This window comes from Salvelinus fontinalis, chromosome 6 (genome assembly GCF_029448725.1).
Source record: "Salvelinus fontinalis isolate EN_2023a chromosome 6, ASM2944872v1, whole genome shotgun sequence".
NCBI lineage: Eukaryota > Metazoa > Chordata > Actinopteri > Salmoniformes > Salmonidae > Salvelinus > Salvelinus fontinalis.
The window spans coordinates 84,540,914-84,829,271 of NC_074670.1; the positions used below are offsets into that span (position 1 = coordinate 84,540,914).

Genomic DNA, 288,358 nt, shown 5'->3' on the forward strand with positions numbered 1-288,358 from the left:
GTGCCAGTACGCCTCCACGGTCCGGTATTTCCGGCACCACCTCCCCGCCCCAGCCTAGTACCTACAGTGTATACACTACGCACTAGGCTACCAGTGCGTATCCTGAGCCCTGTTCCTCCTCCACGCACTCTCCCTGTAGTGCGTGTATCTAGCCCGGTGCCTCCAGTTCCGGCCCCACGCACTAAGCTACCTGTGCGTCTCCAGAGCCCTGAACCCACTGTATCTTCTCCCCCTACTAATCCTGATGTGCTTGTCCTCAGCCCGGTGTCACCAGTGCCGGTACCACGCATCAGGGATAGAGTAGGCTTTGAGAATACAGTGTGCCCTGTCCCTGCTCCCCGCACTAGTAGGAAGGTGCTTGTCATTAGCACGGTGCCTCCAGTTCTGGCACCACGCACCAGGTCTACAGTGCGCCATATCCGGCCAGAGCCATCCGTCTCCCCAGCGCCATCTGAGCCATCCGTCTCCCCAGCGCCATCTGAGCCATCCGTCTCCCCAGCGCCATCTGAGCCATCCGTCTCCCCAGCGCCATCTGAGCCATCCGTCTCCCCAGCGCCATCTGAGCCATCCGTCTCCCCAGCGCCGTCTGAGCCATCCGTCTGCCAGGAGCCTGCAAAGCCGCCCGTCTGCCATGAGCCTGCAAAGCCGCCCGTCTGCCATGAGCCTACAGAGCCGTCAGCCAGACAGGAGCCGCTAGAGCCGTCAGCCAGACAGGATCTGCCAGAGCCGCCAACCAGACAGGATCTGCCAGAGCCGCCAACCAGACAGGATCTGCCAGAGCCGCCAACCAGACAGGATCTGCCAGAGCCGCCAACCAGACAGGATCTGCCAGAGCCGCCAACCAGACAGGATCTGCCAGAGCCGCCAACCAGACAGGATCTGCCAGAGCCGCCAACCAGACAGGATCTGCCAGAGCCGCCAACCAGACAGGATCTGCCAGAGCCGCCAGCGAGCCATGAGCAGCCAGAGCCGCCAGCGAGCCATGAGCAGCCAGAGCCGCCAGCGAGCCATGAGCAGCCAGAGCCGCCAGCGAGCCATGAGCAGCCAGAGCCGTCAGCCTGCCATGAGCGTCGAGAGCCGTCAGCCTGCCATGAGCGTCGAGAGCCGTCAGCCTGCCATGAGCGTCGAGAGCCGTCAGCCTGCCATGAGCGTCGAGAGCCGTCAGCCTGCCATGAGCGTCGAGAGCCGTCAGCCAGCCATGAGCGTCGAGATTCGTCAGTCAGCCATGAGCTGTCCTTCAGCCTGAAAAGGCTGGATACCCAGAACTGCCCATCAGTCCAGAGCTGTCTCTCTGTCCGGAGCTGCCTTTCAGTCCGGAGTTGCCCCTCTATCCTAATCTCCCTCTCTATCTTCATCTATCTCTATATTCTTATCTATCCCTCTTTCTTGATTCATCTCTCTGTCCCGGTGTTGTCCCTATTGGATATGTTGTTAAGGGAATTTTGTGGGGGTCAAAAGAGGGTGGACATTCTTGGAGGGAGGAAGTTAGGATGGATTATGGTGGGGTGGGAACCGCGCCCGGAGCCTGAGCCACCACCGTGGTTAGATGCCCACCCAGACCCTCCCCTAGACTTTGTGCTGGTGCGTCCGGAGTTCGCACCTTGTGGGGGGGGTACTGTCACGTTCCTGACCTATTTATGTTAGTTTTTGTGTGTTAGTTGGTCAGGACGTGAGGTTGGGTGGGCATTCTATGTTATCTGTTTCTATGTTGGTTTTGGTTTGCCTGGTATGGCTCTTGATTAGAGGCAGGTGGTTTGCGTTTGCCTCTAAGAGTCATATTTAGGTAGGGCATTCTCACTGTTTGTTTGTGGGTGATTGTCTCCTGTGTCCGTATGTTATGTTCGTACCACATAGGACTGTAGCGTTTGTTTGTTTCGTTTCGATGTCGTCTGTTACCTGTACGTAAGTTTATGTTTAGTTATGTAAGTTTATGTTCAGGTCTCGTCAACGTCGTTTTGTTATTTTGTAGTTTGGAAAGTGTTTTGTTTCGTGTGCCATCGTAATTTATAATAAAGATGGCTTATTTCCCTGAGCCTGCGTTTTGGTCTGAAGATCCTTCTCTCCTCACCTCTTCCGAGGATGAGGAGAGCGTCACCCGTTACAAAGCCTGATAGTAAACTTGATAGTAAACTTGATAGTAAGCCTAATAGTAAGCCTGATAGTAAGCCTGATAGTAAGTCGAATAGCTGCAGGTAGCCTCCAAAAACAAAACAGCTGATGACCCACACCTTGGTTTTACATGCATAGTCAGTACACAATGAATGACCCTGTTGCAACAAACCTTCTTGACAAATACAACTAATGTCATCAATACTGTCGTCACAAACTAAATGATTATTATTTGCCCAAGGTCCAGTGTTAGTATCTTTGGGCTAAGTTCTAATGAACAGCGCAGTGAATGGTTACGCAGCAAGCCAGTCAACAGCATGGTGAAGGTCCGGGAATCTTAACTTTATCTCTGTTTAGGGCTTGGAGCCATTTGGTGTCACAGTAGATATAGAGACAAATGATCAACCAAAGATTCATTCATAGACGTTAGACCTTTATCTCTCACGTCAAGTTCTGTCAAAGGAGAACAACTGATGATGCTCATGAGGACCTCTACGTTGTTTTTTGACGTGTTGAGTCGTCTCAGAGGATGTCGTGTTATTACCATTGATATTCAGAGACGGGAGACGACTCTGCAACCCTTCTAGAGAATGGAAAAGCCGTTTAGGTATTTGCGTGTCAAAAAATGATAACACGTCAAATAACAGTTTAATTGTGTTGGACCGCAACTTCTGAGGTAGTTAGCTAGCTTTAGCTTGGTACCTAGCTAGCACCAATACAACCACACTGAAAACAATGACCAGTAGAAACTGCAGACATTTTCATTATTCTTAACAATGATTTAGGAATCCTTGTGAGTAGGTATTAGCTAGGTAGCCACTTTTTTGTTCACCTATTGACATTAAACTTCAGTTTATGAAAATAACTAGTTATCCAGCTCCATAACCCTGTTGTCTATAGCTAACGTTATAAGCAGTCAGCCAGCTTCATGATGCTCGACCGGACCGGGTTGTGAAGCTAGACACAATAGTGGAATTTGCGTTTTGCCTTTAAAATAAAAGTACCGCTTTGAAGGTGATGCAGAAGGTTACAATTGGTGGCATCGTGCCATATTTAGACTAGATAATGTTAAACAAGGTTGGAATGTGAAGCAATGAAATGGGGTACCAGTCTACTCAGTGACACCCACAGAACACAACCGTGAAGAGTTTACGCAAATATTAGCGTTGTAGCTCTTATCGCGGGACTGTGACTGTGTGAAATCACCTCCCCAGTCAGCCTATTGTGTGTATTGACATTCATATTGCACTGTACAGCTTTACCTAAGGATTGGGGATCAATGAAATGGGGTATACGTCTACTCAATACCCAAGATATTTGTTCCCAACGTCCTCAGAGTTATCAGACTCCAAAACATCCACGTAGTATTGTTTTTCCTCAGGAATAGTGTTCAATACACATTAGGTTGACAACACATGTGGCTCAATTCACAGTTGTTTCAGAGTCCCGCAATAAGAGCAACGACGCTAATGTTCCCTGGGTGTCACTGAGTAGACTGATACCACATGTCATTGATCCACAATCCATATGTAAGGCAGTACAGGGAAATACAGATGCCCCAATGCAATTCTAAAGTCTACTACATCCAGTGTGATTCTTATTTGATTAATGGTGGTCGGACCCATCTATGTGAAGCTAGCCTCAATAAGCATTAGCCACAATAAGGATTCGCCACAATAGTGGACTTTGCTGTTACCTTTCACAATAAAGGTTTACCAAATTAACAAATTATTGTGTTTTGTTGATTTTATATACCATTCCAACCTCGTTTAGCATGATCTATTCAATTATGGCATAATAATCAATACTCTTTTTATTCATTTGCATCGTTGTCAATGACAAACCTTTATTTTGAAGGCTAACCGCAAAGTCCACTATTGTGGCTAATCCTTATTGTGGCTAGCTTCACAGACGAGTCCGACCACCATTAATCAAATAAGAACTGTCTTATAAATTTGGGATATTTTATATGATGATACCTAGCTATATAGTTAGCTAACTATAGCTACTGAACCAGATTGTCATTTTGTTATGTTTTTGGGGATGAACATTGTTTGCATGCCTGAGCTAGCTAGCTTTTTTTATGACCAGCACTGTAGGTGTGCGTGAGACAACTTTACCAGTATCATAGCAACGTATCGATGAATCACTGACATATGAAATACGAGTGATAGTGTAATCAATGTTTAATAACTACGTTAAAAAAAATTATTAACGCGTTAAATTATTATGTAACTTGCAGTCATATACAGGTCCCGATTGATCAACAAGCTTATTTGACGTCAAATATTTTTTGACACGCAAAGACCCAAACGGCGTTCCATACTAGAGCGCAACTATCCACGATTTTATCTACTGTACATTACTGGCCAGGTTGAAAGAAACCAAAGGGGTTATGATAGTGTGTTTTGATCCCGTTGTCTTGGAGATCTAGACGTCTCTGAGTCTTGATGTTTCAGGAGGAAACACAGGAGGACATATTATTAGGACGATTCTCTCTCATATTATTAGAGGAAAGGGTTCCATTAGGCAGACAGCCTGTACCACCTGTTTAGAGGAAAGGGTTCCATTAGGCAGACAGCCTGTACCACCTGTTTAGAGGAAAGGGTTCCATTAGGCAGACAGCCTGTACCACCTGTTTAGAGGAAAGGGTTCCATTAGGCAGACAGCCTGTACAACCTGTTTAGAGGAAAGGGTTCCATTAGGCAGACAGCCTGTACAACCTGTTTAGAGGAAAGGGTTCCATTAGGCAGACAGCCTGTACAACCTGTTTAAAGGAAAGGGTTCCATTAGGCAGACAGCCTGTACAACCTGTTTAGAGGAAAGGGTTCCATTAGACAGACTGCCTGTACAACCTGTTTAGAGGAAAGGGTTCCATTAGACAGACTGCCTGTACAACCTGTTTAGAGGAAAGGGTTCCATTAGGCAGACTGCCTGTACAGCCTGTTTAGAGGAAAGGGTTCCATTAGGCAGACAGCCTGTACAACCTGTTTAAAGGAAAGGGTTCCATTAGGCAGACAGCCTGTACCCCCTGTTTAGAGGAAAGGGTTCCATTAGGCAGACAGCCTGTACAACCTGTTTAGAGGAAAGGGTTCCATTAGGCAGACAGCCTGTACAACCTGTTTAGAGGAAAGGGTTCCATTAGGCAGACAGCCTGTACAACCTGTTTAAAGGAAAGGGTTCCATTAGGCAGACAGTCTGTACAACCTGTTTAGAGGAAAGGGTTCCATTAGGCAGACAGCCTGTACAACCTGTTTAGAGGAAAGGGTTCCATTAGGCAGACAGTCTGTACAACCTGTTTAGAGGAAAGGGTTCCATTAGGCAGACAGCCTGTACAACCTGTTTAGAGGAAAGGGTTCCATTAGGCAGACTGCCTGTACAACCTGTTTAGAGGAAAGGGTTCCATTAAGCAGACAGCCTGTACAACCTGTTTAGAGGAAAGGGTTCCATTAGGCAGACAGCCTGTACAACCTGTTTAGAGGAAAGGGTTCCATTAGGCAGACTGCCTGTACAACCTGTTTAGAGGAAAGGGTTCCATTAAGCAGACAGCCTGTACAACCTGTTTAAAGGAAAGGGTTCCATTAGGCAGACAGCCTGTACCACCTGTTTAGAGGAAAGGGTTCCATTAGGCAGACAGCCTGTACAACCTGTTTAGAGGAAAGGGTTCCATTAGGCAGACAGCCTGTACAACCTGTTTAGAGGAAAGGGTTCCATTAGGCAGACAGCCTGTACAACCTGTTTAGAGGAAAGGGTTCCATTAGGCAGACTGCCTGTACAACCTGTTTAGAGGAAAGGGTTCCATTAGGCAGACAGCCTGTACAACCTGTTTAGAGGAAAGGGTTCCATTAGGCAGACTGCCTGTACAACCTGTTTAGAGGAAAGGGTTCCATTAGGCAGACAGCCTGTACAACCTGTTTAGAGGAAAGGGTTCCATTAGGCAGACTGCCTGTACAACCTGTTTAGAGGAAAGGGTTCCATTAGGCAGACAGCCTGTACAACCTGTTTAGAGGAAAGGGTTCCATTAGGCAGACTGCCTGTACAACCTGTTTAGAGGAAAGGGTTCCATTAGGCAGACTGCCTGTACAACCTGTTTAGAGGAAAGGGTTCCATTAGACAGACTGCCTGTACAACCTGTTTAAAGGAAGTTCAGATAGCAGAGTGAGTTTGTAGTCACATAACTGTTGACATTCAGCACAGGACACATCTGAATATAGAAACTTCCTTTGTCAGAGTTTCTGCCAACAGAGTGGCATATAAAATCAGTTCCTAACCGCTTATCAATCAATACCACAGACCGGGAGAATTCAGACAAAATACAATCAATACCACAGACCGGGAGAATTCAGACAAAATACAATCAATACCACAGACCGGGAGAATTCAGACAAAATACAAAATGTTTAAACGTCATCCATCACTTTCTTTTACAGAAGTATATCCCATGGTATATACATACTTGTATGTACAGAGACATATAAATATATGAACTGAATTACTTCAATGTGTACCCGTTGATAAGGTAACTAAGAACAACATAATAACAGAACGATATGACTGTTACTTTGCTGCATGTGTGACATGATGCAGCCGTGTTCAAACGCAGTGTGTATAACTACACTGTTAATACACACAGTATGTATAACTACCTTGTTAATACACACAGTATGTATAACTACTTTGTTAATACACACAGTATGTATAACTACCTTGTTAATACACACAGTATGTATAACTACTTTGTTAATACACACAGTATGTATAACTACCTTGTTAATACACACAGTATGTATAACTACCTTGTTAATACACACAGTATGTATAACTACTTTGTTAATACACACAGTATGTATAACTACCTTGTTAATACACACAGTATGTATAACTACACTGTTAATACACACAGTATGTATAACTACCTTGTTAATACACACAGTATGTATAACTACCTTGTTAATACACACAGTATGTATAACTACTTTGTTAATACACACAGTATGTATAACTACACTGTTAATACACACAGTATGTATAACTACCTTGTTAATACACACAGTATGTATAACTACCTTGTTAATACACACAGTATGTATAACTACCTTGTTAATACACACAGTATGTATAACTACACTGTTAATACACACAGTATGTATAACTACCTTGTTAATACACACAGTGTGCATAACTACCTTGTTAATACACACAGTATGTATAACTACCTTGTTAATACACACAGTGTGCATAACTACATTGTTAATACACACAGTATGTATAACTACCTTGTTAATACACACAGTGTGCATAACTACCTTGTTAATACACACAGTATGTATAACTACCTTGTTAATACACACAGTATGTATAACTACCTAGGCTTCTGTAAGGCTGAACCCGAGCTACAGGCTTCTTCTGTAAGGCTGAACCCGAACTACAGGCTTCTTCTGTAAGGCTGAACCCGAGCTACAGGCTTCTGTAAGGCTGAACCCGAGCTACAAGCTTCTTCTGTAAGGCTGAACCCGAGCTACAGGCTTCTTCTGTAAGGCTGAACCCGAGCTACAGGCTTCTGTAAGGCTGAACCCGAGCTACAAGCTTCTTCTGTAAGGCTGAACCCGAGCTACAGGCTTCTTCTGTAAGGCTGAACCCGAGCTACAGGCTTCTGTAAGGCTGAACCCGAGCTACAGGCTTCTGTAAGGCTGAACCCGAGCTACATGCTTTTTCTGTAAGGCTGAACCCGAGCTACAGGCTTCTTCTGTAAGGCTGAACCCGAGCTACAGGCTTCTTCTGTAAGGCTGAACCCGAGCTACAGGCTTCTTCTGTAAGGCTGAACCCGAGCTACAGGCTTCTGTAAGGCTGAACCCGAGCTACAGGCTTCTTCTGTAAGGCTGAACCCGAGCTACAGGCTTCTTCTGTAAGGCTGAACCCGAGCTACAGGCTTCTTCTGTAAGGCTGAACCCGAGCTACAGGCTTCTGTAAGGCTGAACCCGAGCTACAGGCTTCTGTAAGGCTGAACCCGAGCTACAGGCTTCTTCTGTAAGGCTGAACCCGAGCTACAGGCTTCTGTAAGGCTGAACCCGAGCTACAGGCTTCTTCTGTAAGGCTGAACCCGAGCTACAGGCTTCTGTAAGGCTGAACCCGAGCTACAGGCTTCTTCTTTAAGGCTGAACCCGAGCTACAGGCTTCTTCTTTAAGGCTGAGCCCGAGCTACAGGCTTCTTCTGTAAGGCTGAACCCGAGCTACAGACTTCTTCTGTAAGGCTGAACCCGAGCTACAGGCTTCTTCTGTAAGGCTGAACCCGAGCTACAGGCTTCTGTAAGGCTGAACCCGAGCTACAGGCTTCTTCTGTAAGGCTGAACCTGCCCAGTTGATGTTCGCTCTTTAGAATGTTTCAATTATATGCCCGGCAATTTCTCAATTTTATTTGTATAAATGTTAAATACACTGCTCAAAAAAATAAAGGGAACACTTAAACATCACAATGTAACTCCAATGTAAATCACACTTCTGTGAAATCAAACTGTCCACTTAGGAAGCAACACTGATTGACAATAAATTTCACATGCTGTTGTGCAAATGGAATAGACAAAAGGTGGAAATTATAGGCAATTAGCAAGACACCCCCAATAAAGGAGTGATTCTGCAGGTGGTGTGGCCTGCTGGAGGTCATTTTGCAGGGCGCTGGCAGTGCACCTCCTTGCACAAAGGCGGAGGTAGCGGTCCTGCTGCTGGGTTGTTGCCCTCCTACGGCCTCCTCCACGTCTCCTGATGTACTGGCCTGTCTCCTGGTAGCGCCTCCATGCTCTGGACACTACGCTGACAGACACAGCAAACCTTTTTGCCACAGCTCGCATTGATGTGCCATCCTGGATGAACTGCACTACCTGAGCCACTTGTGTGGGTTGTAGACTCCGTCTCATGCTACCACTAGAGTGAGAGCAGCGCCAGCATTCAAAAGTGACCAAAACATCAGCCAGGAAGCATAGGAACTGAGAAGTGGTCTGTGGTCACCACCTGCAGAATCACTCCTTTTTTGGGGGTGTCTTGCTAATTGCCTAACAACAGCCAACAACACAGCCAACACAATAACTTCAAACTGAAGCTGGAAAGACTGAAAACTAGCTGCACTTCGTTTCATTTCACCTTTTTTCAATTGACATTTCTTTGTATAAATAAAAATGATGCTGATTCATGATTTCAACTAGCTGAGAAACGCTGTCTGTCTGTCTGTCTGTCTGCCTGCCTGTCTGTCTGCCTGTCTGCCTGTCTGTCTGCCTGTCTGTCTGTCTGCCTGCCTGTCTGTCTGTCTGTCTGTCTGCCTGTCTGTCTCGTCCCGACTCCCGACACGTTCGTTACTGCGGGACAGATGGAGATCCAATCGGAATATTGAAACTATGTTGCAAATGTCGGAGAGACAAAGTTTTATACAAATGTCCGCTGTTGAAAACATAATTTGAGTCTAAAAGAAATATGAGATAATGTCTAGGTGCTTTTTATAGCGGAGATCAAGATTGATTGTACTACTTAGTGATGTCCTGACATGGGAGTCTCCCCCCCAGCCGGACGCTCCAAAAGGAACGTAGTGTGATTGGTCATGGAGCGCCAGGAAGGAGGTGTGATTGGTCATGGAGCGCCAGGAAGGAGGTGTGATTGGTCATGGAGCGCCAGGAAGGAGGTGTGATTGGTCAGGGGGCCCCAGGAAGGAGGTGTGATTGGTCATGGAGCGCCAGGAAGGAGGTGTGATTGGTCATGGAGCGCCAGGAAGGAGGTGTGATTGGTCATGGAGCGCCAGGAAGGAGGTGTGATTGGTCAGGGGGCCCCAGGAAGTGGTGCCGTATTGGCCAGGGGGAAATCCCCCAGCTTGACACGTCCCAGGAACGTAGTATGATTGGTCAGGAAGTCCCAGGAAGGAGGTGTGATTGGTCAGGGGGCCCCAGGAAGTGGTGCCGTATTGGTCAGGGGGAATCCCCCAGCCTGACGCTCCCCAGGAACGTAGTATGATTGGTCAGGGAGAAGTTGTGCCGTATTGGTCATGGTCAGGGGGAATCCCCCAGCCTGACGCTCCCCAGGAACGTAGTATGATTGGTCAGGGAGAAGTGGTGCCGTATTGGTCATGGTCAGGGGGAATCCCCCAGCCTGACGCTCCCCAGGAACGTAGTATGATTGGTCAGGGAGAAGTGGTGCCGTATTGGTCATGGTCAGGGGGAATCCCCCAGCCTGACGCTCCCCAGGAACGTAGTATGATTGGTCAGGGAGAAGTGGTGCCGTATTGGTCATGGTCAGGGGGAATCCCCCAGCCTGACGCTCCCCAGGAACGTAGTATGATTGGTCATGCTGATCAGCGTGTCATCATAGACCATCCTGATGGAGATCCTTTGTCCCGCCCTCAGCAGGCTGACCCCCGCCGTGTAGCACGTGTTGAACTTCCTCTGACCCGTCTCCATGCTGCAGGTACAACGCAGGAAGGGGGCGGAGTCTACCATCACCTCGTAGCTGGCGATGTCCGTGAAGTTGAGATAGTACACCTGGGGAACAGAGGGAGGAGAAGGAGAGAGAGAAGATGACTGCAACTGGTAGGGGTAGAGGAGGAAGAGGAGAGAGGGTCAGGTAGAGGAGGAAGAGGAGAGAGGGTCAGGTAGAGGAGGAAGAGGAGAGAGGGTCAGGTAGAGGAGGAAGAGGAGAGAGGGTCAGGTAGAGGAGGAAGAGGAGAGAGGGTCAGGTAGAGGAGAGAGGGTCAGGTAGAGGAGGAAGAGGAGAGAGGGTCAGGTAGAGGAGAGAGGGTCAGGTAGAGGAGGAAGAGGAGAGAGGGTCAGGTAGAGGAGGAAGAGGAGAGAGGGTCAGGTAGAGGAGGAAGAGGAGAGAGGGTCAGGTAGAGGAGGAAGAGGAGAGAGGGTCAAGTAGAGGAGGAAGAGGAGAGAGGGTCAGTAGAGGAGGAAGAGGAGAGAGGGTCAGGTAGAGGAGGTAGAGGAGAGAGGGTCAGGTAGAGGAGGAAGAGGAGAGCGGGTCAGGTAGAGGAGGAAGAGGAGAGCGGGTCAGGTAGAGGAGGAAGAGGAGAGAGGGTCAGGTAGAGGAGGAAGAGGAGAGAGGGTCAGGTAGAGGAGGAAGAGGAGAGAGGGTCAGGTAGAGGAGGAAGAGGAGAGAGGGTCAGGTAGAGGAGGAAGAGGAGAGAGGGTCAGGTAGAGGAGGAAGAGGAGAGAGGGTCAGGTAGAGGAGGAAGAGGAGAGAGGGTCAGGTAGAGGAGGAAGAGGAGAGAGGGTCAGGTAGAGGAGGAAGAGGAGAGAGGGTCAGGTAGAGGAGGAAGAGGAGAGAGGGTCAGGTAGAGGAGGAAGAGGAGAGAGGGTCAGGTAGAGGAGGAAGAGGAGAGAGGGTCAGGTAGAGGAGGAAGAGGAGAGAGGGTCAGGTAGAGGAGGAAGAGGAGAGAGGGTCAGGTAGAGGAGGAAGAGGAGAGAGGGTCAAGTACAGGAGGAAGAGGAGAGAGGGTCAGGGTAAGTGGTGATAGTACACCTGGGGAACAGAGGTAGGGGTAGAGGAGGAAGAGGAGAGAGGGTCAGGTAGAGGAGGAAGAGGAGAGAGGGTCAAGTACAGGAGGAAGAGGAGAGAGGGTCAGGGTAAGTGGTGATAGTACACCTGGGGAACAGAGGTAGGGGTAGAGGAGGAAGAGGAGAGAGGGTCAGGTAGAGGAGGAAGAGGAGAGAGGGTCAGGTAGAGGAGGAAGAGGAGAGAGGGTCAGGTAGAGGAGGAAGAGGAGAGAGGGTCAGGTAGAGGAGGAAGAGGAGAGAGGGTCAGGTAGAGGAGGAAGAGGAGAGAGGGTCAGGTAGAGGAGGAAGAGGAGAGAGGGTCAAGTACAGGAGGAAGAGGAGAGAGGGTCAGGTAGAGGAGGAAGAGGAGAGAGGGTCAGGTAGAGGAGGAAGAGGAGAGCGGGTCAGGTAGAGGAGGAAGAGGAGAGAGGGTCAGGTAGAGGAGGAAGAGGAGAGAGGGTCAGGTAGAGGAGGAAGAGGAGAGAGGGTCAGGTAGAGGAGGAAGAGGAGAGAGGGTCAGGTAGAGGAGGAAGAGGAGAGAGGGTCAGGTAGAGGAGGAAGAGGAGAGAGGGTCAGGTAGAGGAGGAAGAGGAGAGAGGGTCAGGTAGAGGAGGAAGAGGAGAGAGGGTCAGGTAGAGGAGGAAGAGGAGAGAGGGTCAGGTAGAGGAGGAAGAGGAGAGAGGGTCAGGTAGAGGAGGAAGAGGAGAGAGGGTCAGGTAGAGGAGGAAGAGGAGAGAGGGTCAGGTAGAGGAGGAAGAGGAGAGAGGGTCAGGTAGAGGAGGAAGAGGAGAGAGGGTCAGGTAGAGGAGGTAGAGGAGAGAGGGTCAGGTAGAGGAGGAAGAGGAGAGAGGGTCAGGTAGAGGAGGAAGAGGAGAGAGGGTCAGGTAGAGGAGGAAGAGGAGAGAGGGTCAGGTAGAGGAGGAAGAGGAGAGAGGGTCAGGTAGAGGAGGAAGAGGAGAGAGGGTCAGGTAGAGGAGGAAGAGGAGAGAGGGTCAGGTAGAGGAGGAAGAGGAGAGAGGGTCAGGTAGAGGAGGAAGAGGAGAGGGGGTCAGGTAGAGGAGGAAGAGGAGAGAGGGTCAGGTAGAGGAGGAAGAGGAGAGAGGGTCAGGTAGAGGAGGAAGAGGAGAGAGGGTCAGGTAGAGGAGGAAGAGGAGAGAGGGTCAGGTAGAGGAGGAAGAGGAGAGAGGGTCAGGTAGAGGAGGTAGAGGAGAGAGGGTCAGGTAGAGGAGGAAGAGGAGAGAGGGTCAGGTAGAGGAGGAAGAGGAGAGAGGGTGAAGTACAGGAGGAAGAGGAGAGAGGGTCAGGGTAAGTGGTGATAGTACACCTGGGGAACAGAGGTAGGGGTAGAGGAGGAAGAGGAGAGAGGGTCAGGTAGAGGAGGAAGAGGAGAGAGGGTCAGGATAAGTGGCGATAGTACACCTGGGGAACAGAGGTAGGGGTAGAGGAGGAAGAGGAGGAAGAGGAAAGAGGGTCAGGATAAGTAGCAATAGTACACCAAGTATCATCATCACACACTACATACACAAAGCAATAGGAACACCTTGCTAATATTGAGTTGCATCTCCCTTTGCTCTCAGAACAGCATCAATTCATCGGGGCATGGACTCTACAAGGTGTCGAAAGCGTTCCACAGGGATACTGGCCCATGTTGACTCCAATGCTTCCCACAGTTGTCCAGTCGGCTGGATGTCCTTTGGGTGGTGGACCATTCTCGATTCACACAGGAAACTGTTGAGTGAAAAACCCAGCAACGTTGCAGTTCTTGACACTCAAACCGGTGCGTCTGGCACCTACTACCACACCCTGTTAAAAAGGCACCTACTACCACACCCTGTTAAAAAGGCCCCTACTACCAGACCCTGTTAAAAAGGCCCCTACTACCACACCCTGTTAAAAAGGCCCCTACTACCAGACCCTGTTAAAAAGGCCCCTACTACCACACCCTGTTAAAAAGGCCCCTACTACCACACCCTGTTAAAAAGGCACCTACTACCACACCCTGTTAAAAAGGCCCCTACTACCAGACCCTGTTAAAAAGGCCCCTACTACCAGACCCTGTTAAAAAGGCCCCTACTACCACACCCTGTTAAAAAGGCCCCTACTACCACACCCTGTTAAAAAGGCCCCTACTACCATACTACTACCACACCCTGTTAAAAAGGCACCTACTACCACACCCTGTTAAAAAGGCACCTACTACCACACCCTGTTAAAAAGGCCCCTACTACCACACCCTGTTAAAAAGGCCCCTACTACCACACCCTGTTAAAAAGGCCCCTACTACCACACCCTGTTAAAAAGGCACCTACTACCACACCCTGTTAAAAAGGCACCTACTACCACACCCTGTTAAAAAGGTACCTACTACCACACCCTGTTAAAAAGGCCCCTACTACCACACCCTGTTAAAAAGGCCCCTACTACCACACCCTGTTAAAAAGGCCCCTACTACCACACCCTGTTAAAAAGGCCCCTACTACCACACCCTGTTAAAAAGGCCCCTACTACCATACTACTACCACACCCTGTTAAAAAGGCACCTACTACCACACCCTGTTAAAAAGGCACCTACTACCACACTACTACCACACCCTGTTAAAAAGGCCCCTACTACCATACTACTACCACACTCTGTTAAAAAGGCCCCTACTACCATACTACTACCAGACCCTGTTAAAAAGGCACCTACTACCACACCCTGTTAAAAAGGCCCCTACTACCACACCCTGTTAAAAAGGCCCCTACTACCACACTCTGTTAAAAAGGCACCTACTACCATACTACTACCACACCCTGTTAAAAAGGCCCCTACTACCATACTACTACCACACCCTGTTAAAAAGGCCCCTACTACCAGACCCTGTTAAAAAGGCACCTACTACCACACCCTGTTAAAAAGGCCCCTACTACCACACCCTGTTAAAAAGGCCCCTACTACCACACCCTGTTAAAAAGGCCCCTACTACCACACCCTGTTAAAAAGGCCCCTACTACCATACTACTACCACACCCTGTTAAAAAGGCCCCTACTACCATACTACTACCACACTCTGTTAAAAAGGCCCCTACTACCACACTCTGTTAAAAAGGCACCTACTACCTACCACACCCTGTTAAAAAGGCCCCTACTACCACACTCTGTTAAAAAGGCACCTACTACCACACCCTGTTAAAAAGGCCCCTACTACCACACCCTGTTAAAAAGGCCCCTACTACCACACCCTGTTAAAAAGGCCCCTACTACCATACTACTACCACACCCTGTTAAAAAGGCCCCTACTACCATACTACTACCACACCCTGTTAAAAAGGCCCCTACTACCACACCCTGTTAAAAAGGCACCTACTACCATACTACTACCACACCCTGTTAAAAAGGCCCCTACTACCATACTACTACCACACTCTGTTAAAAAGGCCCCTACTACCATACTACTACCAGACCCTGTTAAAAAGGCACCTACTACCACACCCTGTTAAAAAGGCCCCTACTACCACACCCTGTTAAAAAGGCCCCTACTACCACACCCTGTTAAAAAGGCACCTACTACCATACTACTACCAGACCCTGTTAAAAAGGCACCTACTACCACACCCTGTTAAAAAGGCCCCTACTACCACACCCTGTTAAAAAGGCCCCTACTACCAGACCCTGTTAAAAAGGCCCCTACTACCAGACCCTGTTAAAAAGGCACCTACTACCACACCCTGTTAAAAAGGCCCCTACTACCACACCCTGTTAAAAAGGCCCCTACTACCACACCCTGTTAAAAAGGCCCCTACTACCACACCCTGTTAAAAAGGCCCCTACTACCACACCCTGTTAAAAAGGCCCCTACTACCACACCCTGTTAAAAAGGCCCCTACTACCACACCCTGTTAAAAAGGCACCTACTACCACACCCTGTTAAAAAGGCCCCTACTACCACACCCTGTTAAAAAGGCCCCTACTACCACACCCTGTTAAAAAGGCCCCTACTACCACACCCTGTTAAAAAGGCCCCTACTACCACACCCTGTTAAAAAGGCCCCTACTACCACACCCTGTTAAAAAGGCCCCTACTACCACACCCTGTTAAAAAGGCACCTACTACCACACCCTGTTAAAAAGGCCCCTACTACCACACCCTGTTAAAAAGGCACCTACTACCACACCCTGTTAAAAAGGCCCCTACTACCACACCCTGTTAAAAAGGCCCCTACTACCACACCCTGTTAAAAAGGCACCTACTACCACACCCTGTTAAAAAGGCACCTACTACCACACCCTGTTAAAAAGGCACCTACTACCACACCCTGTTAAAAAGGCCCCTACTACCACACCCTGTTAAAAAGGCCCCTACTACCATACTACTACCACACCCTGTTAAAAAGGCCCCTACTACCACACCCTGTTAAAAAGGCCCCTACTACCACACCCTGTTAAAAAGGCCCCTACTACCACACCCTGTTAAAAAGGCCCCTACTACCACACCCTGTTAAAAAGGCCCCTACTACCACACCCTGTTAAAAAGGCCCCTACTACCACACCCTGTTAAAAAGGCACCTACTACCATACTACTACCACACCCTGTTAAAAAGGCACCTACTACCAGACCCTGTTAAAAAGGCACCTACTACCATACTACTACCACACCCTGTTAAAAAGGCCCCTACTACCACACCCTGTTAAAAAGGCACCTACTACCATACTACTACCACACCCTGTTAAAAAGGCCCCTACTACCATACTACTACCACACCCTGTTAAAAAGGCCCCTACTACCATACTACTACCACACCCTGTTAAAAAGGCACCTACTACCACACCCTGTTAAAAAGGTACCTACTACCACACCCTGTTAAAAAGGCCCCTACTACCACACCCTGTTAAAAAGGCCCCTACTACCACACTCTGTTAAAAAGGCCCCTACTACCACACCCTGTTAAAAAGGCCCCTACTACCACACCCTGTTAAAAAGGCACCTACTACCATACTACTACCAGACCCCATTCAAAGGCACCTACTACCATACCCCATTCAAAGGCCCCTACTACCATACTACTACCACACCCTGTTAAAAAGGCACCTACTACCATACTACTACCACACCCTGTTAAAAAGGCCCCTACTACCATACTACTACCACACCCTGTTAAAAAGGCACCTACTACCAGACCCTGTTAAAAAGGCCCCTACTACCACACCCTGTTAAAAAGGCCCCTACTACCACACCCTGTTAAAAAGGCACCTACTACCACACCCTGTTAAAAAGGCCCCTACTACCAGACCCTGTTAAAAAGGCCCCTACTACCACACCCTGTTAAAAAGGCACCTACTACCACACCCTGTTAAAAAGGCCCCTACTACCATACTACTACCACACCCTGTTAAAAAGGCCCCTACTACCACACCCTGTTAAAAAGGCACCTACTACCACACCCTGTTAAAAAGGCCCCTACTACCACACCCTGTTAAAAAGGCACCTACTACCACACCCTGTTAAAAAGGCCCCTACTACCACACCCTGTTAAAAAGGCACCTACTACCACACCCTGTTAAAAAGGCCCCTACTACCACACCCTGTTAAAAAGGCCCCTACTACCACACCCTGTTAAAAAGGCCCCTACTACCACACCCTGTTAAAAAGGCACCTACTACCACACCCTGTTAAAAAGGCACCTACTACCATACTACTACCATACCCCATTCAAAGGCCCCTACTACCACACCCTGTTAAAAAGGCACCTACTACCATACTACTACCACACCCTGTTAAAAAGGCACCTACTACCATACTACTACCACACCCTGTTAAAAAGGCCCCTACTACCACACCCTGTTAAAAAGGCCCCTACTACCACACCCTGTTAAAAAGGCACCTACTACCATACTACTACCATACCCCATTCAAAGGCCCCTACTACCACACCCTGTTAAAAAGGCCCCTACTACCATACTACTACCACACCCTGTTAAAAAGGCCCCTACTACCACACCCTGTTAAAAAGGCCCCTACTACCACACCCTGTTAAAAAGGCCCCTACTACCACACCCTGTTAAAAAGGCACCTACTACCACACCCTGTTAAAAAGGCCCCTACTACCACACCCTGTTAAAAAGGCCCCTACTACCACACCCTGTTAAAAAGGCCCCTACTACCACACCCTGTTAAAAAGGCACCTACTACCATACTACTACCACACCCTGTTAAAAAGGCCCCTACTACCACACCCTGTTAAAAAGGCCCCTACTACCACACCCTGTTAAAAAGGCACCTACTACCACACCCTGTTAAAAAGGCCCCTACTACCACACCCTGTTAAAAAGGCACCTACTACCACACCCTGTTAAAAAGGCCCCTACTACCACACCCTGTTAAAAAGGCCCCTACTACCACACCCTGTTAAAAAGGCCCCTACTACCACACCCTGTTAAAAAGGCCCCTACTACCAGACCCTGTTAAAAAGGCCCCTACTACCACACCCTGTTAAAAAGGCCCCTACTACCATACTACTACCACACCCTGTTAAAAAGGCCCCTACTACCACACCCTGTTAAAAAGGCCCCTACTACCATACTACTACCACACCCTGTTAAAAAGGCACCTACTACCAGACCCTGTTAAAAAGGCACCTACTACCACACCCTGTTAAAAAGGCCCCTACTACCACACCCTGTTAAAAAGGCCCCTACTACCACACCCTGTTAAAAAGGCCCCTACTACCACACCCTGTTAAAAAGGCCCCTACTACCACACTACTACCACACCCTGTTAAAAAGGCACCTACTACCATACTACTACCACACCCTGTTAAAAAGGCCCCTACTACCACACCCTGTTAAAAAGGCCCCTACTACCATACTACTACCACACCCTGTTAAAAAGGCACCTACTACCAGACCCTGTTAAAAAGGCCCCTACTACCACACCCTGTTAAAAAGGCACTTCAATCTATTGTCTTGTCCCTGCACCCTCTGAATGGCACACATACACAATCCATTTCTCAAGGTTTAAAAATCCTTCTTTAACCCGTCTCCTCCCCTTCATTTAAAATGATTGAAGTGGATTTAACATGTAACATCAATAAGAGATCATAACTTTCACCTGGATTCACCTGGTCAGTCTGTCATGGACAGAGCAGGTGTCTTAATATTTGGTAAACTCAGTGTACGCACCCCACACACACATAACATGCACACACGTACACACATGTACACACACACGTACACACACACACACATGTACACACACACATCAGTATTCAGACCCTTTGCTATGAGACTCGAAATTGAGCTCAGGTGCATCCTGTTTCCATTGATCATCCTTGAGTTGTTTCTACATTCAATTGGTTGGAGTCCACCTGTGGTAAATTCAATTGATTTGGACATGATTTGGAAAGGCACACACCTGTCTATATAAAGGTCTGACAGTTGACAGTGAATGTCAGAGCAAAAACTAAGCCATGAGGTTGAAGGAATTGTCCGTAGAGCTCTGAGACAGGATTGTGTCGAGGCACAGATCTGGGGAAGGGGACCAAAACATGTCTGCAGCATTGAAGGTCCCCAAGAACACAGTGGCCTCCATCATTCTTAAATGGATGAAGTTTGGAACCACCAAGACTCTTCCTAGAACTGGCCGCCCGGCCAAACTGAGCAATCGGGGGAGAAGAGCCTTGGTCAGGGAGGTCACAACCCGATGGTCACTGTGACAGAGATCCAGAGTTCCTCTGTGGAGAAGGGAGAACCTTCCAGAAGGACAACCATCTCTGCAGCACTCCACCAATCAGGCCTTTATGGTAGACTGGCCAGAGAGAAGCCACTCCTCAGTAAAAGGTAAATGACAGCCTGCTTGGAGTTTGCCAAAAGGCACCTGAAGACTCTCAGACCAAGAGAAACAAGACTCTCTGGTCTGATGAAACCAAGATTGAACTCTTTGGCCTGAATGCCAAGCTTAACATCTGGAGGAAACCTGGCACCATCCCTACGGTGAAGCATGGTGGTGGCAGCATCATGCTGTGTGGATGTTTTTCAGTGACAGGGACTGGGAGACTAGTCAGGATCGAGGAAAAGATTAACGCAGCAAAGTACAGAGAGATCCTTGATAAAAACCTGCTCCAGAGCGCTCTGGACCTCAGACTGGGGCGAAGGTTCACCTTCCAACAGGACACTGACCCTAAGCACACAGCCAAGACAAAGCAGGAGTGGCTTCAGGACAAGTCTCTGAATGTCCATGAGGTGCCCAGCCAGAGCCTGGACTTGAACCCGATCAAACATCTCTAGAGAGACCTGAAAATATCTGTGCAGCGACGCTCCCCATCCAACCTGACAGAGCTTGAGAGGATCTGCAGAGAAGAATGGGAGAAACTCCCCAAATACAGGTGCCAAGCTTGTAGCGTCATACCCAAGAAGACTTGAGGCTGTAATCGCTGTCAAAGGTGCTTCAACAAAGTACTGAGTAAAAGGTCTGAATACTTATGGAAATGTGGGTCAAGCTGCCTTTTTTTAAAGTAAAAATTTCTAAAAATGTGTTTTTGCTTTTGTCATTATGGAGTATTGTGATGTCATATGGGCTATTGTATGTGATAATTATGGAGTATTGTGATGTCATATGGAGTATTGTGATGTCATACGGGGTATTGTGTGTGATCATTATGGAGTATTGTGATGTCATATGGAGTATTGTGATGTCATATGGAGTATTGTGATGTCATACGGGGTATTGTGTGTGATCATTATGGAATATTGTGATGTCATATGGGGTATTGTGATGTCATATGGGGTATTGTGTTGTCATTATGGAGTATTGTGATCATTATGGAGTATTGTGATGTCATATGGGGTATTGTGATGTCATATGGGGTATTGTGTTGTCATTATGGAGTATTGTGATGTCATATGGGGTATTGTGTGTGCTCATTATGGAGTATTGTGATGTCATATGGGTTATTGTGTTGTCATTATGGAGTATCGTGATGTCATATGGAGTATTGTGATGTCATATGGGGTATTGTGATGTCATAAGGGGTATTGTGTGTGATCATTATGGAGTATTGTGATGTCATATGGGGTATTGTGTTGTCATTATGGAGTATTGTGATGTCATTATGGAGTATTGTGTGTAAATTGATGAGGGAAAAACAATTTAATCAATTTTAGAATAAGACAGTAACGTAAAATGTATATAGCCATGTTATTTTCTACTTCCTGTATATAGCCATGTTATTTTCTACTCCCTGTATATAGCCATGTTATTTTCTACTTCCTATATATAGCCGTGTTATTTTCTACTTCCTGTATATAGCCATGTTATTTTCTACTTCCTGTATATAGCCATGTTATTTTCTACTTCCTATATATAGCCATGTTATTTTCTACTTCCTGTATATAGCCATGTTATTTTCTACTTCCTATATATAGCCATGTTATTTTCTACTTCCTGTATATAGCCATGTTATTTTCTACTTCCTGTATATAGCCGTGTTATTTTCTACTTCCTGTATATAGCCGTGTTATTTTCTACTTACTGTATATAGCCATGTTATTTTCTACTCCCTGTATATAGCCATGTTATTTTCTACTTCCTGTATATAGCCATGTTATTTTCTACTTCCTGTGTATAGCCATGTTATTTTCTACTTCCTGTATATAGCCATGTTATTTTCTACTTCCTGTATATAGCCGTGTTATATTTACTCGTTATTTTCTACTCCCTGTATATAGCCGTGTTATATTTACTCGTTATTAGTTACTCCTTGTGTCACTATTTATCTTAAACTCTGCATTGTTGGAAAAGGACCCATAAGTAAGCATTTCACTGTTAGTCTACACCTGTTGTTTACCAATCATATGACAAATTAAATTCTAGTATTAGTAGAGTTGTAGTATTACATAGTAGTTGTAGTATTACTATAGCATAGTTGTAGTATTACTATAGTACAGTTGTAGTATTACTGTAGTAGTTGTAGTATTACTATAGTACTGTTGTAGTATTACTATAGTACAGCTGTAGTATTACTGTAGTAGTTGTAGTATTACTGTAGTAGTTGTAGTATTACAGTTGTAGTATTACTACAGTACAGTTGTAGTATTACCATAGTACAGTTGTAGTATTACTATAGTACAGTTGTAGCATTACTGTAGTATTACTGTAGTACATTTGTAGTATTACTATATATAAAATAGGTAGATACTGTAGTAGTACTTAGTAATATAGTATAGTTGTAGTATTATTGTAGTAGAGCTATAGTATTATTGTAGGGTAGTTGTAAGATTATTGTAGAATTGTAGTATTATTGTAGTAGTCACTACTCACCTGACTATCTATGAAGTATCTACAGACTGTAGTAGTATATAGTAAAGTTGTAGTATTATTGTGGTAGTCACTACTCACTTCTACCTGACTATATATGAAGTATCTACAGACTGTAGTAGTATATAGTAATGTAGTAAAGTTGTAGTATTATTGTAGTAGTCACTAATCACTTCTACCTGACTATATATGAAGTATCTACAGACTGTAGTAGTATATAGTAAAGTTGTAGTATTATTGTAGTAGTCACTACTCACTTCTACCTGACTATATATGAAGTAGGTAGAGACTGTAGTAGTATATAGTAATGTAGTAAAGTTGTAGTATTATTGTAGTAGTCACTACACACATCTACCTGACTATATATGAAGTAGGTAGAGACTGTAGTAGTATATAGTAATGTAGTAGAGTTGTAGTATTATTGTAGTAGTCACTACTCACTTCTACCTGACTATATATGAAGTAGATGCCACCTAGTAGGACCTCCAGTTCTCCGGAGCGAGAGTGCATCTTGAAGACACGGTGGTGGATCGCCACCATCTTCCAGTTCCTCAAAACACCTTCAGACAGGTCTAGACAAAGACATCAATCAATCAATCAATCAATCAATCAATCAATCAATCAATCATGGGGGGAAAGGCAGTTAAAACAACCATAGTAAACACCCAGAGCACCTCTGAACAAGAGTAAATTTACACCGACAGTATTGAATGTAGATAATACCACACAAAAGGTATATCTACAATGGACACTTACCCTCCTTAACCTGTATGGTGGTTTCCTGTCCTTGTAGATGCACCACAGCAGGCTGCAACACACATCACATACATCTAGTCAGTCGACTGGCGCTCAACCTAACCTCAACCTTCAATACAGTTTAGTAGAACAAGAAAGGCCTTGCAACACACATCACATACGGTAGATCATTTCTCATCAAGTCTTTAGGGGCACAGCGTTACTCCCACCCTTCATCGTTGTTCGGTACAACAATAAGTTACGTAATAATGTGTTGTAAAATGTTTGTTCAAAGATGAGATACTCTACCTGGAATTCTCTCGTTTTGGTTTTATCGTCGACTCCTGTAACAGATAGAATCAGATCCTGGATCAGTTCCTAACTCTTAACTTTGTCCCAAATGGCACCCTATTCCCATTTACAGTGCACTACATTTGACCAGGGCCCAACAAAAGTAATGCACTATACAGGGTTTCACTTGGGACGCGACCCCCTAAACCCCAACTTCAGGCAGGAGAACAAAGGAAAAAGTGATCTGAACTAGAGCTGCGGCGGCCATGTTGTCAGCAGGAGATTGTCAATCAAATAACTGTCGGTCTCAGGGTAGTTGACCGTTAATGAACATAAACGCATTTAGCATCTCCGGTCCTCCACACGGAGCCTACAGGCCACTGATGCAGTGGCTTCCTCCGGTCCTCCACACGGAGCCTACAGGCCACTGATGCAGTGGCTTCCTCCGGTCCTCCACACGGAGCCTACAGGCCACTGATGCAGTGGCTTCCTCCGGTCCTCCACACGGAGCCTACAGGCCACTGATGCAGTGGCTTCCTCCGGTCCTCCACACGGAGCCTACAGGCCACTGATGCAGTGGCTTCCTCCGGTCCTCCACACGGAGCCTACAGGCCACTGATGCAGTGGCTTCCTCCGGTCCTCCACACGCAGCCTACAGGCCACTGATGCAGTGGCTTCCTCCGGTCCTCCACACGGAGCCTACAGGCCACTGATGCAGTGGCTTCCTCCGGTCCTCCACACGCAGCTTACAGGTCACTGATGCAGTGGCTTCCTCCGGTCCTCCACACGCAGCCTACAGGCCACTGATGCAGTGGCTTCCTCCGGTCCTCCACACGGAGCCTACAGGCCACTGATGCAGTGGCTTCCTCCGGTCCTCCACACGGAGCCTACAGGCCACTGATGCAGTGGCTTCCTCCGGTCCTCCACACGCAGCCTACAGGCCACTGATGCAGTGGCTTCCTCCGGTCCTCCACACGCAGCCTACAGGCCACTGATGCAGTGGCTTCCTCCGGTCCTCCACACGGAGCCTACAGGCCACTGATGCAGTGGCTTCCTCCGGTCCTCCACACGCAGCCTACAGGCCACTGATGCAGTGGCTTCCTCCGGTCCTCCACACGCAGCCTACAGGCCACTGATGCAGTGGCTTCCTCCGGTCCTCCACACGCAGCCTACAGGCCACTGATGCAGTGGCTTCCTCCGGTCCTCCACACGCAGCCTACAGGCCACTGATGCAGTGGCTTCCTCCGGTCCTCCACACGCAGCCTACAGGCCACTGATGCAGTGGCTTCCTCCGGTCCTCCACACGGAGCCTACAGGCCACTGATGCAGTGGCTTCCTCCGGTCCTCCACACGGAGCCTACAGGCCACTGATGCAGTGGCTTCCTCCGGTCCTCCACACGCAGCCTACAGGCCACTGATGCAGTGGCTTCCTCCGGTCCTCCACACGCAGCCTACAGGCCACTGATGCAGTGGCTTCCTCCGGTCCTCCACACGCAGCCTACAGGCCACTGATGCAGTGGCTTCCTCCGGTCCTCCACACGCAGCCTACAGGCCACTGATGCAGTGGCTTCCTCCGGTCCTCCACACGGAGCCTACAGGCCACTGATGCAGTGGCTTCCTCCGGTCCTCCACACGGAGCCTACAGGCCACTGATGCAGTGGCTTCCTCCGGTCCTCCACACGGAGCCTACAGGCCACTGATGCAGTGGCTTCCTCCGGTCCTCCACACGCAGCCTACAGGCCACTGATGCAGTGGCTTCCTCCGGTCCTCCACACGGAGCCTACAGGCCACTGATGCAGTGGCTTCCTCCGGTCCTCCACACGCAGCTTACAGGTCACTGATGCAGTGGCTTCCTCCGGTCCTCCACACGCAGCCTACAGGCCACTGATGCAGTGGCTTCCTCCGGTCCTCCACACGGAGCCTACAGGCCACTGATGCAGTGGCTTCCTCCGGTCCTCCACACGGAGCCTACAGGCCACTGATGCAGTGGCTTCCTCCGGTCCTCCACACGCAGCCTACAGGCCACTGATGCAGTGGCTTCCTCCGGTCCTCCACACGCAGCCTACAGGCCACTGATGCAGTGGCTTCCTCCGGTCCTCCACACGGAGCCTACAGGCCACTGATGCAGTGGCTTCCTCCGGTCCTCCACACGCAGCCTACAGGCCACTGATGCAGTGGCTTCCTCCGGTCCTCCACACGCAGCCTACAGGCCACTGATGCAGTGGCTTCCTCCGGTCCTCCACACGCAGCCTACAGGCCACTGATGCAGTGGCTTCCTCCGGTCCTCCACACGCAGCCTACAGGCCACTGATGCAGTGGCTTCCTCCGGTCCTCCACACGCAGCCTACAGGCCACTGATGCAGTGGCTTCCTCCGGTCCTCCACACGGAGCCTACAGGCCACTGATGCAGTGGCTTCCTCCGGTCCTCCACACGGAGCCTACAGGCCACTGATGCAGTGGCTTCCTCCGGTCCTCCACACGCAGCCTACAGGCCACTGATGCAGTGGCTTCCTCCGGTCCTCCACACGCAGCCTACAGGCCACTGATGCAGTGGCTTCCTCCGGTCCTCCACACGCAGCCTACAGGCCACTGATGCAGTGGCTTCCTCCGGTCCTCCACACGCAGCCTACAGGCCACTGATGCAGTGGCTTCCTCCGGTCCTCCACACGGAGCCTACAGGCCACTGATGCAGTGGCTTCCTCCGGTCCTCCACACGGAGCCTACAGGCCACTGATGCAGTGGCTTCCTCCGGTCCTCCACACGCAGCCTACAGGCCACTGATGCAGTGGCTTCCTCCGGTCCTCCACACGGAGCCTACAGGCCACTGATGCAGTGGCTTCCTCCGGTCCTCCACACGCAGCCTACAGGCCACTGATGCAGTGGCTTCCTCCGGTCCTCCACACGGAGCCTACAGGCCACTGATGCAGTGGCTTCCTCCGGTCCTCCACACGCAGCTTACAGGTCACTGATGCAGTGGCTTCCTCCGGTCCTCCACACGCAGCCTACAGGCCACTGATGCAGTGGCTTCCTCCGGTCCTCCACACGGAGCCTACAGGCCACTGATGCAGTGGCTTCCTCCGGTCCTCCACACGGAGCCTACATGCCACTGATGCAGTGGCTTCCTCCGGTCCTCCACACGCAGCCTACAGGCCACTGATGCAGTGGCTTCCTCCGGTCCTCCACACGCAGCCTACAGGCCACTGATGCAGTGGCTTCCTCCGGTCCTCCACACGGAGCCTACAGGCCACTGATGCAGTGGCTTCCTCCGGTCCTCCACACGCAGCCTACAGGCCACTGATGCAGTGGCTTCCTCCGGTCCTCCACACGCAGCCTACAGGCCACTGATGCAGTGGCTTCCTCCGGTCCTCCACACGCAGCCTACAGGCCACTGATGCAGTGGCTTCCTCCGGTCCTCCACACGCAGCCTACAGGCCACTGATGCAGTGGCTTCCTCCGGTCCTCCACACGCAGCCTACAGGCCACTGATGCAGTGGCTTCCTCCGGTCCTCCACACGCAGCCTACAGGCCACTGATGCAGACCTTAGGAACATCTACTTTTAAACAAGTCTAATAAATCCATGTAATATAGTCTACACCATCACAATAAATCCATGTAATATAGTCTACACCATCACAATAAATCCATGTAATATGGTCTACACCATCACAATAAATCCATGTAATATAGTCTACCTACACCATCACAATACATCCATGTAATATAGTCTACCTACACCATCACAATAAATCCATGTAATATAGTCTACACCATCACAATAAATCCATGTAATATGGTCTACACCATCACAATAAATCCATGTAATATAGTCTACCTACACCATCACAATAAATCCATGTAATATGGTCTACCTACACCATCACAATAAATCCATGTAATATCGTCTACACCATCACAATAAATCCATGTAATATAGTCTACCTACACCATCACAATAAATCCATGTAATATAGTCTACACCATCACAATAAATCCATGTAATATAGTCTACCTACACCATCACAATAAATCCATGTAATATGGTCTACCTACACCATCACAATAAATCCATGTAATATGGTCTACCTACACCATCACAATAAATCCATGTAATATAGTCTACACCATCACAATAAATCCATGTAATATAGTCTACCTACACCATCACAATAAATCCATGTAATATGGTCTACCTACACCATCACAATAAATCCATGTAATATGGTCTACCTACACCATCACAATAAATCCATGTAATATAGTCTACACCATCACAATAAATCCACGTAATATCGTCTACACCATCACAATAAATCCATGTAATATAGTCTACACCATCACAATAAATCCATGTAATATAGTCTACACCATCACAATAAATCCATGTAATATAGTCTACACCATCACAATAAATCCATGTAATATAGTCTACCTACACCATCACAATAATTCCATGTAATATAGCCTACACCATCACAATAAATCCATGTAATATAGTCTACACCATCACAATAAATCCATGTAATATAGTCTACACCATCACAATAAATCCATGTAATATAGTCTACCTACACCATCACAATAAATCCATGTAATATAGTCTACCTACACCATCACAATAAATCCATGTAATATAGTCTACACCATCACAATAAATCCATGTATTATAGTCTACCTACACCATCACAATAAATCCATGTAATATAGTCTACCTACACTGTCACGTTCCTGACCTATTTATGTTAGTTGTTATGTGTGTTAGTTGGTCAGGACGTGAGGTTGGGTGGGCATTCTATGTTTTCTGTTTCTGTGTTGGTTTTGGGTTACCTGGTATGGCTCTTAATTAGAGGCAGGTGTTTGGCGTTCCTCTAATTAAGAGTCATATTTAGGTAGGCGTTGTCACAGTGTTCGTTGTGGGTGATTGTCTTCCGTGTCAGTATGTATGTTCGTGCCACACGGGACTGTAGCGTTTGCTTGTTTCGTTTCGTTTCGATGTCGTCTGTTTCCTGTACGTGAGTTATGTTTAGTTATGTAAGTTTATGTTCAGGTTTCGTTCTACGTCGTTTTCTTATTTTGTAAGTTTGTTAAAGTGTTTGTTTTCGTGTTGCCATCTTCATCGTTGTTATAAATAAAAAGATGGCTTATTTCCCGCAAGCTGCGTTTTGGTCTGAAGATCCTTCTCTCCTCACCTCATCCGAGGATGAGGAGAGCACCAGCCGTTACAGAATCACCCACCTCGCTAAGACCAAGCGGCAAGGGAAAAATAAACGGAGTAAGGGACAGGAGAAAAACAAGGATTTCTGGACATGGGAGCAGATAATGAATGGAGAAGGTCCCTGGGCTAAGGCAGGAGAAAATCGCCGTTCTCAGGAAGAGAGGGAGGCAGCTAAAGCCCAGGAGCGGTGGTTTAAGGAGGCAGCAAGGAGACGTGGCTGGAAGCCCGAAAAGCCATGGGAGCAGCTGGAGGCACTGGGGAGTGCAGAGGCTACCGGAGAGAGGAACCGGAGCTATGAGGGAACGCGTCTGGCACGGAAGCCCGAAAAGCCCGTAAGTAATTCCCAAAAATTTCTTGGGGGGGGGGCTAGGAGGTAGTGGGCCAAGGGCAGGTAGGAGACCTGCGCCCACTTCCCAGGCTTACCGTGGAGAGCGGGAGTACGGGCAGGCGCCGTGTTACGCAGTAGAGCGCACGGTGTCTCCTGTACGAGTGCATAGCCCAGTGCGGGTTATTCCACCTCCCCGCACTGGGAGGGCTAGATTGGGTATTGAGCCAGGTGTCATGAGGCCGGCTCAACGCGTCTGGTCTCCAGTGCGTCTCCTCGGGCCGGCATACATGGCACCTGCCTTACGCATGGTTTCTCCGGTTCGCCTACATAGCCCGGTGCGGGTTATTCCACCTCCCCGCACTGGTCGGGCAACCGGGAGTATTCAACCAGGTAAGGTTGGGCAGGCTCAATGCTCAAGAGTGCCAGTACGCCTCCACGGTCCGGTATTTCCGGCACCATCTCCCCGCCCCAGCCTAGTACCTACAGTGTTTACACTACGCACTAGGCTACCAGTGCGTATCCTGAGCCCTGTTCCTCCTCCACGCACTCTCCCTGTAGTGCGTGTATCTAGCCCGGTGCCTCCAGTTCCGGCACCACGCACTAAGCTACCAGTGCGTCTCCAGAGCCCTGTACAAACTGTATCTTCTCCCCCTACTAATCCTGATGTGCTTGTCCTCAGCCCGGCGTCACCAGTGCCGGTACCTCGCATCAGGGATAGAGTAGGCTTTGAGAGTACAGTGTGCCCTGTCCCTGCTCCCCGCACTAGTAGGAAGGTGCTTATCCTTAGCCCGGTGCCTCCAGTTCCGGCACCACGCACCAGGTCTACAGTGCACCGTATCCGGCCAGAGCCATCCGTCTCCCCAGCGCCATCTGAGCCATCCGTCTCCCCAGCGCCATCTGAGCCATCCGTCTCCCCAGCGCCATCTGAGCCATCCGTCTCCCCAGCGCCGTCTGAGCCATCCGTCTGCCAGGAGCCTGCAAAGCCGCCCGTCTGCCATGAGCCTGCAAAGCCGCCCGTCTGCCATGAGCCTACAGAGCCGTTAGCCAGACAGGAGCCGCTAGAGCCGTCAGCCAGACAGGAGCCGCTAGAGCCGTCAGCCAGACAGGATCTGCCAGAGCCGCCAACCAGACAGGATCTGCCAGAGCCGCCAACCAGACAGGATCTGCCAGAGCCGCCAACCAGACAGGATCTGCCAGAGCCGCCAACCAGACAGGATCTGCCAGAGCCGCCAACCAGACAGGATCTGCCAGAGCCGCCAGCGAGCCATGAGCAGCCAGAGCCGTCAGAGAGCCATGAGCAGCCAGAGCCGTCAGAGAGCCATGAGCAGCCAGAGCCGTCAGAGCGCCATGAGCAGCCAGAGCCGTCAGAGCGCCATGAGCAGCCAGAGCCGTCAGAGCGCCATGAGCAGCCAGAGCCGTCAGAGCGCCATGAGCGTCGAGAGCCGTCAGCCTGCCATGAGCGTCGAGAGCCGTCAGCCTGCCATGAGCGTCGAGAGCCGTCAGCCTGCCATGAGCGTCGAGAGCCGTCAGCCTGCCATGAGCGTCGAGAGCCGTCAGCCTGCCGTGAGCGTCGTGAGCCGTCAGCCTGCCATGAGCGTCGAGAGCCGTCAGCCTGCCATGAGCGTCGAGAGCCGTCAGCCTGCCATGAGCGTCGAGAGCCGTCAGCCAGCCATGAGCGTCGAGATTCGTCAGTCAGCCATGAGCTGCCCTTCAGCCTGAAAAGGCTAGATACCCAGAACTGCCCATCAGTCCAGAGCTGTCTCTCTGTCCGGAGCTGCCTTTCAGTCCGGAGTTGCCCCTCTAACCTGATCTCCCTCTCTATCTTCATCTACCTCTATATTCTTATCTATCCCTCTGTCTTGATTTATCTCTCTGTCCCGGTGTTGTCCTTATTAGGTATGTTATTAAGAGGATTTTGTGGGGGAAAAAAGAGGGTGGACATTCTTGGAGGGAGGAAGCTAGGATGGATTATGGTGGGGTGGGAACCGCGCCCGGAGCCTGAGCCACCACCGTGGTTAGATGCCCACCCAGACCCTCCCCTAGACCTTGTGCTGGTGCGTCCGGAGTTCGCACCTTGTGGGGGGGGTAATGTCACGTTCCTGACCTATTTATGTTAGTTGTTATGTGTGTTAGTTGGTCAGGACGTGAGGTTGGGTGGGCATTCTATGTTTTCTGTTTCTGTGTTGGTTTTGGGTTACCTGGTATGGCTCTTAATTAGAGGCAGGTGTTTGGCGTTCCTCTAATTAAGAGTCATATTTAGGTAGGCGTTGTCACAGTGTTCGTTGTGGGTGATTGTCTTCCGTGTCAGTATGTATGTTCGTGCCACACGGGACTGTAGCGTTTGCTTGTTTCGTTTCGTTTCGATGTCGTCTGTTTCCTGTACGTGAGTTTATGTTTAGTTATGTAAGTTTATGTTCAGGTTTCGTTCTACGTCGTTTTCTTATTTTGTAAGTTTGTTAAAGTGTTTGTTTTCGTGTTGCCATCTTCATCGTTGTTATAAATAAAAAGATGGCTTATTTCCCGCAAGCTGCGTTTTGGTCTGAAGATCCTTCTCTCCTCACCTCATCCGAGGATGAGGAGAGCACCAGCCGTTACATACACCATCACAATAAATCCATGTAATATAGTCTACACCATCACAATAAATCCATGTAATATAGTCTACCTACACCATCACAATAAATCCATGTAATATAGTCTACACCTTCACAATAAATCCATGTAATATAGTCTACCTACACCATCACAATAAATCCATGTAATATAGTCTACACCATCACAATAAATCCATGTAATATAGTCTACCTACACCATCACAATAAATCCATGTAATATGGTCTACCTACACCATCACAATAAATCCATGTAATATAGTCTACACCATCACAATAAATCCATGTAATATAGTTTACCTACACCATCACAATAAATCCATGTAATATCGTCTACACCATCACAATAAATCCATGTAATATAGTCTACACCATCACAATAAATCCATGTAATATAGTCTACCTACACCATCACAATAAATCCATGTAATATCGTCTACACCATCACAATAAATCCATGTAATATAGTCTACCTACACCATCACAATAAATCCATGTAATATAGTCTACCTACACCATCACAATAAATCCATGTAATATCGTCTACACCATCACAATAAATCCATGTAATATAGTCTACCTACACCATCACAATAAATCCATGTAATATAGTCTACCTACACCATCACAATAAATCCATGTAATATGGTCTACCTACACCATCACAATAATTCCATGTAATATAGTCTACACCTACGTTTCTATATTGAGAAATAAATATAGTAGGTCTAGTCTATAGAAAGCTGATGGGATCCTCCTCTTTTTAAGAGGCCATCACTCCGTTTTCTACCGCAATTGCAAAGCCTATAGAAATGATAGAAACGGTTGGCTGGTATGCCCTCACCCGCTAGTAAAATTATGCTGACTGTGATTTAGGTTCTGACCCTCCACAGGAAGTCCGTTCAGAACAATGCTGATGGTTCTCTGGGTTCCGACCCTCCACAGGAAGTCCGTTCAGAAGAATGCCGACCCTCCACAGGAAGTCCGTTCAGAAGAATGCCGACCCTCCACAGGAAGTCCGTTCAGAAGAATGCCGACCCTCCACAGGAAGTCCGTTCAGAAGAATGCCGACCCTCCACAGGAAGTCCGTTCAGAACAATGCCGATGCTTCTCTGGGTTCTGACCCTCCACAGGAAGTCCGTTCAGAAGAATGCCGATGCTTCTCTGGGTTCCGACCCTCCACAGGAAGTCCGTTCAGAAGAATGCCGATGCTTCTCTGGGTTCCGACCCTCCACAGGAAGTCCGTTCAGAAGAATGCCGATGCTTCTCTGGGTTCCGACCCTCCACAGGAAGTCCGTTCAGAAGAATGCCGATGCTTCTCTGGGTTCCGACCCTCCACAGGAAGTCCGTTCAGAAGAATGCCGATGCTTCTCTGGGTTCCGACCCTCCACAGGAAGTCCGTTCAGAACAATGCCGATGCTTCTCTGGGTTCCGACCCTCCACAGGAAGTCCGTTCAGAACAATGCTGATGCGTCTCTGGGTTCCGACCCTCCACAGGAAGTCCGTTCAGAACAATGCTGATGCGTCTCTGGGTTCCGACCCTCCACAGGAAGTCCGTTCAGAACAATGCCGATGCTTCTCTGGGTTCCGACCCTCCACAGGAAGTCCGTTCAGAACAATGCCGATGCTTCTCTGGGTCAGGGTTGAATTTCCTTTTCCTCTTCACCAACACACGTTTGTATTGTAGCCCTTGATGAACTCACCCGAGTCAACTCAGAGGGCCTAAATGATTAGTTAGCAAGTTGAATCAGGTGTGTTTGTCGAGGGCTACAATAAACTGCACTGCTGGTAGTACTGGAGGACTGGAGTAGGGAACCACTGCTGTCTAGATTACAACCACCAATAGGGTGTCATTTTGGACACAGCCATAATATGCCTGACCAATATGCTGTCTAGATCTATTATCTCATCCCTTACCTGCCGGTCCCGTCAGCCCGGGGGGCCCCTGTGCCCCGGGGAGACCAGGAGGTCCAGCAAGGCCCACAGCGTTGCTACCAGGAATACCAGGGATACCAGGGATACCTGGAGGCCCCTGGGGGCCTGGGGAACCAGGTGGACCGGGGGAGCCCTGAGCTCCTGGAGGAGACCTCTTCCTGCCTGGGGCCACACGGACACACAGAAATACATCATGAGTATCATTCCTATCAACTGATTGATAACTCATGTCTGCAGATCAACTAAGGCAGACGTTTCAACATAACAGGTAGTCTGAGTCTCATTAAGTCCATGAACGTTATCTGGGCACCATCAACTCAGTACTTTACAGGAGGTTGAGAGGAGGACATGACAGGAGGCTCAGAGGAGGCAACATTACAGGAGGCTCAGAGCAGGAAACATTACAGGAGGCTCAGAGGAGGACACATTACAGGAGGCTCAGAGGAGGACATTACAGGAGGCTCAGAGGAGGAAACATTACAGGAGGCTCAGAGGAGGAAACATTACAGGAGGCTCAGAGGAGGACACATTACAGGAGGCTCAGAGGAGGACATTACAGGAGGCTCAGAGGAGGAAACATTACAGGAGGCTCAGAGGAGGAAACATTACAGGAGGCTCAGAGGAGGAAACATTACAGGAGGCTCAGAGGAGGACACATTACGGGAGGCTCAGAGGAGGAAATATTACAGGAGGCTCAGAGGAGGCAACATTACAGGAGGCTCAGAGCAGGAAACATTAAAGGAGGCTCAGAGCAGGAAACATTACAGGAGGCTCAGAGGAGGACATTACAGGAGGCTCAGAGGAGGAAACATTACAGGAGGCTCAGAGGAGGAAACATTACAGGAGGCTCAGAGGAGGACACATTACAGGAGGCTCAGAGGAGGACACATTACAGGAGGCTCAGAGGAGGAAACATTACAGGAGGCTCAGAGGAGGAAACATTACAGGAGGCTCAGAGGAGGACACATTACAGGAGGCTCAGAGGAGGAAACATTACAGGAGGCTCAGAGGAGGACACATTACAGGAGGCTCAGAGGAGGAAACATTACAGGAAGCTTATAGGAGGAAACATTACAGGAGGCTCAGAGGAGGATATATTACAGGAAGCTCAGAGGAGGATATATTACAGGAAATCACCTTTCTTTCTTCTTTCCGTTTCTTTCCGTTTCCCAGTTGATTCTGAAAGACAAACAGAAATAAGTGTTTAATCTAGTCTTGATGGTGGACTGAACACCAGGTGTCAGATGTCAACAACAACAATATACAACCTCTACCTACAGGAATACAGTAACACTACAACCTCTACCTCCCGGAATACAGCAACACTACAACCTCTACCTCCCTGAATACAGTAACACTACAACCTCTACCTCCCTGAATACAGTAACACTACAACCTCTACCTCCCTGAATACAGTAACACTACAACCTCTACCTACCTGAATACAGTAACACTACAACCTCTACCTCCCTGAATACAGTAACACTACAACCTCTACCTCCCTGGATACAGTAACACTACAACATCTACCTCCATGAATACAGTAACACTACAACCTCTATCTCCCTGTAAACAGTAACACTACAACCTCTACCTCCAGGAATACAGTAACACTACAACCTCTACCTCCCTGGATACAGTAACACTACAACATCTACCTCCAGGAATACAGTAACACTACAACCTCTATCTCCCTGAATACAGTAACACTACAACCTCTACCTCCAGGAATACAGTAACACTACAACCTCTATCTCCCTGAATACAGTAACACTACAACCTCTACCTCCAGGAATACAGTAACACTACAACCTCTACCTCCCTGAATACAGTAACACTACAACCTCTACCTCCCTGAATACAGTAACACTACAACCTCTACCTCCCTAAATACAGTAACACTACAACCTCTACCTCCAGGAATACAGTAACACTACAACCTCTACCTCCCTGAATACAGTAACACTACAACCTCTACAACCCTGAATACAGTAACACTACAATCTCTACCTCCCTGAATACAGTAACACTACAACCTCTACCTCCAGGAATACAGTAACACTACAACCTCTACCTACAGGAATACAGTAACACTACAACCTCTACCTCCCTGAATACAGTAACACTACAACCTCTACCTCCCTGGATACAGTAACACTACAACCGCTACCTCCCTGAATACAGTAACACTACAACCGCTACCTCCCTGAATACAGTAACACTACAACCTCTACCTCCAGGAATACAGTAACACTACAACCTCTACCTCCAGGAATACAGCAACACTACAACCTCTACCTCCCTGAATACAGTAACACTACAACCTCTACCTACAGGAATACAGTAACACTACAACCTCTACCTACAGGAATACAGTAACACTACAACCTCTACCTCCCTGAATACAGTAACACTACAACCTCTACCTCCCTGAATACAGTAACACTACAACCTCTACCTCCAGGAATACAGTAACACTACAACCTCTACCTCCCTGAATACAGTAACACTACAACCTCTACCTACAGGAATACAGTAACACTACAACCTCTACCTCCCTGAATACAGTAACACTACAACCTCTACCTTCAGGAATACAGTAACACTACAACCTCTACCTCCCTGAATACAGTAACACTACAACCTCTACCTTCAGGAATACAGTAACACTACAACCTCTACCTCCCTGAATACAGTAACACTACAACCTCTACCTCCCTGAATACAGTAACACTACAACCTCTACCTCCCTGAATACAGTAACACTACAACCTCTACCTCCCTGAATACAGTAACACTACAACCTCTACCTCCCTGAATACAGTAACACTACAACCTCTACCTCCCTGAATACAGTAACACTACAACCTCTACCTCCCTGAATACAGTAACACTACAACCTCTACCTCCCTGAATACAGTAACACTACAACCTCTATCTCCCTGTAAACAGTAACACTACAACCTCTACCTCCCTGAATACAGTAACACTACAACCTCTACCTCCCTGAATACAGTAACACTACAACCTCTACCTCCAGGAATACAGTAACACTACAACCTCTACCTCCAGGAATACAGTAACACTACAACCTCTACCTCCCTGAATACAGTAACACTACAACCTCTACCTCCCTGAATACAGTAACACTACAACCTCTACCTCCAGGAATACAGTAACACTACAACCTCTACCTCCAGGAATACAGTAACACTACAACCTCTACCTCCCTGAATACAGTAACACTACAACCTCTACGTTAATAAGCAGAACATGGAGTATGTGTGGCGGTATATCGGTATATTGTGCTCTGCGGTGTGTATGTGTGTGTGTGTGTGTGTGTGTGTGTGTGTGTGTGTCTGCGGTGTGTATGTGTGTGTGTGTGTGTGTGTGTGTGTGTCTGCGGTGTGTGTGTGTGTGTGTCTGTGGTGTGTGTGTGTGTGTCTGTGGTGTGTGTGTGTGTGTGTCTGTGGTGTGTGTGTGTGTGTGTGTGTGGTGTGTGTGTGTGTGTCTGCGGTGTGTGTGTGTGTGTCTGCGGTGTGTGTGTGTGTGTGTGTGGTGTGTGTGTGTGTGTGTGTCTGCGGTGTGTGTGTGTTTGTCTGTATTGTAGTAATTCCAGTAATTTCTAAGTGTGGTTCCACCTCCAGCCTGAAGCGTTCTTAGCCCAGATCAGGCTGTGTGTGTGTGTGTGTGTGTGTGTGTGTGTGTGTGTGTGTGTGTGTGTGTGTGTGTGTGTGTGTGTGTGTGTGTGTGTGTGTGTGTGTGTGTGTGTGTGTGTGTGTGTGTGTGTGTGTGTGTGCGCGCGGTGTGTGTCTGTGGTGTATGTGTGTGTCTGTGGTGTATGTGTGTCTGCGGTGTGTGTGTGTCTGCGGTGTGTGTGTGTGTGTCTGTGGTGTATGTGTGTGTCTGTGGTGTGTGTGTGTGTGTCTGCGGTGTGTGTGTGTGTGTCTGCGGTGTGTGTGCAAGGCTGCAGTGGATCATTAGAGATCTTCCTGCCAAAACACTGTCCATTGAATTAGCCTCAGATGGGGAATGTAGCCAGATGAAAGCGTGTATTAATTCACACATGCTAGAAGGGCATCACCAGCCTTACTTGTGTTTGCGTGTTGGTGGGTGTGCTGCTGAACAGTGTGAAACAGCCGTCCGGCTGTCCCCGTGTTCACCACGTCATTACAACCACCAAGGCCATTTAAGCCTTACCATGAGTACCTCACAGACATGCCGGCCAGCGTCTCTCCCCTGTTCCTCACGCGTCTCTTCCTCCCATCACCCTCCTCTTCCTTCCTTAGAGGACGAACCAGGGGGGCTGTCTCAGAGGACGAACCGGGGGGGCTGTCTCAGAGGACGAACCGGGGGGGCTGTCTCAGAGGACGAACCGGGGGGGCTGTCTCAGAGGACGAACCGGGGGGGCTGTCTCAGAGGACGAACCGGGGGGGCTGTCTTAGAGGACGAACCGGGGGGGCTGTCTTAGAGGACGAACCAGGAGGGCTGTCTTAGAGGACGAACCGGGTGGGCTGTCTCAGAGGACGAACCGGAGGGCTGTCTCAGAGGACGAACCGGGGGGCCGTCTCAGAGGACGTACCAGGGGGGCTGTCTCAGAGGACGAACCAGGAGGGCTGTCTCAGAGGACGAACCGGGGGGGCTGTCTCAGAGGACGAACCAGGGGGGCTGTCTTAGAGGACGAACCAGGAGGGCTGTCTTAGAGGACGAACCAGGAGGGCTGTCTCAGAGGACGAACCAGGTGGGCTGTCTCAGAGGACGAACCAGGTGGGCTGTCTTAGAGGACGAACCAGGGGGGCTGTCTTAGAGGACGAACCAGGTGGGCTGTCTCAGAGGACGAACCGGAGGGCTGTCTCAGAGGACGAACCGGGGGGCCGTCTCAGAGGACGTACCAGGGGGGCTGTCTCAGAGGACGAACCGGGGGGCTGTCTCAGAAGACGAACCAGGGGGGCTGTCTCAGAGGACGAACCAGGGGGGCTGTCTCAGAGGACGAACCAGGGGGGCTGTCTTAGAGGACGAACCAGGGGGGCTGTCTCAGAGGTCGAACCGGGGGGCTGTCTCAGAGGACGAACCGGGGGGCTGTCTCAGAGGACGAACCAGGGGGGCTGTCTCAGAGGTCGAACCAGTGGGGCTGTCTCAGAGGACGAACCGGGGGGCTGTCTCAGAGGTCGAACCGGGGGGCTGTCTTAGAGGACGAACCAGGGGGGCTGTCTCAGAGGACGAACCGGGGGGCTGTCTCAGAGGACGAACCGGGGGGCTGTCTCAGAGGACGAACCGGGGGGCTGTCTCAGAGGACGAACCGGGGGGCTGTCTTAGAGGACGAACCAGGGGGGCTGTCTTAGAGGACGAACCAGGGGGGCTGTCTTAGAGGACGAACCAGGGGGGCTGTCTTAGAGGACGAACCAGGGGGGCTGTCTTAGAGGACGAACCAGGGGGGCTGTCTTAGAGGACAAACCGGGGGGCTGTCTTAGAGGACGAACCAGGGGGGCTGTCTTAGAGGACGAACCAGGGGGGCTGTCTTAGAGGACGAACCGGGGGGCTGTCTCAGAGGACGAACCGGGGGGCTGTCTCAGAGGACGAACCGGGGGGCTGTCTCAGAGGACGAACCGGGGGGCTGTCTTAGAGGACGAACCGGGGGGCTGTCTTAGAGGACGAACCGGGGGGCTGTCTTAGAGGACGAACCAGGTGGGCTGTCTCAGAGGACGAACCAGGAGGGCTGTCTTAGAGGACGAACCAGGGGGACTGTCTTAGAGGACGAACCAGGGGGGCTGTCTTAGAGGACGAACCGGTGGGCTGTCTCAGAGGACGAACCGGGGGGCTGTCTTAGAGGACGAACCAGGGGGGCTGTCTTAGAGGACGAACCAGGGGGGCTGTCTTAGAGGACGAACCAGGGGGGCTGTCTTAGAGGACGAACCAGGGGGGCTGTCTTAGAGGACGAACCAGGGGGGCTGTCTTAGAGGACAAACCGGGGGGCTGTCTCAGAGGACGAACCAGGGGGGCTGTCTTAGAGGACGAACCAGGGGGGCTGTCTTAGAGAACGAACCAGGGGGGCTGTCTTAGAGGACGAACCAGAGGGGCTGTCTTAGAGGACGAACCAGGGGGGCTGTCTTAGAGAACGAACCAGGGGGGCTGTCTTAGAGGACGAACAAGGGGGGCTGTCTTAGAGGACGAACAAGGGGGGCTGTCTTAGAGGACGAACCAGGTGGGCTGTCTTAGAGGACGAACCAGGGGGGCTGTCTCAGAGGACGAACCGGGGGGCTGTCTTAGAGGATGTGTCGTATTGATGTGTTTCATTCATTTCACTGATGTGATTTAGAACCCCCATCTTCAGTCCTCGACGTGCACAGCTTTGCTTCAGTCCTCGACGTGCACAGCTTTGCTTCAGTCCTCGACGTGCACAGCTTTGCTTCAGTCCTCGACGTGCACAGCTTTGCTTCAGTCCTCGATGTTTAGAATGTGAGCTATGCAAATAAAAAACAGCCTTTGGTCTTTGAAGATGTCGGTCTCTGGGAGTAACACGTGTGTGTGTGTGAGTACACACACACACACACACACACACACACACACACACACACACACACACACACACACACACACACACACACACACACACAGCTCAGAGGCTGAGATTACAAAAGGATGTGTGTGTGTTGCGGGAAGGGAGTGCAGGGGTCTGGTAGTGGTTACTGTCTCTCAGTTTTACAGATTGATGGCGATTGTCCCAAAGGTGAGTTTTCTCTACTAATTTAAACCCAAAAACTGAGCTTCCCCTGAGTAATCAGTCAGCTCCCTGTAATCACCAGTCTAAAGGAATGTCCTGTAATCACCAGTCTAAAGGAATGTCCTGTAATCACCAGTCTAAAGGAATGTCCTGTAATCACCAGTCTAAAGGAATGTCCTGTAATCACCAGTCTAATGGAATGTCCTGTAATCACCAGTCTAAAGGAATGTCCTGTAATCACCAGTCTATAGGAATGTCCTGTAATCACTAGTCTAAAGGAATGTCCTGTAATCACCAGTCTAAAGGAATGTCCTGTAATCACCAGTCTAAATGAATGTCCTGTAATCAACAGTCTAAAGGAATGTCCTGTAATCACCAGTCTAAAGGAATGTCCTGTAATCACCAGTCTAATGGAATGTCCTGTAATCACCAGTCTAAAGGAATGTCCTGTAATCACCAGTCTAAAGGAATGTCCTGTAATCACCAGTCTAATGGAATGTCCTGTAATCACCAGTCTAAAGGAATGTCCTGTAATCACTAGTCTAAAGGAATGTCCTGTAATCACCAGTCTAAAGGAATGTCCTGTAATCACCAGTCTAAATGAATGTCCTGTAATCACCAGTCTAAAGGAATGTCCTGTAATCACTAGTCTAAAGGAATGTCCTGTAATCATTAGTCTATAGGAATGTCCTGTAATCACCAGTCTAATGGAATGTCCTGTAATCACCAGTCTAAATGAATGTCCTGTAATCACCAGTCTAAAGGAATGTCCTGTAATCACCAGTCTAAATGAATGTCCTGTAATCACCAGTCTAAAGGAATGTCCTGTAATCACCAGTCTAAAGGAATGTCCTGTAATCATTAGTCTATAGGAATGTCCTGTAATCACCAGTCTAATGGAATGTCCTGTAATCACCAGTCTAAATGAATGTCCTGTAATCACCAGTCTAAAGGAATGTCCTGTAATCACCAGTCTAAATGAATGTCCTGTAATCACCAGTCTAAAGGAATGTCCTGTAATCACCAGTCTAAAGGAATGTCCTGTAATCATTAGTCTATAGGAATGTCCTGTAATTACCAGTCTAATGGAATGTCCTGTAATCACCAGTCTAATGGAATGTCCTGTAATCACCAGTCTAAAGGAATGTCCTGTAATCACCAGTCTAATGGAATGTCCTGTAATCACCAGTCTAATGGAATGTCCTGTAATCACCAGTCTAATGGAATGTCCTGTAATCACCAGTCTAAAGGAATGTCCTGTAATCACCAGTCTAAAGGAATGTCCTGTAATCACCAGTCTATAGGAATGTCCTGTAATCACCAGTCTAAAGGAATGTCCTGTAATCACCAGTCTATAGGAATGTCCTGTAATCACCAGTCTAAAGGAATGTCCTGTAATCACCAGTCTAATGGAATGTCCTGTAATCACCAGTCTATAGGAATGTCCTGTAATCACCAGTCTAATGGAATGTCCTGTAATCACCAGTCTAAAGGAATGTCCTGTAATCACCAGTCTAAAGGAATGTCCTGTAATCACCAGTCTATAGGAATGTCCTGTAATCACCAGTCTATAGGAATGTCCTGTAATCACCAGTCTAATGGAATGTCCTGTAATCACCAGTCTATAGGAATGTCCTGTAATCACCAGTCTAAAGGAATGTCCTGTAATCACCAGTCTATAGGAATGTCCTGTAATCACCAGTCTAAAGGAATGTCCTGTAATCACCAGTCTATAGGAATGTCCTGTAATCACCAGTCTAAAGGAATGTCCTGTAATCACCAGTCTATAGGAATGTCCTGTAATCACCAGTCTAAAGGAATGTCTGATCCTGAATACCTAGTGGGACATTATGTAGATTCTTTAGAAATGGTAAAACTCCACCACGAGTCACGCTCAAATCGGGGCGAAATCCTAATTTCCCTCGTTTCACATCCAACTGATAATCAATCCAACGCAGGAACACTGTCAACCCTGGATGGTGGAGCAGCTCCGTTAAATGTATTAAAATGTATTCCACAACACGGTGAGAAACCATAAACAAACTTCCGCCAACAATCGTGTAAAAGATCGTAATTGGTCTGCCGTTGTCAGTGATTGTCATGCTGTTTGGTGACCAAGAGATAACTCCTAGCTTAAACAGAGTGCACTCTGGGTTAGAAGTAGACAAATCTACTAGCTAGTAGATCTATTATACACAGAGGGAGCATCCCAAATGGCACCCTAGTCCCTTTATAGTGCACTACTTTAGACCAGGGCCCTATTCCCTATATAGTGCACTACTATAGACCAGGGCCCTATTCCCTATATAGTGCACTACTTTAGACCAGGGCCCTATTCCCTATATAGTGCACTACTTTAGACCAGGGCCCTATTCCCTATATAGTGCACTACTTTAGACCAGGGCCCTATTCCCTATATAGTACACTACTTTAGACCAGGACCCTATTCCCTATATAGTGCACTACTTTAGACCAGGGCCCTATTCCATTTACAGTGCACTACTTTAGACCAGGGCCCTATTCCCTATATAGTGCACTACTTTAGACCAGGGCCCTATTCCATTTATAGTGCACTACTTTAGACCAGGGCCCTACTCCCTATATAGTGCACTACTTTAGACCAGGGCCCTATTCCCTATATAGTGCACTACTTTAGACCAGGGCCCTATTCCCTATATAGTGCACTACTTTAGACCAGGGCCCTATTCCCTATATAGTGCACTACTTTAGACCAGGGCCCTACTCCCTATATAGTGCACTACTGTAGACCAGGGCCCTATTCCCTATATAGTGCACTACTTTAGACCAGGGCGCTACTCCCTATATAGTGCACTACTTTAGACCAGGGCCCTACTCCCTATATAGTGCACTACTTTAGACCAGGGCCCTATTCCCTATATAGTGCACTACTTTAGACCAGGGCGCTACTCCCTATATAGTGCACTACTTTACACCAGGGCCCTATTCCCTATATAGTGCACTACTTTAGACAAGGGCCCTATTCCCTATATAGTGCACTACTTTAGACCAGAGCCCTATTCCCTACATAGTGCACTACTTTAGACCAGGGCCCTATTCCCTATATAACGCACTACTTTAGACCAGGGCCCTATTCCCTATATATAGTGCACTACTTTAGACCAGAGCCCTATTCCCTACATAGTGCACTACTTTAGACCAGGGCCCTATTCCCTATATAGTGCACTACTTTAGACCAGGGCCCTATTCCCTATATATAGTGCACTACTTTAGACCAGGGCCCTAGTCCCTTTATAGTGCACTACTTTAGACCAGGGCCCTATTCCCTAAATAGTGCACTACTTTAGACCAGGGCCCTATTCCCTATATAGTGCACTACTTTAGACCAGGGCCCTATTCCCTATATAGTGCACTACTTTAGACCAGGGCCCTATTCCCTGTATAGTGCACTACTTTAGACCAGGGCCCTATTCCCCATATATAATGCACTACTTTAGACCAGAGCCCTATTCCCTATATAGTGCACTACTTTAGACCAGGGCCCTATTCCATTTATAGTGCACTACTTTAGACCAGGGCCCTATTCCCTATATAGTGCACTACTTTAGACCAGGGCCCTATTCCATTTATAGTGCACTACTTTAGACCAGGGCCCTACTCCCTATATAGTGCACTACTTTAGACCAGGGCCCTATTCCCTAAATAGTGCACTACTTTAGACCAGGGCCCTATTCCCTATATAGTGCACTACTTTAGACCAGGGCCCTATTCCCTATATAGTGCACTACTTTAGACCAGGGCCCTATTCCCTATATAGTGCACTACTTTAGACCAGGGCCCTACTCCCTATATAGTGCACTACTTCAGACCGGAGTCCTATTCCATTTACAGTGCACTACTTTAGACCAGGGCCCTATTCCCTATATAGTGCACTACTTTAGACCAGGGCCCTATTCCCTATATATAGTGCACTACTTTAGACCAGAGCCCTATTCCCTACATAGTGCACTACTTTAGAACAGGGCCCTATTCCCTATATAGTGCACTACTTTAGACCAGGGCCCTATTCCCTATATAGTGCACTACTTTAGACCAGGGCCCTATTCCCTATATAGTGCACTACTTTAGACCAGGGCCCTACTCCCTATATAGTGCACTACTTTAGACCAGGGCCCTATTCCCTATATAGTGCACTACTTTAGACCAGAGCCCTATTCCCTACATAGTGCACTACTTTAGACCAGGGCCCTATTCCCTAATAGTGCACTACTTTAGACCAGAGCCCTATTCCCTATATAGTGCACTACTTTAGACCAGGGCCCTATTCCCTTCTGTAGCTGACCCTGTCTGTCTAGCTAGCTTCAGGGGACAGGTTCTGTAGCTGATCCTGTCTGTCTAGCTAGCTTCAGGGGACAGGTTCTGTAGCTGGCCCTGTCTGTCTAGCTAGCTTCAGGGGACAGGTTCTGTAGCTGGCCCTGTCTGTCTAGCTAGCTTCAGGGGACAGGTTCTGTAGCTGGCCCTGTCTGTCTAGCTAGCTTCAGGGGACAGGTTCTGTAGCTGGCCCTGTCTGTCTAGCTAGCTTCAGGGGACAGGTTCTGTAGCTGGCCCTGTCTGTCTAGCTAGCTTCAGGGGACAGGTTCTGTAGCTGGCCCTGTCTGTCTAGCTAGCTTCAGGGGACAGGTTCTGTAGCTGGCCCTGTCTGTCTAGCTAGCTTCAGGGGACAGGTTCTGTAGCTGGCCCTGCCTGTCTAGCTAGCTTCAGGGGACAGGTTCTGTAGCTGGCCCTGTCTGTCTAGCTAGCTTCAGGGGACAGGTTCTGTAGCTGGCCCTGTCTGTCTAGCTAGCTTCAGGGGACAGGTTCTGTAGCTGGCCCTGCCTGTCTAGCTAGCTTCAGGGGACAGGTTCTGTAGCTGGCCCTGCCTGTCTAGCTAGCTTCAGGGGACAGGTTCTGTAGCTGGCCCTGTCTGTCTAGCTAGCTTCAGGGGACAGGTTCTGTAGCTGGCCCTGTCTGTCTAGCTAGCTTCAGGGGACAGGTTCTGTAGCTGGCCCTGCCTGTCATGTCTGTGTGTTCAGCCTGATTAGCTAATTTCTGAGTATGTGTCTGTTTTTCTCTCTCTGTGTGTGTGTGTGTGTGTGTGTGTGTGTGTGTGTGTGTGTGTGTGTGTGTGTGTGTGTGTGTGTGTGTGTGTGTGTGTGTGTGTGTGTGTGTGTGTGTGTGTGTGTGTGTGTGTGTGTGTGTGTGTGTGTGCGTGTGCAGGATGGAATAAACAGTTGAAACATGAACACTGTGTAGTTGGTTGAGCTAAAGCCTATACCTGAGTCAGAGTGTTTCCTTGGGCTCCGTTTGGCTCTGTGAATACTGCTACTGTCCCCTGGGGCTGTGGCGGGTCTGGTGGGGTGGCCATCCGGCTGTCTGTGAATACTGCTACTGTCCCCTGGGGCTGTGGGGGGTCTGGTGGGGTGGCCATCCGGCTGTCTGTGAATACTGCTACCCTCCCCTGGGGCTGTGGGGGGTCTGGTGGGGTGGCCATCCGGCTGTCTGTGAATACTGCTACTGTCCCCTGGGGCTGTGGGGGGTCTGGTGGGGTGGCCATCCGGCTGTCTGTGGATACTGCTACTGTCCCCTGGGGCTGTGGCGGGTCTGGTGGGGTGGCCATCCGGCTGTCTGTGAATACTGCTACTGTCCCCTGGGGCTGTGGGGGGTCTGGTGGGGTGGCCATCCGGCTGTCTGTGAATACTGCTACTGTCCCCTGGGGCTGTGGGGGGTCTGGTGGGGTGGCCATCCGGCTGTCTGTGGATACTGCTACTGTCCCCTGGGGCTGAGGGGGGTCTGGTGGGGTGGCCATCCGGCTGTCTGTGAATACTGCTACTGTCCCCTGGGGCTGAGGGGGGTCTGGTGGGGTGGCCATCCGGCTGTCTGTGGATACTGCTACTGTCCCCTGGGGCTGAGGGGGGTCTGGTGGGGTGGCCATCCGGCTGTCTGTGGATACTGCTACTGTCCCCTGGGGCTGTGGGGGGTCTGGTGGGGTGGCCATCCGGCTGTCTGTGAATACTGCTACTGTCCCCTGGGGCTGTGGGGGGTCTGGTGGGGTGGCCATCCAACCTCTCCTGTTGAAACAGAAGCAAAACACTGCTCAGGATAGCAATATTTAAGCCCCTGTTCAAAGTAGACTGTCTTTTGAAGACTTCCTTAGTCAGTCACATTTTGACGATATAATTTGACACGGTAATAAATCATCAAACCAAAATGTATTTGTCACACACTTCGTAGACAACAGGTGTAAAACAGTGAAATGCTTACTTACGAGTCATGACAATAGGAATGAATACACAAATAAAAATAAATCAGTAGAAAATGATATGGCTATATACAGGAAGTAGAAAATAACACAGTTGTATACAGGAAGTAGAAAATAACACGGCTATATACAGGAAGTAGAAAACAACACGGCTATATACAGGAAGTAGAAAATAACATGGCTATATACAGGAAGTAGAAAATAACATGGCTATATACAGGAAGTAGAAAATAACATGGCTATATACAGGAAGTAGAAAATAACAAGGCTATATACAGGAAGTAGAAAATAACACGGCTATATACAGGAAGTAGAAAAGAACACGGCTTTATACAGGAAGTAGAAAAGAACACGGCTTTTTACATGAAGTAGAAAAGAACACGGTTATATACAGGAAGTAGAAAATAACACAGCTATATACAGGAAGTAGAAAAGAACACGCCTATATACAGGAAGTAGAAAATAACACGGCTATATACAGGAAGTAGAAAAGAACACGGCTATATACAGGAAGTAGAAAATAACATATACAGGGAGTAGTAATAACATGGCTATATACAATGAGTACTGTCAGTATTGTACTGACCTGTACTATACTCTACTGCATTGTACTGCCCTGTACTATACTGCATTGTACTGCCCTGTACTATACATTTACATTTACATTTAAGTCATTTAGCAGACGCTCTTATCCAGAGCGACTTACAAATTGGAGTTAAAAAAAAAAAATCTAACATCGGATATTATCTTTATTTAACTAGGCAAGTCAGTTAAGAACAAATCCTTATTTTTCAATGACGGCCTAGGAACAGTGGGTTAACTGCCTTGTTCAGGGGCAGGATGACAGATGACCTTGTCAGCTCGGGGATTCGAACTTACAACCTTTCGGTTACAAGTCCAACGCTCTAACCACTAGGCTACCTGCCGCCCCTGTATAGTACAATACTCCACAGTATTGTACTATACTGTATTGTACTGCCCTGTACTATACTCTACTGCATTGTACTGCCCTGTACTCTACTGCAATGTACTGACATGTACTATACTCCACAGTATTGTACTATACTGTATTGTACTGCCCTGTACTATACTCTACTGCATTGTACTGCCCTGTATTATACAGTACAGTACTATATTGTATTATCTAAGACATGCTACCCAGCTGGCCCTACATTAACTAAGACATGGTAAATCACCTCACTACTAAGACATGCTACCTGACTAGTCCTACATTAACTAAGACATGCTACCTGACTAGCCCTACATTAACTAAGACATTCTACCTGACTAGCCCTACATTAATGGCCCTACATTAACTAAGACATGCTACCTGACTAGCCCTACATTAATGGCCCTACATTAACTAAGACATGCTACCCAGCTGGTCCTACATTAATGGCCCTACATTAACTAAGACATGCTACCCAGCTGGTCCTACATTAACTAAGACATGCTACCTGGTTGGTCCTACATTAACTAAGACATGCTACCTGACTAGCCCTACATTAACTAAGACATGCTACCTGACTGGTCCTACATTAACTAAGACATGCTACCTGACTAGCCCTACATTAACTAAGACATGCTACCTGGCTGGCCCTACATTAACTAAGACATGCTACCTGACTAGTCCTACATTAACTAAGGCATGCTACCTGACTAGTCCTACATTAACTAAGACATGCTACCTGACTAGCCCTACATTAACTAAGACATGCTACCTGGTTGGCCCTACATTAACTAAGACATGGTAAATCACCTCACTACTAAGACATGCTACCTGGTTGGCCCTACATTAACTAAGACATGCTACCTGACTAGCCCTACATTAACTAAGACATGCTACCTGGTTGGCCCTACATTAACTAAGACATGCTACCTGGTTGGCCCTACATTAACTAAGACATGCTACCTGACTAGCCCTACATTAACTAAGACATGCTACCTGGTTGGCCCTACATTAACTAAGACATGCTACCTGACTAGCCCTACATTAACTAAGACATGCTACATTAATGGCCCTACATTAAGACATGGTAAATCCCCTCACTACTAAGACATGCTACCTGACTGGTCCTACATTAACTAAGACATGCTACCTGACTAGCCCTACATTAACTAAGACATTCTACCTGACTAGCCCTACATTAACTAAGACATGCTACCTGACTAGCCCTACATTAACTAAGACATGCTACCTGGCTGGCCCTACATTAACTAAGACATGCTACCTGACTAGCCCTACATTAACTAAGACATGCTACCTGACTAGCCCTACATTAACTAAGACATGCTACCTGACTAGTCCTACATTAACTAAGGCATGCTACCTGGCTGGCCCTACATTAATGGCCCTACATTAACTAAGACATGCTACCTGACTAGCCCTACATTAATGGCCCTACATTAATGGCCCTACATTAACTAAGACATGCTACCTGGCTGGCCCTACATTAACTAAGACATGCTACCTGACTAGCCCTACATTAACTAAGACATGCTACCTGACTAGTCCTACATTAACTAAGACATGCTACCTGACTAGTCCTACATTAACTAAGACATGCTACCTGACTAGCCCTACATTAACTAAGTCATGCTACCTGACTAGCCCTACATTAACTAAGACATGCTACCTGGTTGGCCCTACATTAACTAAGACATGGTACCTGACTAGCCCTACATTAACTAAGACATGCTACCTGGTTGGCCCTACATTAACTAAGACATGCTACCTGGCTGGCCCTACATTAACTAAGACATGCTACCTGACTAGCCCTACATTAACTAAGACATGCTACCTGGTTGGCCCTACATTAACTAAGACATGCTACCTGACTAGCCCTACATTAACTAAGACATGCTACCTGGTTGGCCCTACATTAACTAAGACATGCTACCTGGCTGGCCCTACATTAACTAAGACATGCTACCTGACTAGTCCTACATTAACTAAGACATGCTACCTGACTAGCACTACATTAATGGCCCTACATTAACTAAGACATGCTACCTGACTAGTCCTACATTAACTAAGACATGCTACCTGACTAGCCCTACATTAATGGCCCTACATTAACTAAGACATGCTACCTGACTGGTCCTACATTAACTAAGACATGCTACCTGACTAGCCCTACATTAATGGCCCTACATTAACTAAGACATGCTACCTGACTAGTCCTACATTAACTAAGACATGCTACCTGACTAGCCCTACATTAATGGCCCTACATTAACTAAGACATGCTACCTGGCTGGTCCTACATTAACTAAGACATGCTACTTGACTGGTCCTACATTAACTAAGACATGCTACCTGACTGGTCCTACATTAACTAAGACATGCTACCTGACTAGCCCTACATTAACTAAGACATGCTACCTGACTAGCCCTACATTAATGGCCCTACATTAACTAAGACATGCTACCTGACTAGCCCTACATTAATGGCCCTACATTAACTAAGACATGCTACCTGACTAGCCCTACATTAATGGCCCTACATTAACTAAGACATGCTACCTGACTAGCCCTACATTAATGGCCCTACATTAACTAAGACATGCTACCTGGCTGGCCCTACATTAACTAAGACATTCTACCTGGTTGGTCCTACATTAACTAAGACATGCTACCTGACTAGCCCTACATTAAGACATGGTAAATCCCCTCACTACTAAGACATGCTACCTGACTAGCCCTACATTAAGACATGGTAAATCCCCTCACTACTAAGACATGCTACCTGACTAGTCCTACATTAACTAAGACATGCTACCTGACTAGCCCTACATTAAGACATGGTAAATCACCTCACTACTAAGACATGCTACCTGACTAGCCCTACATTAACTAAGACATGCTACCTGGTTGGTCCTACATTAACTAAGACATGCTACCTGACTAGCCCTACATTAAGACATGGTAAATCCCCTCACTACTAAGACATGCTACCTGACTAGCCCTACATTAAGACATGGTAAATCCCCTCACTACTAAGACATGCTACCTGACTAGCCCTACATTAAGACATGGTAAATCACCTCACTACTAAGACATGCTACCTGACTAGCCCTACATTAACTAAGACATGCTACCTGGTTGGTCCTACATTAACTAAGACATGCTACCTGACTAGCCCGACATTAAGACATGGTAAATCCCCTCACTACTAAGACATGCTACCTGACTAGTCCTACATTAACTAAGACATGCTACCTGACTAGCCCTACATTAACTAAGACATGCTACCTGACTAGCCCTACATTAAGACATGGTAAATCCCCTCACTACTAAGACATGCAGCATTAGATGACTGGATACCAACGAGGTGGAATGTCTGTCAAGTGCCAACCAGAGGGACAAGCTTTCATCTGAGCAGGAGGGGAGAGAACATATCTTCAAAGCTGGAGCAAGTGTCTGAACACTAACAAGTACTGCGGTATGGCTTTTGTGGTGGTGCGGCGCACACACACACCACACACACACACACACACACACACACAGACACAGACACAGACACAGACACACAGACACACAGACACACACACACCACACACAGACACACACAGACACACACACACACACACACACACAGACACAGACACAGACACAGACACAGACACACAGACACACAGACACACAGACACACAGACACACACACAGACACACACACACCACACACAGACACACACACACACACACACACACACAGACACACAGACACACAGACACACACACACACACACACACACACACACACACACACACACACACACACACACACACACACAGACACAGACACACAGACACACAGACACACAGACACACAGACACCACACACAGACACACACACACACAGCACGCACGCACGCACGCACACCCCTCCACCACATGCTCCTGTTTCTACCACTATGTAAACTGTGGCCTCAGTAATCAGCCGTGTTTAAGGCAGACATCTGGAGGAACAGCATACAGTACAGCCTAGTGAATATGTACAGCTGTAGTGCTGTGTCTCATCATGCCCTGCACCTCGCTGTCCTCACAGAGAGAGCATCACCAGCTGGGTGACAGAAAAGGCCTGTTCCACTCAGGGCCCTCAGGAGGGAAAGCCCCATAGCCTGTTCCACTCAGGGCCCTCAGGAGGGAAAGCCCCATAGCCTGTTCCACTCAGGGCCCTCAGGAGGGAAAGCCCCTTAGCCTGTTCCACTCAGGGCCCTCAGGAGGGAAAGCCCCATAGCCTGTTCCACTCAGGGCCCTCAGGAGGGAAAGCCCCTTAGCCTGTTCCACTCAGGGCCCTCAGGAGGGAAAGCCCCATAGCCTGTTCCACTCAGGGCCCTCAGGAGGGAAAGCCCCATAGCCTGTTCCACTCAGGGCCCTCAGGAGGGAAAGCCCCATAGCCTGTTCCACTCAGGGCCCTCAGGAGGGAAAGCCCCTTAGCCTGTTCCACTCAGGGCCCTCAGGAGGGAAAGCCCCTTAGCCTGTTCCACTCAGGGCCCTCAGGAGGGAAAGCCCCATAGCCTGTTCCACTCAGGGCCCTCAGGAGGGAAAGCCCCATAGCCTGTTCCACTCAGGGCCCTCAGGAGGGAAAGCCCCATAGCCTGTTCCACTCAGGGTCCTCAGGAGAGAAAGCCCCATAGCCTGTTCCACTCAGGGCCCTCAGGAGGGAAAGCCCCGTAGCCTGTTCCACTCAGGGCCCTCAGGAGAGAAAGCCCCATAGCCTGTTCCACTCAGGGCCCTCAGGAGGGCAAGCCCCATAGCCTGTTCCACTCAGGGCCCTCAGGAGGGAAAGCCCCATAGCCTGTTCCACTCAGGGTCCTCAGGAGGGAAAGCCCCATAGCCTGTTCCACTCAGGGCCCTCAGGAGGGCAAGCCCCATAGCCTGTTCCACTCAGGGCCCTCAGGAGGGAAAGCCCCATAGCCTGTTCCACTCAGGGCCCTCAGGAGAGAAAGCCCCATAGCCTGTTCCACTCAGGGCCCTCAGGAGGGAAAGCCCCATAGCCTGTTCCACTCAGGGTCCTCAGGAGAGAAAGCCCCATAGCCTGTTCCACTCAGGGCCCTCAGGAGGGAAAGCCCCACAGCCTGTTCCACTCAGGGCCCTCAGGAGGGAAAGCCCCATAGCCTGTTCCACTCAGGGCCCTCAGGAGGGAAAGCCCCATAGCCTGTTCCACTCAGGGCCCTCAGGAGGGAAAGCCCCATAGCCTGTTCCACTCAGGGCCCTCAGGAGGGAAAGCCCTATAGCCTGTTCCACTCAGGGCCCTCAGGAGGGAAAGCCCCATAGCCTGTTCCACTCAGGGCCCTCAGGAGGGAAAGCCCCATAGCCTGTTCCACTCAGGGTCCTCAGGAGAGAAAGCCCCATAGCCTGTTCCACTCAGGGCCCTCAGGAGGGAAAGCCCCGTAGCCTGTTCCACTCAGGGCCCTCAGGAGAGAAAGCCCCATAGCCTGTTCCACTCAGGGTCCTCAGGAGAGAAAGCCCCATAGCCTGTTCCACTCAGGGCCCTCAGGAGGGAAAGCCCCATAGCCTGTTCCACTCAGGGCCCTCAGGAGAGAAAGCCCCATAGCCTGTTCCACTCAGGGCCCTCAGGAGGGCAAGCCCCATAGCCTGTTCCACTCAGGGCCCTCAGGAGGGAAAGCCCCATAGCCTGTTCCACTCAGGGCCCTCAGGAGGGAAAGCCCCATAGCCTGTTCCAGTCAGGGCCCTCAGGAGGGAAAGCCCCATAGCCTGTTCCACTCAGGGCCCTCAGGAGGGAAAGCCCCATAGCCTGTTCCACTCAGGGCCCTCAGGAGGGAAAGCCCCATAGCCTGTTCCACTCAGGGCCCTCAGGAGGGAAAGCCCCATAGCCTGTTCCACTCAGGGCCCTCAGGAGGGAAAGCCCCATAGCCTGTTCCACTCAGGGCCCTCAGGAGGGAAAGCCCCATAGCCTGTTCCACTCAGGGCCCTCAGGAGGGAAAGCCCCATAGCCTGTTCCACTCAGGGCCCTCAGGAGGGAAAGCCCCATAGCCTGTTCCACTCAGGGCCCTCAGGAGGGAAAGCCCCATAGCCTGTTCCACTCAGGGCCCTCAGGAGGGAAAGCCCCATAGCCTGTTCCAGTCAGGGCCCTCAGGAGGGAAAGCCCCATAGCCTGTTCCACTCAGGGCCCTCAGGAGGGAAAGCCCCATAGCCTGTTCCAGTCAGGGCCCTCAGGAGGGAAAGCCCCATAGCCTGTTCCACTCAGGGCCCTCAGGAGGGAAAGCCCCATAGCCTGTTCCACTCAGGGCCCTCAGGAGGGAAAGCCCCATAGCCTGTTCCACTCAGGGCCCTCAGGAGGGAAAGCCCCGTAGCCTGTTCCACTCAGGGCCCTCAGGAGGGAAAGCCCCATAGCCTGTTCCAGTCAGGGCCCTCAGGAGGGAAAGCCCCATAGCCTGTTCCAGTCAGGGCCCTCAGGAGGGAAAGCCCCATAGCCTGTTCCACTCAGGGCCCTCAGGAGGGAAAGCCCCATAGCCTGTTCCACTCAGGGCCCTCAGGAGGGAAAGCCCCATAGCCTGTTCCAGTCAGGGCCCTCAGGAGGGAAAGCCCCATAGCCTGTTCCACTCAGGGCCCTCAGGAGGGAAAGCCCCATAGCCTGTTCCAGTCAGGGCCCTCAGGAGGGAAAGCCCCACAGCCTGTTCCACTCAGGGCCCTCAGGAGGGAAAGCCCCATAGCCTGTTCCACTCAGGGCCCTCAGGAGGGAAAGCCCCATAGCCTGTTCCACTCAGGGCCCTCAGGAGGGAAAGCCCCATAGCCTGTTCCACTCAGGGCCCTCAGGAGGGAAAGCCCTATAGCCTGTTCCACTCAGGGCCCTCAGGAGGGAAAGCCCCATAGCCTGTTCCACTCAGGGCCCTCAGGAGGGAAAGCCCCATAGCCTGTTCCACTCAGGGCCCTCAGGAGGGAAAGCCCCATAGCCTGTTCCACTCAGGGCCCTCAGGAGGGAAAGCCCCATAGCCTGTTCCACTCAGGGGGAACAGGCAACATACAGCCACAGTCTCTGACTGATCACAGCATTCCATCACCCTCTGTAGGAACAGAATGAACACCAATCAGATCAGGAGCCTGGACCTCAACGTGCAGGAGTGCTGATCCGGGGGGAGGGGTTCTATTGTGGAATGGTGAGCAACATCAGAACAAAATTAACACCAATCAGATGTGACAATAAATGCAGGCCTACACATTCAGCCGGAGGCTCTGCACCTGCCGGCTTTACGATGACCACATCATCTTTCCACCCAACTGCTGCCTCAACTTCCCCCTCTCCTCTCCTGTTCTGCCTCTCCCCCTCTCCTGTTCTCCCCTCTCCTCTCCTGTTCTGCCTCTCCCCCTCTCCTGCCTCTCCTCCCCTCTCCTCCCCCCTGTTCCCCCCTCTCCTCTCCTGTTCTGCCTCTCCTCCCCTCTGTTCTCCCCTCTCCTGATCTCCCTCTCCTCTGTTCTCCCCTCTCCTCTCTTCTCCCCTCTCCTCTCTTCTCCCCTCTCCTCTCTTCTCCCCTCTCCTCCCCTCTCTTCTCCCCTCTCCTCCCCTCTCCTCTCTTCTCCCCTCTCCTCTCTTCTCCCCTCTCCTCTCTTCTCCCCTCTCCTCTCTTCTCCCCTCTCTTCTCCCCTCTCCTCTCTTCTCCCCTCTCCTCTCTTCTCCCCTCCCCTCTCTTCTCCCCTCTCCTCTCTTCTCCCCTCTCCTCTCTTCTCCCCTCCCCTCTCTTCTCCCCTCTCCTCTCCCCTCTCCTCTGTTCTCCCCTCTCCTCTCCCCTCTCCTCCCCTCTCCTCTCCCCTCTCCTCCGTTCTCCCCTCTCCTCCCCTCCTCTGTTCTCCCCTCTCCTCTCCCCTCTCCTCTGTTCTCCCCTCTCCTCTCTCTGTGAGTCAAGGTGTTGTTCAGTAAAGAAGTCATGAACACCTGTTTCTCTTAAGATTGATTGTTTCTGTTAGAGTAGGCTACTCAAAGCTACAGAGTTCTGGGAACAGACCTGATCAATGACTTCCAGCTCATTCACACACCTCAGTGACCGGAGAACAGACCTGATCAATGACTTCCAGCTCATTCACACACCTCAGTGACCGGAGAACAGACCTGATCAATGACTTCCAGCTCATTCACACATCTCAGTGACCGGAGAACAGACCTGATCAATGACTTCCAGCTCATTCACACACCTCAGTGACCGGAGAACAGGTTATTACACAACACAAGTGCATCGCTGCATACGTAACCAAACTACGTTTCAGATCTGTAGAGTACAGATGACTGGTCTGATCAAGAGCTAAGCCTATATGATTCAAATGCTAAAATGGAAACGAAATAGGCTCATGACTAAGTATTGTAAATAGAAGCAGTTCTGATGTATCACATGTTTGGGGAGCGAAAGAGTGCATGTGTGGTTGCTATGGATTCTGTTTTGTTTACCTCGTGACCCTGTGCCCGGGCGCCGGAGTCCATCACTCGGTGATCGGAGGGGTTCAACAGGTCGGTCACATCAGTTCCACCGAGGGTCAACTTTTCGTCCCCTCCTTTCCGCTGAGAAATTTCCCGCTTCACTTCGGACCGGAGATCCAGGTAGCACAGCAGCGTGATAACGTGCAGAGACAGAGACAAAATAAAGAAGCCGAGGAAAACCATACTGGTGTTGCTCACGCTGCTACTACTTCTGTTGTGGGTTTTGCACGTATTGATGCACGTGCATGAAGACGGTGATCCGGTCAACAACACTTTGTCGGGGAAATCTTCAATCGAACCATCGCATGCCATTATCACACAAAGTGTCAGATAGTTGCGTTGGTTTATCTAGGCATAATCAGCACGTTGGTTCCACCGCTACTCGCTAGACTTGATCCTCATGCCAACATAGTAACAACGATAGTACAATCTCCGGTCAGCGCAAACTGCACGCGTCTCCGTAGTGATACAAAAGGTCCGAGTACTGAGGACCACGCCTTCCGAGTATCTGATTGGTTCCCGTTGTGGTTCCCCTTTGTGACTCCGCCCACATGTTTTTTAACGGAAGCTGCCACCAGCCCCGAGACCGACGCTGATCTGTGATCAGTTTGGTATTTTTCCTACCAAGGGTGAATGTTTGGCGTTGTGGAGAGTGTGAACTGATCCTATAAAGCAAACGCTACAGTTAAAGAAACATGTATTGCTCTGGTATCTACAGGACTTTAGCGACATCTGCTGGACAATGGTCTCTCCTGCAACTAATGCGATGTCCATTGATTTTCATGCAGGAAGCAGGATTATCTATCTGATCATCCCAAAATTCTTCACCTCCCTCTTCTATATGCTATTTATTAGTTTATTTTTATTTATTTATTTCAACTTTATTTAACCAGGTAGGCTAGTTGAGAACAAGTTCTCATTTACAACTGTGACCTGGCCAAGATAAAGCAAAACATTTCGACACGTACAATGGATACACATGGAATAAACAAAACATACAATCAACAATACAGTAGAAAAATCTATATACAGCATGTGTAAATGAGGTAGGATAAGAGAGGTAAGGCAATGAATAGGCCATGGTAGCAAAGTAATTACAATATAGCAATTAAACACTGGAATGGTAGATGTGCAGAAGATGAATGTGCAAGTAGAGATACTGGGGTGCAAAGGAGCAAGATAAATAAATACAGTATGGGGATGAGGTAGATTGGATGGGCTATTTACAGATGGGCTATGTACAGGTGCAGTGATCTGTGAGCTGCTCTGACAGCTGGTGCTTAAAGCTAGTGAGGCAGGTAAGAGTCTCCAGCTTCAGAGATTTTTGCAGTTCGTTCCAGTCATTGGCAACAGAGAACTGGAAGGAAAAATGACCAAAGAAGGAATTGGCTTTGGGGGTGACCAGTGAGATATACCTGCTGGAGCGCGTGCTACGAGTGGGTGCTGCTATGGTGACCAGTGAGCTGAGATAAGGCGGAGCTTTACCTAGCAGAGACTTGTAGATGACCTGGAGCCAGTGGGTTTGGCAACGAGTATGAAGCGAGGGCCAACCAGGTCGCAGGGGTGGGTAATACATGGGGCTTTGGTGATAAAACGGATGGCACTGTGATAGGCTATAAATATTATAACCCTGAACGTACTCAGCATGGGTGACCAACTATTCATGTTTAGTAGGCCAGGTAGGATCAACCTGAGCCATATAGCCTAGCGGTTAGAGTGTTGGCCCAGTAATAGAAAAGTCACTAGTTTGAATCCCTGAGCCGACAAGGTGAAAAATCGTCCGACGTGCCCGTGAGCAAGGCACTTCAACCTAATTGCTCCAGGATCGCCGTTGATAATGTCAGAACCTGGCTGTGATCTCACAGGATCGCCGTTGATAATGTCAGAACCTGGCTGTGATCTCACAGGATCGCCGATGATAATGTCAGAGCCTGGCTGTGATCTCACAGGATCGCCGTTGATAATGTCGAGACCTGGCTGTGATCTCACAGGATCGCCGATGATAATGTCAGAGCCTGGCTGTGATCTCACAGGATCGTCGTTGATAATGTCAGAGCCTGGCTGTGATCTCACAGGATCGTCGTTGATAATGTCAGAACCTGGCTGTGATCTCACAGGATCGTCGTTGATAATGTCAGAGCCTGGCTGTGATCTCACAGGATCGTCGTTGATAATGTCAGAGCCCGGCTGTGATCTCACAGGATCGTCGTTGGTAATGTCAGAGCCTGGCTGTGATCTCACAGGATCGTCGTTGATAATGTCAGAGCCCGGCTGTGATCTCACAGGATCGCCGTTGATAATGTCGAGGCCTGGCTGTGATCTCACAGGATCGTCGTTGATAATGTCAGAGCCTGGCTGTGAACCCACTTTCAAAATCAAATCACAGTTTCTTCGTCACCTACACAAGATGTAATTGCAGTGAAATGCTTGTGTTTCTAGCTCCAATAGTGCAGTAATAATACCTAGCAATACAAAACAATATGCACACAATACAAAAAGTGAAAAGAAAGAAAATTGTCAGAGACCGGAAGATATATATATATATATATATATATATATATATATATATATATATATATATATATATATATATATATATATATTATGTAAATGATTTGCTCTTACAGACAGTGAGTCAGGTGGATGTGGCACTCTCTATAAAGCAGGCATCGAGGCATTCAGTTACTGTTTGATTGAACGTTAGAATGGGTAAAACGAGCGACTCTGAGCACAGTATGATCATCAGTGCCAGTTTCTCAGAACCGGCCGGCCTCTTGGGCTTTTCACACACGACAGTGTCTACGGTTTACAGAGAATGGTGCGACAAACAAAACACAGAGTCAACGCTCCTTCACGCTATTTTAAGAATGTGAAATGTCAGAATAATAGTAGAGAGAATGATTTATTTCAGCTTTTATTTCTTTCATCACATTCCCAGTGGGTCAGACGTTTACATATACTCAATTAGTATTTAGTAGCATTGCCTTTAAATTGTTTAACTTGGGTCAAATGTTTCAGGTAGCCTTCCACAACCTTCTCACAATAAGTTGGGTGAATTTTGGCCCATTCCTCCTGACAGAGCTGGTGTAACTGAGTCAGGTTTGAGTTTGAATTTATTTATTGTATTTTTACAGGGACAGTGCACATTAATCAACGTTTCAGTAAAAGTGCCGGTTTTAGCCAGCCGGCTAATTTTCAACTGCAGTCCCTAGGCAGGTTATTAAAAACAATTACAATATAGACAATCATTGAGCAGTGAGCACACGCAGAGCAACATAGGACAAGCAGGACGTAGCATACAGACAGAGCAACATAGAACAAGTAAGACGTAGCATACAGACAGAGCAACATAGAACAAGCAAGACGTAGCATACAGTCAGAGCAACATAGAACAAAAAGCAACAAGACAAAATTCATAAAAGCAACAAAGTGTTTCCACACCTTACAAGCTACAGACAACAGACAACATGGAAAGCGGCAATACACAGTTAGGGATTATGTTCAGAAATCTGATTGACCTTTAGCCATGTCGTCATGCATTTTGTGAAAGTGTGATATGTGGTGCAGTTATGTGTGTCTGATGGCAGTGTATTCCAGACATGGGAAGCTCTCACAGAGAAAGCGGATTTACTAAAGGTGCTTTTCCTTTAAGGGAACTAGACAGTCACCTCTCATGGCAGACCTTGTGGATCTGCTGCCATATGTTTGGGTTTTCTGTTTAACAAAAATACTGAGTGGAGGGGGAGCCAGGCCATTTAGGATCTTGAATACAAGACATGCGTCAGTGTATTGCACAAGATTTTCCCAACTCAGGAGCTCATGCTTTCTGAGGATGTAACAGTGATGATGGCTATTGGGCTTCCTATCAAGCACTTTGAGAGCCTGTTTGTAGACAGACTGAATGGGTTTTAATGCTGTACAGCAAGCTTGGGCCCAACTAGTCAAGCAGTATCTTACGTGGGGGAGTATCATAGATTTGAAGTACAGTTTTGCTACCTCTGTTGAATTTGGTTATTTTAATTACCTTTTTCACATGCTTTTTAAAACAGAGGTTGGAATCAAGTATGATGCCAAGGTACTTAAAATCAGATACCACCTGGAGCTTCTCCCCTGACACATAGATGTAACGGATGTGAAATGGCTAGCTAGTTAGCGGGTACGCGCTACTAGCGTTTCAATCAGTTACGTCACTTGCTCTGAAACCTAGAAGTAGTGTTGCACCTTGCTCTGCAAGGGCCGTGGCCTTTGTGGAGCGATGGGTAACGATGCTTCGTGGGCGACCGTTGTTGATGTGTGCAGAGGGTCCCTGGTTCGCGCCCGGGTCGGGGCGAGGGGACGCACTAAAGTTATACTGTTACATAGACATCTGGAGCTTCTCCCCTGATACACAGACATCTGGAGCTTCTCCCCTGATACATAGACATCTGGAGCTTCTCCCCTGACACATAGACATCTGGCTCAGTAGCATCAGATACCACCTGGAGCTTCTCCCCTGACACATAGACATCTGGAGCTTCTCCCCTGACACATAGACATCTGGCTCAGTAGCATCAGATACCACCTGGAGCTTCTCCCCTGACACACAGACATCTGGCTCAGTAGCATCAGATACCACCTGGAGCTTCTCCCCTGACACATAGACATCTGGCTCAGTAGCATCAGATACCACCTGGAGCTTCTCCCCTGACACACAGACATCTGGCTCAGTAGCATCAGATACCACCTGGAGCTTCTCCCCTGACACACAGACATCTGGAGCTTCTCCCCTGACACATAGACATCTGGCTCAGTAGCATCAGATACCACCTGGAGCTTCTCCCCTGACACATAGACACCTGGAGCTTCTCCCCTGACACACAGACATCTGGCTCAGTAGCATCAGATACCACCTGGAGCTTCTCCCCTGACACATAGACATCTGGCTCCGTAGCATCAGATACCACCTGGAGCTTCTCCCCTGACACACAGACATCTGGAGCTTCTCCCCTGACACACAGACATCTGGAGCTTCTCCCCTGACACACAGACATCTGGAGCTTCTCCCCTGACACATAGACATCTGGCTCAGTAGCATCTGTTGCCCTCTTTGTGAAAAACATGCAAACAGTTTCACTGAGCCACTTTGTAACCTGGACCATTACAGTAGTGAGTCACTGAGCCACTTTGTATCCTGGACCATTACAGTAGTGAGTCACTGAGCCACTTTGTAACCTGGACCATTACAGTAGTGAGTCACTGAGCCACTTTGTAACCTGGACCATTACAGTAGTGAGTCACTGAGCCACTTTGTAACCTGGACCATTACAGTAGTGAGTCACTGAGCCACTTTGTAACCTGGACCATTAGTGAGTCACTGAGCCACTTTGTAACCTGGACCATTACAGTAGTGAGTCACTGAGCCACTTTGTAACCTGGACCATTACAGTAGTGAGTCACTGAGCCACTTTGTAACCTGGACCATTACAGTAGTGAGTCACTGAGCCACTTTGTAACCTGGACCATTACAGTAGTGAGTCACTGAGCCACTTTGTAACCTGGACCATTACAGTAGTGAGTCACTGAGCCACTTTGTAACCTGGACCATTACAGTAGTGAGTCACTGAGCCACTTTGTAACCTGGACCATTACAGTAGTGAGTCACTGAGTCACTGAGCCACTTTGTAACCTGGACCATTACAGTAGTGAGTCACTGAGCCACTTTGTAACCTGGACCATTACAGTAGTGAGTCACTGAGCCACTTTGTAACCTGGATCATTACAGTAGTGAGTCACTGAGCCACTTTGTAACCTGGATCATTACAGTAGTGAGTTCTTGTGCAGCTTGTTGTTTGCTCTTTACATGCACATATATCACTGTTTGTAGGCCTCCTTGCTCGCAAACGCTTTTTCAGTTCTGCCCACAAATGTTCTATGGGATTGAGGTCAGGGCTTTGTGATGGCCACTCCAATACCTTGACTTTGTTGTCCTTAAGCCATTTTGCCTTTGGAAGTATACTTGGGGTCATTGTCCATTTGGAAGTCCCATTTGCGACTAAGCTTTAACTTCCTGACTGATGTCTTGAGATGTTGTTTCAATATATCCACATAATTTCCGTCCTCATGATGCCATCTATTTTGTGAAGTGCAGAATAGGGCAATATAGTTTAGAATCTAGGACAATATAGTTTAGAATCTAGGACAATATAGTTTAGAATCTAGGTCAATATAGTTTATAATCTAGTACAATATAGTTTAGAATCTAGGACAATATAGTTTAGAATCTAGGACAATATAGTTTAGAATCTAGGACAATATAGTTTAGAATCTAGGACAATATAGTTTAGAATCTAGTACAATATAGTTTAGAATCTAGTACAATATAGTTTAGAATCTAGGACAATATAGTTTAGAATCTATGACAATATAGTTTAGAATCTAGGACAATATAGTTTAGAATCTAGTACAATATAGTTTAGAATCTAGGACAATATAGTTTAGAATCTATGACAATATAGTTTAGAATCTAGTACAATATAGTTTAGAATCTAGGACAATATAGTTTAGAATCTATGACAATATAGTTTAGAATCTAGTACAATATAGTTTAGAATCTAGGACAATATAGTTTAGAATCTAGTACAATATAGTTTAGAATCTATGACAATATAGTTTAGAATCCAGGACAATATAGTTTAGAATCTAGGACAATATAGTTTAGAATCTAGGACAATATAGTTTAGAATCTAGGACAATATAGTTTAGAATCTGGGACAATATAGTTTAGAATTCAAGACTGAGACCAGAATGCAGCCTGCGTCTATGGGAGGCTCAGAATATCAGCGCAAATATTGTGTACCGGTATGCATGTGGCATTTCCATTGTAGAATATGTACAGTGTGGTGCCTGCCTCTGTGTGTATTATTCATGAATGAATAACAAATAAAACCAGAGCAAAGAGGTGGGACACACAAAAAAATCGCCAGTAGATATTAAGAGATTTTGGTACGCACTAAATTCTAAGCCTATGGGAACGCTCAAAACGTTTTGGCCAATCAGAAAGCCAGAAATTCCTGACTCATCAACCAATAGGGTAGCAGATACGATTTGGGCTAGATGCGCCATTTTAGCGCGTCTCCAGCCATCCGGTATGATGGCGACTTTGCTTTGTCTCCAGTGAACAGGGTTGCTTCAATAGTCTATATATTTTTTTTCTAAAATTAACAGTGTTTTATCTCCGGGACGACGTGCCAAGAACTACACGTGTCTCAGTTTTTCAAGAAATGACGACAGAGTACAGAAGGTATGCGTAATATTCGGCTTTTTCCTAAGAAGCAGTTCCTAACGTTGGCAGCTTTGCATTGAAACACTGTGCTAGGCTAGTTAGCTGGCTAGCTATGTAACGGTGTTACGCAGAGGAAGCCGGCACATTTTCCCAACGGAGCAGAAGGAAAAACTCTACTGAGGGATTTTATAAGCTATCTAGCTAGCTATCCACTATTATTAAGTCTTTTCGAAATGGTAAATGTTGCATCACTAAACAATTTTGCGCGTAAAATTCCACCTGTGTTCTGTCTTGGAATGCATCAGCTTAGTTGCAGTTTACTTGCTAACTAGCATGCTAACTAATGTGAAATTTTACATTTCATTCTGGGGGAGGGGGATACACGGGATGCATACATTTCGGTGCATGCCTCTGAATGCACTGGACCATTCATGCACTGGGATTGCAGGGTTACCCGGGAAACGAATGTCTGAAATGTTGACATGCTGCAGTGATGTCTGTTTTGTTAATCTCATAACTTTGTCTGGTTGATTTACTGCACATACAAGATGGCTAAATAGCTAACCCGTTATCTAGTTAGTTAGCCTTTGATGGGATGAGGCCCGGTTTTTGTAGACCGTTTCTCTCCCAGTTCGCCTTTATGTACTCTGTGCATGTCAGATAGCATCCCTAGAAGCAGACACGATCCATGATAGTTAACGTACTCACGTCAGACAGGAAACCGATGCATTAGAGAGATAAGCAACAGAATCGCCTCACGCCTATAATGGCGCAAAATGTCTGAATTATCCTAGTTAGCTAAATGCTAACCTGGCCGTTGAGGTAAACCGTTAGTTAGCTAGCGCTCGGGTTTTTTTTCTTTACAACGAGCTGTTGTAAATGCATTTTACGAAGTTAGCTTGCTAGACAGATACCGTACGTTTGTTAGGTTATTTATAATATGAATAGCAAAAAAAAAAAAACGGACCGTAATGTTTGGTAGCTAGCTATCCATGTAACTAGCCTCTTCCCCCGCAGGAGGCTCAAAATATTTGGCATGGGCCCTCAGATCCTCAAAGTTATACAGCTGCACCATTGAGAGCATCTTGACTGGCTGCATCACTGCTTGGTATGGAAACTGTTTGGGAGCTTAAAGGCCAGTACATCACTGGGGCTGTGCTCCCTGCCATCCAAGACCTGTATACCAGGCAGTGTCAGAGGAAGGCCCTAACAATGTCAAGACTCCAGCCATCCAAGTCATGGACTGTTCTCTCTGCTACCGCACGGCAAGCGGTACCGATGCAGCAAGTCTGTAACCTGAACAACTTCTACCCCCAAAAGCCATAAGACTGCTGAATAGTTATCCAAATAGCTACCCAGACTATCTGCATTGACCCTTTCTGCACTAACTTTGACTCATCACGTACACTGATTTTACTGTTTATCTGTCACTTTATTCCTAGTTATTTGTCTCTACAGTGCATTCTGAAAGTATTGACTTTTTCCACATTTTGTTACATTACAGCCTTATTCTAAAATGGATTAAATTGTTTTTTTTCTTCATCAATCTACAAACAAAACCCCATAATGACAGCACAATACCCCATAATGACAAAGGAAAAACAGGTTTTTAAAAATGTTAGCAAATGTATAAATAAAATTAGCTGATCACATTTACATAAGTATTCAGACCCTTTACTCAGTATTTTGTTGAAGCACCTTTGGCAGAGATTACAGCCTCGCGTCTTCTTGGGTATGACGCTACAAGATTGACACACCTGTATTTGGGGAGTTTCTCTCATTCTTCTCTGCAGATCCTCTCAAGCTCTGTCAGGTTGGATGGGGAGCGTCGCTGCAGGTCTCTCCAGAGATGTTTGATCGGGTTCAAGTCCAGGCTCTGGCTGGGCCACTCAAGGACATTCAGAGACTTGTCCCAAAGCCACTCCTGCGTTGTCTTGGCTGTGTGCTTAGGGTCGTTGTCCTGTTGGAAGGTGAACCTTCGCCCCAGTCTGAGGTCCTGAGTGCTCTGGAGCAGATTTTCATCAAGGATCTCTCTGTACTTTGTTCTGTTCATCTTTCCCTCCATTCTGACTAGTCTCCCAGTCCCTGCTGTTGAAAAACATCCACACAGCATGATGCTGCCACCACCAGGCTTCACCGTAGGGATGGGACCAGGTTTCCTCCAGATGTGACACTTGGCATTCAGGTCAAAGAGTTCAATCTTGGTTTCATCAGACCAGAGAGTCTTGTTTCTCTTGGTCTGAGAGTCCTTTAGGTGCCTTTTTGGCAAACTACAAACGGGCTGTCATGTGCCTTTGTCTGAGGAGTTGGTTCCTTCTGACCACTGTACAATAAAGTTCTGATTGGTGGCGTGCTACAGAGATGGTTGTCCTTGCGCCTTGGTGGCGCTAAGCTCTCCTTCGTGAACAGACGCAGACAACGCAACACGCCTAACGTCCCGAAAAAATTTCAATAATATAATAAAACTATATTGAAAAAACATACTTTACGATGATATTGTCGCATGTATCAAATAAAATCAAAGCCGGAGTTATTAGTCGTCTATAACGACAGCTGTACAGAAGGCAAAACCAGGTCCCTTCGCGCGCTCTCCAGAAAACAGGAAACTGGTAACACGTCATACAAAGAGCATTTATTTGAGCCCAGATCAAGTTATACACTCAATTTCTTCTCTCACTGCCTGTCGACATCTAGTGGAAGACGTATGAAGTGCATGTATTCTAATAAATATCAAGGACCTTTATAGGCAGCCCCTAGAAGAGGGCATCGATTTCAGATTTTCCACTTCCTGTCAGGAAGTTTGCTGCAAAAGGAGTTCTGTTTTACTCACAGGTATAATTCAAACGGGTTTAGAAACTAGAGAGTGTTTTCTATCCAATAGTAATAATAATATGCATATTGTACGAGCAAGAATTGAGTACGAGGCCGTTTGAAATGGGCACCTTTTTATCCGGCTACTCAATACTGCCCCTGCAGCCCAAACAGGTTAAGACACTAACAGCTTACAGACGGTAGGCAATTAAGGTCATAGTTATGGAAACTTAGGACACTAAGGAGGCCTTTCTACAGACTCTGAAAAACACCAAAGAAAGATGCCCAGAGTCCCTGCTCATCTGCGTGAACGTGCCTTAGGCATGCTGCAAGGAGGCATGAGGACTGCAGATGTGGCCAGGGCAATAAATTGCAATGTCCGTACTGTGAGACGCCTAAGACAGCGCTACAGGGAGACAGGGCGGACAGCTGATCGTCCTCGCAGTGGCAGACCACGTGGAACAACACCTGCACAGGATCGGTACATCCGAACATCACACCTGCGGGACAGGTACAGGGTGGCAACAACAACTGCCCGAGTTACACCTGGAACGCACAATCCCTACATCAGTACTCAGACTGTCCGCAATATGCTGAGAGAGGCTGGACTAATGGCTTGTAGGCCTGTTGTAAGGCAGGTCCTTACCAGACCTCACTGGCAACAATGTCGCCTATGGGCACAAACCCACCATCGCTAGACCAGACAGGACTGGCAAAAAGTGCTCTTCATTGACGAGTCACAGTTTTGTCTCATCGGGGGTGATGGTCGGATTCGCGTTTATCGTTGAAGGAATGAGCGTTACACCGAGGCCTGTACTCTGGAGCGGGATTGATTTGGAGGTGGAGGGTCCGTCATGGTCTGGGGCGGTGTGTCACAGCATCATCGGACTGAGCTTGTTGTCATTACAGGCAATCTCAACGCTATGCGTTACAGGGAAGACATCCGTCTCCCTCATGTGGTACCCTTCCTGCAGGCTCATCCTGACATGACCCTCCAGCATGACAATGCTACCAGCCATACTGCTCATTTTGTGCGTGATTTCCTGCAAGACAGGAATGTCAGTGTTGGCCAGCGAAGAGCCCGGACCTCAATCCCCTTGAGCACGTCTGGGACCTGTTGGATCGGAGGGTGAGGGCTGGGCCATTCCCCCTAGAAATGTCCGGGAAATTGCAGGTGCCTTGGTGGAATAGTGGGGTAACATCTCACAGCAAGAACTGGCAAATCTGGTGCAGTCCATGAGGAGGAGATGCACTGCAGTACTTAATGCAGCTGGTGGCCACACCAGATACTGACTGTTACTTTTGATTTTGACCCCCCCTTTGTTCAGGGACACATTATTCCATTTCTGTTGGTCACATGTCTGTGGAACTTGTTCAGTTTATGTCTCAGTTGTTGAATCTTATGTTCATACAAATATTTACACGTTAAGTTTGCTGAAAATAAACGCAGTTGACAGTGAGAGGACGTTTCTTTATTTGCTGAGTTTATCTAGATTTGCATCTGAAATGGCCCCCATATTCCCTCTATAGTGCACTACATTTGACCAGGGTCCATAGGGTGTAGGTTCCAAATGGCACCCTATTCCCTCTATAGTGCACTACATTTGACCAGGGTCCATGGGGAATAGGGTGGTTTTTGGTACAGATCTTCAGAATGAAACAGACTCCTCACGTTGATCAGTAATGTTCTTACATGATGTCATCCAATACGACGTGACGTCGTCCTGTACGACGTGACGTCGTCCTGTACGACGTGACGTCGTCCTGTACGACGTGACGTCGTCCTGTACGACGTGACGTCGTCCTGTACGACGTGACGTCGTCCTGTACGGCGTGACTGGAACGGGCTCATCGTGTTGAACAATAATGTCTTAGATCCAGATCAGGCTGTTGAGCTTCAGGTTATTTTGCTTCTGAGTGTTCGGACGTTAACTTTTACTTTAGGAAAAAGCCTGTAACCTGATACTAATTTAATCCGCTGCCCACTGAGCCCACTCAGACACTCGTGACACCCATTCCAAATGGGAACTACAAACGTGGCTCATGCGCACAGTTCAATAGCACTATAAAAAACAGCCTTCAGACTCCCACATACAGGTGGAAAAATCCCTGTAAGAGTTATCATGCAAGACCAAGGTCGTAATCTATCTCATCAGCTGTTCATGTGGAAAAGACAACGAAGGACCAACGAAGAGACACAACAACACATAGCTGAACACCGCAGCCCAATCAGGTGTCAGAACACTGACTCTCCAATAGCAGCTCAATCAGGTGTCAGAACATTGACTGTCCAATAGCAGCTCAATCAGGTGTCAGAACATTGACTGTCCAATAGCAGCTCAGTCAGGTGACAGAACATTGACTGTCCAATAGCAGCTCAATCAGGTGTCAGAACATTGACTGTCCAATAGCAGCTCAATCAGGTGACAGAACATTGACTGTCCAATAGCAGCTCAATCAGGTGACAGAACATTGACTGTCCAATAGCAGCTCAATCAGGTGACAGAACATTGACTGTCCAATAGCAGCTCAATCAGGTGACAGAACATTGACTGTCCAATAGCAGCTCAGTCAGGTGACAGAACATTGACTGTCCAATAGCAGCTCAGTCAGGTGTCAGAACATTGACTGTCCAATAGCAGCTCAATCAGGTGTCAGAACATTGACTGTCCAATAGCAGCTCAATCAGGTGTCAGAACATTGACTGTCCAATAGCAGCTCAATCAGGTGTCAGAACATTGACTGTCCAATAGCAGCTCAATCAGGTGACAGAACATTGACTGTCCAATAGCAGCTCAATCAGGTGACAGAACATTGACTGTCCAATAGCAGCTCAATCAGGTGACAGAACATTGACTGTCCAATAGCAGCTCAATCAGGTGACAGAACATTGACTGTCCAATAGCAGCCCACTTCGTTGAAGCTAACCATCCAATCACCTCCCTCAAATACACAGGCAGTGAGCATGTTGCTCCACCAAGAAGAGGAGGTAACATGGAGATCCTACTTACTACAAAGGGAGACAGGATATCCTGTCTAAAAACTTTGACCCCTAGTGGTCTGAATATTGACTTTGATCTCAGGCTCTTCTTATGAACAAGTCTTAGAAATGGATATATTCTTTCTCCAGCTTATCAGCGTTCACCCGATAAGTTCCCCCTGTTGATGATGCTTATTATGCATTAAGGTTGAACCAAAAGATTACATGGAACGAAATACGAAACGGTTAAATATGTGAAATTCAATGAAACAATAATGTATGTTGATGCTATTATTATGTACAATATTAAATTATGTTTCCATATGATAACAATCTAATATATTTAATATGCCATAAACTATTGTTGTTTTTCACTCAATTCATCCTAATTAACTTACTCATTATGACACACCCCTCACTATTGTCATTGCTTGTCTACATAACCTGGTTTACGTATTCATGACATGAGCCTGAAGAAGGCCCAGCGATGCCGAAACGTTGGTGATTTACCCAATAAATTACTGGGAGCTAATATGTATAATTTCAGACCTAATAATGGGATTTCTTGTTGTTGGCAGGTAAAATGAGTAAGGCCTCAGCTGAATCTACAGACCAAGTGATGGAGGAGGAAGTAGGTCCGCCTCCGATTACAGACCAGATGGAGGAGGAGGAGGAGGAGGAGGAGGTAGGTAACATCAGATTACAGACCAGATGAAGGAGGAGGAGGAGGAGGTAGGTCAACATCAGATTACAGACCAGATGAAGGAGGAGGAGGTAGGTCAACATCAGATTACAGACCAGATGAAGGAGGAGGAGGAGGAGGAGGAGGTAGGTCAACATCAGATTACAGACCAGATGAAGGAGGAGGAGGAGGTAGGTCAACATCAGATTACAGACCAGATGAAGGAGGAGGAGGAGGAGGAGGAGGAGGAGGAGGTAGGTCAACATCAGATTACAGACCAGATGAAGGAGGAGGAGGAGGTAGGTCAACATCAGATTACAGACCAGATGAAGGAGGAGGAGGAGGAGGAGGAGGAGGAGGTAGGTCAACATCAGATTACAGACCAGATGAAGGAGGAGGAGGAGGTAGGTCAACATCAGATTACAGACCAGATGGAGGAGGAGGAGGAGGAGGAGGTAGATCAACATCAGATTACAGACCAGATGGAGGAGGAGGAGGTAGGTCAACATCAGATTACAGACCAGATGGAGGAGGAGGAGGTAGGTCAACATCAGATTACAGACCAGATGGAGGAGGAGGAGGTAGGTCAACATCAGATTACAGACCAGATGGAGGAGGAGGAGGAGGAGGAGGTAGGTAACATCAGATTACAGACCAGATGGAGGAGGAGGAGGTAGGTCAACATCAGATTACAGACCAGATGGAGGAGGAGGAGGAGGTAGGTAACATCAGATTACAGACCAGATGGAGGAGGAGGAGGTAGGTCAACATCAGATTACAGACCAGATGGAGGAGGAGGAGGTAGGTCAACATCAGATTACAGACCAGATGGAGGAGGAGGAGGAGGTAGGTCAACATCAGATTACAGACCAGATGGAGGAGGAGGAGGTAGGTCAACATCAGATTACAGACCAGATGGAGGAGGAGGAGGTAGGTCAACATCAGATTACAGACCAGATGGAGGAGGAGGAGGTAGGTCAACATCAGATTACAGACCAGATGGAGGAGGAGGAGGAGGTAGGTCAACATCAGATTACAGATTTCTATGTCCCCTGCTTACTAAAATGTTTCCACCTGGGCACAAACAATGTTTTAACAAAAACAGTAGTGCACTAGATAAGGTGCCATTTGGGACACAGCCGGACTGTAGCTTCTGTGGCAGACAACAGGACAATACGATCACTCAGGTTATTCTAAGGCTTTTTCCTCTTGGATGTTTTTTAATAGACTCTCGTGACTGTTTATTCCTCAGGCTGGGAGCTCAACAGAGACTGAGAGACCCTCCTCTTCTCACACCAAGAGGAAGCCTGCTGCCGCAGCCAAGCAAGTTGGAGGGAATGAGTCCGACACCTCGGACGAGAGTGGACAGGAAGATGGCGCCTCAGATGGTAAGGTCGACCACTAGACCTGGGCCCAGCACAGGTTTTAGTGCTTCTTAATATCCTTGTGGAGCCAAAAGGTGCATTTCCACACTTTGGGGATAATAATGTTTTAGTTGGTCTGTTCTGAGTTGATATTCCAGGTTTATGTGGTGGTGATGAAGCAGTTGTTGAGGGTTCTGGGATCTGGTCCAAAGTAGTGCACTATATAGGGAATAGGGTCCTGGTCTAAAGTAGTGCACTATATAGGGAATAGGGTGCCATAGGGCCCTGGTCTAAAGTAGTGCACTATATAGGGAATATAGTGCATTGGGATCTGGTCTAATGTAGTGCACTATATAGGGGATAGGGTTCTATAGGGCCCTGGTCTAATGTAGTGCACTATATAGGGAATAGAGTGCATTGGGATCTGGTCTAATGTATTGCACTATATAGGAAATAGAGTGCATTGGTATCTGGTCTAATGTAGTGCACTATATAGGAAATAGAGTGCATTGGTATCTGGTCTAATGTAGTGCACTATATAGGAAATAGAGTGCATTGGGATCTGGTCTAATGTAGTGCACTATAAAGGTCTGTACCACCCAGCCACCTGTTGTTTCTGTTTGTTAGACTGTAATTTCTGTCTTCCTATAGAATGGGGTGTTTCTCTGGTTGTGGGAAGAGCGTAATGTCTACTTTCACCATTTATCTTGTCTGACCCTCATTCAGAGCCCTTCCCTTTTTCACGTTACAGCCTTATTCTAAAACTGATTCAATCGTTTTCCCCTCATCAATCTACACACAATACCCCATAATGACATCACAATACCCCATAATGACATCACAATACCCCATAATGACATCACAATACCCCATAATGACAAAGCAAAAATGTTTATTTAGATCTGTTTTCAAATGTATTAACAATAAAAAAAAACAGATACCTTATCTACCTCTGTATTCAGACCCTTTGCTATGAGACTTGAAATTGAGCTCAGTTGCATCCTGTTTCCATTGATCATTTTTGAGATGTTTCTACAACTTGATTGGAGTCAATCTGTGGTAAATTCTATTGATTTGGACATGATTTGGAAAGGCACACACCTGTCTACATAAGGTCCCACAGTTGACAGGGCACGTCAGAGCAAAAACCAAGCCATGAGGTCGAAGGAATTGTCCGTAGAGCTCTGAGTTTCTCTGTGGAGATGGGAGAACCTTCCAGAAGGACAACCATCTCTGCAGCACTCCACCAATCACACCTTTATGGTAGAGTGGCCAGACGGAAGCCACTCCTCAGTAAAAGGTAAATGACAGCTGCTTGGAGTTTGCCAAAAGGCACCTGAAGACTCTCAGACCATGAGAAACAAGATTCTCTGGTCTGATGAAACCAAGATTGAACTCATTGACCTGAATGCCAAGCTTCACGTCTGGAGGAAACCTGGCACCATTCCTACGGTGAAGCATGGTGGTGGCAGCATCATGGTGTGGGGATGTTTTACATCGGCAGGGACTTGGACAGAGATCCTTGATGAAAACCTGCTCCAGAGTGCTCAGGACCTCCGCGTGGGGCGACGGTTGACCTTTCAACAGGACATTGACCCTAAGCACACAGCCAAGACAACGCAGGAGTGGCTTCAGGACAAGTCTCTGAATGTCCTTGAGTGGCCCAGCCAGAGACCAGACTTGAACCCAAACGAACATCTCTGGAGAGACCTGAAAATAGCTGTGCAGCGACGCTCCCCATCCAACCTGACAGAGCTTGAGAGGATCTGCAGAGAAGAATGGGAGAAACTCCCCAAATACAGGTGTGCCAAGCTTGTAGTGTCATACCCAAGAAGACTCGAGGCTGTAATTGCTGCCAAAGGTGCTTCAACAAAGTACTGAGTAAAGGGTCTGAATACTTATGTAAATGTGACATTTCAGGCTTTTATCTTTTACGTTTGCAAAAATGTCTAATCTGCTTTGTAATTATGGGGTATTATGTGTAGATTGAGGGGGGAAAACAATGTAATCCATTTTAGAATAAGGCTGTAACGTAACAAAATGTGGAAAAAGTCAAGGGGTCTGAATACCTTCCGAAATGCACTGTATATTATGAGGACATTTAATAAGGTTTTTTTCTGGGAGCATGGAGCTCCCTCGTTAGGTTCCCCTCGACCAGATTACTACGCTCCAGCTGAACTAAAGCATGCTGACACCCTAATTTCCTGTCCTCTCCTTCAGGGATGTTGGTTGTGCAGCCTCCCGCTGGGACTGACAACAAGGAGGACAAGAGCAGAGGAGCCATGAAGCTCCGAGTGGACCTCTCACGGAGAAAGACAGGTTAGTCTCCTCACTATATACCACACTGCTACCAACCAGAGGATAGTCAGAGAAGCCCCCAAGGTTTTGACCAGAAAGTGTGTTCCTGTGGCCTAATAATCACAACTGCTGCCAGTTTAATGAAATCAAACCGTTTGGGATTGATATTTGTGTTTATTAGGGATCCCCGTTAACTGCTCTTCCTGAGGTCCAAACACATTACATCACCTTAAACAGCAGAAACAACAGTACCTGGTTGCATCACTGCCTGGTACGGCAACTGCTCGGCTTCCATCCGCAGGACACTACAGAGCGGAGTACGAAAGGCCCAGTACATCACTGGGGCCAAGCTTCCTGCCATCCAGGACCTCTATACCACGCGGTGTCAGAGGAAGGCCCAGTACATCACTGGGGCCAAGCTTCCTGCCATCCAGGACCTCTATACCAGGCGGTGTCAAAGGAAGGCCCAGTACATCACTGGGGCCAAGCTTCCTGCCATCCAGGACCTCTATACCACGCGGTGTCAAAGGAAGGCCCAGTACATCACTGGGGCCAAGCTTCCTGCCATCCAGGACCTCTATACCAGGCGGTGTCAGAGGAAGGCCCAGTACATCACTGGGGCCAAGCTTCCTGCCATCCAGGACCTCTATACCACGCGGTGTCAGAGGAAGGCCCAGTACATCACTGGGGCCAAGCTTCCTGCCATCCAGGACCTCTATACCAGGCGGTGTCAAAGGAAGGCCCAGTACATCACTGGGGCCAAGCTTCCTGCCATCCAGGACCTCTATACCACGCGGTGTCAAAGGAAGGCCCAGTACATCACTGGGGCCAAGCTTCCTGCCATCCAGGACCTCTATACCAGGCGGTGTCAGAGGAAGGCCCAGTACATCACTGGGGCCAAGCTTCCTGCCATCCAGGACCTCTATACCAGGCGGTGTCAAAGGAAGGCCCTACAAATTGACAGTCTCCAGCCACCCTAGTCATAGACTGTTCTCTCTGCTACCGCACGGTAAGCGGTACCGGAGCGCCAAGTCCAGGTCCAAGAGGCTTCTAAACAAGCTTCTACCCCCAAGCCATAAGACTCCTGAACATCTAGTCAAAATGCTACCCAGACTATTTACGTTGCTTTGTTGGGAAGGGCCCATAAGTCCCCAAATCCCCATTTGGGATACCTTTAAATGTACCTTCAGGGGTCATTCAATATTCATCAATAATAAAGAAGCAGTTTCTGTCTAAAGAGACAAGACTAACAAGGGAAATCCACGAACTAATAGTACAGGTAGATAGCAATAAAAACGATACTAGCGAGATACAAAATAAGTTAGAAGAAAAACAAAAAGAACTGGAGGAACTTTATTCAAGAACGATCTAATGTAATCTATTACAGAAATAAAGCAACCTGGATGGAATACGGAGAAAAATGCACCAAATTCTTCCTGAATCTCCAATACAGGAACGCTAACAAAAATAATTAGCAGAAACTCGTTGCTGAAGACGGAGTCATCTATGATTCTCCGAATTATATTTTAAAAGAGGAAGCTAATTATTTTAGGCAGATGTTCTCTCTTCCGTCTCATTCTTTCCCACTGAATGAAGATTATGGTAAGGAATTCTTTCCAAATAATATAACAAATGGAAAATTAGCAAATGTACAGAAAGATCAGTGCGAAGGCCAAATTACAGAGGAAGAACATTTTTGAGGCTCTTAAATCCTTTCAGTCTGGAAAAAACCCAGGGCTTGGTGGCATACCGGTAGAGGTATATCAAGCATTTTTTGATATTCTAAAAGCTCCGGTTGATTACAAGATGGCGCAGCAGTCAGACGTCTGTCTTCGTCGTGTCCTGTGTATAATATATATTTTTTTTCTTCGTAAATATTTAAACAATTTTATTCTTAACCCCAACTTCAACATAGTCTCCTGCAACCCGCCTCACCCAATGTGGTATGGATCTGCTATTTTCTTTACTTTAGAACCGGGAACCCCAACAGAAGCTAGCCAGCTAACTAGCTACTAGCTAGTAGTCAGCTATCCACGGCTAGCGGTCATCAGCTAACCTTTAGCCCGGTCACCTCCTGCCAGTCTCTGCACAGCACGATGCAAATCGGACTCATTTTTCTCCATCTCCGTATTCCTACCGCCTAGCTCTGAACCTTTTCACCTGGATCATCGCAGCTAGCTAGCTGCAATCCGAATGGCTACTCCTGGCTAACGTCTCTGTCCCAAAGCAAGAATCAATTAGCCTGGAGCTAGCCTATCCTAGGTCCATCTCCCGGCTAACCGAAGAGGTCCATCAGCCACTCCTTGGGCTAAAATACCTATTTTGTCAATTGGCCTGGACCACTTTTACTGCCGACACGGAGCCCCGCCGATCCATCACGACTGGACTACCGATGTAATCCGCCTGAGGTGGTTTTTCAACAGGCTCCTCCGTCACGACTTCCCCTGAATGCCCATCTGCTAGCATGCTAGACGCGGCCCGCTAGCTGTCTAGAGCATATCGGACTGTTAGCTGAAGAGGCCCATCGGACAAATTCTTTGGCAATTATATACCTATTTTGTCAATTGGCCTGGTTTACCACATGGAGTCCTGTTGATCCACGACAACTGGTCTGCCGACGTAACAGCACGAGGGGGCTACAACAGACTTCTTCCGTCGCGACGTCCCTCTAAGGCCCTTCTGCTAGCTTGTTAGCCCCGGCCCGCTAGCTGTCTGAATCGCTGTGTCTCCAGCCCGCCGAGCTACTCACTGGACCCCTATGATCACTCGGCTAGGCATGCCCCTCTCCCTAATGTCAATATGCCTTGTCCATTGCTGTTTTGGTTAGTGATTATTGCCTTACTTCACTATAGAGCCTCTAGCCCTGCTCAATATGCCTTAGCTAGCCCTTTTGTTCCACCTTTCACACATGCGGTCTATTCTACCTTGTCCAGAAACCTGCTCCTTTTACTCTCTGTTCCGAACGTACTAGACAACCAGTTCTTATAGCCTTTAGCCGTACCCTTATCCTACTCCTCCTCTGTTCCTCTGGTGATGTAGAGGTTAATCCAGGCCCTGCAGCACCTAGCTCCACTCCCATTCCCCAGGCGCTCTCTTTTGTTGACTTCTGTAACCGTAAAAGCCTTGGTTTCTTACATGTTAACATTAGAAGCCTCCTCCCTAAGTTTGTTTTACTCACTACTTTAGCACACTCTGCCAACCCGGATGTCCTAGCCGTGTCTGAATCCTGGTTTAGGAAGACCACCAAAAACCTTAATTTCCATCCCTAACTATAACATTTTCTGACAAGATAACACTGCCAAAGGGGACGGAGTTGCAATGTCCTGCAGAGTGCTGTCTTACTATCCTTACTATTACTAAATTGCCCAAACAATTTGAGCTTCTACTTTTAAAAATCCACCTTTCCAAAAATAAGTCTCTCACCGTTGCCGCTTGCTATAGATCACCTTCTGTGCCCTGGACACCATATGTGAATTGATTGCCCCAAATCTGTCCTCAGAGCTCGTGCTGTTAGGTGACCTAAACTGGGACATGCTTAAATCCCAGGCCATCCTACAATCCTAGCTTGATGCTCTCAATCTCACACAAATTATCAATGGACCTACCAGGTACAACCCCAAATCTGTAAACACGGGCACCCTCATAGATATCATCCTAACCAACCTGCCCTCTAAATACACCTCTGCTGTCTTCAACCAGGATCTCAGCGATCACTGCCTCATTGCCTGCATCCGTAATGGGTCCGTGGTCAAACAACCTCCACTCATCACTGTCAAACGCTCCCTTAAACACTTCAGCGAGCAGGCCTTTCTAATCGACCTGGCCTGGGTATCCTGGAAGGATATTGACCTCATCCCGTCAGTAGAGGATGCCTGGTTATTCTTTAAAAGTGCTTTCCTCGTCATCTTAAATAAGCATGCCCCATTCAAACCATTTAGAACCAGTAACAGATATAGCCATTGGTTCACTCCAGACATGACTGCCCTTGACCAGCACAAAAACATCCTGTGGCGTTCTGCATTAGCATGGAACAGCCCCCGTGATATGCAACTTTTCAGGGAAGTCAGGAACCAATATACACAGGCATTTAGGAAAGCAAAGGCTAGCGTTTTTCAAACAAATGTGCATCCTGTAGCACAAACTCAAAAAAGTTCTGGGACACTGTAAAGTCCATGGAGAATAAGAGCACCTCCTCCCAGCTGCCCACTGCACTGAGGCTAGGAAACACTGTCACCACCGATAAATCCACGATAATTGAGAATTTCAATAAGCATTTTTCTACGGCTGGCCATGCTTTATATTCGTCGCCAAACCCACTGGCTCCAGGTCATCTACAAGTCTTTGCTAGGTAAAGCCCCACCTTATCTCACTGGTCACTGGTCACCATAGCAGCACCCACCCGCAGCACACGCACCAGCAGGTATATCTCACTGGTCACCCCCAAAACCAATTCCTATTTTGGCCGCCTTTCCTTCCAGTTCTCTGCTGCCAATGACTGGAACGAACTGCAAAAATCACGGAAGCTGGAGACCCATATCTCCCTCACTAACTTTAAGCACCAGCTGTCAGAGCAGCTCACAGATCACTGCACCTGTACATAGCCCATCTGTAAATAGCCCATCCAACTACCTCATCCCCATACTGTTATTTATTTTATTTATTTTTCTCCTTTGCACCCCAGTATCTCTACGTGCACACTCATCTTCTGCACATCTATCACTCCAGTGTTTAATTGCTAAATTGTAATTATTTAGCCACTATGGCCTATTTATTGCCTTACCTCCCTTATCTTACCTCATTTGCACACACTGTATATAGACTTTTTCTATTGTATTATTGACTGTATGTTTGTTTTATTCCATGTGTAACTCTGTGGTGTTTGTCGCACTGCTTTGCTTTATCTTGGCCAGGTCACAGTTGTAAATGAGAACTTGTTCTCAACTGGTTAACCTCTTTGGGTAGGCATGCCACTAGCGCCTCAACATCCGTTGAAATTGCAGAGCGCGATATTCAAATTACGGAAATCATAATATTGAACATTCATGAAAATACAACATTATTTAAAAGCTTAACTTCTTGTTAATCCAGCCGCTTTGTCAGGTTTCAAAAAAGGCTTTACGGCGAAAGCACACCATGCAATTATCTGAGGACAGCGCACAAAAGCATTACATTTTCCAACCGACTCAGTAATCCACCGGTTTCCCTCGTTCAAAATGCATACAAATGAATCCCGTAAGTTACCAATAAACTCCTTCCAAACATATCAAGCAACGTTCCTAATCACACCTCAGGTACCCTAATATGTAAATAAATGATACAATTTAAAACAGAGAATACCGGAGATAAATAACAGAGTACGCGCACTCACCGGAACACGCAACAAACACTACAGCCAAAATGGCGGCCACTTACTAAAACTACAAATTCGAGCTCATTTTTCAAAAAACAAGCCTGAAACGCTTTCTAAAGACTGTTGACATCTAGTGGAAGCCCTATGAACTGCATTCTGGGAGGACTTCCTTCTATATTCCCATTGACAGCCATAGTAATCAAGGGTGACCTGGGGAAAAAATCTGGATGGATTGTCCTCCGGTTGGTGATTTACCCAATAAATTACTGGGAGCTAATATGTATAATTTCAGACCTAATAATGGGATTTCTTGTTGTTGGCAGGTAAAATGAGCAAGGCCTCAGCTGAATCTACAGACCAAGTGATGGAGGAGGAAGTAGGTCCGCCTCCGATTACAGACCAGATGGAGGAGGAGGAGGAGGTAGGTAACATCAGATTACAGACCAGATGGAGGAGGAGGAGGAGGTAGGTCAACATCAGATTACAGACCAGATGAAGGAGGAGGAGGAGGAGGAGGAGGTAGGTAACATCAGATTACAGACCAGATGAAGGAGGAGGAGGAGGAGGAGGTAGGTCAACATCAGATTACAGACCAGATGGAGGAGGAGGGGGTAGGTCAACATCAGATTACAGACCAGATGGAGGAGGAGGAGGAGGTAGGTCAACATCAGATTACAGACCAGATGAAGGAGGAGGAGGAGGAGGAGGTAGGTCAACATCAGATTACAGACCAGATGAAGGAGGAGGAGGAGGAGGAGGAGGAGGAGGAGGTAGGTCAACAGGTAGGTCCCCTGCTTACTTTTTAACATGTATCCACCTGGGCACCAACAATGTTTTAACAAAAACAGTAGTGCACTAGATAAGGTGTCATTTGGGACACATCCGGACTGTAGCTTCTGTGGCAGACAACAGGACAATACGATCACTCAGGTTATTCTAAGGCTTTTTCCTCTTGGATGTTTTTTAATAGACTCTCGTGACTGTTTATTCCTCAGGCTGGGAGCTCAACAGAGACTGAGAGACCCTCCTCTTCTCACACCAAGAGGAAGCCTGCTGCCGCAGCCAAGCAAGTTGGAGGGAATGAGTCCGACACCTCGGACGAGAGTGGACAGGAAGATGGCGCCTCAGATGGTAAGGTCGACCACTAGACCTGGGCCCAGCACAGGTTTTAGTGCTTCTTAATATCCTTGTGGAGCCAAAAGGTGCATTTCCACACTTTGTGGATAATAATGTTTTAGTTGGTCTGTTCTGAGTTGATATTCCAGGTTTATGTGGTGGTGATGAAGCAGTTGTTGAGGGTTCTGGGATCTGGTCTAAAGTAGTGCACTATATAGGGAATAGGGTCCTGGTCTAAAGTAGTGCACTATATAGGGGATAGGGTTCTATAGGGATCTGGTCTAAAGTAGTGCACTATATAGGGAATAGGGTTCCATAGGGATCTGGTCTAAAGTAGTGCACTATATAGGGGATAGGGTTCTATAGGGATCTGGTCTAAAGTAGTGCACTATATAGGGGATAGGGTTCTATAGGGATCTGGTCTAAAGTAGTGCACTATATAGGGAATAGGGTTCTGGTCTAAAGTAGTGCACTATATAGGGGATAGGGTTCTATAGGGATCTGGTCTAATGTAGTGCACTATATAGGGGATAGGGTTCTATAGGGATCTGGTCTAAAGTAGTGCACTATATAGGGAATAGGGTTCTGGTCTAAAGTAGTGCACTATATAGGGAATAGGGCTCTGGTCTAAAGTAGTGCACTATATAGGGAATAGGGCTCTGGTCTAAAGTAGTGCACTATATAGGGAGTAGGGTTCCATTGGGCCCTGTCTGAAGTAGTGCACTATATAGGGAATAGGGTGCATAGGGTTCTGGTCTAAAGTAGTGCACTATATAGGGAATAGGACTCTGGTCTAAAGTAGTGCACTATATAGGGAATAGGGCTCTGGTCTAAAGTAGTGCACTATATAGGGAATAGGGCTCTGGTCTAAAGTAGTGCACTATATAGGGAATAGGGCTCTGGTCTAAAGTAGTGCACTATACAGGGTGTCATTTGGGACACTAAAAGCTTCCACATGCTTCCAAGCAGAAACAGTTAGGTAGAGTTTGTGTAAACATACAGAACATAATGTCAAATAAAGGTTGAATGTGTGATATATATATATATATATTTTAATTAAATCAAATCTACCTCCACTCCTAACCATTTGTCTAATCTGACCCTGTCATTACCTGCTTTTACCACTAGGGGGTAACCCTACACCGTACTCTGTTGCAGTACCTGCTTTTACCACTAGGGGGTAACCCAACACCGTACTCTGTTGCAGTACCTGCTTTTACCACTAGGGGGTAACCCTGCACCGTACTGTTGCAGTACCTGCTTTTACCACTAGGGGGTAACCCTGCACTGTACTCTGTTGCAGTACCTGCTTTTACCACTAGGGGGTAACCCTGCACCGTACTCTGTTGCAGTACCTGCTTTTACCACTAGGGGGTAACCCTGCACCGTACTCTGTTGCAGTACCTGCTTTTACCACTAGGGGGTAACCCATCACCGTACTGTTGCGGTACCTGCTTTTACCACCAGGGGGTAACCCTGCACCTTTCTCTGTTGCAGTACCTGCTTTTACCACTAGGGGGTAACCCTGCACCTTTCTCTGTTGCAGTACCTGCTTTTACCACTAGGGGGTAACCCTGCACCTTTCTCTGTTGCAGTACCTGCTTTTACCACTAGGGGGTAACCCTGCACCTTTCTCTGTTGCAGTACCTGCTTTTACCACTAGGGGGTAACCCTGCACCTTTCTCTGTTGCAGTACCTGCTTTTACCACTAGGGGGTAACCCTGCACCTTTCTCTGTTGCAGTACCTGCTTTTACCACTAGGGGGTAACCCTGCACCTTTCTCTGTTGCAGTACCTGCTTTTACCACTAGGGGGTAACCCTGCACCTTTCTCTGTTGCAGTACCTGCTTTTACCACTAGGGGGTAACCCTGCACCTTTCTCTGCTGCAGTACCTGCTTTTACCACTAGGGGGTAACCCATCACCGTACTGTTGCAGTACCTGCTTTTACCACTAGGGGGTAACCCTGCACCTTTCTCTGTTGCAGTACCTGCTTTTACCACTAGGGGGTAACCCTGCACTGTACTCTGTTGCAGTACCTGCTTTTACCACTAGGGGGTAACCCTACACCGTACAGTGTGACAAGTGCTACTTCACCCTCTGCCTCTACAGGGCATTCGGAAAGTATTCAGAGTCCTTGACTTTTTCCACATTTTGTTACGTTACAGCCTCATTCTAAAAGGGATTAAATAGTTTTCCCCCCTCATCAATCTACACACAATAACCCATAATGACAAAGCAAAAACAGGTTTTTAGATCTGTTTTCAAATGTATTAAAATTAAAAAAACGATACCTTATTTACACAAGTTTTCAGACCCTTTGCTATGAAACTTGAAATTGAGCTCAGGTGCATCCTGTTTCCATTGATCGTCCTTGAGATGTTTCTACAACTTGGAGTCCAGCTGTGGTAAATTCAAATGATTGGACATGATTTGGAAAGGCACACACCTGTCTATATAAAGGTCCCACAGTTGACAGTACATGTCAGAGCAAAAACCAAGCTATGAGGTCAAAGGAATTGTCCGTAGAGCTCTGAGACAGGATTGTGTCGAGGTACAGATCTGGGGAAGGGGACCAAAAAATGTCTGCAGCATCGAAGGTCCCCAAGAACACAGTGGCCTCCATTAAATGTAAGAAGTTTGGAACTTGAGAGGATCTGCAGAGAAGAATTCGAGAAACTCCCCAAATACAGGTGTGCCAAGCTTGTAGCGTCATACCCAAGAAGACTCAAGGCTGTAATCGCTGTCAAAGGTGCTTCAACAAAGTACTGTTTATAGCACAGGTGTCAAACTCATTCCACGGGGGGCCGAGTGTCTGCGGGTTTTCGCTCCTCCCTTGTACTTGATTGATGAATTAACATCACTAATTAGTTAGGAACTCCCCACACCTGGTTGTCTAGGGATTTATTGAAAGGAAAAACCAAAAACCTGCAGACACTAGGCCCTCCGTGGAATGAGTTTGACACCCCTGGTTTATAGGGTCTGAATACTTATGTAAATTATGTTTCAGTTTTTTAATAAATTTGCAAAACTGTCTAATCTGCTTTTGCTTTGTAATTATGGGGTATTATGTGTACATTGTTTGTCCTCCTCAATGTAATCCCTTTTAGAATAAGGCTGTAACGTAACAAAATGTGGAAAATGTCAAGGGGTCTGAACACTCTCCGAAATGCACTGTATATTATGAAGACATTTAGTACTGTTTTTAGTGGAGTCTAAATCTATGCCCGTTGATCTGTCAACAGTAGGAAGTGTTCAGTAAAGTCTTTGTTGTCATTCAACAAGAGACGACTCGTTTTCTGTCAACAGTAGGAAGTGTTCAGTAAAGTCTTTGTTGTCATTCAACAAGAGACGACTCGTTTTCTTCTGAAAATACTGCATCGTAGATCTCGGTTAGATGGAAAAGTGTGTGATCAAGATCTCTTTGGCAAAAACGTCAGTTACAGATTTCTTGTTGTCTTAGATTCATTCTGATTTATTTTGAGGAAGTGTATACTGGCTACGGCATCTCAAAATGGACAAACAGTACTTTTGCAAGCTTTTTTTCTGGGAGCATGGAGCTCCCTCGTTAGGTTCCCCTCGACCAGATTACTACGCTCCAGCTGAACTAAAGCATGCTGACACCCTAATTTCCTGTCCTCTCCTTCAGGGATGTTGGTTGTGCAGCCTCCCGCTGGGACTGACAACAAGGAGGACAAGAGCAGAGGAGCCATGAAGCTCCGAGTGGACCTCTCACGGAGAAAGACAGGTTAGTCTCCTCACTATATACCACACTGCTACCAACCAGGGGATAGTCACAGGCCTGCTGGAGGTCATTTTGCAGGGCTCTGGCAGTGCTCCTCCTTGCACAAAGGCGGAGGTAGCGGTCCTGCTGCTGGGTTGTTGCCCTCCTACGGCCTCCTCCACGTCTCCTGATGTACTGGCCTGTCTCCTGGTAGCTCCTCTATGCTCGGGACACTACGCTGACAGACACAGCAAACCTTCTTGCCACAGCTTGCATTGATGTGCCATCCTGGATGAGCTGCACTACCTGAGCCACTTGTGTGGGTTGTAGACTCCGTCTCATGCTACCACTAGAGTGAGAGCACCGCCAGCATTCAAAAGTGACCAAAACATCAGCCAGGAAGCATAGGAACTGAGAAGTGGTCTGTGGTCACCACCTGCAGAACCACTCCTTTATTGGGGGTGTCTTGCTAATTGCCTATAATTTCCACCTTTTGTCTATTCCATTTGCACAACAGCATGTGAAATTTATTGTCAATCAGTGTTGCTTCCTAAGTGGACAGTTTGATTTCACAGAAGTGTGATTGACTTGGAGTTACATTGTGTTGTTTAAGTGTTCCCTTTATTTTTTTGAGCAGTGTATATCATACACACACATTTTTGTAATGACAATTGCAACAATACTGAATGAACAATGAACACTTTTATTTTAACTTAATATAATACATAAATACACACACAGCTCTGAAGTGACAATGATACTGAAGAGTCTGCTTAGGAGACAGATACTCTCAACTGTTTGAATAAAAATAGAGTTTAAGTTACCTGTGATGAATGTTGAAAACAAAAACTTTAATTTCTATATGCAGGAAATCCTATTTTAATAATGGGCAAGGTAGGAATTGACAACCAAAGTGCGAGTCATAATTCCCATGACACCTTCTAGCAAAATCTGAAAAGCGGTTCCTTCATTTATTCCATAGGATATTTTTTAGATTCACTTAAAATAAGGTCTGTGTTTAGTGTAGGCTTACATCACCTTGCCAATTTTATAACTGTAGATATCCATAGGACAAGGTAACTCTGATCAATATTGGCTAAATATAAGCGAAGATACATTTTTTTGTAGAGTGGATTTATGAAAATATGTTGACAAACCTTATCCTAGTGAGATTTACACGGGTATCAAAACGGTTTAAGCACGAAACACAGACCTTATTTGAAGTAGATCAAGACATTCTCTATGGAAGACATGAACGGTAAAATAACGAAGGAACCCCTTTCAAATTCAGCCGCAAGTTATTACAGGAATTATAACGCGTCGACTATTTCTCTCTAAAACCATATACCTTAGACTAATCCGGAAACTATCACCTCGAAAACAAAACGTTTATTCCGTTCCGTATTTTATCTAACGGGTGGCATCCATGAGTCTAAATATTCCTGTTACATTGCACAACCTTCAATGTTATGTCATAATTACGTAAAATTCTGGCAAATTAGTTCGCTAAGAGCCAGGCGGCCCAAACTGTTGCATATACCCTGACTGTGTGCAATGAACGCAAGAGAAGTGACACAATTTCACCTGGTTAATATTGCCTGCTAACCTGGATTTATTTTAGCTAAATATGCAGGTTTAAAAATATATACTTGTGTATTGATTTTAAGAAAGGCTTTGATGTTTATGGTTAAGTACACATTGGAGCGATGACAGTCATTGATTGATTGTTTTTTATAAGATAAGTTTAATGCTAGCTAGCAACTTACCTTGGCTTCTTACTGCATTCGCGTAACAGGCAGGCTCCTCGTGGAGTGCAATGTAATCAGGTGTTAGAGCATTGGACTAGTTAACTGTAAGGTTGCAAGATTGGATCCCCCGAGCTGACAAGGTTAAAAATCTGGCAGTCATTGAAAATAAGAATGTGTTCTTAACTGACTTGCCTAGTTAAATAAAGATTAAATAAAAGTTGTAAAATAAAAAAATAAAGAAATTGGCAAATCGGCGCCCAAAAATACCGATTTCCGATTGTTATGAAAATTTGAAATCGGCCCTAATTAATCGGTCGACCTCTAATTCAGACCACTTGACTTTTTACACATTCAGTTACTTTACAGCCTTATTCTAAAATTGGATGAAATCAATTTTTTCATCGATTTACACACTACCCCATAATAATTAGCAAAAACAGTTTTTTTTTTACATTTGTGCATATGTATTACAAATAAAAAAAAATTAAACCTCACGTGAGCACCCAGGCTTGACGTGAGCGCCCAGGCTTGACGTGAGCGCCCAGGCTTGACGTGAGCGCCCAGGCTTGACGTGAGCGCCCAGGCTTGACGTGAGCGCCCAGGCTTGACGTGAGCGCCCAGGCTTGACGTGAGCGCCCAGGCTTGAAATTGAGTTCAGGTGCATCCTGTTTCCATTGATCATCCTTGAGATGTTTCTACAACTTGATTGGAGTCCACCTGTGGTAAATTCAATTGATAGGATATGATTTGGAAAGGCACACACCTGTCGATATAAGGTCCCACACTTGACAGGGCAAAAAACAAGATTCTCTGGTCTGTTGAAACTACGATTGAACTCTTTCGCCTGAATGCCAAGTGTCACGGTGAAGCATGTACATTAAATATTTCTCCACTACATATCTACATTACAAAATGTATAATACCACCATACAACAATATTACAATGTCTACGTGTGTCTGTACCTGTGTGTGTGTGTCTCTAAACAGTCCGCGCTGTTCCATAAGGTGTATTTATACCTGTTTTATAAATCTGATTCTACTGCTGCATCAGTTACCTGATGTGGAATAGAGTTCCATGTAGTCATGGCTCTATGTAGTACTGTGGAATAGAGTTCCATGTAGTCGCGGCTCTATGTAGTACTGTGGAATAGAGTTCCATGTAGTCGCGGCTCTATGTAGTACTGTGGAATAGAGTTCCATGTAGTCGCGGCTCTATGTAGCACTGTGGAATAGAGTTCCATGTAGTCATGGCTCTATGTAGCACTGTGGAATAGAGTTCCATGTAGTCATGGCTCTATGTAGTACTGTGGAATAGAGTTCCATGTGGTCATGGCTCTATGTAGTACTGTGGAATAGAGTTCCATGTGGTCATGGCTCTATGTAGTACTGTGGAATAGAGTTCCATGTAGTCGCGGCTCTATGTAGTACTGTGGAATAGAGTTCCATGTAGTCGCGGCTCTATGTAGTACTGTGGAATAGAGTTCCATGTAGTCGCGGCTCTATGTAGCACTGTGGAATAGAGTTCCATGTAGTCATGGCTCTATGTAGCACTGTGGAATAGAGTTCCATGTAGTCATGGCTCTATGTAGTACTGTGGAATAGAGTTCCATGTGGTCATGGCTCTATGTAGTACTGTGGAATAGAGTTCCATGTGGTCATGGCTCTATGTAGTACTGTGGAATAGAGTTCCATGTGGTCATGGCTCTATGTAGTACTGTGGAATAGAGTTCCACGTAGTCATGGCTCTATGTAGTACTGTGGAATAGAGTTCCACGTAGTCATGGCTCTATGTAGTACTGTGGAATAGAGTTCCATGTAGTCATGGCTCTATGTAGTACTGTGGAATAGAGTTCCATGTAGTCATGGCTCTATGTAGTACTGTGGAATAGAGTTCCATGTAGTCATGGCTCTATGTAGTACTGTGGAATAGAGTTCCATGTAGTCATGGCTCTATGTAGTACTGTGGAATAGAGTTCCATGTAGTCATGGCTCTATGTAGTACTGTGGAATAGAGTTCCATGTAGTCATGGCTCTATGTAGTACTGTGGAATAGAGTTCCATGTAGTCATGGCTCTATGTAGTACTGTGGAATAGAGTTCCATGTAGTCATGGCTCTATGTAGTACTGTGGAATAGAGTTCCATGTAGTCATGGCTCTATGTAGTACTGTGGAATAGAGTTCCATGTAGTCATGGCTCTATGTAGTACTGTGGAATAGAGTTCCATGTAGTCATGGCTCTATGTAGTACTGTGGAATAGAGTTCCATGTAGTCATGGCTCTATGTAGTACTGTGGAATAGAGTTCCATGTAGTCATGGCTCTATGTAGTACTGTGGAATAGAGTTCCATGTAGTCATGGCTCTATGTAGTACTGTGGAATAGAGTTCCATGTAGTCATGGCTCTATGTAGTACTGTGGAATAGAGTTCCATGTAGTCATGGCTCTATGTAGTACTGTGGAATAGAGTTCCATGTAGTCATGGCTCTATGTAGTACTGTGGAATAGAGTTCCATGTAGTCATGGCTCTATGTAGTACTGTGGAATAGAGTTCCATGTAGTCATGGCTCTATGTAGTACTGTGTTCCTCCCATAGTCTGTTCTGGACTTGGGGACTGTGAAGAGACCTCTGGTGGCATGTCTTGTGGGGTATGCACGGGTGTCTGATCTGTGTGCCAGTAGTTTAAACAGACCTCTGGTGACATGTCTTGTGGGGTATGAATGGGTGTCTGATCTGTGTGCCAGTAGTTTAAACAGACCTCTGGTGGCATGTCTTGTGGGGTATGAATGGGTGTCTGAGCTGTGGGCCAGTAGTTTAGACAGACCTCTGGTGGCATGTCTTGTGGGGTATGAATGGGTGTCTGAGCTGTGGGCCAGTAGTTTAGACAGACCTCTGGTGGCATGTCTTGTGGGGTATCCATTGGTGTCTGAGCTGTGGGCCAGTAGTTTAGACAGACCTCTGGTGGCATGTCTTGTGGGGTATGAATGGGTGTCTGAGCTGTGGGTCAGTAGTTTAGACAGACAGCTCGGTGCATTCAACATGTCAATACCTCTCATAAATACAAGTAGTGATGAAGTCAATCTCTCCTCCACTTTGAGCCAGGAGAGATTGACATGCATATTATTAATATTAGCTCTCTGTGTAGATCCAAGGGCTAGCCGTGCTGCCCTGTTTTGAGCCAATTGCAATTTTCCTAAGTCCCTCTTTGTGTCACCTGACCACACGACTGAACAGTAGTCCAGGTGCGACAAAACTAGGGCCTGTAGGACCTGCCTTGTTGAGAAGGTAGAGCAGGGCTTTATTATGGACAGACTTCTCCCCATCTTAGCTACTGTTGTATCAACATGTTTTGACCATGACAGTTTACAATCCAGGTTTACTCCCAAGAAGTTTAGTCCCCTCAACTTGCTCAATTTCCAACATTATTTATTACAAGTTTTAGTTGAGGTTTAGGGTTTAGTGAACGATTTGTCCCAAATACAAAGCGTTTCGTTTTTTTAATATTTAGGACTAACTTATTCCTTGCCACCCACTCTGAAACTAACTGCAGCTCTTTGTTAAGTGTTGCAGTCATTTCAGTCGCTGTAGTAGCTGATGTGTATAGTGTTGAGTCATCGGCATACATAGACACTCTGGCTTTACTCAGAGCCTGTGGCATGTCGTTAGTTAAGATTGAAACAAGTAAGGGGCCTAGACAGCTGCCCTGGGGAATGCCTGATTCTACCTGGATTATGTTGGAGAGACTTCCATTAAAGAACACCCTCTGTGTTCTGTTAGACAGGTAACTCTTTATCCACATTATAGCAGGGGGTGTAAAGCCATAACACATAGCAGGGGGTGTAAAGCCATAACACATTACAGCAGGGGGTGTAAAGCCATAACACACAGGTTTTTCCAGCAGCAGACTATGATCGATAGTCAAAAGCCGCACTGAAGTCGAACAAAACAGCCCCCACAATCATTTGATCATACTTTTCTGTGAACCAATCATTGTGGATATAAACGAAACATGTTTGTGTCCCGGTCTTCCTCTGTGTTTATCCAGATACCACTCTGCAGGAGAGAATAGACTGCACCGCCTGTGGACAGCAGGTCAACCACTTCCAGCGCCACTCAGTGTTTGAGCACCCCATGCTCCATGTGCTCCTCTGCAAGGTAGATACATCTGCCCCCTGTCTCTGTCAGTGTTTGAGCACCCCATGCTCCATGTGTCTCTCTCTCTCTCTCTCTGTCTCTGTCTCTGTCTCTCTTTTTCTCTTTCGCTCTTTCTCTCTTTCTTTCTCTCTCTCTCTGTCTCTCTCTCTGTCTGTCTCTCTCTTTGACATCACAATACCCCATAATGACATCACAATACCCCATAATGACATCACAATACCCCATAATGACATCACAATACCCCATAATGACATCACAATACCCCATAATGACAAAGCGAAAAACCCGTTTTCCTTTGATCATCCTTGATGTTTCTACAACTTGACTGGAGTCCACCTGTGGTAAATTCAATTGATTTGACATGATTTGGAAAGGCACACACCTGTCTATATAAAGGTCCCACAGTCGACAGTGCATGTCAGAGCAAAAACCAAGCCATGAGGTCAAAGGAATTCTCTGTAGAGCTCCGAGACAGGATTGTGTTGAGGGACAGATCTGTGGAAGGGTACCAAAAATCTGGGAGAAGGTGACCAAGAACCCAACGGTCACTATGACAGAGCTCCAGATGTCCTCTGTGGAGATGGTTGTCCTTCTGGAAGTTTCTCCCATCTCTGCAGCACTCCACCAGTCAGGCCTCTATTGTAGAGTGACCAGACGGACGCCACTCCTCAGTAAAAGACACAAAGACCGCTCACTTGGCGTTAGCCAAAAGGCACCTAAAGGACACTCGGACCATGAGAAACAAGATTCTCTGGTCTGTTAGTTGTCCTTCTGGAAGGTTCTCCCATCTCCACAGAGGAACTCCGGAGCTCTGTCAGAGGGACCATTGGGTTCTTGGTCACCTCCCGGACCAAGGCCCTTCTCCCCCGATTGCTCAGTTTGGCCGGGCGGCCAGCTCTAGGAAGAGTCTTGGTGGTTCCAAACTTCTTCCATTTAATAATGATGGAGGCCACTGACTTCTTGGGGACCTTCAATGCTGCAGGAATGTTTATGTCCCCTTCCCCAGATCTGGACCTCTACACAATCCTGTCTCGAAATTCTACGGACAATTCCTTCAACCTCATGGTTTGGATTTCGCTCTGACATGCACCGATTTTTCAGATTTAGATATTCGGCCATATTGCCCAATCCTACGCTCCAGGTAAATCCACCTGCAACACTGTCCATAGAGGTAGACCTGTAGTAGTTTAGATCCACCTGCAACACTGTCCATAGAGGTAGACCTGTAGTAGTTTAGATCAACCTGCAACACTGTCCTGTAACACTGTCCATAGAGGTAGACCTGTAGTAGTTTAGATCCACCTGCAACACTGTCCATAGAGGTAGACCTGTAGTAGTTTAGATCAACCTGCAACACTGTCCTGTAACACTGTCCATAGAGGTAGACCTGTAGTAGTTTAGATCCACCTGCAACACTGTCCATAGAGGTAGACCTGTAGTAGTTTAGATCAACCTGCAACACTGTCCTGTAACACTGTCCATAGAGGTAGACCTGTAGTAGTTTAGATCTACCTGCAACACTGTCCATAGAGGTAGACCTGTAGTAGTTTAGATCTACCTGCAACACTGTCCTGTAACACTGTCCATAGAGGTAGACCTGTAGTAGTTTAGATCCACCTGCAACACTGTCCTGTAACACTGTCCATAGAGGTAGACCTGTAGTAGTTTAGATCTACCTGCAACACTGTCCATAGAGGTAGACCTGTAGTAGTTTAGATCTACCTGCAACACTGTCCTGTAACACTGTCCATAGAGGTAGACCTGTAGTAGTTTAGATACACCTGCAACACTGTCCATAGAGGTAGACCTGTAGTAGTTTAGATCCACCTGCAACACTGTCCATAGAGGTAGACCTGTAGTAGTTTAGATCTACCTGCAACACTGTCCTGTAACACTGTCCATAGAGGTAGACCTGTGGTAGTTTAGATACACCTGCAACACTGTCCATAGAGGTAGACCTGTAGTAGTTTAGATCCACCTGCAACACTGTCCATAGAGGTAGACCTGTAGTAGTTTAGATCCACCTGCAACACTGTCCATAGAGGTAGACCTGTAGTAGTTTAGATCCACCTGCAACACTGTCCATAGAGGTAGACCTGTAGTAGTTTAGATCTACCTGCAACACTGTCCATAGAGGTAGACCTGTAGTAGTTTAGATCTACCTGCAACACTGTCCATAGAGGTAGACCTGTAGTAGTTTAGATCCACCTGCAACACTGTCCATAGAGGTAGACCTGTAGTAGTTTAGATCTACCTGCAACACTGTCCATAGAGGTAGACCTGTAGTAGTTTAGATCTACCTGCAACACTGTCCATAGAGGTAGACCTGTAGTAGTTGTATGTATAGCAGCTTTGAGCTGTTTGTCTTTTGAACAGAAATGGGACATATGGAAAGTCATTGCTATCGTTGCTTTGTCTCAGTATTCTATTTTCTAACGTTCCTCCCTGGTTTCTTCTTCTCTTCCTAGTCGTGCTATAAGTATTACACCAGCGATGACATCAACAAAGACGAGGACGGCATGGACGAACAGTGCAGGTAGGTCACCTCACAGAACACAGAGACATGGATGAACAGTGCAGGTAGGTCACCTCACAGAACACAGAGACATGGATGAACAGTGCAGGTAGGTCACCTCACAGAACACAGAGACATGGATGAACAGTGCAGGTAGGTCACCTCACAGAACACAGAGACATGGATGAACAGTGCAGGTAGGTCACCTCACAGAACACAGAGACATGGATGAACAGTGCAGGTAGGGCACCTCACAGAACACAGAGACATGGATGAACAGTGCAGGTAGGGCACCTCACAGAACACAGAGACATGGATGAACAGTGCAGGTAGGGCACCTCACAGAACACAGAGACATGGATGAACAGTGCAGGTAGGTCACCTCACAGAACACAGAGACATCTATACACAATCTATACACATTCCATTTACCACATAGAAGATAAATATTTTTGCGATTTAATTATAGGTAGACCTTTTCTTTTGTTCTAGGCTTTATCTAAATATTCCACAAATGGAAATACACAATGAACAAAAAAACATTTCAATTTCTCCTCATCACTCAGCCTCATAATGCCAGGGTATATCTGGTTGTCTGTCTCATCGCTCAGCCACATAATGCCAGGGTATATCTGGTGGTCTGTCTCATCACTCAGCCACATAATGCCAGGGTATATCTGGTGGTCTGTCTCATCACTCAGCCACATAATGCCAGGGTATATCTGGTGGTCTGTCTCATCACTCAGCCACATAATGCCAGGGTATATCTGGTGGTCTGTCTCATCACTCAGCCACATAATGCCAGGGTATATCTGGTGGTCTGTCTCATCACTCAGCCTCATAATGCCAGGGTATATCTGGTGGTCTGTCTCATCACTCAGCCTCATAATGCCAGGGTATATCTGGTGGTCTGTCTCTTCACTCAGCCACATAATACCAGGGTATATCTGGTGGTCTGTCTCATTGCTCAGCCACATAATACCAGGGTATATCTAGTGGTCTGTCTCCTCGTCGCTCAGCCACATAATACCAGGGTATATCTGGGGGTCTGTCTCGTCACTCAGCCACATAATACCAGGGTATATCTGGTGGTCTGTCTCGTCAAGGCTCAGCCACATAATGCCAGGGTATATCTGGTGGTCTGTCTCCTCATGGCTCAGCCACATAATACCAGGGTATATCTGGTGGTCTGTCTCATCACTCAGCCACATAATACCAGGGTATATCTGGTGGTCTGTCTCCTCATCACTCAGCCATATAATGTCATGGTATATCTGGTGGACTGTCTCATCGCTCATCCACATAATGTCAGGGTATATCTGGTGGTCTGTCTCCTCATCGCTCAGCCACATAATACCAGGGTATATCTGGTGGTCTGTCTCCTCATCACTCAGCCACATAATGCCAGGGTATATCTGGTGGTCTGTCTCCTCATCGCTCAGCCACATAATACCAGGGTATATCTGGTGGTCTGTCTCCTCATCACTCAGCCACATAATACCAGGGTATATCTGGTGGTCTGTCTCCTCATCGCTCAGCCACATAATACTAGGGTATATCTGGTGGTCTGTCTCATCGCTCAGCCACATTTACATTTAAGTCATTTAGCAGATGCTCTTATCCAGAGCGACTTACAAATTTAATACCAGGGTATATCTGGTGGTATGTCTCATCACTCAGCCACATAATGTCAGGGTATATCTGGTGGTATGTCTCATCACTCAGCCACATAATACCAGGGTATAGCTGGTGGTCTGTCTCATCACTCAGCCATATAATACCAGGGTATATCTGGTGGGCTTTGTGAAAATAAGAACAAGCGTATATTGTGTTAGAAAGGGAAATGGAGGATAATCCCAATTCAAGCTACATGAGGTTGTGAAGTTGACTTTCCTCGTTATCTTTTCTCCGCCCCCAAGGTGGTGTGCTGAAGGGGGCAACCTGATCTGCTGTGACTACTGCCACAACGCCTTCTGTAAGAAGTGTATCCTGCGTAACCTGGGGCGCAAGGAGCTGTCCATGATCACCGACGACGACAGTAAATGGTCCTGCTATATCTGCAGCCCTCAGCCCCTCTCAGACATCGCCTCCAACTGCTCCAACATCATGACCAAGCTGGAGAGCTTCTGGCGTACGGGACGCAAGAAAGAGAGGGAGGTGAAAGGGCACAGTAAGGGTAAAGGTCACCACCACCATGGTAAAGCTGTGGTGAACGGTAAGGAGCATTCAGACGGGTCAGGGACCCTCACCTTCTCCTATAAGACCCTGAAAGTCCCCAAGGAGCTGGTGAAGAGGACCAAGAAGCTGATTGAGACGACCACAGGGCTCAACAACACCTTCATCCATTTCATCCAGCAGGCTGAGGAGGAGCAGGGAGCAGGAGGAGGTGGCAGCGGGACCAGACACAGACACCTCAAGGCCTTCAGGTATCCTAACACATGTTGCTATTATGACTGCTACAAAGGATATGAGGCAGTCCAATTCTGAGCTTTTGCTTAATTGTTATCTATCATTCTCTCTCTCTCTCTCTCTCTCTCTAGGTCTGTTCTGGCTGACCTGAAGAAGGCCCACGCTGCCCTAGAGAAGGACTTGGAGTCACAGTTCACTTCCCAGGGCCAGGGGATGCAGAACGGGGATGCTGTCTCCAACACCGACGGCCATGATCAGATAGGCAATGGGCAAGAGGCAGAAGAGGACAAAATGGCCGACACGGAGGATGGGGGTGTGTCAGAGGACACAGAGCTGGAAGGGAGCCCCACCCCCACGCCTCAGGACCACTCAGAGACAGACAGCCAGGCTAAAGACCAGACAGCGGTGAAAATGGAGGAGGAGGAGGAGGATGGAACAGAGGAAGAGGCTGACCGGGATAAAGACATCGTGTCCGTCGGGCCGTCCGTCCCTGACGAGCTCTTCCAGATGGTCAAGAGTCTAGCGGACTCCACAGGGTTAACGCCCGGTAACGACGCCACGGAACTCACAGCGGCTAGCCAATCAGAGAACCCCGCCGCTGGCTCAACCAGGAAGTCACATGATACCCAGAAGGAGAAGGCCATGCCCAAGGTTAAGAACCTGATCCTGAAACTGACGCCTGTTCCCATGGTTACCACACGCGCCTCCAGGTCTAAGAGCAATGATAAGGATGGAGGGAAGGAGAGGAGTAAGGATGGAGGGAAGGAGAGGAGTAAGGATGGAGGGAAGGAGAGGAGTAAGGATGGAGGGAAGGAGAGGAGTAAGGATGGAGGGAAGGAGAGGATTAAGGATGGAGGGAAGGAGAGGATTAAGGATGGAGGGAAGGAGAGGAGTAAGGATGGAGGGAAGGAGAGGAGTAAGGATGGAGGGAAGGAGAGGATTAAGGATGGAGGGGAGGAGAAGGAGAGGAGTAAGGATGGAGGGAAGGAGAGGAGTAAGGATGGAGGGAAGGAGAGGAGTAAGGATGGAGGGAAGGAGACGAGTAAGGATGGAGGGGAGGAGAAGGAGAGGAGTAAGGTTGGAGGGGAGGAGACGATTAAGGATGGAGGGGAGGAGAAGGAGAAGAGTAAGGATGGCGGGAAGGAGAGGAGTAAGGATGGCGGGAAGGAGAGGAGTAAGGATGGAGGGGAGGAGAGGAGTAAGGATGGAGGGAAGGAGAGGAGTAAGGATGGAGGGAAGGAGAGGAGTAAGGATGGCGGGAAGGAGAGGAGTAAGGATGGCGGGAAGGAGAGGAGTAAGGATGGAGGGAAGGAGAAGGAGAGGATTAAGGATGGAGGGAAGGAGAGGAGTAAGGATGGCGGGAAGGAGAGGAGTAAGGATGGCGGGAAGGAGAGGAGTAAGGATGGCGGGAAGGAGAGGAGTAAGGATGGCGGGAAGGAGAGGAGTAAGGATGGAGGGAAGGAGAAGGAGAGGATTAAGGATGGAGGGAAGGAGAGGAGTAAGGATGGAGGGAAGGAGAAGGAGAGGAGTAAGGATGGAGGGAAGGAGAGGAGTAAGGATGGAGGGAAGAAGGAGAGGAGTAAGGATGAGGGTAAGGAGGTGGAGGGAGGTGGGGCCTCCGAGGAGGACAGCCGATGCTCTAGCCGCACAAAGACCACACCCCTCAGGAAGTCATCGGAGGGGAAAAACAAGATGTCTGCCTCCTCTCAGGAGAACAGCGACTCAGAAGGCGAGGAGAAGAGCCCCAGCAAGCTGAAGAGGAGAACCGTGGGCAGCTCCGAGAAGAAACGGGGGAACGAGGAGGAGAAGGAAGGGAAAGAGAGCAAGGTCTCCTCCATGCTGACCTCTGACCCTTCTAAACAGGACGTGGACTCCGATTCTGACGAGGTTCCAGACATCCTGGTCCAGACTGCAGCGGCGGAACACAGCTCGGACGAGGATGTGCAGCAGGACGCCGACAGTAACCAGGGCAACAAGCGCGTCAAGAAGTGCCTGTTCAAACTCAGCAAGAAAGACGGGGAGGATGAGGAGGATGAGGTGGTGGAGGAGGAGGTGGGAGAGGAGGATGAGGTGGTGGGAGAGGAGGATGAGGTGGTGGGAGAGGAGGATGAGGTGGTGGGAGAGGAGGATGAGGTGGAGGAGGAGGAGGTGGGAGAGGAGGATGAGGTGGAGGTTGGAGAGGAGGAGGGAGAGGAGGTTGGAGAGGAGGAGGGAGAGGAGGTTGGAGAGAAGGAGGGAGAGAATGACAAGGAGAAGACTGACAAGAAGCCGGCAACCAAACGCAAACTGAAAGCCGACGACTCCGACAACTCAGAGTCTGACTCCGATGAATACGCGAAGAAGAAAAAGAAGTCCTCCACGGCTTCTGCCAAAAAGACATCCAAGAAGAAGAAGAAGAACTCGGGCGGCTCCTCTAACTCCGACTCTGACCTGGAAAAGGAGATGAAGGGACTCAGCAAACTGGGGCCGGGGAAACGGAGGAGCAGCCGCGTGAAGAAAGAAAGAAAGGAGAAGGAGAACAAGGGCGGGGATCGGAGGCGGTCGTACGAACTGAAACGCAAAGCCAGAGGTCGAGGAGCCAAGCAACAAGATTCATCGTCTGATGACATGGAGGAGGAAGAGGAGGAGGAGGGAGGAGGGTCTGGAGAGGAGAGTGGAGACCAGCAGAAGATTAAACCCATCGTGGAGGAGACGGTGGTAGCAGGGAGGGGAACCTTCCACCAGTCCTCAGGTCAGTAGAGCTGTTGTTTCTGTAAGCTGTATTTTGGGCTCTGTTTCCACAAGGCAGACGGTTCACTCTATAAACACAACTTCACATAATCACATAAACGCCACTCACTTAACCCCTGACCTCTACACTGTTTTCCTCAAGTATATAGAGTAGCCAGCCAGGCTATTTTTTAGCAGAAGGAGCTCTGTTGGTGTCCTCTGGTACATCCTAATGCCTTGTCGGTTTTAACTCCAACCCAGGAGGGTATCTCTCCAGGAACAGGGTTGGAGTTAAAACCTACAGGAGGGTTTCTCTCTAGGAACAGGGTTGGAGTTAAAACCTACAGGAGGGTCTCTCTCCAGGAACAGGGTTGGAGTTAAAACCTCCAGGAGGGTATCTCTCCAGGGACAGGGTTGGAGTTAAAACCTCCAGGAGGGTATCTCTCCAGGGACAGGGTTGGAGTTAAAACCTCCAGGAGGGAATCTCTCCAGGAACAGGGTTGGCGTTAAAACCTCCAGGAGGGTCTCTCTCCAGGGACAGGGTTGGAGTTAAAACCTCCAGGAGGGTATCTCTCCAGGGACAGGGTTGGAGTTAAAACCTACAGGAGGGTCTCTCTCCAGGAACAGGGTTGGAGTTAAAACCTACAGGAGGGTTTCTCTCCAGGGACAGGGTTGGAGTTAAAACCTCCAGGAGGGTATCTCTCCAGGGACAGGGTTGGAGTTAAAACCTCCAGGAGGGTCTCTCTCCAGGAACAGGGTTGGCGTTAAAACCTCCAGGAGGGTCTCTCTCCAGGGACAGGGTTGGAGTTAAAACCTACAGGAGGGTCTCTCTCCAGGAACAGGGTTGGAGTTAAAACCTACAGGAGGGTCTCTCTCCAGGAACAGGGTTGGAGTATAAACCTACAGGAGGGAATCTCTCCAGGAACAGGGTTGGAGTTAAAACCTACAGGAGGGTCTCTCTCCAGGAACAGTATTGGCGTTAAAGTTTCTCAACAGGTCGTGACAGTATTATGTCATGGTTAGGATAGTTTATAACGTTATGACGCTGGATGGCAAGTGAAGTGTTTTAATGCCTGGAGTCTGTGAGGGCCGTAATGATCTTATTTGGACAAGAAAGACTTTCCACTACCGTTTTGTTTCCAGAATATATCTGCAGATAATCGCCCAAAGGCCCAGGCCTGCCAATAGCCTAGGCAAATTAGCGAGCCAAATGAACGTCTCTCTCTCTCGACGATGTGATTGGTTAGGCTACGCTGACTGACTAGACCAGAGTCACTCTCTCTTTGGCGTCACTGGCAGCACCGACATCCTAGGACAGGAAACCCAGCGAGTCCTTTGGTTTACTGTCCTGATGTGATACCGTGGAAAGGAAACCCAGCGAGTCCTTTGGTTTACTGTCCTGATGTGATACCGTGGACAGGAAACCCAGCGAGTCCTTTGGTTTACTGTCCTGATGTGATACCGTGGACAGGAAACCCAGCGAGTCCTTTGGTTTACTGTCCTGATGTGATACCGTGGACAGGAAACCCAGCGAGTCCTTTGGTTTACTGTCCTGATGTGATACCGTGGACAGGAAACCCAGCGAGTCCTTTGGTTTACTGTCCTGATGTGATACCGTGGACAGGAAACCCAGCGACTCCTTTGGTTTACTGTCCTGATGTGATACCGTGGACAGGAAACCCAGCGAGTCCTTTGGTTTACTGTCCTGATGTGATACCGTGGACAGGAAACCCAGCGACTCCTTTGGTTTACTGTCCTGATGTGATACCGTGGACAGGAAACCCAGCGACTCCTTTGGTTTACTGTCCTGATGTGATACCGTGGACAGGAAACCCAGCGAGTCCTTTGGTTTACTGTCCTGATGTGATACCGTGGACAGGAAACCCAGCGACTCCTTTGGTTTACTGTCCTGATGTGATACCGTGGACAGGAAACCCAGCGAGTCCTTTGGTTTACTGTCCTGATGTGATACCGTGGACAGGAAACCCAGCGAGTCCTTAGGTTTACTGTCCTGATGTGATACCGTGGACAGGAAACCCAGCGAGTCCTTTGGTTTACTGTCCTGATGTGATACCGTGGACAGGAAACCCAGCGAGTCCTTTGGTTTACTGTCCTGATGTGATACCGTGGAAAGGAAACCCAGCGAGTCCTTTGGTTTACTGTCCTGATGTGATACCGTGGACATGAGTTACGAAGGGCTATAGGAGATCAACTTCAGTTAGTTTTACACCTTTTTAATAAACTAGTCAGCACTTGTTGTTCAGTTGTAAAAGCACAGTAAATAGCCTACCAGGCGCCGTGGTTGCTATGGGAAACGTTACTAAATGAGCCAGGAAACAACAGTTAGGCTAAGTGGATTTGGACTCATTTGTTACCATTTATATTACATTATATTTATATTACATTATATTTATATTGCATTATATTTATATTGCATTATATTTATATTGCATTATATTTATATTGCATTATATATATATTACATTATATTTATATTACATTATATTTATATTACATTATATTTATATTACATTATATTTATATTACATTATTTATATATTGCATTATTTATATATTGCATTATTTATATATTGCATTATATTTATATATTGCATTATATTTATATATTGCATTATATTTATATATTGCATTATATTTATATATTGCATTATATTTATATATTGCATTATATTTATATTGCATTATATTTATATTGCATTATATTTATATTGCATTATATTTATATTGCATTATATTTATATTGCAATATTTATATATATATATATTACATTATATGTATATATATATATATATATATATTACATTGAATTTATATTACATTATATTTATATATTACATTATATTTATATTACATTATATTTATATTACATTATATTTATATATTACATTATATTTATATATTACATTATATTTATATTACATTGTTAACATTTATATTACATTATATTTATATATTACATTATTTATATATATATATATATTACATTATATTTATATATTACATTATATTTATATATTACATTATATTTATATATTACATTATATTTATATATTACATTATATTTATATTACATTGTTACCATTTATATTACATTATATATATATATAACATTATATTTATATTACATTGTTACCATTTATATTACATTATATATATATTACATTATATTTATATTACATTATATTTATATTACATTATATTTATATTACATTATATTTATATTACATTATATTTATATTACATTATATTTATATATTACATTATATTTATATATTGCATTATATTTATATATTGCATTATATTTATATATTGCATTATATTTATATATTGCATTATATTTATATTGCATTATATTTATATTGCATTATATTTATATTGCATTATATTTATATTGCATTATATTTATATTACATTATTTATATATATATATATTACATTATATTTATATTACATTATTTATATATATATATATATATTACATTGAATTTATATTACATTATATTTATATATTACATTATATTTATATATTACATTATATTTATATTACATTATATTTATATATTACATTATATTTATATATTACATTGTTAACATTTATATTACATTATATTTATATATTACATTATTTATATATATATATATATATTACATTATATTTATATATTACATTATATTTATATATTACATTATATTTATATATTACATTATATTTATATATTACATTATATTTATATTACATTATATATATATATAACATTATATTTATATTACATAGTTACCATTTATATTACATTATATATATATTACATTATATTTATATTACATTATATTTATATTACTTTATATTACATTGTTACCATTTATATTACATTATTTATCTTACATTATATTTATATAACATTGTTACCATTCATATTACATTATATTTATATATTACATATTTAAATTACATTATATTTATATTACATCGTTACCATTTATATTACATTATATATCTTACATTACATTTATATTACATTGTTACCATTTATATTACATTATATTTATATTACATTATATATATATATTACATTATTTATATATTACATTATATTTATATATTACATTATATTTATATTACATTATATATATATATAACATTATATTTATATTACATAGTTACCATTTATATTACATTATTTATATATTACATTATATTTATATATTACATTATATTTATATTACATTGTTACCATTTATATTACATTATATTTATATTACATTGTATATATATTACATTATATTTACATTACATTATATTTATATATTACATTATATTTATATTACATTGTTACCATTTATATTACATTATATTTATATTACATTATATATATATTACATTATATTTACATTATATTTATATTACATTATATATATATTACATTATATTTACATTATATTTATATTACATTATATATATATTACATTATATTTACATTATATTTATATTACATTATATATATATTACATTATATTTATATTACATTATATATATATTACATTATTTATATATTACATTATATTTATATATTACATTATATTTATATTACATTGTTACCATTTATATTACATTATATTTATATTACATTATATATATATTACATTATATTTACATTATATTTATTACATTATATTTATATTACATTGTTACCATTTCTATTACATTATGTATATATATTACTTTATATTTATATTACATTGTTACCATTTCTATTACATTGTATTTATATTACATTATATTTATATTGCATTGTATTTATATTACATTATTTTTATATTACATTGTTACCATTTATATTACATTATATTTATATTACATTATATATATTACATTATATTTACATGACATTATTTATTACATTATATTTATATTACATTATATTTATATTGCATTGTATTACATTGTTACCATTTATATTACATTATATTTATATTACATTATATTTATATTACATTATATTTATATTACATTGTTACCATTTATATTACATTATATATATATATATATATATATAACATTATATTTATATTACATTGTTACCATTTATATTACATTATATATGTATTACATTATATTTATATTACATTATATTTATATTACTTTATATTACATTGTTACCATTTATATTACATTATATTTATATATTACATTATATTTATATTACATTGTTACCATTTATATTACATTATATTTATATTACATTATATATATATTACATTATATTTACATTACATTATATTTATATATTACATTATATTTATATTACATTGTTACCATTTATATTACATTATATTTATATTACATTATATATATATTACATTATATTTACATTACATTATATTTATTACATTATATTTATATTACATTGTTACCATTTCTATTACATTATGTATATATATTACTTTATATTTATATTACATTGTTACCATTTCTATTACATTATATTTATATTACATTGTTACCATTTCTATTACATTATATTTATATTGCATTGTATTTATATTGCATTGTATTTATATTACATTATATTTATATTACATTATATTTATATTACTTTATATTACATTGTTACCATTTATATTACATTATATTTATATATTACATTATATTTATATTACATTGTTACCATTTATATTACATTATATTTATATTACATTATATTTATATTACATTGTATTTACATTACATTATTTATTACATAATATTTATATTACATTATATTTATATTACATTATATTTATATTACTTTATATTACATTGTTACCATTTATATTACATTATTTTTATATTACATTATATTTATATTACATTATATTTATATTACTTTATATTACATTGTTACCATTTATATTACATTATATTTATATTACATTATATTTATATTGCAATATATTTATATTGCATTATATTTATATATTGCATTATATTTATATATTACATTATATTTATATATTACTTTGTTACCATTTATATTACATTATATTTATATTACATTATATTTATATTACATTGTTACCATTTATGTTACATTATATTTATATTACATTATATTTATATTACATTATATTTATATTACATTATATTTATATTACATTATATTTATATTACATTATATTTATATTACATTATATTTATATTACATTGTTACCATTTATATTACATTATACACTGCTCAAAAAAATAAAGGGAACACTTAAACAACACAATGTAACTCCAAGTCAATCACACTTCTGTGAAATCAAACTGTCCACTTAGGAAGCAACACTGATTGACAATAAATTGTACATGCTGTTGTGCAAATGGAATAGACAAAAGGTGGAAATTATAGGCAATTAGCAAGACACCCCCAATAAAGGAGTGATTCTGCAGGTGGTGACCACAGACCACTTCTCAGTTCCTATGCTTCCTGGCTGATGTTTTGGTCACTTTTGAATGCTGGCGGTGCTCTCACTCTAGTGGTAGCATGAGACGGAGTCTACAACCCACACAAGTGGCTCAGGTAGTGCAGCTCATCCAGGATGGCACATCAATGCGAGCTGTGGCAAGAAGGTTTGCTGTGTCTGTCAGCGTAGTGTCCAGAGCATGGAGGCGCTACCAGGAGACAGGCCAGTACATCAGGAGACGTGGAGGAGGCCGTAGGAGGGCAACAACCCAGCAGCAGGACCGCTACCTCCGCCTTTGTGCAAGGAGTAGCACTGCCAGAGCCCTGCAAAATGACCTCCAGCAGGCCACAAATGTGCATGTGTTAGCATATGGTCTCACAAGGGGTCTGAGGATCTCATCTCGGTACCTAATGGCAGTCAGCACATGGAGGGCTGTGCGGCCCCACAAAGAAATGCCACCCCACACCATGACTGACCCACCGCCAAACCGGTCATGCTGGAGGATGTTGCAGGCAGCAGAACGTTCTCCGCGGCGTCTCCAGACTCTGTCACGTCTGTCACATGTGCTCAGTGTGAACCTGCTTTCATCCGTGAAGAGCACAGGGCGCCAGTGGCGAATTTGCCAATCTTGATGTTCTCTGGTAAATGCCAAACGTCCTGCACGGTGTTGGGCTGTAAGCACGACCCCCACCTGTGGACGTCGGGCCCTCATACCACCCTCATGGAGTCTGTTTCTGACCGTTTGAGCAGACACATGCACATTTGTGGCATGCTGGAGGTCATTTTGCAGGGCTCTGGCAGTGCACCTCCTTGCACTAAGGCGGAGGTAGCGGTCCTGCTGCTGGGTTGTTGCCCTCCTACGGCCTCCTCCACATCTCCTGATGTACTGGCCTGTCTCCTGGTAGCGCCTCCATGCTCTGGACACTACGCTGACAGACACAGCAAACCTTCTTGCCACAGCTCGCATTGACGTGCCATCCTGGATGAACTGCACTACCTGAGCCACTTGTGTGGGTTGTAGACTCCGTCTCATGCTACCACTAGAGCGAGAGCACCGCCAGCATTCAAAAGTGCCCAAAACATCAACCAGGAATCATAGGAACTGAGAAGTGGTCTATGGTCACCACCTGCAGAACCATTCCTTTATTGGGGGTGTCTTGCTAATTGCCTATAATTTCCACCTTTTGTCTATTCCATTTGCACAACAGCATGTGAAATTTATTGTCAATCAGTGTTGCTTCCTAAGTGGACAGTTTGATTTCACAGAAGTGTGATTGACTTGGAGTTACATTGTGTTGTTTAAGTGTTCCCTTTATTTTTTTGAGCAGTGTATTTATATTACATTATATTTATATTACATTATATATTTATATTACATTATATATTTATATTACATTATATATTTATATTACATTATATTTATATATTACATTATATTTATATATTACATTATATTTATATTATATTTATATTGCACTATATTTATATTGCACTATATTTATATTGCACTATATTTATATTACATTATATTTATATTACATTATATTTATATTACATTGTTACCATTTATATTACATTATATTTATATTACATTATATTTATATATATATTACATTATATTTATATATATATATTACATTATATTTATATTACATTGTTACCATTTATATTACATGGTATGTGCAAATTCACCAGCAGGCTTGCTCCTGCACGCTCTCTTCCTGCTCTGTGTCAAGAAATTCTTCTGCACTTGTTGAAAACACAGCCTCTAACTCTGGTCTTCTGCTCTTGTGGAAAACACAGCCTCTAACCCTGGTCTTCTGCTCTTGTGGAAAACACAGCCTCTAGCCCTGGTCTTCTGCTCTTGTGGAAAATACAGCCTCTAACCCTGGTCTTCAGCTCTTGTGGAAAACACAGCCTCTAACCCTGGTCTTCTGCTCTTGTGGAAAACACAGCCTCTAACCCAAACACAGCCTCTAACCCTGGTCTTCTGCTCTTGTGGAAAACACAGCCTCAAACCCAAACACAGCCTCTAACCCTGGTCTTCTGCTCTTGTGGAAAACACAGCCTCTAACCCTGGTCTTCTGCTCTTGTGGAAAACACAGCCTCTAACCCAAACACAGCCTCTAACCCTGGTCTTCTGCTCTTGTGGAAAACACAGCCTCTAGCCCTGGTCTTCTGCTCTTGTGGAAAACACAGCCTCTAACCCTGGTCTTCTGCTCTTGTGGAAAACACAGCCTCTAACCCTGGTATTCCCTGTGTCTGTAGGAGAAGAAGGTAACCAGGACGCTTCTCAGATGGCTGTTGATGATGATGATGATGATCCAGAGAACAGGTATAAAAAGACATTTTCATACAAGACAAATATGTCCTCAATCTGCATGGTCCTCAACCAGCTGACTGTCAAACATTCCTTTCCTTATTTCCTTTCCTTGTGTCCTTTCCTCCCTCCTTAATAGAATTGCCAAGAAGATGCTGCTGGCCCAGATCAAGGCCAACTATTCTTCAGGAGCGGAGGAGAGCTCTGACGAGGACGGAGACGAGAAGGAACAGAGGAAGGGAGGAGAGGAGGAGGAGGAGGAGGAGGGTGGGCTATGTTCAGGTTTTTGAAACGTTGAAGGAGAGGAGGAGGGTGGGCTATGTTCAGGTTGTTGATATGTTGAAGGAGAGGAGGAGGAGGGTGGGCTATGTTCAGGTTGTTGATACGTTGAAGGAGAGGAGGAGGGTGGGCTATGTTCAGGTTGTTGAAACGTTGAAGGAGAGGAGGAGGAGGGTGGGCTATGTTCAGGTTGTTGATACGTTGAAGGAGAGGAGGAGGAGGGTGGGCTATGTTCAGGTTGTTGATACGTTGAAGGAGAGGAGGAGGGTGGGCTATGTTCAGGTTGTTGATACGTTGAAGGAGAGGAGGAGGGTGGGCTATGTTCAGGTTGTTGATATGTTGAAGGAGAGGAGGAGGAGGGTGGGCTATGTTCAGGTTGTTGATACGTTGAAGGAGAGGAGGAGGGTGGGCTATGTTCAGGTTGTTGATACGTTGAAGGAGAGGAGGAGGGTGGGCTATGTTCAGGTTGTTGATATGTTGAAGGAGAGGAGGAGGAGGGTGGGCTATGTTCAGGTTGTTGATACGTTGAAGGAGAGGAGGAGGGTGGGCTATGTTCAGGTTGTTGAAACGTTGAAGGAGAGGAGGAGGAGGAGGGTGGGCTATGTTCAGGTTGTTGATACGTTGAAGGAGAGGAGGAGGGTGGGCTATGTTCAGGTTGTTGATACGTTGAAGGAGAGGAGGAGGGTGGGCTATGTTCAGGTTGTTGATACGTTGAAGGAGAGGAGGAGGGTGGGCTATGTTCAGGTTGTTGATATGTTGAAGGAGAGGAGGAGGAGGGTGGGCTATGTTCAGGTTGTTGATACGTTGAAGGAGAGGAGGAGGGTGGGCTATGTTCAGGTTGTTGAAACGTTGAAGGAGAGGAGGAGGAGGAGGGTGGGCTATGTTCAGGTTGTTGATACGTTGAAGGAGAGGAGGAGGAGGGTGGGCTATGTTCAGGTTGTTGATACGTTGAAGGAGAGGAGGGTGGGCTATGTTCAGGTTGTTGAAACGTTGAAGGAGAGGAGGAGGAGGAGGGTGGGCTATGTTCAGGTTGTTGAAACGTTGAAGGAGAGGAGGAGGAGGGTGGGCTATGTTCAGGTTGATACGTTGAAGGAGAGGAGGAGGAGGGTGGGCTATGTTCAGGTTGTTGATACGTTGAAGGGGAGGAGGAGGAGGGTGGGCTATGTTCAGGTTGTTGAAACGTTGGAGAGGAGGAGGAGGAGGGTGGGCTATGCTCAGGTTGTTGAAACGTTGAAGGAGAGGAGGAGGAGGGTGGGCTATGTTCAGGTTGTTGAAACGTTGGAGAGGAGGAGGAGGAGGGTGGGCTATGCTCAGGTTGTTGAAACGTTGAAGGAGAGGAGGAGGAGGGTGGGCTATGTTCAGGTTGTTGATACGTTGAAGGAGAGGAGGAGGAGGGTGGGCTATGTTCAGGTTGTTGAAACGTTGAAGGAGAGGAGGAGGAGGGTGGGCTATGTTCAGGTTGTTGATTCGTTGAAGGAGAGGAGGAGGAGGAGGAGGGTGGGCTATGTTCAGGTTGTTGATACGTTGAAGGAGAGGAGGAGGAGGGTGGGCTATGTTCAGGTTGTTGAAACGTTGAAGGGGAGGAGGAGGAGGGTGGGCTATGTTCAGGTTGTTGAAACGTTGGAGAGGAGGAGGAGGAGGGTGGGCTATGTTCAGGTTGTTGATACGTTGAAGGAGAGGAGGAGGGTGGGCTATGTTCAGGTTGTTGAAACGTTGAAGGAGAGGAGGAGGGTGGGCTATGTTCAGGTTGTTGATACGTTGAAGGAGAGGAGGAGGGTGGGCTATGTTCAGGTTGTTGATACGTTGAAGGAGAGGAGGAGGAGGGTGGGCTATGTTCAGGTTGTTGAAATGTTGAAGGAGAGGAGGAGGAGGGTGGGCAATGTTCAGGTTGTTGAAACGTTGAAGGAGAGGAGGAGGAGGGTGGGCTATGTTCAGGTTGTTGATACGTTGAAGGAGAGGAGGAGGAGGGTGGGCTATGTTCAGTTTGTTGAAACGTTGAAGGAGAGGAGGAGGAGGATGGGCTATGTTCAGGTTGTTGAAACGTTGAAGGAGAGGAGGAGGAGGGTGGGCTATGTTCAGGTTGTTGATACGTTGAAAGAGAGGTGGAGGAGGGTGGGCTATGTTCAGGTTGTTGATACATTGAAGGAGAGGAGGAGGAGGGTGGGCTATGTTCAGGTTGTTGATACGTTGAAGGAGAGGAGGAGGAGGGTGGGCTATGCTCAGGTTGTTGATACGTTGAAGGAGAGGAGGAGGAGGAGGAGGGTGGGCTATGTTCAGGTTGTTGAAACGTTGAAGGAGAGGAGGAGGAGGGTGGGCTATGTTCAGGTTGATACTTTGAAGGAGAGGAGGAGGAGGGTGGGCTATGTTCAGGTTGTTGATACGTTGAAGGAGAGGAGGAGGGTGGGCTATGTTCAGGTTGTTGAAACGTTGAAGGAGAGGAGGAGGAGGAGGGTGGGCTATGTTCAGGTTGTTGATACGTTGAAGGAGAGGAGGAGGAGGGTGGGCTATGTTCAGGTTGTTGATACGTTGAAGGAGAGGAGGAGGGTGGGCTATGTTCAGGTTGTTGAAACGTTGAAGGAGAGGAGGAGGAGGAGGGTGGGCTATGTTCAGGTTGTTGAAACGTTGAAGGAGAGGAGGAGGAGGGTGGGCTATGTTCAGGTTGATACGTTGAAGGAGAGGAGGAGGAGGGTGGGCTATGTTCAGGTTGTTGATACGTTGAAGGAGAGGAGGAGGGTGGGCTATGTTCAGGTTGTTGATACGTTGAAGGAGAGGAGGAGGAGGGTGGGCTATGTTCAGGTTGTTGAAATGTTGAAGGAGAGGAGGAGGAGGGTGGGCAATGTTCAGGTTGTTGAAACGTTGAAGGAGAGGAGGAGGAGGGTGGGCTATGTTCAGGTTGTTGATACGTTGAAGGAGAGGAGGAGGAGGGTGGGCTATGTTCAGGTTGATACGTTGAAGGAGAGGAGGAGGAGGGTGGGCTATGTTCAGGTTGTTGATACGTTGAAGGAGAGGAGGAGGGTGGGCTATGTTCAGGTTGTTGATACGTTGAAGGAGAGGAGGAGGAGGGTGGGCTATGTTCAGGTTGTTGAAATGTTGAAGGAGAGGAGGAGGGTGGGCAATGTTCAGGTTGTTGAAACGTTGAAGGAGAGGAGGATGAGGGTGGGCTATGTTCAGGTTGTTGATACGTTGAAGGAGAGGAGGAGGAGGGTGGGCTATGTTCAGTTTGTTGAAACGTTGAAGGAGAGGAGGAGGAGGATGGGCTATGTTCAGGTTGTTGAAACGTTGAAGGAGAGGAGGAGGAGGGTGGGCTATGTTCAGGTTGTTGAAACGTTGAAGGAGAGGAGGAGGAGGGTGGGCTATGTTCAGGTTGTTGATACGTTGAAAGAGAGGTGGAGGAGGGTGGGCTATGTTCAGGTTGTTGATACATTGAAGGAGAGGAGGAGGAGGGTGGGCTATGTTCAGGTTGTTGATACGTTGAAGGAGAGGAGGAGGAGGGTGGGCTATGCTCAGGTTGTTGATACGTTGAAGGAGAGGAGGAGGAGGAGGAGGGTGGGCTATGTTCAGGTTGTTGAAACGTTGAAGGAGAGGAGGAGGAGGGTGGGCTATGTTCAGGTTGATACTTTGAAGGAGAGGAGGAGGAGGGTGGGCTATGTTCAGGTTGTTGATACGTTGAAGGAGAGGAGGAGGGTGGGCTATGTTCAGGTTGTTGAAACGTTGAAGGAGAGGAGGAGGAGGAGGGTGGGCTATGTTCAGGTTGTTGATACGTTGAAGGAGAGGAGGAGGAGGGTGGGCTATGTTCAGGTTGTTGATACGTTGAAGGAGAGGAGGAGGGTGGGCTATGTTCAGGTTGTTGAAACGTTGAAGGAGAGGAGGAGGAGGAGGGTGGGCTATGTTCAGGTTGTTGAAACGTTGAAGGAGAGGAGGAGGAGGGTGGGCTATGTTCAGGTTGATACGTTGAAGGAGAGGAGGAGGAGGGTGGGCTATGTTCAGGTTGTTGATACGTTGAAGGGGAGGAGGAGGAGGGTGGGCTATGTTCAGGTTGTTGAAACGTTGGAGAGGAGGAGGAGGAGGGTGGGCTATGCTCAGGTTGTTGAAACGTTGAAGGAGAGGAGGAGGAGGGTGGGCTATGTTCAGGTTGTTGAAACGTTGGAGAGGAGGAGGAGGAGGGTGGGCTATGCTCAGGTTGTTGAAACGTTGAAGGAGAGGAGGAGGAGGGTGGGCTATGTTCAGGTTGTTGATACGTTGAAGGAGAGGAGGAGGAGGGTGGGCTATGTTCAGGTTGTTGAAACGTTGAAGGAGAAGAGGAGGAGGGTGGGCTATGTTCAGGTTGTTGATTCGTTGAAGGAGAGGAGGAGGAGGAGGAGGGTGGGCTATGTTCAGGTTGTTGATACGTTGAAGGAGAGGAGGAGGAGGGTGGGCTATGTTCAGGTTGTTGAAACGTTGAAGGGGAGGAGGAGGAGGGTGGGCTATGTTCAGGTTGTTGAAACGTTGGAGAGGAGGAGGAGGAGGGTGGGCTATGTTCAGGTTGTTGATACGTTGAAGGAGAGGAGGAGGGTGGGCTATGTTCAGGTTGTTGATATGTTGAAGAAGAGGAGGAGGAGGGTGGGCTATGTTCAGGTTGTTGATACGTTGAAGGAGAGGAGGAGGAGGGTGGGCTATGTTCAGGTTGTTGATACGTTGAAGGAGAGGAGGAGGAGGGTGGGCTATGTTCAGGTTGTTGAAACGTTGAAGGAGAGGAGGAGGAGGAGGGTGGGCTATGTTCAGGTTGATACGTTGAAGGAGAGGAGGAGGAGGGTGGGCTATGTTCAGGTTGTTGAAACGTTGAAGGAGAGGAGGAGGGTGGCTATGTTCAGGTTGTTGATTCGTTGAAGGAGAGGAGGAGGAGGGTGGGCTATGTTCAGGTTGTTGATACGTTGAAGGAGAGGAGGAGGAGGGTGGGCTATGTTCAGGTTGTTGATACGTTGAAGGAGAGGAGGAGGGTGGCTATGTTCAGGTTGTTGATACGTTGAAGGAGAGGAGGAGGAGGAGGGTGGGCTATGTTCAGGTTGATACGTTGAAGGAGAGGAGGAGGAGGGTGGGCTATGTTCAGGTTGATACGTTGAAGGAGAGGAGGAGGAGGGTGGGCTATGTTCAGGTTGTTGAAACGTTGAAGGAGAGGAGGAGGAGGGTGGGCTATGTTCAGGTTGTTGAAACGTTGAAGGAGAGGAGGAGGGTGGGCTATGTTCAGGTTGTTGATACGTTGAAGGAGAGGAGGAGGGTGGGCTATGTTCAGGTTGTTGATACGTTGAAGGAGAGGAGGAGGAGGGTGGGCTATGTTCAGGTTGTTGAAATGTTGAAGGAGAGGAGGAGGAGGGTGGGCTATGTTCAGGTTGTTGAAACGTTGAAGGAGAGGAGGAGGAGGGTGGGCTATGTTCAGGTTGTTGATACGTTGAAGGAGAGGAGGAGGAGGGTGGGCTATGTTCAGTTTGTTGAAACGTTGAAGGAGAGGAGGAGGAGGATGGGCTATGTTCAGGTTGTTGAAACGTTGAAGGAGAGGAGGAGGAGGGTGGGCTATGTTCAGGTTGTTGAAACGTTGAAGGAGAGGAGGAGGAGGGTGGGCTATGTTCAGGTTGGTAATACGTTGAAGGAGAGGTGGAGGAGGGTGGGCTATGTTCAGGTTGTTGAAACGTTGAAGGAGAGGAGGAGGAGGGTGGGCTATGTTCAGGTTGTTGATACATTGAAGGAGAGGAGGAGGAGGGTGGGCTATGTTCAGGTTGTTGATACGTTGAAGGAGAGGAGGAGGAGGGTGGGCTATGTTCACGTTAACGTTGAAGGAGAGGAGGAGGAGGAGGGTGGGCTATGTTCAGGTTGTTGAAACGTTGAAGGAGTGATTCTGCAGTGCTTCATTCCACTACTCGTGGTTTATGTCACTAGATGTAGAAACCATAAATAACTGCTTGTGTTAACCCCTAAAGCAGATGACAACGATGAGGAGGAGGAGGAGGAGGAAGGGGACTCTGGCTCTGACGTGGATGTGAAGAAGAGTGGGGGGCGTCGCCACCGGCTGCTCCGCCACAAACTGACGCTGAGCGAGGGAGAGTCAGGAGAGGAGAAGGAGAAACCAGCCAGCAAGGGGAAGAAGGAGACCAAGAGGACCAGACGGAAAGGTACGAGGGTTGTCAGTGTGGCTGTCTGGTCCTGTCTGGTCCTGGCTAGCGCTCTGTCTGGTCCGGTCTGGTCCTGTCTGGTCCTGGCTAGCGCTCTGTCTGGTCCGGTCTGGTCCTGTCTGGTCCTGTCTGGTCCTGGCTAGCGCTCTGTCTGGTCCGGTCTGGTCCTGTCAGGTCCTGTCTGGTCCTGGCTAGCGCTCTGTCTGGTCCGGTCTGGTCCTGTCTGGTCCTGGCTGGCGCTCTGTCAGGTCCTGTCTGGTCCGGTCTGGCGCTCTGTCAGGTCCTGTCTGGTCCTGGCTAGCGCTCTGTCTGGTCCGGTCTGGTCCTGTCTGGTCCTGGCTGGCGCTTTGTCAGGTCCTGTCTGGTCCTGGCTAGCGCTCTGTCTGGTCCGGTCTGGTCCTGTCTGGTCCTGGCTGGCGCTTTGTCAGGTCCTGTCTGGTCCTGGCTAGCGCTCTGTCTGGTCCGGTCTGGTCCTGTCTGGTCCTGGCTGGCGCTCTGTCTGGTCCGGTCTGGTCCTGTCTGGTCCTGGCTAGCGCTCTGTCTGGTCCTGTCTGGTCCTGGCTGGCGCTCTGTCAGGTCCTGTCTGGTCCGGTCTGGCGCTCTGTCAGGTCCTGTCTGGTCCTGGCTAGCGCTCTGTCAGGTCCTGTCTGGTCCGGTCTGGCGCTCTGTCAGGTCCTGTCTGGTCCTGGCTAGCGCTCTGTCAGGTCCTGTCTGGTCCGGTCTGGCGCTCTGTCTGGTCCGGTCTGGTCCTGTCTGGTCTGGTCCTGTCAGGTCCGGTCTGGTCCTGGCTAGCGCTCTGTCAGGTCCTGTCTGGTCCGGTCTGGCGCTCTGTCAGGTCCTGTCTGGTCCGGTCTGGCGCTCTGTCAGGTCCTGTCAGGTCCGGTCTGGTCCTGTCTGGTCCTGGCTGGTCCTGTCTGGTCTGGTCTTGGCTGGTCCTGTCTGGTCTGGTCCTGTCTGGTCCGGTCTGGTCCTGGCTGGCGCTCTGTCAGGTCTGGTCTGGTCCTGGCTGGTCCGGTCTGGTCCTGGCTGGTCCGGTCTGGTCCTGGCTGGCGCCCTGTCAGGTCCTGTCTGGTCCGGTCAGGTCCTGTCTGGTCCGGTCTGGTCCTGGCTGGCGCTCTGTCAGGTCCGGTCTGGTCGAATGTCTAGGCTTGTGTCAACACCTATGGAACAGAATGAATGTCCTGCTGACTGTTTTCACTCAGCTCTACTTCCCTTTCTCTCTCCCTCGCCCCTCTCTCTCCCTCGCCCCTCTCTCTCCCTCCCCCCCTCGCACCTCCCTCTCTCCCTCCCCCCCTCGCACCTCCCGCTCTCCCTCCCCTTTCTCTCTCCCTCGCCCCTCTCTCTCTCGCCTCTCTCTCTCCCTCTCTTGCCTCGCCCCTCTCGCACCTCCCTCTCGCACCTCCCTCTCTCCCTCCCCTTTCTCTCTCCCTCGCCCCCCTCGCACCTCCCTCTCCCCCTCGCACCTCCCTCTCTCCCTCGCACCTCCCTCTCTCCCTCGCCCCTCTCTCTCCCTCGCCCCTCTCTCTCCCTCGCCCCTCTCTCTCCCTCGCCCCTCTCTCTCCCTCGCCCCTCTCTTGCCTCTCGCACCTCTCTCTCTCTCCCTCGCCTCTCTTGCCTCTCGCACCTCTCTCCCTCCCCCTTCTCTCTCTCTCCCTCCCCAGTGGGTAGTGATGACTCAGCAGACTTAGACTCTGAGGAGTCCGCTAGCAGCAGTGAGTCAGGAGTTAGTGAAGAGATCAGTGAGGAGTCAGAGGAGTCAGAGGAGGAGTCAGAGGAGGGCAGCAGTCGCAGGAGGACCACACGCTCCTCCAAGAAGAAGAAGAAGAAGAAGGAGGAGAGGAGCTACGCCCAGAAGAAGAAACGACGCCGCATCAAGGTCCAGGACTCTTCATCCGACGAGAAGGTATGGGGGGGGACGGGGGAAAGGAGGGGAGGGTTTGACGAGAAGGTATGGGGGGGGACGGGGGAAAGGAGGGGAGGGTTTGACGAGAAGGTATGGGGGGGGGGGGGGGGAGGAGGGGAGGGTCCAAAGAGAAGGTATGGGGGGGGACGGGGGAAAGGAGGGGAGGGTTTGACGAGAAGGTATGGGGGGGGGGGGAGGGTCCAAAGAGAAGGTATGGGGGGGGGACGGGGGAAAGGAGGGGAGAGTCCGACGAGGAGGTATGGGGGGGGGGGCGGGGGAAAGGAGGGGAGAGTCCGATGAGAAGGTATGGGCGGGGGAAAGGAGGGGAGAGTCCAACGAGAAGGTATGGGGGGGGTGGGGGGGAGGGTCCAAAGAGAAGGTATGGGGGGGGGACGGGGGAAAGGAGGGGAGAGTCCGACGAGGAGGTATGGGGGGGGGGCGGGGGAAAGGAGGGGAGAGTCCGATGAGAAGGTATGGGGGGGGCGGGGGGGGAGGGGAGAGTCCGACGAGAAGGTATGGGGGGGGGGGAGTCCGACGAGAAGGTATGGGGGGGGGGAAAGGAGGGGAGAGTCCGATGAGGAGGTATGGGGGGGTGGCGGGGGAAAGGAGGGGAGAGTCCGATGAGGAGGTATGGGGGGGGGGCGGGGGAAAGGAGGGGAGAGTCCGACGAGAAGGTATGGGGGGGGAGTCCGATGAGGAGGTATGGGGGGGGGGAGGAGGGGAGAGTCCGATGCGAAGGTATGAGGGGGGGGGGGGGTCCGACGAGAAGGTATGGGGGGGGGGGGGAGGGGAGAGTCCGACGAGAAGGTATGGGGGGGGGGGGGGGGGAGGAGGGGAGAGTCCGACGAGAAGGTATGGGGGGGGGGGGGTCCGACGAGAAGGTATGGGGGGGGGGGGGGAGGAGGGGAGAGTCCGACGAGAAGGTATGGGGGGGGGGGAAGAAGGGGAGAGTCCGACGAGAATGTATGGGGGGGGAAAGGAGGGGGGAGTCCGACGAGGAGGTATGGGGGGACGGGGGAAAGGAGGGGAGAGTCCGACGAGAAGGTATGGGGGGGGGGGCGGGGGAAAGGAGGGGAGAGTCCGACGAGAAGGTATGGGGGGGGAGTCCGATGAGGAGGTATGGGGGGGGGGAGGAGGGGAGAGTCCGATGCGAAGGTATGAGGGGGGGGGTCCGACGAGAAGGTATGGGGGGAGGGGGGGGGGGGGGGAGAGTCCGACGAGAAGGTATTGGGGGGGGGGGGGGAGAGTCCGACGAGAAGGTATGGGGGGGGGGGGGGGGGGGGAGGAGGGGAGAGTCCGACAAGAAGGTATGAGGGGGGGACGGGGGAAAGGAGGTTAGAGTCCGACGAGAAGGTATGGGGGGGGGGGGGGAGGAGGGGAGAGTCCGACGAGAAGGTATGGGGGGGGGACGGGGGAAAGGAGGGGAGAGTCCGACGAGGAGGTATGGGGGGGGGGCGGGGGAAGGGAGGGGAGAGTCCGATGAGAAGGTATGGGGGGGGCGGGGGGGGAGGGGAGAGTCCGACGAGAAGGTATGGGGGGGGGGGAGTCCGACGAGAAGGTATGGGGGGGGGAAAGGAGGGGAGAGTCCGATGAGGAGGTATGGGGGGGGGGCGGGGGAAAGGAGGGGAGAGTCCGACGAGAAGGTATGGGGGGGGAGTCCGATGAGGAGGTATGGGGGGGGGGAGGAGGGGAGAGTCCGATGCGAAGGTATGAGGGGGGGGGGGGGTCCGACGAGAAGGTATGGGGGGGGGGGGGAGGGGAGAGTCCGACGAGAAGGTATGGGGGGGGGGGGGGGGGGGGAGGAGGGGAGAGTCCGACGAGAAGGTATGGGGGGGGGGGGGGGTCCGACGAGAAGGTATGGGGGGGGGGGGGGAGGAGGGGAGAGTCCGACGAGAAGGTATGGGGGGGGGGGAAGAAGGGGAGAGTCCGACGAGAATGTATGGGGGGGGACGGGGGAAAGAAGGGGAGAGTCCGACGAGAATGTATGGGGGGGGAAAGGAGGGGGGAGTCCGATGAGGAGGTATGGGGGGACGGGGGAAAGGAGGGGAGAGTCCGACGAGAAGGTATGGGGGGGGGGCGGGGGAAAGGAGGGGAGAGTCCGACGAGAAGGTATGGGGGGGGAGTCCGATGAGGAGGTATGGGGGGGGGGGGGGGGGGGAGAGTCCGATGCGAAGGTATGAGGGGGGGGGGTCCGACGAGAAGGTATGGGGGGAGGGGGGGGGGGGGGAGAGTCCGACGAGAAGGTATTGGGGGGGGGGGGGAGAGTCCGACGAGAAGGTATGGGGGGGGGGGGGGGGAAGGAGGGGAGAGTCCGATGAGGAGGTATGGGGGGGGGGCGGGGGAAAGGAGGGGAGAGTCCGATGAGAGGGTATGGGATGGGGGGGGGGGGGGGGAGTCCGATGAGGAGGTATGGGGGGGGGGGGGGGGAGAGTCCGATGCGAAGGTATGAGGGGGGGGGGGTCCGACGAGAAGGTATGGGGGGGGGGGGGGGGGGGGGGAGAGTCCGACGAGAAGGTATGGGGGGGGGGGGGGGGAAAGGAGGGGAGAGTCCGACGAGAAGGTATGGGGGGGGGGGGAGGAGGGGAGAGTCCGACGAGAAGGTATGGGGGGGGGGGAAGAAGGGGAGAGTCCGTCGAGAATGTATGGGGGGGGACGGGGGAAAGAAGGGGAGAGTCCGACGAGAAGGTATGGGGGGGGGGGGGGGGGGGAGGGGAGAGTCCGACGAGAATGTATGGGGGGGGGGCGGGGGAAAGAAGGGGAGAGTCCGACGAGAATGTATGGGGGGGGACGGGGGAAAGAAGGGGAGAGTCCGACGAGAATGTATGGGGGGGACGGGGAAAGGAAATTCTCCTTACAAATGTAGAATTTGGTCTGGAATTCAAGTTGATTGGTTACCACGTCATAGGTCACAATGTGTGATTGGTTAGGTGACCCCTGGGGGTTGAAGTTGAAAGGTCAGAGGTTAACCCTCATTCTCTCCTCCAGAGCGGGTCAGGAGAGGACGGCTCGGGGAAGGAGGATGGAGACACACCTAAAGGACAGAGGAAGAAGATCAGAAAAATCCTCAAGGACGACAAGCTGAGGACGGAAACGAGGGATGCCCTGAAGGAGGAGGAGGAGAGGAGGAGACGCATCTCGGAGAGGGAGCAGCTCAGGGAGAAACTCAGAGAGGTAAAAAGTCACCTGGTTGTATGGACCCCAGGAAGACTAGCTGTTGTCATGGCATCTGCTAATGGGATGGAAATGGGGATGATTGACTGAGTTAGTCAATGAGTGGACTCCTAGCTGAGGAGTCAGATGGGATGTTTGGTCCTTTGTGGCTCAGATAAGCGCTATGATAAGTTCTCACGGGGATCACATATAGTATACATGTACTTTAAACACTTTTTCAATAGAACGGAAGTCGCTTAGCGTGAATTTGTCAATATCTGTAAAGGTTTGAATGCTTGTGGACTAGAAGATCAGCTGTCCTATACTCCTAGGAACATAACCTGTCCCAACCAGCAGAACTATACTCCTAGGAACATAACCTGTCCCAACCAGCAGAACTATACTCCTAGGAACAGAACCTGTCCCAACCAGCAGAACAGTCTCCCAGCTGTCCTATACTCCTAGGAACCTAACCTGTCCCAACCAGCAGAACTATACTCCTAGGAACATAACCTGTCCCAACCAGCAGAACAGTCTCCCAGCTGCCCTGTACTCCTAGGAACATAACCTGTCCCAACCAGCAGAACTATACTCCTAGGAACATAACCTGTCCCAACCAGCAGAACAGTCTCCCGGCTGCCCTATACTCCTAGGAACATAACCTGTCCCAACCAGCAGAACTATACTCCTAGGAACATAACCTGTCCCAACCAGCAGAACTATACTCCTAGGAACATAACCTGTCCCAACCAGCAGAACTATACTCCTAGGAACATGACCTGTCCCAACCAGCTGCCCTATACTCCTAGGAACATAACCTGTCCCAACCAGCAGAACTATACTCCTAGGAACATAACCTGTCCCAACCAGCTGCCCTATACTCCTAGGAACATAACCTGTCCCAGCCAGCAGAACTATACTCCTAGGAACATAACCTGTCCCAACCAGCAGAACAGTCTCCCGGCTGCCCTATACTCCTAGGAACATAACCTGTCCCAACCAGCAGAACTATACTCCTAGGAACATAACCTGTCCCAACCAGCAGAACTATACTCCTAGGAACATAACCTGTCCCAACCAGCAGAACTATACTCCTAGGAACATGACCTGTCCCAACCAGCTGCCCTATACTCCTAGGAACATAACCTGTCCCAACCAGCTGCCCTATACTCCTAGGAACATAACCTGTCCCAGCCAGCAGAACTATACTCCTAGGAACATAACCTGTCCCAACCAGCAGAACAGTCTCCCGGCTGCCCTATACTCCTAGGAACATAACCTGTCCCAACCAGCAGAACAGTCTCCCGGCTGCCCTATTCTCCTAGGAACATAACCTGTCCCAACCAGCAGAACTATACTCCTAGGAACATAACCTGTCCCAACCAGCAGAACTATACTCCTAGGAACATGACCTGTCCCAACCAGCTGCCCTATACTCCTAGGAACATAACCTGTCCCAACCAGCAGAACTATACTCCTAGGAACATAACCTGTCCCAACCAGCTGCCCTATACTCCTAGGAACATAACCTGTCCCAACCAGCAGAACAGTCTCCCGGCTGCCCTATACTCCTAGGAACATAACCTGTCCCAACCAGCAGAACTATACTCCTAGGAACATAACCTGTCCCAACCAGCAGAACTATACTCCTAGGAACATAACCTGTCCCAACCAGCAGAACTATACTCCTAGGAACATGACCTGTCCCAACCAGCTGCCCTATACTCCTAGGAACATAACCTGTCCCAACCAGCAGAACTATACTCCTAGGAACATAACCTGTCCCAACCAGCTGCCCTATACTCCTAGGAACATAACCTGTCCCAGCCAGCAGAACTATACTCCTAGGAACATAACCTGTCCCAACCAGCAGAACAGTCTCCCGGCTGCCCTATACTCCTAGGAACATAACCTGTCCCAACCAGCAGAACTATACTCCTAGGAACATAACCTGTCCCAACCAGCAGAACTATACTCCTAGGAACATAACCTGTCCCAACCAGCAGAACTATACTCCTAGGAACATGACCTGTCCCAACCAGCTGCCCTATACTCCTAGGAACATAACCTGTCCCAACCAGCTGCCCTATACTCCTAGGAACATAACCTGTCCCAGCCAGCAGAACTATACTCCTAGGAACATAACCTGTCCCAACCAGCAGAACAGTCTCCCGGCTGCCCTATACTCCTAGGAACATAACCTGTCCCAACCAGCAGAACAGTCTCCCGGCTGCCCTATTCTCCTAGGAACATAACCTGTCCCAACCAGCAGAACTATACTCCTAGGAACATAACCTGTCCCAACCAGCAGAACTATACTCCTAGGAACATGACCTGTCCCAACCAGCTGCCCTATACTCCTAGGAACATAACCTGTCCCAACCAGCAGAACTATACTCCTAGGAACATAACCTGTCCCAACCAGCTGCCCTATACTCCTAGGAACATAACCTGTCCCAACCAGCAGAACAGTCTCCCGGCTGCCCTATACTCCTAGGAACATAACCTGTCCCAACCAGCAGAACTATACTCCTAGGAACATAACCTGTCCCAACCAGCAGAACTATACTCCTAGGAACATGACCTGTCCCAACCAGCAGAACTATTCTCCTAGGAACATAACCTGTCCCAACCAGCAGAACTATACTCCTAGGAACATGACCTGTCCCAACCAGCAGAACTATTCTCCTAGGAACATAACCTGTCCCAACCAGCAGAACTATTCTCCTAGGAACATAACCTGTCCCAACCAGCAGAACTATTCTCCTAGGAACATAACCTGTCCCAACCAGCAGAACTATACTCCTAGGAACATAACCTGTCCCAACCAGCAGAACTATACTCCTAGGAACATGACCTGTCCCAACCAGCAGAATAAATGTATGTATTTGTATGTACAGACTGTAATGCTTTTAGACTAGACTCTATATGTCCCTCCCGACCAGGTACTCGTGGTGGAGGAGGCGTCCGCCGTGGCTTGTCCAATCACAACCAAGCTGGTGCTGGATGAGGACGAGGAGACCAAGGAGCCCATGGTGCAGGTCCACCGCAATCTGGTCACTAAACTCAAACCACACCAGGTCGACGGTGAGTGTTGGTGTAGTAGAACCAGTAGTAGTAGAACCAGTAGTAGTAGTAGAAGTATAACCAGTAGTAGTAGTAGAACCAGTAGTAGTAGTAGTAGAACCAGTAGTAGTAGAACCAGTAGTAGAACCAGTAGTATTAGTAGAACCACTACTAGTTCTACTAGTAGTAGTAGAACCAGTAGTAGTAGTAGATTCAGTGGTGGTAGTAGTAGAACCAGTAGTATTAGTAGAACCAGTGGTAGTAGTTGAACCAGTAGTAGTTGAACCAGTAGTAGTTGAACCAGTAGTAGTAGAACCAGTAGTAGTAGTAGAACCAGTAGTAGTAGTAGAATCAGTGGTGGTAGTAGTAGAACCAGTAGTAGTAGTAGAACCAGTAGTAGTAGTAGAACCAGTAGTAGTAGTAGTAGAACCAGTAGTAGTAGTAGTAGAACCAGTACTATTAGTAGAACCAGTGGTGGTAGTAGAACCAGTAGTAGTAGTAGAACCAGTAGTAGTAGTAGAACCAGTAGTAGTAGTAGAACCAGTGGTAGTAGTAGAACCAGTGGTAGTAGTAGAACCAGTAGTAGTAGAACCAGTAGTAGTAGAACCAGTAGTAGTAGAACCAGTAGTAGTAGAACCAGTAGTGGTAGTAGAACCAGTAGTAGTAGTAGAACCAGTAGTAGTAGTAGAACCAGTAGTAGTAGTAGAACCAGTAGTAGTAGAACCAGTAGTAGTAGAACCAGTAGTAGTAGAACCAGTAGTAGTAGAACCAGTAGTAGTAGGAGAACCAGTAGTTGTAGAACCAGTAGTATTAGTAGAACCAGTGGTAGTAGTTGAACCAGTAGTAGTAGTAGAACCAGTAGTAGTAGTAGAACCAGCGGTAGTAGAACCAGCGGTAGTAGAACCAGCAGTAGTAGAACCAGCAGTAGTAGAACCAGTAGTATTAGTAGAACCAGTAGTATTAGTAGAACCAGTGGTAGTAGTTGAACCAGTAGTGGTAGTAGTAGAACCAGTAATGGTAGTAGTTGAACCAGTAGTGGTAGTAGTAGAACCAGTAATGGTAGTAGTAGAACCAGTAGTAGTAGTAGTAGAACCAGTAGTAGTAGGAGAACCAGTAGTAGTAGAATCAGTGGTGGGTAGTAGTTGAGCCAGTAGTAGTAGTAGTTGAGCCAGTAGTAGTAGTAGTAGAACCAGTAGTAGTAGTAGAACCAGTAGTAGTAGTAGAACCAGTAGTATTAGTAGAACCAGTAGTAGTAGTTGAACCAGTAGTAGAATCAGTGGTGGTAGTAGTAGAACCAGTAGCAGTAGTAGAACCAGTAGGAGAACCAGTAGTAGTAGAATCAGTGGTGGGTAGTAGTTGAGCCAGTAGTAGTAGTAGTTGAGCCAGTAGTAGTAGTAGTAGAACCAGTAGTAGTAGTAGAACCAGTAGTAGTAGTAGAACCAGTAGTATTAGTAGAACCAGTAGTAGTAGTTGAACCAGTAGTAGAATCAGTGGTGGTAGTAGTAGAACCAGTAGCAGTAGTAGAACCAGTAGCAGTAGTAGAACCAGTAGCAGTAGTAGAACCAGTAGTAGTAGTAGAACCAATAGGAGTAGTAGAATCAGTGGTAGTAGTGGTAGGAGTAGTAAAATCAGTGGTAGTAGTAGGAGAACCAGTAGTAGAACCAGTAGTAGTAGAATCAGTGGTAGCAGTAGTAGAACCAGTAGTAGTAGTAGTAGAACCAGTAGTAGTAGTAGTAGTAGAACCAGTAGTATTAGTAGAACCAGTAGTATTAGTAGAACCAGTAGTAGTAGTTGAACCAGTAGTAGAATCAGTGGTGGTAGTAGTAGAACCAGTAGCAGTAGTAGAACCAGTAGCAGTAGTAGAACCAGTAGTAGTAGTAGAACCAGTAGGAGTAGTAGAATCAGTGGTAGTAGTGGTAGGAGTAGTAAAATCAGTGGTAGTAGTAGGAGAACCAGTAGTAGAACCAGTAGTAGTAGAATCAGTGGTAGCAGTAGTAGAACCAGTAGTAGTAGTAGTAGAACCAGTAGTAGTAGAATCAGTGGTAGCAGTAGTAGAACCAGTAGTATTAGTAGAACTAGTAGTAGTATAATCAGTGGTAGCAGTAGTAGAACCAGTGCTGGTAGTAGTAGAACCAGTGGTGGTAGTAGTAGAACCCGTGGTGGTAGTAGTAGAACCAGTAGTAGTAGTAGAACCAGTGGTGGTAGTAGTAGAACCAGTGGTGGTAGTAGTAGAACCAGTGGTGGTAGTAGTAGAACCAGTGGTGGTAGTAGTAGAACCAGTGGTGGTAGTAGTAGAACCAGTGGTGGTAGTAGTAGAACCAGTAGTAGTAGTAGAACCAGTAGTAGTAGAACCAGTAGAACCAGTAGTAGTAGAACCAGTAGTATTAGTAGTAGTAGAACCAGTAGTAGTAGTAGAACCAGTGGTGGTAGTAGTAGAACCAGTGGTGGTAGTAGTAGAACCAGTAGTAGTAGAACCAGTAGTATTAGTAGAACCAGTAGTATTAGTAGAACCAGTAGTAGTAGTTGAATCAGTGGTGGTAGTAGTAGAACCAGTAGTAGTAGAACCAGTAGCAGTAGTAGAACCAGTAGGAGTAGTAGAATCAGTGGTAGTAGTGGTAGGAGTAGTAAAATCAGTGGTAGTAGTAGTAGAACCAGTAGTAGTAGAATCAGTGGTAGCAGTAGTAGAACCAGTAGTAGTAGTAGTAGAACCAGTAGTAGTAGAATCAGTGGTAGCAGTAGTAGAATCAGTGGTAGCAGTAGTAGAATCAGTGGTAGCAGTAGTAGAACCAGTAGTAGTAGTAGAACCAGTAGTAGTAGTAGTATAATCAGTGGTAGCAGTAGTAGAACCAGTAGTAGAACCAGTGGTGGTAGTAGTAGAACCAGTGGTGGTAGTAGTAGAACCAGTGGTGGTAGTAGTAGAACCAGTGGTGGTAGTAGTAGAACCAGTGGTGGTAGTAGTAGAACCAGTGGTGGTAGTAGTAGAATCAGTGGTAGTAGTGGTAGGAGTAGTAAAATCAGTGGTAGTAGTAGTAGAACCAGTAGTAGTAGAATCAGTGGTAGCAGTAGTAGAACCAGTAGTAGTAGTAGTAGTAGTAGAACCAGTAGTAGTAGTAGTAGAACCAGTAGTAGAATCAGTGGTAGTAGTGGTAGGAGTAGTAAAATCAGTGGTAGTAGTAGTAGAACCAGTAGTAGTAGAATCAGTGGTAGCAGTAGTAGAACCAGTAGTATTAGTAGAACTAGTAGTAGTATAATCAGTGGTAGCAGTAGTAGAACCAGTGGTGGTAGTAGTAGAACCAGTGGTGGTAGTAGTAGAACCCGTGGTGGTAGTAGTAGAACCAGTAGTAGTAGTAGAACCAGTGGTGGTAGTAGTAGAACCAGTGGTGGTAGTAGTAGAACCAGTGGTGGTAGTAGTAGAACCAGTGGTGGTAGTAGTAGAACCAGTGGTGGTAGTAGTAGAACCAGTAGTAGTAGTAGAACCAGTAGTAGTAGAACCAGTAGAACCAGTAGTAGTAGAACCAGTAGTATTAGTAGTAGTAGAACCAGTAGTAGTAGTAGAACCAGTGGTGGTAGTAGTAGAACCAGTGGTGGTAGTAGTAGAACCAGTAGTAGTAGAACCAGTAGTATTAGTAGAACCAGTAGTATTAGTAGAACCAGTAGTAGTAGTTGAATCAGTGGTGGTAGTAGTAGAACCAGTAGTAGTAGAACCAGTAGCAGTAGTAGAACCAGTAGGAGTAGTAGAATCAGTGGTAGTAGTGGTAGGAGTAGTAAAATCAGTGGTAGTAGTAGTAGAACCAGTAGTAGTAGAATCAGTGGTAGCAGTAGTAGAACCAGTAGTAGTAGTAGTAGAACCAGTAGTAGTAGAATCAGTGGTAGCAGTAGTAGAATCAGTGGTAGCAGTAGTTGAATCAGTGGTAGCAGTAGTAGAACCAGTAGTAGTAGTAGAACCAGTAGTAGTAGTAGTATAATCAGTGGTAGCAGTAGTAGAACCAGTAGTAGAACCAGTGGTGGTAGTAGTAGAACCAGTGGTGGTAGTAGTAGAACCAGTGGTGGTAGTAGTAGAACCAGTGGTGGTAGTAGTAGAACCAGTGGTGGTAGTAGTAGAACCAGTGGTGGTAGTAGTAGAATCAGTGGTAGTAGTGGTAGGAGTAGTAAAATCAGTGGTAGTAGTAGTAGAACCAGTAGTAGTAGAATCAGTGGTAGCAGTAGTAGAACCAGTAGTAGTAGTAGTAGTAGTAGAACCAGTAGTAGTAGTAGTAGAACCAGTAGTAGAATCAGTGGTAGCAGTAGTAGAATCAGTGGTAGCAGTAGTAGAATCAGTAGCAGTAGTAGAATCAGTAGCAGTAGTAGAATCAGTAGTAGTAGTAGAACCAGTAGTAGTAGTAGTATAATCAGTGGTAGCAGTAGTAGAACCAGTAGTGGTAGTAGTAGAATCAGTGGTGGTAGTAGTAGAATCAGTGGTGGTAGTAGTAGAACCAGTGGTGGTAGTAGTAGAACCAGTGGTGGTAGTAGTAGAACCAGTAGTAGTAGTAGAACCAGTAGTAGTACTAGAACCAGTAGTAGTAGTAGAACCAGTGGTGGTAGTAGTAGAACCAGTGGTGGTAGTAGTAGAACCAGCAGTAGTAGTAGAACCAGCAGTAGTAGTAGAACCAGTGGTAGTAGAACCAGTGGTGGTAGTAGTAGAACCAGCAGTAGTAGTAGAACCAGCAGTAGTAGTAGAACCAGTAGTAGTAGAACCAGTAGTAGTAGTAGAACCAGTAGTAGTTGTAACAACCGTAACCAAACCAGGTCAAACCAACGGGTCGAGAACAATGTTAGTCTTTAATCATAATGTTGGTCCATGGTATAGTGAATGGAGCGTTCACCTGTTTACTCATCAAGTCAATACGTTGCTTCACATCGGTCCAAACACCAAACAGACACGTCTAATATGGAACCCAAACCGGCTGGGCGCCATCATGCATAAATGTATTTTGTCCCCGCCACACCAAACACGATCACGACACGCAGGTTAAAATATCAAAACAAACTCTGAACCAACTATATTAATTTGGGGACAGGTCGAAAAGCATTAAACATGTATGGCAATTTAGCTAGTTAGCTTGCACTTGCTAGCTAATGTTAATTTGTTCTAATTAGCTAGCTTGCTGTTGTCCTGGGATATAAACAGAGTTGTTATTTTACCTGAAATGCACAAGGACCTCTACTCCGACAATTAATCCACACATAAAACGGCCAACCGAATCGTTTCTAGTCATCTCTCCTCCTTCCAGGCTTTTTCATCTTTGAACTTAAATGGTGATTGGCATCTACACTTTTACCACGACAACCGGGCAAAACAGTTCGTCTTTCAATCACCCACGTGGGTATAACCAATGAGGAGATGGCACGTGGTTACCTGCGTCTATAAACCAATGAGGAGATGGGAGAGGCAGGACTTGCAGCGCGATCTGCATCAGAAATAGAACTGACTTCTATTTTAGCCCTTGGCAACGCAGATGCTCGTTGGCGCGCCTCGAGCAGTGTGGGTACAATAATTGAATAACATGGATTTCTACATATATTTTGCGACGCGTCCGGTCTGGTCACAATGTAAGAAATGCGTTTGGTGTTAAGTGAGGTCTCTGTGTCTGTTTCTCTAGGGGTCCAGTTCATGTGGGACTGCTGTTGTGAGTCGGTGAAGAAAACCAACAAGAACTCTGGTTCTGGATGTATCCTGGCTCACTGTATGGGCCTGGGGAAAACACTGCAGGTCGGTACCACTCACTGTATGGGCCTGGGAGAAACACTACAGGTCTGTACCACTCACTGTATGGGCCTGGGAGAAACACTACAGGTCTGTACCACTCACTGTATGGGCTTGGGAGAAACACTACAGGTCGGTACCACTCACTGTATGGGCCTGGGAGAAACACTGCAGGTCGGTACCACTCACTGTATGGGCCTGGGAGAAACACTACAGGTCGGTACCACTCACTGTATGGGCCTGGGAGAAACACTACAGGTCGGTACCACTCACTGTATGGGCCTGGGAGAAACACTACAGGTCGGTACCACTCACTGTATGGGCCTGGGGAAAACACTACAGATCGGTACCACTCACTGTATGGGCCTGGGAGAAACACTACAGGTCGGTACCACTCACTGTATGGGCCTGGGGAAAACACTACAGGTCGGTACCACTCACTGTATGGGCCTGGGAAAACACTGCAGGTCATTACCTGCTTTTACCACTAGGGGGTAACCCTGCACTGTACTCTGTTGCAGTACCTGCTTTTACCACTAGGGGGTAACGCTGCACTGTACTCTGTTGCAGTACCTGCTTTTACCACTAGGGGGTAACCCTGCACTGTACTCTGTTGCAGTACCTGCTTTTACCACTAGGGGGTAACCCTGCACTGTACTCTGTTGCAGTACCTGCTTTTACCACTAGGGGTAACCCTGCACCGTACTATGTTGCAGTACCTGCTTTTACCACTAGGGGGTAACCCTGCACTGTACTATGTTGCAGTACCTGCTTTTACCACTAGGGGGTAACCCTGCACCGTTCTCTGTTGCAGTACCTGCTTTTACCACTAGGGGGTAACCCTACACCGTACTCTGTTGCAGTACCTGCTTTTACCACTAGGGGGTAACCCTGCACCGTACAGTGTGACAAGTGCTACTTCACCCTCTCTCTACAGGGCATTCGGAAAGTATTCAGACTCCTTGACTTTTTCCACATTTTATTACGGTACAGCCTTATTCTAAAATGGATTAAATAGTTTCCCCCCTCATCAATCTACACACAATACCCCATAATGACAAAGCAAAAACAGGTTTTTAGAAATTTTAGCAAGTGTAATAAAATAAAAAAACTGAAATATCACATTCAGACCTTTTGCTGAGACTCGAAATTGAGTTCAGGTGCATCCTGTTTCCATTGATCATCTTTGAGATGTTTCTACAACTTGGTTGGAGTCCACACCTGTGGTAAATTCAATTGATTGGACATGATTTGGAAAGGCACACACCTGTCTATATAAGGTCCCACAGTTGACAGTGCATGTCAGAGCAAAAACCAAGCCATGAGGTCAAAGGAATTGTATGTAGAGCTCCGAGACAGGATTGAGTCGAGGCACAGATCTGGGGAGAAGGTCATTGGTCAGGGAGGTGACCAAGAACCCGATGGTCACTCTGTCAGAGATCCAGAGTTCCTCTGTGGAGATGGGAGAACCTTCCAGAAGGACAACCATCTCTGCAGCACCCCACCAATCAGGCCTTTATGGTAGACTGGCCAGACGGAAGCCACTCCTCAGTGAAAGGCACATGACAGCCCACTTGGAGTTCGCCAAAAGGCACCTAAAGGACTCTGACTGTGTGAAAGAGGATTCTCTGATGAAACCTAGATTGAACTCTGAGTGAACTCCGGTGAAGCATGGTGGTGGCAGCATCCCTACGGTGAAGCATGGTGGTGACAGCATTCCTACGGTGAAGCATGGTGGTGACAGCATTCCTACGGTGAAGCATGGTGGTGGCAGTATCCCTACGGTGAAGCATGGTGGTGGCAGTATCCCTACGGTGAAGCATGGTGGTGGCAGCATCCCTACGGTGAAGCATGGTGGTGGCAGTATCCCTACGGTGAAGCATGGTGGTGGCAGCATCCCTACGGTGAAGCATGGTGGTGGCAGCATCCCTACGGTGAAGCATGGTGGTGGCAGCATCCCTACGGTGAAGCATGGTGGTGGCAGCATCCCTACGGTGAAGCATGGTGGTGGCAGCATCCCTACGGTGAAGCATGGTGGTGGCAGCATCCCTACGGTGAAGCATGGTGGTGGCAGCATCCCTACGGTGAAGCATGGTGGTGGCAGCATCCCTACGGTGAAGCATGGTGGTGGCAGCATCCCTACGGTGAAGCATGGTGGTGGCAGCATCCCTACGGTGAAGCATGGTGGTGGCAGCATCCCTACGGTGAAGCATGGTGGTGGCAGCATCCCTACGGTGAAGCATGGTGGTGGCAGCATCCCTACGGTGAAGCATGGTGGTGGCAGCATCCCTACGGTGAAGCATGGTGGTGGCAGCATCCCTACGGTGAAGCATGGTGGTTGCAGCATCATGGTGTGGGGATGTTTTACATCGGCAGGGACTGGGACAGAGATCCTTGATGAAAACCTGCTCCAGGGTGCTCAGGACCTCAGACTGGGGCGAAGGTTGACCTTCCAACAGGGCAACGACCCTATTGATTTATCGTTATGGGGGTATTGTGTCATTATGGGGGTATTGTGTCATTATGGGGGTATTGAGTCGTTATGGGGGTATTGAGTCGTTATGGGGGTATTGAGTCGTTATGGGGGTATTGAGTTGTTATGGGGGTATTGAGTCGTTATGGGGGTATTGTGTCGTTATGGGGGTATTGTGTCGTTATGGGGGTATTGTGTCGTTATGGGGGTATTGTGTCGTTATGGGGGTATTGTGTCGTTATGGGGGTATTGTGTCGTTATGGGGGTATTGTGTCGTTATGGGGGTATTGTGTCGTTATGGGGGTATTGTGTCGTTATGGGGGTATTGTGTCGTTATGGGGGTATTGTGTCGTTATGGGGGTATTGTGTCGTTATGGGGGTATTGTGTCGTTATGGGGGTATTGTGTCGTTATGGGGGTATTGTGTCGTTATGGGGGTATTGTGTCGTTATGGGGGTATTGTGTCGTTATGGGGGTATTGTGTCGTTATGGGGGTATTGTGTCGTTATGGGGGTATTGTGTCGTTATGGGGGTATTGAGTCGTTATGGGGGTATTGTGTCGTTATGGGGGTATTGTGTCGTTATGGGGGTATTGTGTCGTTATGGGGGTATTGTGTCGTTATGGGGGTATTGTGTCGTTATGGGGGTATTGTGTCGTTATGGGGGTATTGTGTCGTTATGGGGGTATTGTGTCGTTATGGGGGTATTGTGTCGTTATGGGGGTATTGTGTCGTTATGGGGGTATTGAGTCGTTATGGCGGTATTGTGTCGTTATGGGGGTATTGTGTCGTTATGGGGGTATTGTGTCGTTATGGGGGTATTGTGTCGTTATGGGGGTATTGTGTCGTTATGGGGGTATTGTGTCGTTATGGGGGTATTGTGTCGTTATGGGGGTATTGTGTCGTTATGGGGGTATTGAGTCGTTATGGGGGTATTGAGTCGTTATGGGGGTATTGTGTCGTTATGGGGGTATTGTGTCGTTATGGGGGTATTGTGTCGTTATGGGGGTATTGTGTCGTTATGGGGGTATTGTGTCGTTATGGGGGTATTGTGTCGTTATGGGGGTATTGTGTCGAGTCGCTATGGGGGGGTGTCGAGTCGCTATGGGGTAGTGTGTCGAGTCGCTATGGGGTAGTGTGTCGAGTCGCTATGGTGTAGTGTTTCGAGTCGCTATGGGGTAGTGTTTCGAGTCGCTATGGGGTAGTGTGTCGAGTCGCTATGGGGTAGTGTGTCGAGTCGCTATGGGGTAGTGTGTCGAGTCGCTATGGGGGGGTGTCGAGTCGCTATGGGGGGGGGTGTCGAGTCGCTATGGGGTAGTGTGTCGAGTCGCTATGGGGGGGTGTCGAGTCGCTATGGGGGGGGGTGTCGAGTCGCTATGGGGTAGTGTGTCGAGTCGCTATGGGGTAGTGTGTCGAGTCGCTATGGGGTAGTGTGTCGAGTCGCTATGGGGTAGTGTGTCGAGTCGCTATGGTGTAGTGTGTCGAGTCGCTATGGTGTAGTGTGTCGAGTCGCTATGGGGTAGTGTGTCGAGTCGCTATGGGGGGGTGTCGAGTCGCTATGGGGTAGTGTCGAGTCGTTATGGTGGTGTGTGTAGACTGATGAGGGGGGAAATAATTGTATCCATTTTAGAATGTCTGTAACGTAACAAAATATGGAAAAAGTCAAGGGGTCTGAACACCTTCTGAATGCACTGTAAATCTATACTGTTTCTAATCCAGTTTATGACAAGTTAGACCTCTCTATGTGTGTAAATCTATACTGTTTCTAATCCAGTCTATACCACTAGGTGGTAACCCTACTCCACACTACCGCTGTGTGACAAGATAGACCTCTCTATGTGTATATATCTATACTGTATCTAACCCTGTTTCTATCACTAGGTGGTAACCCTACTCCACACACTACTGCTGTGTGACAAGATAGACCTCTCTATGTGTATATATCTATACTGTATCTAACCCTGTTTCTATCACTAGGTGGTAACCCTACTCCACACTACTGCTGTGTGACAAGATAGACTTCTCTATGTGTATATATCTATACTGTATCTATACTGTTTCTAACCCTGTTTCTGTCACTAGGTGGTAACCCTACTCCACACACTACTGCTGTGTGACAAGTTAGACCTCTCTATGTGTATATATCTATACTGTATCTAACCCTGTTTCTATCACTAGGTGGTAACCCTACTCCACACTACTGCTGTGTGACAAGTTAGACTTCTATGTGTATATATCTATACTGTATCTAACCCTGTTTCTATCACTAGGTGGTAACCCTACTCCACACTACTGCTGTGTGACAAGTTAGACTTCTATGTGTATATATCTATACTGTATCTATACTGTATCTAACCCTGTTTCTATCACTAGGTGGTAACCCTACTCCACACACTACTGCTGTGTGACAAGTTAGACCTCTCTATGTGTATATATCTATACTGTATCTATACTGTTTTATATCACTAGGTGGTAACCCTACTCCACACACTACTGCTGTGTGACAAGTTAGACCTCTCTATGTGTATATATCTATACTGTATCTATACTGTTTTATATCACTAGGTGGTAACCCTACTCCACACTACTGCTGTGTGACAAGTTAGACCTCTCTATGTGTATATATCTATACTGTATCTATACTGTTTTATATCACTAGGTGGTAAACCTACTCCACACACTACTGCTGTGTGACAAGATAGACCTCTCTATGTGTATATATCTATACTGTATCTAACCCTGTTTCTGTCACTAGGTGGTAACCCTACTCCACACTACCGCTGTGTGACAAGATATACCTCTCTATGTGTATATATCTATACTGTATCTATACTGTATCTAACCCTGTTTCTATCACTAGGTGGTAACCCTACTCCACACTTCCGCTGTGTGACAAGATATACCTCTCTATGTGTATATATCTATACTGTATCTATACTGTATCTAACCCTGTTTCTGTCACTAGGTGGTAACCCTACTCCACACTACCGCTGTGTGACAAGATATACCTCTCTATGTGTATATATCTATACTGTATCTATACTGTATCTAACCCTGTTTCTATCACTAGGTGGTAACCCTACTCCACACACTACTGCTGTGTGAAAAGTTAGACTTCTCCACGGCTCTGATCGTCTGTCCTCTCAACACGGTGCTCAACTGGCTCAATGAGTTTGAGAAGTGGCAGTACGGCTTCAAGGATGAGGAGAGTTTAGAGGTACACACACACACACACACACACACACACACATAAATACATACAGTTGAAGTAGGAAGTTTACACTTATGTTGGAGTCATTAAAACTCGTTTTTCAACCACTCCACAAATTTCTTGTTAACAAACTATAGTTTTGGCAAGTCGGTTAGGACATCTACTTTGTGCAGGACACAAGTCATTTCTCCAACAATTGTTTACAGACAGATTATTTCACTTATAATTCACTGCATCACAATTCCAGTTGTCGTTTTCTGCAAATAAAAGCTTTAAATGACAATATTTTATTTTGAATTTGGGAGAATTGTTGTCAGTAGTTTATAGAATAAAACAACAATGTCCATTTTACCCAAAACACAGACCTATAAATAGTAAAACCAGAGAAACTGATCATTATGCAGTTGGGGTCTTCAGTTTTTCCCAGAGCTGTATGTGTGTGTGTTTACGCTGTGTGTCGGTATTCCCGCTGTCTGTCACTAGGTGACGGAGCTGGCCACGGTGAAGCGACCTCAGGAGAGAGCGGCTGCTCTGCAGCAGTGGCAGGAGGATGGAGGGATCATGATCATTGGCTATGAGATGTACCGTAACCTCACACAGGGTAGAAACATCAAGAGCAAGAAACTCAAAGAGACCTTCCAGAAGACCCTGGTTGACCCAGGTAGGTAGAGGACACGCACACGAACACACACGGACACGCACACGGACACACACGGACACACACGGACACACACGGACACACACGGACACACACGGACACACACACACACACACACACACGCGGCTATTTCTTGTATCCAGTTTCTTCTCAACTCTGTCTGCTCTGTGTTCCCTTCCTCCCCAGGCCCAGACTTTGTGATCTGTGATGAGGGCCACATCTTGAAGAACGAGGCGTCGGCCATCTCTAAAGCCATGAACTCCATCAAGACCCGACGGAGAGTGGTGCTCACCGGCACACCGCTGCAGAACAACCTCATAGAGTGTATGTCCGTTACTTCCTGTTATATCCAGTTAGCCAGAACGGCCCGTAGGGCAGGAGTCCATCTCCTGTTTCTGTAGAGTGAACCAGAACGGCCCATAGGGCAGGAGTCCATCTCCTGTTTCTGTAGAGTGAACCAGAACGGCCCATAGGGCAGGAGTCCATCTCCTGTTTTTGTACAGTGAACCAGAACGGCCCGTAGGGCAGGAGTCCATCTACTGTTTCTGTAGAGTGAACCAGAACGGCCCATAGGGCAGGAGTCCATCTCCTGTTTCTGTAGAGTGAACCAGACGACCCATAGGGCAGGAGTCCATCTCCTGTTTCTGTAGAGTGAACCAGAACGGCCCGTAGGGCAGGAGTCCATCTCCTGTTTCTGTAGAGTGAACCAGAACGGCCCGTAGGGCAGGAGTCCATCTCCTGTTTCTGTAGAGTGAACCAGAACGGCCCGTAGGGCAGGAGTCCATCTACTGTTTCTGTAGAGTGAACCAGAACGGCCCGTAGGGCAGGAGTCCATCTCCTGTTTCTGTAGAGTGAACCAGAACGGCCCGTAGGGCAGGAGTCCATCTCCTGTTTCTGTAGAGTGAACCAGAACGGCCCGTAGGGCAGGAGTCCATCTCCTGTTTCTGTAGAGTGAACCAGAACGGCCCATAGGGCAGGAGTCCATCTCCTGTTTCTGTAGAGTGAACCAGAACGGCCCATAGGGCAGGAGTCCATCTCCTGTTTCTGTAGAGTGAACCAGAACGGCCCATAGGGCAGGAGTCCATCTCCTGTTTCTGTAGAGTGAACCAGAACGGCCCATAGGGCAGGAGTCCATCTCCTGTTTCTGTAGAGTGAACCAGAACGGCCCGTAGGGCAGGAGTCCATCTCCTGTTTCTGTAGAGTGAACCAGAACGGCCCATAGGGCAGGAGTCATCTCCTGTTTCTGTAGAGTGAACCAGAATGGCCCATAGGGCAGGAGTCCATCTCCTGTTTCTGTAGAGTGAACCAGACGGCCCATAGGGCAGGAGTCCATCTCCTGTTTCTGTAGAGTGAACCAGACGGCCCATAGGGCAGGAGTCCATCTCCTGTTTCTGTAGAGTGAACCAGAACGGCCCGTAGGGCAGGAGTCCATCTACTGTTTCTGTTGAGTGAACCAGAACGGCCCATAGGGCAGGAGTCCATCTCCTGTTTCTGTAGAGTGAACCAGAACGGCCCATAGGGCAGGAGTCCATCTCCTGTTTCTGTACAGTGAACCAGAACGGCCCGTAGGGCAGGAGTCCATCTCCTGTTTCTGTAGAGTGAACCAGAACGGCCCATAGGGCAGGAGTCCATCTCCTGTTTCTGTAGAGTGAACCAGAACGGCCCGTAGGGCAGGAGTCCATCTCCTGTTTCTGTAGAGTGAACCAGAACGGCCCATAGGGCAGGAGTCCATCTCCTGTTTCTGTAGAGTGAACCAGAACGGCCCATAGGGCAGGAGTCCATCTCCTGTTTCTGTACAGTGAACCAGAACGGCCCATAGGGCAGGAGTCCATCTACTGTTTCTGTAGAGTGAACCAGAACGGCCCATAGGGCAGGAGTCCATCTCCTGTTTCTGTAGAGTGAACCAGACGGCCCATAGGGCAGGAGTCCATCTACTGTTTCTGTAGAGTGAACCAGAACGGCCCGTAGGGCAGGAGTCCATCTACTGTTTCTGTAGAGTGAACCAGAACGGCCCATAGGGCAGGAGTCCATCTCCTGTTTCTGTAGAGTGAACCAGACGGCCCATAGGGCAGGAGTCCATCTCCTGTTTCTGTAGAGTGAACCAGAACGGCCCGTAGGGCAGGAGTCCATCTACTGTTTCTGTAGAGTGAACCAGAACGGCCCGTAGGGCAGGAGTCCATCTACTGTTTCTGTAGAGTGAACCAGAACGGCCCGTAGGGCAGGAGTCCATCTCCTGTTTCTGTAGAGTGAACCAGAACGGCCCGTAGGGCAGGAGTCCATCTCCTGTTTCTGTAGAGTGAACCAGAACGGCCCGTAGGGCAGGAGTCCATCTCCTGTTTCTGTAGAGTGAACCAGAACGGCCCGTAGGGCAGGAGTCCATCTCCTGTTTCTGTAGAGTGAACCAGAACGGCCCGTAGGGCAGGAGTCCATCTACTGTTTCTGTAGAGTGAACCAGAACGGCCCATAGGGCAGGAGTCCATCTCCTGTTTCTGTAGAGTGAAGCAGAACGGCCCGTAGGGCAGGAGTCCATCTCCTGTTTCTGTAGAGTGAACCAGAACGGCCCGTAGGGCAGGAGTCCATCTCCTGTTTCTGTAGAGTGAACCAGAACGGCCCGTAGGGCAGGAGTCCATCTCCTGTTTCTTTAGAGTGAACCAGAACGGCCCGTAGGGCAGGAGTCCATCTACTGTTTCTGTAGAGTGAACCAGAACGGCCCATAGGGCAGGAGTCCATCTCCTGTTTCTGTAGAGTGAACCAGAACGGCCCATAGGGCAGGAGTCCATCTACTGTTTCTGTAGAGTGAACCAGAACGGCCCGTAGGGCAGGAGTCCATCTACTGTTTCTGTAGAGTGAACCAGAACGGCCCGTAGGGCAGGAGTCCATCTACTGTTTCTGTAGAGTGAACCAGAACGGCCCATAGGGCAGGAGTCCATCTCCTGTTTCTGTAGAGTGAACCAGAACGGCCCATAGGGCAGGAGTCCATCTCCTGTTTCTGTACAGTGAACCAGAACGGCCCGTAGGGCAGGAGTCCATCTCCTGTTTCTGTAGAGTGAACCAGAACGGCCCATAGGGCAGGAGTCCATCTCCTGTTTCTGTAGAGTGAACCAGAACGGCCCGTAGGGCAGGAGTCCATCTCCTGTTTCTGTAGAGTGAACCAGAACGGCCCATAGGGCAGGAGTCCATCTCCTGTTTCTGTAGAGTGAACCAGAACGGCCCATAGGGCAGGAGTCCATCTCCTGTTTCTGTACAGTGAACCAGAACGGCCCATAGGGCAGGAGTCCATCTACTGTTTCTGTAGAGTGAACCAGAACGGCCCATAGGGCAGGAGTCCATCTCCTGTTTCTGTAGAGTGAACCAGACGGCCCATAGGGCAGGAGTCCATCTACTGTTTCTGTAGAGTGAACCAGAACGGCCCGTAGGGCAGGAGTCCATCTACTGTTTCTGTAGAGTGAACCAGAACGGCCCATAGGGCAGGAGTCCATCTCCTGTTTCTGTAGAGTGAACCAGACGGCCCATAGGGCAGGAGTCCATCTCCTGTTTCTGTAGAGTGAACCAGAACGGCCCGTAGGGCAGGAGTCCATCTACTGTTTCTGTAGAGTGAACCAGAACGGCCCGTAGGGCAGGAGTCCATCTACTGTTTCTGTAGAGTGAACCAGAACGGCCCGTAGGGCAGGAGTCCATCTCCTGTTTCTGTAGAGTGAACCAGAACGGCCCGTAGGGCAGGAGTCCATCTCCTGTTTCTGTAGAGTGAACCAGAACGGCCCGTAGGGCAGGAGTCCATCTCCTGTTTCTGTAGAGTGAACCAGAACGGCCCGTAGGGCAGGAGTCCATCTCCTGTTTCTGTAGAGTGAACCAGAACGGCCCGTAGGGCAGGAGTCCATCTACTGTTTCTGTAGAGTGAACCAGAACGGCCCATAGGGCAGGAGTCCATCTCCTGTTTCTGTAGAGTGAAGCAGAACGGCCCGTAGGGCAGGAGTCCATCTCCTGTTTCTGTAGAGTGAACCAGAACGGCCCGTAGGGCAGGAGTCCATCTCCTGTTTCTGTAGAGTGAACCAGAACGGCCCGTAGGGCAGGAGTCCATCTCCTGTTTCTTTAGAGTGAACCAGAACGGCCCGTAGGGCAGGAGTCCATCTACTGTTTCTGTAGAGTGAACCAGAACGGCCCATAGGGCAGGAGTCCATCTCCTGTTTCTGTAGAGTGAACCAGAACGGCCCATAGGGCAGGAGTCCATCTACTGTTTCTGTAGAGTGAACCAGAACGGCCCGTAGGGCAGGAGTCCATCTACTGTTTCTGTAGAGTGAACCAGAACGGCCCGTAGGGCAGGAGTCCATCTACTGTTTCTGTAGAGTGAACCAGAACGGCCCGTAGGGCAGGAGTCCATCTCCTGTTTCTGTAGAGTGAACCAGAACGGCCCGTAGGGCAGGAGTCCATCTCCTGTTTCTGTAGAGTGAACCAGAACGGCCCATAGGGCAGGAGTCCATCTCCTGTTTCTGTAGAGTGAACCAGAACGGCCCATAGGGCAGGAGTCCATCTCCTGTTTCTGTAGAGTGAACCAGAACGGCCCGTAGGGCAGGAGTCCATCTCCTGTTTCTGTAGAGTGAACCAGAACGGCCCGTAGGGCAGGAGTCCATCTCCTGTTTCTGTAGAGTGAACCAGAACGGCCCGTAGGGCAGGAGTCCATCTCCTGTTTCTGTAGAGTGAACCAGAACGGCCCGTAGGGCAGGAGTCCATCTACTGTTTCTGTAGAGTGAACCAGAACGGCCCATAGGGCAGGAGTCCATCTACTGTTTCTGTAGAGTGAACCAGAACGGCCCATAGGGCAGGAGTCCATCTCCTGTTTCTGTACAGTGAACCAGAACGGCCCATAGGGCAGGAGTCCATCTCCTGTTTCTGTACAGTGAACCAGAGCGGCCCGTAGGGCAGGAGTCCATCTACTGTTTCTGTAGAGTGAACCAGAACGGCCCATAGGGCAGGAGTCCATCTCCTGTTTCTGTAGAGTGAACCAGAACGGCCCATAGGGCAGGAGTCCATCTCCTGTTTCTGTAGAGTGAACCAGACGGCCCATAGGGCAGGAGTCCATCTCCTGTTTCTGTAGAGTGAACCAGAACGGCCCGTAGGGCAGGAGTCCATCTCCTGTTTCTGTAGAGTGAACCAGAACGGCCCATAGGGCAGGAGTCCATCTACTGTTTCTGTAGAGTGAACCAGAACGGCCCGTAGGGCAGGAGTCCATCTCCTGTTTCTGTAGAGTGAACCAGAACGGCCCGTAGGGCAGGAGTCCATCTCCTGTTTCTGTAGAGTGAACCAGAACGGCCCGTAGGGCAGGAGTCCATCTCCTGTTTCTGTAGAGTGAACCAGAACGGCCCGTAGGGCAGGAGTCCATCTCCTGTTTCTGTAGAGTGAACCAGAACGGCCCGTAGGGCAGGAGTCCATCTCCTGTTTCTGTAGAGTGAACCAGAACGGCCCGTAGGGCAGGAGTCCATCTCCTGTTTCTGTAGAGTGAACCAGAACAGCCCGTAGGGCAGGAGTCCATCTCCTGTTTCTTTAGAGTGAACCAGAACGGCCCGTAGGGCAGGAGTCCATCTACTGTTTCTGTAGAGTGAACCAGAACGGCCCATAGGGCAGGAGTCCATCTCCTGTTTCTGTAGAGTGAACCAGAACGGCCCATAGGGCAGGAGTCCATCTACTGTTTCTGTAGAGTGAACCAGAACGGCCCATAGGGCAGGAGTCCATCTACTGTTTCTGTAGAGTGAACCAGAACGGCCCGTAGGGCAGGAGTCCATCTACTGTTTCTGTAGAGTGAACCAGAACGGCCCGTAGGGCAGGAGTCCATCTCCTGTTTCTGTAGAGTGAACCAGAACGGCCCGTAGGGCAGGAGTCCATCTCCTGTTTCTGTAGAGTGAACCAGAACGGCCCATAGGGCAGGAGTCCATCTCCTGTTTCTGTAGAGTGAACCAGAACGGCCCATAGGGCAGGAGTCCATCTCCTGTTTCTGTAGAGTGAACCAGAACGGCCCGTAGGGCAGGAGTCCATCTCCTGTTTCTTTAGAGTGAACCAGAACGGCCCATAGGGCAGGAGTCCATCTCCTGTTTCTGTAGAGTGAACCAGAACGGCCCGTAGGGCAGGAGTCCATCTCCTGTTTCTGTAGAGTGAACCAGAACGGCCCATAGGGCAGGAGTCCATCTACTGTTTCTGTAGAGTGAACCAGAACGGCCCGTAGGGCAGGAGTCCATCTCCTGTTTCTTTAGAGTGAACCAGAGCGGCCCATAGGGCAGGAGTCCATCTCCTGTTTCTGTAGAGTGAACCAGAACGGCCCGTAGGGCAGGAGTCCATCTCCTGTTTCTGTAGAGTGAACCAGAACGGCCCGTAGGGCAGGAGTCCATCTCCTGTTTCTGTAGAGTGAACCAGAACGGCCCGTAGGGCAGGAGTCCATCTCCTGTTTCTGTAGAGTGAACCAGAACGGCCCGTAGGGCAGGAGTCCATCTACTGTTTCTGTAGAGTGAACCAGAACGGCCCATAGGGCAGGAGTCCATCTCCTGTTTCTGTAGAGTGAACCAGAACGGCCCATAGGGCAGGAGTCCATCTCCTGTTTCTGTAGAGTGAAGCAGACGGCCCATAGGGCAGGAGTCAATCTCCTGTTTCTGTAGAGTGAACCAGACGGCCCATAGGGCAGGAGTCCATCTCCTGTTTCTGTAGAGTGAACCAGAACGGCCCATAGGGCAGGAGTCCATCTCCTGTTTCTGTAGAGTGAACCAGAACGGCCCATAGGGCAGGAGTCCATTTCCTGTTTCTGTAGAGTGAACCAGAACGGCCCATAGGGCAGGAGTCCAACTCCTGTTTCTGTAGAGTGAACCAGACGGCCCATAGGGCAGGAGTCCATCTCCTGTTTCTGTAGAGTGAACCAGAACGGCCCGTAGTGCAGGAGTCCATCTCCTGTTTCTGTAGAGTGAACCAAAACAGCCCGTAGGGCAGGAGTCCATCTCCTGTTTCTGTAGAGTGAACCAGAACGGCCCGTAGGGCAGGAGTCCATCTCCTGTTTCTGTAGAGTGAACCAGAACGGCCCATAGGGCAGGAGTCCATCTCCTGTTTCTGTAGAGTGAACCAGAACGGCCCATAGGGCAGGAGTCTATCTCCTGTTTCTGTAGAGTGAACCAGAACGGCCCGTAGGGCAGGAGTCCATCTCCTGTTTCTGTAGAGTGAACCAGAACGGCCCATAGGGCAGGAGTCCATCTCCTGTTTCTGTAGAGTGAACCAGAACGGCCCATAGGGCAGGAGTCTATCTCCTGTTTCTGTAGAGTGAACCAGAACGGCCCGTAGGGCAGGAGTCCATCTCCTGTTTCTGTAGAGTGAACCAGAACGGCCCATAGGGCAGGAGTCTATCTCCTGTTTCACGCTCCGTGACATACCAGCATCCTGTCTATATTCAGGGTATCTTAGGTATTCATACCCGATAAATGCTTTCACATTTTGTTTTTAGCTACTAGTAAATGGCAGATCGATTTCTGGATATTGCATCTTTAAATCTTGACTGAGCTTGAAAAATTTTGAAAATAATTATGGGGAAATATTGCACAATACAGGTGTACAAAGCTCTTGTGACACTCACCGAAGAAGACTCACAGCTGTAATCACTGCCAAAGGTGTCTCTAACATGTATTGACACACGGGGTGAATATTGATCTAATCAAGCTGTATTAGTTTATTTCTCATTTATTTTTTATTTATTTTTACATTTCAGTATTTTGTTTAGCTGGTCGACCAAAAAAAAAACAATTAAATCCATTTTAATCTCACTTTGTAACACAACAACATGTGAAGAAATACAATGGAGGATGAATAGTTATGATAGCGATGTGTGTTTTCCCTGTCCAGACCACTGCATGGTGAACTTCATCAAGGAGAACCTGCTGGGGTCAGTGAAGGAGTTCAGGAACCGCTTCGTCAACCCCATCCAGAACGGGCAGGCAGCAGACTCCACGGACCAGGACGTACGGATCATGAAGAAGAGGGCTCACATCCTCTACGAGATGCTCAACGGATGTGTACAGGTAACACTATGGGTAACTGGCGGCCCACAGACTCCATTTTGTAGGCCCGCGGATCCATTCCCCCCCCTTTTAGTTTTCTTAGGAACTCGGTCAGGTTCACAACTTACTGTTGCTAGGCAGAATAGAGGAATTCACAAGGTGACATTTCTAATTGCGGTTGAGTATCAGCAGTCTAATGTCGATCACTGACAATCACTCAATTAGTCACGTCAGCTAGCACATTTTTAGATTGGTAAATTAGTCAGCCAGTTGTCTAAACTTGTAGTGATTATTGCCGAATATAGACCGGGCACGCTGACCTCCCAGGGGGCCCTGACCTCCCAGGGGGCCCTGACCTCCCAGGGGGCCCTGACCTCCCAGGGGGCCCTGACCTCCTCCATGGGGCCCTGACCTCCTCCATGGGGCCCTGACCTCCTCCATGGGGCCCTGACCTCCCAGGGGGCCCTGACCTCCTCCATGGGGCCCTGACCTCCTCCATGGGGCCCTGACCTCCTCCATGGGGCCCTGACCTCCTCCATGGGGCCCTGACCTCCTCCATGGGGCCCTGACCTCCTCCATGGGGCCCTGACCTCCTCCATGGGGCCCTGACCTCCTCCATGGGGCCCTGACCTCCTCCATGGGGCCCTGACCTCCCAGGGGGCCCTGACCTCCTCCAGGGGGCCCTGACCTCCTCCAGGGGGCCCTGACCTCCTCCAGGGGGCCCTGACCTCCCAGGGGGCCCTGACCTCCCAGGGGGCCCTGACCTCCTCCAGGGGGCCCTGACCTCCTCCAGGGGGCCCTGACCTCCTCCAAGGGGCCCCCATTCATTTTGTGCGTTTCACTCAGATATCATATTATTAAGATTACAAAATGTATGTAATTACAGGAAATTTGCTGTAAAACTGCACATTTTTCCCTCCCAACGCCAAAAGGTGAAGAATTGCAGGAAATGTACTTTAAAGTGATACCTTGGTATTTTGGCAATGAGTCCCTTTATCTACTTGCCCAGAGTCAGATGAACTTGTGGATACCACTTTCACACGCAAATCTCCGGTTTGGATGAGACGGACTTTATGACCCAATTGTTCTCCGCTTTGTAGCCCATTTTGACACTAGAATAAATATTTCTGACTGATATCGCTCAGGCTGTTTCCAATGACAGATTGTTTTGTTTGATCGCTCTTTGACTGTGTCCCTCCCTTCTCCAGAGAAGAGACTACTGTGTTTTTACTTGTGTCCCTCCCTTCTCCAGAGAAGAGACTACTGTGTTTTTACTTGTGTCCCTCCCTTCTCCAGAGAAGAGACTACTGTGTTTTTACTTGTGTCCCTCCCTTCTCCAGAGAAGAGACTACTCTGCCCTGACCAAGTTCCTGCCTCCTAAACATGAGTACGTTGTGTCCGTCAGAGTCACACCCATCCAGTGTACTCTATACCGACACTACCTGGAGCACCTAACAGGTACATACTAACCCCTATCCCATCTAGTGTACACTATACCGACACTACCTGGAGCATTTAACAGGTACATACTAACCCCTATCCCATCTAGTGTACTCTATACCGACACTACCTGGAGCATTTAACAGGTACATACTAACCCCTATCCCATCTAGTGTACTCTATACCGACACTAACTGGAGCATTTAACAGGTACATACTAACCCCTATCCCATCTAGTGTACTCTATACCGACACTACCTGGAGCATTTAACAGGTACATACTAACCCCTATCCCATCTAGTGTACTCTATACCGACACTACCTGGAGCATTTAACAGGTACATACTAACCCCTATCCCATCTAGTGTACTCTATACCGACACTACCTGGAGCATTTAACAGGTACATACTAACCCCTATCCCATCTAGTGTACTCTATACCGACACTACCTGGAGCATTTAACAGGTACATACTAACCCCTATCCCATCTAGTGTACTCTATACCGACACTACCTGGAGCATTTAACAGGTACATACTAACCCCTATCCCATCTAGTGTACTCTATACCGACACTACCTGGAGCATTTAACAGGTACATACTAACCCCTATCCCATCTAGTGTACTCTATACCGACACTACCTGGAGCATTTAACAGGTACATACTAACCCCTATCCCATCTAGTGTACTCTATACCGACACTACCTGGAGCATTTAACAGGTACATACTAACCCCTATCCCATCTAGTGTACTCTATACCGACACTACCTGGAGCATTTAACAGGTACATACTAACCCCTATCCCATCTAGTGTACTCTATACCGACACTACCTGGAGCATTTAACAGGTACATACTAACCCCTATCCCATCTAGTGTACTCTATACCGACACTACCTGGAGCATTTAACAGGTACATACTAACCCCTATCCCATCTAGTGTACTCTATACCGACACTACCTGGAGCATTTAACAGGTACATACTAACCCCTATCCCATCTAGTGTACTCTATACCGACACTACCTGGAGCATTTAACAGGTACATACTAACCCCTATCCCATCTAGTGTACTCTATACCGACACTACCTGGAGCATTTAACAGGTACATACTAACCCCTATCCCATCTAGTGTACTCTATACCGACACTACCTGGAGCATTTAACAGGTACATACTAACCCCTATCCCATCTAGTGTACTCTATACCGACACTACCTGGAGCATTTAACAGGTACATACTAACCCCTATCCCATCTAGTGTACTCTATACCGACACTACCTGGAGCATTTAACAGGTACATACTAACCCCTATCCCATCTAGTGTACTCTATACCGACACTACCTGGAGCATTTAACAGGTACATACTAACCCCTATCCCATCTAGTGTACTCTATACCGACACTACCTGGAGCATTTAACAGGTACATACTAACCCCTATCCCATCTAGTGTACTCTATACCGACACTACCTGGAGCATTTAACAGGTACATACTAACCCCTATCCCATCTAGTGTACTCTATACCGACACTACCTGGAGCATTTAACAGGTACATACTAACCCCTATCCCATCTAGTGTACTCTATACCGACACTACCTGGAGCATTTAACAGGTACATACTAACCCCTATCCCATCTAGTGTACTCTATACCGACACTACCTGGAGCATTTAACAGGTACATACTAACCCCTATCCCATCTAGTGTACTCTATACCGACACTACCTGGAGCATTTAACAGGTACATACTAACCCCTATCCCATCTAGTGTAACATTGTACTTCTGTGTGTTTTAAGAGGGAGGGGGCTAATCTGGGCGATCTGAATTTTCTCCACTTTGGTCCGACTACCCTGTGGTGCATCCCAACACAGCATTACAGCTGACAGCAGGCCCTAGGCGCCCCCCTCTAATGGGGGAGGAGAGGGAAGGGGGGAGGAAGACAGGGAAGGAAAAAGGGAGAGAAGTCTCCAGCTTTAGGTCTACGGTAGACTGGCTGTCTGACCAGCTTTAGGTCTACGGTAGACTGGCTGTCTGACCAGCTTTAGGTCTACGGTAGACTGGCTGTCTGTCCAGCTTTAGGTCTACGGTAGACTGGCTGTCTGACCAGCTTTAGGTCTACGGTAGACTGGCTGTCTGACCAGCTTTAGGTCTACGGTAGACTGGCTGTCTGTCCAGCTTTAGGTCTACGGTAGACTGGCTGTCTGACCAGCTTTAGGTCTACGGTAGACTGGCTGTCTGTCCAGCTTTAGGTCTACGGTAGACTGGCTGTCTGTCCAGCTTTAGGTCTACGGTAGACTGGCTGTCTGTCCAGCTTTAGGTCTACGGTAGACTGGCTGTCTGACCAGCTTTAGGTCTACTGTAGACTGGCTGTCTGACCAGCTTTAGGTCTACGGTAGACTGGCTGTCTGACCAGCTTTAGGTCTACAGTAGACTGGCTGTCTGACCAGCTTTAGGTCTACGGTAGACTGGCTGTCTGACCAGTTTTAGGTCTACGGTAGACTGGCTGTCTGTCCAGCTTTAGGTCTACGGTAGACTGGCTGTCTATGTGTATTTGTATTTATTATGGATCCCCATTAGTTCCTGTCAAGGCAGCAGCTACTCTTCCTGGGGTTTATTATGGATCCCCATTAGTTCCTGCCAAGGCAGCAGCTATTCTTCCTGGGGTTTATTATGGATCCCCATTACTTCCTGCCAAGGCAGCAGCTATTCTTCCTGGGGTTTATTATGGATCCCCATTAGTTCCTGTCAAGGCAGCAGCTACTCTTCCTGGGGTTTATTATGGATCCCCATTAGTTCCTGCCAAGGCAGCAGCTACTCTTCCTGGGGTTTATTATGGATCCCCATTAGTTCCTGCCAAGGCAGCAGCTACTCTTCCTGGGGTTTATTATGGATCCCAATTACTTCCTGCCAAGGCAGCAGCTACTCTTCCTGGGATTTATTATGGATCCCCATTAGCCCTGCTATAGGGGGGGCCCCCGGGGTAGCCCTGCTATAGGGGGGGCCCCCGGGGTAGCCCTGCTATAGGGGGGGCCCCCGGGGTAGCCCTGCTATAGGGGGGGCCCCCGGGGTAGCCCTGCTATAGGGGGGGCCCCCGGGGTAGCCCTGCTATAGGGGGGGCCCCCGGGGTAGCCCTGCTATAGGGGGGGCCCCGGGGTAGCCCTGCTATAGGGCTGGACAACATAAATGGCTCTGAGCCTCTCATGCATAACGCTACTTTCTGTCCCTAACACTAAATTAAATGCAAAATAAATATAAATGTTTCATCATAAAAACTAGTAAATCAACTGAACTGAATTTCAAATAAAAATCAAAAAAGCGAGTAGAAAGGAACAGAAAACCCCCAAAACAACCGTGATTATAGTACCATGTCAAAGGCTGTGTTTCAGATTCTAGTTGTTGAAGTGTTACGTCTCTCTGATTGTACTGGTGTTGATATGAGTGTGAGGGAGTGGTACCTTCTGCAGCTGTGGTGGGTATGAAAGACACGTCCTTCCCTCTCTCACGCACCTCTCTGTCTCCGTGGGGCAGGTGCGGGGAACGCGGTGGAGGGGGGTCGGGGTCGAGCCGGCACCAAACTGTTCCAGGACTTCCAGATGCTCAGCAGAATCTGGACCCATCCCTGGTGCCTGCAGCTGGACTACATCAGCAAGGAAAACAAGGTCTGTCTCCCCCCTCACCCGGCTGTCTCCCCCCTCACCCGGCTGTCTGTCTCCCCCCCCACCCGGCTGACTGTCTCTCCCCTCACCCGGCTGTCTGTCTCCCCCCTCACCCGGCTGGCTGTCTCCCCCCTCACCCGGCTGGCTGTCTCCCCCCTCACCCGGCTGGCTGTCTCCCCCCTCACCCGGCTGGCTGTCTCCCCCCTCACCCGGCTGGCTGTCTCCCCCCCCCACCCGGCTGACTCTCTCCCCTCACCCGGCTGTCTGTCTCCCCCCCTCACCCGGCTGTCTGTCTCCCCCCCTCACCCGGCTGTCTGTCTCCCCCCTCACCCGGCTGACTGTCTCCCCCCTCACCCGGCTGACTGTCTCCCCCCTCACCCGGCTGACTGTCTCTCCCCTCACCCGGCTGTCTCTCCCCTCACCCGGCTGTCTCCCCCCTCACCCGGCTGTCTCCCCCCTCACCCGGCTGTCTCCCCCCTCACCCGGCTGTCTCCCCCCTCACCCGGCTGTCTCCCCCCTCACCCGGCTGTCTCCCCCGGCTGTCTCCCCCGGCTGTCTCCCCCCTCACCCGGCTGTCTCCCCCCTCACCCGGCTGTCTCCCCCCTCACCCGGCTGTCTCCCCCCTCACCCGGCTAACTCCCCCCTCACCCGGCTGTCTCTCCCCTCACCCGGCTGACTGTCTCTCCCCTCACCCGGCTGTCTCTCCCCTCACCCGGCTGTCTCCCCCCTCACCCGGCTGTCTCCCCCCTCACCCGGCTGTCTCCCCCCTCACCCGGCTGTCTCCCCCCTCACCCGGCTGTCTCCCCCCTCACCCGGCTCTCTCCCCCCTCACCCGGCAGTCTCTCCCCCCCTCACCCGGCAGTCTCTCCCCCCCCCTCACCCGGCAGTCTCTCCCCCCCTCACCCGGCAGTCTCTCCCCCCCCTCACCCGGCTGTCTCTCCCCCCCTCCCCCGGCTGTCTCTCCCCCCCCTCACCCGGCTGTCTCTCCCCCCCCTCACCCGGCTGTCTCTCCCCCCCTCACCCGGCTGTCTCTCCCCCCCCTCCACCCGGCTGTCTCCCCCCTCCACCCGGCTGTCTCCCCCCTCCACCCGGCTGTCTCCCCCCCTCACCCGGCTGGCTCCCCCCCTCACCCGGCTGGCTCCCCCCCTCACCCGTCTGGCTCCCCCCTCACCCGTCTGGTTCCCCCCTCACCCGTCTGGTTCCCCCCTCACCCGGCTGTCTCCCCCCTCACCCGGCTGTCTCCCCCCTCACCCGGCTGGCTCCTCCCCTCACCCGGCTGGCTCCCCCCCTCACCCGGCTGGCTCCCCCCCTCACCCGGCTGGCTCCCCCCCTCACCCGTCTGTCTCACCCGGCTGGCTCCCCCCCTCACCCGTCTGGCTCCCCCCCTCACCCGGCTGTCTGTCTCCCCCTCACCCGGCTGTCTCCCCCTCACCCGGCTGTCTCCCCCCTCACCCGGCTGTCTCCCCCCTCACCCGGCTGTCTCCCCCCTCACCCGGCTGGCTCCCCCCCTCACCCGGCTGGCTCCCCCCCTCACCCGGCTGGCTCCCCCCCTCACCCGTCTGGCTCCCCCCCTCACCCGGCTGTCTGGCTCCCCCCTCACCCGGCTGTCTGGCTCCCCCCTCACCCGGCTGTCTGGCTCCCCCCTCACCCGGCTGTCTGGCTCCCCCCTCACCCGGCTGTCTGGCTCCCCCCTCACCCGGCTGTCTCCCCCCTCACCCGGCTGTCTCCCCCCTCACCCGGCTGTCTCCCCCCTCACCCGGCTGTCTCCCCCCTCACCCGGCTGTCTGTCTCCTTCTGACTGTGTCTTGTGTTTTAGGGGTTCTGACTGTGTTTTAGGGGTACTGACTGTGTTTTAGGGGTTCTGACTGTGTTTTAGGGGTACTGACTGTGTTTTAGGGGTTCTGACTGTGTTTTAGGGGTTCTGACTGTGTTTTAGGGGTTCTGACTGTGTTTTAGGGGTTCTGACTGTTTTAGGGGTTCTGACTGTGTTTTAGGGGTTCTGACTGTGTTTTAGGGGTACTGACTGTGTTTTAGGGGTTCTGACTGTGTTTTAGGGGTACTGACTGTGTTTTAGGGGTTCTGACTGTGTTTTAGGGGTTCTGACTGTGTTTTAGGGGTTCTGACTGTGTCATGTTTTAGGGGTTCTGACTGTGTTTTAGGGGTACTGACTGTGTTTTAGGGGTTCTGACTGTGTTTTAGGGGTTCTGACTGTGTTTTAGGGGTTTTGACTGTGTTTTAGGGGTTTTGACTGTGTTTTAGGGGTTTTGACTGTGTTTTAGGGGTTTTGACTGTGTTTTAGGGGTTCTGACTGTGTTTTAGGGGTTCTGACTGTGTTTTAGGGGTACTGACTGTGTCTTGTGTTTTAGGGGTTCTGACTGTGTTTTAGGGGTACTGACTGTGTTTTAGGGGTTCTGACTGTGTTTTAGGGGTTCTGACTGTGTCATGTTTTAGGGGTTCTGACTGTGTCATGTTTTAGGGGTTCTGACTGTGTGTCTTGTGTTTTAGGGGTACTGACTGTGTTTTGTGTTTTAGGGGTACTTTGACGAAGACAGCATGGAAGAGTTCATCGCCTCGGAGACCGATGAGTCTTCTATGAGCATGACCTCTGAAGACGAGAAGCAGAAAAAGTAACCAGTAATCACTCTATCAGAGTGACGTCAGATATATTCCCAACACATCTACTCTATCAAAGTGACGTCAGATATATTCCCAACACATCTACTCTATCAGAGTGATGTCAGATATATTCCCAACACATCTACTCTATCAGAGTGTCGTCAGATATATTCCCAACACATCTACTCTATCAGAGTGACGTCAGATATATTCCCAACACATCTACTCTATCAGAGTGATGTCAGATATATTCCCAACACATCTACTCTATCAGAGTGTCGTCAGATATATTCCCAACACATCTACTCTATCAGAGTGACGTCAGATATATTCCCAACACATCTACTCTATCAGAGTGATGTCAGATATATTCCCAACACATCTACTCTATCAGAGTGACGTCAGATATATTCCCAACACATCTACTCTATCAGAGTGATGTCAGATATATTCCCAACACATCTACTCTATCAGAGTGACGTCAGATATATTCCCAACACATCTACTATATCAGAGTGACGTCAGATATATTCCCAACACATCTACTCTATCAGAGTGACGTCAGATATATTCCCAACACATCTACTCTATCAGAGTGACGTCAGATATATTCCCAACACATCTACTCTATCAGAGTGACGTCAGATATATTCCCAACACATCTACTCTATCAGAGTGATGTCAGATATATTCCCAACACATCTACTCTATCAGAGTGATGTCAGATATATTCCCAACACATCTACTCTATCAGAGTGATGTCAGATATATTCCCAACACATCTACTCTATCAGAGTGATGTCAGATATATTCCCAACACATCTACTCTATCAGAGTGACGTCAGATATATTCCCAACACATCTACTCTATCAGAGTGATGTCAGATATATTCCCAACACATCTACTCTATCAGAGTGATGTCAGATATATTCCCAACACATCTACTCTATCAGAGTGATGTCAGATATATTCCCAACACATCTACTCTATCAGAGTGACGTCAGATATATTCCCAACACATCTACTCTATCAGAGTGACGTCAGATGTATTCCCAACACATCTACTCTATCAGAGTGACGTCAGATATATTCCCAACACATCTACTCTATCAGAGTGACGTCAGATATATTCCCAACACATCTACTATATCAGAGTGACGTCAGATATAATCCCAACACATCTACTCTATCAGAGTGACGTCAGATATATTCCCAACACATCTACTCTATCAGTGACGTCAGATATATTCCCAACACATCTACTCTATCAGAGTGACGTCAGATATATTCCCAACACGTCTACTCTATCAGAGTGACGTCAGATATATTCCCAACACATCTACTCTATCAGAGTGACGTCAGATATATTCCCAACACATCTACTCTATCAGAGTGATGTCAGATATATTCCCAACACATCTACTCTATCAGAGTGATGTCAGATATATTCCCAACACATCTACTCTATCAGAGTGATGTCAGATATATTCCCAACACATCTACTCTATCAGAGTGACGTCAGATATATTCCCAACACATCTACCCTATCAGAGTGATGTCAGATATATTCCCAACACATCTACCCTATCAGTGACGTCAGATATATTCCCAACACATCTACTCTATCAGAGTGATGTCAGATATATTCCCAACACATCTACTCTATCAGAGTGATGTCAGATATATTCCCAACACATCTACTCTATCAGAGTGACGTCAGATATATTCCCAACACATCTACTCTATCAGAGTGACGTCAGATATATTCCCAACACATCTACTATATCAGAGTGACGTCAGATATATTCCCAACACATCTACTCTATCAGAGTGACGTCAGATATATTCCCAACACATCTACTCTATCAGAGTGACGTCAGATATATTCCCAACACATCTACTCTATCAGAGTGACGTCAGATATATTCCCAACACATCTACTCTATCAAAGTGACGTCAGATATATTCCCAACACATCTACTCTATCAGTGACGTCAGATATATTCCCAACACATCTACTCTATCAGAGTGACGTCAGATATATTCCCAACACATCTACTCTATCAGAGTGTCGTCAGATATATTCCCAACACATCTACTCTATCAGAGTGACGTCAGATATATTCCCAACACATCTACTCTATCAGAGTGATGTCAGATATATTCCCAACACATCTACTCTATCAGAGTGACGTCAGATATATTCCCAACACATCTACTCTATCAGAGTGACGTCAGATATATTCCCAACACATCTACTCTATCAGAGTGACGTCAGATATATTCCCAACACATCTACTCTATCAGTGACGTCAGATATATTCCCAACACATCTACTCTATCAGAGTGACGTCAGATATATTCCCAACACATCTACTCTATCAGAGTGACGTCAGATATATTCCCAACACATCTACTCTATCAGAGTGACGTCAGATATATTCCCAACACATCTACTCTATCAGAGTGACGTCAGATATATTCCCAACACATCTACTCTATCAGAGTGACGTCAGATATATTCCCAACACATCTACTCTATCAGAGTGATGTCAGATATATTCCCAACACATCTACTCTATCAGAGTGATGTCAGATATATTCCCAACACATCTACTCTATCAAAGTGACGTCAGATATATTCCCAACACATCTACTCTATCAAAGTGACGTCAGATGTATTCCCAACACATCTACTCTATCAGAGTGATGTCAGATATATTCCCAACACATCTACTCTATCAGAGTGATGTCAGATATATTCCCAACACATCTACTCTATCAAAGTGACGTCAGATATATTCCCAACACATCTACTCTATCAGAGTGACGTCAGATATATTCCCAACACATCTACTCTATCAGAGTGACGTCAGATATATTCCCAACACATCTACTCTATCAAAGTGACGTCAGATATATTCCCAACACATCTACTCTATCAAAGTGACGTCAGATATATTCCCAACACATCTACTCTATCAGAGTGACGTCAGATATATTCCCAACACATCTACTCTATCAAAGTGACGTCAGATATATTCCCAACACATCTACTCTATCAGAGTGACGTCAGATATATTCCCAACACATCTACTCTATCAGAGTGACGTCAGATATATTCCCAACACATCTACTCTATCAGAGTGACGTCAGATATATTCCCAACACATCTACTCTATCAGTGACGTCAGATATATTCCCAACACATCTACTCTATCAGAGTGACGTCAGATATATTCCCAACACATCTACTCTATCAGAGTGACGTCAGATATATTCCCAACACATCTACTCTATCAAAGTGACGTCAGATATATTCCCAACACATCTACTCTATCAGAGTGACGTCAGATATATTCCCAACACATCTACTCTATCAAAGTGACGTCAGATATATTCCCAACACATCTACTCTATCAAAGTGACGTCAGATATATTCCCAACACATCTACTCTATCAGAGTGACGTCAGATATATTCCCAACACATCTACTCTATCAGTGACGTCAGATATATTCCCAACACGTCTATCATACTGCATTATTCAACCTTGCTCTGCCCCCCCGTAGGAAGAAGAAGCGGGGGAAAGCCAGGAAGAAGGACAGCGACTCAGACAGTGATGCTCTGGAGGTGATAAAGGAATGGAACACCAGCTCCCGCGGAGGAGACCCTTCCAGCCGCAACCGGGCGGAGCCAGAGGAGGAAGGTATAGAAATGCAATTATAGAGCCTGTAGATTGTTACCGGACTAGAAATGTGTGGGTGTCATGTTACGGTGTACGTTAGAACGTATTATGGAAAGGTGTGGTGTAGAACAGATAGTGGGGTACGTCAGGAAGGTAGGAGGGGTGTTGAAGGAAGGTTTGCTCTGTTAGAACAGATCGTGGGGTACGTCAGGAAGGTAGGAGGGTGTTGAAGGAAGGTTTGCTCTGTTAGAACAGATCGTGGGGTACGTCAGGAAGGTAGGAGGGTGTTGAAGGAAGGTTTGCTCTGTTAGAACAGATAGTGGGGTACGTCAGGAAGGTAGGAGGGTGTTGAAGGAAGGTTTGCTCTGTTAGAACAGATAGTATGGTACGTCAGGAAGGTAGGAGGGTGTTGAAGGAAGGTTTGCTCTGTTACAACAGATAGTGGGGTACGTCAGGAAGGTAGGAGGGTGTTGAAGGAAGGTTTGCTCTGTTAGAACAGGTAGTATGGTACGTCAGGAAGGTAGGAGGGTGTTGAAGGAAGGTTTGCTCTGTTAGAACAGATCGTGGGGTACGTCAGGAAGGTAGGAGGGTGTTGAAGGAAGGTTTGCTCTGTTAGAACAGATAGTGGGGTACGTCAGGAAGGTAGGAGGGTGTTGAAGGAAGGTTTGCTCTGTTAGAACAGATCGTGGGGTACGTCAGGAAGGTAGGAGGGTGTTGAAGGAAGGTTTGCTCTGTTAGAACAGATCGTGGGGTACGTCAGGAAGGTAGGAGGGTGTTGAAGGAAGGTTTGCTCTGTTAGAACAGATAGTATGGTACGTCAGGAAGGTAGGAGGGTGTTGAAGGAAGGTTTGCTCTGTTACAACAGATAGTGGGGTACGTCAGGAAGGTAGGAGGGTGTTGAAGGAAGGTTTGCTCTGTTAGAACAGATAGTGTGGTACGTCAGGAAGGTAGGAGGGTGTTGAAGGAAGGTTTGCTCTGTTAGAACAGATAGTGGGGTACGTCAGGAAGGTAGGGGGGGTGTTGAAGGAAGGTTTGCTCTGTTAGAACAGATCGTGGGGTACGTCAGGAAGGTAGGAGGGTGTTGAAGGAAGGTTTGCTCTGTTAGAACAGATAGTGGGGTACGTCAGGAAGGTAGGAGGGTGTTGAAGGAAGGTTTGCTCTGTTAGAACAGGTAGTATGGTACGTCAGGAAGGTAGGAGGGTGTTGAAGGAAGGTTTGCTCTGTTAGAACAGATCGTGGGGTACGTCAGGAAGGTAGGAGGGTGTTGAAGGAAGGTTTGCTCTGTTAGAACAGGTAGTATGGTACGTCAGGAAGGTAGGAGGGTGTTGAAGGAATGTTTGCTCTGTTACAACAGATAGTGGGGTACGTCAGGAAGGTAGGAGGGTGTTGAAGGAAGGTTTGCTCTGTTAGAACAGATCGTGGGGTACGTCAGGAAGGTAGGAGGGTGTTGAAGGAAGGTTTGCTCTGTTAGAACAGATAGTGGGGTACGTCAGGAAGGTAGGGGGGGTGTTGAAGGAAGGTTTGCTCTGTTAGAACAGATAGTGGGGTACGTCAGGAAGGTAGGGGGGGTGTTGAAGGAAGGTTTGCTCTGTTAGAACAGATAGTGGGGTACGTCAGGAAGGTAGGGGGGTGTTGAAGGAAGGTTTGCTCTGTTAGAACAGATCGTGGGGTACGTCAGGAAGGTAGGAGGGTGTTGAAGGAAGGTTTGCTCTGTTAGAACAGATCGTGGGGTACGTCAGGAAGGTAGGAGGGTGTTGAAGGAAGGTTTGCTCTGTTAGAACAGATAGTGGGGTACGTCAGGAAGGTAGGGGGGGTGTTGAAGGAAGGTTTGCTCTGTTAGAACAGATAGTGGGGTACGTCAGGAAGGTAGGGGGGGTGTTGAAGGAAGGTTTGCTCTGTTAGAACAGATAGTGGGGTACGTCAGGAAGGTAGGGGGGGTGTTGAAGGAAGGTTTGCTCTGTTAGAACAGATCGTGGGGTACGTCAGGAAGGTAGGAGGGTGTTGAAGGAAGGTTTGCTCTGTTAGAACAGATCGTGGGGTACGTCAGGAAGGTAGGAGGGTGTTGAAGGAAGGTTTGCTCTGTTAGAACAGATAGTGGGGTACGTCAGGAAGGTAGGGGGGGTGTTGAAGGAAGGTTTGCTCTGTTACAACAGGTAGTATGGTACGTCAGGAAGGTAGGAGGGGTGTTGAAGGAAGGTTTGCTCTGTTAGAACAGATAGTGGGGTACGTCAGGAAGGTAGGAGGGTGTTGAAGGAAGGTTTGCTCTGTTAGAACAGGTAGTATGGTACGTCAGGAAGGTAGGAGGGTGTTGAAGGAAGGTTTGCTCTGTTAGAACAGATCGTGGGGTACGTCAGGAAGGTAGGAGGGTGTTGAAGGAAGGTTTGCTCTGTTAGAACAGGTAGTATGGTACGTCAGGAAGGTAGGAGGGTGTTGAAGGAAGGTTTGCTCTGTTACAACAGATAGTGGGGTACGTCAGGAAGGTAGGAGGGTGTTGAAGGAAGGTTTGCTCTGTTAGAACAGATCGTGGGGTACGTCAGGAAGGTAGGAGGGTGTTGAAGGAAGGTTTGCTCTGTTAGAACAGATAGTGGGGTACGTCAGGAAGGTAGGGGGGGTGTTGAAGGAAGGTTTGCTCTGTTAGAACAGATAGTGGGGTACGTCAGGAAGGTAGGGGGGGTGTTGAAGGAAGGTTTGCTCTGTTAGAACAGATAGTGGGGTACGTCAGGAAGGTAGGGGGGGTGTTGAAGGAAGGTTTGCTCTGTTAGAACAGATCGTGGGGTACGTCAGGAAGGTAGGAGGGTGTTGAAGGAAGGTTTTCTCTGTTAGAACAGATCGTGGGGTACGTCAGGAAGGTAGGAGGGTGTTGAAGGAAGGTTTGCTCTGTTAGAACAGATAGTGGGGTACGTCAGGAAGGTAGGGGGGGTGTTGAAGGAAGGTTTGCTCTGTTACAACAGATCGTGGGGTACGTCAGGAAGGTAGGAGGGGTGTTGAAGGAAGGTTTGCTCTGTTAGAACAGATCGTGGGGTACGTCAGGAAGGTAGGGGGGGTGTTGAAGGAAGGTTTGCTCTGTTACAACAGGTAGTATGGTACGTCAGGAAGGTAGGAGGGGTGTTGAAGGAAGGTTTGCTCTGTTAGAACAGATAGTGGGGTACGTCAGGAAGGTAGGAGGGTGTTGAAGGAAGGTTTGCTCTGTTAGAACAGATAGTGGGGTACGTCAGGAAGGTAGGAGGGTGTTGAAGGAAGGTTTGCTCTGTTACAACAGATAGTGGGGTACGTCAGGAAGGTAGGAGGGTGTTGAAGGAAGGTTTGCTCTGTTATCAGGAGGGTAGGAGGGGTGTTGAAGGAAGGTTTGCTCTGTTAGAACAGATAGTATGATTGAATTTTTCTTCCACTTTGACAAAGTATTTTGTGTAGATTGTTGACAAAAAAAAAACCAGACATTTAAATACATTTTAATCCCACTTTGTAACACAATAAAATGTCAAGAAATCTAAGGGGTCTAAATACACTGTATGTACATGAACCATCTGAGCTCACTGCTCCAGCCCTGACCTCTAACCCTTGTCCTCTGCTCTGCCCAGTGCCTCCAGCCTCCAGCCCTGACCTCTAACCCTTGTCCTCTGCCCTCCCCAGTGCGTCCAGCCCTGACCTCTAACCCTTGTCCTCTGCCCTCCCCAGTGCGTCCAGCCCTGACCTCTAACCCTTGTCCTCTGCTCTGCCCAGTGCGTCCAGCCTCCAGCCCTGACCTCTAACCCTTGTCCTCTGCCCTCCCCAGTGCGTCCAGCCTCCAGCCCTGACCTCTAACCCTTGTCCTCTGCCCTCCCCAGTGCGTCCAGCCTCCAGCCCTGACCTCTAACCCTTGTCCTCTGCCCTCCCCAGTGCGTCCAGCCTCCAGCCCTGACCTCTAACCCTTGTCCTCTGCTCTGCCCAGTGCGTCCAGCCTCCAGCCCTGACCTCTAACCCTTGTCCTCTGCTCTGCCCAGTGCGTCCAGCCTCCAGCCCTGACCTCTAACCCTTGTCCTCTGCTCTGCCCAGTGCGTCCAGCCTCCAGCCCTGGCACCAGGAGTCCCGACTGGCACAAAGAGTTTGTTACGGAGGCCGACTCTGAGATCCTGGAGCATTCTGGGAAGATGGTGCTGCTGTTTGAGATCCTCCGTATGGCCGAGGAGGTGGAGGACAAAGTGTAAGAGAGCTCTGGAACAGACCAGAAGTGCTTGAATGAAATGCTTCAGAAGGTTTCCGTGTTTTTAAAATGTCCGGTTACCACGACAGTCCAGTGATGTTGACGTGTCTTTCTATCCCCTCATCAGTCTGGTGTTCAGTCAGTCTCTGATCTCTCTGGACCTGATTGAAGATTTCCTGGAGCTGGCTGGCCGAGCCAAAGAGGAAGAGAAACAGTCTCCCTACAAAGGTACTATACTGCCCTAACCCCTACAGCCTAACCCCTACAGCCTAACCCCTACCCCTAACCCCTACAGCCTAACCCCTACCCCCCATCCCCTACACCCTACCCCATAACTCCTACCGCCTACCCCCTAACCCCTACAGCCTACCCCCTAACCCCTACAGCCTAACCCCTACAGCCTAACCCCTAGACCCTACAGCCTAACCCCTACTCCCTACAGCCTAACCCCTAGGCCCTACAGCCTAACCCCTAGGCCCTACAGCCTAACCCCTAGGCCCTACAGCCTAACCCCTAGGCCCTACAGCCTAACCCCTAGGCCCTACAGCCTAACCCCTAGGCCCTACAGCCTAACCCCTAGACCCTACAGCCTAACCCCTAGACCCTACAGCCTAACCCCTAGACCCTACAGCCTAACCCCTAGGCCCTACAGCCTAACCCCTAGGCCCTACAGCCTAACCCCTAGACCCTACAGCCTAACCCCTAGACCCTACAGCCTAACCCCTAGACCCTACAGCCTAACCCCTAGACCCTACAGCCTAACCCCTAGACCCTACAGCCTAACCCCTAGACCCTACAGCCTAACCCCTAGACCCTACAGCCTAACCCCTAGACCCTACAGCCTAACCCCTAGACCCTACAGCCTAACCCCTAGACCCTACAGCCTAACCCCTAGACCCTACAGCCTAACCCCTAGACCCTACAGCCTAACCCCTAGACCCTACAGCCTACCCCCTAACCCCTACAGCCTAACCCCTACAGCCTAACCCCTACAGCCTAACCCCTAGACCCTACAGCCTAACCCCTAGACCCTACAGCCTAACCCCTAGACCCTACAGCCTAACCCCTAGACCCTACAGCCTAACCCCTAGACCCTACAGCCTAACCCCTAGACCCTACAGCCTAACCCCTAGACCCTACAGCCTAACCCCTAGACCCTACAGCCTAACCCCTAGACCCTACAGCCTAACCCCTAGACCCTACAGCCTAACCCCTAGACCCTACAGCCTAACCCCTAGACCCTACAGCCTAACCCCTAGACCCTACAGCCTAACCCCTAGACCCTACAGCCTAACCCCTAGACCCTACAGCCTAACCCCTAGACCCTACAGCCTACCCCCTAACCCCTACAGCCTAACCCCTAGACCCTACAGCCTACCTCCTAACCCCTACAGCCTAACCCCTAGACCCTACAGCCTAACCCCTAGACCCTACAGCCTACCCCCTAACCCCTACAGCCTAACCCCTAGACCCTACAGCCTAACCCCTACTCCCTACCCCCTAACCCCTACAGCCTAACCCCTACTCCCTACAGCCTAACCCCTAGACCCTACAGCCTAACCCCTAGACCCTACAGCCTACCCCCTAACCCCTAGACCCTACAGCCTAACCCCTACTCCCTACAGCCTACCCCCTAACCCCTACAGCCTAACCCCTACTCCCTACAGCCTAACCCCTAGACCCTACAGCCTAACCCCTAGACCCTACAGCCTAACCCCTAGACCCTACAGCCTAACCCCTAGACCCTACAGCCTAACCCCTAGACCCTACAGCCTAACCCCTAGACCCTACAGCCTAACCCCTAGACCCTACAGCCTAACCCCTAGACCCTACAGCCTAACCCCTAGACCCTACAGCCTAACCCCTAGACCCTACAGCCTACCCCCTAACCCCTACAGCCTAACCCCTAGACCCTACAGCCTACCCCCTAACCCCTACAGCCTAACCCCTAGACCCTACAGCCTAACCCCTAGACCCTACAGCCTAACCCCTACAGCCTAACCCCTAGACCCTACAGCCTAACCCCTACTCCCTACAGCCTACCCCCTAACCCCTACAGCCTAACCCCTACTCCCTACAGCCTAACCCCTACAGCCTAACCCCTACTCCCTACAGCCTAACCCCTAGACCCTACAGCCTAACCCCTAGACCCTACAGCCTACCCCCTAACCCCTACAGCCTAACCCCTACTCCCTACAGCCTAACCCCTAGACCCTACAGCCTAACCCCTAGACCCTACAGCCTAACCCCTAGACCCTACAGCCTAACCCCTAGACCCTACAGCCTAACCCCTAGACCCTACAGCCTAACCCCTAGACCCTACAGCCTAACCCCTAGACCCTACAGCCTAACCCCTAGACCCTACAGCCTAACCCCTAGACCCTACAGCCTAACCCCTAGGCCCTACAGCCTAACCCCTAGACCCTACAGCCTAACCCCTAGACCCTACAGCCTAACCCCTAGACCCTACAGCCTAACCCCTAGGCCCTACAGCCTAACCCCTACTCCCTACAGCCTAACCCCTAGACCCTACAGCCTAACCCCTAGGCCCTACAGCCTAACCCCTAGGCCCTACAGCCTAACCCCTAGACCCTACAGCCTAACCCCTAGACCCTACAGCCTAACCCCTAGACCCTACAGCCTAACCCCTAGACCCTACAGCCTAACCCCTAGACCCTACAGCCTAACCCCTAGACCCTACAGCCTAACCCCTAGACCCTACAGCCTAACCCCTAGGCCCTACAGCCTAACCCCTAGGCCCTACAGCCTAACCCCTAGGCCCTACAGCCTAACCCCTAGGCCCTACAGCCTAACCCCTAGGCCCTACAGCCTAACCCCTAGGCCCTACAGCCTAACCCCTAGACCCTACAGCCTAACCCCTAGACCCTACAGCCTAACCCCTAGACCCTACAGCCTAACCCCTAGACCCTACAGCCTAACCCCTAGACCCTACAGCCTAACCCCTAGACCCTACAGCCTAACCCCTAGACCCTACAGCCTAACCCCTAGACCCTACAGCCTAACCCCTAGACCCTACAGCCTAACCCCTAGACCCTACAGCCTAACCCCTAGACCCTACAGCCTAACCCCTAGACCCTACAGCCTAACCCCTAGACCCTACAGCCTACCCCCTAACCCCTACAGCCTAACCCCTAGACCCTACAGCCTACCCCCTAAGTGTGTGGTGCCGGTAGAAAGCGTGTGGTGCCGGTAGAAAGCGCGTGTGGTGCCGGTAGAAAGCGTGTGTGGTGCCGGTAGAAAGCGCGTGTGGTGCCGGTAGAAAGCGTGTGTGTGGTGCCGGTAGAAACCGTGTGGTGCCGGTAGAAAGCGTGTGTGGTGCCGGTAGATACCGTGTGGTGCCGGTAGAAAGCGCGTGTGGTGCCGGTAGAAAGCGTGTGTGGTGCCGGTAGAAAGCGTGTGTGGTGCCGGTAGAAAGCGCGTGTGTGGTGCCGGTAGAAAGCGCGTGTGTGGTGCCGGTAGAAAGCGTGTGTGGTGCCGGTAGAAAGCGTGTGTGTGGTGCCGGTAGAAACCGTGTGGTGCCGGTAGAAAGCGCGTGTGGTGCCGGTAGAAAGCGTGTGTGTGGTGCCGGTAGAAACCGTGTGGTGCCGGTAGAAAGCGTGTGTGGTGCCGGTAGAAAGCGTGTGGTGCCGGTAGAAAGCGCGTGTGGTGCCGGTAGATACCGTGTGTGGTGCCGGTAGAAAGCGCGCGCGTGGTGCCGGTAGAAAGCGCGCGCGTGGTGCCGGTAGAAAGCGCGCGCGTGGTGCCGGTAGAAAGCGCGCGCGTGGTGCCGGTAGAAAGCGCGCGCGTGGTGCCGGTAGAAAGCGCGCGCGTGGTGCCGGTAGAAAGCGCGCGCGTGGTGCCGGTAGAAAGCGCGCGCGTGGTGCCGGTAGAAAGCGCGCGCGTGGTGCCGGTAGAAAGCGCGCGCGTGGTGCCGGTAGAAAGCGCGCGCGTGGTGCCGGTAGAAAGCGCGCGCGTGGTGCCGGTAGAAAGCGCGCGCGTGGTGCCGGTAGAAAGCGCGCGCGTGGTGCCGGTAGAAAGCGCGCGCGTGGTGCCGGTAGAAAGCGCGCGCGTGGTGCCGGTAGAAAGCGCGCGCGTGGTGCCGGTAGAAAGCGCGCGCGTGGTGCCGGTAGAAAGCGCGCGCGTGGTGCCGGTAGAAAGCGCGCGCGTGGTGCCGGTAGAAAGCGCGCGCGTGGTGCCGGTAGAAACCGTGTGTGGCTCCTCTCAGCCCGGCTCTCTGCTCCTCTCAGCCCGGCTCTCTGCTCCTCTCAGCCCGGCTCTCTGCTCCTCTCAGCCCGGCTCTCTGCTCCTCTCAGCCCGGCTCTCTGCTCCTCTCAGCCCGGCTCTCTGCTCCTCTCAGCCCGTGGCGTTTGGTTTTTAATTAAACCTCCGCTGATGTTTCTGCTTTCATTTACAAAATGATTAGACCTTGATTTTTTTTTTTTTCCACAAAAGAGAAAGATTTGCTGAAGGGTTTGAAAAGATCAGTAATTGGAACCGTACTGAGTGGTAGAGCAGGCAGCAGGGTATAGGGGTAGAGCAGGCAGCAGGATATAGTGGTAGAGCAGGCAGCAGGGTATAGGGGTAGAGCAGGCAGCAGGATATAGTGGTAGAGCAGGCAGCAGGATATAGTGGTAGAGCAGGCAGCAGGATATAGTGGTAGAGCAGGCAGCAGGATATAGTGGTAGAGCAGGCAGCAGGATATAGTGGTAGAGCAGGCAGCAGGATATAGTGGTAGAGCAGGCAGCAGGATATAGTGGTAGAGCAGGCAGCAGGATATAGTGGTAGAGCAGGCAGCAGGATATAGTGGTAGAGCAGGCAGCAGGGTATAGTGGTAGAGCAGGCAGCAGGGTATAGTGGTAGAGCAGGCAGCAGGGTATAGGGGTAGAGCAGGCAGCAGGGTATAGGGGTAGAGCAGGCAGCAGGATATAGTGGTAGAGCAGGGTATAGTGGTAGAGCAGGGTATAGTGGTAGAGCAGGGTATAGTGGTAGAGCAGGGTATAGTGGTAGAGCAGGGTATAGTGGTAGAGCAGGGTATAGTGGTAGAGCAGGGTATAGTGGTAGAGCAGGATATAGTGGTAGAGCAGGGTATAGCGGTAGAGCAGGCAGCAGGGTATAGCGGTAGATCAGGCAGCAGGATATAGTGGTAGAGCAGGCAGCAGGGTATAGCGGTAGAGCAGGGTATAGTGGTAGAGCAGGCAGCAGGATATAGTGGTAGAGCAGGCAGCAGGGTATAGCGGTAGAGCAGGCAGCAGGGTATAGTGGTAGAGCAGGGTATAGTGGTAGAGCAGGCAGCAGGGTATAGTGGTAGAGCAGGCAGCAGGGTATAGTGGTAGAGCAGGCAGCAGGATATAGTGGTAGAGCAGGCAGCAGGGTATAGTGGTAGAGCAGGCAGCAGGGTATAGCGGTAGAGCAGGCAGCAGGATATAGTGGTAGAGCAGGCAGCAGGGTATAGCGGTAGAGCAGGCAGCAGGGTATAGTGGTAGAGCAGGCAGCAGGGTATAGGGGTAGAGCAGGCAGCAGGATATAGTGGTAGAGCAGGCAGCAGGGTATAGTGGTAGAGCAGGCAGCAGGGTATAGGGGTAGAGCAGGCAGCAGGGTATAGGGGTAGAGCAGGCAGCAGGATATAGTGGTAGAGCAGGCAGCAGGGTATAGTGGTAGAGCAGGCAGCAGGATATAGTGGTAGAGCAGGCAGCAGGGTATAGCGGTAGAGCAGGCAGCAGGGTATAGCGGTAGAGCAGGGTATAGTGGTAGAGCAGGCAGCAGGGTATAGGGGTAGAGCAGGGTATAGTGGTAGAGCAGGGTATAGTGGTAGAGCAGGGTATAGTGGTAGAGCAGGGTATAGTGGTAGAGCAGGGTATAGTGGTAGAGCAGGGTATAGTGGTAGAGCAGGGTATAGTGGTAGAGCAGGGTATAGCGGTAGAGCAGGCAGCAGGGTATAGTGGTAGAGCAGGCAGCAGGGTATAGGGGTAGAGCAGGCAGCAGGGTATAGCGGTAGAGCAGGCAGCAGGATATAGTGGTAGAGCAGGCAGCAGGGTATAGCGGTAGAGCAGGCAGCAGGATATAGTGGTAGAGCAGGCAGCAGGATATAGTGGTAGAGCAGGCAGCAGGGTATAGTGGTAGAGCAGGCAGCAGGGTAAAGTGGTAGAGCAGGCAGCAGGGTATAGGGGTAGAGCAGGGTATAGTGGTAGAGCAGGGTATAGTGGTAGAGCAGGGTATAGTGGTAGAGCAGGGTATAGGGGTAGAGCAGGCAGCAGGGTATAGCGGTAGAGCAGGCAGCAGGGTATAGCGGTAGAGCAGGCAGCAGGGTATAGCGGTAGAGCAGGCAGCAGGGTATAGGGGTAGAGCAGGCAGCAGGGTATAGGGGTAGAGCAGGGTATAGTGGTAGAGCAGGGTATAGTGGTAGAGCAGGGTATAGTGGTAGAGCAGGCAGCAGGGTATAGGGGTAGAGCAGGGTATAGCGGTAGAGCAGGCAGCAGGGTATAGGGGTAGAGCAGGCAGCAGGGTATAGGGGTAGAGCAGGGTATAGTGGTAGAGCAGGGTATAGTGGTAGAGCAGGGTATAGTGGTAGAGCAGGCAGCAGGGTATAGCGGTAGAGCAGGCAGCAGGGTATAGTGGTAGAGCAGGCAGCAGGGTATAGGGGTAGAGCAGGCAGCAGGGTATAGTGGTAGAGCAGGGTATAGTGGTAGAGCAGGGTATAGGGGTAGAGCAGGCAGCAGGGTATAGCGGTAGAGCAGGCAGCAGGGTATAGTGGTAGAGCAGGCAGCAGGGTATAGTGGTAGAGCAGGGTATAGTGGTAGAGCAGGGTATAGTGGTAGAGCAGGGTATAGTGGTAGAGCAGGGTATAGGGGTAGAGCAGGGTATAGGGGTAGAGCAGGGTATAGCGGTAGAGCAGGGTATAGTGGTAGAGCAGGCAGCAGGGTATAGTGGTAGAGCAGGCAGCAGGGTATAGTGGTAGAGCAGGCAGCAGGGTATAGGGGTAGAGCAGGCAGCAGGGTATAGGGGTAGAGCAGGCAGCAGGATATAGTGGTAGAGCAGGGTATAGTTGTAGAGCAGGGTATAGTGGTAGAGCAGGGTATAGTGGTAGAGCAGGGTATAGTGGTAGAGCAGGGTATAGTGGTAGAGCAGGGTATAGTGGTAGAGCAGGATATAGTGGTAGAGCAGGGTATAGCGGTAGAGCAGGCAGCAGGGTATAGCGGTAGAGCAGGCAGCAGGATATAGTGGTAGAGCAGGCAGCAGGGTATAGCGGTAGAGCAGGGTATAGTGGTAGAGCAGGGTATAGTGGTAGAGCAGGCAGCAGGATATAGTGGTAGAGCAGGCAGCAGGGTATAGCGGTAGAGCAGGCAGCAGGGTATAGTGGTAGAGCAGGGTATAGTGGTAGAGCAGGCAGCAGGGTATAGTGGTAGAGCAGGCAGCAGGGTATAGTGGTAGAGCAGGCAGCAGGGTATAGTGGTAGAGCAGGCAGCAGGATATAGTGGTAGAGCAGGCAGCAGGGTATAGCGGTAGAGCAGGCAGCAGGGTATAGCGGTAGAGCAGGCAGCAGGATATAGTGGTAGAGCAGGCAGCAGGGTATAGCGGTAGAGCAGGCAGCAGGGTATAGTGGTAGAGCAGGCAGCAGGGTATAGGGGTAGAGCAGGCAGCAGGATATAGTGGTAGAGCAGGCAGCAGGGTATAGTGGTAGAGCAGGCAGCAGGGTATAGGGGTAGAGCAGGCAGCAGGATATAGTGGTAGAGCAGGCAGCAGGGTATAGTGGTAGAGCAGGCAGCAGGATATAGTGGTAGAGCAGGCAGCAGGGTATAGCGGTAGAGCAGGCAGCAGGGTATAGCGGTAGAGCAGGGTATAGTGGTAGAGCAGGCAGCAGGGTATAGGGGTAGAGCAGGGTATAGTGGTAGAGCAGGGTATAGTGGTAGAGCAGGGTATAGTGGTAGAGCAGGGTATAGTGGTAGAGCAGGGTATAGTGGTAGAGCAGGGTATAGTGGTAGAGCAGGGTATAGCGGTAGAGCAGGCAGCAGGGTATAGTGGTAGAGCAGGCAGCAGGGTATAGGGGTAGAGCAGGCAGCAGGGTATAGCGGTAGAGCAGGCAGCAGGATATAGTGGTAGAGCAGGCAGCAGGGTATAGCGGTAGAGCAGGCAGCAGGATATAGTGGTAGAGCAGGCAGCAGGATATAGTGGTAGAGCAGGCAGCAGGGTATAGTGGTAGAGCAGGCAGCAGGGTAAAGTGGTAGAGCAGGCAGCAGGGTATAGGGGTAGAGCAGGGTATAGTGGTAGAGCAGGGTATAGTGGTAGAGCAGGGTATAGTGGTAGAGCAGGGTATAGGGGTAGAGCAGGCAGCAGGGTATAGTGGTAGAGCAGGGTATAGCGGTAGAGCAGGCAGCAGGGTATAGCGGTAGAGCAGGCAGCAGGGTATAGCGGTAGAGCAGGCAGCAGGGTATAGGGGTAGAGCAGGCAGCAGGGTATAGGGGTAGAGCAGGGTATAGTGGTAGAGCAGGGTATAGTGGTAGAGCAGGGTATAGTGGTAGAGCAGGGTATAGTGGTAGAGCAGGCAGCAGGGTATAGGGGTAGAGCAGGGTATAGCGGTAGAGCAGGCAGCAGGGTATAGGGGTAGAGCAGGCAGCAGGGTATAGGGGTAGAGCAGGGTATAGTGGTAGAGCAGGGTATAGTGGTAGAGCAGGGTATAGTGGTAGAGCAGGCAGCAGGGTATAGCGGTAGAGCAGGCAGCAGGGTATAGTGGTAGAGCAGGCAGCAGGGTATAGGGGTAGAGCAGGCAGCAGGGTATAGTGGTAGAGCAGGGTATAGTGGTAGAGCAGGGTATAGGGGTAGAGCAGGCAGCAGGGTATAGCGGTAGAGCAGGCAGCAGGGTATAGTGGTAGAGCAGGGTATAGTGGTAGAGCAGGCAGCAGGGTATAGTGGTAGAGCAGGGTATAGTGGTAGAGCAGGGTATAGTGGTAGAGCAGGGTATAGGGGTAGAGCAGGGTATAGCGGTAGAGCAGGGTATAGTGGTAGAGCAGGCAGCAGGGTATAGTGGTAGAGCAGGGTATAGGGGTAGAGCAGGGTATAGGGGTAGAGCAGGGTATAGTGGTAGAGCAGGGTATAGTGGTAGAGCAGGGTATAGTGGTAGAGCAGGGTATAGTGGTAGAGCAGGGTATAGTGGTAGAGCAGGGTATAGCGGTAGAGCAGCCAGCAGGGTATAGCGGTAGAGCAGGCAGCAGGGTATAGGGGTAGAGCAGGCAGCAGGGTATAGCGGTAGAGCAGGCAGCAGGATATAGTGGTAGAGCAGGCAGCAGGGTATAGCGGTAGAGCAGGCAGCAGGATATAGCGGTAGAGCAGGCAGCAGGATATAGTGGTAGAGCAGGCAGCAGGGTATAGTGGTAGAGCAGGCAGCAGGGTATAGTGGTAGAGCAGGCAGCAGGGTATAGGGGTAGAGCAGGGTATAGTGGTAGAGCAGGGTATAGTGGTAGAGCAGGGTATAGTGGTAGAGCAGGGTATAGGGGTAGAGCAGGCAGCAGGGTATAGTGGTAGAGCAGGCAGCAGGGTATAGGGGTAGAGCAGGCAGCAGGGTATAGGGGTAGAGCAGGCAGCAGGATATAGTGGTAGAGCAGGCAGCAGGGTATAGTGGTAGAGCAGGCAGCAGGATATAGTGGTAGAGCAGGCAGCAGGGTATAGCGGTAGAGCAGGCAGCAGGGTATAGCGGTAGAGCAGGGTATAGTGGTAGAGCAGGCAGCAGGGTATAGGGGTAGAGCAGGGTATAGTGGTAGAGCAGGGTATAGTGGTAGAGCAGGGTATAGTGGTAGAGCAGGGTATAGTGGTAGAGCAGGGTATAGTGGTAGAGCAGGGTATAGTGGTAGAGCAGGGTATAGTGGTAGAGCAGGGTATAGCGGTAGAGCAGGCAGCAGGGTATAGTGGTAGAGCAGGCAGCAGGGTATAGGGGTAGAGCAGGGTATAGCGGTAGAGCAGGCAGCAGGATATAGTGGTAGAGCAGGCAGCAGGGTATAGCGGTAGAGCAGGCAGCAGGATATAGTGGTAGAGCAGGCAGCAGGATATAGTGGTAGAGCAGGCAGCAGGGTATAGTGGTAGAGCAGGCAGCAGGGTAAAGTGGTAGAGCAGGCAGCAGGGTATAGGGGTAGAGCAGGGTATAGTGGTAGAGCAGGGTATAGTGGTAGAGCAGGGTATAGTGGTAGAGCAGGGTATAGGGGTAGAGCAGGCAGCAGGGTATAGTGGTAGAGCAGGGTATAGCGGTAGAGCAGGCAGCAGGGTATAGCGGTAGAGCAGGCAGCAGGGTATAGCGGTAGAGCAGGCAGCAGGGTATAGGGGTAGAGCAGGCAGCAGGGTATAGGGGTAGAGCAGGGTATAGTGGTAGAGCAGGGTATAGTGGTAGAGCAGGGTATAGTGGTAGAGCAGGCAGCAGGGTATAGGGGTAGAGCAGGGTATAGCGGTAGAGCAGGCAGCAGGGTATAGGGGTAGAGCAGGCAGCAGGGTATAGGGGTAGAGCAGGGTATAGTGGTAGAGCAGGGTATAGTGGTAGAGCAGGGTATAGTGGTAGAGCAGGCAGCAGGGTATAGCGGTAGAGCAGGCAGCAGGGTATAGTGGTAGAGCAGGCAGCAGGGTATAGGGGTAGAGCAGGCAGCAGGGTATAGTGGTAGAGCAGGGTATAGTGGTAGAGCAGGGTATAGGGGTAGAGCAGGCAGCAGGGTATAGCGGTAGAGCAGGCAGCAGGGTATAGTGGTAGAGCAGGGTATAGTGGTAGAGCAGGCAGCAGGGTATAGTGGTAGAGCAGGGTATAGTGGTAGAGCAGGGTATAGTGGTAGAGCAGGGTATAGTGGTAGAGCAGGGTATAGGGGTAGAGCAGGGTATAGGGGTAGAGCAGGGTATAGCGGTAGAGCAGGGTATAGTGGTAGAGCAGGCAGCAGGGTATAGTGGTAGAGCAGGCAGCAGGGTATAGTGGTAGAGCAGGCAGCAGGGTATAGGGGTAGAGCAGGCAGCAGGGTATAGGGGTAGAGCAGGCAGCAGGATATAGTGGTAGAGCAGGGTATAGTGGTAGAGCAGGGTATAGTGGTAGAGCAGGGTATAGTGGTAGAGCAGGGTATAGTGGTAGAGCAGGGTATAGTGGTAGAGCAGGGTATAGTGGTAGAGCAGGGTATAGTGGTAGAGCAGGATATAGTGGTAGAGCAGGGTATAGCGGTAGAGCAGGCAGCAGGGTATAGCGGTAGAGCAGGCAGCAGGATATAGTGGTAGAGCAGGCAGCAGGGTATAGCGGTAGAGCAGGGTATAGTGGTAGAGCAGGCAGCAGGATATAGTGGTAGAGCAGGCAGCAGGGTATAGCGGTAGAGCAGGCAGCAGGGTATAGTGGTAGAGCAGGGTATAGTGGTAGAGCAGGCAGCAGGGTATAGTGGTAGAGCAGGCAGCAGGGTATAGTGGTAGAGCAGGCAGCAGGATATAGTGGTAGAGCAGGCAGCAGGGTATAGCGGTAGAGCAGGCAGCAGGGTATAGCGGTAGAGCAGGCAGCAGGATATAGTGGTAGAGCAGGCAGCAGGGTATAGCGGTAGAGCAGGCAGCAGGGTATAGTGGTAGAGCAGGCAGCAGGGTATAGGGGTAGAGCAGGCAGCAGGATATAGTGGTAGAGCAGGCAGCAGGGTATAGTGGTAGAGCAGGCAGCAGGGTATAGGGGTAGAGCAGGCAGCAGGGTATAGGGGTAGAGCAGGCAGCAGGATATAGTGGTAGAGCAGGCAGCAGGGTATAGTGGTAGAGCAGGCAGCAGGATATAGTGGTAGAGCAGGCAGCAGGGTATAGCGGTAGAGCAGGCAGCAGGGTATAGCGGTAGAGCAGGGTATAGTGGTAGAGCAGGCAGCAGGGTATAGGGGTAGAGCAGGGTATAGTGGTAGAGCAGGGTATAGTGGTAGAGCAGGGTATAGTGGTAGAGCAGGGTATAGTGGTAGAGCAGGGTATAGTGGTAGAGCAGGGTATAGTGGTAGAGCAGGGTATAGCGGTAGAGCAGGCAGCAGGGTATAGTGGTAGAGCAGGCAGCAGGGTATAGGGGTAGAGCAGGCAGCAGGGTATAGCGGTAGAGCAGGCAGCAGGATATAGTGGTAGAGCAGGCAGCAGGGTATAGCGGTAGAGCAGGCAGCAGGATATAGTGGTAGAGCAGGCAGCAGGATATAGTGGTAGAGCAGGCAGCAGGGTATAGTGGTAGAGCAGGCAGCAGGGTAAAGTGGTAGAGCAGGCAGCAGGGTATAGGGGTAGAGCAGGGTATAGTGGTAGAGCAGGGTATAGTGGTAGAGCAGGGTATAGTGGTAGAGCAGGGTATAGGGGTAGAGCAGGCAGCAGGGTATAGTGGTAGAGCAGGGTATAGCGGTAGAGCAGGCAGCAGGGTATAGCGGTAGAGCAGGCAGCAGGGTATAGCGGTAGAGCAGGCAGCAGGGTATAGGGGTAGAGCAGGCAGCAGGGTATAGGGGTAGAGCAGGGTATAGTGGTAGAGCAGGGTATAGTGGTAGAGCAGGGTATAGTGGTAGAGCAGGGTATAGTGGTAGAGCAGGCAGCAGGGTATAGGGGTAGAGCAGGGTATAGCGGTAGAGCAGGCAGCAGGGTATAGGGGTAGAGCAGGCAGCAGGGTATAGGGGTAGAGCAGGGTATAGTGGTAGAGCAGGGTATAGTGGTAGAGCAGGGTATAGTGGTAGAGCAGGCAGCAGGGTATAGCGGTAGAGCAGGCAGCAGGGTATAGTGGTAGAGCAGGCAGCAGGGTATAGGGGTAGAGCAGGCAGCAGGGTATAGTGGTAGAGCAGGGTATAGTGGTAGAGCAGGGTATAGGGGTAGAGCAGGCAGCAGGGTATAGCGGTAGAGCAGGCAGCAGGGTATAGTGGTAGAGCAGGGTATAGTGGTAGAGCAGGCAGCAGGGTATAGTGGTAGAGCAGGGTATAGTGGTAGAGCAGGGTATAGTGGTAGAGCAGGGTATAGTGGTAGAGCAGGGTATAGTGGTAGAGCAGGGTATAGGGGTAGAGCAGGGTATAGCGGTAGAGCAGGGTATAGTGGTAGAGCAGGCAGCAGGGTATAGTGGTAGAGCAGGGTATAGGGGTAGAGCAGGGTATAGGGGTAGAGCAGGGTATAGTGGTAGAGCAGGGTATAGTGGTAGAGCAGGGTATAGTGGTAGAGCAGGGTATAGTGGTAGAGCAGGGTATAGCGGTAGAGCAGCCAGCAGGGTATAGCGGTAGAGCAGGCAGCAGGGTATAGGGGTAGAGCAGGCAGCAGGGTATAGCGGTAGAGCAGGCAGCAGGATATAGTGGTAGAGCAGGCAGCAGGGTATAGCGGTAGAGCAGGCAGCAGGATATAGCGGTAGAGCAGGCAGCAGGATATAGTGGTAGAGCAGGCAGCAGGGTATAGTGGTAGAGCAGGCAGCAGGGTATAGTGGTAGAGCAGGCAGCAGGGTATAGGGGTAGAGCAGGGTATAGTGGTAGAGCAGGGTATAGTGGTAGAGCAGGGTATAGTGGTAGAGCAGGGTATAGGGGTAGAGCAGGCAGCAGGGTATAGTGGTAGAGCAGGGTATAGCGGTAGAGCAGGCAGCAGGGTATAGCGGTAGAGCAGGCAGCAGGGTATAGCGGTAGAGCAGGCAGCAGGGTATAGGGGTAGAGCAGGCAGCAGGGTATAGGGGTAGAGCAGGGTATAGTGGTAGAGCAGGGTATAGTGGTAGAGCAGGGTATAGTGGTAGAGCAGGCAGCAGGGTATAGGGGTAGAGCAGGGTATAGCGGTAGAGCAGGCAGCAGGGTATAGGGGTAGAGCAGGCAGCAGGGTATAGGGGTAGAGCAGGGTATAGTGGTAGAGCAGGGTATAGTGGTAGAGCAGGGTATAGTGGTAGAGCAGGCAGCAGGGTATAGCGGTAGAGCAGGCAGCAGGGTATAGTGGTAGAGCAGGCAGCAGGGTATAGGGGTAGAGCAGGCAGCAGGGTATAGTGGTAGAGCAGGGTATAGTGGTAGAGCAGGGTATAGGGGTAGAGCAGGCAGCAGGGTATAGCGGTAGAGCAGGCAGCATGGTATAGTGGTAGAGCAGGGTATAGTGGTAGAGCAGGCAGCAGGGTATAGTGGTAGAGCAGGGTATAGTGGTAGAGCAGGGTATAGTGGTAGAGCAGGGTATAGTGGTAGAGCAGGGTATAGGGGTAGAGCAGGGTATAGCGGTAGAGCAGGGTATAGTGGTAGAGCAGGCAGCAGGGTATAGTGGTAGAGCAGGGTATAGGGGTAGAGCAGGGTATAGTGGTAGAGCAGGGTATAGTGGTAGAGCAGGGTATAGGGGTAGAGCAGGGTATAGGGGTAGAGCAGGGTATAGTGGTAGAGCAGGGTATAGGGGTAGAGCAGGCAGCAGGATATAGTGGTAGAGCAGGCAGCAGGGTATAGCGGTAGAGCAGGGTATAGTGGTAGAGCAGGCAGCAGGGTATAGTGGTAGAGCAGGGTATAGTGGTAGAGCAGGGTATAGTGGTAGAGCAGGGTATAGTGGTAGAGCAGGGTATAGTGGTAGAGCAGGGTATAGGGGTAGAGCAGGGTATAGGGGTAGAGCAGGGTATAGCGGTAGAGCAGGGTATAGCGGTAGAGCAGGCAGCAGGGTATAGTGGTAGAGCAGGGTATAGTGGTAGAGCAGGCAGCAGGGTATAGCGGTAGAGCAGGCAGCAGGGTATAGGGGTAGAGCAGGCAGCAGGGTATAGGGGTAGAGCAGGCAGCAGGGTATAATGGTAGAGCAGGCAGCAGGGTATAGCGGTAGAGCAGGCAGCAGGGTATAGCGGTAGAGCAGGGTATAGTGGTAGAGCAGGCAGCAGGGTATAGTGGTAGAGCAGGGTATAGTGGTAGAGCAGGGTATAGTGGTTGAGCAGGGTATAGTGGTAGAGCCGGGTATAGTGGTAGAGCAGGGTATAGGGGTAGAGCAGGGTATAGCGGTAGAGCAGGGTATAGTGGTAGAGCAGGCAGCAGGGTATAGTAGTAGAGCCGGGTATAGTGGTAGAGCAGGGTATAGGGGTAGAGCAGGGTATAGCGGTAGAGCAGGGTATAGTGGTAGAGCAGGCAGCAGGGTATAGTGGTAGAGCAGGGTATAGTGGTAGAGCAGGCAGCAGGGTATAGGGGTAGAGCAGGGTATAGGGGTAGAGCAGGGTATAGTGGTAGAGCAGGGTATAGTGGTAGAGCAGGCAGCAGGGTATAGCGGTAGAGCAGGCAGCAGGGTATAGGGGTAGAGCAGGGTATAGTGGTAGAGCAGGCAGCAGGGTATAGGGGTAGAGCAGGCAGCAGGGTATAGTGGTAGAGCAGGGTATAGTGGTAGAGCAGGGTATAGTGGTAGAGCAGGGTATAGTGGTAGAGCAGGGTATAGTGGTAGAGCAGGGTATAGTGGTAGAGCAGGATATAGTGGTAGAGCAGGCAGCAGGGTATAGGGGTAGAGCAGGCAGCAGGGTATAGTGGTAGAGCAGGCAGCAGGGTATAGGGGTAGAGCAGGCAGCAGGGTATAGGGGTAGAGCAGGCAGCAGGGTATAGGGGTAGAGCAGGCAGCAGGGTATAGGGGTAGAGCAGGCAGCAGGGTATAGTGGTAGAGCAGGCAGCAGGGTATAGGGGTAGAGCAGGCAGCAGGATATAGTGGTAGAGCAGGCAGCAGGGTATAGGGGTAGAGCAGGCAGCAGGGTATAGGGGTAGAGCAGGCAGCAGGGTATAGGGGTAGAGCAGGGTATAGGGGTAGAGCAGGGTATAGGGGTAGAGCAGGCAGCAGGGTATAGGGGTAGAGCAGGGTATAGTGGTAGAGCAGGCAGCAGGGTATAGGGCTAGAGCAGGGTATAGGGGTAGAGCAGGCAGCAGGGTATAGTGGTAGAGCAGGGTATAGTGGTAGAGCAGGGTATAGTGGTAGAGCAGGGTATAGTGGTAGAGCAGGGTATAGTGGTAGAGCAGGATATAGTGGTAGAGCAGGGTATAGGGGTAGAGCAGGCAGCAGGGTATAGGGGTAGAGCAGGCAGCAGGGTATAGGGGTAGAGCAGGCAGCAGGGTATAGGGGTAGAGCAGGCAGCAGGGTATAGGGGTAGAGCAGGCAGCAGGGTATAGGGGTAGAGCAGGCAGCAGGGTATAGTGGTAGAGCAGGCAGCAGGGTATAGGGGTAGAGCAGGCAGCAGGATATAGTGGTAGAGCAGGCAGCAGGGTATAGGGGTAGAGCAGGCAGCAGGGTATAGGGGTAGAGCAGGCAGCAGGGTATAGGGGTAGAGCAGGGTATAGGGGTAGAGCAGGGTATAGGGGTAGAGCAGGGTATAGTGGTAGAGCAGGCAGCAGGGTATAGGGGTAGAGCAGGGTATAGTGGTAGAGCAGGCAGCAGGGTATAGCGGTAGAGCAGGCAGCAGGGTATAGGGGTAGAGCAGGGTATAGTGGTAGAGCAGGGTATAGGGGTAGAGCAGGGTATAGTGGTAGAGCAGGCAGCAGGGTATAGGGGTAGAGCAGGGTATAGTGGTAGAGCAGGCAGCAGGGTATAGGGGTAGAGCAGGCAGCAGGGTATAGTGGTAGAGCAGGCAGCAGGGTATAGCGGTAGAGCAGGCAGCAGGGTATAGCGGTAGAGCAGGCAGCAGGGTATAGGGGTAGAGCAGGCAGCAGGGTATAGGGGTAGAGCAGGCAGCAGGGTATAGGGGTAGAGCAGGCAGCAGGGTATAGCGGTAGAGCAGGCAGCAGGGTATAGCGGTAGAGCAGGCAGCAGGATATAGTGGTAGAGCAGGCAGCAGGATATAGTGGTAGAGCAGGCAGCAGGGTATAGTGGTAGAGCAGGGTATAGTGGTAGAGCAGGGTATAGTGGTACAGCAGGGTATAGTGGTAGAGCAGGGTATAGTGGTAGAGCAGGCAGCAGGGTATAGGGGTAGAGCAGGCAGCAGGGTATAGGGGTAGAGCAGGGTATAGTGGTAGAGCAGGGTATAGTGGTAGAGCAGGCAGCAGGATATAGTGGTAGAGCAGGCAGCAGGGTATAGTGGTAGAGCAGGCAGCAGGGTATAGCGGTAGAGCAGGCAGCAGGGTATAGCGGTAGAGCAGGCAGCAGGGTATAGTGGTAGAGCAGGGTATAGTGGTAGTTTACATCTCTCTCTGTCTCTCTCTCTCTCTCTCTCTCTGTCATCATTCTCTCTCTCTGTCTCTCTCTGTCATCATTCTCTCTTTCTCTCTGTCTCTCTCTCTCTCTGTCTCTCTGTCTCTCTCTGTCTCTCTCTGTCTCTCTCTCTCTGTCTCTCTCTCTCTCTCTCTCTCTCTGTCTCTCTCTCTCTCTCTCTCTCTCTGTCTCTCTCTCTCTGTCTCTCTCTCTCTCTCTCTCTGTCTCTCTCTCTCTCTCTCTCTCTGTCCTTTAGTTTAAATCTCTCTGGTAGTATTTTACATCTCCATATGGTGTCATGCTCAGTTTGATCTACTTCAGGAAGTGATGTTGCAGACTCTGCCCCCTTCTCATTGAGTATTGAAGACTGACAGGGGCACTGCAGGTTGCCATTAGCTACGAAATTATGCTTGTAACTTATTCTGTGCGATTTAAATTCCTTTTCCTAAACTGAAGCTGACAGGAGAGAAAGGTCCAACTGTATGATGACTGTAGTCTGATGACACTGTGTTTACCTGTGCAGGTGAGGGGAAGTGGTTCCGGAACATAGACTACTACCGCTTGGACGGCTCCACCAACGCCCTGAACCGGAAGAAGTGGGCAGAGGAGTTCAATGACTACAGCAACGTCCGGTAAACGACACCCGGCTCGCCACTACACGACACCCGGCTCGCCACTACACGACACCCGGCTCGCCACTACACGACACCCGGCTCGCCACTACACGACACCCGGCTCGCCACTACACGACACCCGGCTCGCCACTACACGACACCCGGCTCGCCACTACACGACACCCGGCTCGCCACTACACGACACCCGGCTCGCCACTACACGACACCCGGCTCGCCACTACACGACACCCGGCTCGCCACTACACGACACCCGGCTCGCCACTACACGACACCCGGCTCGCCACTACACGACACCCGGCTCGCCACTACACGACACCCGGCTCGCCACTACACGACACCCGGCTCGCCACTACACGACACCCGGCTCGCCACTACACGACACCCGGCTCGCCACTGAACGACACCCGGCTCGCCACTGAACGACACCCGGCTCGCCACTGAACGACACCCGGCTCGCCACTGAACGACACCCGGCTCGCCACTGAACGACACCCGGCTCGCCACTGAACGACACCCGTCTCGCCACTGAACGACACCCGTCTCGCCACTACACGACACCCGGCTCGCCACTACACGACACCCGGCTCGCCACTACACGACACCCGGCTCGCCACTACACGACACCCGGCTCGCCACTACACGACACCCGGCTCGCCACTACACGACACCCGGCTCGCCACTACACGACACCCGTCTCGCCACTAAACGACACCCGGCTCCTCACTTAACAACAAATCAAATGTATTTATAAAGCCCTTCTTACATCAGCTGATATCTCGAAGTGCTGTACAGAAACCCAGTCTAAAACCCCAAACAGCAAGCAATGCAGGTGTAGAAGCACGGTGGCTAGGAAAAACTCCCTAGAAAGGCAGGAACCTAGGAAGAAACCTAGAGAGGAACCAGGCTATGAGGGGTGGCCAGTCCTCTTCTGGCTGTGCCGGGTGGAGATTATAACAGAACATGGCCAAGATGTTCAAATGTTCATAGATGACCATCAGGGTCAAATAATAATAATCACAGTGGTTGTCGAGGGTGCAACAGGTCAGCACCTCAGGAGTAAATGTCCGTTGGCTTTTCATAACCGATCATTCAGAGTATCTCTACCGCTCCTGCTGTAGGTAACACCATCCCTACTCCCCCCTAAATGTGAGGAGGAAACACTCCCCCCCTAAATGTGAGGAGGAAACACTCCCCCCCTAAATGTGAGGAGGAAACACTCCCCCCCTAAATGTGAGGAAACACTCCCCCCCTAAATGTGAGGAGGAAACACTCCCCCCCTAAATGTGAGGAGGAAACACTCCCCCCCTAAATGTGAGGAGGAAACACTCCCCCCCTAAATGTGAGGAGGAAACACTCCCCCCCTAAATGTGAGGAGGAAACACTCCCCCCCCCCCTAAATGTGAGGAGGAAACACTCCCCCTCCCCCTAAATGTGAGGAGGAAACACTCCCCCCCCCCCTAAATGTGAGGAGGAAACACTCCCCCCCTAAATGTGAGGAGGAAACACTCCCCCCCCCTAAATGTGAGGAGGAAACACTCCCCCCCCTAAATGTGAGGAGGAAACACTCCCCCCCCCCTAAATGTGAGGAGGAAACACTCCCCCTCCCCCCCCTAAATGTGTGGAGGAAACACTCGCCCCCTAAATGTGAGGAGGAAACACTCCCCCCCCCTAAATGTGAGGAGGAAACACTCCCCCCCCTAAATGTGAGGAGTAAACACTCCCCCCCTAAATGTGAGGAGTAAACACTCCCCCCCTAAATGTGAGGAGGAAACACTCCCCCCCCCTAAATGTGAGGAGGAAACAATCCCCCCCCCCTAAATGTGAGGAGGAAACACTCCCCCCCCTAAATGTGAGGAGTAAACACTCCCCCCCCCCTAAATGTGAGGAGGAAACACTCCCCCCCCCCTAAATGTGAGGAGGAAACACTCCCCCCCCCCTAAATGTGAGGAGGAAACACTCCCCCCCCTAAATGTGAGGAGGAAACACTCCCCCCCCCCTAAATGTGAGGAGGAAACACTCCCCCCCCCTAAATGTGAGGAGGAAACACTCCCCCCCCTAAATGTGAGGAGGAAACACCCCCCCTAAATGTGAGGAGTAAACACTCCCCCCCTAAATGTGAGGAGGAAACACTCCCCCCCCCTAAATGTGAGGAGGAAACACTCCCCCCCCCCTAAATGTGAGGAGGAAACACTCCCCCCCCCCCTAAATGTGAGGAGGAAACACTCCCCCTCCCCCCCCCTAAATGTGTGGAGGAAACACTCGCCCCCTAAATGTGAGGAGGAAACACTCCCCCCCCCTAAATGTGAGGAGGAAACACTCCCCCCCCTAAATGTGAGGAGTAAACACTCCCCCCCTAAATGTGAGGAGTAAACACTCCCCCCCTAAATGTGAGGAGGAAACACTCCCCCCCCCTAAATGTGAGGAGGAAACAATCCCCCCCCCTAAATGTGAGGAGGAAACACTCCCCCCCCTAAATGTGTGTAGGAAACACTCCCCCCCCTAAATGTGAGGAGGAAACACTCCCCCCCCTAAATGTGAGGAGGAAACACTCCCCCCCCCTAAATGTGAGGAGGAAACACTCCCCCCCCTAAATGTGGGGAGGAAACACTCCCCCCCCCCTAAATGTGGGGAGGAAACACTCCCCCCCCCCCTAAATGTGAGGAGGAAACAATCCCCCCCCCCTAAATGTGAGGAGGAAACACTCCCCCCCTAAATGTGAGGAGGAAACACTCCCCCCCCTAAATGTGAGGAGGAAACACTCCCCCCCTAAATGTGGGGAGGAAACACTCCCCCCCCCCCCCCCCTAAATGTGAGGAGGAAACACTCCCCCCCTAAATGTGAGGAGGAAACACTCCCCCCCTAAATGTGAGGAGGAAACACTCCCCCCCTAAATGTGAGGAGGAAACACTCCCCCCCCTAAATGTGAGGAGGAAACACTCCCCCCCCTAAATGTGAGGAGGAAACACTCCCCCCCCTAAATGTGAGGAGGAAACACTCCCCCCCCCCCTAAATGTGAGGAGGAAACACTCCCCCCCCCTAAATGTGAGGAGGAAACACTCCCCCCCCTAAATGTGAGGAGGAAACACTCACCCCCCCCCCCCCCCCTACATGTGAGGAAACACTCCCCCCCTAAATGTGAGGAGGAAACACTCACCCCCCCCCCCTACATGTGAGGAAACACTCCCCCCCCCCCCTAAATGTGAGGAGGAAACACTCCCCCCCCTAAATGTGAGGAGGAAACACTCCACCCCCCTAAATGTGAGGAGGAAACACTCCCCCCCTAAATGTGAGGAGGAAACACTCACCCCCCCCCCCCTACATGTGAGGAAACACTCCCCCCCCCCTAAATGTGAGGAGGAAACACTCCCTCCCTAAATGTGGGGAGGAAACACTCCCCCCCTAAATGTGGGGAGGAAACACTCCCCCCCTAAATGTGGGGAGGAAACACTCCCCCCCTAAATGTGAGGAGGAAACACTCCCCCCTAAATGTGAGCAGGAAACACTCCCCCCCTAAATGTGAGCAGGAAACACTCCCCCCCTAAATGTGAGGAGGAAACACTCCCCCCCTAAATGTGAGGAGGAAACACTCCCCCCCTAAATGTGAGGAGGAAACACTCCCCCCCTAAATGTGAGGAGGAAACACTCCCCCCCCTAAATGTGAGGAGGAAACACTCCCCCCCCCTAAATGTGTGGAGGAAACACTCCCCCCCCCTAAATGTGAGGAGGAAACACTCCCCCCCCCCTAAATGTGAGGAGGAAACACTCCCCCCCCCCTAAATGTGAGGAGGAAACACTCCCCCCCCCTAAATGTGAGGAGGAAACACTCCCCCCCCTAAATGTGAGGAAACACTCCCCCCCCCTAAATGTGAGGAGGAAACACTCCCCCCCCTAAATGTGAGGAGGAAACACTCCCCCCCCCTAAATGTGGGGAGGAAACACTCCCCCCCCCCCCTAAATGTGAGGAGGAAACACTCCCCCCCCCTAAATGTGAGGAGGAAACACTCCCCCCCTAAATGTGAGGAGGAAACACTCCCCCCCCTAAATGTGAGGAGGAAACACTCCCCCCCCCTAAATGTGAGGAGGAAACACTCCCCCCCTAAATGTGGGGAGGAAACACTCCCCCCCCCTAAATGTGAGGAGGAAACACTCCCCCCCCTAAATGTGAGGAGGAAACACTCCCCCCCCCTAAATGTGAGGAGGAAACACTCCCCCCCTAAATGTGAGGAGGAAACACTCCCCCCCCTAAATGTGAGGAGGAAACACTCCCCCCCCTAAATGTGAGGAGGAAACACTCCCCCCCCTAAATGTGAGGAGGAAACACTCCCCCCCCTAAATGTGAGGAGGAAACACCCCCCCCTAAATGTGAGGAGGAAACACTCCCCCCCCCCCACCCTCAATGTGGGGAGGAAACACTCCCCCCCCCCCCCTAAATGTGGGGAGGAAACACTCCCCCCCCCCCCCCTAAATGTGAGGAGGAAACACTCCCCCCCCCTAAATGTGAGGAGGAAACACTCCCCCCCCCCCTAAATGTGAGGAGGAAACACTCCCCCCCCCCCCCAAATGTGAGGAGGAAACACTCCCCCCCCCCCCACCCCTAAATGTGAGGAGGAAACACTCCCCCCCCCCTAAATGTGAGGAGGAAACACTCCCCCCCTAAATGTGAGGAGGAAACACCCCCCCCCCCCCTAAATGTGAGGAGGAAACACTCCCCTCCCCCCCTAAATGTGAGGAGGAAACACTCCCCCCCCCCCTAAATGTGAGGAGGAAACACTCCCCTCCCCCCCCTAAATGTGAGGAGGAAACACTCCCCCCCCCCTAAATGTGAGGAGGAAACACTCCCCCCCTAAATGTGGGGAGGAAACACTCCCCCCCCCTAAATGTGAGGAGGAAACACTCCCCCCCCTAAATGTGAGGAGGAAACACTCCCCCCCCTAAATGTGAGGAGGAAACACTCCCCCCCCTAAATGTGAGGAGGAAACACTCCCCCCCCTAAATGTGAGGAGGAAACACTCCCCCCCCTAACTGTGAGGAGGAAACACTCCCCCCCCTAAATGTGAGGAGGAAACACTCCCCCCCCTAAATGTGAGGAGGAAACACCCCCCCCCTAAATGTGAGGAGGAAACACTCCCCCCCCCCACCCTCAATGTGGGGAGGAAACACTCCCCCCCCCCCCCTAAATGTGGGGAGGAAACACTCCCCCCCCCCCCCCTAAATGTGAGGAGGAAACACTCCCCCCCCCTAAATGTGAGGAGGAAACACTCCCCCCCCCCTAAATGTGAGGAGGAAACACTCCCCCCCCCCCTAAATGTGAGGAGGAAACACTCCCCCCCCCCCCCCTAAATGTGAGGAGGAAACACTCCCCCCCCCCCTAAATGTGAGGAGGAAACACTCCCCCCCTAAATGTGAGGAGGAAACACCCCCCCCCCCCCTAAATGTGAGGAGGAAACACTCCCCTCCCCCCCCTAAATGTGAGGAGGAAACACCCCCCCCCTAAATGTGAGGAGGAAACACTCCCCTCCCCCCCCTAAATGTGAGGAGGAAACACTCCCCCCCCTAAATGTGAGGAGGAAACACCCCCCCCCCCCTAAATGTGAGGAGGAAACACTCCCCTCCCCCCCCTAAATGTGAGGAGGAAACACTCCCCCCCCCTAAATGTGAGGAGGAAACACTCCCCCCCCCCTAAATGTGAGGAGGAAACACTCCCCCCCCTAAATGTGAGGAGGAAACGTAGGATAACAATATCCCTATACTCTACAAAGGACACCCTGGTAGTAGAAACAAGTGACTTCATAGTTGATATTGTAATGTAGACATCTTCCATGAGAGGAAGTTGGTTCTATGCCCCCCTCTTACTCTCTCCTCCCTCTACCTCTCCTCCTCCTCCATCTCTACCTCTCCTCTCCTCCCTCTCTACCTCTCCTCTCCTCCATCTCTACCTCTCCTCTCCTCCATCTCTACCTCTCCTCCCTCTCTACCTCTCCTCTCCTCTCTCTACCTCTCCTCCATCTCTACCTCTCCTCTCCTCCATCTCTACCTCTCCTCCTCCTCTCCTCCATCTCTACCTCTCCTCCATCTCTACCTCTCCTCCTCCTCCATCTCTACCTCTCCTCTCCTCCATCTCTACCTCTCCTCTCCTCCATCTCTACCTCTCCTCCTCCTCCCCCTCTACCTCTCCTCCTCCTCCCTCTCTACCTCTCCTCTCCTCCATCTCTACCTCTCCTCCTCCCTCTACCTCTCCTCTCCTCCTCCTCTCCTCCATCACTACCCCTCCTCTCCTCCATCTCTACCTCTCCTCTCCTCCCTCTACCTCTCCTCCTCCCTCTACCTCTCCTGTCCTCGTCCTCTCCTTCATCTCTACCTCTCCTCTCCTCCATCTCTACCCCTCCTCTCCTCCTTCTCTACCTCTCCTCCATCTCTACCCCTCCTCTCCTCCATCTCTACCCCTCCTCTCCTCCATCTCTACCTCTCCTCCATCTCTACCTCTCCTCCATCTCTACCCCTCCTCTCCTCCATCTCTACCCCTCCTCTCCTCCATCTCTACCTCTCCTCCTCCATCTCTACCTCTCCTCCTCCATCTCTACCTCTCCTCCTCCCTCTCTACCTCTCCTCCATCTCTACCTCTCCTCCTCCTCCCTCTCTACCTCTCCTCCTCCTCTCCTCCTTCTCTCCTCCATCTCTACCCCTCCTCTCCTCCTCTACCTCTCCTCCTCCATCTCTACCTCTCCTCCTCCCTCTCTACCTCTCCTCCATCTCTACCTCTCCTCCATCTCTACCTCTCCTCCATCTCTACCTCTCCTCCATCTCTACCTCTCCTCCTCCTCCCTCTCTACCTCTCCTCCTCCTCCCTCTCTACCTCTCCTCCTCCTCTCCTCCATCTCTACCTCTACCTCTCCTCCTCCTCCCTCTCTACCTCTCCTCTCCTCCATCTCTACCTCTCCTCCTCCTCCCTCTCTACCTCTCCTCCTCCTCCCTCTACCTCTCCTCCTCCCTCTCTACCTCTCCTCCTCCTCCCTCTACCTCTCCTCTCCTCCCTTTACCTCTCCTCCCTTTACCTCTCCTCCCTCTACCTTTCCTCCCTCTACATCTCCTCCCCCTCTACCTCTCCTCCTCCTCTCTCCCTGTAGAGGTCGGTTGTTCCTGATCTCGACCAGGGCTGGTTCTCTGGGCATCAACCTGATAGGAGCTAACCGGGTCATCATCTTTGACGCGTCCTGGAACCCGTCGTACGACATCCAGAGTATCTTCAGGCTCTACCGCTTCGGACAGCTCAAGACCTGCTACGTCTACCGATTCCTGGCTCAGGTAACCAGCCCAGGTGATCAATTCAGTTAGCCAGTCAGTCAGTAAGTTAGCCAGTCAGTCATTCATTTAGCCAGTCAGTCAGTCAGTTAGCCAGTTAGCCAGTCAGTCAGTTAGCCAGTCAGTTAGCCAGTCAGTCATTCATTTAGCCAGTCAGTTAGCCAGTTAGCCAGTCAGTCAGTTAGCCAGTCAGTTAGCCAGTCAGTCATTCATTTAGCCAGTCAGTCAGTCAGTCAGTCAGTTAGCCAGTCAGTCAGTTAGCCAGTCAGTTAGCCAGCCAGCCAGCCAGTCAGCTAGCTAGCCAGCCAGTCAGTCAGTCAGTTAGCCAGCCAGCCAACCAGTCAGTCAGCAACCAGTCAGCCAACCAGTCAGCCACTCAATCGATCACTGTTCTGCTGTGATGTGGAGGCTATGGTCAGGGGCTGAGGTGGACCTCTTCTCCTCTCAGGGTACTATAGATATAAACCTGTCCTCTTCTCCTCTCAGGGTACTATAGATATAAACCTGTCCTCTTCTCCTCTCAGGGTACTATAGATGTAAACCTGTCCTCTTCTCCTCTCAGGGTACTATAGATATAAACCTGTCCTCTGACCTGTCCTCTGACCTGTCCTCTTCTCCTCTCAGGGTACTATAGATATAAACCTGTCCTCTTCTCCTCTCAGGGTACTATAGATATAAACCTGTCCTCTTCTCCTCTCAGGATACTATAGATGTAAACCTGTCCTCTTCTCCTCTCAGGGTACTATAGATATAAACCTGTCCTCTTCTCCTCTCAGGGTACTATAGATATAAACCTGTCCTCTTCTCCTCTCAGGGTACTATAGATATAAACCTGTCCTCTGTCCTCTTCTCCTCTCAGGGTACTATAGATATAAACCTGTCCTCTTCTCCTCTCAGGGTACTATAGATATAAACCTGTCCTCTTCTCCTCTCAGGGTACTATAGATATAAACCTGTCCTCTTCTCCTCTCAGGGTACTATAGATGTAAACCTGTCCTCTTCTCCTCTCAGGGTACTATAGATATAAACCTGTCCTCTGACCTGTCCTCTGACCTGTCCTCTTCTCCTCTCAGGGTACTATAGATATAAACCTGTCCTCTTCGCCTCTCAGGGTACTATAGATATAAACCTGTCCTCTTCTCCTCTCAGGGTACTATAGATATAAACCTGTCCTCTCAGGGTACTATAGATATAAACCTGTCCTCTTCTCCTCTCAGGGTACTATAGATATAAACCTGTCCTCTTCTCCTCTCAGGGTACTATAGATATAAACCTGTCCTCTTCTCCTCTCAGGGTACTATAGATATAAACCTGTCCTCTTCTCCTCTCAGGGTACTATAGATATAAACCTGTCCTCTTCTCCTCTCAGGGTACTATAGATATAAACCTGTCCTCTTCTCCTCTCAGGGTACTATAGATATAAACCTGTCCTCTTCTCCTCTCAGGGTACTATAGATATAAACCTGTCCTCTTCTCCTCTCAGGGTACTATAGATATAAACCTGTCCTCTTCTCCTCTCAGGATACTATAGATGTAAACCTGTCCTCTTCTCCTCTCAGGGTACTATAGATATAAACCTGTCCTCTTCTCCTCTCAGGGTACTATAGATATAAACCTGTCCTCTTCTCCTCTCAGGGTACTATAGATATAAACCTGTCCTCTTCTCCTCTCAGGGTACTATAGATATAAACCTGTCCTCTTCTCCTCTCAGGGTACTATAGATATAAACCTGTCCTCTTCTCCTCTCAGGATACTATAGATGTAAACCTGTCCTCTTCTCCTCTCGGGGTACTATAGATATAAACCTGTCCTCTCAGGGTACTATAGATATAAACCTGTCCTCTTCTCCTCTCAGGGTATTATAGATATAAACCTGTCCTCTGACCTGTCCTCTTCTCCTCTCAGGGTACTATAGATATAAACCTGTCCTCTCAGGGTACTATAGATATAAACCTGTCCTCTTCTCCTCTCAGGGTATTATAGATATAAACCTGTCCTCTGACCTGTCCTCTTCTCCTCTCAGGATACTATAGATGTAAACCTGTCCTCTTCTCCTCTCAGGGTATTATAGATATAAACCTGTCCTCTTCTCCTCTCAGGGTACTATAGATATAAACCTGTCCTCTTCTCCTCTCAGGGTACTATAGATATAAACCTGTCCTCTTCTCCTCTCAGGGTACTATAGATATAAACCTGTCCTCTTCTCCTCTCAGGGTACTATAGATATAAACCTGTCCTCTTCTCCTCTCAGGGTACTATAGATATAAACCTGTCCTCTTCTCCTCTCAGGGTACTATAGATATAAACCTGTCCTCTTCTCCTCTCAGGGTACTATAGATATAAACCTGTCCTCTTCTCCTCTCAGGGTACTATAGATATAAACCTGTCCTCTTCGCCTCTCAGGGTACTATAGATATAAACCTGTCCTCTTCTCCTCTCAGGGTACTATAGATATAAACCTGTCCTCTTCTCCTCTCAGGGTACTATAGATGTAAACCTGTCCTCTTCTCCTCTCAGGGTACTATAGATATAAACCTGTCCTCTTCTCCTCTCAGGGTACTATAGATATAAACCTGTCCTCTTCTCCTCTCAGGGTACTATAGATATAAACCTGTCCTCTTCTCCTCTCAGGGTACTATAGATATAAACCTGTCCTCTTCTCCTCTCAGGGTACTATAGATATAAACCTGTCCTCTCAGGGTACTATAGATATAAACCTGTCCTCTTCTCCTCTCAGGGTACTATAGATATAAACCTGTCCTCTTCTCCTCTCAGGGTACTATAGATATAAACCTGTCCTCTTCTCCTCTCAGGGTACTATAGATATAAACCTGTCCTCTTCTCCTCTCAGGGTACTATAGATATAAACCTGTCCTCTTCTCCTCTCAGGGTACTATAGATATAAACCTGTCCTCTTCTCCTCTCAGGGTACTATAGATATAAACCTGTCCTCTTCTCCTCTCAGGGTACTATAGATATAAACCTGTCCTCTTCTCCTCTCAGGGTACTATAGATATAAACCTGTCATCTTCTCCTCTCAGGGTACTATAGATATAAACCTGTCCTCTTCTCCTCAGGGTACTATAGATATAAACCTGTCCTCTTCTCCTCTCAGGGTACTATAGATATAAACCTGTCCTCTGACCTGTCCTCTGACCTGTCCTCTTCTCCTCTCAGGGTACTATGGAAGAGAAGATCTATGACCGCCAGGTGGCTAAACAGTCTCTCTCCTTCCGAGTGGTGGATCAACAGCAGATCGAGAGACATTTCACCATGAATGAGCTGACCGAGCTCTACGCCTTTGAACCTGACCTTCTGGATGATCCCACTGGCAAGAAGAGCAAGAGGACCACTCCTATGCTACCAAAGGTACCGAGGCTGGATGGGATGGCTGGGGGGGTATAATCGCTCTAGGTTAACATAAATGTATGTCACTTCTGTCCCAGGACGATGTGGGATGTGACTATTAACGAGGAACAATTATGTCACTGGTTATTTGGAGACATCGCGGTTTTGTGTGTGCACGCTGACCTGGCACGCTCTGGAGGGAACATGTGGGGCCAGCTGGCCCCCCCTGCTCACTGAGCCCCTGCAGAGGAACCGGTCCAACCCTCGTTACTGTGTCTAAACCCTCTCATTATAGACACGTCGCAATATCCTTCACTGGAACAACGATGAACCACATAACCTTTAAATGCCAAGATGCTCTCTGTTAACCTGCTCCCTCCGTGCATATGAACGCTGGAATACATTAGTGTGTGTGTGTGTGTGTGTGTGTGTGTGTGTGTGTGTGTATAAAAGGTTAATGTGCAGCCAGCTGCCTTTGAACTTTAGAGCTGTCATAAACCGTGTTGTTTATCCCTTCCTCGGTCTGTCCGGCCTGCGTCCACCCTCCAGCTCTCTCTCTCTCTCTCTCGTTCCATTGTTTCCTCCCATGGGTGCAGGTGCTGTGTGACAGGCTGGTTTGGCCCCTGAGGGCCCCCCCCCATGCCGTTTAATGATCTCAGCACAGCCTTTAGAGGGGCTATCTAACAACACAGCTGCACCATCATTACTCTGTTTACTGCCTTTTACCAAGTAGATGGATGAATCATTTGGAGAGGATAGATGGATGAATAATTTGGAGAGGATAGATGGATGAATCATTTGGAGAGGATAGATGGATGAATCATTTGGAGAGGATAGATGGATGAATCATTTGGAGAGGAGAGATGGATGAATCATTTGGAGAGGAGAGATGGATGAATCATTTGGAGAGGATAGATGGATGAATCATTTGGAGAGGAGAGATGGATGAATCATTTAGAGAGGAGAGATGGATGAATCAGTTGGAGAGGATAGATGGATGAATCATTTGGAGAGGATAGATGGATGAATCATTTGGAGAGGAGAGATGGATGAATCAGTTGGAGAGGAGAGATGGATGAATCAGTTGGAGAGGAGAGATGGATGAATCAGTTGGAGAGGAGAGATGGATGAATCAGTTGGAAGGAGAGATGGATGAATCATTTGGAGAGGATAGATGGATGAATCATTTGGAGAGGAGAGATGGATGAATCAGTTTGAGAGGAGAGGAGAGATGGATGAATCAGTTGGAGAGGAGAGATGGATGAATCAGTTGGAAGGAGAGATGGATGAATCATTTGGAGAGGATAGATGGATGAATCATTTGGAGAGGAGAGATGGATGAATCAGTTTGAGAGGAGAGGAGAGATGGATGAATCAGTTGGAGAGGAGAGATGGATGAATCAGTTGGAGAGGAGAGATGGATGAATCAGTTGGAGAGGAGAGATGGATGAATCAGTTGGAGAGGAGAGATGGATGAATCAGTTGGAGAGGAGAGATGGATGAATCAGTTGGAAGGAGAGATGGATGAATCAGTTGGAGAGGAGAGATGGATGAATCAGTTGGAGAGGAGAGATGGATGAATCAGTTGGAGAGGAGAGATGGATGAATCAGTTGGAAGGAGAGATGGATGAATCAGTTGGAAGGAGAGATGGATGAATCAGTTGGAAGGAGAGATGGATGAATCAGTTGGAGAGGAGAGATGGATGAATCAGTTGGAGAGGAGAGATGGATGAATCAGTTGGAGAGGAGAGATGGATGAATCAGTTGGAGAGGAGAGATGGATGAATCAGTTGGAGAGGAGAGATGGATGAATCAGTTGGAGAGGAGAGATGGATGAATCAGGAGGAGAGGAGAGATGGATGAATCAGGAGGAGAGGAGAGATGGATGAATCAGTTGGAGAGGAGAGATGGATGAATCAGTTGGAGAGGAGAGATGGATGAATCATTTGGAGGGGAGAACGGATGAATCAGTTTGAGAGGAGAGGAGAGATGGATGAATCAGTTGGAGAGGAGAGATGGATGAATCAGTTGGAGAGGAGAGATGGATGAATCAGTTGGAAGGAGAGATGGATGAATCAGTTGGAAGGAGAGATGGATGAATCAGTTGGAAGGAGAGATGGATGAATCAGTTGGAGAGGAGAGATGCATGAATCAGTTGGAAGGAGAGATGGATGAATCAGTTGGAGAGGAGAGATGGATGAATCAGTTGGAGAGGAGAGATGGATGAATCAGTTGGAAGGAGAGATGGATGAATCAGTTGGAGAGGAGAGATGGATGAATCAGTTGGAGAGGAGAGATGGATGAATCAGTTGGAGAGGAGAGATGGATGAATCAGTTGGAGAGGAGAGATGGATGGATCAGTTGGAGAGGAGAGATGGATGAATCAGTTGGAAGGAGAGATGGATGAATCAGTTGGAGAGATGGATGAATCAGTTGGAGAGGAGAGATGGATGAATCAGTTGGAGGAGAGATGGATGAATCAGTTGGAGGAGAGATGGATGAATCAGTTGGAGAGGAGAGATGGATGAATCAGTTGGAGAGGAGAGATTGATGAATCAGTTGGAGAGAGGAGAGATGGATGAATCAGTTGGAGAGGAGAGATGGATGAATCAGTTGGAGAGGAGAGATGGATGAATCAGTTGGAGAGGAGAGATGGATGAATCAGTTGGAGCGGAGAGATGGATGAATCAGTTGGAGCGGAGAGATGGATGAATCAGTTGGAGCGGAGAGATGGATGAATCAGTTGGAGAGGAGAGATGGATGAATCAGTTGGAGAGAGGAGAGATGGATGAATCAGTTGGAGAGAGGAGAGATGGATGAATCAGTTGGAGAGGAGAGATGGATGAATCAGTTGGAGAGGAGAGATGGATGAATCAGTTGGAAGGAGAGATGGATGAATCAGTTGGAAGGAGAGATGGATGAATCATTTGGAGAGGATAGATGGATGAATCAGTTGGAAGGAGAGATGGATGAATCAGTTGGAACGAGAGATGGATGAATCAGTTGGAAGGAGAGATGGATGAATCAGTTGGAGAGGAGAGATGGATGAATCAGTTGGAGAGGAGAGATGGATGAATCAGTTGGAAGGAGAGATGGATGAATCAGTTGGAGAGGAGAGATGGATGAATCAGTTGGAAGGAGAGATGGATGAATCAGTTGGAACGAGAGATGGATGAATCAGTTGGAAGGAGAGATGGATGAATCAGTTGGAAGGAGAGATGGATGAATCAGTTGGAGAGGAGAGATGGATGAATCATTTGTTAGTTCTGCTGGGTTCAGGTTCAGCTGTTAGTTCTGCCGGTTACAGCTGTTAGTTTTGCTGGGTTCAGGTTCAGCTGTTAGTTCTGCCGGGTACAGCTGTTAGTTCTGCTGGGTTCAGGTTCAGCTGTTAGTTCTGCTGGGTTCAGGTACAGCTGTTAGTTCTGCTGGGTTCAGGTTCAGCTGTTAGTTCTGCTGGGTTCAGGTTCAGCTGTTAGTTCTGCTGGGTTCAGGTTCAGCTGTTAGTTCTGCTGGGTTCAGGTTCAGCTGTTAGTTCTGCTGGGTTCAGGTGTTAGTTCTGCTGGGTTCAGGTTCAGCTGTTAGTTCTGCTGGGTACAGCTGTTAGCTCTGCTGGGTTCAGGTTCAGCTGTTAGCTCTGCTGGGTTCAGGTACAGCTGTTAGTTCTGCTGGGTTCAGGTTCAGCTGTTAGTTCTGCCGGGTACAGCTGTTAGTTTTGCTGGGTTCAGGTTCAGCTGTTAGTTCTGCTGGGTTCAGGTTCAGCTGTTAGTTCTGCTGGGTTCAGGTTCAGCTGTTAGTTCTGCTGGGTTCAGGTTCAGCTGTTAGTTCTGCTGGGTACAGCTGTTAGTTCTGCTGGGTTCAGGTTCAGCTGTTAGTTCTGCTGGGTTCAGGTTCAGCTGTTAGTTCTGCTGGGTTCAGGTTCAGCTGTTAGTTCTGCCGGGTACAGCTGTTAGTTTTGCTGGGTTCAGGTTCAGCTGTTAGTTCTGCTGGGTTCAGGTTCAGCTGTTAGTTCTGCTGGCAAATGACTCCCAGACTCTATGTTGCTGTAGACTTGAACCTGTATCCACACAGGGTCACAATAGTTGGGTGGCAGATCTGTCCTCTTCAGTACAGCTATCCCTCAGTTCAGCTATCCTCCAGTTCAGCTATCCCTCAGTTCAGCTATCCCTCAGTTCAGCTATCCCTCAGTACAGCTATCCCTCAGTACAGCTATCCTCCAGTTCAGCTATCCCTCAGTTCAGCTATCCCTCAGTTCAGCTATCCCTCAGTTCAGCTATCCTTCAGTACAGCTATCATTCAGTTCAGCTATCCTTCAGTACAGCTATCCTTCAGTACAGCTATCCTTCAGCTATCCTTCAGTACAGCTATCCTTCAGTACAGCTATCCTTCAGCTATCCTTCAGTACAGATATCCTTCAGTACATCTATCATTCAGTACAGCTATCATTCAGTACAGTTATCATTCAGTACAGCTATCATTCAGCTATCCTTCAGTTCAGCTATCATTCAGTACAGCTATCCTTCAGCTATCCTTCAGTACAGCTATCATTCAGTACAGCTATCCTTCAATACAGCTATCATTCAGTACAGCTATCCTTCAGTACAGCTATCATTCAGTACAGCTATCATTCAGCTATCCTTCAGTACAGCTATCCTTCAGTACAGCTATCCTTCAGCTATCCTTCAGTACAGCTATCCTTCAGTACAGCTATCATTCAGTTCAGCTATCCTTCAGTTCAGCTATCCTTCAGTTCAGCTATCCTTCAGTACAGCTATCATTCAGTACAGCTATCATTCAGTACAGCTATCCTTCAGCTATCCTTCAGTTCAGCTATCCTTCAGTTCAGCTATCCTTCAGTACAGCTATCCTTCAGTACAGCTATCCTTCAGTACAGCTATCCTTCAGTACAGCTATCATTCAGTACAGCTATCATTCAGTACAGCTATCATTCAGTACAGCTATCCTTCAGTACAGCTATCCTTCAGTACAGCTATCATTCAGCTATCCTTCAGTACAGCTATCCTTCAGTACAGCTATCCTTCAGTACAGCTATCATTCAGTTCAGCTATCCTTCAGTTCAGCTATCCTTCAGTTCAGCTATCCTTCAGTACAGCTATCCTTCAGTACAGCTATCATTCAGTTCAGCTATCCCTCAGTTCAGCTATCCTTCAGTACAGCTATCATTCAGTTCAGCTATCCTTCAGTACAGCTATCCCTCAGTTCAGCTATCCCTCAGTACAGCTATCCCTCAGTTCAGCTATCCTCCAGTTCAGCTATCCCTCAGTTCAGCTATCCCTCAGTTCAGCTATCCCTCAGTTCAGCTATCCTTCAGTACAGCTATCATTCAGTTCAGCTATCCTTCAGTACAGCTATCCTTCAGTACAGCTATCCTTCAGCTATCCTTCAGTACAGCTATCCTTCAGTACAGCTATCCTTCAGCTATCCTTCAGTACAGATATCCTTCAGTACATCTATCATTCAGTACAGCTATCATTCAGTACAGTTATCATTCAGTACAGCTATCATTCAGCTATCCTTCAGTTCAGCTATCATTCAGTACAGCTATCCTTCAGCTATCCTTCAGTACAGCTATCATTCAGTACAGCTATCCTTCAATACAGCTATCATTCAGTACAGCTATCCTTCAGTACAGCTATCATTCAGTACAGCTATCATTCAGCTATCCTTCAGTACAGCTATCCTTCAGTACAGCTATCCTTCAGCTATCCTTCAGTACAGCTATCCTTCAGTACAGCTATCATTCAGTTCAGCTATCCTTCAGTTCAGCTATCCTTCAGTTCAGCTATCCTTCAGTACAGCTATCATTCAGTACAGCTATCATTCAGTACAGCTATCATTCAGTACAGCTATCCTTCAGCTATCCTTCAGTTCAGCTATCCTTCAGTTCAGCTATCCTTCAGTACAGCTATCCTTCAGTACAGCTATCCTTCAGTACAGCTATCCTTCAGTACAGCTATCCTTCAGTACAGCTATCATTCAGTACAGCTATCATTCAGTACAGCTATCATTCAGTACAGCTATCCTTCAGTACAGCTATCCTTCAGTACAGCTATCATTCAGCTATCCTTCAGTACAGCTATCCTTCAGTACAGCTATCCTTCAGTACAGCTATCATTCAGTTCAGCTATCCTTCAGTTCAGCTATCCTTCAGTTCAGCTATCCTTCAGTACAGCTATCCTTCAGTACAGCTATCATTCAGTTCAGCTATCCTTCAGTTCAGCTATCCTTCAGTTCAGCTATCCTTCAGTTCAGCTATCCTTCAGTTCAGCTATCCTTCAGTTCAGCTATCCTTCAGTTCAGCTATCCTTCAGTACAGCTATCATTCAGCTATCATTCAGTACAGCTATCCTTCAGTACAGCTATCCTTCAGTTCAGCTATCCTTCAGTACAGCTATCCTTCAGTACAGCTATCCTTCAGTTCAGCTATCCTTCAGTACAGCTATCCTTCAGTTCAGCTATCCTTCAGTACAGCTATCCTTCAGCATTCCTTCAGTTCAGCTATCCCTCAGTTCAGCTATCCTTCAGTTCAGCTATCCTTCAGTACGGCTATCCTTCAGTACAGCTATCCTTCAGCTATCCTTCAGTTCAGCTATCCTTCAGTACAGCTATCCTTCAGCTATCCTTCAGTACGGCTATCCTTCAGTACAGCTATCATTCAGCTATCCTTCAGTTCAGCTATCCTTCAGTACAGCTATCCTTCAGCTATCCTTCAGTACACTGACAACACAGACCCTGTTGGCAGGACAGGCAGTTAAAACTCATGAGCTACATCTCACCCTCTCTTCTCTACCTCTCACCCTCTTCTCTACCTCTCACCCTCTTCTCTACCTCTCACCCTCTCTTCTCTACCTCTCACCCTCTCTTCTCTACCTCTCACCCTCTCTTCTCTACCTCTCACCCTCTCTTCTCTTCTCTACCTCTCACCCTCTCTTCTCTACCTCTCACCCTCTTCTCTACCTCTCACCCCCTCTTCTCTACCTCTCACCCTCTCTTCTCTACCTCTCACCCTCTTCTCTACCTCTCACCCTCTTCTCTACCTCTCACCCTCTTCTCTACCTCTCACCCTCTTCTCTACCTCTCACCCTCTCTTCTCTACCTCTCACCCTCTCTTCTCTACCTCTCACCCTCTCTTCTCTTCTCTACCTCTCACCCTCTCTTCTCTACCTCTCACCCTCTTCTCTACCTCTCACCCCCTCTTCTCTACCTCTCACCCCCTCTTCTCTACCTCTCACCCCCTCTTCTCTACCTCTCACCCCCTCTTCTCTACCTCTCACCCTCTCTTCTCTACCTCTCACCCTCTCTTCTCTACCTCTCACCCTCTCTTCTCTACCTCTCACCCCCTCTTCTCTACCTCTCACCCCCTCTTCTCTACCTCTCACCCTCTCTTCTCTACCTCTCACCCTCTCTTCTCTACCTCTCACCCTCTCTTCTCTACCTCTCACCCTCTCTTCTCTACCTCTCACCTTCTCTTCTCTACCTCTCACCTTCTCTTCTCTACCTCTCACCTTCTCTTCTCTACCTCTCACCCTCTTCTCTACCTCTCACCCTCTTCTCTACCTCTCACCCTCTTCTCTACCCCTCACCCTCTTCTCTACCTCTCACCCTCTTCTCTACCTCTCACCCTCTTCTCTACCTCTCACCCTCTTCTCTACCTCTCACCCTCTTCTCTACCTCTCACCCTCTTCTCTACCTCTCACCCTCTCTTCTCTACCTCTCACCCTCTCTTCTCTACCTCTCACCCTCTTCTCACCCTCTCTTCTCTACCTCTCACCCTCTTCTCACCCTCTTCTCTACCTCTCACCCTCTCTTCTCTACCTCTCACCCCCTTCTCTACCTCTCACCCTCTTCCCTACCTCTCACCCTCTTCTCTACCTCTCACCCGCTCTTCTCTACCTCTCACCCGCTCTTCTCTACCTCTCACCCGCTCCTCTCTACCTCTCACCCCCTCTTCTCTACCTCTCACCCCCTCTTCTCTACCTCTCACCCCCTCTTCTCTACCTCTCACCCCCTCTTCTCTACCTCTCACCCCCTCTTCTCTACCTCTCACCCTCTCTTCTCTACCTCTCACCCTCTCTTCTCTACCTCTCACCCTCTCTTCTCTACCTCTCACCCTCTCTTCTCTACCTCTCACCCTCTCTTCTCTACCTCTCACCCTCTCTTCTCTACCTCTCACCCTCTCTTCTCTACCTCTCACCCTCTCTTCTACCTCTCACCCTCTTCTCTACCTCTCACCCGCTCTTCTCTACCTCTCACCCGCTCCTCTCTACCTCTCACCCCCTCTTCTCTACCTCTCACCCCCTCTTCTCTACCTCTCACCCCCTCTTCTCTACCTCTCACCCCCTCTTCTCTACCTCTCACCCTCTCTTCTCTACCTCTCACCCTCTCTTCTCTACCTCTCACCCTCTCTTCTCTACCTCTCACCCCCTCTTCTCTACCTCTCACCCTCTCTTCTCTACCTCTCACCCTCTCTTCTCTACCTCTCACCCTCTCTTCTACCTCTCACCCTCTTCTCTACCTCTCACCCGCTCTTCTCTACCTCTCACCCGCTCTTCTCTACCTCTCACCCGCTCTTCTCTACCTCTCACCCGCTCCTCTCTACCTCTCACCCCCTCTTCTCTACCTCTCACCCCCTCTTCTCTACCTCTCACCCCCTCTTCTCTACCTCTCACCCCCTCTTCTCTACCTCTCACCCCCTCTTCTCTACCTCTCACCCTCTCTTCTCTACCTCTCACCCTCTCTTCTCTACCTCTCAACCTCTCTTCTCTACCTCTCACCCTCTCTTCTCTACCTCTCACCCCCTCTTCTCTACCTCTCACCCTCTCTTCTCTACCTCTCACCCTCTCTTCTCTACCTCTCACCCTCTCTTCTACCTCTCACCCTCTTCTCTACCTCTCACCCGCTCTTCTCTACCTCTCACCCGCTCTTCTCTACCTCTCACCCGCTCTTCTCTACCTCTCACCCGCTCCTCTCTACCTCTCACCCGCTCCTCTCTACCTCTCACCCCCTCTTCTCTACCTCTCACCCCCTCTTCTCTACCTCTCACCCCCTCTTCTCTACCTCTCACCCCCTCTTCTCTACCTCTCACCCCCTCTTCTCTACCTCTCACCCTCTCTTCTCTACCTCTCACCCTCTCTTCTCTACCTCTCACCCTCTCTTCTCTACCTCTCACCCTCTCTTCTCTACCTCTCACCCTCTCTTCTCTACCTCTCACCCTCTCTTCTCTACCTCTCACCCTCTCTTCTCTACCTCTCACCCTCTCTTCTCTACCTCTCACCCTCTCTTCTCTACCTCTCACCCTCTCTTCTCTACCTCTCACCCTCTCTTCTCTACCTCTCACCCTCTCTTCTCTACCTCTCACCCTCTCTTCTCTACCTCTCACCCTCTCTTCTCTACCTCTCACCCTCTCTTCTCTACCTCTCACCCTCTCTTCTCTACCTCTCACCCTCTCTTCTCTACCTCTCACCCTCTCTTCTCAACCTCTCACCCTCTCTTCTCTACCTCTCACCCTCTCTTCTCTACCTCTCACCCTCTCTTCTCTACCTCTCACCCTCTCTTCTCTACCTCTCACCCTCTTCTCTACCTCTCACCCGCTCTTCTCTACCTCTCACCCGCTCTTCTCTACCTCTCACCCGCTCTTCTCTACCTCTCACCCGCTCCTCTCTACCTCTCACCCCCTCTTCTCTACCTCTCACCCCCTCTTCTCTACCTCTCACCCCCTCTTCTCTACCTCTCACCCCCTCTTCTCTACCTCTCACCCCCTCTTCTCTACCTCTCACCCCCTCTTCTCTACCTCTCACCCTCTCTTCTCTACCTCTCACCCTCTCTTCTCTACCTCTCACCCTCTCTTCTCTACCTCTCACCCTCTCTTCTCTACCTCTCACCCTCTCTTCTCTACCTCTCACCCTCTCTTCTCTACCTCTCACCCTCTCTTCTCTACCTCTCACCCGCTCCTCTCTACCTCTCACCCCCTCTTCTCTACCTCTCACCCCCTCTTCTCTACCTCTCACCCCCTCTTCTCTACCTCTCACCCCCTCTTCTCTACCTCTCACCCTCTCTTCTCTACCTCTCACCCTCTCTTCTCTACCTCTCACCCTCTCTTCTCTACCTCTCACCCGCTCCTCTCTACCTCTCACCCCCTCTTCTCTACCTCTCACCCAGAGTAGTTTTTCTGGTCTTCATCTCTCTCTCCCTCCATCAGTCTACCTGATGGTGTGTCATTAGTCCATCCCTCTCTTTGAGACAGTCCTTGTGTGCATCCCAACTCTAAATGTCTCCCTATTCCCTATATAGTGCACTACTGTTGACCAGAGCCCTATTCCCTATATAGTTCACTACTGTTGACCAGAGCCCCTATAGGACCTGGTTAAAGTAGTGCATTAAATAGGGAGCCATTTGGAACACAGTCTTCCTGTCTTCCTGCTCTAGAATAGTGAACACTAATTGCAGACCAAGGAAGCAGCTTGTTTCCTCCTAATGACAGAGAAGGGAGCAGCCAGGGGCCCCACTAACCCCAACACACACACACACACACACACACAAAGTTACATAAGGGGCCCTGCAGGCCCAGGTGTGTTCCCAGCTCTCAGCAGCTGATATAATAGTATTTAGCTGCTGTATGGGACTGACGGGCCGGGCTCTACTGTCTGACTGGAGCTGTACGGGACTGACGAGCCGGGCTCTACTGTCTGACTGACGGGCCGGGCTCTACTGTCTGACTGGGGCTGTACGGGACTGACGAGCCGGGCTCTACTGTCTGACTGGAGCTGTACGGGACTGACGAGCCGGGCTCTACTGTCTGACTGGAGCTGTACGGGACTGACGAGCCGGGCTCTACTGTCTGACTGACGGGCCGGGCTCTACTGTCTGACTGGGGCTGTACGGGACTGACGAGCCGGGCTCTACTGTCTGACTGGAGCTGTACGGGACTGACGAGCCGGGCTCTACTGTCTGACTGGAGCTGTACGGGACTGACGAGCCGGGCTCTACTGTCTGACTGACGGGCCGGGCTCTACTGTCTGACTGGGGCTGTACGGGACTGACGAGCCGGGCTCTACTGTCTGACTGGAGCTGTACGGGACTGACGAGCCGGGCTCTACTGTCTGACTGACGGGCCGGGCTCTACTGTCTGACTGGGGCTGTACGGGACTGACGGGCCGGGCTCTACTGTCTGACTGGGGCTGTACGGGACTGACGGGCCGGGCTCTACTGTCTGACTGGAGCTGTACGGGACTGACGGGCCGGGCTGTACGGGACTGACGGGCCGGGCTCTACTGTCTGACTGGGGCTGTACGGGCCTGACGGGCCGGGCTCTACTGTCTGACTGGAGCTGTACGGGACTGACGGGCCGGGCTGTACGGGACTGACGGGCCGGGCTCTACTGTCTGACTGGGGCTGTACGGGCCTGACGGGCCGGGCTCTACTGTCTGACTAAGAGGAGGTGGTCAGAAGAGGGGAGGTACCAGAACACAGTGCGAAAGGATGAAATGGCTCCCAGTAGTCTACTATCTATAGTGGTGAAATGGCTCCCGGTAGTCTACTATCTATAGTGGTGAAATGGCTCCCGGTAGTCTACTATCTATAGTGGTGAAATGGCTCCCGGTAGTCTACTATCTATAGTGGTGAAATGGCTCCCGGTAGTCTACTATCTATAGTGGAGAAATGGCTCCCGGTAGTCTACTATCTATAGTGGTGAAATGGCTCCCGGTAGTCTACTATCTATAGTGGAGAAATGGCTCCCGGTAGTCTACTATCTATAGTGGTGAAATGGCTCCCAGTAGTCTACTATCTATAGTGGTGAAATGTCTCCCGGTAGTCTACTATCTATAGTGGTGAAATGGCTCCCGGTAGTCTACTATCTATAGTGGTGAAATGGCTCCCGGTAGTCTACTATCTATAGTGGTGAAATGGCTCCCGGTAGTCTACTATCTATAGTGGAGAAATGGCTCCCGGTAGTCTACTATCTATAGTGGAGAAATGGCTCCCGGTAGTCTACTATCTATAGTGGTGAAATGGCTCCCGGTAGTCTACTATCTATAGTGGTGAAATGGCTCCCGGTAGTCTACTATCTATAGTGGAGAAATGGCTCCCGGTAGTCTACTATCTATAGTGGAGAAATGGCTCCCGGTAGTCTACTATCTATAGTGGTGAAATGGCTCCCGGTAGTCTACTATCTATAGTGGTGAAATGGCTCCCGGTAGTCTACTATCTATAGTGGTGAAATGGCTCCCGGTAGTCTACTATCTATAGTGGTGAAATGGCTCCCGGTAGTCTACTATCTATAGTGGTGAAATGGCTCCCGGTAGTCTACTATCTATAGTGGTGAAATGGCTCCCGGTAGTCTACTATCTATAGTGGTGAAATGGCTCCCGGTAGTCTACTATCTATAGTGGAGAAATGGCTCCCGGTAGTCTACTATCTATAGTGGTGAAATGGCTCCCGGTAGTCTACTATCTATAGTGGTGAAATGGCTCCCGGTAGTCTACTATCTATAGTGGTGAAATGGCTCCCGGTAGTCTACTATCTATAGTGGTGAAATGGCTCCCAGTAGTCTACTATCTATAGTGGTGAAATGGCTCCCGGTAGTCTACTATCTATAGTGGTGAAATGGCTCCCGGTAGTCTACTATCTATAGTGGTGAAATGGCTCCCGGTAGTCTACTATCTATAGTGGTGAAATGGCTCCCGGTAGTCTACTATCTATAGTGGAGAAATGGCTCCCGGTAGTCTACTATCTATAGTGGAGAAATGGCTCCCGGTAGTCTACTATCTATAGTGGTGAAATGGCTCCCGGTAGTCTACTATCTATAGTGGTGAAATGGCTCCCGGTAGTCTACTATCTATAGTGGAGAAATGGCTCCCGGTAGTCTACTATCTATAGTGGAGAAATGGCTCCCGGTAGTCTACTATCTATAGTGGTGAAATGGCTCCCGGTAGTCTACTATCTATAGTGGTGAAATGGCTCCCGGTAGTCTACTATCTATAGTGGTGAAATGGCTCCCGGTAGTCTACTATCTATAGTGGTGAAATGGCTCCCGGTAGTCTACTATCTATAGTGGTGAAATGGCTCCCGGTAGTCTACTATCTATAGTGGTGAAATGGCTCCCGGTAGTCTACTATCTATAGTGGTGAAATGGCTCCCAGTAGTCTACTATCTATAGTGGTGAAATGGCTCCCGGTAGTCTACTATCTATAGTGGAGAAATGGCTCCCGGTAGTCTACTATCTATAGTGGAGAAATGGCTCCCGGTAGTCTACTATCTATAGTGGAGAAATGGCTCCCGGTAGTCTACTATCCACGTCCTCAGCTGTGGGGCTTACACAGGTCCACGTCCTCAGCTGTGGGGCTTACACAGGTCCACGTCCTCAGCTGTGGGGCTTACACAGGTCCACGTCCTCAGCTGTGGGGCTTACACAGGTCCACGTCCTCAGCTGTGGGGCTTACACAGGTCCACGTCCTCAGCTGTGGGGCTTACACAGGTCCACGTCCTCAGCTGTGGGGCTTACACAGGTCCACGTCCTCAGCTGTGGGGCTTACACAGGTCCACGTCCTCAGCTGTGGGGCTTACACAGGTCCACGTCCTCAGCTGTGGGGCTTACACAGGTCCACGTCCTCAGCTGTGGGGCTTACACAGGTCCACGTCCTCAGCTGTGGGGCTTACACAGGTCCACGTCCTCAGCTGTGGGGCTTACACAGGTCCACGTCCTCAGCTGTGGGGCTTACACAGGTCCACGTCCTCAGCTGTGGGGCTTACACAGGTCCACGTCCTCAGCTGTGGGGCTTACACAGGTCCACGTCCTCAGCTGTGGGGCTTACACAGGTCCACGTCCTCAGCTGTGGGGCTTACACAGGTCCACGTCCTCAGCTGTGGGGCTTACACAGGTCCACGTCCTCAGCTGTGGGGCTTACACAGGTCCACGTCCTCAGCTGTGGGGCTTACACAGGTCCACGTCCTCAGCTGTGGGGCTTACACAGGTCCACGTCCTCAGCTGTGGGGCTTACACAGGTCCACGTCCTCAGCTGTGGGGCTTACACAGGTCCACGTCCTCAGCTGTGGGGCTTACACAGGTCCACGTCCTCAGCTGTGGGGCTTACACAGGTCCACGTCCTCAGCTGTGGGGCTTACACAGGTCCACGTCCTCAGCTGTGGGGCTTACACAGGTCCACGTCCTCAGCTGTGGGGCTTACACAGGTCCACGTCCTCAGCTGTGGGGCTTACACAGGTCCACGTCCTCAGCTGTGGGGCTTACACAGGTCCACGTCCTCAGCTGTGGGGCTTACACAGGTCCACGTCCTCAGCTGTGGGGCTTACACAGGTCCACGTCCTCAGCTGTGGGGCTTACACAGGTCCACGTCCTCAGCTGTGGGGCTTACACAGGTCCACGTCCTCAGCTGTGGGGCTTACACAGGTCCACGTCCTCAGCTGTGGGGCTTACACAGGTCCACGTCCTCAGCTGTGGGGCTTACACAGGTCCACGTCCTCAGCTGTGGGGCTTACACAGGTCCACGTCCTCAGCTGTGGGGCTTACACAGGTCCACGTCCTCAGCTGTGGGGCTTACACAGGTCCACGTCCTCAGCTGTGGGGCTTACACAGGTCCACGTCCTCAGCTGTGGGGCTTACACAGGTCCACGTCCTCAGCTGTGGGGCTTACACAGGTCCACGTCCTCAGCTGTGGGGCTTACACAGGTCCACGTCCTCAGCTGTGGGGCTTACACAGGTCCACGTCCTCAGCTGTGGGGCTTACACAGGTCCACGTCCTCAGCTGTGGGGCTTACACAGGTCCACGTCCTCAGCTGTGGGGCTTACACAGGTCCACGTCCTCAGCTGTGGGGCTTACACAGGTCCACGTCCTCAGCTGTGGGGCTTACACAGGTCCACGTCCTCAGCTGTGGGGCTTACACAGGTCCACGTCCTCAGCTGTGGGGCTTACACAGGTCCACGTCCTCAGCTGTGGGGCTTACACAGGTCCACGTCCTCAGCTGTGGGGCTTACACAGGTCCACGTCCTCAGCTGTGGGGCTTACACAGGTCCACGTCCTCAGCTGTGGGGCTTACACAGGTCCACGTCCTCAGCTGTGGGGCTTACACAGGTCCACGTCCTCAGCTGTGGGGCTTACACAGGTCCACGTCCTCAGCTGTGGGGCTTACACAGGTCCACGTCCTCAGCTGTGGGGCTGACTCCCAGTCCCTGCCGCTGAAAAACATCACCACAGCATGATGCTGCCACCACCATGCTTCACCGTAGGGATGGTGTCAGGTTTCCTCCAGACTTGACGCTTGGCATTCTGGCCAAAGAGTTCAATCTTGGTTTCATCAGACCAGAGAATCTTGTTTCTTATGGTCTGAGAGTCTTCAGGTGCCTTTTGGCAAACTCCAAGCTGGCTGTCATTTACCTTTTACTGAGGAGTGGCTTCTGTCTGGCCACTCTACCATAAAGGCCTGATTGGTGGAGTGCTGCAGAGATGGTTGTCCTTCTGGAAGGTTCTCCCTTCTCCACAGAGGAACTCTGGACCTCTGTCAGAGGGACCATCGGGTACTTGGTCACCTCTTAGGTTTGCCAAGAGTGTGCAAAGCTTTCATCAAGGCAAAGGGTGACTACTTTGAAGAATCTTAAATATAAAATATATTTTGAAAAGTTTTACACTTTTGAGTTACTACATGATTCCATATGTGTTATTTCATAGTTTTGATGTCTTCACTATTATTCTACAATGTAGAAAACAGTGAAAATAAAGAAAACCCCTGGAATGAGTTGGTGTGTCCAAACTTTTGACTGGTACTGTATGTGTGTAGGTTAACGACGGCCCAGTGGTGCCGGTTCCAGATTACATAGGTCCAGTAAAGGCAGACTGAGCGAGGGAGAAGGAAGGAAGGAAGGAAAGGAGAGAGGGAGGCATTTAAAACCATGTTTGTGTGACTTGGGCCTGGAATTTTTCAATTAGTGTCATTAAACATCCTGAATATTTTTTGTAGAAAATACTGACTCTCCCCTCCCTCTCTTCCCCCCGTGTCTCCTCTCCTCCCCCTGTTCCCCTCTCTCCCCGGGTTTCGCTCTCCTCTCCTCCCCCTGTCTCTCCTCTCTCTCCCCATTTCTCTCTCCTCTCCTTCCCCCGTTTCTCTCCTCCCCCTGTTTCTCTCTCTCCCCTGTCCCTCTCCTCCCCCTGTTTCTCTCTCTCCCCTGTCCCTCTCCTCCCCCCGTTTCTCTCTCCCCCTGTTTCTCTCTCTCCCCTGTCCCTCTCCTCCCCCCGTTTCTCTCTCCCCCTGTTTCTCTCTCTCCCCTGTTTCTCTCTCTCCCCTGTCCCTCTCCTCCCCCCGTTTCTCTCTCCCCCTGTTTCTCTCTCTCCCCTGTCCCTCTCCTCCCCCTGTTTCTCTCTCTCCCCGGGTTTCGCTCTCCTCTCTTCCCCCTGTCTCTCCTCTCTCTCCCCGTTTCTCTCTCCCCCCGTTTCTCTCTCCCCCCGTTTCTCTCTCCCCTGTTTCTCTCTCCCCCCCGTTTCTCTCTCCCCCTGTTTCTCTCTCCCCCCCGTCCCTCTCTCCCCCTGTCTCTCCTCTCTCTCCCCCCGTGTCTCTCTCCTCCCCCCGTCCCTCTCTCTCCCCGGGTTTCGCTCTCCTCTCCTCCCCCGTTCCTCTCTCTCCCCCTCCGTCCCTCTCTCCCCCTGTCTCTCCTCTCTCTCCCCCCATTTCTCTCCTCCCCCCGCCCCTCTCTCTCCCCGGGTGTCGCTCTCCTCTCCTCCCCCCGTTCCTCCCTCTCCTCCCCCGTCCCTCTCTCTCCCCCTGTCTCTCCTCTCCTCCCCCCGTCCCCCTCTCTCCTCCCCCTCCAGCTGTCTGGTGTTCCACTCTGTAGCAGAACACTTCTCCTCCCCCCGTCCCCCTCTCTCCTCTGGTTTGGTACTCAAACCAGCTGTTAGACTTTGTCTTCTCTGAACAGAATGTCTTTTTTTCCACATTTAGGGTTTTGATTAGTGTAACAAACAACTGGTTCTGTCGGTTGTGGTTTCATGGTGTGTGTCCTGGCTGACTGCTCCATCTCTCCTGGCTGACTGCTCCATCTCTCCTGGCTGACTGCTCCATCTCTCCTGGCTGACTGCTCCATCTCTCCTGGCTGACTGCTCCATCTCTCCTGGCTGACTGCTCCATCTCTCCTGGCTGACTGCTCCATCTCTCCTGGCTGACTGCTCCATCTCTCCTGGCTGACTGCTCCATCTCTCCTGGCTGACTGCTCCATCTCTCCTGGCTGACTGCTCCATCTCTCCTGGCTGACTGCTCCATCTCTCCTGGCTGACTGCTCCATCTCTCCTGGCTGACTGCTCCATCTCTCCTGGCTGACTGCTCCATCTCTCCTGGCTGACTGCTCCATCTCTCCTGGCTGACTGCTCCATCTCTCCTGGCTGACTGCTCCATCTCTCCTGGCTGACTGCTCCATCTCTCCTGGCTGACTGCTCCATCTCTCCTGGCTGACTGCTCCATCTCTCCTGGCTGACTGCTCCATCTCTCCTGGCTGACTGCTCCATCTCTCCTGGCTGACTGCTCCATCTCTCCTGGCTGACTGCTCCATCTCTCCTGGCTGACTGCTCCATCTCTCCTGGCTGACTGCTCCATCTCTCCTGGCTGACTGCTCCATCTCTCCTGGCTGACTGCTCCATCTCCCCTGGCTGACTGCTCCATCTCCCCTGGCTGACTGCTCCATCTCCCCTGGCTGACTGCTCCATCTCCCCTGGCTGACTGCTCCATCTCCCCTGGCTGACTGCTCCATCTCCCCTGGCTGACTGCTCCATCTCCCCTGGCTGACTGCTCCATCTCCCCTGGCTGACTGCTCCATCTCCCCTGGCTGACTGCTCCATCTCCCCTGGCTGACTGCTCCATCTCCCCTGGCTGACTGCTCCATCTCCCCTGGCTGACTGCTCCATCTCCCCTGGCTGACTGCTCCATCTCCCCTGGCTGACTGCTCCATCTCCCCTGGCTGACTGCTCCATCTCTCCTGGCTGACTGCTCCATCTCTCCTGGCTGACTGCTCCATCTCTCCTGGCTGACTGCTCCATCTCTCCTGGCTGACTGCTCCATCTCTCCTGGCTGACTGCTCCATCTCTCCTGGCTGACTGCTCCATCTCTCCTGGCTGACTGCTCCATCTCCCCTGGCTGACTGCTCCATCTCCCCTGGCTGACTGCTCCATCTCTCCTGGCTGACTGCTCCATCTCTCCTGGCTGACTGCTCCATCTCTCCTGGCTGACTGCTCCATCTCCCCTGGCTGACTGCTCCATCTCTCCTGTAGGACCACAGCAATAAGGGACAGATTGTGGGCTATCATGAACAATGACTCCCTAACCTTAACCTATTTGACCATGCTTGTCACTTATGAACATTTTTGAACATCTTGGCCATGTTCTGTTATAATCTCCATCCTGCACAGCCAGAAGAGGACTGGCCACCCCTCATAGCCTGGTTCCTCTCTAGGTTTCTTCCTAGGTTTAGGCCTTTCTAGGGAGTTTTTCCTAGGCACTGTGCTTCTACACCTGCATTCTAGCTGTTTGGGGTTTTAGGCTGGGTTTCTGTACAGCACTTTGAGATATCAGCTGATGTACGAAGGGCTATATAAAATAAACTTGATTGATTGAACCTGACCTTAACCTAACCTTAACCTAACCGTGCTGTAACTTCTCTCCTGTAGGACCCCTTCCTAGCTGAGCTGCTCCACAGCAATAAGGAGCAGATTGTGGGCTATCATGAACACGACTCCCTGCTGGATCACAAGGAAGAGGAGGCTCTCAGCGAAGAGGACCGCAAAGCAGCCTGGGCCGAGTACGAGGCGGAGAAAAAGGTACACACACGCAGTCATACAGACAGACTCTGAACAGCTTCTAACCCCAAGCCATAACACTGCTAAATAGTTAGTCCGGGTAGCTATTTGGTTAACTATGTAACTATCTGACCCTTTAAGCTTGGCTCTTCGGCGCTGCTGGATTTTAGCGGCCGCCATCTTGGCCGTGTAGAGCCCGTTTTAGAGGCCCCCATCTTGGCCGTGTAGAGCCCGTTTTAGAGGCCCCCATCTTGGCTGTGTAGAGCCCGTTTTAGAGGCCCCCATCTTGGCCGTGTAGAGCCCGTTTTAGAGGCCCCAATCTTGGCCGTGTAGAGCCCGTTTTAGCGGCCCCCATCTTAACCGTGTAGAGCCCGTTTTAGAGGCTGACATCTTGGCCGTGTAGAGCCCGTTTTAGAGGCTGACATCTTGGCCGTGTAGAGCACGTTTTAGCGGCCGCCATCTTGGCCGTGTAGAGCACGTTTTAGCGGCCGCCATCTTGGCCGTGTAGAGCCCGTTTTAGAGGCCCCCATCTTGGCCGCGTAGAGACCATTTTAGAGGCCCCCATCTTGGCCGCGTAGAGACCATTTTAGAGGCCCCCATCTTGGCCGTGTAGAGCCCGTTTTAGAGGCCCCAATCTTGGCCGTGTAGAGCCCGTTTTAGCGGCCCCCATCTTAACCGTGTAGAGCCCGTTTTAGAGGCTGACATCTTGGCCGTGTAGAGCCCGTTTTAGAGGCTGACATCTTGGCCGTGTAGAGCCCGTTTTAGAGGCCCCATCTTGGCCGTGTAGAGCCTGTTTTAGAGGCCCCCGTCTTGGCCGTGTAGAGCCCGTTTTAGAGGCTCCCATCTTGGCCGTGTAGAGCCCGTTTTAGAGGCTGACATCTTGGCTGTGTAGAGCCCGTTTTAGAGGCCCCCATCTTGGCCGTGTAGAGCCCGTTTTAGAGGCCCCCATCTTGGCCGTGTAGGCATTATTTTTTTTAACATTTAAGGCATTTTCCTGCAATTCTACAAATTTCTCCATGGAGCTGAGAAAATGTTGCCCTTTTAAAGCGAATTTATTTTGCACAAACACAAAATCAATACTGCTAAATTATTTGTTTTGGGAATTTAAATTCTCCCTGACAGTCTAGCTTTTATTTTGGTGATTGTTAGTTCTCAAAGATGATCTCATTGTATATACAGTTAAGGTCGTAAGTTTACATACACCTTAGCCAAATACTTTTAAACTCAGTTTTTCACAATTCCTGACATTTAATCCAAGTAAAAATTCCCTGTCTTACGTCAGTTAGGATCACCACTTTATTTTAAGAATGTGAAATGTCAGAATAATAGTAGAGAGAATGATTTATGTCAGCTTTTATTTATTTCATCACATTCCCAGTGGGTCAGAAGTTTACATACACTCAATTAGTATTTGGTAGCATTGCCTTTAAATTGTTTAACTTGGGTCAAACGTTTCAGGTAGCCTCCCACAAGCCCACAATAAGTTGGGTGAATTCTGGCCCATTCCTCCTGACAGAGTTGATGTAACTGAGTCAGGTTTGTAGGCCTCCTTGCTCGCACACGCTTTTTCAGTTCTGCCCATAAATGTTTTATAGGGTTGAGGTCAGGGCTTTGTGATGGCCACTCCAATACCTTGACTTTGTTGTCCTTTAGCCATTTTGACCACAACTTTGGAAGTATGCTTGGGGTCATTGTCCATTTGGAAGACCCATTTGCGACCAAGCTTTAACTTCCTGACTGATGTCTTGAGATGTTGTTTCAATATATCCACATAATTTTCCTACCTCATGATGCCATCTATTTTGTGAAGTGCACCAGTCCCTCCTGCAGCAAAGCACCCCCACAACATGATGCTGCCACCCCCGTGCTTCACGGTTGGTATGGTGTTCTTCGGCTTGCAAGCCTCCCCCTTTTCCTCCAAACATAACGATGGTCATTATGGCCAAACAGTTCTATTTTTGTTTCATCAGACCAGAGGACATTTCTCCAAAAAGTACGATCTTTGTCCCCATGTGCAGTTGCAAACCGTAGTCTGGCTTTTTTATGGCGGTTTTGGAGCAGTGGCTTCTTCCTTGCTGAGCGGCCTTTCAGGTTATGTCGATATAGGACTCGTTTTACTGTGGATATAGATACTTTTGTACCTGTTTCCTGCAGCATCTTCACAAGGTCCTTTGCTGTTGTTCTGGGATTGATTTGCACTTTTCGCACCAAAGTACGTTCATCTCTAGGAGACAGAACGCGTCTCCTTCCTGAGCGGTATGACGTCTGCGTGGTCCCATGGTGTTTATACTTGCGTACTATTGTTTGTACAGATGAACGTGGTACCTTCAGGCGTTTGGAAATTGCTCCCAAGGATGAACCAGACTTGTGGAGGTCTACAATTTTCTGAGGTCTTGGCTGATTTATTTAGATTTTCCAATGATGTCAAGCAGAGAGGCACTGAGTTTGAAGGTAGGCCTTGAAATACATCCACAGGTACACCTCCAATTGACTCAAATTATGTCAATTAGCCTATCGGAAGCTTCTAAAGCCATGACATCATTTTCTGGAATGTTCCAAGCTGTTTAAAGGCACAGTCAACTTAGTGTATGTAAACTTCTGACCCACTGGAATTGTGATACAGTGAATTATAAGTGAAATAATCTATTCTATCTCCAAACTATTGTTGGAGAAATTTCTTGTCATGCACAAAGTAGATGTCCTAACTGACTTGCCAAAACTATAGTCTGTTAACAAGAAATTTGAAGAAGAAAAAAAATGACTCCAACCTAAGTGTATGTAAACTTCCGACTTCAACTGTATCTATAACTCTCTCTGTCTCTGTCCCAGGGTCGGTCTCTGTCCCAGGGTCTGTCTCTGTCCCAGGGTCTGTCTCTGTCCCAGGGTCTGTCTCTGCGTGTATCTATAACTCTCTCTGTCTCTGTCCCAGGGTCTGTCTCTGCGTGTATCTAAAACTCTCTCTGTCTCTGTCCCAGGGTCTGTCTCTGTCCCAGGGTCTGTCTCTGTCCCAGGGTCTGTCTCTGCGTGTATCTATAACTCTCTCTGTCTCTGTCCCAGGGTCTGTCTCTGTCCCAGGGTCTGTCTCTGTCCCAGGGTCTGTCTCTGTCCCAGGGTCTGTCTCTGTCCCAGGGTCTGTCTCTGCGTGTATCTATAACTCTCTCTGTCTCTGTCCCAGGGTCTGTCTCTGCGTGTATCTATAACTCTCTCTGTCTCTGTCCCAGGGTCTGTCTCTGCGTGTATCTATAACTCTCTCTGTCTCTGTCCCAGGGTCTGTCTCTGCGTGTATCTATAACTCTCTCTGTCTCTGTCCCAGGGTCTGTCTCTGTCCCAGGGTCTGTCTCTGCGTGTATCTATAACTCTCTCTGTCTCTGTCCCAGGGTCTGTCTCTGTCCCAGGGTCTGTCTCTGCGTGTATCTATAACTCTCTCTGTCTCTGTCCCAGGGTCTGTCTCTGCGTGTATCTATAACTCTCTCTGTCTCTGTCCCAGGGTCTGTCTCTGCGTGTATCTATAACTCTCTCTGTCTCTGTCCCAGGGTCTGTCTCTGCGTGTATCTATAACTCTCTCTGTCTCTGTCCCAGGGTCTGTCTCTGCGTGTATCTATAACTCTCTCTGTCTCTGTCCCAGGGTCTGTCTCTGTCCCAGGGTCTGTCTCTGTCCCAGGGTCTGTCTCTGCGTGTATCTATAACTCTCTCTGTCTCTGTCCCAGGGTCTGTCTATGCGTGTATCTATAACTCTCTCTGTCTCTGTCCCAGGGTCTGTCTCTGTCCCAGGGTCTGTCTATGCGTGTATCTATAACTCTCTCTGTCTCTGTCCCAGGGTCTGTCTCTGTCCCAGGGTCTGTCTATGCGTGTATCTATAACTCTCTCTGTCTCTGTCCCAGGGTCTGTCTCTGTCCCAGGGTCTGTCTCTGTCCCAGGGTCTGTCTCTGCATGTATCTATAACTCTCTCTGTCTCTGTCCCAGGGTCTGTCTCTGTCCCAGGGTCTGTCTCTGCGTGTATCTATAACTCTCTCTGTCTCTGTCCCAGGGTCTGTCTATGCGTGTATCTATAACTCTCTCTGTCTCTGTCCCAGGGTCTGTCTCTGTCCCAGGGTCTGTCTCTGCGTGTATCTATAACTCTCTCTGTCTCTGTCCCAGGGTCTGTCTCTGTCCCAGGGTCTGTCTATGCGTGTATCTATAACTCTCTCTGTCTCTGTCCCAGGGTCTGTCTCTGTCCCAGGGTCTGTCTCTGCGTGTATCTATAACTCTCTCTGTCTCTGTCCCAGGGTCTGTCTCTGTCCCAGGGTCTGTCTCTGCGTGTATCTATAACTCTCTCTGTCTCTGTCCCAGGGTCTGTCTCTGCGTGTATCTATAACTCTCTCTGTCTCTGTCCCAGGGTCTGTCTCTGCGTGTATCTATAACTCTCTCTGTCTCTGTCCCAGGGTCTGTCTCTGTCCCAGGGTCTGTCTCTGTCCCAGGGTCTGTCTCTGCGTGTATCTATAACTCTCTCTGTCTCTGTCCCAGGGTCTGTCTATGCGTGTATCTATAACTCTCTCTGTCTCTGTCCCAGGGTCTGTCTCTGTCCCAGGGTCTGTCTATGCGTGTATCTATAACTCTCTCTGTCTCTGTCCCAGGGTCTGTCTCTGTCCCAGGGTCTGTCTATGCGTGTATCTATAACTCTCTCTGTCTCTGTCCCAGGGTCTGTCTCTGTCCCAGGGTCTGTCTCTGTCCCAGGGTCTGTCTCTGCATGTATCTATAACTCTCTCTGTCTCTGTCCCAGGGTCTGTCTCTGTCCCAGGGTCTGTCTCTGCGTGTATCTATAACTCTCTCTGTCTCTGTCCCAGGGTCTGTCTATGCGTGTATCTATAACTCTCTCTGTCTCTGTCCCAGGGTCTGTCTCTGTCCCAGGGTCTGTCTCTGCGTGTATCTATAACTCTCTCTGTCTCTGTCCCAGGGTCTGTCTCTGTCCCAGGGTCTGTCTATGCGTGTATCTATAACTCTCTCTGTCTCTGTCCCAGGGTCTGTCTCTGTCCCAGGGTCTGTCTATGCGTGTATCTATAACTCTCTCTGTCTCTGTCCCAGGGTCTGTCTCTGTCCCAGGGTCTGTCTCTGTCCCAGGGTCTGTCTCTGCATGTATCTATAACTCTCTCTGTCTCTGTCCCAGGGTCTGTCTCTGTCCCAGGGTCTGTCTCTGCGTGTATCTATAACTCTCTCTGTCTCTGTCCCAGGGTCTGTCTATGCGTGTATCTATAACTCTCTCTGTCTCTGTCCCAGGGTCTGTCTCTGTCCCAGGGTCTGTCTCTGCGTGTATCTATAACTCTCTCTGTCTCTGTCCCAGGGTCTGTCTCTGTCCCAGGGTCTGTCTATGCGTGTATCTATAACTCTCTCTGTCTCTGTCCCAGGGTCTGTCTCTGTCCCAGGGTCTGTCTCTGCGTGTATCTATAACTCTCTCTGTCTCTGTCCCAGGGTCTGTCTCTGTCCCAGGGTCTGTCTATGCGTGTATCTATAACTCTCTCTGTCTCTGTCCCAGGGTCTGTCTCTGTCCCAGGGTCTGTCTCTGCGTGTATCTATAACTCTCTCTGTCTCTGTCCCAGGGTCTGTCTATGCGTGTATCTATAACTCTCTCTGTCTCTGTCCCAGGGTCTGTCTCTGTCCCAGGGTCTGTCTCTGTCCCAGGGTCTGTCTATGCGTGTATCTATAACTCTCTCTGTCTCTGTCCCAGGGTCTGTCTCTGTCCCAGGGTCTGTCTCTGCGTGTATCTATAACTCTCTCTGTCTCTGTCCCAGGGTCTGTCTCTGCGTGTATCTATAACTCTCTCTGTCTCTGTCCCAGGGTCTGTCTCTGTCCCAGGGTCTGTCTCTGTCCCAGGGTCTGTCTCTGCGTGTATCTATAACTCTCTCTGTCTCTGTCCCAGGGTCTGTCTCTGTCCCAGGGTCTGTCTCTGTCCCAGGGTCTGTCTCTGTCCCAGGGTCTGTCTCTGTCCCAGGGTCTGTCTCTGCGTGTATCTATAACTCTCTCTGTCTCTGTCCCAGGGTCTGTCTATGCGTGTGAACCATGGAGCGTACGGAGGACAGATGGACATGGGAGGAGCTAACAGCTACTTCCCCTTCAACGTTGCCGCACTGGCCTCTATGTCCAACCCCCAGCTGGAGGTACCTGACACACACTGCCCCGTCACACACACACACACTGCCCCGTCACACACACACACACTGCCTCGTCACACACACACACACACACACACACTGCCCCGTCACACACACACTGCCCCGTCACACACACACACACACACACACACTGCCCCGTCACACACACACACTGCCCCGTCACACACACACTGCCCCGTCTCACACACACACACACTGCCCCGTCTCACACACACACACACACACACACTGCCCCGTCACACACACACTGCCCCGTCACACACACACACACACACACACACACTGCCCCGTCTCACACACACACACACTGCCCCGTCTCACACACACACACACACACACACTGCCCCGTCACACACACACTGCCCCGTCACACACACACACACACACACACACACACTGCCCCGTCTCACACACACACACTGCCCCGTCTCACACACACACTGCCCCGTCTCACACACACACACTGCCCCGTCTCACACACACACACTGCCCCGTCTCACACACACACACTGCCCCGTCACACACACACACTGCCCCGTCTCACACACACACACACTGCCCCGTCTCACACACACACACACACACACACACTGCCCCGTCACACACACACTGCCCCGTCACACACACACACACACACACACACACTGCCCCGTCTCACACACACACACTGCCCCGTCTCACACACACACACTGCCCCGTCTCACACACACACACTGCCCCGTCTCACACACACACACTGCCCCGTCTCACACACACACACTGCCCCGTCTCACACACACACACTGCCCCGTCTCACACACACACACTGCCCCGTCTCACACACACACACTGCCCCGTCTTACACACACACACTGCCCCGTCTCACACACACACACTGCCCCGTCACACACACACACTGCCCCGTCTCACACACACACACACACACACACTGCCCCGTCACACACACACTGCTCTGTCACACACACACTGCTTCGTTACACACACACTGCTTCGTTACACACACACTGCCCCGTCTCACACACACACACTGCCCCGTCTCACACACACACACTGCCCCGTCACACACACACACTGCCCCGTCACACACACACACACTGCCCTGTCACACACATACACACACACACACTGCCCCGTCTCACACACACACACACACACACACTGCCCCGTCACACACACACACTGCCCCGTCACACACACACACTGCCCCGTCACACACACACACTGCCCCGTCACACACACACACACACACACTGCCCTGTCACACACACACACACACTGCCCCGTCTCATACACACACACACACACACACTGGCCGTCACACACACACACTCCCCCGTCACACACACACACACACACACTGCCCTGTCACACACACACTGCCCCGTCACACACACACACACACACACACACACTGCCCGTCACACACACACTGCCCGTTTCACACACACACTCGCCCAGCCCCGAGTCCTGCATTTCAGACCCTGCTGCGAATTGACTAAATTATTTATTACACACACCCCGGTTGGTGGCCCTCCCACTCCCATAACCCAGTACTCTAAGTAGTGGTTCTGGATTTAACCCAGTACTCTAAGTAGTGGTTCTAGATTTAACCCAGTACTCTAAGTAGTGGTTCTAGATTTAACCCAGTACTCTAAGTAGTGGATTTAACCCAGTACTCTAAGTAGTGGTTCTAGATTTAACCCAGTACTCTAAGTAGTGGATTTAACCCAGTACTCTAAGTAGTGGTTCTAGATTTAACCCAGTACTCTAAGTAGTGGTTCTAGATTTAACCCAGTACTCTAAGTAGTGGTTCTAGATTTAACCCAGTACTCTAAGTAGTGGTTCTAGATTTAACCCAGTACTCTAAGTAGTGGTTCTAGATTTAACCCAGTACTCTAAGTAGTGGTTCTAGATTTAACCCAGTACTCTAAGTAGTGGTTCTAGATTTAACCCAGTACTCTAAGTAGTGGTTCTAGATTTAACCCAGTACTCTAAGTAGTGGATTTAACCCAGTACTCTAAGTAGTGGTTCTAGATTTAACCCAGTACTCTAAGTAGTGGATTTAACCCAGTACTCTAAGTAGTGGATTTAACCCAGTACTCTAAGTAGTGGATTTAACCCAGTACTCTAAGTAGTGGTTCTAGATTTAACCCAGTACTCTAAGTAGTGGATTTAACCCAGTACTCTAAGTAGTGGTTCTAGATTTAACCCAGTACTCTAAGTAGTGGATTTAACCCAGTACTCTAAGTAGTGGTTCTGGATTTAACCCAGTACTCTAAGTAGTGGTTCTAGATTTAACCCAGTACTCTAAGTAGTGGATTTAACCCAGTACTCTAAGTAGTGGTTCTAGATTTAACCCAGTACTCTAAGTAGTGGATTTAACCCAGTACTCTAAGTAGTGGTTCTAGATTTAACCCAGTACTCTAAGTAGTGGATTTAACCCAGTACTCTAAGTAGTGGTTCTAGATTTAACCCAGTACTCTAAGTAGTGGATTTAACCCAGTACTCTAAGTAGTGGATTTAACCCAGTACTCTAAGTAGTGGATTTAACCCAGTACTCTAAGTAGTGGTTCTAGATTTAACCCAGTACTCTAAGTAGTGGTTCTAGATTTAACCCAGTACTCTAAGTAGTGGATTTAACCCAGTACTCTAAGTAGTGGTTCTAGATTTAACCCAGTACTCTAAGTAGTGGATTTAACCCAGTACTCTAAGTAGTGGATTTAACCCAGTACTCTAAGTAGTGGATTTAACCCAGTACTCTAAGTAGTGGTTCTAGATTTAACCCAGTACTCTAAGTAGTGGATTTAACCCAGTACTCTAAGTAGTGGTTCTAGATTTAACCCAGTACTCTAAGTAGTGGATTTAACCCAGTACTCTAAGTAGTGGTTCTGGATTTAACCCAGTACTCTAAGTAGTGGTTCTAGATTTAACCCAGTACTCTAAGTAGTGGATTTAACCCAGTACTCTAAGTAGTGGTTCTAGATTTAACCCAGTACTCTAAGTAGTGGATTTAACCCAGTACTCTAAGTAGTGGTTCTAGATTTAACCCAGTACTCTAAGTAGTGGATTTAACCCAGTACTCTAAGTAGTGGTTCTAGATTTAACCCAGTACTCTAAGTAGTGGATTTAACCCAGTACTCTAAGTAGTGGATTTAACCCAGTACTCTAAGTAGTGGATTTAACCCAGTACTCTAAGTAGTGGTTCTAGATTTAACCCAGTACTCTAAGTAGTGGATTTAACCCAGTACTCTAAGTAGTGGTTCTGGATTTAACCCAGTACTCTAAGTAGTGGTTCTGGATTTAACCCAGTACTCTAAGTAGTGGATCTAACCCAGTACTCTAAGTAGTGGATTTAACCCAGTACTCTAAGTAGTGGTTCTAGATTTAACCCAGTACTCTAAGTAGTGGTTCTGGATTTAACCCAGTACTCTAAGTAGTGGTTCTAGATTTAACCCAGTACTCTAAGTAGTGGTTCTAGATTTAACCCAGTACTCTAAGTAGTGGTTCTGGATTTAACCCAGTACTCTAAGTAGTGGTTCTAGATTTAACCCAGTACTCTAAGTAGTGGTTCTAGATTTAACCCAGTACTCTAAGTAGTGGTTCTGGATTTAACCCAGTACTCTAAGTAGTGGTTCTGGATTTAACCCAGTACTCTAAGTAGTGGATTTAACCCAGTACTCTAAGTAGTGGTTCTGGATTTAACCCAGTACTCTAAGTAGTGGTTCTGGATTTAACCCAGTACTCTAAGTAGTGGTTCTGGATTTAACCCAGTACTCTAAGTAGTGGTTCTGGATTTAACCCAGTACTCTAAGTAGTGGTTCTAGATTTAACCCAGTACTCTAAGTAGTGGTTCTAGATTTAACCCAGTACTCTAAGTAGTGGATTTAACCCAGTACTCTAAGTAGTGGTTCTAGATTTAACCCAGTACTCTAAGTAGTGGTTCTGGATTTAACCCAGTACTCTAAGTAGTGGATTTAACCCAGTACTCTAAGTAGTGGATTTAACCCAGTACTCTAAGTAGTGATTCTAGATTTAACCCAGTACTCTAAGTAGTGGTTCTAGATTTAACCCAGTACTCTAAGTAGTGGTTCTGGATTTAACCCAGTACTCTAAGTAGTGGATTTAACCCAGTACTCTAAGTAGTGGATTTAACCCAGTACTCTAAGTAGTGGTTCTGGATTTAACCCAGTACTCTAAGTAGTGGTTCTAGATTTAACCCAGTACTCTAAGTAGTGGTTCTGGATTTAACCCAGTACTCTAAGTAGTGGTTCTGGATTTAACCCAGTACTCTAAGTAGTGGATTTAACCCAGTACTCTAAGTAGTGGTTCTGGATTTAACCCAGTACTCTAAGTAGTGGTTCTGGATTTAACCCAGTACTCTAAGTAGTGGTTCTGGATTTAACCCAGTACTCTAAGTAGTGGTTCTAGATTTAACCCAGTACTCTAAGTAGTGGTTCTAGATTTAACCCAGTACTCTAAGTAGTGGTTCTGGATTTAACCCAGTACTCTAAGTAGTGGTTCTGGATTTAACCCAGTACTCTAAGTAGTGGATTTAACCCGGTACTCTAAGTAGTGGATTTAACCCAGTACTCTAAGTAGTGGTTCTGGATTTAACCCAGTACTCTAAGTAGTGGTTCTGGATTTAACCCAGTACTCTAAGTAGTGGTTCTAGATTTAACCCAGTACTCTAAGTAGTGGATTTAACCCAGTACTCTTAAGTAGTGGTTCTAGATTTAACCCAGTACTCTAAGTAGTGGTTCTGGATTTAACCCAGTACTCTAAGTAGTGGTTCTAGATTTAACCCAGTACTCTAAGTAGTGATTCTAGATTTAACCCAGTACTCTAAGTAGTGGTTCTAGATTTAACCCAGTACTCTAAGTAGTGGTTCTGGATTTAACCCAGTACTCTAAGTAGTGATTTAACCCAGTACTCTAAGTAGTGGATTTAACCCAGTACTCTAAGTAGTGGTTCTGGATTTAACCCAGTACTCTAAGTAGTGGTTCTGGATTTAACCCAGTACTCTAAGTAGTGGTTCTAGATTTAACCCAGTACTCTAAGTAGTGGTTCTGGATTTAACCCAGTACTCTAAGTAGTGGTTCTAGATTTAACCCAGTACTCTAAGTAGTGGTTCTAGATTTAACCCAGTACTCTAAGTAGTGGATTTAACCCAGTACTCTAAGTAGTGGTTCTAGATTTAACCCAGTACTCTAAGTAGTGGTTCTGGATTTAACCCAGTACTCTAAGTAGTGGATTTAACCCAGTACTCTAAGTAGTGGATTTAACCCAGTACTCTAAGTAGTGGTTCTGGATTTAACCCAGTACTCTAAGTAGTGGTTCTAGATTTAACCCAGTACTCTAAGTAGTGGTTCTGGATTTAACCCAGTACTCTAAGTAGTGGTTCTGGATTTAACCCAGTACTCTAAGTAGTGGATTTAACCCAGTACTCTAAGTAGTGGTTCTGGATTTAACCCAGTACTCTAAGTAGTGGTTCTGGATTTAACCCAGTACTCTAAGTAGTGGTTCTGGATTTAACCCAGTACTCTAAGTAGTGGTTCTAGATTTAACCCAGTACTCTAAGTAGTGGTTCTAGATTTAACCCAGTACTCTAAGTAGTGGTTCTGGATTTAACCCAGTACTCTAAGTAGTGGTTCTGGATTTAACCCAGTACTCTAAGTAGTGGATTTAACCCAGTACTCTAAGTAGTGGTTCTGGATTTAACCCAGTACTCTAAGTAGTGGTTCTGGATTTAACCCAGTACTCTAAGTAGTGGTTCTGGATTTAACCCAGTACTCTAAGTAGTGGTTCTAGATTTAACCCAGTACTCTAAGTAGTGGTTCTAGATTTAACCCAGTACTCTAAGTAGTGGTTCTAGATTTAACCCAGTACTCTAAGTAGTGGTTCTGGATTTAACCCAGTACTCTAAGTAGTGGTTCTGGATTTAACCCAGTACTCTAAGTAGTGGATTTAACCCGGTACTCTAAGTAGTGGATTTAACCCAGTACTCTAAGTAGTGGTTCTGGATTTAACCCAGTACTCTAAGTAGTGGTTCTGGATTTAACCCAGTACTCTAAGTAGTGGTTCTAGATTTAACCCAGTACTCTAAGTAGTGGTTCTAGATTTAACCCAGTACTCTAAGTAGTGGATTTAACCCAGTACTCTAAGTAGTGGTTCTAGATTTAACCCAGTACTCTAAGTAGTGGTTCTGGATTTAACCCAGTACTCTAAGTAGTGGTTCTAGATTTAACCCAGTACTCTAAGTAGTGATTCTAGATTTAACCCAGTACTCTAAGTAGTGGTTCTAGATTTAACCCAGTACTCTAAGTAGTGGTTCTGGATTTAACCCAGTACTCTAAGTAGTGATTTAACCCAGTACTCTAAGTAGTGGATTTAACCCAGTACTCTAAGTAGTGGTTCTGGATTTAACCCAGTACTCTAAGTAGTGGTTCTGGATTTAACCCAGTACTCTAAGTAGTGGTTCTAGATTTAACCCAGTACTCTAAGTAGTGGTTCTGGATTTAACCCAGTACTCTAAGTAGTGGTTCTAGATTTAACCCAGTACTCTAAGTAGTGGTTCTAGATTTAACCCAGTACTCTAAGTAGTGGATTTAACCCAGTACTCTAAGTAGTGGTTCTAGATTTAACCCAGTACTCTAAGTAGTGGTTCTGGATTTAACCCAGTACTCTAAGTAGTGGTTCTAGATTTAACCCAGTACTCTAAGTAGTGGTTCTGGATTTAACCCAGTACTCTAAGTAGTGGATTTAACCCAGTACTCTAAGTAGTGGATTTAACCCAGTACTCTAAGTAGTGGTTCTGGATTTAACCCAGTACTCTAAGTAGTGGTTCTGGATTTAACCCAGTACTCTAAGTAGTGGTTCTAGATTTAACCCAGTACTCTAAGTAGTGGTTCTAGATTTAACCCAGTACTCTAAGTAGTGGTTCTGGATTTAACCCAGTACTCTAAGTAGTGGTTCTGGATTTAACCCAGTACTCTAAGTAGTGGTTCTAGATTTAACCCAGTACTCTAAGTAGTGGATTTAACCCAGTACTCTAAGTAGTGGTTCTGGATTTAACCCAGTACTCTAAGTAGTGGTTCTGGATTTAACCCAGTACTCTAAGTAGTGGTTCTGGATTTAACCCAGTACTCTAAGTAGTGGTTCTGGATTTAACCCAGTACTCTAAGTAGTGGTTCTGGATTTAACCCAGTACTCTAAGTAGTGGTTCTGGATTTAACCCAGTACTCTAAGTAGTGGTTCTGGATTTAACCCAGTACTCTAAGTAGTGGTTCTGGATTTAACCCAGTACTCTAAGTAGTGGTTCTGGATTTAACCCAGTACTCTAAGTAGTGGTTCTGGATTTAACCCAGTACTCTAAGTAGTGGTTCTGGATTTAACCCAGTACTCTAAGTAGTGGTTCTGGATTTAACCCAGTACTCTAAGTAGTGGTTCTGGATTTAACCCAGTACTCTAAGTAGTGGTTCTAGATTTAACCCAGTACTCTAAGTAGTGGATTTAACCCAGTACTCTAAGTAGTGGTTCTAGATTTAACCCAGTACTCTAAGTAGTGGTTCTGGATTTAACCCAGTACTCTAAGTAGTGGTTCTAGATTTAACCCAGTACTCTAAGTAGTGGTTCTGGATTTAACCCAGTACTCTAAGTAGTGGTTCTAGATTTAACCCAGTACTCTAAGTAGTGGATTTAACCCAGTACTCTAAGTAGTGGTTCTAGATTTAACCCAGTACTCTAAGTAGTGGTTCTGGATTTAACCCAGTACTCTAAGTAGTGGTTCTAGATTTAACCCAGTACTCTAAGTAGTGGTTCTGGATTTAACCCAGTACTCTAAGTAGTGGTTCTGGATTTAACCCAGTACTCTAAGTAGTGGTTCTGGATTTAACCCAGTACTCTAAGTAGTGGTTCTAGATTTAACCCAGTACTCTAAGTAGTGGTTCTGGATTTAACCCAGTACTCTAAGTAGTGGTTCTGGATTTAACCCAGTACTCTAAGTAGTGGTTCTAGATTTAACCCAGTACTCTAAGTAGTGGTTCTGGATTTAACCCAGTACTCTAAGTAGTGGTTCTGGATTTAACCCAGTACTCTAAGTAGTGGTTCTGGATTTAACCCAGTACTCTAAGTAGTGGTTCTGGATTTAACCCAGTACTCTAAGTAGTGGTTCTGGATTTAACCCAGTACTCTAAGTAGTGGTTCTGGATTTAACCCAGTACTCTAAGTAGTGGTTCTGGATTTAACCCAGTACTCTAAGTAGTGGTTCTGGATCTAACCCAGTACTCTAAGTAGTGGTTCTGGATTTAACCCAGTACTCTAAGTAGTGGTTCTGGATTTAACCCAGTACTCTAAGTAGTGGTTCTGGATTTAACCCAGTACTCTAAGTAGTGGTTCTGGATTTAACCCAGTACTCTAAGTAGTGGTTCTGGATCTAACCCAGTACTCTAAGTAGTGGTTCTGGATTTAACCCAGTACTCTAAGTAGTGGTTCTGGATTTAACCCAGTACTCTAAGTAGTGGTTCTGGATCTAACCCAGTACTCTAAGTAGTGGTTCTGGATTTAACCCAGTACTCTAAGTAGTGGTTCTGGATTTAACCCAGTACTCTAAGTAGTGGTTCTGGATTTAACCCAGTACTCTAAGTAGTGGTTCTAGATTTAACCCAGTACTCTAAGTAGTGGTTCTGGATTTAACCCAGTACTCTAAGTAGTGGTTCTGGATTTAACCCAGTACTCTAAGTAGTGGTTCTGGATTTAACCCAGTACTCTAAGTAGTGGTTCTGGATTTAACCCAGTACTCTAAGTAGTGGTTCTGGATTTAACCCAGTACTCTAAGTAGTGGTTCTGGATTTAACCCAGTACTCTAAGTAGTGGTTCTGGATTTAACCCAGTACTCTAAGTAGTGGTTCTGGATTTAACCCAGTACTCTAAGTAGTGGTTCTGGATTTAACCCAGTACTCTAAGTAGTGGTTCTGGATTTAACCCAGTACTCTAAGTAGTGGTTCTGGATTTAACCCAGTACTCTAAGTAGTGGTTCTGGATTTAACCCAGTACTCTAAGTAGTGGATTTAACCCAGTACTCTAAGTAGTGGTTCTAGATTTAACCCAGTACTCTAAGTAGTGGTTCTGGATTTAACCCAGTACTCTAAGTAGTGGTTCTGGATTTAACCCAGTACTCTAAGTAGTGGTTCTAGATTTAACCCAGTACTCTAAGTAGTGGTTCTGGATTTAACCCAGTACTCTAAGTAGGGGTTCTATGTATTTAGAGGGTTAAATAGGGCCGGACCACTGGAATGTGTGTTTTGATGTTTACATTGGATCTGGTTTTAATTGGGATTTCCCAGCATCCCTTGAGATAGGCTGGGGTGGTAATGTTACGTGTCCACCCTTTCCTATGTCTGTAGGAGTTGATCAACCAGGGCCGTCAAAAGGTGATGGAGGCCACCAACTCTCTCAAGTTCCTCCCCAGAGAATCTCTAGAGGACACCATCGGGAGAGTGGTGAGTAGAGGGAGGGAGGGAGGGAGAGTGGTGAGTAGAGGGAGGGAGGGAGGGAGGGAGGGAGGGAGGGAGGGAGGGAGAGTGGTGAGTAGAGGGAGGGAGGGAGAGTGATGAGTAGAGGGAGGGAGGGAGAGTGATGAGTAGAGGGAGGGAGGGAGAGTGGTGAGTAGAGGGAGGGAGGGAGGGAGGGAGAGTGGTGAGTAGAGGGAGGGAGGGAGAGTGGTGAGTAGAGGGAGGGAGGGAGGGAGGGAGAGTGGTGAGTAGAGGGAGGGAGGGAGGGAGGGAGAGTGGTGAGTAGAGGGAGGGAGGGAGAGTGGTGAGTAGAGGGAGGGAGGGAGGGAGAGTGATGAGTGGAGGGAGGGAGGGAGGGAGAGTGGTGAGTAGAGGGAGGGAGGGAGAGTGGTGAGTAGAGGGAGGGAGGGAGGGAGAGTGATGAGTAGAGGGAGGGAGGGAGGGAGAGTGGTGAGTAGAGGGAGGGAGGGAGGGAGAGTGGTGAGTAGAGGGAGGGAGAGTGGTGAGTAGAGGGAGGGAGAGTGGTGAGTAGAGGGAGGGAGGGAGAGTGGTGAGTAGAGGGAGGGAGGGAGGGAGGGAGAGTGGTGAGTAGAGGGAGAGAGAGAGAGAGAGAGGGAGGGAGGGAGAGTGGTGAGTAGAGGGAGGGAGGGAGAGTGGTGAGTAGAGAGAGGGAGGGAGGGAGGGAGGGAGGGAGAGTGGTGAGTAGAGGGAGGGAGAGAGAGAGGGAGGGAGGGAGGGAGAGTGGTGAGTAGAGGGAGGGAGGGAGAGTGGTGAGTAGAGAGAGGGAGAGAGAGAGGGAGGGAGGGAGGGAGAGTGGTGAGTAGAGGGAGGGAGAGAGAGAGGGAGGGAGGGAGGGAGAGTGGTGAGTAGAGGGAGGGAGAGAGAGAGGGAGGGAGGGAGGGAGAGTGGTGAGTAGAGGGAGGGAGGGAGAGTGGTGAGTAGAGAGAGGGAGGGAGGGAGGGAGAGTGGTGAGTAGAGGGAGGGAGGGAGAGTGGTGAGTAGAGAGAGGGAGGGAGGGAGGGAGAGTGGTGAGTAGAGGGAGGGAGGGAGAGTGGTGAGTAGAGAGAGGGAGGGAGAGTGATGAGTAGAGGGAGGGAGGGAGAGTGGTGAGTAGAGAGAGGGAGGGAGGGAGGGAGGGAGGGAGAGTGGTGAGTAGAGGGAGAGAGAGAGAGAGAGGGAGGGAGGGAGGGAGGGAGAGTGGTGAGTAGAGGGAGGGAGGGAGAGTGGTGAGTAGAGAGAGGGAGGGAGAGTGATGAGTAGAGGGAGGGAGGGAGAGTGGTGAGTAGAGAGAGGGAGGGAGGGAGGGAGGGAGGGAGAGTGGTGAGTAGAGGGAGAGAGAGAGAGAGAGGGAGGGAGGGAGGGAGGGAGAGTGGTGAGTAGAGGGAGGGAGGGAGAGTGGTGAGTAGAGAGAGGGAGGGAGGGAGGGAGGGAGGGAGAGTGGAGGGATGGAGAGAGTAGAGGGACAACCTAATATAATCTGACCAGATTATCTCTAGAAGACACCATCAAGAGGGATGGACTGCATGGGCGCTGGGGTCCTTCTCTCACCATCACTTCAGTTGTCTATCCTCCTAAAACCCTGTGTTGAAGACTTGAGGTGTGAGGAGGTTTTGTTTGTATGGTCTGTTAGAACAGTGTGTTGTCCATGCTGTGACCAGTCTCCTCCTCTCCCCCCCAGTGGAAGGAGAACCCGGCCCTAACGGAGGCCCAGGTCCAGGCCATGGCTCTGGGGAGACAGGCCAGTGTAGAGATGGAACTCAAACGAAGAGAAGCTGTCTACAGAGACGTCCTCAATAAGCAACAGACTGTAAGATCACAACTTCTAACCTGACACGACCTAACACAACATGCTACAAGCTAGCACGACACGACCTAACACAACATGCTACAAGCTAGCACGACACGACCTAACACAGCATGATACAAGCTAGCACGACACGACCTAGCACAACATGCTACAAGCTAGCACGACACGACCTAACACAACATGCTACAAGCTAGCACGACACGACCTAACACAGCATGCTACAAGCTAGCACGACACGACCTAGCACAACATGCTACAAGCTAGCACGACACGACCTAACACAGCATGCTACAAGCTAGCACGACACGACCTAGCACAACATGCTACAAGCTAGCACGACACGACCTAACACAACATGCTACAAGCTAGCACGACACGACCTAACACAGCATGCTACAAGCTAGCACGACACGACCTAGCACAACATGCTACAAGCTAGCACGACACGACCTAACACAACATGCTACAAGCTAGCACGACACGACCTAACACAGCATGCTACAAGCTAGCACGACACGACCTAGCACAACATGCTACAAGCTAGCACGACACGACCTAACACAGCATGCTACAAGCTAGCACGACACGACCTAGCACAACATGCTACAAGCTAGCACGACACGACCTAGCACAACATGCTAGCACGACACGACCTAACACAGCATGCTACAAGCTAGCACGACACGACCTAGCACAACATGCTACAAGCTAGCACGACACGACCTAACACAGCATGATACAAGCTAGCACGACACGACCTAACACAGCATGCTACAAGCTAGCACGACACGACCTAGCACAACACGATACAAGCTAGCACGACACGACCTAGCACAACACGATACAAGCTAACACGACACGACCTAGCACAACATGATACAAGCTAGCACGACACGACCTAGCACAACATGATACAAGCTAGCACGACACGACCTAACACAACATGATACAAGCTAGCAGGACATAACACGACACAAGCTAGCACGACACGACCTAGCACGACATGATACAAGCTAGCACGACCTAACACGACATGATACAAGCTAGCACGACACGACCTAGCAGGACCTAGCACGACATGATACAAGCTAGCACGACACGACCTAGCAGGACCTAGGATGATACAAGCTAGCACGACACGACCTAGCTCAACCTAACACGACATGATACATGCTAGCACAACATGATACAAGCTAGCACGACACGACCTTAAACGTTTCCTTTCCACCTGCTATCTAAACCTCTCCTGCTTCTCTTTCTATTGTTCAGGCTGATGACCACCTAGTCTCTCTAACCTCTCTCTCTCCATCTGTCTCTCTCTGATGGAACCTGAGAAGTCCTAACCTCTCTCTCCATCTGTCTCTCTCTGATGGAACCTGAGAAGTCCTAACCTCTCTCTCCATCTGTCTCTCTCTGATGGAACCTGAGAAGTCCTAACCCCTCTCTCTCTCTCTCTCCATCTGTCTCTCTCTGATGGAACCTGAGAAGTCCTAACGCCTCTCTCTCCATCTGTCTCTCTCTGATGGAACCTGAGAAGTCCTAACGCCTCTCTCTCTCTCTCCATCTGTCTCTCTCTGATGGAACCTGAGAAGTCCTAACGCCTCTCTCTCTCTCTCCATCTGTCTCTCTCTGATGGAACCTGAGAAGTCCTAACGCCTCTCTCTCTCTCTCCATCTGTCTCTCTCTGATGGAACCTGAGAAGTCCTAACCTGTCTCTCTCTCTCTCTCTCCATCTGTCTCTCTCTGATGGAACCTGAGAAGTCCTAACCTGTCTCTCTCTCATCCCCTCCACAGCTGATGATGTACGTTCAGAAGGTGATCACCAACAGGAAGGTGAGAGAGCAGCAGATGGCCATGGCCAACCAGGCCCAGCTGATGAGCCAGATGAACGGCATGCTGGGAGCTGGAGGGATGAGCCAGATGGAACTCTTGGGGTTGTACCAACAGCTGGGGGCGCTACAGGGTCATCCCACGCACCCCTCCATGGGCGGCAAGAACCCCGGCCCCTCCAAGGGCAACCTGTAAGGGGAGGTGGGACCAGGGCGTGCCCTACATAGTCCCCTATCTATTCTCTACGTAGTGCACTATCCACTATTCATATTGGCTCTGGTCAAAAGTAGTGCACTATTTAGGCAATAGGGTATCATTTGGGACTCAGACCCACTCACTCCCCCCTCACTGTCTCACTCAGTAGGCTGCTCCCTAATGCTGCTTCGTCTCCTATGTAGTGCACTAGATGGAGCCCGGTGCCCTAGGGTTTTGGTTAGAAGTAGTGCACTACGTTAGGGGATATAGGGGTGTGTTCTGGGACGTTACCCGTTGTCTACGACCCTTCTTCACTGGGGAGAGACGACACAGAGAGAAGGGTCCCCTCACCTCTCCCTCCTGTCTCCTGAAGAAGCAGGGAATGAAATGACTTGTATAGGGACTATATGAAGAGGTTTTAGAAATGTCATATGAAATGGTGTACATACCGCCTTAATGTTATTCAAGTTCTGTCTTCAGTTTTCATGTATTTAAAATAACGTAAGGAAAAGGGAACTGTTTTTGTCCCAATGCTTTTAAGCATTACCTTATTGTTTCCCCTTAAAGAAGGGTTTGATTAATAGATGATTCTGTAAGTTGTGTTTTGATACAGTTTTAATGAACGTCTGTCTAAAGACCCCCAGAGACCGTAGTGCTGACTAACGGGGGACTGTTTTAGGATATTACTCATCTAGATGATTAGATTCCCTATAGAACCCTCCCTCCACCAAGACACGCAGGCAGACAGACACGCAGGCAGACAGACACGCAGGCAGACAGACACGCAGGCAGACAGACACGCAGGCAGACAGACAGACACGCAGGCAGACAGACAGACACGCAGGCAGACAGACAGACACGCAGGCAGACAGACACGCAGGCAGGCAGACAGACACGCAGGCAGGCAGACAGACACGCAGGCAGGCAGACAGACACGCGGGCAGACAGACACGCGGGCAGACAGACACGCGGGCAGACAGACACGCAGGCAGACAGACACGCAGACAGACACGCAGACAGACACGCAGGCAGACAGACACGCGGGCAGACAGACACGCGGGCAGACAGACACGCGGGCAGACAGACACGCGGGCAGACAGACACGTGGGCAGACAGACACGCGGGCAGACAGACACGCAGGCAGACAGACACGCAGACAGACACGCAGGCAGACAGACACGCAGGCAGGCAGACAGACACGCAGGCAGACAGACACGCAGGCAGGCAGACAGACACGCAGGCAGGCAGACAGACACGCAGGCAGGCAGACAGACACGCAGGCAGGCAGACAGACACGCAGGCAGACAGACACGCAGGCAGACAGACACGCAGGCAGACAGACACGCAGGCAGACAGACAGACACGCAGGCAGACAGACAGACACGCAGGCAGACAGACAGGCAGGCAGACAGACACGCAGACAGGCAAGCAGACAGACACGCAGGCAGACAGACACGCGGGCAGACAGACACGCGGGCAGACAGACACGCGGGCAGACAGACACGCGGGCAGACAGACACGCGGGCAGACAGACACGCGGGCAGACAGACACGCGGGCAGACAGACACGCGGGCAGACAGACACGCGGGCAGACAGACGCGGGCAGACAGACAGACACACGCGGGCAGACAGACACGCGGGCAGACAGACACGCGGGCAGACAGACACGCGGGCAGACAGACACGCGGGCAGACAGACACGCGGGCAGACAGACACGCGGGCAGGCAGACACGCGGGCAGGCAGACACGCGGGCAGGCAGACACGCGGGCAGACAGACACGCGGGCAGACAGACACGCGGGCAGACAGACACGCGGGCAGACAGACAGACAGACACGCGGGCAGACAGACAGACAGACACGCAGACAGGCAGACACGCAGACAGGCAGACAGACAGACACGCAGACAGGCAGACAGACAGACACGCAGACAGGCAGACAGACAGACACGCAGACAGACAGACACGCAGACAGGCAGACACGCAGACAGACACGCAGACAGGCAGACACGCAGACAGACACGCAGACAGACACGCAGACAGACACGCAGACAGACACGCAGACAGACAGACACGCAGGCAGACAGACACGCAGGCAGACAGACACGCAGGCAGACAGACAGACACGCAGGCAGACAGACAGACACGCAGGCAGACAGACAGACACGCAGGCAGACAGACAGACACGCAGGCAGACAGACAGACACGCAGGCAGACAGACAGACACGCAGGCAGACAGACAGACACGCAGGCAGACAGACAGACACGCAGGCAGACAGACAGACACGCAGGCAGACACGCAGGCAGACAGACAGACACGCAGGCAGACAGACAGACACGCAGGCAGACAGACAGACACGCAGGCAGACAGACAGACACGCAGGCAGACAGACAGACACGCAGGCAGACACGCAGGCAGACAGACAGACACGCAGGCAGACAGACACGCGGGCAGGCAGACAGACAGACACGCAGACAGGCAGACAGACAGACACGCAGACAGACAGAAAGACAGACAGTGCTGGTGTTGTAAAACTCTTCTGGGGAGATTCTGATGCATCGACATGACAAAACAAAATGAGGGCTTTATTTCCTAAAGTTTTAAATGAAATTTGAGAATGATTTTTTCTAGCTTGTAGCGCTTAATATTTCCACTGTTTGTCTCATGGTTATTATAATGGTATTATGGAATGCTCTTGTGACGTTTTACAACAAACTGTCCCTCGCTCGCCCCTCACTTCCCCGGGACTCTCTCATCTTTGTAAAGCTCATGCTCTTGTTGTCAAGTTGTAGCTCCATATCCCAGGGTGCTTTTCATCGTTTTCTCTCTGTTCCATTTTGTTGCATCCTAATCCAACCCTGGTACAGGACGGAGAGGTTGTCTGACCTGATCCGACAGGAGGCAGGGTGCGTCCGTTTGCACAATAAGGTGTTTTTCTGCAATGTAGCCTGTCGCCACCCCAAGAATGTTCTTCTCATGTTTAGCAAATACACCAACTTGTTTTTTTTGTTGCCTTTCATTGATTGATCTGAAATGCTACTATCTTGATAAGTATTTAATATAACATTTAATAAAGTGACCAAAAGGGTGACCACCTTTTTGTTTTTGTGGCGTTTCTTTCACTGACTACACCACCGGGAATACTGACTACACCGCCGGGAATACTGACTACACCGCAGGGAATACTGACTACACCACAGGGAATACTGACTACACCACAGGGAGTACTGACTACACCACCGGGAATACTGACTACACCGCAGAGAATACTGACTACACCGCAGGGAATACTGACTACACCGCAGGGAATACTGACTACACCGCAGGGAATACTGACTACACCGCAGAGAATACTGACTACACCGCAGGGAATACTGACTACACCGCAGAGAATACTGACTACACCGCAGGGAATACTGACTACACCGCAGGGAATACTGACTACACCGCAGGGAATACTGACTACACCGCAGGGAATACTGACTACACCACCGGGAATACTGACTACACCGCAGGGAATACTGACTACACCGCAGTGAATACTGACTACAACACAGGGAATACTGACTACACCACAGGGAATACTGACTACACCGCAGGGAATACTGACTACACCGCAGGGAATACTGACTACACCGCAGGGAGTACTGACTACACCGCAGAGAATACTGACTACACCGCAGGGAATACTGACTACACCGCAGGGAATACTGACTACACCACAGGGAATACTGACTAACACAGGGAATACTGACTACACCGCAGGGAATACTGACTACACCGCAGGGAATACTGACTACAACACAGTGAGTACTGACTACAAGACGGGACAGTGAATACTGACTACAAGACAGGGCACAGTGAATACTGACTACAAGACGGGACAGTGAATACTGACTACAAGACAGGGGACAGTGAATACTGACCACAAGACAGGGCACAGTGAATACTGACTACACCACAGGGCACAGTGAATACTGACTACAAGACAGGGCACAGTGAATACTGACTACAACACAGGGCATACTGACTACAACACAGGTCACAGTGAATACTGACTACAACACAGTAAATACTGACTACAAGACAGGGAATACTGACTACACCACAGTGAATACTGACTACAAGACAGGGCACAGTGAATACTGACTACAACACAGGGCACACTGAATACTGACTACAACACAGGGAATACTGACTACACCACAGTGAATACTGACTACAAGACAGGGCACAGTGAATACTGACTACAAGACAGGGAATACTGACTACACCACAGGGAATACTGACTACACCACACCACAGGGAATACTGACTATAACACAGTGAGTACTGACTACAACACCAGACAGAGTGAATACTGACTACAAGACAGGGCACAGTGAATACTGACTACAAGACAGGGCACAGTGAATACTGACTACAACACAGTGAGTACTGACTACAACACCGGGCACAGTGAATACTGACTACAACACAGGGCATACTGACTACAACACCGGACACAGTGAATACTGACTACAAGACAGGGCAGAGTGAATACTGACTACAAGACAGGGCAGAGTGAATACTGACTACAACACAGGGCATACTGACTACAACACCGGACAGAGTGAATACTGACTACAAGACCGGGCACAGTGAATACTGACTACAAGACAGGGCAGAGTGAATACTGACTACAAGACAGGGCACAGTGAATACTGACTACAAGACAGGGCACAGTGAATACTGACTACAACACAGGGCATACTGACTACAACACCGGACACAGTGAATACTGACTACAAGACAGGGCAGAGTGAATACTGACTACAAGACAGGGCAGAGTGAATACTGACTACAACACAGGGCATACTGACTACAACACCGGACAGAGTGAATACTGACTACAAGACCGGGCACAGTGAATACTGACTACAAGACAGGGCAGAGTGAATACTGACTACAAGACAGGGCACAGTGTATACTGACTATAACACAGTGAGTACTGACTACAAGACCGGGCACAGTGAATACTGACTACAAGACAGGGCAGAGTGAATACTGACTATAACACAGTGAGTACTGACTACAACACCGGACAGAGTGAATACTGACTACAAGACAGGGGACAGTGAATACTGACTACAAGACAGGGCAGAGTGAATACTGACCACAAGACAGGGGACAGTGAATACTGACTACAAGACAGGGCAGAGTGAATACTGACTATAACACAGTGAGTACTGACTACAAGACAGGGCACAGTGAATACTGACTACAAGACAGGGCACAGTGAATACTGACTACAAGACAGGGCACAGTGAATACTGACTACAACACAGTGAATACTGACTACAAGACAGAGCACAGTGAATACTGACTACAAGACAGGGCACAGTGAATACTGACTACAAGACAGGGCACAGTGAATACTGACTACAACACAGTGAATACTGACTACAAGACAGGGCACAGTGAATACTGACTACAAGACAGGGCACAGTGAATACTGACTACAACACAGTGAATACTGACTACAAGACAGGGCACAGTGAATACTGACTACAAGACAGGGCACAGTGAATACTGACTACAACACAGTGAATACTGACTACAAGACAGGGCACAGTGAATACTGACTACAAGACAGGGCACAGTGAATACTGACTACAAGACAGGGCACAGTGAATACTGACTACAAGACAGGGCACAGTGAATACTGACTACAACACAGTGAATACTGACTACAAGACAGGGCACAGTGAATACTGACTACAAGACAGGGCACAGTGAATACTGGCTACAAGACAGGGCACAGTGAATACTGGCTACAAGACAGGGCAGAGTGAATACTGACTACAAGACAGGGCAGAGTGAATACTGACTACAAGACAGGGCAGAGTGAATACTGACTACAAGACAGGGCAGAGTGAATACTGACTACAACACAGTGAATACTGACTACAACAAAGAGCACAGTGGCTAGTGATATAACCAGATGCCCCATATGTCTCTCGACTCCACTATGACACCCTTGTCCCCCCCCCCCCTCTCTTCTCCCCACTTCAACCCTTCTTCCAGGAGGTATTCTTCTCTGACTTCCTTTCTGTCTGCCCTCTAGGCATGTCTTTGGCTCTTCCATCCCAACCCCTCTATCTCAGTCTTCTCTATCCCCCCTCTCTATCCCAGTCCCCTCTTTCCCCCCTCTCTATCTCAGTCTTCTCTATCCCCCCTCTCTATCCCAGTCCCCTCTATCCCCCCTCTCTATCCCAGTCCCCTCTATCCCCCCTCTCTATCCCAGTCCCCTCTATCCCCCCTCTCTATCCCAGTCCCCTCTTTCCCCCCTCTCTATCCCAGTCTTCTCTATCCCCCCTCTCTATCTCAGTCTTCTCTATCCCCCCTCTCTATCCCAGTCCCCTCTATCCCCCCTCTCTATCTCAGTCTTCTCTATCCCCCCTCTCTATCCCAGTCCCCTCTATCCCCCCTCTCTATCTCAGTCTTCTCTATCCCCCCTCTCTATCCCAGTCCCCTCTATCCCCCCTCTCTATCTCAGTCTTCTCTATCCCCCCTCTCTATCCCAGTCCCCTCTATCCCCCCTCTCTATCCCAGTCCCCTCTTTCCCCCCTCCCAAGTAGAACCGGTCCAGGCTCGAGTCCACGTCATGCGTTCTAAGAACAAATCAAGTCCAATAAAAACAATATACACGCAACAATTTGTTCAACTACAAATGTCTATTTATTGATACTACCAACTACAAATGTCTATTTATTGATACTACCAGACAGCCCTTGTCATTATTTGGGTCTACAACACATTTTTGAATGATGTAATTGTAAAATGGGGACCTTCTAGCTGCCATATGGACATGAAAGACCCATATCATACAAACATATATCAGTAGATTTACTAAATCTACACGGTCAATAGTCCAAAAGAAATAGGCTCTGTTTTGCGCTTTACCTGCCCTAGTGTATCTGACAAAACTCAGGTCTAACAGGTAGGCCTAGATAGCACTTGGCCCCCTGGACCATACAATTACCCAATTGGTAATTACAACCAATAAACTGGTTCTACAATGTAAAAAAGCAATTCCCACATCTATTGTTACATTGGTAGATTAGTCTTAATCAGACTAAATGATTATTAGTGATTATTTCAATACCATGCAATTACATAAAACAATCGTTTTTATCTTGTTCAACGTTCTGACTCCAAAGCGTGGAGCTTCAGGCCACGTAGCCTATTTCTATGTGCGTGTTCCTATTGCAACAAAAATGACGGAGACATGGGATTTCTGCCACGTTCAAAACTACTGGAAACTCGGAAAAATACGTGGTCAAATCGTGACGTCGGTGATCAGATCGGAAAGTCGGCGCTCTAGAAAAAGGCCAGAGTTTTCAACTTGGAATTTCGAGTTGGATGAAATCAAATCGATTTTTTCCCAGTCGAGGAGCTCTTTTATTTCCGAGTTCCCCGTTGTTTTTGAACGCGGCAACAGACACACTGGACGCCGACATAACCCAAGAAAGGGAAATATGAACAAAAGAAACCAGACATTGAATTAAAATGAACAGAACTTCTACCTCACGAGTCTTGCGAAGGTTCATGTGCACTATAAACATCGCGCTCACTCAGAGCAGTGTAAGAAATGGCCTTCTACACCTGCATCGCTTGCTGTTTGGGGTTATAGGCTGGGTTTCTGTACAGCACTTTGTGACATCAGCTGATTTAAGAAGGGCTTCATGAATACATTTGATTTGATTTGATATTAAACATGAAACAGAAATGTCTACGTATTGCAATAACATGAAAAGCAATTATTGTAGTATTAGATGGAATATACTGTAGATTTACCATTTATGCATTTAAAACGTGTAAAAACAACAACAAATATGTAAACAAGATAGAAAACCACTCTCCACTCCTATGGTGCATCTTTTGACACAGTGATAAATACAAGCTTTAAAAGTAAATGATCCATTTCAATTGTTATATGGTCCCGTGTGGCTCAGTTGGTAGAGCATGGCGCTTGCAACGCCAGGGTTGTGGGTTCGCCAGGGTTGTGGGTTCATTCCCCACGGGGGACCAGGATGAATATGTATGAACTTTCCAATTTGTAAGTCGCTCTGGATAAGAGCGTCTGCTAAATGACTTAAATGTAAATGTTATGCTTCATACCAAAAGACCGGTAGGCCTATGCTAATGTAACGGATGTGAAATGGCTAGCTAGTTAGCGGTGGTGCGCGCTGTTGATGAATCGTTACTGGAGAAATGAGACCAAGTTGAGACGCTAGACAGGGTGGACTTTAGATATAGTAAAGGCAGTTTATTCAAAGGTAAAGATATCTGGCAAAGCGTGCTGCACGGACTCGTTCGTCTAGCTCGTATGGAACCATCGGAAGAAGCCCTGAAACATGGTGTGCAGGTCATTTATACAGTAAAATGACGTAGGTATATTCTGGGAGTCTGTTCGTCGGATTGGTCGATCTGGGTCGTGGGTAGTCCTGTTCGGGCCTGGTGTCGACGTTCCATTGGCTCTTAACATTGTTCTTTGTCTTCGAGTCCCAACCTTGAAAAGAATGTGTGTGTCTGTGGTTGTTGCAGGGGCCTGTTCTGGGTGTGGGTGTGTGTGTCTGTGGTTGTTGCAGGGGCCTGTTCTGGGTGTGGGTGTGTGTGTCTGTGGTTGTTGCAGGGGCCTGTTCTGGGTGTGGGTGTGTGTGTCTGTGGTTGTTGCAGGGGCCTGTTCTGGGTGTGGGTGTGTGTGTCTGTGGTTGTTGCAGGGGCCTGTTCTGGGTGTGGGTGTGTGTGTCTGTGGTTGTTGCAGGGGCCTGTTCTGGGTGGGTGTGTCTGTGGTTGTTGTTGCAGGGGCCTGTTCTGGGGGTGTCTGTGGTTGTTGCAGGGGCCTGTTCTGGGTGGGTGTGTCTGTGGTTGTTGCAGGGGCCTGTTCTGGGGGTGTCTGTGGTTGTTGCAGGGGCCTGTTCTGGGTGTGGGTGTGTGTGTCTGTGGTTGTTGCAGGGGCCTGTTCTGGGTGTGGGTGTGTCTGTGGTTGTTGTTGCAGGGGCCTGTTCTGGGGGTGTCTGTGGTTGTTGCAGGGGCCTGTTCTGGGTGGGTGTGTCTGTGGTTGTTGCAGGGGCCTGTTCTGGGGGTGTCTGTGGTTGTTGCAGGGGCCTGTTCTGGGTGGGTGTGTCTGTGGTTGTTGCAGGGGCCTGTTCTGGGTGTGTGTGTGGTTGTTGCAGGGGCCTGTTCTGGGTGTGTGTGTGTCTGTGGTTGTTGCAGGGGCCTGTTCTGGGTGTGGGTGTGTCTGTCTGTGGTTGTTGCAGGGGCCTGTTCTGGGTGTGGGTGTGTGTGTCTGTGGTTGTTGCAGGGGCCTGTTCTGGGTGTGGGTGTGTCTGTCTGTGGTTGTTGCAGGGGCCTGTTCTGGGTGTGGGTGTGTCTGTCTGTGGTTGTTGCAGGGGCCTGTTCTGGGTGTGGGTGTGTCTGTCTGTGGTTGTTGCAGGGGCCTGTTCTGGGTGTGGGTGTGTCTGTCTGTGGTTGTTGCAGGGGCCTGTTCTGGGTGTGGGTGTGTGTGTCTGTGGTTGTTGCAGGGGCCTGTTCTGGTTGTGGGTGTGTGTGTCTGTGGTTGTTGCAGGGGCCTGTTCTGGGTGTGGGTGTGTGCGTGTTGTTGTTGCAGGGGCCTGTTCTGGGTGTGGGTGTGTGTGTCTGTGGTTGTTGCAGGGGCCTGTTCTGGTTGTGGGTGTGTGTGTCTGTGGTTGTTGCAGGGGCCTGTTCTGGTTGTGGGTGTGTGTGTCTGTGGTTGTTGCAGGGGCCTGTTCTGGGTGTGGGTGTGTGTGTCTGTGGTTGTTGCAGGGGCCTGTTCTGGGTGTGGGTGTGTGTGTCTGTGGTTGTTATCTGATGAATGTGCATAGACAGATTGTGTCTGAGAGAAAAGCGGGGGGGGGGGTGGGTGCATGTTGTGCAAAGTATAGCTTGTGTTGAGAAGTTGTTATAACAAGTTTCCAGTATCTATTACAATTTCTTACAGCGCTAATAGCGTTTCAATCGGTTACGTCACTCGCTCTGAGACCTTGAAGTAGTTGTTCCCCTTTTGCTCTGCAAGGGCCGCTGCTTTTTGTGGAGCGATGGGTAACGATGTCTTCGTGGGTGGCTGTCGTCGATGTGTGCAGAGGGTCCCTGGTTTGAGTCCAGGTTGTGGCGAGGAGTGGGACCAAAGAAAAACTGTCACATTTATGCATTGGATGGTTATTTTATTGAGTAGGTTCTCGCCTATAAATATCTGGGCTTTTGGATTGACAATAATTTGATGTTTAAAAAAGCCAAACCTTGACCCGGAAAATATAAAAAACTATCGGCCTATATCGAATCTTCCATTCCTCTCAAAAATCTTAGAAAAAGCTGTTGCGCAGCAACTCACTGCCTTTCTGAAGACAAACAATGTATACGAAATGCTTCAGTCTGGTTTTAGACCCCATCATAGCACTGAGACTGCACTTGTGAAGGTGGTAAATGACCTTTTAATGGCGTCAGACCGAGGCTCTGCATCTGTCCTCGTGCTCCTAGACCTTAGTGCTGCTTTTGATACCATCGATCACCACATTCTTTTGGAGAGACTGGAAACCCAAATTGGTCTACACGGACAAGTTCTGGCCTGGTTTAGATCTTACCTGTCGGAAAGATATCAGGTTGTCTCTGTGAATGGTCTGTCCTCTGACAAATCAACTGTACATTTCGGTGTTCCTCAAGGTTCCGTTTTAGGACCACTATTGTTTTCACTATATATTTTACCTCTTGGGGATGTCATTCGAAAACATAATGTTAACTTTCACTGCTATGCGGATGACACACAGCTGTACATTTCAATGAAACATGGTGAAGCCCCAAAATTGCCCTCGCTAGAAGCCTGTGTTTCAGACATAAGGAAGTGGATGGCTGAAAACTTTCTACTTTTAAACTCGGACAAAACAGAGATGCTTGTTCTAGGTCCCAAGAAACAAAGAGATCTTCTGTTAAATCTGACAATTCATCTTGATGGTTGTAAAGTCGTCTCAAATAAAACTGTGAAGGACCTCGGCGTTACTCTTGACCCTGATCTCTCTTTTGACGAACATATCAAGACTGTTTCAAGGACAGCTTTTTTCCATCTACGTAACATTGCAAAAATCAGAAATTTTCTGTCCAAAAATGATGCAGAAAAATTAATCCATGCTTTTGTTACTTCTAGGTTAGACTACTGCAATGCTCTACTTTCCGGCTACCCGGATAAAGCACTAAATAAACTTCAGTTAGTGCTAAATACGGCTGCTAGAATCCTGACTAGAACCAAGAAATTTGATCATATTACTCCAGTGCTAGCTTCCCTACACTGGCTTCCCGTTAAGGCAAGGGCTGATTTCAAGGTTTTACTGTTAACCTATAAAGCGTTACATGGGCTTGCTCCTACCTATCTTTCCGAGTTGGTCCTGCCGTACATACCTACACGTACGCTACGGTCACAAGACGCAGGCCTCCTAATTGTCCCTAAAATTTCTAAGCAAACAGCTGGAGGCAGGGCTTTCTCCTATAGATCTCCATTTTTATGGAACAGTCTGCCTACCCATGTGAGAGACGCAGACTCGGTCTCAAGCTTTAAGTCTTTACTGAAGACTTATCTCTTCAGTAGGTCATATGATTGAGTGTAGTCTGGCCCAGGAGTGTGAAGGTGAACGGAAAGGCTCTGGAGCAACGAACCGCCCTTGCTGTCTCTCCAGGGCCGGTTCCCCTCTCTCCACTGGGATTCTCTGCCTCTAACCCTGTTACTGGGGCTGAGTCACTGGCTTGCTGGTGCTCTTTCATGCCGTCCCTAGCAGGGGTGCGTCACTTGAGTGGGTTGAGTTACTGACGTGAACTTCCTGTCTGGGTTGGCGCCCCCCCTTGGTTGTGCTGTGGTGGAGACCTTTGTGGGCTATACTCGGCCTTGTCTCAGGATTGTAAGTTGGTGGTTGAGGATATCCCTCTAGTGGTGTGGGGGCTGTGCTTTGGCAGAGTGGGTGGGGTTATATCCTTCCTGTTTGGCCCTGTCCGGGGGTTTCTTCGGATGGGGCCACAGTGTCTCCTGACCGCTCCTGTCTCAGCCTCCAGTATTTATGCTGCAGTAGTTTATGTGTCGGGGGGCTAGGGTCAGTTGGTTATACCTGGAGTACTTCTCCTGTCTTATCCAGTGTCCTGTGTGAATTTAAGTATGCTCTCTCTAATTCTCTCGTTCTCTCTTTCTCTCTGAGAACCTGAGCCCTAGGACCATACGTCGGGACTACCGGCCGTGGTGACTCCTTGCTGCCCCCAGTCCGCCTGGCCTTGCTGCTATTCCAGTTTCAACTCCTCTGCCTGCGGTTATGGAACCCCTACCTGTCCCAGACCTGCTGTTTTCAACTCTTAAATGATCGGCTATGAAAAGCCAACTGAGATTTATTCCTGATTATTATTTGACCATGCTTGTCATTTATGAACATTTTGAAAATCTTGGCTCTCTCTAATTGTCTCCTTCTCTCTTTCTTTCTCTTGGAGGACCTGGGCCCTAGGACCATGCGTCGGGACTGCCGCCCGTGGTGACTCCTTGCTGTCCCCAGTCCGCCTGGCCTTGCTGCTATTCCAGTTTCAGCTGTTCTGCCTGCGGTTATGGAACCGCCACCTGTCCCAGACCTGTTGTTTTTCAACTCTTAATGATCAGCTATGAAAAGCCAACTGAAAATTATTCATGATTATTATTTGACCATGCTTGTCACTTATGAACATTTTTGAACATCTTGGCATAGTTCTGTTATAATCTCCACCCGGCACAGCCAGAAGAGGACTGGCCACCCCTCATAGCCTGGTTCCTCTCTAGGTTTCTTCCTAGGTTTTGGCCTTTCTAGGGAGTTTTTCCTAGCCACCGTGCTTCTACACCTGCATTCTAGCTGTTTGGGGTTTTAGGCTGGGTTTCTGTACAGCACTTCGAGATATTATCTGATGTACGAAGGGCTATATAAAATAAAATTGATTGATTGATTGATTTAAAAAACATGCAGATGAGCTTTTGATAAGAAGCTGGTATTTAAAGGCTTCTTTTATAGAAGTAGATCACGCCTCTCTCTGAACAGCAGCAAGCAGATTGTACAGTTAACTTTCCTGACAGTTCTTGACTATGGTGACACCATATTAAACAGGAAACAGAAATGTCTACGTGTCTACGAATAACTCCCTTCGGCAAGTCTGACCATGACTCCACTCTCTTTTTATTATTGTTATTTATTTCACCTTTATTTAACCAGGTTGGCCAGTTGAGAACACCTTTATTTAACCAGGTAGGCCAGTGGAGAACACCTTTATTTAACCAGGTAGGCTAGTTGAGAACACCTTTATTTAACCAGGTAGGCCAGTTGAGAACACCTTTATTTAACCAGGTAGGCCAGTTGAGAACACCTTTATTTAACCAGGTAGGCCAGTTGAGAACACCTTTATTTAACCAGGTAGGCCAGTTGAGAACACCTTTATTTAACCAGGTAGGCCAGTGGAGAACACCTTTATTTAACCAGGTAGGCTAGTTGAGAACACCTTTATTTAACCAGGTAGGCCAGTTGAGAACACCTTTATTTAACCAGGTAGGCCAGTTGAGAACACCTTTATTTAACCAGGTAGGCCAGTTGAGAACACCTTTATTTAACCAGGTAGGCCAGTTGAGAACACCTTTATTTAACCAGGTAGGCTAGTTGAGAACACCTTTATTTAACCAGGTAGACCAGTTGAGAACACCTTTATTTAACCAGGTAGGCTAGTTGAGAACACCTTTATTTAACCAGGTAGGCCAGTTGAGAACACCTTTATTTAACCAGGTAGGCCAGTTGAGAACACCTTTATTTAACCAGGTAGGCCAGTTGAGAACACCTTTATTTAACCAGGTAGGCCAGTTGAGAACACCTTTATTTAACCAGGTAGGCCAGTTGAGAACACCTTTATTTAACCAGGTAGGCCAGTTGAGAACACCTTTATTTAACCAGGTAGGCCAGTTGAGAACACCTTTATTTAACCAGGTAGACCAGTTGAGAACACCTTTATTTAACCAGGTAGGCCAGTTGAGAACACCTTTATTTAACCAGGTAGGCCAGTTGAGAACACCTTTATTTAACCAGGTAGACCAGTTGAGAACACCTTTATTTAACCAGGTAGGCCAGTTGAGAACACCTTTATTTAACCAGGTAGGCCAGTTGAGAACACCTTTATTTAACCAGGTTGGCCAGTTGAGAACACCTTTATTTAACCAGGTAGGCCAGTTGAGAACACCTTTATTTAACCAGGTAGACCAGTTGAGAACACCTTTATTTAACCAGGTAGGCCAGTTGAGAACACCTTTATTTAACCAGGTAGGCTAGTTGAGAACACCTTTATTTAACCGGGTAGGCCAGTTGAGAACATCTTTATTTAACCAGGTGGCCAGTTGAGAACACCTTTATTTAACCAGGTAGGCCAGTTGAGAACACCTTTATTTAACCAGGTAGGCCAGTTGAGAACATCTTTATTTAACCAGGTAGGCTAGTTGAGAACACCTTTATTTAACCAGGTAGGCTAGTTGAGAACACCTTTATTTAACCAGGTAGGCCAGTTGAGAACACCTTTATTTAACCAGGTAGGCCAGTTGAGAACACCTTTATTTAACCAGGTAGGCCAGTTGAGAACACCTTTATTTAACCAGGTAGGCCAGTTGAGAACACCTTTATTTAACCAGGTAGGCCAGTTGAGAACACCTTTATTTAACCAGGTAGGCTAGTTGAGAACACCTTTATTTAACCAGGTAGGCTAGTTGAGAACACCTTTATTTAACCAGGTAGGCTAGTTGAGAACACCTTTATTTAACCAGGTAGGCCAGTTGAGAACACCTTTATTTAACCAGGTAGGCCAGTTGAGAACACCTTTATTTAACCAGGTAGGCCAGTTGAGAACACCTTTATTTAACCAGGTAGGCCAGTTGAGAACACCTTTATTTAACCAGGTAGGCCAGTTGAGAACACCTTTATTTAACCAGGTAGGCCAGTTGAGAACACCTTTATTTAACCAGGTAGGCCAGTTGAGAACACCTTTATTTAACCAGGTAGGCCAGTAGAGAACAAGTTCTCATTTACAACTGGGACCTGGCCAAGATAAAGCAAAGTCATTCGACAACACAGAGTTACACATGGAATAAACAAACATACAGTCAATAATACAGTAGAACAAAAGAAAACAAAAGTCTATATACAGTGAGTGCAAACGAGGGAGTTAAGACAATAAATAGGCCATGGTGGCGAAGTAATTACAATATACCAATGAAACACTGGAATGGTAGAATGTGCAGAAGATGAATGTGCAAGTAGAGATACTGGGGTGCAAAGGAGCAAGATAAATAAATAAATACAGTATGCTTCCTGTTTACAAACAAAAGCTCAAACATGCAAAAGGCCAATATAGGAGGAAGCCTATTGCTCTGATGCTCGTCGTATGGTGTAGGGCTCGCAGATGATAACAGATTATAAACCCAGCCGTGAGATGCCCAGTGATGCAGAAGTCCCAAAAGAGCAAAATGCCTTTTATGCTCGCTTTGAAGAATATAACACTTTGCCTTGCATGAAAGCCCCTGTTTTTTCCGGATGACTGTGTACGGATGCTAAGCGACAGGACTGTTTTGCTAGCACAGACTGGAATATGTTCCGGGATTCATCCAATGGCATTGAGGAGTGCACCACCCGAGTCACCGGCTTCATCAATAAGTACATCGACGACGTTATCCACACAGTGACAGTACGTACATATCCCAACCAGAAGCCATGGATTACAGGCAACATCTGCATCGAGCTAAAGGCTAGAGCTGCTGCTTTCAAGGAGCAGGACACTAATCCGGATGCTTCTAAGAAATCCCGTTATGCCCTCAGACAACCATCAAACAAGCAATGTATCAATACAGGATTAAGATTGAATCCTACTACCCTGACGCTCGTCGGCTGTGACAGGGCTTGAAAACTATTACGGACTGCAAATGGAATCCCAGATGCGAGCTGCCCAGTGACGCGAGCCTACCAGACGAGCGAAATGCCTTTTATACTCGCTTTGAGGCAAGCAACACTGAAGCATGCACGAGAGCACCAGCTGTTCTGGATGACTGTGTGATAACGCTCTCAGTAGCCGATGTGAGCAAGACCTTTAAACAGGTCAACATTCACAAAGCCTCGGGGCCAGACGAATTACCAGGACGTGTACTCAAAGGATGCGCAGAACAACTGGCAAGTGTCTTCACTAACATTTTCAAGCTCTCCCCGACCACCATAGTCTCTGTGCCTGTCAGAGTCGTGTGTATAGGTGGCAGGGAAGTCAGGTGCAGGAGAATCAAACTTGGTGGAATGGAGTAGTTTAACTTCTTATGGCTGAAGGGGCAGTATTGAGTAGCTTGGATGAAAGGTGCCCATTGTAAATGGCCAGCTCCTCAGTCTCAGTTGCTAATATATGCATATTATTATTAGTATTGGATAGAAAACACTCTAAAGTTTCTAAAACTGTTTGAATTAAGTCTGTGAGATTAACAGAACTCATATGGCAGGCAGAAACCGGAGAAGTTCCACTTCCTGTTTGTATTTTTTCCGGGGGTGCCATATTTTCAACCAAGCCCTTATTCAAAATACAGAGACATATGGATGAGTTTTCACTTCCTACGGCTTCCACTAGATGTCAGCAGTCAACAGAACTAAGTCTGATGACTCTAATGTGAGGGGGTGGTCGAAGGAGACAGAATTTAGTGTGAGGTCCCACGAGCTGACCATGCATTCAACACACGCGTTCCATCTCTCAATTGAAGTCGATTTAATTCTCCGGTTGGAACGTTATTCAAAATGTATGTTAACTACATTCTAAAGATTGATTCAGTACATCGTTTGCCACTGTAACGGAACGTTTGGACATTTCGTCATGTTATAGTGGTCGCGCTTTGAGACTTTGGTTAGGGTTTTGGTAAACAATTCTAAAGTAGCTAATTGGACATAAATAACGGACATGAACGAACAAATCAAGCATTTATTGTGGACCTGGGATTCATAGGACTACATTCTGTTGAATTCCTCAAAGGTAAGGAAACATTTATCATGTATTTTCTGGTTTCTGTTGAGTCCAACATGGCGGCTAATTTGGCTAATCACCTGAGCTCCGTCTCAGATTATTGCATGGTTTATATTTATATTTCCGTAAAGTTGCTTTGAAATCTGACACAGCGGTTGCATTAAGGAGAGGTATATCTATAATTCCATATGTATATGTATTATCATCTATATTTATGAGTATTTCTGTTGAAACCATGTGGCTATGCAAAGTCACTTGATGTTTTTGCAACTAGTGAATCTAGTCGCCTCAATGTAAACTCAGATTTTTTTATATAAATATGAATTTAATCAAACAAAACATGCATGTATTGTGTAACATGAAGTCCTATGAGTGTCATCTGGTGAAGATAATCAAAGGTTAGTGATTAATTATATCTCTATTCTGGTTTTTGTGAAGCTATCTTTAGCTGGAAAAAAATGGCTGTGATTATTGTGGTTTTGTGGTGACCTAACATAATCGTTTGTAGTGCTTTCGCTGAAAAGCCTATTTGAAATCGGACACTTTGGTGGGATTAAACAACAAGGTTACCTTTAAAATGATATAAGACACATGAATGTCTGAGGAATTTTAATTATGAGATTTCTGTTTTTTGAATTTGGTGCCCTGCACTTCGACTGGCTGTTGTGATATCGATCCCGTTAACGGGACTTCAGCCATTAGAAGTTAATATCTTTAAAAAAACATAACTCCGAAAATACAAACAACACGAATACTAAACAACAATCTCTGACAAACACATGAGGGGAAACAGAGGGTTAAATACACAACAGGTAATGGATGGGATTGAAACCAGGTGTGTAGGAAGACAAGACAAAACAAATGGAAAATAAAAAATGGATCAATGATGGCTAGAAGACCGATGACGTGGACCGCCGAGCACCGCCCGAACAAGGAGAGGCATCGACTTCGGTAGAAGTCGTGACAGTGCCCAAGGAAGCAAAGGTAATCTGCCTAAATGATGACCGCTGGGTAGCACTCACGTCGGTATCCATGAAGTGCTTTGAAAGGCTGGTCATGGCTCAAATCAACAGCATCCTCCCGGACACCCTAGACCCACTCCAATTTGTATACCGCCCCAACAGATCCACAGATGATGCAATCTCAATCGCACTCCAAACTGCCCTTTTCCCACCTGGACGCCTATGTGAGAATGTTGTTCATTAACTACAGCTCAGCGTTCAACACCATAGTGCCCATGAAGCTTATCATCATGATCTAACATCTCTGGAGAGACCTGAAAATAGCTGTGCAGCGACACTCCCCATAATATAATCTATCCTGATGCCTAGTCACTTTACCCTGCCTTCATGTACATATCTACCTCAAATACCTTATTATTATCTATCCTGATGCCTAGTCACTTTACCCTGCCTTCATGTACATATCTACCTCAAATACCTTATTATTATCTATCCTGATGTCTAGTCACTTTACCCTGCCTTCATGTACATATCTACCATAGCACTCTTCACTTTATCACAGGTGACAGTTGTAATACTCACTACTACATCCTGTAGTAAAATGTTGCCCCCTACCCTAGAGAGGTTTAAAGGTTGGCTGGTCCTCAGTTGTAATACTCACCACTGAATCCTGTATTAAAAGGTTGGTCCTCAGTTGTAATACTCACCACTGAATCCTGTATTAAAAGGTTGGTCCTCAGTTGTAATACTCACCACTACATCCTGTAGTAAAAGGTTGCCCTCTACCCCAGAGAGGTTTAAAGGTTGTCTGGTCCTCAGTTGTAATACTCACCACTACATCCTGTAGTAAAAGGTTGCCCCCTACCCCAGAGAGGTTTAAAGGTTGTCTGGTCCTCAGTTGTAATACTCACCACTACATCCTGTAGTAAAATGTTGCCCCCTACCCCAGAGAGGTTTAAAGGTTGTCTGGTCCTCAGTTGTAATACTCATCACTACATCCTGTAGTAAAATGTTGCCCCCTAACCCAGAGAGGTTTAAAGGTTGTCTGGTCCTCAGTTGTAATACTCACCACTACATCCTGTAGTAAAATGTTGCCCCCTACCCCAGAGAGGTTTAAAGGTTGTCTGGTCCTCAGTTGTAATACTCATCACTACATCCTGTAGTAAAATGTTGCCCCCTAACCCAGAGAGGTTTAAAGTTTGTCTGGTCCTCAGTTGTAATACTCACCACTACATCCTGTAGTAAAATGTTGCCCCCTAACCCAGAGCGGTTTAAAGGTTGTCTGGTCCTCAGTTGTAATACTCACCACTACATCCTGTAGTAAAATGTTGCCCCCTAACCCAGAGAGGTTTAAAGGTTGTCTGGTCCTCATTAAAGTCCTGTAGTTCAATATTCTCTTTTGGTTTCCAAAGCTCTACTACACAAGCTTCCAACTTCCTTTGTTGTTAATGTCACACCCTGACCTTAGAGAGCCTTTTTATGTCTCTATTTGGTTTGGTCAGGGCGTAGGTTGGGGTGGGTATTCGGGTGTGGTTCTCAATCAGAGGCAGCTGTCTATCGTTGTCTCTGATTGAGAACCATACTTAGGTAGCCCTTTTTCCCATCTGTCTTTGTGGGAAGTTAACTTTCTGGCACTATAGCCTTTAGCTTCACGTTTTTTTTGGATTGTTTATTGTTTTTGTCGGCGTCATATAAATAAAGTAATATGTACGCTCACCACGCTGCACCTTGGTCCTCTTCATTCAACGGCCGTGACAGTTAGAATATAAAAACACCAGATATCACACCCGTTCACAGGGTTGGGTGGCTCTTCAAGTTCCCCGAGGCTCCACTCGAACTAGGTAAATCCACTTTCAGTTTTAGTTTTCCACATTTTTGGAATCACTTCCAAAAATTCATTCCAGTTGGATTCCCTGGTGCCACTAGGGCTGTTAAAACCCCTGACGATAAATGAGTTCACTGAGGTGTGCAATAGTTTTGATTGAAGTACTTTAAAAAATGTGTTGATGATGGCTGTGAAGTTCTATGTAATCTACTTGTTATTGTATCTTGCTGGTGTATCTTGTGTAGTTTTTATTATTTGTATTTTATGGCCTCAGGGCTCCATTGACACCCTGATCTCCAATACAAGTAATAAATAAAATACACGGAGCCTGGAGTACCAGATGGGTGGGGTTTACAGTTTTGTGACTCTTCGGTTGGTTCATTAAGCAAAAAAAGCTCAATCAATCCCAGATAAAGTATATCAAATGATTTCCTCTGTTTGAATCCAGCTGTGTATATGATGAGGCTGCCAGGCCAACAGAACATCCCATCACAGCCCCTAAATCCTCGCTGATGTTTTAAGCCAATTACGAGTTGGGATCCAGTTGCAGTAAGAATCTGATTTATCGCGTCAGATGGGAGGGAAGAAGGGATAGAATACCGAATGTAGGGAGGCCTGACTTAGACCCTATGGAGAATGAATGGAGGCCTGACTTAGACCCTATGGAGGGAGGCCTGACTTAGACCCTATGGAGGGAGGCCTGACTTAGACCCAATGGAGAATGGAGGGAGGCCTGACTTAGACCCTATGGAGAATGGATGGAGGCCTGACTTAGACCCTATGGATGGAGGCCTGACTTAGACCCTATGGAGAATGGAGGGAGGCCTGACTTAGACCCTATGGAGAATGGATGGAGGCCTGACTTAGACCCTATGGAGAATGGAGGGAGGCCTGACTTAGACCATATGGAGAATGGAGGGAGGCCTGACTTAGACCCTATGGAGAATGGAGGTAGGCCTGACTTAGACCCTATGGAGAATGGAGGGAGGCCTGACTTAGACCCAATGGAGAATGGAGGGAGGCCTGACTTAGACCCTATGGAGAATGGAGGGAGGCCTGACTTAGACTCTATGGAGAATGGAGGGAGGCCTGACTTAGACCCTATGGAGAATGGAGGGAGGCCTGACTTAGACCCTATGGAGAATGGATGGAGGCCTGACTTAGACCCTATGGAGAATGGAGGGAGGCCTGACTTAGACCCTATGGAGAATGGAGGTAGGCCTGACTTAGACCCTATGGAGAATGGAGGGAGGCCTGACTTAGACCCTATGGAGAATGGAGGGAGGCCTGACTTAGACCATATGGAGAATGGAGGGAGGCCTGACTTAGACCCTATGGAGAATGGAGGGAGGCCTGACTTAGACCCTATGGAGAATGGAGGGAGGCCTGACTTAGACCCTATGGAGAATGGAGGGAGGCCTGACTTAGATCCTATGGAGGCCTGACTTAGATCCTATGGAGGGAGGCCTGACTTAGATCCTATGGAGGCCTGCGTCCCAAGAGGCACCTCTTCATAGTCAACAGGGAAGGCCTACATCCACTAGATAGGGTTTAGGAGGCTAATTACCAGGAGATTCTAGTGAGAAGCTATTCCCTCCCTGAGTTGTTTTCCCTGGTTCTAATGGTTATCTTTGAGATGTAGACCAAACGTCCTTTGAGAAGTAGACCAAACGTCCTTTGAGAAGTAGACCAAACGTCCTTTGAGGAGTAGACCAAACGTCCTTTGAGGAGTAGACCAAACGTCCTTTGAGAAGTAGACCAAACGTTTTTTGAGAAGTAGACCAAACGTTCTTTGAGGAGTAGACCAAACGTCCTTTGAGAAGTAGACCAAACGTCCTTTGAGAAGTAGACCAAACGTCCTTTGAGAAGTAGACCAAACGTCCTTTGAGGAGTAGACCAAACGTCCTTTGAGAAGTAGACCAAGGCCGCGCCCAGGCTCTGTCGCAGCCGGCCGCGACCGGGAGGTCCGTGGGGCGACGCACAATTGGCATAGCGTCGTCCGGGGTAGGGAGGGTTTGGCCGGTAGGGATATCCTTGTCTCATCGCGCTCCAGCGACTCCTGAGGCGGGCCGGGCGCAGTGCGCGCCAGCCAAGGGGGCCAGGTACACGGTGTTTCCTCCGACACATTGGTGCGGCTGGCTTCCGGGTTGGAGGCGCGCTGTGTTAAGAAGCAGTACGGCTGGTTGGGTTGTGCTTCGGAGGGCGCATGGCTTTTGACCTTCGTCTCTCCCGAGCCCGTACGGGAGTTGTAGCGATGAGACAAGATAGTAATTACTAGCGATTGGATACCACGAAAATTGGGGAGAAAATGGGATAAAACAAATAAAAAAAAATAAAAAAAGAGAAGTAGACCAAACGTTCTTTGAGGAGTAGACCAAACGTCCTTTGAGAAGTAGACCAAACGTCCTTTGAGAAGTAGACCAAACGTCCTTTGAGAAGTAGACCAAACGTTCTTTGAGAAGTAGACCAAACGTCCTTTGAGAAGTAGACCAAACGTCCTTTGAGAAGTAGACCAAACGTCCAGGGGACTGAACTGGGAAGGGCTGTTGTGGTCCTCTGGAATCTCAAATCAAACATAGGAGTAGAGACACCTCACAGGAGTAGAGACACACCTCACAGGAGTAGAGAGACACACGTCACAGGAGTAGAGAGACACACGTCACAGGAGTAGAGAGACACACCTCACAGGAGTAGAGAGACACACCTCACAGGAGTAGAGAGACACCTCACAGGAGTAGAGAGACACCTCACAGGAGTAGAGAGACACCTCACAGGAGTAGAGACACACCTCACAGGAGTAGAGAGACACCTCACAGGAGTAGAGAGACACCTCACAGGAGTAGAGAGACACCTCACAGGAGTAGAGAGACACACCTCACAGGAGTAGAGACACACCTCACAGGAGTAGAGAGACACCTCACAGGAGTAGAGACACCTCACAGGAGTAGAGAGCCACCTCACAGGAGTAGAGAGACACACCTCACAGGAGTAGAGACACACCTCACAGGAGTAGAGAGACACACCTCACAGGAGTAGAGAGACACACCTCACAGGAGTAGAGAGACACCTCACAGGAGTAGAGACACACCTCACAGGAGTAGAGAGACACACCTCACAGGAGTAGAGAGACACCTCACAGGAGTAGAGAGACACACCTCACAGGAGTAGAGACACACCTCACAGGAGTAGAGACACACCTCACAGGAGTAGAGAGACACCTCACAGGAGTAGAGAGACACACCTCACAGGAGTAGAGAGACACACCTCACAGGAGTAGAGAGACACCTCACAGGAGTAGAGAGACACCTCACAGGAGTAGAGACACCTCACAGGAGTAGAGACACCTCACAGGAGTAGAGAGACACACCTCACAGGAGTAGAGAGACACCTCACAGGAGTAGAGACACACCTCACAGGAGTAGAGAGACACACCTCACAGGAGTAGAGAGACACCTCACAGGAGTAGAGACACACCTCACAGGAGTAGAGAGACACACCTTACAGGAGTAGAGAGACACCTCACAGGAGTAGAGAGACACACCTCAAAGGAGTAGAGAGACACCTCACAGGAGTAGAGAGACACACCTCACAGGAGTAGAGAGAGACACCTCACAGGAGTAGAGAGACACCTCACAGGAGTAGAGAGACACACCTCACAGGAGTAGAGAGACACCTCACAGGAGTAGAGAGACACACCTCACAGGAGTAGAGAGACACCTCACAGGAGTAGAGAGACACCTCACAGGAGTAGAGAGACACACCTCACAGGAGTAGAGACACCTCACAGGAGTAGAGAGACACACCTCACAGGAGTAGAGAGACAAACATCACAGGAGTAGAGAGACACCTCACAGGAGTAGAGAGACACATCACAGGAGTAGAGAGACACACCTCACAGGAGTAGAGAGACACCTCACAGGAGTAGAGAGACACACCTCACAGGAGTAGAGAGACACCTCACAGGAGTAGAGAGACACCTCACAGGAGTAGAGAGACACCTCACAGGAGTAGAGAGACACCTCACAGGAGTAGAGACACACCTCACAGGAGTAGAGAGACACCTCACAGGAGTAGAGAGACACCTCACAGGAGTAGAGAGACACCTCACAGGAGTAGAGAGACACCTCACAGGAGTAGAGACACACCTCACAGGAGTAGAGAGACACCTCACAGGAGTAGAGAGACACCTCACAGGAGTAGAGAGACACCTCACAGGAGTAGAGACACACCTCACAGGAGTAGAGAGACACCTCACAGGAGTAGAGACACACCTCACAGGAGTAGAGAGACACCTCACAGGAGTAGAGAGACACCTCACAGGAGTAGAGAGACACCTCACAGGAGTAGAGAGACACCTCACAGGAGTAGAGACACACATCACAGGAGTAGAGACACACCTCACAGGAGTAGAGAGACACCTCACAGGAGTAGAGACACACCTCACAGGAGTAGAGACACACCTCACAGGAGTAGAGAGACACCTCACAGGAGTAGAGAGACACCTCACAGGAGTGGAGAGACACACCTCACAGGAGTAGAGACACCTCACAGGAGTAGAGAGACACACCTCACAGGAGTAGAGAGACACCTCACAGGAGTAGAGAGACACACCTCACAGGAGTAGAGACACACCTCACAGGAGTAGAGAGACACACCTCACAGGAGTAGAGAGACACACCTCACAGGAGTAGAGACACACCTCACAGGAGTAGAGAGACACCTCACAGGAGTAGAGACACCTCACAGGAGTAGAGACACACCTCACAGGAGTAGAGACACACCTCACAGGAGTAGAGACACACCTCACAGGAGTAGAGAGACACCTCACAGGAGTAGAGAGACACACCTCACAGGAGTAGAGAGACACACCTCACAGGAGTAGAGACACCTCACAGGAGTAGAGAGACACCTCACAGGAGTAGAGAGACACCTCACAGGAGTGGAGAGACACACCTCACAGGAGTAGAGACACCTCACAGGAGTAGAGAGACACACCTCACAGGAGTAGAGAGACACACCTCACAGGAGTAGAGAGACACCTCACAGGAGTAGAGACAAACATCACAGGAGTGGAGAGAGACACCTCACAGGAGTAGACACACACGTCACAGGAGTAGAGAGACACCTCACAGGAGTAGAGACACACCTCACAGGAGTAGAGAGACACACCTCACAGGAGTAGAGAGACACCTCACAGGAGTAGAGACACACACCTCACAGGAGTAGAGAGACACCTCACAGGAGTAGAGAGACACCTCACAGGAGTAGAGAGACACACCTCACAGGAGTCGAGAGACACCTCACAGGAGTAGAGACACACCTCACAGGAGTAGAGACACACCTCACAGGAGTAGAGAGACACCTCACAGGAGTAGAGAGACACATCACAGGAGTAGAGAGAGACACCTCACAGGAGTAGAGAGACACCTCACAGGAGTAGAGAGACACCTCACAGGAGTAGAGACACGCCTCACAGGAGTAGAGAGACACCTCACAGGAGTAGAGAGACACCTCACAGGAGTAGAGACAAACATCACAGGAGTAGAGAGACACACCTCACAGGAGTAGAGACACACCTCACAGGAGTAGAGAGACACACCTCACAGGAGTAGAGACACACCTCACAGGAGTAGAGACACACGTCACAGGAGTAGAGACACACCTCACAGGAGTAGAGAGACACCTCACAGGAGTAGAGAGACACCTCACAGGAGTAGAGAGACACACCTCACAGGAGTAGACACACCTCACAGGAGTAGAGAGACACCTCACAGGAGTAGAGAGACACACCTCACAGGAGTAGAGACACACCTCACAGGAGTAGAGACACACCTCACAGGAGTAGAGACACACGTCACAGGAGTAGAGAGAGACACCTCACAGGAGTAGAGAGACACCTCACAGGAGTAGAGAGACACATCACAGGAGTAGAGAGACACACCTCACAGGAGTAGAGAGACACATCACAGGAGTAGAGAGACACCTCACAGGAGTAGAGAGACACCTCACAGGAGTAGAGACAAACATCACAGGAGTAGAGAGACCTCACAGGAGTAGAGAGACACACCTCACAGGAGTAGAGAGACACCTCACAGGAGTAGAGAGACACACCTCACAGGAGTAGAGAGAGACACCTCACAGGAGTAGAGAGACACCTCACAGGAGTAGAGAGACACCTCACAGGAGTAGAGAGACACACCTCACAGGAGTAGACACACCTCACAGGAGTAGAGACACACCTCACAGGAGTAGAGAGACACACCTCACAGGAGTAGAGACACACCTCACAGGAGTAGAGAGACACCTCACAGGAGTAGAGACACACGTCACAGGAGTAGAGAGACACACCTCACAGGAGTAGAGACACCTCACAGGAGTAGAGACACACCTCACAGGAGTAGAGAGACACACCTCACAGGAGTAGAGAGACACCTCACAGGAGTGGAGAGACACACCTCACAGGAGTAGAGAGACACCTCACAGGAGTAGAGAGACACCTCACAGGAGTAGAGAGACACCTCACAGGAGTAGAGAGACACCTCACAGGAGTAGAGACACCTCACAGGAGTAGAGAGACACCTCACAGGAGTAGAGAGAGACACCTCACAGGAGTAGAGAGACACCTCACAGGAGTAGAGAGACACCTCACAGGAGTAGAGAGACACCTCACAGGAGTAGAGAGACACCTCACAGGAGTAGAGAGACACCTCACAGGAGTAGAGAGACACCTCACAGGAGTAGAGAGACACCTCACAGGAGTAGAGAGACACCTCACAGGAGTAGAGACACACCTCACAGGAGTAGAGAGACACCTCACAGGAGTAGAGAGACACCTCACAGGAGTAGAGAGACACCTCACAGGAGTAGAGAGACACCTCACAGGAGTAGAGAGACACCTCACAGGAGTAGAGAGACACCTCACAGGAGTAGAGACACACCTCACAGGAGTAGAGAGACACCTCACAGGAGTAGAGACACACCTCACAGGAGTAGAGAGACACCTCACAGGAGTAGAGAGACACCTCACAGGAGTAGAGAGACACCTCACAGGAGTAGAGACACACCTCACAGGAGTAGAGACACACCTCACAGGAGTAGAGAGACACACCTCACAGGAGTAGAGACACACCTCACAGGAGTAGAGAGACACCTCACAGGAGTAGAGAGACACCTCACAGGAGTAGAGAGACACACCTCACAGGAGTAGAGAGACACCTCACAGGAGTAGAGAGACACCTCACAGGAGTAGAGAGACACCTCACAGGAGTAGAGACACACCTCACAGGAGTAGAGAGACACCTCACAGGAGTAGAGAGACACCTCACAGGAGTAGAGACACCTCACAGGAGTAGAGACAAACATCACAGGAGTAGAGAGAGACACCTCACAGGAGTAGAGAGACACCTCACAGGAGTGGAGAGACACCTCACAGGAGTAGAGAGACACGTCACAGGAGTAGAGACAAACATCACAGGAGTGGAGAGACACACCTCACAGGAGTAGAGAGACACCTCACAGGAGTAGAGAGACACCTCACAGGAGTGGAGAGACACACCTCACAGGAGTAGAGACACCTCACAGGAGTAGAGAGACACCTCACAGGAGTAGAGAGACACACCTCACAGGAGTAGAGACACACCTCACAGGAGTAGAGAGACACCTCACAGGAGTAGAGAGACACCTCACAGGAGTAGAGAGACACACCTCACAGGAGTAGAGACACACCTCACAGGAGTACACAGATTGATACATACAGACTGAGACACACAGACTCTGATACATACAGACTGATACACACAGACTGATAGATACAGACTCTGAGACATACAACTGATAGATACAGACTCTGAGACATACAGACTGATAGATACAGACTCTGAGACATACAGACTGATAGATACAGACTCTGAGACATACAGACTGATAGATACAGACTCTGATACATACAGACTGATAGATACAGACTGATAGATACAGACTGATAGATACAGACTGATACACACAGACTGATAGATACAGACTGATAGATACAGACTGATAGATACAGACTGATAGATACAGACTGATAGATACAGACTGATAGATACAGACTGATACACACAGACTGATAGATACAGACTGATAGATACAGACTGATAGATACAGACTGATAGATACAGACTGATACATACAGACTGATAGATACAGACTGATACATACAGACTGATAGATACAGACTGATAGATACAGACTCTGATACATACAGACTGATAGATACAGACTCTGATACATACAGACTGATACATACAGACTGATACATACAGACTGATACACACAGACTCTGGTTAAGATAATGCATTACAAGGTAAGTGGAGGAAGTTAATGAATCGCTCATCGATAGACACTGATGGATTGTAAATATCTGATTTGAATCAGTACCCAAGATCCTTATCCAAGCTCTCACAGTGAACACTCAACAGCAGGACAATTTTATTGCCAAATTTATTTAATTTCAGTTATTTCATTTTACGTTTCAGCATTTTTGTCTATGATTTCAGTAGAATTTACAGTTGTGATAACTTCAAGTTCATTACAAAATAGAGTCTTTGCAATAAATAAATATAACATAGATTTATACTTAAACTTTAAATGTAATAAAATAAATATATAGTACATCTCATAAATAGGATCATTCCTATGTACACCTCAGCTGGTTCTTTTGAATAATGTTCCTCTGTACAGGCTGAACATTACAAGTCCCTTTCTCTCTCCCCATCTGTCTGTTCTACAACTCTCCCTCCGTTCTATAGCTCTCCCTCTGTTCTACAGCTCTCCCTCTGTTCTACAGCTCTCCCTCTGTTCTACAGCTCTCCCTCTGTTCTACAGCTCTCCCCCTGTTCTACAACTCTCCCTCCGTTCTATAGCTCTCCCTCTGTTCTACAGCTCTCCCTCTGTTCTACAGCTCTCCCTCTGTTCTACAGCTCTCCCTCTGTTCTACAGCTCTCCCTCTGTTCTACAGCTCTCCCTCCGTTCTATAGCTCTCCCTCTGTTCTACAGCTCTCCCTCTGTTCTACAGCTCTCCCTCTGTTCTACAGCTCTCCCTCTGTTCTACAGCTCTCCCTCCGTTCTATAGCTCTCCCTCTGTTCTACAGTTCTCCCTCTGTTCTAAAGCTCTCCCTCTGTTCTACAGCTCTCCCTCCGTTCTATAGCTCTCCCTCTGTTCTATAGCTCTCCCCCTGTTCTACAGCTCTCCCTCCGTTCTATAGCTCTCCCTCTGTTCTACAGCTCTCCCTCTGTTCTATAGCTCTCCCTCTGTTCTACAGCTCTCCCTCTGTTCTACAGCTCTCCCTCTGTTCTACAGCTCTCCCTCTGTTCTACAGCTCTCCCTCTGTTCTACAGCTCTCCCTCTGTTCTATAGCTCTCCCTCTGTTCTACAGCTCTCACTCTGTTCTATAGCTCTCCCCCTGTTCTACAGCTCTCCCTCTGTTCTACAGCTCTCCCTCTGTTCTACAGCTCTCCCTCTGTTCTACAGCTCTCCCTCTGTTCTACAGCTCTCCCCCTGTTCTACAGCTCTCCCTCTGTTCTACAGCTCTCCCTCTGTTCTACAGCTCTCCCTCTGTTCTACAGCTCTCCCTCTGTTATACAGCTCTCCCTCTGTTCTACAGCTCTCCCTCTGTTCTATAGCTCTCCCTCTGTTCTACAGCTCTCCCTCTGTTCTACAGCTCTCCCTCCCTTCTACAGCTCTCCCCCTGTTCTACAGCTCTCCCTCTGTTCTACAGCTCTCCCTCTGTTCTACAGCTCTCCCTCTGTTCTACAGCTCTCCCTCTGTTCTATAGCTCTCCCTCTGTTCTACAGCTCTCCCTCTGTTCTACAGCTCTCCCTCTGTTCTACAGCTCTCCCTCTGTTCTACAGCTCTCCCTCTGTTCTATAGCTCTCCCTCTGTTCTACAGCTCTCCCTCTGTTCTACAGCTCTCCCTCTGTTCTACAGCTCTCCCCCTGTTCTATAGCTCTCCCCCTGTTCTACAGCTCTCCCTCTGTTCTACAGCTCTCCCTCTGTTCTACAGCTCTCCCTCTGTTCTACTGCTCTCCCTCTGTTCTACAGCTCTCCCTCTGTTCTACAGCTCTCCCTCTGTTCTACAGCTCTCCCTCTGTTCTACAGCTCTCCCTCTGTTCTATAGCTCTCCCTCTGTTCTACAGCTCTCCCTCTGTTCTATAGCTCTCCCTCTGTTCTACAGCTCTCCCTCTGTTCTATAGCTCTCCCTCTGTTCTACAGCTCTCCCTCTGTTCTACAGCTCTCCCTCTGTTCTATAGCTCTCCCTCTGTTCTACAGCTCTCCCTCTGTTCTACAGCTCTCCCTCTGTTCTACTGCTCTCCCTCTGTTCTACAGTTCTCCCTCCGTTCCAAAGCTCTCCCTCTGTTCTACAGCTCTCCCTCTGTTCTATAGCTCTCCCTCTGTTCTATAGCTCTCCCTCTGTTCTACAGCTCTCCCTCTGTTCTATAGCTCTCCCTCTGTTCTACAGCTCTCCCTCTGTTCTACAGCTCTCCCTCTGTTCTACAGCTCTCCCTCTGTTCTACAGCTCTCCCTCTGTTCTACAGCTCTCCCTCTGTTCTACAGCTCTCCCTCTGTTCTACTGCTCTCCCTCTGTTCTACAGCTCTCCCTCTGTTCTACAGCTCTCCCTCTGTTCTACAGCTCTCCCTCTGTTCTACAGCTCTCCCTCTGTTCTATAGCTCTCCCTCTGTTCTACAGCTCTCCCTCTGTTCTATAGCTCTCCCTCTGTTCTACAGCTCTCCCTCTGTTCTATAGCTCTCCCTCTGTTCTACAGCTCTCCCTCTGTTCTACAGCTCTCCCTCTGTTCTATAGCTCTCCCTCTGTTCTACAGCTCTCCCTCTGTTCTACAGCTCTCCCTCTGTTCTACTGCTCTCCCTCTGTTCTACAGTTCTCCCTCCGTTCCAAAGCTCTCCCTCTGTTCTACAGCTCTCCCTCTGTTCTATAGCTCTCCCTCTGTTCTATAGCTCTCCCTCTGTTCTACAGCTCTCCCTCTGTTCTATAGCTCTCCCTCTGTTCTACAGCTCTCCCTCTGTTCTACAGCTCTCCCTCTGTTCTACAGCTCTCCCTCTGTTCTACAGCTCTCCCTCTGTTCTACAGCTCTCCCTCTGTTCTACAGCTCTCCCTCTGTTCTATAGCTCTCCCCCTGTTCTAAAGCTCTCCCTCTGTTCTACAGCTCTCCCTCTGTTCTACAGCTCTCCCTCTGTTCTATAGCTCTCCCTCTGTTCTATAGCTCTCCCCCTGTTCTGATGCCACAAAGTTGGAAGCACAGAATCTTCTAGAATGTCATTGTATTCTGTAGCGTTAAGATTTCCCTTCACTGGAACTAAGGGGCCCGAACCATGAAAAACAGCCCCCGACCATTATTCCTCCTCCACCAAACTTTACAGTTGGCACTGTGCATTGGGACTGGTAGCGTTCTCCTGGCATCCGCCAAACCCAGATTTGTCTGTCGGACTGCCAGATGGTGAAGCGTGATTCATCACTACAGAGAACGTGTTTCCACTGCTCCAGAGTCCAATGGTGGTGAGCTTTACACCACTCTAGCCGATGCTTGGCATTGAGCATGGTGATCTTAGGCTTATGTGCAGCTGCTCTGCCGTGGAAACCCATTTCATGAAGCTCCCGACGAACAGTTCTTGTGCTGACGTTGCTTCCAGAGGAAGTTTGCTGCCCAGGACAGATGATTTTTACGGGCTACGTGCTTCAGCACTCAACAGTCCCGTTCTGTGAGCTTGTGTGGCCTACCACTTCACGGCTGAGCCGTTGTTGCTCCTAGATGTTTCCACATCACAATAACATCACTTACAGTTGACCGGGGCAGCTCTAGCAGGGCAGAAATCTGACAAACTGACTTGTTGGAAAGGTGGCATCCTATGACGGTGCTACATTGAATGTCACTGAGCTCTTCAGTACGGACCATTCTACTGACAATGTTTGTCTATGGAGATTGCATGGCTGTGTGCTTGATTTTATACACTGTCAGCAATGTGTGTGGCTGAAATAGAATCCTCTAATTTGAAGGGGTGTCCACATACTGCTGTATATATAGTGTTTCTTCAGTTTGTCTCAATTACAAGCCTATTCTTTTCAGGATTTCTCATTCGTTGTCATCGGCATTTAATTGAAATGCAGTCTAGCTGCACCATCCTGTCCTTGACTGTACCAACTGTATTCATGTTTTACATTTATCACATGGTCAATAAGTATTACATGTATCACAGCTTATCACATCTCTTTACATTGATCATATAACGTATGTGCCAAGTTCTGCCAACCCTGTTTCACCTATATACTCCCTCATGGCCAATCTGTCTCCATCACATATACATACTAGGTAGTAGTGTACTCTCTCTCTCTCCAGCTCAGCCCTGACATCACAGTGACTAGTCAGAAGATGAGTTCTCTCTACACGTTGATTTAGAACACTCTGACATCACAATGACTAGTCAGAAGATGAGTTCTCTACACGTTGATTTAGAACACTCTGACATCACAATGACTAGTCAGAAGATGAGTTCTCTACACGTTGATTTAGAACACTCTGACATCACAATGACTAGTCAGAAGATGAGTTCTCTACACGTTGATTTAGAACACTCTGACATCACAATGACTAGTCAGAAGATGAGTTCTCTACACGTTGATTTAGAACACTGACATCACAATGACTAGTCAGAAGATGAGTTCTCTACACGTTGATTTAGAACACTCTGACATCACAATGACTAGTCAGAAGATGAGTTCTCTACACGTTGATTTAGAACACTCTGACATCACAATGACTAGTCAGAAGATGAGTTCTCTACACGTTGATTTAGAACACTCTGACATCACAATGACTAGTCAGAAGATGAGTTCTCTACACGTTGATTTAGAACTCTGACATCACAATGACTAGTCAGAAGAGGAGTTCCCTACACGTTGATTTAGAACACTGACATCACAATGACTAGTCAGAAGATGAGTTCTCTACACGTTGATTTAGAACACTCTGACATCACAATGACTAGTCAGAAGATGAGTTCTCTACACGTTGATTTAGAACACTCTGACATCACAATGACTAGTCAGAAGAGGAGTTCTCTACACGTTGATTTAGAACACTGACATCACAATGACTAGTCAGAAGATGAGTTCTCTACACGTTGATTTAGAACACTCTGACATCACAGTGACTAGTCAGAAGATGAGTTCTCTACACGTTGATTTAGAACACTCTGACATCACAATGACTAGTCAGAAGATGAGTTCTCTACACGTTGATTTAGAACACTCTGACATCACAATGACTAGTCAGAAGATGAGTTCTCTACACGTTGATTTAGAACACTCTGACATCACAATGACTAGTCAGAAGATGAGTTCTCTACACGTTGATTTAGAACACTGACATCACAATGACTAGTCAGAAGATGAGTTCTCTACACGTTGATTTAGAACACTCTGACATCACAATGACTAGTCAGAAGATGAGTTCTCTACACGTTGATTTAGAACACTCTGACATCACAATGACTAGTCAGAAGATGAGTTCTCTACACGTTGATTTAGAACACTCTGACATCACAATGACTAGTCAGAAGATGAGTTCTCTACACGTTGATTTAGAACTCTGACATCACAATGACTAGTCAGAAGAGGAGTTCTCTACACGTTGATTTAGAACACTGACATCACAATGACTAGTCAGAAGATGAGTTCTCTACACGTTGATTTAGAACACTCTGACATCACAATGACTAGTCAGAAGATGAGTTCTCTACACGTTGATTTAGAACACTCTGACATCACAATGACTAGTCAGAAGAGGAGTTCTCTACACGTTGATTTAGAACACTGACATCACAATGACTAGTCAGAAGATGAGTTCTCTACACGTTGATTTAGAACACTCTGACATCACAGTGACTAGTCAGAAGATGAGTTCTCTACACGTTGATTTAGAACACTCTGACATCACAATGACTAGTCAGAAGATGAGTTCTCTACACGTTGATTTAGAACACTCTGACATCACAATGACTAGTCAGAAGATGAGTTCTCTACACGTTGATTTAGAACACTCTGACATCACAATGACTAGTCAGAAGATGAGTTCTCTCTACACGTTGATTTAGAACACTCTGACATCACAATGACTAGTCAGAAGATGAGTTCTCTACACGTTGATTTAGAACACTCTGACATCACAATGACTAGTCAGAAGATGAGTTCTCTACACGTTGATTTAGAACACTCTGACATCACAATGACTAGTCAGAAGATGAGTTCTCTACACGTTGATTTAGAACACTCTGACATCACAATGACTAGTCAGAAGATGAGTTCTCTACATGTTGATTTAGAACACTCTGACATCACAATGACTAGTCAGAAGATGAGTTCTCTACACGTTGATTTAGAACACTCTGACATCACAATGACTAGTCAGAAGATGAGTTCTCTACACGTTGATTTAGAACACTGACATCACAATGACTAGTCAGAAGATGAGTTCTCTACACGTTGATTTAGAACACTCTGACATCACAATGACTAGTCAGAAGATGAGTTCTCTACACGTTGATTTAGAACACTCTGACATCACAATGACTAGTCAGAAGATGAGTTCTCTACACGTTGATTTAGAACACTCTGACATCACAATGACTAGTCAGAAGATGAGTTCTCTACACGTTGATTTAGAACTCTGACATCACAATGACTAGTCAGAAGAGGAGTTCTCTACACGTTGATTTAGAACACTGACATCACAATGACTAGTCAGAAGATGAGTTCTCTACACGTTGATTTAGAACACTCTGACATCACAATGACTAGTCAGAAGATGAGTTCTCTACACGTTGATTTAGAACACTCTGACATCACAATGACTAGTCAGAAGAGGAGTTCTCTACACGTTGATTTAGAACACTGACATCACAATGACTAGTCAGAAGATGAGTTCTCTACACGTTGATTTAGAACACTCTGACATCACAGTGACTAGTCAGAAGATGAGTTCTCTACACGTTGATTTAGAACACTCTGACATCACAATGACTAGTCAGAAGATGAGTTCTCTACACGTTGATTTAGAACACTCTGACATCACAATGACTAGTCAGAAGATGAGTTCTCTACACGTTGATTTAGAACACTCTGACATCACAATGACTAGTCAGAAGATGAGTTCTCTCTACACGTTGATTTAGAACACTCTGACATCACAATGACTAGTCAGAAGATGAGTTCTCTACACGTTGATTTAGAACACTCTGACATCACAATGACTAGTCAGAAGATGAGTTCTCTACACGTTGATTTAGAACACTCTGACATCACAATGACTAGTCAGAAGATGAGTTCTCTACACGTTGATTTAGAACACTCTGACATCACAATGACTAGTCAGAAGATGAGTTCTCTACATGTTGATTTAGAACACTCTGACATCACAATGACTAGTCAGAAGATGAGTTCTCTACACGTTGATTTAGAACACTCTGACATCACAATGACTAGTCAGAAGATGAGTTCTCTACACGTTGATTTAGAACACTCTGACATCACAATGACTAGTCAGAAGATGAGTTCTCTCTACACGTTGATTTAGAACACTCTGACATCACAATGACTAGTCAGAAGATGAGTTCTCTACACGTTGATTTAGAACACTCTGACATCACAATGACTAGTCAGAAGATGAGTTCTCTACACGTTGATTTAGAACACTCTGACATCACAATGACTAGTCAGAAGATGAGTTCTCTACACGTTGATTTAGAACACTCTGACATCACAATGACTAGTCAGAAGATGAGTTCTCTACACGTTGATTTAGAACACTCTGACATCACAATGACTAGTCAGAAGATGAGTTCTCTACACGTTGATTTAGAACACTCTGACATCACAATGACTAGTCAGAAGATGAGTTCTCTACACGTTGATTTAGAACACTCTGACATCACAATGACTAGTCAGAAGATGAGTTCTCTACACGTTGATTTAGAACACTCTGACATCACAATGACTAGTCAGAAGATGAGTTCTCTCTACACGTTGCTTTAGAACACTCTGACATTCTCTCAACTTCCATTGGTCAATCCCTCCCTCCCTCCCTGGAGTTCTCTGGTTGCTGTGGTGAATGGCTTGGCTAGAGTAGTGTCCACTGGTCATCTCAGCTCGTCTGATCAACTTTCCATTACTTGTTCATTACTAGTCCTCAGACCCCTTGGTGCTACTCAAACTGCTGAGGACTAACCCCAAACCCTTTTCATATTTGCAGTGAATGCTGGTTAAGTATCTTATTATGTATAAAAGTGGTTCTCATCAGGAAAAGTCTTTGTCTTCTTCAGGTGGTTAGTGGTTCAGGTGGTTTTAACCTGCGGTTATCCCAGGGTGGGTTAGGCAGTCATACAGGCCTGACGCCAGTCCAGTCTTTCTCCCTCCATCTCCCCCCCGTATCCGTTTAGTGAAGAGATTATCTCCTCCGCTCGACTCTGTGCTCCCCTCCAGAGTGAGGTCTTATGGGCCTAATGACACCTCCCTGTAGTAGGACCCCCCCGTCTCCCCTCCAGAGTGAGGTCTTATGGGCCCAATGACACCTCCCTGTAGTAGGACCCCCCCCCCCCCCTCTCTCCTCCAGAGTGAGGTCTTATGGGCCCAATGACACCTCCCTGTAGTAGGACCCCCCCTCTCTCCTCCAGAGTGAGGTCTTATGGGCCCAATGACACCTCCCTGTAGTAGGACCCCCCTCCCCCCTCTCTCCTCCAGTGTGAGGTCTTATGGGCCCAATGACACCTCCCTGTAGTAGGACCCCCCCCCCCCCCCCCCCTCTCTCCTCCAGAGTGTGGTCTTATGGGCCCAATGACACCTCCCTGTAGTAGGACCCCCCCCCCCCTCTCTCCTCCAGAGTGAGGTCTTATGGGCCCAATGACACCTCCCTGTAGTAGGACCCCCCCTCTCTCCTCCAGTGTGAGGTCTTATGGGCCCAATGACACCTCCCTGTAGTAGGACCCCCCCCCCCCCCCCCGTCTCCCCTCCAGAGTGAGGTCCTTTGGGCCCAATGACACCTCCCTGTAGTAGGACCCCCCCTCTCTCCTCCAGTGTGAGGTCTTATGGGCCCAATGACACCTCCCTGTAGTAGGACCCCCCCTCTCTCCTCCAGAGTGAGGTCTTATGGGCCCAATGACACCTCCCTGTAGTAGGACCCCCCCCCCCCCCCTCTCTCCTCCAGAGTGAGGTCTTATGGGCCCAATGACACCTCCCTGTAGTAGGACCCCCCCCCCCCTCTCTCCTCCAGAGTGAGGTCTTATGGGCCCAATGACACCTCCCTGTAGTAGGACCCCCCCTCTCTCCTCAGTGGCTGGAGAGAAGAGCGTCTCTGCTCTGACCCCTCTGAGGTCAAACAGTCCTCTCATAGTGGTAACGTCCAGGAACACAAGCCATGTTTATCTCTCTGGTTGGTGGTCCATTGGGAGGAACGGGACGGGGGCCTTTTGGCTGGAGAGGCAATATATAAACACCTTCATAGGGGGAGTGGGGCTGGAGGCGTGGGGCTGGAGGCGTGGGGCTGGAGGAGTGGGGCTGGAGGCGTGGGGCTGGAGGCGTGGGGCTGGAGGAGTGGGGCTGGAGGCGTGGGGCTGGAGGCGTGGGGCTGGAGGAGTGGGGCTGGAGGCATGGGGCTGGAGGAGTGGGGCTGGAGGCGTGGGGCTGGAGGCGTGGGGCTGGAGGAGTGGGGCTGGAGGAGTGGGGCTGGAGGCGTGGGGCTGGAGGCGTGGGGCTGGAGGAGTGGGGCTGGAGGCGTGGGGCTAGAGGCGTGGGGCTGGAGGAGTGGGGCTGGAGGCGTGGGGCTGGAAGCGTGGGGCTGGAGGCGTGGGGCTGGAGGCGTGGGGCTGGAGGCGTGGGAGCGAGGTCAGTGGGAGTATTGAGTCCTGACCTTAGTCCCAAACTCTCCTCCCTTTCCTCCTCCTAATCCCGCTCTCCTCCCTTTCCTCCTCCTCATCCCTCTCTCCCAGGCTCAACCCTGGTCACCTGTATTGGAACAGATCTCTGTAAGCCTGGGGGATCTTCTCTATCTCCACAGGCCGAGGCAGGAAGTGCGTTAGTTTCTGGTGTTTCTTAGTCCTTCCCCCCTCCCGTGGCGAGCCGTCCTTGTTGAGCGCTACGTAGTAGAAGCGGCCGGTGTCGGTGTGTTTGTAGAGCGTAGAGGCGTATGTGTTGTACCAATTCTCCTCAAACTGCTCTCTCAACACACACTCTGCTGTTAACTTCTTCTGCGGAAGAGAGGGAGAGATGGTTGAGTGTGGTGTCCGGACAGCAGCTTAATTATGATACAATTCATGGATTAGTTCATTTATATGTCATTAATATTTTGGTAACAGTTTGAGGAGGAAACTTCACAGCAACAGATCATAACACAATGATCAACAACAAAGAGCTGCTGACGGGGAGAGAGAAGGTAAGAAGGGGGGGACTAAGGGAGAGAAAGCCTGCTGAGGGGGTGAGAGAAGGTAAGAAGGGGGGGACTAAGGGAGAGAAAGCCTGCTGACGGGGAGAGAGAAGGTAAGAAGGGGGGGACTAAGGGAGAGAAAGCCTGCTGACGGGGAGAGAGAAGGTAAGAAGGGGGGGACTAAGGGAGAGAAAGCCTGCTGACGGGGAGAGAGAAGGTAAGAAGGGGGGGACTAAGGGAGAGAAAGCCTGCTGAGGGGGTGAGAGAAGGTCAGAAGGGGGGGACTAAGGGAGAGAAAGCCTGCTGAGGGGGTGAGAGAAGGTCAGAAGGGGGGGACTAAGGGAGAGAAAGCCTGCTGAGGGGGTGAGAGAATGTCAGAAGGGGGGGACTAAGGGAGAGAAAGCCTGCTGACGGGGTGAGAGAAGGTAAGAAGGGGGGGACTAAGGGAGAGAAAGCCTGCTGAGGGGGTGAGAGAAGGTAAGAAGGGGGGGACTAAGGGAGAGAGAAGGTAAGAAGGGGGGGACTAATGGAGAGAAAGCCTGCTGAGGGGGTGAGAGAAGGTAAGAAGGGGGGGACTAATGGAGAGAAAGCCTGATGAGGGGGTGAGAGAAGGTAAGAAGGGGGTGACTAAGGGAGAGAGAAGGTAAGAAGGGGGGGACTAATGGAGAGAAAGCCTGATGAGGGGGTGAGAGAAGGTAAGAAGGGGGTGACTAAGGGAGAGAGAAGGTAAGAAGGGGGGGACTAATGGAGAGAAAGCCTGCTGAGGGGGTGAGAGAAGGTAAGAAGGGGGGGACTAATGGAGAGAAAGCCTGCTGAGGGGGTGAGAGAAGGTAAGAAGGGGGGGACTAAGGGAGAGAGAAGGTAAGAAGGGGGGGACTAATGGAGAGAAAGCCTGATGAGGGGGTGAGAGAAGGTAAGAAGGGGGGGACTAATGGAGAGAAAGCCTGCTGAGGGGGTGAGAGAAGGTAAGAAGGGGGGGACTAATGGAGAGAAAGCCTGCTGAGGGGGTGAGAGAAGGTAAGAAGGGGGGGACTAATGGAGAGAAAGCCTGCTGAGGGGGTGAGAGAAGGTAAGAAGGGGGGGACTAATGGAGAGAAAGCCTGCTGAGGGGGTGAGAGAAGGTAAGAAGGGGGTGACTAAGGGAGAGAGAAGGTAAGAAGGGGGGGACTAATGGAGAGAAAGCCTGCTGAGGGGGTGAGAGAAGGTAAGAAGGGGGGGACTAATGGAGAGAAAGCCTGATGAGGGGGTGAGAGAAGGTAAGAAGGGGGGGACTAATGGAGAGAAAGCCTGCTGAGGGGGTGAGAGAAGGTAAGAAGGGGGGGACTAAGGGAGAGAAAGCCTGCTGAGGGGGTGAGAGAAGGTAAGAAGGGGGGGACTAAGGGAGAGAAAGCCTGATGAGGGGGTGAGAGAAGGTAAGAAGGGGGGGACTAATGGAGAGAAAGCCTGATGCCTTGCGGTAGGGTTCCTAGGTCTACCATCAGCTGAACTGAACCAATAGAAAGTGTTCCAGGCTCTGTGAGGCAGGAGCTGGTTATGATAGACCAGGGAGATACTGAGTCCCAAATGGTCTCCTATTACCTTTATAGTGCACTACGACCCATAGGGATTACCATTGGTCTCTAGTCAAAAGTAGTGCACTACATAGGGAATAGGGTGCTACGGCCCATACATGAATCCAAGATGGCGTAGAAGTTCAGATGTCTTTGTCTTGTGTCCTGAGTATATATCTTTTTCTCCCTCCGTATATATTTCGTACATATTTTTTATATTTTTAACCTCCGTTTCAACATACTCTCCTGCAACCCGCCTCACCCAATGTGGTATGGATCTGCTATTTTTATACTTTAGAACCGGAACCCCAAACAGAAGCTAGCCAGCTAACTAGCTACTAGCTAGAAGTCAGCTAGCCACTGCTAGCGGTCATCAGCTAACCTTTAGCCCGGTCACCTCCTGCCAGTCTGCACAGCGCGATTCAACCCAGAGCATACCGGACTGCTTTTTCTCCTGGATTTCACCTGGATTATTGCAGCTAGCTAGCTGCTATCCAAGTGGCTACCCCCTGGCTAACGTCTCTGTCCTGAAGCAAGCACCAGTGAGCTTGGAACTAGCCCCGTGCTATACATATTTGCCAATTGGCCTGGACCCCTTTCACGGAGCCCAGCCGATCCATCACGACTGGTCTGCCGTCATAATCCGCCCGAGAGGTTTCAACAGGCTCCTCCGTCGTGACGTCCCCTGAAGGCCCATCCGCTAGCCTGCTATCCGCAGCCCGCTAGCTGTCTAGAGCATATCGGACTGTTAGCTGAAGAGGACCATCAGCCAATTTCTTGGGCTACAATACCTATTTTGCCATTTGGCCTGGACCCTTTTACTGCCTACATGGAGCCCTGCCGATCCATCACGACTGGTCTGCCGACGTAACCGTCCGAGGGGGCTACAACAGACTCTTCCGTCACGACGTCCCCCTAAGGCCCTTCTGCTCGCCCCGGTCCGCTAGCTGTCTGAATCGCCGTGTCTCTAGCTCTATGATCACTCGGCTACGCATGCCTCTCCCTAAAGTCATTATGCCTTGTCCATTGCTGTTTTGGTTAGTGATTTATGTCTTATTTCACTGTAGAGCCTCCAGCCCTGCTCAATATGCCTTAGCTAGCCCTGTTGTTCCACCCCCCACAAATGCGGTGACCGCACCTGGCTTAAATAGAGACAAAACCTCTCTCATCGTCACTCAATGCCTTAGGTTTACTTTCACTGTACTCACATCCTACCATACCCTTGTCTGTACATTATGCCTTGAATCTATTCTTCTGCGCCCAGAAACCTGCTCCTTTTACTCCCTGTTCCCAACGCACTAGATGACCAGTTCTTATAGCCTTTAGCCGTACCCTTATCCTCCTCCTCCTCTGTTCCTCTGGTGATGTAGAGGTTAACCCAGGCCCTGCAATGCCTATCTCCCCTCCCATTCCCCAGGCGCTCTCATTTGTTGACTTCTGTAACCGTAAAAGCACTGGTTTCATGCATGTTAACATTAGAAGCCTCCTCCCTAAGTGTGTTTTATTCACTGCCTTAGCACACTCTGCCAACCTGGATGTCCTAGCCATGTCTGAATCCTGGCTTAGGAAGGCCACCAAAAATCCAGAAATTTCCATCCCTAACTATAACATTTTCCGACAAGATAGAACTGCCAAAGGGGGAGGAGTTGCAATCTACTGCAGAGATAGCCAGCAGAGTTCTGTCCTACTATCCAGGTCTGTGCCCAAACAATTCAAGCTTCTACTTCTAAAAATCCACCTTTCCAGAAACAAGTCTCTCACCGTTGCCGCTTGTTATAGACCCCCTTCATCCCCCAGCTGTGCCCTGGACACCATATGTGAACTGATTGCCCCCCATCTATCTTCAGAGTTCATGCTGTTAGGTGACCTAAACTGGGACATGCTTAACACCCCGGCCGTCCTACAATCTAAGATAGATGCTCTCAATCTCACACAAATTATCAATGAACCTAACAGGTACAACCCCAAATCCGTAAACACGGGCACCCTCATAGATATCATCCTGACCAACTTGCCCTCTAAATACACCTCTGCTGTTTTCAACCAAGATCTCAGCGATCACTGTCTCATTGCCTGCATCCGTAATGGGTCCGTGGTCAAACGACCTCCACTCATCACTGTCAAATGCTCCCTAAAACACTTCAGTGAGCAGGCCTTTCTAATCGACCTGGCCCGGGTATCCTGGAAGGATATTGACCTCATCCCGTCAGTAGAGGATGCCTGGTTATTCTTTAAAAGTCCCTACCTCACCATCTTAAATAAGCATGCCCCATTCAAACCATTTAGAAACAGTAACAGATATAGCCCTTGGTTCACTCCAGACCTGTCTGCCCTTGACCAACACAAAACATCCTGTGGCGGACTGTAATAGCATCGAAAAGTCCCCGCGATATGCAACTTTCAGGGAAGTTAGGAACCAATATACACAGGAAGTTAGCAAAGCAAAGGCTAGCTTTTTCAAACAGATATTTTCATCCTGTAGCACAAACTCCCAAAAGTTCTGGGACACTGTAAAGTCCATGGAGAATAAGAGCATCTCCTCCCAGCTGCCCACCGCACTGAACTCTCCTCACCTGGTTGTCCAGGTCTCAGTAAGGAACTCCCCTCACCTGGTTGTCCAGGTCTCAGTAAGGAACTCCCCTCACCTGGTCTAGGTCTCAGTAAGGAACTCCCCTCACCTGGTTGTCTAGGTCTCAGTAAGGAACTCTCCTCACCTGGTTGTCTAGGTCTCAGTAAGGAACTCCCCTCACCTGGTTGTCTAGGTCTAGTAAGGAACTCCCCTCACCTGGTTGTCTAGGTCTCAGTAAGGAACTCCCCTCACCTGGTTGTCTAGGTCTCAGTAAGGAACTCCCCTCACCTGGTTGTCCAGGTCTCAGTAAGGAACTCCCCTCACCTGGTTGTCCAGGTCTCAGTAAGGAACTCCCCTCACCTGGTCTAGGTCTCAGTAAGGAACTCCCCTCACCTGGTTGTCTAGGCCTCAGTAAGGAACTCCCCTCACCTGGTTGTCTAGGTCTCAGTAAGGAACTCCCCTCACCTGGTTGTCTAGGCCTCAGTAAGGAACTCCCCTCACCTGGTTGTCTAGGTCTCAGTAAGGAACTCCCCTCACCTGGTTGTCTAGGTCTCAGTAAGGAACTCCCCTCACCTGGTTGTCTAGGTCTCAGTAAGGAACTCCCCTCACCTGGTTGTCTAGGTCTAGTAAGGAACTCCCCTCACCTGGTTGTCTAGGTCTCAGTAAGGAACTCCCCTCACCTGGTTGTCTAGGTCTCAGTAAGGAACTCCCCTCACCTGGTTGTCTAGGTCTAGTAAGGAACTCCCCTCACCTGGTTGTCTAGGTCTCAGTAAGGAACTCTCCTCACCTGGTTGTCTAGGTCTCAGTAAGGAACTCCCCTCACCTGGTTGTCTAGGTCTCAGTAAGGAACTCCCCTCACCTGGTTGTCTAGGCCTCAGTAAGGAACTCCCCTCACCTGGTTGTCTAGGTCTCAGTAAGGAACTCCCCTCACCTGGTTGTCTAGGTCTCAGTAAGGAACTCCCCTCACCTGGTTGTCTAGGTCTCAGTAAGGAACTCCCCTCACCTGGTTGTCTAGGTCTCAGTAAGGAACTCTCCTCACCTGGTTGTCTAGGTCTCAGTAAGGAACTCTCCTCACCTGGTTGTCTAGGTCTCAGTAAGGAACTCTCCTCACCTGGTTGTCTAGGTCTCAGTAAGGAACTCTCCTCACCTGGTTGTCTAGGTCTCAGTAAGGAATTCTCCTCACCTGGTTGTCTAGGTTACAGTAAGGAACTCCCCTCACCTGGTTGTCTAGGTCTCAGTAAGGACCTCCCCTCACCTGGTTGTCTAGGTGATAGGCAGGGGAGAGGCCAGGTGATAGGCAGTGGAGAGGCCAGGTGATAGGAAGTGGAGAGGCCATGTGATAGGAAGTGGAGAGGTCAGGTGATAGGAAGTGGAGAGGCCAGGTGATAGGAAGTGGAGAGGCTAGGTGATAGGAAGTGGAGAGGTCAGGTGATAGGAAGTGGAGAGGCCAGGTGATAGGAAGTGGAGAGGCCATGTGATAGGAAGTGGAGAGGTCAGGTGATAGGAAGTGGAGAGGCCAGGTGATAGGAAGTGGAGAGGCCATGTGATAGGAAGTGGAGAGGTCAGGTGATAGGAAGTGGAGAGGCTAGGTGATAGGAAGTGGAGAGGTCAGGTGATAGGAAGTGGAGAGGCCAGGTGATAGGAAGTGGAGAGGCCAGGTGATAGGAAGTGGAGAGGTCAGGTGATAGGAAGTGGAGAGGCCAGGTGATAGGAAGTGGAGAGGCCAGGTGATAGGAAGTGGAGAGGCCAGGTGATAGGAAGTGGAGAGGCCAGGTGATAGGAAGTGGAGAGGCCAGGTGATAGGAAGTGGAGAGGTCAGGTGATAGGAAGTGGAGAGGCCAGGTGATAGGAAGTGGAGAGGCCAGGTGATAGGAAGTGGAGAGGCCAGGTGATGGGAAGTGGAGAGGCCAGGTGATAGGAAGTGGAGAGGTCAGGTGATAGGAAGTGGAGAGGTCAGGTGATGGGAAGTGGAGAGGCCAGGTGATAGGAAGTGGAGAGGCCAGGTGATAGGAAGTGGAGAGGCCAGGTGATAGGAAGTGGAGAGGCCAGGTGATAGGAAGTGGAGAGGCCAGGTGATAGGAAGTGGAGAGGCCAGGTGATAGGAAGTGGAGAGGCCAGGGGATAGGAAGTGGAGAGGCCAGGTGATAGGAAGTGGAGAGGCCAGGTGATAGGAAGTGGAGAGGCTAGGTGATAGGAAGTGGAGAGGCCAGGTGATAGGAAGTGGAGAGGCCAGGTGATAGGAAGTGGAGAGGCCAGGTGATAGGAAGTGGAGAGGCCAGGTGATAGGAAGTGGAGAGGCCAGGTGATAGGAAGTGGAGAGGCCAGGTGATAGGAAGTGGAGAGGCCAGGTGATAGGAAGTGGAGAGGCCAGGTGATAGGCAGGGGAGAGGCCAGGTGATAGGCAGGGGAGAGGCCAGGTGATAGGAAGTGGAGAGGCCAGGTGATAGGAAGTGGAGAGGCCAGGTGATAGGAAGTGGAGAGGTCAGGCGATAGGAAGTGGAGAGGCCAGGTGATAGGAAGTGGAGAGGCCAGGTGATAGGAAGTGGAGAGGCTAGGCGATAGGAAGTGGAGAGGCCAGGTGATAGGAAGTGGAGAGGCCAGGAGATAGGAAGTGGAGAGGCTAGGTGATAGGAAGTGGAGAGGCCAGGTGATAGGAAGTGGAGAGGCCAGGTGATAGGAAGTGGAGAGGTCAGGCGATAGGAAGTGGAGAGGCCAGGTGATAGGAAGTGGAGAGGCCAGGTGATAGGAAGTGGAGAGGCCAGGTGATAGGAAGTGGAGAGGCCAGGTGATAGGAAGTGGAGAGGTCAGGCGATAGGAAGTGGAGAGGCCAGGTGATAGGAAGTGGAGAGGCTAGGCGATAGGAAGTGGAGAGGCCAGGTGATAGGAAGTGGAGAGGCCAGGAGATAGGAAGTGGAGAGGCTAGGTGATAGGAAGTGGAGAGGTCAGGTGATAGGAAGTGGAGAGGCCAGGTGATAGGAAGTGGAGAGGCCAGGTGATAGGAAGTGGAGAGGCCAGGTGATAGGAAGTGGAGAGGCCAGGTGATAGGAAGTGGAGAGGCTAGGCGATAGGAAGTGGAGAGGCTAGGTGATAGGAAGTGGAGAGGCTAGGTGATAGGAAGTGGAGAGGCTAGGTGATAGGAAGTGGAGAGGCTAGGCGATAGGAAGTGGAGAGGCTAGGTGATAGGAAGTGGAGAGGCTAGGTGATAGGAAGTGGAGAGGCCAGGTGCAACATTAAACATGAGACCTGCAGCTCATAAAGATGCCCTATTGATCTTGTTTAGGGACAATACAATGGTCCTCCCTAGACTAGTCTACAACTCTACAATATAATGGTCCTCCCTAGACTAGTCTACAACTCTACAATATAATGGTCCTCCCTAGACTAGTCTACAACTCTACAATAGAACCCAACAGGACAGAACAATAGAACCCAACAGGACAGAACAATAGAACCCAACAGGACAGAACAATAGAACCCAACAGGACAGAACAATTTAACCCAACAGGACAGAACAATAGAACCCAACAGGACAGAACAATAGAACCCAACAGGACAGAACAATAGAACCCAACAGGACAGAACAATAGAACACAACAGGACAGAACAATAGAACCCAACAGGACGGAACAATAGAACACAACTGGACAGAACAATAGAACCCAACAGGACAGAACAATAGAACCCAACAGGACAGAACAATAGACCCCAACAGGACAGAACAATAGAACACAACAGGACAGAACAATAGAACACAACAGGATAGAACAATAGAACCCAACAGGACAGAACAATAGAACCCAACAGGACAGAACAATAGAACCCAACAGGATAGAACAATAGAACCCAACAGGACAGAACAATAGAACACAACTGGACAGAACAATAGAACACAACTGGACAGAACAATAGAACACAACTGGACAGAACAATAGAACACAACTGGACAGAACAATAGAACACAACTGGACAGAACAATAGAACACAACTGGACAGAACAATAGAACACAACTGGACAGAACAATACAACACAACTGGACAGAACAATAGAACCCAACAGGACAGAACAATAGAACACAACTGGACAGAACAATAGAACACAACTGGACAGAACAATAGAACACAACTGGACAGAACAATAGAACCCAACAGGACAGAACAATAGAACACAACTGGACAGAACAATAGAACCCAACAGGACAGAACAATAGAACACAACTGGACAGAACAATAGAACCCAACAGGACAGAACAATAGAACCCAACAGGACAGAACAATAGAACACAACTGGACAGAACAATAGAACCCAACAGGACAGAACAATAGAACACAACTGGACAGAACAATAGAACACAACAGGACAGAACAATAGAACACAACTGGACAGAACAATAGAACACAACTGGACAGAACAATAGAACACAACTGGACAGAACAATAGAACCCAACAGGACAGAACAATAGAACACAACTGGACAGAACAATAGAACACAACTGGACAGAACAATAGAACCCAACAGGACAGAACAATAGAACCCAACAGGACAGAACAATAGAACCCAACAGGACAGAACAATAGAACCCAACTGGACAGAACAATAGAACCCAACAGGACAGAACAATAGAACCCAACTGGACAGAACAATAGAACCCAACAGGACAGAACAATAGAACCCAACTGGACAGAACAATAGAACCCAACAGGACGGAACAATAGAACACAACTGCCTGACAACACCACTCTGTCAGGGTGGGTGTGTTTCAGTGTGTGTGTGTGTGTGTGTGTGTGTGTGTGTGTGTGTGTGTGTGTGTGTGTGTGTGTGTGTGTGTGTGTGTGTGTGTGTGTGTGTGTGTGTGTGTGTGTGTGTGCGTGTGTTCGCCCAACCTCTGGGGTATCTGAATAGTCTGCCCTCTTGGCCCATCTCTCAGTTGTTTGGCTGAGCGTAGTATAACCTGACATCATAAGATAGAAGATGGTAGCCTACTCCCTATATAGTGCACTACTATTGGCCAGGGCCCATAGGAAATAGGGTTCCATTTGGGACGAACACTTGGACTGCAGGCAGCAGATTAATGTGTTTGGGGGTTAGTGGCTAGGGGTTAGGGGCTAGGGGTTAGTGGTTAGGGGTTAGGGGCTCGGGGTTAGGGGTTAGGGGCTAGGGGCTAGGGGCTAGGGGCTCGGGGTTAGGGGTTAGGGGTTAGGGGTTAGGGGCTTGGGGTTAAGGGTTAGGGGCTAGGGGTTAGGGGCTAGGGGTTAGGGGTTAGGGGCTAGGGGTTAGGGGTAAGGGGCTAGGGGTTAGGGGCTAGGGGTTAGGGGCTAGGGGTTAGGGGTTAGGGGCTCAGGGTTAGGGGCTAGGGGTTAGGGGCTAGGGGTTAGGGGCTAGGGGTAAGGGGTTAGGGGTAAGGGGCTAGGGGTTAGGGGTTAGGGGCTAGGGGTTAGGGGTTAGGGGCTAGGGGTTAGGGGCTAGGGGTTAGGGGCTCGGGGCTAGGGGTTAGGGGCTAGGGGCTAGGGGTTAGGGGCTAGGGGTTAGGGGCTTGGGGTTTGGGGCTAGGGGTTAGGGGCTAGGGGTTAGGGGTTAGGGGCTAGGGGCTAGGGGTTAGGGGTTAGGGGTTAGGGGCTCGGGGTTAGGGGCTAGGGGCTAGGGGTTAGGGGTTAGGGGCTAGGGGTTAGGGGCTAGGGGCTATGGGTTAGGGGCTAGGGGTTAGAGGTTAGGGTTTAGGGTCTCGGGGTTAGGGGCTAGGGGTTAGGGGTCAGGGGCTAGGGGTTAGGGCTGTGTGGAGGGGTTAGGGGCTAGGGGTTAGGACCTAGGGGTTAGGGGTTAGGGGCTAGGGGTTAGGGGCTAGGGGTTAGGGGTTAGGGGCTCGGGTGTTAGGGGCTAGGGGTTAGGGGTTAGGGTCTCGGGGTTAGGGGCTAGGGGTTAGGGTTTACGGGTTAGGGGTTATGGCTGTGTGGAGGGGTTAGGGGCTAGGGGTTAGGGGTTAGGTGCTCGGGGTTAGGGGCTAGGGGTTAGGGGTTAGGGGCTCGGGGTTGGGGGCTCGAGGTTAGGGGCTAGGGGTTAGGGGCTAGGGGTTAGGGGTTAGGGGTTAGGGGCTCGAGGTTAGGGGCTAGGGGTTAGGGGCTAGGGGTTAGGGGTTAGGGGTTAGGGGCTCGGGGTTAGGGGTTAGGGGTTAGTGGCTAGGGGCTAGAGGTTAGGGTTTAGGGGATAGGGGTTAGGAGCTAGGGGTTAGGGGTTAGGGGCTAGGGGCTAGGGGTTAGGGCTGTGTGGAGGGGTTAGGGGTAAGGGGTTAGGGGCTAGGGGTTAGTAGCTAGAATGTAGGGGCTAGGGGTTAGGGTTTAGGGGTCAGGGCTGTGTGGAGGGGTGTTGTCTGTAAACACACACCAGGAGGCCAGGCACATACCCAGCTAACAATTCTAGGGCGAGAGAACGTTTTTGTAACGTTTCCCTGATGTTTGAGTGTCCAGTTTTCCGTCAGCTAGGGGGAACTAGCTGATCAAAAACTTTCTGAGAACCTTTTCAAGCACATTTTGGCGTTAGAGTTGGACAACCTTCCCTTAATGTTAAACAGAACATAGCCAGAACGTGTTCTCAGAATATCATTCATGTTTTATGACGCGTTTCAAGAACATTGTCCAGTTTTCCGTGAATCAGTTGTCAGGATGTCACCGGATGGTCTCGAAGAATTGTTTTCATTAGACATCACATCCTGTTACTGTTGCTAAGCCAATCGAGGCCCTGATTGGTGAACCACTGATCCATTCATCGCTCTTCGTCTGTTGTCCAGGAATAACTAACCGTACCATTCATCGCTCTTCGTCTGTTGTCCAGAGACAATTAACCATACCATTCATCGCTCTTCGTCTACGTCACCATGTCTGTTCCAAGCTTCCTGTTACGCCACCATGTCTGTTCCAAGCTTCCTGCTACGCCACCACGTGTGTTCCAAGCTTCCTGCTACGCCACCATGTCTGTTCCAAGCTTCCTGCTACGCCACCACGTCTGTTCCAAGCTTCCTGCTACGCCACCACGTCTGTTCCAAGCTTCCTGCTACGCCACCCTGTCTGTTCCAAGCTTCCTGCTACGCCACCACGTCTGTTCCAAGCTTCCTGCTACGCCACCCTGTCTGTTCCAAGCTTCCTGCTACGCCACCACGTCTACTACCCCATAAAGAATCAGTATTTATTAATTCTGTATAGCTGAGCATCTCATTTACATTTACATTACATTACATTTAAGTCATTTAGCAGACGCTCTTATCCAGAGCGACTTACAAATTGGTGCATTCATGACATCCAAAGAGAACTCTATCGTCTTGAGAAGCTCATTTTAGTTACATCAGGCAGGTGTGTTGTAAATGTTGACAAATAATGACATTGACATACAGTATATTGCTAGAAATGTAACATAATCCCCAACATAAAGGACCTGCTACGGAGACAGTCTGTCTGTTGTTAACCCCAACATAAAGGACCTGCTACGGAGACAGGAGACAGTCTGTCTGTTGTTAACCCCAACATAAAGGACCTGCTAAGGAGTCAGTCTGTCTGTTGTTAACCCCAACATAAAGGACCTGCTACGGAGACAGGAGACAGTCTGTCTGTTGTTATCCCCAACATAAAGGACCTGCTAAGGAGACAGTCTGTCTGTTGTTATCCCCAACATAAAGGACCTGCTAAGGAGACAGTCTGTCTGTTGTTATCCCCAACATAAAGGACCTGCTATAGAGACAGTCTGTCTGTTGTTAACCCCAACATAAAGGACCTGCTAAGGAGACAGTCTGTCTGTTGTTATCCCCAACATAAAGGACCATCTACGGAGACAGTCTGTCTGTTGTTATCCCCAACATAAAGGACCTGCTACGGAGACAGTCTGTCTGTTGTTATCCCCAACATAAAGGACCTGCTAAGGAGACAGTCTGTCTGTTGTTATCCCCAACATAAAGGACCTGCTAAGGAGACAGTCTGTCTGTTGTTATCCCCAACATAAAGGACCTGCTACGGAGACAGTCTGTCTGTTGTTATCCCCAACATAAAGGACCTGCTAAGGAGACAGTCTGTCTGTTGTTATCCCCAACATAAAGGACCTGCTACGGAGACAGTCTGTCTGTTGTTATCCCCAACATAAAGGACCTGCTACGGAGACAGTCTGTCTGTTGTTAACCCCAACATAAAGGACCTGCTACGGAGTCAGTCTGTCTGTTGTTATCCCCAACATAAAGGACCTGCTAAGGAGACAGTCTGTCTGTTGTTAACCCCAACATAAAGGACCTGCTACGGAGACAGTCTGTCTGTTGTTATCCCCAACATAAAGGACCTGCTAGGGAGACAGTCTGTCTGTTGTTAACCCCAACATAAAGGACCTGCTAAGGAGACAGTCTGTCTGTTGTTAACCCCAACATAAAGGACCTGCTAAGGAGACAGTCTGTCTGTTGTTAACCCCAACATAAAGGACCTGCTAAGGAGTCAGTCTGTCTGTTGTTAACCCCAACATAAAGGACCTGCTACGGAGACAGGAGACAGTCTGTCTGTTGTTAACCCCAACATAAAGGACCTGCTACGGAGACAGTCTGTCTGTTGTTAACCCCAACATAAAGGACCTGCTACGGAGACAGTCTGTCTGTTGTTAACCCCAACATAAAGGACCTGCTACGGAGACAGTCTGTTGTTAACCCCAACATAAAGGACCTGCTACGGAGACAGTCTGTCTGTTGTTATCCCCAACATAAAGGACCTGCTAAGGAGTCAGTCTGTCTGTTGTTAACCCCAACATAAAGGACCTGCTACGGAGACAGTCTGTCTGTTGTTATCCCCAACATAAAGGACCTGCTACGGAGACAGTCTGTCTGTTGTTATCCCCAACATAAAGGACCTGCTACGGAGACAGTCTGTCTGTTGTTATCCCCAACATAAAGGACCTGCTAGGGAGACAGTCTGTCTGTTGTTAACCCCAACATAAAGGACCTGCTAAGGAGACAGTCTGTCTGTTGTTAACCCCAACATAAAGGACCTGCTAAGGAGACAGTCTGTCTGTTGTTATCCCCAACATAAAGGACCTGCTAAGGAGACAGTCTGTCTGTTGTTATCCCCAACATAAAGGACCTGCTAAGGAGACAGTCTGTCTGTTGTTATCCCCAACATAAAGGACCTGCTAAGGAGTCAGTCTGTCTGTTGTTATCCCCAACATAAAGGACCTGCTAAGGAGACAGTCTGTCTGTTGTTATCCCCAACATAAAGGACCTGCTAAGGAGTCAGTCTGTCTGTTGTTAACCCCAACATAAAGGACCTGCTAAGGAGACAGTCTGTCTGTTGTTATCCCCAACATAAAGGACCTGCTAAGGAGACAGTCTGTCTGTTGTTATCCCCAACATAAAGGACCTGCTAAGGAGACAGTCTGTCTGTTGTTATCCCCAACATAAAGGACCTGCTAAGGAGACAGTCTGTCTGTTGTTATCCCCAACATAAAGGACCTGCTAAGGAGTCAGTCTGTCTGTTGTTAACCCCAACATAAAGGACCTGCTAAGGAGACAGTCTGTCTGTTGTTATCCCCAACATAAAGGACCTTCTAAGGAGTCAGTCTGTCTGTTGTTAACCCCAACATAAAGGACCTGCTACGGAGACAGTCTGTCTGTTGTTATCCCCAACATAAAGGACCTGCTAAGGAGACAGTCTGTCTGTTGTTAACCCCAACATAAAGGACCTGCTACGGAGACAGTCTGTCTGTTGTTATCCCCAACATAAAGGACCTGCTAAGGAGACAGTCTGTCTGTTGTTAACCCCAACATAAAGGACCTGCTATGGAGACTTAGAGGCCCCAGGTATGTCCCTGAGACACCTGATAGCAGGTCACACCCACACACTGGAATAATCTCCCTCTTATTGGCTGTTCTGTCAGTGTGTTGTCCCATCTAAACCCCTGAGAATCATTGTACCATCTAAACCACTGAGAGAATCATCGTACCATCTAAACCACTGAGAATCATTGTACCATCTAAACCCCTGAGAATCATTGTACCATCTAAACCCCTGAGAATCATTGTACCATCTAAACCCCTGAGAATCATTGTACCATCTAAACCACTGAGAATCATTGTACCATCTAAACCCCTGAGAATCATTGTACCATCTAAACCAGTGAGAATCATTGTACCATCTAAACCACTGAGAATCATTGAACCATCTAAACCAGTGAGAATCATTGTACCATCTAAACCAGTGAGAATCATTGTACCATCTAAACCAGTGAGAATCATTGTACCATCTAAACCAGTGAGAATCATTGCACCATCTAAACCCCTGAGAATCATTGTACCATCTAAACCAGTGAGAATCATTGCACCATCTAAACCAGTGAGAATCATTGTACCATCTAAACCCCTGAGAATCATTGTACCATCTAAACCAGTGAGAATCATTGCACCATCTAAACCAGTGAGAATCATTGTACCATCTAAACCAGTGAGAATCATTGTACCATCTAAACCAGTGAGAATCATTGCACCATCTAAACCAGTGAGAATCATTGTACCATCTAAACCAGTGAGAATCATTGCACCATCTAAACCCCTGAGAATCATTGCACCATCTAAACCACTGAGAATCATTGCACCATCTAAACCACTGAGAATCATTGCATCATCTAAACCCCTGAGAATCATTGCACCATCTAAACCCCTGAGAATCATTGCACCATCTAAACCCCTGAGAATCATTGTACCATCTAAACCAGTGAGAATCATTGTACCATCTAAACCAGTGAGAATCATTGTACCATCTAAACCAGTGAGAATCATTGTACCATCTAAACCACTGAGAATCATTGTACCATCTAAACCCCTGAGAATCATTGCACCATCTAAACCCCTGAGAATCATTGTACCATCTAAACCAGTGAGAATCATTGTACCATCTAAACCAGTGAGAATCATTGTACCATCTAAACCAGTGAGAATCATTGCACCATCTAAACCAGTGAGAATCATTGTACCATCTAAACCAGTGAGAATCATTGCACCATCTAAACCAGTGAGAATCATTGTACCATCTAAACCAGTGAGAATCATTGTACCATCTAAACCAGTGAGAATCATTGTACCATCTAAACCAGTGAGAATCATTGCATCATCTAAACCACTGAGAATCATTGCACCATCTAAACCACTGAGAATCATTGTACCATCTAAACCACTGAGAATCATTGTACCATCTAAACCAGTGAGAATCATTGTACCATCTAAACCACTGAGAACCATTGCACCATCTAAACCAGTGAGAATCATTGTACCATCTAAACCACTGAGAATCATTGTACCATCTAAACCACTGAGAATCATTGTACCATCTAAACCAGTGAGAATCATTGCACCATCTAAACCACTGAGAATCATTGTACCATCTAAACCACTGAGAATCATTGCACCATCTAAACCAGTGAGAATCATTGTACCATCTAAACCAGTGAGAATCATTGTACCATCTAAACCACTGAGAATCATTGCACCATCTAAACCAGTGAGAATCATTGTACCATCTAAACCAGTGAGAATCATTGTACCATCTAAACCCCTGAGAATCATTGCACCATCTAAACCACTGAGAATCATTGTACCATCTAAACCACTGAGAATCATTGAACCATCTAAACCACTGAGAATCATTGTACCATCTAAACCACTGAGAATCATTGTACCATCTAAACCCCTGAGAATCATTGAACCATCTAGCTTTCAATGAGAATGACAGATTTATAACATATAGAACAGATCTATCTCTTCTTAGACTGGCTTTCAATGAGAATGTCAGATCTATAACACATAGAACAGATCTACTGCTTCTTAGACTGGCTTTCAATGAGAATGACAGATCTATAACATATAGAACAGATCTATCTCTTCTTAGACTGGCTTTCAATGAGAATGTCAGATCTATAACACATAGAACAGATCTACTGCTTCTTAGACTGGCTTTCAATCACAATGACAGGTCTATAACACATAGAACAGATCTACCGCTTCTTAGACTGGCTTTCAATGAGAATGACAGATCTATAACACATAGAACAGATCTACCGCTTCTTAGACTGGCTTTCAATGAGGATGACAGATCTATAACATATAGAACAGATCTATCTCTTCTTAGACTGGCTTTCAATGAGAATGACAGATCTATAACACATAGAACAGATCTACTGCTTCTTAGACTGGCTTTCAATCACAATGACAGGTCTATAACACATAGAACAGATCTACCGCTTCTTAGACTGGCTTTCAATGAGGATGACAGATCTATAACTCACATAGAGCAGATCTACCGCTTCTTAGACTGACTTTCAATGAGAATAACAGATCTATAACACCACATTTCTATGTGTATTGGACTGGGTCGCCCAGAAATGTACATATTGCCACTTTAAAGTTTTCATCTGAAACCAAAAGTTCAGCTGTATTAAAATGTTTAAAAACCGTCTATCAGGGCCACCTCAAACTCACAAACACCCCGTGAGTTCACCTGCAAATAGTCCTGACTGTGTATACTTAGTAAACTTGGTAAAATATGTAAATATTTTAACGTCTCTAAAAATAAATGAAAGGGGTTCCTATCTCGTCCTAACTCAGGGAACTGATGAGTTATAGGACCTGGGAAGACTTTAGGATAGTTCTCAGAAGCCCAGAGTCATGAGAGGTAAACACCACGCCTCTCTGTTCCGCGCTGGTCTAGCTGTTTCCATGACAACCTGTACAACACAGAGGTCCACTATAGTTCCCCATGGTATCTATAATCACCTCATCTGGGTTCCTGTTACAGGTCCACTATAGTTCCCCATGGTATCTATAATCACCTCTGGGTTCCTGTTACAGGTCCACTATAGTTCCCCATGGTATCTATAATCCCCTCTGGGTTCCTGTTACAGGTCCACTATAGTTCCCCATGGTATCTATAATCACCTCATCTGGGTTCCTGTTACAGGTCCACTATAGTTCCCCATGGTATCTATAATCACCTCTGGGTTCCTGTTACAGGTCCACTATCGTTCCCCATGGTATCTATAATCACCTCATCTGGGTTCCTGTTACAGGTCCACTATAGTTCCCCATGGTATCTATAATCACCTCTGGGTTCCTGTTACAGGTCCACTATAGTTCCCCATGGTATCTATAATCACCTCATCTGGGTTCCTGTTACAGGTCCACTATAGTTCCCCATGGTATCTATAATCCCCTCTGGGTTCCTGTTACAGGTCCACTATAGTTCCCCATGGTATCTATAATCACCTCATCTGGGTTCCTGTTACAGGTCCACTATAGTTCCCCATGGTATCTATAATCCCCTCTGGGTTCCTGTTACAGGTCCACTATAGTTCCCCATGGTATCTATAATTACCTCTGGGTTCCTGTTACAGGTCCACTATAGTTCCCCATGGTATCTATAATCACCTCTGGGTTCCTGTTACAGGTCCACTATAGTTCCCCATGGTATCTATAATCACCTCTGGGTTCCTGTTACAGGTCCACTATAGTTCCCCATGGTATCTATAATCACCTCATCTGGGTTCCTGTTACAGGTCCACTATAGTTCCCCATGGTATCTATAATCACCTCATCTGGGTTCCTGTTACAGGTCCACTATAGTTCCCCATGGTATCTATAATCACCTCTGGGTTCCTGTTACAGGTCCACTATAGTTCCCCATGGTATCTATAATCACCTCATCTGGGTTCCTGTTACAGGTCCACTATAGTTCCCCATGGTATCTATAATCACCTCATCTGGGTTCCTGTTACAGGTCCACTATAGTTCCCCATGGTATCTATAATCCCCTTTGGGTTCCTGTTACAGGTCCACTATAGTTCCCCATGGTATCTATAATCACCTCTGGGTTCCTGTTACAGGTCCACTATAGTTCCCCATGGTATCTATAATCCCCTCTGGGTTCCTGTTACAGGTCCACTATAGTTCCCCATGGTATCTATAATCCCCTCTGGGTTCCTGTTACAGGTCCACTATAGTTCCCCATGGTATCTATAATCACCTCTGGGTTCCTGTTACAGGTCCACTATAGTTCCCCATGGTATCTATAATCACTTCATCTGGGTTCCTGTTACAGGTCCACTATAGTTCCCCATGGTATCTATAATCACCTCATCTGGGTTCCTGTTACAGGTCCACTATAGTTCCCCATGGTATCTATAATCCCCTCTGGGTTCCTGTTACAGGTCCACTATAGTTCCCCATGGTATCTATAATCCCCTCTGGGTTCCTGTTACAGGTCCACTATAGTTCCCCATGGTATCTATAATCACCTCTGGGTTCCTGTTACAGGTCCACTATAGTTCCCCATGGTATCTATAATCACCTCTGGGTTCCTGTTACAGGTCCACTATAGTTCCCCATGGTATCTATAATCACCTCTGGGTTCCTGTTACAGGTCCACTATAGTTCCCCATGGTATCTATAATCACCTCTCATCTGGGTTCCTGAGCATAGAATAGATTATAGAGGAGAGCATAGAATAGATTATAGAGGAGAGCATAGAATAGATTATAGAGGAGAGCATAGAGGAGATTATAGAGGAGAGCATAGAGGAGATTATAGAGAAGATTATAGAGGAGATTATAGAGGAGATTATAGAGAGCATAGAGGAGATTATAGAGGAGATTATAGAGGAGATTATAGAGGAGATTATAGAGGAGATTATAGAGGAGAGCATAGAGGAGATTATAGAGGAGATTATAGAGGAGAGCATATAGGAGATTATAGAGGAGATTATAGAGGAGATTATAGAGGCGAGCATATAGGAGATTATAGAGGAGATTATAGAGGAGATTATAGAGCAGAGCACATAGGAGATTATAGAGGAGATTATAGAGTAGAGCATATAGGAGAGCATAGATGAGATTATAGAGGAAATTATAGAGGAGATTATAGAGCAGATCATGTAGGAGATTATAGGCGCTGGAGGTATTGAAATAATTTAGCCAAAATTAGTCTATAATAAATAATTGTCCCCAAAATGATATTACTCCTGTCTGAACTGACATAAATACAATAATTATAAATATACCAGAGAGCGTCATTTAGCTAAATAGGATCAATAGTTTCTAAAAAAAATAGCTGTGGATTAAGTTTTATCAGAAGCATTTAGTCGGGAGGCTGAAACCAGGGCAACACACGCCTCACATATAGAAGGGCTTGTTGCGCTGTAGCCATGGATACAATATAATCCATAGAATGATGTGAAGCCTTTTACCCTGGCAGGTAAACTCATGGGTACACTAGCAATGGCTGCCAGTCCTGACGTCAATGGGGACTGGCATTTTTGGATTGGATTTCTATGGTTGGTTGAGACTGTCAATCTGCCTTTCACAAATTTCAAAACACAATTGTGATTAAAATGTAGGCGGACCTTTTGGAAAACTGAAAAGTAACTACTAATCTGTCTGTAGAAGCTAAACACATTTTCCTCAACTTTTGAGCGGTTCTGAGCGAACTGTTTTTCAGCGTTACACTCTTAGAAAAAAGGTTCAAAAAGGGTTCCTCCTCTGTCCCCATAGGAGAACCCTTTTTGGTTCCAGGTAGAACCCCTTTTTGGTTCCAGGTAGAACCCCTTTTTGGTTCCGGTAGAACCCATTTTTGGTTCCAGGTAGAACCCCTTTTTGGTTCCAGGTAGAACCCCTGTTTGGTTCCAGGTAGAACCCCTTTTTGGTTCCAGGTAGAACCTTTTTTGGTTCCAGGTAGAACCCCTTTTTGGTTCCACGTAGAACCCCTTTTTGGTTTCACGTAGAACCCATTTTTGGTTCCAGGTAGAACCCCTTTTTGGTTCCAGGTAGAACCCGCTTTTGGTTCCACGTAGAACCCCTTTTTGGTTCCAGGTAGAACCCCTTTTTGGTTCCACGTAGAACCCATTTTTGGGTCCAGGTAGAACCCCTTTTTGGGTCCAGGTAGAACCCCTTTTTGGTTCCAGGTAGAACCCTGTTTAGGTTCCAGGTAGAACCCCTTTTTGGTTCCAGGTAGAACCCTTTTTGGTTCCATGTAGAACCGTCTGTGGATGACCGTTCAAATTGATGTTTCCCAGTCAGAGTTAATTCAAAAATATATATATATTTTGTTCCCGGTTGTTTTGAATGTGGCATTAGAGTTGGGATTTTATTTCATTGTTTAGCTAGCTAGCTACATGTCTAAACAAAAGACTCCACTGTGCAAGTAACCGTTTCACTGTACTGTTTACACCTTCTGTATCCTGTGTATGTTTCAAATAAACATAGATTGTATTTGATATAGTTTGTGTTTACCAGAGACGGTAAGGAGAAGAACAACATGACCTGCACCAAAGTCAGATTAGGATAAAGGCCAAGGACAAGATAAAGTGTGTTTTTACTACTATTTTCACCACTTTTAGTCTTGAAATCTTTAGTTGTTTACTACACTACCGTACTCACTCAGTTTAGCACATGGCCTCATGGGAATCCTTAAAGAGATGGGTGGGGCTAAGGATGAAGAGGGTGTGAACGATGCTGAATGGGTGTAGACAAAGAAGAGCTCTCCAGTAGCTACCAAAACATCCAAGAGCCATTTTTACCAAAAGTGGATTTACAAATGTATCAAATATTTCTACATTGGACCGGATCCAGGTGGTGGGTTACATATATATATATATACTGAGTGGACAAAACATTAAGAACTACCAAACCCCATTCAAAGGCACTTCAATCTATTGTTTTACCCATTCAATTGGTTTACCCGTTCACCCTCTGAATGGTACACATACACAATCCATTTCTCAATTGTCTCAAGGCTTAAAAATCCTTCTTTAACCGGTATCCTCCCCTTCATCTACACTGATTGAAGTGGATTTAACAAGTGACATCAATAAGGGATCATATCTTTCACCTGGATTCACCTGGTCAGTCCATGTCATGGAAAGAGCAGGTGTTCATAATATTTTGTACACTCAGTTTATATTGAATATCAGGGTTAACGTTTCGAACATTTGGCGCCCAGACAAGTGACTGGGAAGATTTAAAAAAACGGCCATCCATGTGCCTAAACCATTAGGGTGACCATCCATGCAGCCATCACCATCATTAAACCAGGGAAAACGGCCATCCATATGCCTAAACCATTAGGGTGACCATCCATGCAGCCATCACCATCATTAAACCAGGGAAAACGGCCAAATGAGACACATTTACATGTCATTAAAACAGCCAATAACATGTCATTATAACAGCCTATAACATGTCATTATAACAGCCTATAACATGTCATTATAACAGCCTATAACATGTTATTATAACAGCCTATAACATGTCATTATAACAGCCTATAACATGTTATTATAACAGCCTATAACATGTCATTATAACAGCCTATAACATGTCGTTAAGACAGCCTATAACATGTAATTATAACAGCCTATAACATGTCATTATAACAGCCTATAACATGTCATTATAACAGCCTATGACATGTCATTATAACAGCCTATGACATGTCATTATAACAGCCTATAACATGTCATTATAACAACCTATAAGATGTCATTATAACAGCCTATAACATGTCATTATAACAGCCTATAACATGTCATTATAACAGCCTATTACATGTCATTATAACAGCCTATAACATGTCATTATAACAGCCTATAACATGTTATTTTAACAGCCTATAACATGTCATTATAACAGCCTATAACATGTCATTATAACAGCCTATAACATGTCATTATAACAGCCTATTACATGTCATTATTATTTTATTCTCCTCCATGCATTCTGAACCATCAAGAAACCACAACAGACTTTAATCACAGACTGCCTATAACATGTCATTATAACAGCCTATAATCACAGACGGACTATAACATCATTTAATGTTCAGGATCTCCAGGTTTTCACTTCTTATCTTTCATGATTATTCTCATTATGTTTGTAAATATTTTGATGCATATTGTTTGTATAAATCAGTTGTGTTTGTCTTGTTATTCAGTCTGGTGTTTTCTCTAATGACCTTAGTGATCACTGTTTTACAGCGTGTGTTTGTAATGGCTGCTCAGTGAAACGATCTGTCCTGATTTGTCATAGAGGCTTGCTAAAACACTTTTAATGAGCAAGCCTTCCTTCATGATCTGGCCTCTGTAAAATGGTATAGAATCAGCTTGATCTCCTCTGTAACATGGTATAGAATCAGCTTGATCCCCTCTGTAACATGGTATAGAATCAGCTTGATCCCCTCTGTAACATGGTATAGAATCAGCTTGATCCCCTCTGTAACATGGTATAGAATCAGCTTGATCCCCTCTGTAACATGGTATAGAATCAGCTTGATCCCCTCTGTAACATGGTATAGAATCAGCTTGATCCCCTCTGTAACATGGTATAGAATCAGCTGGATCTCCTCTGTCGAAGACGCTTGGACCTTCTTTTTTGATATTTTCAGTGGTATTGTTAACAAACACGTCCCCATAAAGAAAATGACAATTAAAAACAGTTCCTGGTTCGACCGTGATCTTGCAGAGTTACCCCACCTAAAGAATTGCATTTGGCGAAAGGCTCGGCACACACATACTCAGGCTGACTGGCTCTCGTTCAGGCAAATGAGAAATCAGTGCACCCAGGCTATCCAGAAGGCCCAAGTTAGTTACTTTAAGGAGCAGTTCTCTCTCTGTGGGTCTAACCCCAAGAAGTTCTGAAAACAGTTAAACACCTGGAGAATAAACCCTCCTCCTCACAGCTGTCCATGTCCCTTAATGTTGATGATGTGGTTGTTACTGACAAGAAGCACATGGCTGAGCTCTTTAAACTCTCTTGGGTAGCGGGCAGTATTTTAACGTCCGGATGAAAAGCATGCCCAAAGTAAACTGCCTGTTAATCAGGCCCAGAAGCTAGGATATGCATATAATTGGTAGATTTTGATAGAAAACACACTCTAAAGTTTCTAAAACTGTTACAATTATGTCTGTGAGTATAACAGAACGGAGATGGTAGGCAAAACCCCGAGGACAAACTATCCCAAAAAAATAAATCAACTGCCTACCCCTATTTTCAATGGCAATCACTTTTATTATAAGGCCAAGTCCTCCCAGATTGCAGTTCCTAGGGCTTCCACAGATGTCAACAGTCTTTAGAAAGAGTTTCAGGCTGGTTTTTGGAAAAATGAGCCAGAAATTGTAGTTTTTCTAGGTGGCTCCCATTTTGGCTATAGTGTTTCCAAGCGCGTGGAAGAGAACGGTTCTTTGGTATTTTTCTCTGGTAAAGAGAAATAACGATTCTCCATCTGAAATTTTATCGTTTATTTACGTATTAGGGTACCTAAGGTTGGATTATAAACGTTGTTTGACAGTCCAGCCCACAATACTGGACTGTAGCCTGCAGTGTCAGCCCGTAATACTGGACAGTAGCCTGCAGTGTCAGCCCACAATACTGGACTGTAGCCTGCAGTGTCAGCCCTCAATACTGGACAGTAGCCTGCAGTGTCAGCCCACAATACTGGACTGTAGCCTGCAGTGTCAGCCCACAATACTGGACTGTAGCCTGCAGTGTCAGCCCGTAATACTGGACAGTAGCCTGCAGTGTCAGCCCTCAATACTGGACAGTAGCCTGCAGTGTCAGCCCACAATACTGTACTGTAGCCTGCAAAGTCAACCCTCAATACTGGACTGTAGCCTGCAGTGTCAGCCCACAATACTGGACAGTAGCCTGCAGTGTCAGCCCACAATACTGGACTGTAGCCTGCAGTGTCAACCCACAATACTGGACTGTAGCCTGCAGTGTCAACCCACAATACTGGACTGTAGCCTGCAATACCGGCCCTGCAGAAGGTCTAATGGGAGGACCGGCCCTGCAGAAGGTCTAATGGGAGGACCGGCCCGGCAAAAGGTCTAATGGGAGGACCGGCCCTGCAGAAGTCCTAATGGGAGGACCGGCCCGGCAGAAGGCCTAATGGGAGTACCGGCCCTGCAGAAGGGGAGGACCGGCCCTGCAGAAGGTCTAATGGGAGGACCGGCCCGGCAAAAGGTCTAATGGGAGGACCGGCCCTGCAGAAGGCCTAATGGGAGTACCGGCCCGGCAGAAGGCCTAATGGGAGGACCGGCCCTGCAGAAGGTCTAATGGGAGGACCGGCCCGGCAGAAGGTCTAATGGGAGGACCGGCCCTGCAGAAGTCCTAATGGGAGGACCAGCCCTGCAGAAGGGGAGGACCGGCCCTGCAGAAGGTCTAATGGAAGGACCGGCCCGGCAGAAGGCCTAATGGGAGGACCGGCCCTGCAGAAGGTCTAATGGGAGGACCGGCCCTGCAGAAGGTCTAATGGGAACCCCGGCCCGGCAGAAGGTCTAATGGGAGGAGCGGCCCTGCAGAAGGCCTAATGGAAGGACCGGCCCTGCAGAAGGCCTAATGGAAGGACCGGCCCTGCAGAAGGTCTAATGGGAGGAGCGGCCCTGCAGAAGGTCTAATGGAAGGACCGGCCCTGCAGAAGGTCTAATGGGAGGACCGGCCCGGCAGAAGGCCTAATGGGAGGAGCGGCCCTGCAGAAGGTCTAATGGGAGGAGCGGCCCGGCAGAAGGCCTAATGGGAGGAGCGGCCCTGCAGAAGGCCTAATGGGAGGACCGGCCCTGCAGAAGGTCTAATGGGAGGACCGGCCCTGCAGAAGGTCTAATGGGAACCCCGGCCCGGCAGAAGGTCTAATGGGAGGAGCGGCCCTGCAGAAGGTCTAATGGAAGGACCGGCCCTGCAGAAGGTCTAATGGGAGGAGCGGCCCTGCAGAAGGTCTAATGGGAACCCCGGCCCTGCAGAAGGTCTAATGGGAGGACCGGCCCTGCAGAAGGGGAGGACCGGCCCTGCAGAAGGTCTAATGGGAGGACCGGCCCGGCAGAAGGTCTAATGGGAGGACCGGCCCGGCAGAAGGGGAGGACCGGCCCGGCAGAAGGGGAGGACCGGCCCGGCAGAAGGCCTAATGGGAGGACACGTTTTAAATATTTAAAGAACTGGTTAAAATAAGCCTAAAGTAACAACAACAATAGTAATGAGAAAACTAATGATACAAATAAAGTAACAACATTGCATCCTACCTTGCACAGTAACCTGACTTTGTCTATTTGTGGGGTATAACAAATATTATGCTAAATTCTTCTATCATGTATATGACATAGAATTGTATGAAATGCAAAAAACGATTCCAGAATCTGCTACAAGAAAATATGTGGAACTCCTAAAAACGTGTTTGCTCAACTGTATGCCGCTACGCAAATTCAATCATAGATGCATGCAATGTTTTATGATTCTATCCTACCCCCCCAGCACCCCCAACACAAAACATCTTCCCTTTGCTATGGAGAAGAGGAGAGGAAGGAGGGGAGAGGAGGGGAGGGAAGAGAGGGAGGAGAGGAGGGAGTAGAGGAGGGAGGAGAGGAGGACAGGAGGGAGTAGAAGAGAAGAGAGGAGAGGATAGGAGAGAGGAGAGGAGGGAGGAGAGGATAGGAGAGAGGAGAGGAGGGAGGAGAGGATAGGAGGGAGGGAGGGAGGGAGGGAGGAGGGAAGAGAGAGGAGGAGAGGAGAGGAGGGAAGAGAGGATAGGAGGGAGGGAGGAGGGAGGAGAGGATAGGAGAGAGGAGAGGAGGGAGGAGAGGATAGGAGGGAGGGAGGGAGGGAGGAGGGAAGAGAGAGGAGGAGAGGAGAGGAGGGAAGAGAGGATAGGAGGGAGGGAGGAGGGAGGAGAGGATAGGAGAGAGGAGAGGAGGGAGGAGAGGATAGGAGGGAGGGAGGGAGGGAGGAGGGAAGAGAGAGGAGGAGAGGAGAGGAGGGAAGAGAGGATAGGAGGGAGGGAGGAGGGAGGAGAGGATAGGAGAGAGGAGAGGAGGGAGGAGAGGATAGGAGGGAGGGAGGGAGGGAGGAGGGAAGAGAGAGGAGGAGAGGAGAGGAGGGAAGAGAGGATAGGAGGGAGGGAGGAGGGAGGAGAGGATAGGAGGGAGGGAGGAGGGAGGAGAGGATAGGAGAGAGGAGAGGAGGGAGGAGAGGATAGGAGGGAGGGAGGGAGGGAGGAGGGAAGAGAGAGGAGGAGAGGAGAGGAGAGGAGGGAAGAGAGGATAGGAGGGAGGGAGGAGGGAGGCGAGGAGAGGCGAGAGGAGAGGATAGGAGGGAGGAGAGGAGAGAATATGTAGAGGCGGGTAGAGGAGAGGAGGAGTGTTTAACTTACCGACCCATAGAGCTCTCCTCTCTCATTCATGCCCAGGTAGAGTCCTGCGTCCACTCCTCTAATACTGACCAGCCCTACAGCCAGACTGATGAACTCTAGGATACCTAGAGAGACAGAGACAACACCTGTCAGAGATATAGACCAGCCCTACAGCCAGACTGATGAACTCTAGGATACCTGGAGAGGACAGAGACAACACCTGTCAGAGATATAGACCAGCCCTACAGCCAGACTGATGAACTCTAGGATACCTGTAGAGGACAGAGACAACACCTGTCAGAGATTTAGACCAGCCCTACAGCCAGACTGATGAACTCTAGGATACCTGTAGAGGACAGAGATAACACCTGTCAGAGATATAGACCAGCCCTACAGCCAGACTGATGAACTCTAGGATACCTGTAGAGGACAGAGACAACACCTGTCAGAGATATAGACCAGCCCTACAGCAAGACTGATGAACTCTAGGATACCTGTAGAGGACAGAGACAACACCTGTCAGAGATATAGACCAGCCTTACAGCCAGACTGATGAACTCTGGGATACCTGGAGAGACAGAGACAACACCTGTCAGAGATATAGACCAGCCCTACAGCCAGACTGATGAACTCTAGGATACCTGGAGAGGACAGAGACAACACCTGTCAGAGATATAGACCAGCCCTACAGCCAGACTGATGAACTCTAGGATACCTGTAGAGGACAGAGACAACACCTGTCAGAGATATAGACCAGCCCTACAGCCAGACTGATGAACTCTAGGATACCTGTAGAGGACAGAGACAACACCTGTCAGAGATATAGACCAGCCCTACAGCCAGACTGATGAACTCTAGGATACCTGGAGAGGACAGACAACACCTGTCAGAGATATAGACCAGCCCTACAGCCAGACTGATGAACTCTAGGATACCTGGAGAGGACAGACAACACCTGTCAGAGATATAGACCAGCCCTACAGCCAGACTGATAAACTCTAGGATACCTGGAGAGGACAGACAACACCTGTCAGAGATATAGACCAGCCTTACAGCCAGACTGATAAACTCTAGGATACCTGGAGAGGACAGAGACAACACCTGTCAGAGATATAGACCAGCCCTACAGCCAGACTGATAAACTCTAGGATACCTGGAGAGTATTGTCCACATATTTTAAGTTAGAACCGTCCAAAGTAGTGATGCTAGTCGGGCGGGCAGGTGTGGGAAGCAAACGGTTGAAAAGCATGCATTTGGTTTTACTAGCGTTTAAGAACAGTTGGAGGCCACGGAAGGAGTGTTATATGGCATTGAAGCTCGTTTGGAGGTTAGTTAATACAGTGTCCAAGGAAGGGCCAGAGGTATACAGAATGGTGTCGTCTGCGTAGAGTTGGATCAGAGAATCACCAACAGCAAGAGCGACATCATTGATATATACAGAGAAAAGAGCCGGGCCCGAGAATTGAACCCTGTGGCACCCCCATAGAGACTACGAGAGTTCCGGACAACAGGACCTCCGATTTGACACACTGAACTCTGTCTGCGAAGTAGTT

At 48.6% G+C, this 288,358-nt stretch overlaps 3 protein-coding genes across 11 annotated transcripts in view; 1 reads left to right on the forward strand and 2 right to left on the reverse strand.

Annotated features, from left to right (window-relative positions):
• Positions 1 to 8,506: 8,506 nt before the first annotated feature.
• On the reverse strand, positions 8,507 to 55,958 carry LOC129858563 (ectodysplasin-A-like). Of its 2 annotated transcripts, none has more exons than XM_055927896.1 (8): positions 55,430 to 55,958; positions 45,039 to 45,831; positions 34,162 to 34,203; positions 33,007 to 33,186; positions 22,955 to 22,989; positions 22,667 to 22,718; positions 22,358 to 22,482; positions 8,507 to 10,625 (listed from the first exon to the last, which is right to left on the reverse strand). In XM_055927896.1, exons 1-8 carry the CDS (start codon positions 55,769 to 55,771, stop codon positions 10,380 to 10,382), a joined length of 1,815 nt encoding a protein of 604 aa, XP_055783871.1. In that variant the 5' UTR covers positions 55,772 to 55,958; the 3' UTR covers positions 8,507 to 10,379. The 2 variants fall into 2 exon arrangements, with proteins under 2 accessions (XP_055783871.1, XP_055783870.1); XM_055927895.1 differs by having other exon boundaries at positions 22,352 to 22,482.
• A 13,812-nt stretch (positions 55,959 to 69,770) lies between these two features.
• On the forward strand, positions 69,771 to 222,888 carry LOC129858558 (transcriptional regulator ATRX-like). 8 transcript variants are annotated; one of them, XM_055927881.1, is made up of 35 exons: positions 69,771 to 69,825; positions 70,446 to 70,581; positions 72,778 to 72,876; positions 78,529 to 78,626; positions 79,201 to 79,336; positions 82,969 to 83,067; positions 88,834 to 88,943; positions 91,412 to 91,479; positions 93,378 to 93,884; positions 93,999 to 96,598; positions 105,290 to 105,356; positions 105,481 to 105,608; positions 111,572 to 111,763; positions 113,425 to 113,666; positions 116,652 to 116,837; positions 119,738 to 119,903; positions 125,522 to 125,631; positions 131,167 to 131,313; positions 131,791 to 131,968; positions 132,152 to 132,289; positions 139,832 to 140,007; positions 141,327 to 141,444; positions 144,961 to 145,091; positions 147,621 to 147,715; positions 151,277 to 151,413; positions 155,425 to 155,572; positions 155,700 to 155,800; positions 173,157 to 173,265; positions 180,393 to 180,570; positions 183,745 to 183,936; positions 202,593 to 202,742; positions 208,733 to 208,852; positions 218,269 to 218,364; positions 220,055 to 220,183; positions 221,978 to 222,888. In XM_055927881.1, exons 1-35 carry the CDS (start codon positions 69,802 to 69,804, stop codon positions 222,206 to 222,208), a joined length of 7,542 nt encoding a protein of 2,513 aa, XP_055783856.1. In that variant the 5' UTR covers positions 69,771 to 69,801; the 3' UTR covers positions 222,209 to 222,888. The 8 variants fall into 8 exon arrangements, with proteins under 8 accessions (XP_055783856.1, XP_055783859.1, XP_055783857.1 ...); XM_055927884.1 differs by having other exon boundaries at positions 119,762 to 119,903; XM_055927882.1 differs by having other exon boundaries at positions 111,575 to 111,763.
• Positions 222,889 to 260,015: 37,127 nt separating this feature from the next.
• Positions 260,016 to 288,358, reverse strand: part of fgf16 (fibroblast growth factor 16) — a 40,583-nt gene continuing 12,240 nt past the window's right edge. The window contains exons 2-3 of the mRNA XM_055924466.1: positions 286,827 to 286,930; positions 260,016 to 260,352 (exon numbers count right to left, since the gene is read on the reverse strand). Of these exons, the coding sequence (XP_055780441.1) occupies positions 260,107 to 260,352; positions 286,827 to 286,930 (350 nt within the window). The 3' untranslated portion in view covers positions 260,016 to 260,106. The remainder of the gene's footprint in view (positions 260,353 to 286,826; positions 286,931 to 288,358) is intronic.

What these genes read in the sequence shown, in the direction of transcription:
- LOC129858563 (XM_055927895.1), bottom strand. Translation starts at nt 55,771, where the DNA reads ATGGCATGCGATGGTTCGATTGAAGATTTCCCCGACAAAGTGTTGTTG. An exon ending in CCCGGGCACAGGGTCACGAG is followed by an intron (nt 45,832 to 55,429) that starts GTAAACAAAACA and finishes CTGTTTCAACAG; the next exon opens with GAGAGGTTGGATGGCCACCC. An exon ending in CCAAAACGAGAGAATTCCAG is followed by an intron (nt 22,719 to 22,954) that starts GTAGAGTATCTC and finishes TGTGTGTTGCAG; the next exon opens with CCTGCTGTGGTGCATCTACA.
- LOC129858558 (XM_055927881.1), top strand. Translation starts at nt 69,802, where the DNA reads ATGGAGGAGGAGGAGGAGGAGGAG. An exon ending in CTACCTGGAGCACCTAACAG is followed by an intron (nt 141,445 to 144,960) that starts GTACATACTAAC and finishes TCCGTGGGGCAG; the next exon opens with GTGCGGGGAACGCGGTGGAG. An exon ending in AATGACTACAGCAACGTCCG is followed by an intron (nt 173,266 to 180,392) that starts GTAAACGACACC and finishes CTCTCCCTGTAG; the next exon opens with AGGTCGGTTGTTCCTGATCT.